Source organism: Homo sapiens, chromosome 1 (assembly GCF_000001405.40).
Source record: "Homo sapiens chromosome 1, GRCh38.p14 Primary Assembly".
Classification (NCBI taxonomy): domain Eukaryota; kingdom Metazoa; phylum Chordata; class Mammalia; order Primates; family Hominidae; genus Homo; species Homo sapiens.
This window is the reverse complement of record NC_000001.11, coordinates 19575455-19855861: the sequence shown is the minus strand read 5'-3', so window position 1 is coordinate 19855861 and position 280407 is coordinate 19575455. Positions and strand designations below refer to the sequence as shown.

General features: G+C 47.8%; 6 protein-coding genes, 2 long non-coding RNA genes and 1 pseudogene across 37 annotated transcripts, besides 25 other annotated features; 3 read left to right on the top strand and 6 right to left on the bottom strand.

Moving 5' to 3' along the window:
* Nucleotides 1-36359: 36359 nt before the first annotated feature.
* Nucleotides 36360-41453, bottom strand: RNF186-AS1 (RNF186 antisense RNA 1). The gene is made up of 2 exons (NR_186008.1): nucleotides 41309-41453; nucleotides 36360-36619 (listed from the first exon to the last, which is right to left on the bottom strand). It is a non-coding gene; the product is annotated as an RNF186 antisense RNA 1 (long non-coding RNA).
* Nucleotides 38587-39118: an enhancer, noted in NCBI's record as "OCT4-NANOG-H3K27ac-H3K4me1 hESC enhancer chr1:20143237-20143768 (GRCh37/hg19 assembly coordinates)". NCBI's record gives its function as "activates a minimal SCP1, AML or CMV promoter by ChIP-STARR-seq in primed H9 embryonic stem cells {active_cell/tissue: H9 hESC(primed)}" and the evidence as "EXISTENCE:reporter gene assay evidence [ECO:0000049][PMID:30033119]".
* On the top strand, nucleotides 40579-41833 carry RNF186 (ring finger protein 186). Its single transcript, NM_019062.2, has one exon. It carries the CDS (start codon nucleotides 40761-40763, stop codon nucleotides 41442-41444), a length of 684 nt encoding a protein of 227 aa, NP_061935.1. The 5' UTR covers nucleotides 40579-40760; the 3' UTR covers nucleotides 41445-41833.
* Nucleotides 55278-55778: an enhancer, noted in NCBI's record as "H3K27ac hESC enhancer chr1:20126577-20127077 (GRCh37/hg19 assembly coordinates)". NCBI's record gives its function as "activates a minimal SCP1, AML or CMV promoter by ChIP-STARR-seq in primed H9 embryonic stem cells {active_cell/tissue: H9 hESC(primed)}" and the evidence as "EXISTENCE:reporter gene assay evidence [ECO:0000049][PMID:30033119]".
* Nucleotides 55278-56201: a biological region, named in NCBI's record as "H3K27ac hESC enhancer GRCh37_chr1:20126577-20127077".
* Nucleotides 55702-56201: a silencer, noted in NCBI's record as "silent region_361". NCBI's record gives its function as "represses an Ori minimal core promoter by ATAC-STARR-seq in GM12878 lymphoblastoid cells {active_cell/tissue: GM12878}" and the evidence as "EXISTENCE:reporter gene assay evidence [ECO:0000049][PMID:35858748]".
* TMCO4 (transmembrane and coiled-coil domains 4) lies at nucleotides 55946-173622 on the top strand. Of its 17 annotated transcripts, none has more exons than XM_011541179.3 (19): nucleotides 55946-56007; nucleotides 56513-56688; nucleotides 57647-57725; nucleotides 62214-62430; nucleotides 68745-68836; nucleotides 70383-70456; nucleotides 75096-75282; nucleotides 84380-84554; nucleotides 85293-85320; nucleotides 100096-100228; nucleotides 108602-108699; nucleotides 109263-109406; nucleotides 110211-110330; nucleotides 114921-115085; nucleotides 115902-116038; nucleotides 118406-118490; nucleotides 154977-155094; nucleotides 161311-161428; nucleotides 172418-173622. In XM_011541179.3, exons 4-19 carry the CDS (start codon nucleotides 62305-62307, stop codon nucleotides 172820-172822), a joined length of 2205 nt encoding a protein of 734 aa, XP_011539481.1. In that variant the 5' UTR covers nucleotides 55946-56007; nucleotides 56513-56688; nucleotides 57647-57725; nucleotides 62214-62304; the 3' UTR covers nucleotides 172823-173622. The 17 variants fall into 17 exon arrangements, with proteins under 17 accessions (XP_011539481.1, XP_011539482.1, XP_011539483.1 ...); XM_011541180.3 differs by having other exon boundaries at nucleotides 55946-56378; XM_011541181.2 differs by lacking the exon at nucleotides 56513-56688.
* Nucleotides 62127-62206: an enhancer, noted in NCBI's record as "active region_307". NCBI's record gives its function as "activates an Ori minimal core promoter by ATAC-STARR-seq in GM12878 lymphoblastoid cells {active_cell/tissue: GM12878}" and the evidence as "EXISTENCE:reporter gene assay evidence [ECO:0000049][PMID:35858748]".
* Nucleotides 62267-62426: an enhancer, noted in NCBI's record as "active region_306". NCBI's record gives its function as "activates an Ori minimal core promoter by ATAC-STARR-seq in GM12878 lymphoblastoid cells {active_cell/tissue: GM12878}" and the evidence as "EXISTENCE:reporter gene assay evidence [ECO:0000049][PMID:35858748]".
* Nucleotides 75241-75742: an enhancer, noted in NCBI's record as "H3K4me1 hESC enhancer chr1:20106613-20107114 (GRCh37/hg19 assembly coordinates)". NCBI's record gives its function as "activates a minimal SCP1, AML or CMV promoter by ChIP-STARR-seq in naive H9 embryonic stem cells {active_cell/tissue: H9 hESC(naive)}" and the evidence as "EXISTENCE:reporter gene assay evidence [ECO:0000049][PMID:30033119]".
* Nucleotides 89663-90862: an enhancer, noted in NCBI's record as "MED14-independent group 3 enhancer chr1:20091493-20092692 (GRCh37/hg19 assembly coordinates)". NCBI's record gives its function as "activates an origin of replication core promoter dependent on BRD2, BRD4, P300/CBP and CDK7 cofactors, and independent of MED14, by STARR-seq in HCT116 cells {active_cell/tissue: HCT116}" and the evidence as "EXISTENCE:reporter gene assay evidence [ECO:0000049][PMID:35650434]".
* Nucleotides 104698-105897: an enhancer, noted in NCBI's record as "BRD4-independent group 4 enhancer chr1:20076458-20077657 (GRCh37/hg19 assembly coordinates)". NCBI's record gives its function as "activates an origin of replication core promoter dependent on BRD2, P300/CBP, MED14 and CDK7 cofactors, and independent of BRD4, by STARR-seq in HCT116 cells {active_cell/tissue: HCT116}" and the evidence as "EXISTENCE:reporter gene assay evidence [ECO:0000049][PMID:35650434]".
* Nucleotides 114445-114944: an enhancer, noted in NCBI's record as "H3K4me1 hESC enhancer chr1:20067411-20067910 (GRCh37/hg19 assembly coordinates)". NCBI's record gives its function as "activates a minimal SCP1, AML or CMV promoter by ChIP-STARR-seq in naive H9 embryonic stem cells {active_cell/tissue: H9 hESC(naive)}" and the evidence as "EXISTENCE:reporter gene assay evidence [ECO:0000049][PMID:30033119]".
* Nucleotides 114945-115446: an enhancer, noted in NCBI's record as "H3K4me1 hESC enhancer chr1:20066909-20067410 (GRCh37/hg19 assembly coordinates)". NCBI's record gives its function as "activates a minimal SCP1, AML or CMV promoter by ChIP-STARR-seq in naive H9 embryonic stem cells {active_cell/tissue: H9 hESC(naive)}" and the evidence as "EXISTENCE:reporter gene assay evidence [ECO:0000049][PMID:30033119]".
* Nucleotides 166300-166814: an enhancer, noted in NCBI's record as "NANOG-H3K27ac-H3K4me1 hESC enhancer chr1:20015541-20016055 (GRCh37/hg19 assembly coordinates)". NCBI's record gives its function as "activates a minimal SCP1, AML or CMV promoter by ChIP-STARR-seq in naive H9 embryonic stem cells {active_cell/tissue: H9 hESC(naive)}" and the evidence as "EXISTENCE:reporter gene assay evidence [ECO:0000049][PMID:30033119]".
* Nucleotides 173623-174895: 1273 nt separating the features above from the next.
* On the bottom strand, nucleotides 174896-190987 carry HTR6 (5-hydroxytryptamine receptor 6). Its single transcript, NM_000871.3, has 3 exons — nucleotides 189395-190987; nucleotides 177137-177295; nucleotides 174896-176943 (listed from the first exon to the last, which is right to left on the bottom strand). The coding sequence occupies exons 1-3, from the start codon at nucleotides 190106-190108 to the stop codon at nucleotides 176494-176496; spliced, it is 1323 nt and encodes a 440-aa protein (NP_000862.1). The 5' UTR covers nucleotides 190109-190987; the 3' UTR covers nucleotides 174896-176493.
* Nucleotides 189222-190192: an enhancer, noted in NCBI's record as "H3K27ac-H3K4me1 hESC enhancer chr1:19992163-19993133 (GRCh37/hg19 assembly coordinates)". NCBI's record gives its function as "activates a minimal SCP1, AML or CMV promoter by ChIP-STARR-seq in naive H9 embryonic stem cells {active_cell/tissue: H9 hESC(naive)}" and the evidence as "EXISTENCE:reporter gene assay evidence [ECO:0000049][PMID:30033119]".
* Nucleotides 190193-191165: an enhancer, noted in NCBI's record as "H3K27ac-H3K4me1 hESC enhancer chr1:19991190-19992162 (GRCh37/hg19 assembly coordinates)". NCBI's record gives its function as "activates a minimal SCP1, AML or CMV promoter by ChIP-STARR-seq in primed H9 embryonic stem cells {active_cell/tissue: H9 hESC(primed)}" and the evidence as "EXISTENCE:reporter gene assay evidence [ECO:0000049][PMID:30033119]".
* Nucleotides 190193-191173: a biological region, named in NCBI's record as "H3K27ac-H3K4me1 hESC enhancer GRCh37_chr1:19991190-19992162".
* Nucleotides 190944-191173: a silencer, noted in NCBI's record as "silent region_360". NCBI's record gives its function as "represses an Ori minimal core promoter by ATAC-STARR-seq in GM12878 lymphoblastoid cells {active_cell/tissue: GM12878}" and the evidence as "EXISTENCE:reporter gene assay evidence [ECO:0000049][PMID:35858748]".
* On the bottom strand, nucleotides 197410-212633 carry NBL1 (NBL1, DAN family BMP antagonist). Of its 8 annotated transcripts, none has more exons than NM_182744.4 (4): nucleotides 212465-212633; nucleotides 200662-200850; nucleotides 200427-200538; nucleotides 197410-198996 (listed from the first exon to the last, which is right to left on the bottom strand). In NM_182744.4, exons 1-4 carry the CDS (start codon nucleotides 212548-212550, stop codon nucleotides 198733-198735), a joined length of 651 nt encoding a protein of 216 aa, NP_877421.2. In that variant the 5' UTR covers nucleotides 212551-212633; the 3' UTR covers nucleotides 197410-198732. The 8 variants fall into 8 exon arrangements, with proteins under 8 accessions (NP_877421.2, NP_001265093.1, NP_001265094.1 ...); NM_001278164.2 differs by having other exon boundaries at nucleotides 212484-212633; NM_001278165.2 differs by lacking the exon at nucleotides 212465-212633 and adding an exon at nucleotides 212237-212453.
* MICOS10-NBL1 (MICOS10-NBL1 readthrough) lies at nucleotides 197410-258883 on the bottom strand. Of its 2 annotated transcripts, NM_001204088.2 has the most exons (5): nucleotides 258753-258883; nucleotides 254891-255075; nucleotides 200662-200850; nucleotides 200427-200538; nucleotides 197410-198996 (listed from the first exon to the last, which is right to left on the bottom strand). In NM_001204088.2, the coding sequence occupies exons 2-5, from the start codon at nucleotides 254911-254913 to the stop codon at nucleotides 198733-198735; spliced, it is 588 nt and encodes a 195-aa protein (NP_001191017.1). In that variant the 5' UTR covers nucleotides 254914-255075; nucleotides 258753-258883; the 3' UTR covers nucleotides 197410-198732. The 2 variants fall into 2 exon arrangements, with proteins under 2 accessions (NP_001191017.1, NP_001191018.1); NM_001204089.2 differs by lacking the exon at nucleotides 254891-255075.
* Nucleotides 201830-201969: a silencer, noted in NCBI's record as "silent region_359". NCBI's record gives its function as "represses an Ori minimal core promoter by ATAC-STARR-seq in GM12878 lymphoblastoid cells {active_cell/tissue: GM12878}" and the evidence as "EXISTENCE:reporter gene assay evidence [ECO:0000049][PMID:35858748]".
* Nucleotides 204820-205437: an enhancer, noted in NCBI's record as "H3K4me1 hESC enhancer chr1:19976919-19977536 (GRCh37/hg19 assembly coordinates)". NCBI's record gives its function as "activates a minimal SCP1, AML or CMV promoter by ChIP-STARR-seq in naive H9 embryonic stem cells {active_cell/tissue: H9 hESC(naive)}" and the evidence as "EXISTENCE:reporter gene assay evidence [ECO:0000049][PMID:30033119]".
* Nucleotides 211466-211805: a silencer, noted in NCBI's record as "silent region_358". NCBI's record gives its function as "represses an Ori minimal core promoter by ATAC-STARR-seq in GM12878 lymphoblastoid cells {active_cell/tissue: GM12878}" and the evidence as "EXISTENCE:reporter gene assay evidence [ECO:0000049][PMID:35858748]".
* Nucleotides 211466-212539: a biological region, named in NCBI's record as "H3K27ac-H3K4me1 hESC enhancer GRCh37_chr1:19969817-19970652".
* Nucleotides 211704-212539: an enhancer, noted in NCBI's record as "H3K27ac-H3K4me1 hESC enhancer chr1:19969817-19970652 (GRCh37/hg19 assembly coordinates)". NCBI's record gives its function as "activates a minimal SCP1, AML or CMV promoter by ChIP-STARR-seq in naive H9 embryonic stem cells {active_cell/tissue: H9 hESC(naive)}" and the evidence as "EXISTENCE:reporter gene assay evidence [ECO:0000049][PMID:30033119]".
* Nucleotides 219919-220126: a silencer, noted in NCBI's record as "fragment chr1:19962230-19962437 (GRCh37/hg19 assembly coordinates)". NCBI's record gives its function as "represses an EF-1alpha promoter that drives an FKBP-Casp9 reporter gene in an ReSE screen in phorbol 12-myristate 13-acetate-treated (for megakaryocytic differentiation) K562 erythroleukemia cells {active_cell/tissue: K562(+PMA)}" and the evidence as "EXISTENCE:reporter gene assay evidence [ECO:0000049][PMID:32094911]".
* MICOS10 (mitochondrial contact site and cristae organizing system subunit 10) lies at nucleotides 226042-258883 on the bottom strand. 5 transcript variants are annotated; one of them, NR_033757.3, is made up of 5 exons: nucleotides 258753-258883; nucleotides 254891-255075; nucleotides 233715-233762; nucleotides 232279-232388; nucleotides 226042-229475 (listed from the first exon to the last, which is right to left on the bottom strand). NR_033757.3 is itself a non-coding variant. In NM_001204083.2 (5 exons), exons 1-4 carry the CDS (start codon nucleotides 258814-258816, stop codon nucleotides 230270-230272), a joined length of 423 nt encoding a protein of 140 aa, NP_001191012.1. In that variant the 5' UTR covers nucleotides 258817-258883; the 3' UTR covers nucleotides 226042-229475; nucleotides 230230-230269. The 5 variants fall into 5 exon arrangements, 3 of the variants coding, with proteins under 3 accessions (NP_001191012.1, NP_001027535.1, NP_001191011.1); NR_033758.3 differs by lacking the exon at nucleotides 254891-255075 and adding an exon at nucleotides 238526-238604; NM_001204083.2 differs by lacking the exon at nucleotides 254891-255075 and adding an exon at nucleotides 230230-230470.
* Nucleotides 226801-227001: a silencer, noted in NCBI's record as "peak101 fragment used in MPRA reporter construct". NCBI's record gives its function as "represses an SCP1 promoter by STARR-seq MPRAs in K562 erythroleukemia cells {active_cell/tissue: K562}" and the evidence as "EXISTENCE:reporter gene assay evidence [ECO:0000049][PMID:32103011]".
* Nucleotides 247218-248055, bottom strand: RPS14P3 (ribosomal protein S14 pseudogene 3; annotated as a pseudogene). Its single transcript, NR_077246.1, has one exon. The product of NR_077246.1 is annotated as a ribosomal protein S14 pseudogene 3 (transcript).
* Nucleotides 258461-258670: a silencer, noted in NCBI's record as "silent region_357". NCBI's record gives its function as "represses an Ori minimal core promoter by ATAC-STARR-seq in GM12878 lymphoblastoid cells {active_cell/tissue: GM12878}" and the evidence as "EXISTENCE:reporter gene assay evidence [ECO:0000049][PMID:35858748]".
* Nucleotides 258791-259090: an enhancer, noted in NCBI's record as "active region_305". NCBI's record gives its function as "activates an Ori minimal core promoter by ATAC-STARR-seq in GM12878 lymphoblastoid cells {active_cell/tissue: GM12878}" and the evidence as "EXISTENCE:reporter gene assay evidence [ECO:0000049][PMID:35858748]".
* Nucleotides 259030-264060, top strand: MICOS10-DT (MICOS10 divergent transcript). The gene is made up of 2 exons (NR_135054.1): nucleotides 259030-259152; nucleotides 263977-264060. It is a non-coding gene; the product is annotated as an MICOS10 divergent transcript (long non-coding RNA).
* Nucleotides 264061-280407: the final 16347 nt, after the last annotated feature.

Genomic DNA, 280407 nt, shown 5'->3' with positions numbered 1-280407 from the left:
AAACTCTAGATATTAATTCCCTATTGGTTTTAGGTTGACAATATCTTCTCTGGTCCATCCATCTGTTAATTTTGCTATGGTATCCTTTGTTTAAAAAACATGTTAATTTTTAGGCTGGGCACGGTGGTTCACACCTGTAATCTCAGCACTTTGGGAGGCCGAGGCAGGCGGATCACAAGTTCAGGAGTTTGAAACTAGCCTGGCCAACATGGCAAAACCCTGCTTCTACTAAAAATACAAAAAAATAGCCAAGCGTGGTGGCAGGCACCTGTAATCACAGCTACTTGGAAGGCTGAGCCAGGATAATTGCTTGAACCCGGGAGGCAGAGGTTGCAGTGAGCTGAGATCATGCCATTGCACTCCAGTCGGGGTGACAGAGTGAGACTCCACCTCAAAAAAAAAAAAAGATTGCTAATGTTTAATGTAGCCTAGTCCATTAATTTTTCCCCTAAAATTTGTGGTTTTGGACTCTTGTTTTTAAAATTCATACTCATGTCAAAATGTCCAAGATATGATTTTATATTTTTCTTCTATTAGTTTTATAGTTTTTATCTTTCTTGGGTAGGTCTTTAAGCTATTTAAGGACTTTTTTTTCATATTGTAGGAATTAGGGTGCCAACTTTTTCTCTTATAGAGTGAGTTGGTTTCCCCAGCACCATCTACTAAATAACCAACCTGTCCTTTCTCTACTCATTTGTGAAGCCACTTCTATCATATGTCAGTCTCTCATAGAAACAAGTCTGCTTCTGAGTTCTGTATTTAATATTTAATGCATTTATTACATTAATATATTAATGTATTATAATATTAATTTAATATTTAATCATCATAGTAACCCTTGTTTTGTAAATACAATTAAATTGCAGAGAATTTGGATAACTTGCCCAAAGTCACCCAAATAGTAAGTGTTAGAGTCATGATTTGAACCCAGGTATGTCTGATGCTGTACCAGTTCAGATTGTACTTGGCTCCACATTACAGAAATCAGACTATAGTGGCTGGAACAAAGGGGCTTATTTTTCTCACATAACAAGAATTCTGGAGATAGGCCATTCAGTACAGGTATGGTGGCCCCATAATGCCACCCACCCGGGATCCATGCGCCTTCTATCTTTCTGATAAACCATATTAACCTGTGGCTTTTGTCCTCATGGTACCAAGATGGCTGCCATCTCCTGGAATCTGTCGTCATTCCAAGAAAGAAGAAAGGGAAAGAGCAAAGGCAAAGGAGAGTTCCAGGGGAGCCTGTCCCTCTTAATCGGGGAAACATTTGTTTTTCTATAAGTTGTAATAGACTTCATTAACATTGAGTGGACCAGAAGTAGGTCATTTGGCCATGTCTCACTGCAAGAGAACCCGGGAAATGGAGGGCTACTTATTATTATTTTAAAGCTGGAAACAGTGCCACCCAAATAAAATTTGTGTTCTGTTAAGAATTAAGCAGTGGGGAATGGGTATTAGGTAAGTGTTAGAGTAGGTTTACTGAAAAGCTAATGAAGCTCAAGCTTCGGGGCATCTTGCTTATCAGACCCCCTTCCAGTGCCTTATATCTAATTGGTTTTTTTGTTCATTTGTTTTGTTTTTGTTTTTGTTTTTGTTTTGAGATGGAGTCTTGCTCTGTCGCCCAGGCTGGAGTGCAGTGGTGCAATCTTGGCTCACTGCAACCTCCGCCTCCCGGGTTCAAGCAATTTGCCTGCTCAGCCTCCCGAGCAGCTGGGATTACAGGTGCACACCACCACACCCAGCTAATTTTTGTATTTTTTTCATAGAGACAGGGTTTTACCATGTTAGCCAGGCTGGTCTTGAACTCCTGACCTTGTGATCCACCCACCTCGGACTCCCAAAGTGCTGGGATTACAGGTGTGAGCCACCGTGCCCAGCCTTATATCTAATTGTATATACTTAGTTGTATATTATTTTTCTCCCCCCACCCACTCAAAAATGCATAAATTTCAGGTTCCACAAAACCTGGATTTTACCCCAGGTGGGCATGTAGCAGTGCCTGCCACACAGGCCGAAGCCCACAGTCTCCATTTTGCTATGGATTTTTCTGGTTGTAGTGGGAAACAAAGTGTATGGTCAGGTTGCCAAGTCAAGTGCACATTTTCAACTCATTCCCTTAAGATCTACGTTTATGTTTTTTTTTTGACCAGGACAAGGGCCTGTCCAGGAGTGTTAGTCTAAGAAAATAATATAATAATAATAATAACTGTCCATTTTTGAGTGCCAACTACATGCCAGACACTGTGCTAGGAGCTTTCCCATATGTTTCAATTAATTTTTATTACAACTCTTTGTGGCTCAGAGTTGTTAAGTAACTTGTCCAAGGTCACAAAGTCTGTAAGTGGCCAAATTAGAATGTTAACCTAATATCAAAAATTTTGCCTGGGCGCAGTGGCTCACACCTGTAATCCCAGCACTTTGGGAGGCTGAAGTGGGAGGATCACTTGAGGCCAGGAGATCGAGACCAGCCTAGGCAACACAGAAAAACCCTGTCTCTACAAAAAAAAAAAAAAAAAAAAAGCTTGTGTAATGGCGCATGCCTGTGGTCCCGGTTACTCAGGAGGCTGAGGAGGGAAGATCACTTGAGCCTGGGAGGCTGAGGCTGCAGTGAGCAGTGATCACACCACTACACTCCAGCCTGGGAAACAAAGTGAGATCCTGTCTCAAACAAAACAAAACAAAACAAAACAAAACAACAAAAAAAAACCTTTTCCATGCTTTTCACTACACCATGGTTAAATTTTTCCTAAGGGCTTTGGACCCATGTAGGACTGTAAGCTTTAGCAAATAAAAATACAGATAAGAAATGAATAGTTTTTTAGTATAAGCATTATTTGTTGCTTATCTGAAATTTAAATTTAACTGGCCACCCTAGATTTCACCTGGCAACCCTTCTTTTACAGACAGTTGCTAATGCCATGAAATGAAGAGTACAGAAACTCTGCGTATATATATTTCTTAAAAGTTAAGCAAGATAGCCAGGCACGGTGGCTCACGCCTATAATCCCAGCACTTTGGGAGGCCAAGGCAGGTGGATCACCTGAGGTCAGGAGTTCGAGTCCAGCCTGGCCAAAATGGCAAAGCCCCGTCTCTACTAAAAATACAAAAATTAGCCAAGTGTGCTGGCGGGCGCCTGTAATCCCAGCTACTCAGGAGGCTGAAGCAGGAAAATCCCTTGAACCTAGGAGGCGGAGGTTGCAGTGAGCTGAGATCGTGCTACTGCACTCCAGCCTGGTGACAAAACAGAACTCTGTCTCAAAAAAAAAAAAAAGAAAGAAAAAAGAAAAAAAGTTAAACAAGATAAAGTTTGTAAAGTTTCTGGATTTCACTGAAGCTTAACCCCTTGGTACTGGGCCTTAAAAAGGAGTTGTAGCTCTAGCTGGGTGACTAGGACAAGCCGTTTTCTCTCCCTGGGCTCAGTTTCCCCTTCTATACAAAGCCCCAGCCATCTCTCAGGATCCTGAAGCTGCATTGTCCTATGGCAGTCTGTCAACTCCGTCATCTCCACTTATGAAGAAAGGGACTTTTCCTGCTGGGGAGGGTGTATCAGCTTAGTTTTCCCTTTGGCTGCTTTCAGAGACCAGGATTACTCTGGTGGTGGTCAGCAACCATGTGGTGAAAAGCTGGAATGTCTTCAGCTGTAATGAAACCACAGATGAGTTTCTGAAAACTTTCTGCTTCCATTTAGCTATGGAAGATGCTCTGCCTAAAAGGGGAAGAGGAGGTTCTATGATCAAATAAGTTTGGGAAACAATATAATACACATTGACCCCACATGCTCCTTGGCAATTCAAATGCATGTGTTTGTGTAAGAAGAAATGTAGTAGCAAATCCTGTTACAGGGTCATTTCCCGGGCTTTTCCCACAGAATCTCTTGTTTGCAAAACATCTCCTGCAATGGTTGTTCCATGGGACTCACTTTAGGAGACTGAGCTGCAAGAACTAGTGTCAGAGGCATGTGAACCAGAGCAACTCCATCTTAAATAGGAGCTGGGTAAAATGAGGCTGAAACCTACTGGGCTGCATTCCCATATGGTCAGGGCATTCTAAGTCACAGAATAAGACAGGAGGTCACCACAAAATATAAGATATAAAGACCTCGCTGATAAAACAGATTACTGTGAAGGAACTGGCCAAAACCCACCAAAACCAAAATGGCGACGAGACTGACCTCTGGTCATCCTCACTGCTACACTCCCACCAGCGCCCTGACAGTTTACAAATGCCATGGCAACGACAGGAAGTTACCCTACATGGTCTAAAAAGGGGAGGCATGCCGGGCGCGGTGGCTCACGCCTGTAATCCCAGCACTTTGGGAGGCCGAGGCTGGTGGATCACGAGATCAGCAGTTCGAGACCAGCCTGACCAACGTGATGAAACCCCGTCTCTACCAAAAATACAAAAAAATTAGCTGGGCCTGGTGGCAGGCACCTGTAATCCCAGCAACTTGGGAGGCTGAGGCAGGAGAATCGCTTGAAACCAGAAGGTGGAGGTTGCAGTGAGCCAAGATTGCGCCACTGCACTCTAGCTGGGCAATAAGAGCAAAACTCCATCTCACAAAAAAAAAAAAAAAAAAAAAAAAAAGGAGATATGAATAATCCACCTCTTGTTTAGCATATTATCAAAAAACAACTGTAAAAATGGTAAACAGTGGCCCTTGGGGCTGCTCTGTCTATGGAGCAGCGATTCTTTTATTCCTTTACTTTCTAAATAAACTTGCTTTCACTTTGCACTGCGAACTCGCCCTGAATTCTTTCTTGCACAAGATCCAAGAACCCTCTCTTGCAGTCTGAATCAGGACCCCTTTCCTGTAACATGTATCTGGCGACCGCAACTATAGTGCAGAAACCCCGACCCAACAGCTACCTTTGGGCAAGTGTTGGGGTCCTGTAACATATATTAAAGAGAGCCCCCAACCCAAAGGAGATAGACTGGAGCACTGGTTGGACAACTATGGGTAAGTAATGGAGCAGCCGGGTAAAAAATGAGATTAGGTTAAAGGCCCAACTTAGGGGAGTTAGAGTCTCTCCTAAGACAGAGTGGGTTAGACGGCCCTCTTAATAAAAGGCAAGAATGTTTTACCAATCTTGGGTTAGGGGCCCAACTTAGGAGGGTTAGAGTCCCTTCTAAAATTTAGGGGGTTAGAGACCCCCCGCTTGGTAAAGTCCCTTTAAGAACAGTTTTGCCACTACAGGGTGTTAACTGTTATCCTCTTCGGAGTCATCTGCCTTGTACTCTTTGCTAATGGCTGTGGGTGACAGGATTAGGCAGGTACAGAATCGTGGGACATGGGAGCTTTTTCCTCCCTAAAAGGGAAAACTTGAAAGTGAATGGGATGGCTGGAAAGATCCCTTTGCTACTGAGAAGCAGCCGCAGCTTCCTGAACTGTGGCTGCAATGGGTGGGTCTTTCTCTGGCCTCCCCGATCATTTCACCTTCCCCACCCTGCCTCAGGCAATGCGTTTCTCCCGCTCCTTTCCTTTTTTTTTTTTTTTTTCTTTCTTTTTTTTATCTTTTCTGTTACTCAGGGTAACCGTCTTGCCCAGAGACCACGTGTTGAAACTCCAAGTGGGAGGTTGGATTAAAGATGATGAGTTCCTTCTGTGGGCAAATTTAAGACTTGCTAGTTTAATATTGGGTGCTAAGCAAAGTGGCTAATGTCTATATTTTGCTCTGGTCAGAAGGAAAAAAAAAATTTTCCTTTATAATGTGCCTTGGCCCCCAGGACGATGGTGCGGCAAGCCGGATCACTGGGGCCTCTCAAAGAAAGGGAACCCAGAACCCTGGAATGCCAGCAAAAGGGTAAGAATTTCTTACCAGTCAAATTTCTGGCTTCTTTCTTTCTGGGCAAATGGTTGAATGAATGGTAAGAAAATAAAATTAAATTAAATTAAAATAAAAAATAAATAAATCAGTGTTTATCTCCTCTGTAAAGTTTTAATTAATGTGAAAAAGAATTCTAAGGCTAGTCTTAAGCTGGTGTATTTTGTGCTATGAATTCGTTTTTCAGTGTCAAGGGGTACTTCAAGATAAAACATGGGCTTAGAACACCTGTAAGCCCACTTTTCAAGACAACCCAGCAAGTTGGTCAGTAACAAACGTGGCTGCAGGTCCCTGAAACAAACAAGAAACTGGATGAAGTCTCCACATTGTTTTATGCCCTTGGGAGCTTGACCTTTTAACCACGTGGCAGTACTTTCTTTTGGTCTCTGCTTCAGGGAACAATAATTCTAGGGTTCATATCATATTTAGCTCTAAAAATCATATTAAATAGTTAAAAGCCTTTGCAAGCTCAAAATTAAGTACTCTAGACCTCTTCTGGGAAATAAGATGGGAACTGTCCCATCTGGTAGCTCAGTTCCCAAGGTTTTGCGCTTTCAGAGTGGCGGTCCAGGTTCAGTTCCCCACCTAGAAAGTAAGTTGTTTCTGGTTTAATATCTGTGTGACCTTGTCTATTCTCTTCTCCATGGACTGTCTTAAATTTTCCTTTCTCTAAGCACCTAGGAGGTTACCTTTGGTAAAGTTCAAAAGCTAAAAATATTGGCTGCTTGGCATGGCTAAAGTCAGATAAGAAGAAATCTAAAAGGATTTATTTTTTAAAGAGCACTATGGTTTAAAGTCGGCTTAATTAAAAGTGAATTAAAAAGCTATAAATATACTTAAAAGCCCTCTGTTTTTCTCTTCTTGGAACTTGTTTTACTGAAAAAAAGTTTTTTCTTCTCAATCAACTAAATCGTTTTTCTCCATTTTTTTTCTTGCCACTTTTCTTTTTTTTTTTTGAGACAGAATTTCACTCTTTTTGCCCAGGCTAGAGTGCAATGGCACGATCTCGGCTCTTCGTGAGCTCTGCCTCCCGGGTTCAAGAGATTCTCCTGCTTCAACCTCCTGAGTAGCTTGGATTACAAGCATGTGCCACCACGCCTGGCTAATTTTGTATTTTTAGTAGAGATGGAGTTTCTCTATGTTGGTCAGGCTGGTCTCGAACTCCCGACCTCAAGTGATCCGCCTGCCTCGGCCTCCCAAAGTGCTGGGATTACAGGCATGAGCCACTGCACACGGCCTTCTTGCCACTCTTAATGCACACATGAAAGGCCTTAAAATAACTTCTGGTAGCTGGGACTCCTTGGGAAACACAGAGGAGGCACCACAGACCCCGTTTTGGAAAAAAAGCCTCTGTTTTCCTCATGAAACCCCAGGAATTAAAAGCAGATAGATCCCTCTCAAAATCAAAGGCTCTGTTACGTTTTGCATTGTGTTATCTGACAGTTTTGAGTTCTGAGGGAATCAAAATTTACTTTGCATTATAAAAGAGCTTTGGTATATAATAACCAGATAGGAAATATACTTTAAGGGATGGTTAATAGTAGTTACGGAGGGAGACTTGACTCTGCACACTTAAATCAGAGAAGCATGCTCTTAGCCACCTGGAAGATAAGGAAACATTCCCAACTCCAATGGGAGATAAAACTCCCACGAGGGATGGGCTGATTACAAAATGGGCTAATTGGCTTTGGGTTACCTTGCAGTGCAATGCAAAGAAGAAGGACTGCACTGTCTTCTCCCACAGTATTTCCCTCCTTCTGGGGATCCAGGATCCAGTGTAAAATGGCATCCTTAATTTTAAGACTCTGTCTTTGCCTTCAGCTGCTTATTTGGCCCTAGAAACCAAGCTTTCCCAGCCTTGTTCTTCCAAGGGCTCCACCCTGAAGCCAGTCATCCAATTAAGAAACTGGCAAATGAAAAATCTTACAAGTGCTGAATCTTCTGTCTGTCTGTGTATTTATATGTGTTGTATGTTTATATATAAAAAGCTCTAATTAATTGGGTTAAAAAAATAAGCACTTAAATCAAATATTTTGTCAAAAATAGAAACTTTAATGCCTTTTTGTTCACATGACTTTAGTAATCTTAAAAATAAAGACAGTTTTAAAAATTACTGGTAAAATAAAATGTCTTTAAAATATAAACATTTAGTCTAAATTAAGGTCAAACATCAGATTTGCTAAATGCTTTAAGGTCAAACTATTTCTTTAACTTTTATTTTATTTTATTTATTTAAGACAGGGTCTCACTCAGTCACCCAGGCTGGAGTGCAGTGGCACTCCAGGTAACGTCAGGAAGTTACCCTATGTAGTCTAAAAAGAGGAGGCATGAATAATCCACCCCTTGTTTAGTATATCATCAAAAAAAACCCATAAAAATGGGCAACCAGCCGCCCTCGGGGCTGCTCTGTCTATGGAGTAGCCATTCTTTTATTCCTTTACTTTATTAATAATCTTGCTTTCGTTTTCCACTGCGGACTCGCCCTGAATTCTTTCTTGCGCAAGATCCAAGAACCCTCTCTTGGGGTCTGGATCCGGACCCCTTTCTGGTAACCCTAGGGCTGCTGTTTTAATAACGTATCTAAGATAACAGTCAAAACTGAGTTCTTACTCCTGGAGTGACTTTAAGTCACGGCAGATAGCAACATGCAACTTGGGATTCAGAGAAATGAAGCATAGCTTTTCTTTTAACATTGACCTTATTTTCTACTTGGAATGAATGGAGAACCTGGAAACTGTGTAAGGCAACCCAGTGGAGTTAGGCACAGAGCAGAGACTTGGACTCAGAGAAGGAAGGTGTGAATCCCTGTACTCCCGCTTCCTAGCTGGGTGATGTTGGGCGCATTCCTTAACCTTCCTGAACCTTAGGTTCCACATCTAAAAACCAGGCACAGTTATACCTCTTACATAAGAGTAATGAGGGACTGTATGAGAATGCCTTGCACATACCTGACACATGGGAGATGCTCATTCTATGTTTTTTAATCTGAACAAGTTGAAACAAAGAAAGGAGTGTCCTCATATTGAGAAGATTATAATTGACCAGGATCATACCCAAGCATGGAGTATTCATGGAGAACAGACACAGGTTTCCCTCGTATGCACAGGGCAAGGCAGATCAAAGGAATGGGAGTTACAGAGTCAAAATTTTGGCAAAGGTTAAGGCCAGAAGTGCTGGTAGCCAACCTTGGGGTTGAATGGGATAACGTGGGGCCCAACCAAGGGCTCCCACGACACAGGAAAGAGGCACGAAAGACCCATTCATGGTTCAGCTTTCTCTCTGAGCTTCAGCAAATCAGACAATATGAACCGTATTCACTGTCAAAGCATGATGTGAGGATAAAATGAGGTTTTATATGTGAAAGGGCTTTATTGGACTCTTGTAAAGTATTAAATGGAATACACCCATACAAATAAAATTTGAAAGTAAAAGTTGCATAAAAAGTATTATGTGGATCAAAGTTGGTGTTTATATAATGGGTGTGTATTGAATTCCTTCACCATCAGGTATAAGAAAATGCTCATTCTCTGTAACAGCTAATGAGCCCCACCTCCCTGGTTGTTGGAAAATCCCAACTCAGTCACATTTTGGGAGGCACTACTTTCTCTAGGGTTGTGCAAAAGTCCTCCGAAGCCTGTGCTGAGACCCTCCCATCAGCAGCCCGCACTGGACCATTGTCCCAGCCTACCTTGAAGGTGGTATTTATGCTGCCTTGGAGCCAAACTGGAGCACAGGAAGTCTTTGCCCAGGCCAGAGATCTCTGTGCCTGGGATCAGAATTCCCTCAGCTCAGCCCACAATCATCCCCATCAGAGGTCCTGCTAGCTCCACTTTTCTCTCTGTTCTACGTTTCCTATTTTCTGGAGAGCTTTCCCAAATTTCTCCTCTCCCCCTTCTCTACTAAGGGATTTTATCAGCTTGTTCCATCTTTTCCAACCCTTGAAGCCCTGCTCCCTCTCATACAATCCCACTCTGGCCACCGAGGGGAACCCAGCTCCTAGGCATGGGTAGGGGAGGGCTCTGATTTGAGGGGTCCTAGAAACTCCTGCTTCTGGCTACCTGCTTAGGATGAAGGAGGGGAGACCGCCATTACGAGAATAAAAATACAATTTAATATCTCAGTAAAATATACAAGTAGTATGCTCATTGTAGAGCATTCAATAAGTAGTAGGTTCTTCACACTCCTTAAACAAAGTATAATTTAAGGTTAGTTTAGATTGAGTTCTACTTGATTTTTTTTTTTTGGAGATGGAGTCTTGCTCTTTCACCCAGGCTGGGGTGCAGTGACGCAATCTCAGCTCACAGCAACCACCTCCTCCTGGGTTCAAGTGATTCTCCTGCCTCAGCCTCTCATGTAGCTGGGACTATGGGCATGTGCTACCACGCCCGGCTGATTTTTGTATTTTTAGTAGAGACAGAGTTTCACCATGTTGGCCAGGCTGGTCTTGGTCTCCTGACCCCAGGCGATTCGCCTGTCTCGGCCTCCCAAACTGCTAGGATTACAGGCATGAGCCACAGCACCCAGCCTATTTTAGTTCTGTGTTCTTACTACAAATAAGAGATCCATTCGTTTTTCAAGCAAATCATGTTTTTTGGCAGAAAGCCGATACTACCAACCATGAGCTCTGACCTAGGTCTCAGCACTCACTGGAGGAAGGTCTCTCCGTTGCCGACTCAGCTGTTTCAGGAAACAAATGTCTTGGAGATGAATGGGTAATGCTGACTTTATAGAGTAAAGACAGTCCCCACAGACGATTAACAAAGAAAGGAAAATATTCCAAGCTCCACCCCTCACTCCCTCACCCTCTCATCCTCTCACCCTTGAATTCTGTATCACATTTGGAAAACATTGTGTCTTTCTTTCCTCCCCTTTCAGTCATGGTTGTTTATTTTAGAGTAGGAGGTCACTGTCGAGGAAAAACTGAACAACTGTGTTTTTTGTTTTGTTTTGTTTTGTTTTGTTTTGTTTTGTTTTGTTTTGTTTTTTTCTGTAACACGGGGCCGAGGCTGGAGCCAAGACTACAGCCTAGGACTTTACTCTGGGATGGAAATAAATCTCCCGAGGCCTCTGTGCAGAAGAGGGTGGTTCGATTGCCAGTGAAATGCCTTTGTGTGTTTTTTATGAAAGAGGGAAGAAAAATCAAGGTCAACAATCTGAGAATAGAAGAAAGGGAGAAGGTGGTGGAGCTCATTCCCAGGGAAAATGCTAATGCTCCAGATCATCAAAGCTGGCCATGAACTTGCCATCAGTGTGGTTCAGAGCAAAACAAAAATGCGTAGAAAAAGGCCTGGAGGAGAACACTGGACTGATAAGGAAGACTGCTCATGTAGAGGGGACTGAGACTGGGCCGTTGGAGAAGTGGGTACATGTGATAAAGGATAAGTTAGGCTTCTCTTCAGTGCATTTATTTTATTTATTTATTTTTTTTTTTTAAGACAGACAGGGTCTCACCATGTTGCCCAGGCTGGTCTCAAACTCTTGAGCTCAAACCTCTCAAAGTGCTGAGATTATAGTCATGAGCCACTGCACCTGGCCTATTGTGTTAAATTTACTTATTTATTTATTGTTGAGACAGAGTCTTGCTCTGTCACCCAGGCTGGAGTGCAGTAATCTCAGCTCACTGCAACCTTCGCCTCCCGGGTTCAAGCAATTCTCTGCCTCAGCCTCCCGAGTAGCTGGGATTACCGGTGCCGGCCACCATGCCTGGCTAATTTTTAGTAGAGACAGGGTTTCATCATCTTGGCCAGGCTGGTCTTGAATTCCTGACCTCATGATCTACCCGCCTCAGCCTCCCAGAGTGCTGGGATTACAGGCGTGAGCCACTGCACCTGGCCTACTGAGTTACATTTTATGATTGAATATATATTCATGCAGTACTTGTGTGATTAAAACTAATGTTTAAAAGTTTATCTTAAAAAAGCAAGTACATGAGGTTTAGAGTCATAAATTCTGGGTATGCGATTTACCTTTTCCACTTGGAGATGGTCAGCCATCATTTATTGAGCAACTATTACATGCCAAGGAATATGCCAGGAAATTTATCCAAGTCTCCATTTACTTGTCTCTACAAGGGGTGTGATAATTTTGACTTCACAGGATTATCAAGAATAGGGCTGGGCGCAGTAGCTCACCCCTGTAATCGCAGCACTTTGGGACTCCGAGGTGGGCGTATCACTTGAGGTCAGGAGTTGGAGACCAGGCTGGCCAACACGGTGAAACCCTGTCTCTACTAAAAATACAAAAAATTAGCCAGGCATGGTGGCACGTGCCTGTAATCCCAGCTACTCAAGAGGCTGAAGCAGAAGAATGGCTTGAACCTGTGAGGCAGAGGTTGGCGTGAGCCAAGGTTGTGCCACTGTGCTCCAGCCTGGGCGATAAAGCAAGACTCCATCTCAAAAAAAAAAAAAGAATATTAACTGAAAGCATAGAGATAGGTTAAAACACAAATGCCTGTTATGCATTTATTGTAAGCCTTGTTCAAAAGAAGGTTTAAAGTGGTACTTATTAACTTCCTTCTATTTTTTTAGTTTAATATATTTTTAACAGAGACAGGGTCTCACTATGTTGCCCAAGCTGGTCTTGATCTCCTGGCCTCAATCAGTCCTCCTGCCTTGGCCTCCCAAAGTGCTAGGATTACAGGCATGAACCACCATGCTTGGCCAAGTTAATAATTTTTTGAAACAATCACAAATTTATTAAAAATCTGGAAAGATGGTACAAAGAACAGTGTGCTGGTGAATGTTTAACAATTGGCTGTCCAGAGGGAAAAAAAGACTGGAGTTGTAACATTTGCCAATTTCCATGGTGTAAATACTCCCACTACAGGCAATTTCATGCTGCCAACATGAGGTTACTGCACGCAGAGTTGGAAAGACGTTGAGCATAACCGACTTCAGTGCACTACTAACACACATAACTTTCTTCCCTGAACCATTTGAGAATAAGTTACCAGCCTGATACATCTCCCAAATACTAGAGTATGTAGTTCCTACAAACACAGATATTCCACAATTCCTTACAACCACAAGGAACCCTGAAAAATCAGGAAATTAACATGAAAAACATCTAATCCAGAGGCCTCATGCAAGTTTCACCAACTGTCCCAACAATGTCCTTGATAGTAAAAAAAAATCCAGTTCAGCATCTCACGTTGTGTTTCGCGGTAAAGTCTCTCTAGACTCCCCTTAAACCTGGAGCAGTTCCTCAGTTTGTCCTTGACTTGCATGGACATGACATTTTTGAAGATGGCATGTCAGTTAATTTATAGAAAGTACCTCAATTTGGGTTTGACCGATGTTTCCTTATGATTTTATTGAGGTTTTGCATCATTGGCAGGAATGCCACAGAAGCAAGGTTGAGTTCTTCTCCTTGCATCCTCTTAGAAGAAGTAATTTTTTTTTTTTTTTGAGGTGGAGTCTAGCTCTGTCGCCCAAGCTGGCGTGCAGTGGTGCGATCTCGGCTCACTGCAACCTCTGCCGCCTGGGTTCAAGCGATTCTCCTGCCTCAGCCTCCCGAGTAGCTGGGATTACAGGTGCCCACCACCACACCCAGCTAATTTTTGTATTTTTAGTAGAGACGGGGTTTCACTGTGTTGGCCAGGGTGGTCTTGATCTGCCTGCCTCGCCCTCCCAAAGTGCTGGGATTACAAGCGTGAGCCACTGTGCCTGGCCTAGGTAGAGTAGTGTTTAGATCCATCCCATTATTTATGATGTTCATTATTATTAAGTTTCTATCTGCCTGACTTTTCCACTATGATGTTATTTTTTTTCTTTTGTAATTAGTAAGTATTGTGCAGAGAAGTACTTTGAAACTGCGTAAATACCCTATTCCTCCTGACATTTAAAAATTTTTTTTTAAGACGGAGCTTCACTCTTGTTGCCCAGAATGGAGTGCAGTGGCACAGTCTTGGCTCACTGCAACCTCTGTCTCCCAGGTTCAAGTGATTCTCCTGCCTCGGCCTCCTGAGTAGCTGGGATTACAGGCATGCACCACCATGCCCGGCTAATTTTGTATTTTAGTAGAGACAGGGTTTCGCCATGTTGGTCAGGCTGGTCTCAAACTCCTGACCTCAGGTGATCCACCGCCTCAGCCTCCCAAAGTGCTGGGATTACAGGCATGAGCCACCACGCCTGGCCCCTCCTGACATTTTCAATGTATTATTTTATTGACTTACATGTGTATAGACTCATGGTTTTCTACTTTATTCCATTAGTTTGAATCCATTATTATCATTACTTATTTTGATACCAAATTGTCTCTGATTTGAACAGTGGGACGGAATTCTTTGAGTACTTCCTTACTTTCTAGCATGTTTCAGATTCATCATGCACTGTCTCCACTCTAGCCTTGGAATCAGTCATTTTTCTGAGTTGTCCTGGTTCCTTGGACTCCTTATTAGAATCCTTGGTAGAGAATGGAATTTATTTATTTATTTATTTATTTATTTGTTTATTGAGACGGAGTCTCACTCTGTCACCTAGGCTCAAATGCAGTGGTGCGATCTCGGCTCACTGCAGCCTCCATCTCCTGGGTTCAAGCGATTCTTCTGGCTCAGCCTTGCAAGTAGCTGGGACCACAGGCGAGCGCCACCATGCCCGGCTAATTTTTTGTATTTGTAGTAGAAATGAGGTTTTGCCATGTTGGCCAGGCTGGTCTCAAACTCCTGGCCTCAAGTGATCCGCCTGCCTTGGCCTGCCAAATTGCTGGGATTATAGGCATGAGCCACCGCGCCCAACCAAGAATGGAACTTAGAAACCAAGTTCTATGCTCATTTCTGATGTCACTGTTCCCAGGCCCCCGTGGACAGTGATAAGGAATGTACACACACATTTGCATGCACACATTTAAATCTATCTTTATTTCCATATGTATCCATCTATGTCTATTGAAAGCCACAAGTTCACGCACAAATCTCCAATTTCAATTCAGAACCAGTTTCTTAGCGATTTCTCCCTTTCCATACTTGTCTCTTCCTTCTCCAGTAGTGAAGAATTAGGCCCATTTTAAAATTAAGACATAATTCACATACCATAAAAGTCGCCTGTTTAAAGTATACCGTATGGTGTTTTTTAGTATATTTGCAAGATTGTACAACCATCATCACTATCTAATTCCAGAATATTTCCATCACCCCAAAAAGAAACCCCAAACCCATTAGCAATAACTCCCCACATCTCTCCAGCCTAATTCGCTAATCCCCCAGGAACCACTGATCTACTTCCTGACTCTATGTATTTGCCTGTTCTGGACACTATAAATGGGATCATATATGTGGGTCTTTTGTGTCTGCCTTCTGCTAGTTAGTATAATGTTTTCAAGGTTTATCCATGTTGTAGCCCGTGTCCATACTTCATTCATTTTATAGCTGAATAATATTCCATTGTATTGATAGATGACATTTTGTTTATCCATTCATCAGTTGATAGACATTTGGGTTGTTCCCACTTTCCAGCTATTATGAATAATGATACTATGAGCATTCATGTATGAGTTTTTATATGAACATGTTTTCAATTCTCTTGAGTATATACCTAGGAATGGAATTGCTGAGTCATATGAGAATTCCATTTTTAGCTTTTTGAGGAGATGACAAAATGTTTTCCAAATCATGTGGCTGAATAATTTTGCTTTCTCACCAATAATGCATGATATGAGGGTTCCAATTTCTCCACATTTCCCCCAACACCTGTTATTGTCTGTCTTTCTGATGATAGTTATTCTGGTGGGTGGGAAATGATATCTCATTGTGGTTTGGGTTTGCATCTTTTCACCTGCTTATTGGTCCTTTACATATCTTCTTGGGAGAAATGTCTGTTCAAATTCTTTGCCCATTTTTAAATTGAGCTATTTGTATTTTACTGTTAAATTGTAAGAGTTTATTATATATTCTGGATACTAGACTCTTTCAGTTATAGAATTTGCAAATATTTTCTTTCATTCTGTGGGTTTTTTTTTTCACTTTTGTGATCGTGCCTTTGGAGCATAAACTTTTTTTTTAATTTATTTATTTTTGAGACAAAGTCTCACTCTGTCATTCAGGTTGGAAGGGAATGGTGTGGTCACGGCTCACTGCAGCCTTTGCCTCCCAGGAGCAAGCTATCCTCCCACCTTAGCCTCGAGTAGCTGGGACCACAGGCACACGCCACCATGCCCGGATAATTTTTTGTGTTTCTTGTGGTAGAGACAGGGTTTCACTATGTTGCCCCAGCTGGTCTCAAACTCCTGAGCTCATGCGATCCATCCACCTTGGCCTCCCAAAGTGCTAGGATTATAGGTGTTAGCCACTGCGCCCAAAAACATTTTTAATCTTGATGAAGTCATTTTTTTTTCAGTTGCTTGTGCTTTGTGTGTGACATCTAAGTAGCCACTGATTATTCCAAGGTCATAAAGATTTGCACCTATGTTTTCTTCTAAGAATGTTACACTTTTAGCTCTTACATTTAGGTCTTTGGTCCATTTTGAGCTAATTTTGTTAAATTATGTCCAACTTCTTTCTTCTAAATGTGGATATCCAGCTATTCCAGCACCATTTGTTGAAAAGACTATTCTTTCCCTCATTGAATTGTGTTAGCATCACTGTTGAAAATCAATTGACAAATGTATGAGTTTATTTCTGGGCTTCCAACTCTATTCAGTTAATCTATACATCTATTCTTATACCAGTGCCTCATGGTCTTGACTACTACAGCTCCTTGTGGTAAGTTTTGAAATTGGGAAGTGTGAGTTCTCCTATTTTATTCTTCTTTTTCGAAATTGTTTTTTCCTATTCTGGATCCCTTGAATTTCCATATAAATTTTAAGATTAACTTGTCAATTTCTGCAAAAATAAAGCCAGTTAGGTTTTCCATAGGAATTGCATTAAATTGGTAGATTAATTTGGGGTGTGTGGATATTTTAACAATATTAAATCTTACAATCCATAAACATAGGATATCTTTCCATTCATTTAGGTTTTCTTTAATTTCCTTCAACAATGTTTTGTAGTTTTTAGAGTATATATTTTGCACTTCTTCTGCTAAATGTATTCATATTTCATTTTTGTGATGCTATTACAAATGGAATTTTTTAAATTTCATTTTGGAGTTGTTAATTTCTAATGTATAAAAATAGAATTGATTTCGTATATTGATCTTGTATCCTCAGTCTTGCTGAACCTATTTATTAGCTATAATAATATATACGTGGGAGTGTCTGGGAATGTATTCCTTAGGATATTTTATATAAAAGATCATGTAATATGCAAATAGAAAGAGTTTTACATCTTCCTTTTCAATCTACATGACTTTCCTTGCCTTTCCTCTCCTTTCCTTTCCTTCCTCTTTCCTCTCTTTCTTCCTTACTTTCTTCCTTTTTTTCTTTTTCCTAACTGCTCTGTCTAGAACTTCCACAATAATGTTAATAGAAATTGCAATAATGTGGCTAGGCACGGTCGCTCACTCCTGTAATCCCAGCACTTTGGGAGGCCGAGGCGGGCAGATCACTTGAGGTCAGGAGTTCGAGACCAGCCTGGCCAACATGGCGAAAACCTGTCTCTACTAAAAATAAAAAAATTAGCCGGGCATGGTGGTGGGTGCCTGTAATCCTAGCTGCTTGGGAGGCTGAGGCTGAGGCAGGAGAATCGCTTGAACCCAGGAGGTTGAGATTGCAATGAGCCAAGGTCGTGCCATTGCACTCCAGCTTGGGTGACAGAGTGGAAAAAAAAAAAAGAAGAAAGAAAAAGAAAGAAAGGAAGAAAAGAAGGAAGGAAGGAAGGAAGGAAGGAAGGAAGGAAAAAGGAGGAAGGAGTGGGCAATAATGAATATGCTTGTCTTGTTCCTCATGTTAGGGAGAACACTTTCAGTCTTTCATTATTATGATCTTAGCTCTGGCTTTTTTTTTTTTTTTTTTTTGGTAGGTGCTCTTTATCAGATTTAGGAAGTTCCTTTCTAGTTCCCTAGTTTCCTGAATGTTTTGTTTGTTTGTGTTTGTTTTTGTTTTGTCGAGGCAGCGTCTCCATATGTTGCCCAAGCTGAACTTGAACCCCTGGACTCAAGCAATCCTCTCATCTCAGCCTCCTGAGTAGTTGGTACTACAAGCACATGCCACTGTGCCCAGCATCTTGAGTGTTTTTTATCTTGAAAGTGTGTTGAATTTTGCTACTTTCTCTGTAGCTATTGAGATGATCATGTAGTTTTTTGTCTTTTTCTATTAAAATAGTGTATCACATTAATTGAATTTTGATATGTTGAACCAACTTTGCATTCCTGGAATACACCCCACCTGATTGTGGTGCATAATCCTTTTTATATATTGCTGGATTTGGTTTGCTGGCTTTTTGTTCAGGAATTTTGCATCTATATTCATCAGGAATATTGGTCTATTTTGTTTCGTTTTTCTTGTGATATCTTGGTCTGGTTTCGGTATTAGGGTAATACTGGCCTCAAAATATGAGTTGGGAACTATTCCCTCCCCTTCTATTTTTTGGAAGAGTTTGTGAAGAATTGTTAATTCTTCTTTAAACATTTGATAGAATTCATCAGTGAAGCCATCTGCTCCTGGATTTTTTTTTATAAGAAATATTTTAAGGTATTAATTCAATCTCCTTACTTGTTATAGATCTATTCAGATTTTTTATTTCTTATTGAGTCAGTTTAGTAATGTGTGTCTTCCTAAGAGATTGTCCGTTTCATTTAGATTATCTAATTTGTTGGTATACAATTGTTCATAATATTCCCTCATATTACTTTTATTTCTGTAAGGTCAGTAGACATGCTCTCTTTTTCATTCATTGTTTTAGTAATTTAGGTCTTCTTTCTTTTTCTCTTGATCAGTCTAGACAAAGGTTTGTCAATTATGTTGATGTTTACAAAGAAGCATCTTTTAATTTCATTAATTTTTCTCTATTATTTTATTGCCTCAATTTTACTTATTTCTACTATAATCTTTATGATTTCCTTCCTTCTGCTTTCTTTGGATTTAGTTTCTCCTCCTCCTTTTCTTTCTTCCTCTTCCTCTTTTGTTTTCTTGAAGGGGAAGTTTAGGTCATTGACCTGAGATTTTTCTTCATGTTTAATGTACACACTTACACCTGTAAATGTCCTTCTAATCAACGGCTTCAGCTGCATACCATTAGTTTTAGTGTGTTGTGATTTTGTTTTCTTTCATCAAGGTATTTCCTAATTTCCTCTGTGATTTCTTTTTTGACTCATTGGCTATTTCAGAATTCATTGCTTAATTACCACATATTTGTGAATGTCCCAAATTTTCTTCTATTATTGATTTTTAATTTTCTTCCATTGTGGTCAGAGAACTTAACTTATTATTTCAAACCTGTTACACTTATTGTGACTTTTTTTTTTTTTTTTGAGACAGAGTCTTGCTCTGTTGCCCAGGCCAGAGTGCAGTGGCGTGATCTTGGCTCATCACAACCTCCGCCTCCTGGATTCAAGCAATTCTCCTGCCTCAGCCTCCCGAGTAGCTGGGACTACAGGTGTGCGTCACCATGTCCGCTAATTTTTGTATTTTTAGTAGAGACAGGGTTTCACTATGTTGGCCAGGCTGGTCTCAAACTCCTGACCTCATGATCCACCCGCCTCAGCCACCCAAAGTACGGGGATTACAGGCATGAGCCACCGTGCCCAGCCTTTTCTTTTCTTTTCTTTTCTTTGTTTTTTGTTTGTTTGTCATTTAGAGACAGGATCTTGCCCTGCCACACAGGCTAGAATACAGTGGCATGATCATAGCTCACTACAGCCTCAAACTCCTGGGCTTAAGCAGTTCCAATCTCCTGAGTGTCTAGGATTACAGGTACACATCACCACACCTGGCTAAAATTTTTTTTTTTTTTTTTGAGATGGAGTCTCGCTCTTGTTGCCCAGGCTGGAATGCAATGGCATGATCTTGGCTCACTACAACCTCCGCCTCCCAGGTTCAAGCAATTCTCCTGCCTCAGCCTCCCAAGTAGCTGGGATTACAGGCACCTGCCACCACGCCTGGCTAATTTTTTATTTTTGGTAGAGATGGGGTTTCGCCATGTTGGCCAGGCTGGTCTGGAACTCCTGACCTCAGGTGATCCACCCGCCTCGGCCTCCCAAAGTGTTGGGATTACAGGCATAAACCACTGCGCCCAGCCTAAATTTATTTTAAAATTTTTGTGTAGATAGGGTCTCGCTATGTTGCCTGGGCTGGTCTCAAATTCCTGGCTTCAAGTGGTCCTCCCACTTTGCCCTCTCAAAGTGGTGACTTGTCTTATGGCCTAATGTGTGGTCTATTCTGGAATGTGTCTTACGTGCCCTTGAGAAGAATTTATATTCTGCAATTGTTGGGTGGAGACTTCTACAGATGTCTGTTTGGTCTAATTTGCTTTGTAGTGTTATTCAAGTCATCTGTTTCCTTGTTGATCCTCTAATTATTCTATCCATTGTTTAAAGTGGGGCTTTGAAGTCTTCAACTATTACTTTTGAATTGTCTATTTCTCCCTTCAATCTGGCAGCTGTTGCTTCACATATTTGGGGTCTCCGTTGTTAAAGCACATATGTTTATAATTGATAGATCTTCTTAATGGATTGACTCTTTTCTCATTATAAAGTGTCCTTTGTCTCTAGTAATGATTGCTGTCTTAAAGTCTATTTGGTTAGATGTTAGTGTAGCCATTCCAACTCTCCTTTAGTTACTATTTCATGGTATATAGTTTTTTCCACCCTTTTACTTTTAACTTGTTTGTGATCTTGAATCTAAATTGTATGTCTTATAGATAGCATATAGTTGAATCATATTTTTATCCAGTCTTTCAATCTCTGCTTTTTAATTGGAGTAATCAATTTAGATTTATTGTAGTTGCCAGTAACATAGGCTTTACATCTGCCATTTTCTATTTGTTTTTTATACATCATGTCTTTTCTGTTCCTCTACTCTACTACTGTCTTCTTTTGTGTTAACCAGATATTTTCTTTTTTTGTTTGATTGTTTGTTTGTTTGTTTTGAGACAGAGTCTCAGTCTGTTGCCCAGGCTGGAGTGCAGCGGCGTGATCTTGGCTCACTGTGACCTCCACCACCCAGGTTCAAGCGATTCTCCTGCCTCAGCCTCCTGAGTAGCTGGGATTGCAGTCACCTGCCACCACACCCAGCTAATTTTTGTATTTTTAGTAGAGACGGGGGTTTCACCATGTTGGGCAAGCTGGTCTCGAACTCCTGACCTCAGGTGATCCACCCGCCTTGGCCTCCCAAAGTGCTGGGATTATAAGCCTGAGCCACCACGCCCAGCGTAAACAGATATTTTCTAGTGTTCTATTTTAATTCCCTTGTCATTTTTGCACTACATTTATTTTTAGTGTTTGATTTATTTATTTTTTAAATTTTTTGAGACGGAATTTTGCTCTTGTTGCCCAGGCTGGAGTGCAATGGCGCGATCTTGGCTCACTGCAACCTCTGCCTTACAGGTTCAAGAGATTCTCCTGCCTCAGCCCCCCGAGTAGCTGGGATTACAGGTGCCCGCCACCATGCCTGGCTAATTTTTTGTATCTTTAGTAGAGATGGGGTTTCACCATGTTGGCCAGGCTGGTCTTGAACTTCTGACCTTGTGATCCGCCCACCTTGGCCTCCCAAAGTGCTGGTATTACAGGGATGAGCCACTGCGCCCAGCCAATTTTTAGTTATTTTCTTAGTGGTTGTCCTGAGGATTACATTTAACATTTCAATTTATCATTATGTAGGTAAGATGAATTCTAACTTAATTTCAATAGTATACAAAAACTTTTCTCCATATAACTCCATTTCATCCCCTCCCCTTTCTGCTGTTATTGCCATATAAATTATATCTGTATTCATTTTATGCCTATCAACACATATTTATAATTATTTTTATGAGGTTGTCTTTTAGCTCAGGAGAAAAAAGGGTTACAAACACAAAATACAATTATATTGTTTTTTATATTTACGTATGTTACTATTTTTACTAGTGCTCTTTATTTCTTCATGTAGATCTAGGTTACTAGACAGTGTCTAGTGTTTAGTGTCTAGTGTACTTTCATTTTAGCTTGAAGGATTCCCTTTAGTATCTTCATAAGGCAAGTCTATAAGTGATGAATTCTCTGAGTTTTTGTTTGTTTATCTGAAAGTGCCTTAATTTCTTTTTTCTTTCTTTCTTTTTTTGAGACAGAGTTTTGCTCTTGTTGCCCAGACTGGAGTGCAATGGCTTAATCTAGGCTCACCGCAACCTCAACCTTCCAGGTTCAAGCAGTTCTCCTGCCTCAGCCTCTTGAGTAGCTGGGATTACAGGCATGAACTACCACTCCCGGCTAATTTTGTATTTTTAGTAGAGACGGGGTTTCTCCATGTGGGTCAGGCTGGTCTCAAACTCCCAACCTCATGTGATCCGCCCGCCTTGGCCTCCCAAAGTGCTGAGATTATAGGCATGAGCCACCACACCTGACCGTTTTTTCTTTCTCTTTTTTTTTTTTTTTTTTGAGACTGAGTCTCGCTGTGTCGCCCAGGCTGGAGTGCACCAGTGTGATCTTGGCTCATTGCAACCTCTGCCTCCTGGGTTCAAGTGATTCTCCTGCCTCAGCCTCCTGAGTAGTTGAGACTATAGGCACCTGCCACCACAGCCAGCTAATTTTAGTATTTTAGTAGAGACGGGGTTTCACCATGTTGGCCAGGCTGGTCTTGAACTCCTGACCTCAGGTGATACACCCGCCTTGGCCTCCCAAAGTGCTAGGATTACAGGCATGAGCCACCATGCCTGGCTGAGAGTGATTTAATTTCACCTTCAATTTTGAATGATAGTTGTGCTAGATACAGAGTTATTGGTTGACAAGTCTTTTTTCTCCTTGTACTTTAAATGTTCTGTACATTACCTTCAAACCTCCATGATTTTGGATGAGATATCAGCTGTTAAATTTGTTGAAGATCCATTGTATATGATGAGTAGCTTATCTCTTGCTGCTTTCAATATTTTTCTTCTTGTCTTTTAAAAGTTTGATTACGATGTGTGTAGATGTGGAACTCCTTGAGTTTCTCCTTCTTGGAGTTGATTGAACTTCTTAGATATGTAGATTCTAGTTTTTCATCAAATTTGGGAAGTTTTCAGTCATTTTTCTTCAAATATTTTATCTGCTCTTTTTTTCTCCTACTTGGACCCTCGTTATTCATATATTGGTACATGTGATAGTGTCTCATAGCTCTCTGATGCTCTGTTCATTTTTCTTCATTTTTTTCTTTCTGTTCCTCCAAATGGATAATCTCAATTGAACTATCATCAGGGTCACTAATTCTTTCTTCCACCTGCTCAAATCTGCTGTTGAGCATCCCTCATTGATTTTTAACTTCAGTTATTATACTTTTCAACACTGGGATATCTATTTGGTTCCTTCTCTTATTATTTCTATCTTTATATTAATAATCTCTACTTGGTGAGACATTGTTCTCATACTTTCCTTTATTTCTTTTTTTTTGAGACAGAGTCTTGCTGTGTCACCCAGGCTGGAGTGCAGTGGCACGATCTCGGCTCACTGCAAGCTCCACGTCCCGGATTCATGCCATTCTCCTGCCTCAGCCTCCTGAGTAGCTGGGACTACAGGCACCTGCCACCACACCCGGCTAATTTTTTTGTATTTTTTTTGGAGAGATGGAGTTTCACCGTGTTAGCCAGGATGGTCTTGATCTCCTGACCTCATGATCCGCCTGCCTTGGCCTCCCAAAGTGCAGGGATTACAGGCGTGAGCCCCCGCGCCTGGCCCATACTTTCCTTTATTTCTTTAGACTTGTTTTCCTTTAGTTCTTTGAACATATTTTAAATAGTTGATTTAAAATCTTTGTCTATTAAGTTCAGCATCTGGGGTTTTCCTCAGGGAAGAATTCTAGTGATTGCCTTTTTCCTGTGTATGGGCCGTACTGTATTGTCTCTTTGTATGTCTCATAAATTTATGTTTAAAACTGGACATTTTAAGCAATATAATGTGGCAATGCTGGGCATGAGATTTCTCCTCCCTCCTGAGGGTTTGTTGGTGGTGCTGTCTGTTGTTATTGCAGTTGTTGCCTATTTCATGACTTTTCTGAACTAATTCTGTAAAGCCTTATTCTTTGTTGTGTATAGTCACTAAAGCCTTTCCTTGGTAAGCTTAGCGATCTGTCAGTCATTGGACAGAGATTTTCTTAATCACCAAGAACTTATAAGTTCTCCAATCTTTGTCAAGGGGCTCTGTGTGTGTGTGCTGGGGCATTCTTTCAACATTCAGCCAGATAGCTGAAAACTCTGCCTTAGTCTTCACTTCCTACTTGTGCAGATCCTCAAGGCCAAACAGAGTTAAGAGCATAGGGTCTTCCTACGTTTTTCCTGAGTACATGCATAGCCCTTGGCATACTCACAGCTGCGTGCATGCATGTGGTTTTCTAGGTTCTCAGGTATATGTCAGAGTTTTTCATAGCCCCTGTGAATACCTCATTTCCTGTATTTTTTTTTCCTTTCAAGCATTTCAAATAGCCTATTGTTCACACCAACAGTTACCCACTATTTCAGGCAACCACAAAGTTAAATAATTTCTTCTAAATGTTTCTGCCGAACACCTCTGGGAAGAAGGCTTTAAACATTGGGTGAGCTCCAAGTCAAGACAAATAAAGAGAGTGTTGCAAAGAGGGTCTTCCAGTGAACCACCGCACAAATCACATAATGACAATTCTCTGAGAATGGCATTTTGAAGAAGCTCCAACCCCAGCTTCCCCTTCTTGTGGCTGTCTGGCTGCTGGTTTTTACCATCATTGTGGGCTGCTGGTTTTCATGACTACCCCAGCATTAGAGAGAGGGTAATGAAAATAGTGCAAGTTAAAATACCATAGAGCTTGCTTTTATCATTAAGATTCAGCTATTTTTCTTGAATAAACACTCCCCATATTGCTGCAAGCCTTTGGTTAATTTCCAAAGTTCTGAAGAGTTGATTCTGACATATTTTTGCCTATTTTATTCTTGCTTTTATGGAGGAGAGAATTTTCAAACGTCTTTACTTCCATTTTTAAATCGTTGCTGTTTAATATCTGGTGAGTTGAGAATATGTAGGGGGACAAGGGTGGTAGCAGGAGGGCCTATCAGGGGGCTATCACCAATAATCCAGGAGTGAGATGATGGTGGCTTCGACAAGGGTGGTAGCAGTGGCAATGGTGAGAAGTAATTAGATTCAGGATATATACTGAAGATAGAGCCAATTAGATTTCTGACCAATTGGCTATAGAGTGTGAAAGAAAGAGAAGAATCAAAAACAACTCCAAGGTTTTTCACCTGAGCAACTTGAAGAATGGACTTGTCATCAACTGAAAAGGGGAAGGTTGAAATGAATCTAGACACAGACCTTATTATCTATCACAAAAACTGACTCAAAATAGAATAACTATAAAACTCCTAGAAAATAATATAGGAGAAAACCTAAATAACCTTGGGTATGATGATGGCTTTTTAGATAGAACAGAGTCACAATCAGTGAAACAAATAATGATAAGCTGGACATCCTTAAAATTAAAAAAAAAAAAAAAGGCAGGGCGTGGTGGCTCACGCCTGTAATTCCAGCACTTTGGGAGGCTGAGGTGGGTGGATTACCTGAGGTCAGGGGTTCAAGACCAGCCTGGCCAACATGGTGAAACCCCGTCTCTACTAAAAATACAAAAATTAGCCAGGTGTGGTGGCACACACCTGTAATTCCAGCTACTAGGGAGGCTGAGGCAGGAGAATCACTTGAACCGAAGAGGCAGAGGTTGCAGTGAGCCAAGATCGCGCCACTGCACTCCAGCCTGGGCAACAAAGTGAGACTCCATCTCAAAAAACAAAAACAAACAAACAAACAAAAATTTTTTAAAATCTGCTCTATGGAAGACATTGTCAAGAGAATGAGAAGACAAACATGGACTGGGGGAAGAAAAACCAAAGACATAGCTGACAGAGGACTGTTATCCAAAATATATAAAGAATCCTTAAAACTCACCAATAAGAAAACAAACAGCCTGATTTTAAAATGGGCCAAATGGCTGGGTGCAGTGGCTCATGCCTGTAATCCCAGCACTTTGGGAGGCCGAGATGTGTGGATCACTTGAGGTCAGGAGTTCAAGACCAGCCTGGCCAACATGGTGAAACCCTGTCTCTACTAAAAACACAAAAAATTAGCCAGGCATGGTGGCATACACCTGTAATCCCAGTTACTCGGGAGGCTGAGGCAGGAGAGTAGCTTGAACCCAGGGAGGCGGAGGTTGCAGTGAGCCAAGATCGCACCACCACACCCCAGCCTGGGCAACAGAGCAAGACTCCATCTCAAAAATTAAATAAATAAGTAAATAAATAAGGGCCAAAGACTTTAACAGATACCTCACCAAAGAAGATATACAGATGGCAAATAAGCATACAAAAAGATACCCCATACCACATGGCATCAGGGAAACACAAATTAAAACATGCGATATTACTACGCATCTATTAGAATGGCCAAAATCTGAAACACTCACAACACCAAAAGCTGACAAGGATGTGAAGCAACAGGAACTCTCACTCATGGCTGGTAGGAAGGCAAAATGATACAAACACTTTGGAAGATGGTTTGGCAGTTTCTTACAAAACTAAACATACTCTTACTACATGATCCAGAAACCATGTTGCTTAGTATTTATTCAAAGGAGTTGAAAACTTATGTCCACACAAAAACCTGCACACAGATGTTTTTTGCAGCTTTATTCATAATTGCCAAAAGTTGGTAGCAACCAAGATGTCCTTTAGTAGGTGAATGGATAAACAAACTGTGGTACATCCAGACAATGAAATATTATTCAGTGCTAAAAAGGAATGCACTATCAAGCCACGAAAAGACATGGAGAAACCTAAAATGTATATTACCAAGTGAAGGAAGTCAGACTGAAAAGGTTGCAGGGTGTGTGATTCCAACTTTATTACATTTTGGAAAAGGCAAAACTATGATTATGGTAAAAAGATCAGAGGTTGCCAAGGTTGATGGGTGGGGTGGGGAGGGTGGTCAGGAGGCAATGAATCATTAAGCACCAATCATTAAGGAAATGTAAATCAAAACTACAGTGAGATACCACCTCACACCCATTAGGATGGTGGCTATCAAAAAAAAAAAAAAACTGAAAACAGCTTGTTAGTGAGGATATAGACAAATTAGACCTTTGGGAACCGTTGGTAGTAATGTACAATGATACAACTGCTGTGGAAAACAGTATGGAGTTTTCTTTGAAAAAAATTAAGAATAGAATTACTGCTGGGCATGGTGACTCACACCTGTAATCTCAACAACTCGGGAGGCTGAGGAGGGTTGCTTGCTTGAGTCCAGGAGTTTAAGACTGCAGTAAGCTATGATTGTGCAACTGCACTCCAACCTGGGTGACAGAGCAAGACCCTGAATCTAAAAAAAAAAAAAAAAGAAAAAGAAAAAAAAGAAAGAAAGAAAAGAAAAGAAATAGAATTACCATGTGATCTAGCAATCCCATGTCTGGGTATACACTCAAAAGAATTGAAAGCCGGGTCTTGCAGAGATACTTGTACACCCATGTTCATACAGCATTATTAATAATAGCTAAAATGGAGAGGCAACCTAAGTGTCCATCAGATGAATAGAGAAGCAAAATGTGGTATATCCATACAGTGGAATGTTACTCAGCCTCAAAAAGGAAGAAAATTCTGCAATATGCCGCAACATGGATGAAACTTGAGGATATTACGCTAAATGAATAAGCCAGTCACAAAAAGTTAAATACTGTATGGTTCCGTATATATAAGGCACTTAGAATAGTCAAAATCATGGACAGAAAGTAAAGTGGTGGTTCCAGGGGTTAAGAGAGAGGAGAATGGGGAGTTATTGTTTAATGGGTGTAGAGTTTCAGTTTTGCAAGATGAAGAGTATGGAGATGGATGGTGGTGAGGGTTGCACAATATTATGAAAGCATTTAATACCACTGAATTATCCACTTAAAAATGGTTAAAATGGGCTGGGCACAGTGGCTCATGCCTGTAATCCTAGCACTTTGGGAGGCCAAGATGGGCACATCACCTGAGGTCTGGAGTTTGAGACCAACCTGACCAACATGGTGAAACCCCGTCTCTACTAAAAATACAAAATTAGTCGAGTGTGGTGGCGCATGCCTGTAATCCCAGCTACTCGGGAGGCTGAGGCAGGAGAATCGCTTGAACCCAGGAGGCGGAGGTTGCAGGGAGCCAAGATCGTGCCATTGCACTCCATTACACTTCAACAAGAGCGAAACTCCATCTCAAAAAAAAAAAAAAAGGTTAAAATGATAAATTTTCTGTTATATATATTTTATCATAATGAAAAAGGAGAAAAATACTGTAAAGGTAAAAGAATTTTGGCTGGGTGCGGTGGCTCACACCTGTAATCCCAGCACTTTGGAAGGTCGAGGCAGGTGGATCACCTGAGGTCAGGAGTTTGAGACCAGCCTGGCCAACATGGTGAAACCCCATCTCTACTAAAAGTACAAAAATTAGCCAGGCATGGTGGTGCATGCCTGTAATCCCAGCTACTTGGGAGGCTGAGGCAGGAGAATCGCTTGAACCCAGGAGGCAGAGTTTGCAGTAAGCCGAGATCGCACCACTGCACTCTGGCCTGCTCAATGGAGCAAGACTGTGTATAAAAAAAAAGAAGAAGAAGAAGTTTATGGTACATACCAATATATCCACCGTCTAGATTCTACCATCAATATTCTATTATACTTGCTTCATTGCTTATCTAATCATCCTTCTAACCATTCATCAACTCATCTTATTTTTTTATGTAATTCAAAGTAAATTGCAGATACCAATACACTTCTCCTTAAATTCTTTAGTATGTGTGTCAATACCTATTATACAATATTTGTTTATATTTCCTTTCTTTTGAGGCAAAATTTACATACAATGAAATGCACAAATTCTGGGTATACACTCCTCTTCTCTTAAAATTATTAAATCAGGCTTTAATTCCCACCATTCCACCAATGACCTCCATGTTAAATCCAATGGGCAATCTTTAGCCCTTGATTTACTTATGCAATAGAAGCAGCATTTGACCTGGTTGATCACGCCCTCCTTTCTTTCTTTCTTTGACTCCCAGAACACCATCTTTTTCTCTTATCTCATGGGTTACTTCTCAGGGGTTGGGCTTTGAGGAGAGAGCAGAGAGTGTGAAAAAACGAAGTGGAGAAGGGACAGTGAATGGTCTAGGGACATAGTGGGTACTTGCCTAGCAGCATTGAAGGCTCATTGGAAGATCCCAGTTGAAATTTGAAAGTGAGGCCAAGCCTGGCGCAGTGGTTCATGTCTATCATCCTAAAACTTTGGGTGGCAGAGGTGGGAGGTGGAGGCCAGCAGTTCGAGACCAGCCCGAGCAACACAGTGAGACTCTGTCTCTACGAAAAAAATAAAAATAAAAAAAACTGGGCACAGAGGTGTACCTGCAGTCCCAGCTACTCAGGAGACTGAGATGGGAGGATCACTTAAGCCCAGAAAGTGGAGGCTGCAGTGAACTATGTTCCACCACTGCACTCCAGCCTGGACAATAGAACAAGATCTTGTCTCAAAATATATATACCTAATATAATAAAAATAACCGCCTCTCAAAAATAATAAATAAAGTGTGGAGAACTGGTTTGTATCAAAGAGTTGGTGATTGTAATCATTGGGATTATTAAATATTGGAGAAGGCAAGGGATGAGGATATTGAGGGTTGAGGGGCCATGAAACTCTCACAGGAACACTGGGAGTGCCGGTGTCCAAGGATTGTCAGAGTTTGAGGACTAAAGAGAATGGGCTAGAAAGATAGGAAGTGGCAGGTAGAGAGCTGGATGCATGAAGCTGATACTACGACTTATTGGTAAAAACAAAATATGCTCATTGGAGCAAGGGGCTGAGGTTGAGTGGAGGTTGAGATCACTGAGGGAGTGATGGGGAAGAACTGAGGGCCTGGGGTTTGGAGATCACCAACATGTGAAATCATTATGAATTAAGGCTGGAGTCAGGGGAGAAAGCAACGGTGAGCTGGGAGCCCAGACCATGGAAGAATGAGGGAGAATGAGCGAGAAGTCAGCAAAAGACCAGGACAAAGTCCAGGTACAGTGGCTCACACCTGTAATCTCAGCAGTTTGGGAGGGCAAGGCAGATGGATCATTTGCGGTCAGGAGTTCAAGACCAGCCTAGCCAACATGGCGAAACCCTTGTCTGTACTAAAAATACAAAAAAAAAATTGCCAAGCGTGGTGGTGCACACCTGTAATCCCAGCTACTCAGGAGACTGAGGCAGGAGAATCGCTCGAACCTGGAAGGCAAAGGTTGCAGTGAGCCTAGATTGTACCACTGAACTCCAGCCTAGGTGGTGACAGAGTGAGACTTCATCTCAAAAAAAAAAGACAAGGACAAGGAGGAGTGGGGGAATGTGTCATCTGATGACACGAGGGTCAAGCGGAGTGGTTTTAGGATAAGGGGAAAGAGAAGGGTCTATATATGGCAGTAAGGGAGCAAGGAAGGCACCTGCCCCACCTGCAGGCCCAGCAGTGCCAGCGTTGTGAGAGGAAAAGCAGCCTCTGCTGGAGAGGGCAGCAGGCCAGAGTCCCAGGGGGGCTGGGCTTCTGTGAGAGCCACAGAGTGAAAGGAACTCGGAGAAGTCAGCATGTTGGGATTCTTGCTGATAATCGAGGTGAACTCCAGAGGGCAGCATGGAAAGTTGGCAGGGAGGGGTGGGGAAGGGGACTGAATAGAACGTGACAGAGCCTTTTGGAGATTCACAAGCCCAATGTGAGGAATGACCTGGAAGTCTGGGGTCCTGAGGTTATTGTGAACCAGGAGTATTGGGAGTAGCAAGGGTTGGGTGTCTGGGGCTCCCTCTACCCCTGAGGGCACATGATCATGCTCATGGCTTGTGGCTAAAGGAGAAGTGAGCTCAGGGTGCTGTCCTCCATGCAGACCCCCATTGAGAACGTTGCTTCTGGGAGGCACTGTGACACTAAGCATGGTCCCCTCTTCACCCAAGATGACAAGGGTAGAAGACCTAGGGCAGGGAGGTCTCTATCTTCCCTCAAGTTTTCTTCTTGATCCTGAATAATACAGAAACTTTGCATTGACTGAGAAACTCTTATGCTCCAAGCACTATGTTCGGTGCTTTTTCCACACATTATCTCCAAGCCTCATGCAATTCTATAAAGTAGACAATACTATCCCCTTTCTACAGATAAAGAAATCAAGGCAGGAAAGAAAACAACAGAAGAGCCACAGGAAGTCGCTTCTCACCAAGGGGGAGTAAATGACTAACCCATGAAGCACTCAACAAATGGCAGCTCTTGCAAGAGCCACGTGGTCAAAATCCACCCAAAGCTAAACCACCTCTGGACTTCTCAGTCACATGAGCCAAGAAATGCCCTTTATTTGTGGGTTCTGCCAGCTTGAGTGGAATTTTCCAACTCTTATAACCAAAATAAGATTCCTGACACAAACGCTATTTTGATCTCCATTAGGCAGATGAAGAAACAAAATAAGTTGGTTCTTGGAAGACACACAGCTAAGATTTGAAGACAGGTCTGTCCAATATGCTAGTCTATTGAAAAACAGCCTCCCACCCTCCACTCAAAGCCCATGAGCTCAGGACCCTCTCTTATTTTGAGTTGAGTGTCTTCCTCCCAGGAGAACTCTGGGAAGGCCAAGACTGGACATTTTGGGAAATAAAGAGGGGCTAGTTTGGCAACCTTATGTGCTTGGGCTGATTTCACCATGGATAGCAGTTTAATGGATCAAAGACCATGCTTGGGATGATTAATTTTTACATGGTCCAGTAGTCCAGACCCCGGGTCTGTGCTCCCTGGAATGTGACGAGCAGAGGACAGGTGGAGAAGTGTTCTCACAAAGGCACATGCTGTCTCCAAGCTTTCGGTATCCAGGACAGCATGAGTCGAAAGAGGCAAAAGCCCAGGGGTTTAATCTTGAGAAAGCCCGAGGATGCCAGGTTACACACCTACACTCTCCCCCTACCTCTGCCTGCTGTCCTATAGTTGCCAATTCTTTCTCTGAGTTTTTCTTTATTTTTTCTTTTTCTTTTTTTTTTTTTTTGAGACAGAGTGTTGCTCTGTTGCCCAGGCTGGAGTGCAGTGGCACTATCTGGGCTCACTGCAACCTCCGCCTCCTGGGTTCAAGCGATTCTTCTGCCTCAGCCTCTCGAGTAGCTGAAATTACAGGTGTGTGCCACTACACCCAGCTAATTTTTGTATTTTTAGTAGAGACAGGGTTTCGCCATGTTGGCCAGGCTGGTCTCCAACTCCTAACCTCAGGTAATCCACCCGCCTCGGCCTCCCAAAGTGCTGGGATTACAGGCGTGAGCCCCCGCACCCAACCTTCTTTATTTATTTTCTTCTTCTTTTTCTACCTTTCCTCTTTCCACAATTGTTTATAAGAAATATACACAAGTGAGGCCAGGTGTGGTGGCTCACGCCTGTAATCCCAGCACATTAGGAGGCCGAGGCAGGCAGATTACTTGAAGCCAGGAGATTGAGATCAGCCTGGCCAACATGGGGAAATCCCGTCTCTACTAAAATACAAAAATGAGCCAAGTGTGGTGGCGGGCATCTATAATTTCAGCTACTTGGGAGGCTGAGGCGTAACAATCACTTGAACCCAGGAGGTGGAGGTTACGGTGAGCTGAGATCGTGCCACTACACTCCAGCCTGGGTGACAGAGAGAAACTCTGTCTTAAAAAAAATAGAAAGAAATATATTCAAGTGAAATATAAATACAAAAACCAAACATCAGGCACCAGGAGAGGGTAAACTATAAACTAGGATAGAAAATATAGACTAAAAGGATGGAGATGGAATGCAGCATCACATGCAAAAAGTGACATTTCACGGTAGCTATTGTTGAGCTTCCTGGTGGCCAAAGCAAAAATGGAAAACAGTCAATTATGTAGTTCAGAATATCTGAGTAGTGAGAACAGACACAATTTGCAGTCAGAGGAAGCAAAAAGCTTTTTCCAACACTTGGCCCCAAAAGAAAATTTTCACATGCTCTGTTTAGGTGATACTGAATACTGTCATATAGCATCCCAGGCCACATCCTGAAGGCAAATGCAGTAACAGTTTTCTTAACCCTATTTCCTAACGCATCCTTTGAAGGAAGCTAACAGAATAGTCCCAAAATACAACTCAATGAGAGTGATTAGAAAGCCCAGAGTCAAATGCAACTTTCTAATGGCTTAGCTTGATCCCTCAGCATTTCCTAAACTGTGTCTCTCAGAACCCCAGAGTTGTACATAGCATTAAGAAGTGTTTTGTATGAAAAGAGTTCCACAGGCAAATTAAAGTCAGGAGTAAACAAAATCAAGCAGGTGTTTTAACTGCTGGATTTCTAAAAGCTTTTAATGCTCTAATGCCCATTGTGAATCTCCAAGGTCAAGTGAAGGATGCATTATTTCTCAAACTGATTTGTCTGTGGAACTCTCTTCTTCACCCACCCCCAGATTTTTTCAGAAGTACCTTTTAGAAGCTCACAGAAAACTAGAGATGCATGAACCACAGTTTAAGAAGTACTGATCTGGAGGAACAGATGAGCTAAATTCCTCCAGATAAAAATGTCTCTCCGCCAGGTGTTTGATTAGAGTTGATCATCTATGGTTTAAGGCAGTAGTGCCTGACAAAGCCCAGACCTCAGATGTTTTGATTTGTCAGCCAAAGACATATCATGCATCTTATTCATGCATCTACTCCCATGAATAAGTAAGAACAACTCTTCCCAAAACTCTTCTCTTCCAGGATTCCCATTCTTAATCCAAACAGTGGAGGATGAGGGAAAGAGGTTATGGAGGGTAAAGACAAGAACGTCTCACACCAGGTGAGATGATCCATCTCTGCCAAGTGGGAGCCTGCTCTCCCACTGGAGCCTGGGCCAAGTGCAAAGGTGGGATTCCCTTTGCCCACTAGCTTAGCCTTAAGCTTAGATCCAAGTTTGGCACCTGCACTACTGCCAAAAAGGCAGAGATACAAGATGACATACATATCACAGTGTTGAAAGGGCCAGGGGTTAGGGCTGGGTCAGGGTCAGGGTCAGGATCATAGAATTGAGGGAACAGTTAAGAATGGAATTTCAAGACAGGCCAGATGTGTCCCAGGAGATGGTCAGAAACTAAGAGAACAATCAGAAGGAGGTCACAGATAAGGGTGGGAGGGATGAGAAAGTTTAGAGATGGCAGTGGGAAATGGGTCCAGACCCTAGAATTATTCCAAACTCAAAGAACATGTAGTCCTAGAGGTTCGTCGTCTGATTTCTATAACCTCCGGGGTAGGTACACTGTAATAATTCTGAGTTGGACAAAAATTTTTTTTTCTGTTGCTGCTTAGCTAATAATTCCAACCTTCTGGCTTAAACCAGGTTCATAAACAGGTCATCACAGATCCAAGTTTTAAGACCTGAACCACTGTCCAAAAGGCAGAGAAAGAAGATAACATACATAATACAATTTTGAAAAGGCCAAAAATGAAAAGTGCACATCCAAGGATACCCATCACAGGACTGTTGATAACAGTGAAAAATGGAAACAGTCTAAATATTTAACTCATAGGAGTTGATGAATTAAAATATGGTACATTCACATGATGGAATAATATACAACCTTCAGGAATGATTTGAAATGTATTTATTAATATGGAAAGAGATGTACTGATAATCTATTAAGTAAAAATATAAATTACTAAAATGTAAATAGTAGATTCCCATTTTGGTGGGGGCGGGGGTGTACGGGGGAGGTCTGTAGAAGTATACACAGAAAGCAGTCTAGGCCGGGCGTGGTGGCTCACGCCTGTAATCCCAACACTTTGGGAGGCTGAGGCAAGCAGATCACCTGAGGTCAGGAGTTCGAGACCAGCGTGGCCAACATGGTGAAACCCTGTCTCTACTAAAAATACAGAAAATTAGCAGGGCGTTGTGGCGGACACCTGTAACCCCAGCTACTCGGGAGGCTGAGACAGGAGAATCACTTGAACCTGGGAGGTGGAGGTTGCCATGAGCTGAGATCTTGCCATTGCACTCCAGCCTGGGCAACTAGAGTGAAACTTTGTCTAAAAAAAAAAAAAAAACAAGAAAGAAACAAGCAGTCTAAAAGGAAATATTCAGAATTAACTCTCCTTCTCTGTGGGCTGTGAGATTACTGATTACTGATGTCTTTTTCTTTTTGTTCATCAGTAATCCCTTTTTTTTTTTTTTACAATCAACGTGTATTTTTTAACATAATTATTTTTAAACAACAGAAAAAAAAGACAGTTTAGGCTGCGCGCGATGGCTCACGACTGTAATCGCAACACTTTGGGTGGCTGAGGTGGGTGGATCACTTGAGGTCACGAGTTCGAGACCAACCTGGACAACATGGTGAAACACCGTCTCCACTAAAAATACAAAAAAAAATTAGCTGGGCATGGTGGCACATGCCTGTAGTCCCAGGTACTCAAGCGGCTGAGGCAGGAGAATCTCTTGAACCCGTGAGGCGGAGGTTGCAGTGAGCCAAGATTGCACCATTGCACTCCAGCCTGGGCAACAAGAGCAAAACTGCATCTCAAAAAAAAAAAAAAAAAAAGACGGAAGATTTGAGTCCAGGGAGTGAGGTCAGTAGTAGTAATGGCCCCCCTGCCCCATTCACAAGCCTCTGTCATTTCATTGGCTCCTCAGTAAGGAGACAGGGCAGGTGTCCATTTCACAGACGGAGAGAACTGAGGCCTAGAGAGGTTAAGCGACTTGGCCACTGACTGCCTGTCGGTGGTGAGTTCAGAGCTCTAGCCCAGTGAGTGCCCTCCATCTCAAAAAAAAAAAAAAAAAAGACAGTGTAGTTTTCCAACTTCCTGCAGTTTGTGCCCGAGGCATTCACTATCTCTGTTACATTGTCTTTCTCTCTATACAGTCATAATTTTCTCATTATTGTTATTTTGGTTCCAGATCCCTTTCTTCTGTCTCCTTGGCAATCTATCCTCAGACACGCAGATTCTTGGTGAGGGGTGGGGGTGGGGGTGGGGGGCTGAAAATAGGGATGGAGCCTGCCATGCTCTAAGGAGCACAGAGGCGAGAATTCTGGGACAAGAGTGTGAGCTGAGATGGTTTCCATTCAGCCCAAGGCAAGGAGGAGTGGAGAGCAACTCGGCGTTTGGCTGGGACCTGGCTCCCTGTGTTCACTGGAGTGTGGGGTGAGGGTCAGCTGATCAGGACAGAGGCCAAAGATGAGTGGACAGTTTGATCTCAGAACAGTGCTGCCACCTGACTCCTTTCTGACTTGACGGGAGGCCTAAAATTCAGATCAGACATGTTTTTGCAAAGGTACATGGGTGTGTGGTTCCTTGCACATGTGATTTCCAACATGATCTTCCTCAACTGGACTGGCTCCGGCTCCCCAGCCTGCAGCTAGGCTTGAAATTTCACCCCAACATGAGACTGTGTTTCTCACGATGGAGTGCGTATGACCCCAGGGCTGTGAGAAGCCATAAGATGGAAGAAACTGCATTTCAAATGAAAAAAGAAAAAAAAGCTTTACTCAAGATTAATGAGTTCATATTTGTACAGCAATTAAAACAAACAAATATGTTTTATTTGGAGATTTGGAAGGATTCGTGCATGCTTCGGGATTCTAATGTTGCAGTAAGCACAAATAGAACATGGAGAAGAATGTGAAACCTAGATGAATTTAACATTTTAAGTCTCCGGAGACACTTTTGAATTCCCCTGGGGTAGATCTGCTTCAGGCTCCACCTCAGACTCTGCCCATATTCACTCCTCTTCAAGAAGCATTGGCCGAATCAGTCACCAAAGTGTCTTATCTCATGTCCCTGGAAGAGATCAATTTCACCTAGGTCAGTTACAACCCAAAGTACATAAATTACTAAGCCTCCTGTGAGCAGGTTGTAGTCAGGGGTGGAGGGCTTAAATAATCCATAATTTCCTCAAGTGTTAACGTCTCCATTTTGTTTTATTTTATTTTATTTACTTTTTTTTAAATACAGAGTGTCACTCTGTCACCCAGGCTGGAGTGCAGTGGCACGATCTTGGCTCACGCAACTGCGACCTCCCAGGCTCAAGCTATCCTCCTGCCTCGGCCTCCCAAGTAGCTGGGGCTACAGGTATGCACCACCAGGCCCAGCTATTTTTTGTATTTTTAGTAGAGATAGGGTTGCACCTCATTGCCCAGGCCGGTCTCGAACTCCTGAGCTCAAGCGATCCACCCACCTCTGCTTCCCAAAGTGCTGGGATTACAGGCTTGAGTCACTGTGCCCGGCCTCCATTTTATCAAATTTTAAAACTGAACTGCAGTGAAGTTAAAATTCTTGCCCAAGGTCACATAGCTGGTAAAGTGACAGGAGCCAGATTTCCAGCTATAGTCAGTGCTGGTGATAGTTAAGGCAAGGCACTTTTGAGAAACAAAGTTGTTCCTAAGCCAAGATGGTAGGAGGAGGACAACAGGAAGGAATGCTCTGTTAACAGTGGTCATTTCTCAGGGGTTGCAGTAAGATGAACTTTCACATTCTACTTTATTTCTGTAATACTTGGGTTGTTCCAGCCAATATGTTTTCTTAACGGTGGTTGCCCAATGATGTTAAAAGGTTATTTTTTAGGCTCTAACCCCAAATAACTTCCCTTGGTCTGATTTCAACCTCACTCAGCTACCTTCTGACAATTTGATTTCCCATTAAGCTGGCTAGAGAGAGAGGCACTGGCCGGCTGGGTGAAGCGGCTCATGCCTGTAATCCTAGCATTTTGGGAGGCTGAGGCAGGTGAATCACCTGAGGTCAGGAGTTTGAGACCGATCTGGCCAACATAGTGAAAGCCCATCTCCACTAAAAATACAATATTAGCCGGGTGTGGTGGCACACGCCTGTAGTCCCAGCTACTCAGGAGGCTGAGACAAGAGAATCGCTTGAGCCCGGGAGGCAGAGGTCGCACTCCAGCCTGGGCAAGACAGAGCGAGACTCTATCTCAAAAAAAAGTGAGAGGGACACTGGCCAAGCCAACATCACTGTGTGGCCCACCTGATTTTCTATTCTTATTATAAATGAATGTGGCTCAACACATTTTTCTCCTCTCATCCCTAATCCATCCTAGGGTCTCACAAACAGAAAATAACATTATGCAATGCAAGTCCAAGCAGAGAAAACACAGAATCTCTTCTAGCATGGTAACACACAGGCATTCGGTCACTCTTGTCCGTGTACAAAGTCTGGTTGTCTCATCAATGCCTGACCCTTTGTCAGAGAGCAAGTAAAGGCTTCTTTTCTTCATCCATTGCTGTGTTACATAGAGGTCTTTCACTTGCAAGGGACAGAAGTTCAATTTGAACTGACTTAAGAATAAAAATCAGGGTAGATTTTATAGGTTAATATCCTTGAAAAAATCCAATGCTAGGTGTCCTGCTTCAGGTGTTCAAATAACATCATCAGGCCTTTGTCTGATTCTTTTCTCATTTTTCTTTTGTGCTGACCTTACTCTTGAGCAGGTTCTCTGCACACTGTGGTCCTGGCAGCCCCAGGGTTCCATCCTCTAACTTAGAAACCCAGCACAAAGAGAAACTTCTCAAGGGCTCCAACAGAAGTCTCAGAATTGAATCTCATTGGCTTGGCTTCGATTATATGCCTACGCTCAAACCAATGGCTGCAGCTAGCAGAGCAGAGCATGCTAACTGGCCTGTCCTGAATTGTATCAGGGCCCCACTTCCAGAGAGCTGGAGCCAGACATCACCCTCTCCGTGAGCACAGAATGACGGTGGGAAGCAGTGGTTGCCCAAAGTGAAAACAGAGAACTGTTACCCAAAAAAGGGGAAAGAATGCTAGGCATGGGGGAAAAAACATGCCTAGATCCAAGGCCACCTTCAGCTTGATCTGGGGGAAAACGTGATATAGATGTGTATCTATACCTTAGTATCTGAGACAGGTCTCAGTTAATTTAGAAAGTTTATTTTGCCAAGGTTGAGGACACATGTCCGTGACACAGCCTCAGGAGGTCCTGATGACATGTGCCCAAGGTGGACAGAGCACAGCTTGGTTTTATACGTTTTAGAGGGACATGAGACATCAATCAACATATGTAAAATGAACATTGGTTCCATCTGAAAAGGTGGAGCAACTTGAAGCAAAGGCAGGAAGACCTGAAGTGGGGAAGGGGCTTCCAGGTCACAGGTGGATAAGAATGGTTACATTCTTTTGAGTTTCTGATTAGCATCTCCAAAGGAGGCAATCAGATATGCATTTGTCTCAGTGAGCAGAGAGGTGACTTTGAATAGAATGGGAGGCAGGCTGGCCCTAAGCAGTTTCCAGCTTGACTTTCCCTTGTGGCTTAGTGATTTTGGGGCCCCACGATTTATTTTCCTTTCACAGAGGTAACTGATGGTCTAGCTACAGGTTGAGAAGAAATGGGATGGGATGGTGAGAGTATTGGATTTCAGAGATAGAGGGCCCAGGGGGAGTGGGGAGGTGGGAGTTACCGATCCCACAAGGGAGGGAGCCCCTTTGGGGCTGGTGACTCCAGGACACAGAGGGTGGCCTGCAGTGCCAGCTACTGGGGTAAGGGAAAGAGCTGAATCAGAGGCACAGGACTCTGTGTGGCCCTTGGCAGGTGACATGAGCACCAAAGGATCCTTCACACGGGCTTCTGAGTTCAGAGTGGCCTGAATGAAACATTTGTTTGAGGGAGTGCACATGCCACCCCGCCATTTGCCCTTGAGGGCAAAGTAAGGAAATCACGTTTTCCTAACTGCTGTGTTACTAATATCTGCCTGTCTCACATGAGTCCTCTTAGCCTACGCCACCCGGCTGGGGCCAGTTGTGTCCAAATGAACCAATGAAATTGATTCAACCAGACCTTGGACGCTGGTAGATTCCACAAGGTCCTGCTCCATGGAAGGCCCCTTGGCAGGCAGCCAGCAGCCTACCCTGACCACACCCTGCCCTTGTTTCCCAGCCTTCCCTACAAGGCTGTATCAGGGTTCCGGGAAATGGGGGCTGGGGACCCCGGGCACAGGGCTTGGCTTAGAGTAGGCCCAAATAAATGGCAGCTGTTCTTAGTACTACTGGATACGCAGCATGCCTAGCACAAAACAGGACACCTGTGATTAGGCATGTGAAGTGTGCAGCAGGGCACCGATGGGAAGTTCATACACCCGTAACTGTGAATACAACAGCTGTGGCTCTAAGGAAATGAATACAGTAGCAGGTGCCAAACACCTGTGCGCTGTATGTGGTTTTGTTTTTCTGCGTTGGGTTGGGCTTTGTCCTCCTTCCACTCACTTTTCTTACCTCTCCCCTCCTCTTTCCAAGGCCACCTGCCTGTAAATGTGCTCCAAGTGCAAACAAACTTTTTTCCACTCATCCTGACATCCAAAAGTTTGTGTCTGAGAAAGCAGTGTCCACCAATCCACCTATGTCCGACTCATAGGGCTGTCTGTTTATTGTGCAGATTTGTAGATGCCAGTGAGCCAAGATCGGGCCACTGCACTCCAACCTGAGAGAACGAGACTCCGTCTCAAAAAAAAAAAAAAAAGTTAAATAAAAAAAATTAATAAAAGGTTCAGGGACCTGGGAAGTGGGGGTGAGAGAGTTGGATTCTGCTGCCTCCTAAAGCTTGAGCCACAGTTCTGTGGGCACCCACCAGGTACCTGGCCCCAACAGGAAAGTCCTGATTCACTAGACCCTTGCCCACTTTGCCCTCCTATCAGGCAATTCAAAGTCTCCAGACCCGCAAGTTACTGATTAACCCTAGGTTTTGAGAAAATAAATAATAATAACTGAAGGGACGACGTAAGCCAAGAAACAAGCTGGGCAGCTCTGGGAGAGAGGAGTGTCAGACAGCTGTTGTCAACAGGCACCTGGCCAGAGTGAAAAGGAGGGGCAGATTCCATCCAAGTCCCAGCGGCGCCAGCTGACACTCTCTGCCAATGCCCAGGTGCTGAGCGACAGTGTCCCACCGGTCCCTGTGCCCAGAATGGCCTGCACCAAGACCCTGCAACAGTCCCAGCCCATCTCCGCAGGAGCCACCACAACCACCACCGCTGTGGCCCCTGCTGGGGGTCATTCTGGCTCCACAGAATGTGACCTGGAGTGTCTGGTGTGCCGGGAGCCCTACAGCTGTCCCCGGTTGCCCAAGCTGCTGGCCTGCCAGCATGCCTTCTGCGCCATCTGCCTGAAGCTCCTGCTGTGCGTGCAGGACAACACCTGGTCCATCACCTGCCCGCTGTGCCGCAAGGTCACCGCCGTCCCCGGGGGCCTCATCTGCAGCCTGCGCGACCATGAGGCGGTGGTGGGGCAGCTGGCCCAGCCATGCACAGAGGTATCGCTCTGTCCTCAGGGGCTGGTGGATCCTGCTGACTTGGCAGCAGGACACCCCAGCTTGGTGGGAGAGGATGGACAGGATGAAGTAAGTGCAAACCACGTGGCAGCCCGGCGCCTGGCCGCGCACCTACTCCTGCTGGCCTTGCTCATTATCCTCATCGGGCCCTTCATCTACCCGGGTGTCTTACGATGGGTGCTCACCTTCATCATCGCCCTGGCCCTGCTGATGTCCACCCTCTTCTGCTGTCTCCCCAGCACCCGGGGCAGCTGCTGGCCCTCCTCCAGGACTCTCTTCTGCAGAGAGCAGAAACACAGCCACATCTCTTCCATTGCCTGAGTGCCCTCTGATGAGGCTATCCCTGCAGCCCTTTCTGCCCTTGGGCCCCCGGACTTCCACAATGAACAGGGTAAGGGGTTACGGACTAAGACTGGCTCCTTTGGGAAATCACATGCCAGCGGGACTTGCAAGCCACAACCGAGATGGCCAGCCTGGGTCAAGAATTACACGCTTGGATGACAGGCTTGCACTTGCCCTTGGGATAGCATAGCTAAAACTGTTGGTGGCTAGGGGAGCAGACACAAACTACTTGAACATGACAAGATGGGGGAAGCTCCTGTTCCTCTTATTCCAATGTTCTTGGTTTTTCTTTATATAACTTGATGAAAGTATTGCAGTATTGATGCCATTGTAGAATAGAACTGGAATTCCATTCTTTTTGCAATTTATGTAGCTGGTTTTGTTTTCTTGTTTTCCTTTGTTTTTTTGGGTTTGGGGCAGCAGTTGGTTCACATTTCCCTTTGTTACACATTTTCCCTCCTGGGAGCTTGGAGTCCACGGGGAGGTCCCACTGCGCTTCCTCTAACACTGAGCATCTCATGCCCAGCCTAGCCTCGGCAAGTGTCCTGGTTGTTTAGGTCTCCCATGGAGTTGACCCTAGGGTTGGGGAGACAAAATGTGTGTGAAGGGATGGTGTTTCTGAAGCTGCAGGGGGAGTCCCACATTTAGCTGGCAGAGATGGGGAGGGGTGGAGAGGGCAGGGTTTGGGAATTGCTCCCAGTATCCTCACTAGGAGTTCCCCACTCCGTGCCACTAGGCCCTGACTTAGCAGCAAATCTCGGGGTTACAAGGACTGCAGTCCACATACAGTGGGGCCAGCTGCCCATCTATTGCACAGTCCCACACGGTAGAACTAGATCTTTATGGATGTTACCGTCTTTGTTATTGCATCTCAAGTACTAGTTAAGCTTTTGTCATAAAGATAAGAGGCCCCATAAATGCAACGGTCCTCACCAATAACCCCACTTTTCCCACCTCACCCTGTGAGTCGCAAGCTTTTTTCGTGCCTTCTTTCCACCACGTCTGCTTCTTAACACAGGGGAGGCATTGGCTGGGGGAAACGACTTTCCATGGTTGCCAGGGGCAGGCCTCAGCCGGGTGTTTATGTGGGAGTGCAGATGAGCAGAGGATGGGAGGAGACATACTATTTCCTTCCAAAAGCCCCATAAATGGGAAACATTCTTGAAACCTCAGAGGAGTGCTGTTGTCTCAGGGCAAGTCCGACACCCATGCCATTGGCCCTAATGGCGACTGGTGCTGAGACAGTATGAGTGTGTGTGGGCATGCACAGACCCACGGCTTTAAGCCAGACCAAGTGGGCCTGAAGAACACCATGTCTCCCAAGCTGAAGAGGGTCACTGGGCATTTCCTGAGCTGGCCCCGGGCATGTCAGTTTGGGATGGCTGCCAGTGGGATAGGCAAGGAACATTCCCTCCCAACTCACTTCCCTTCTATTCGATCTGTAATATTTCTCAGACCCTTCGCCAAGATCAAAACCTCCCCCCAATGTTTCAGTTGCTAATGACACCATTTCTACCATAATAATGGTGGTTACTTGTTTATCCAGTACTTACTCTGTGCCAAGTACTGCAATAACTGCTTTCCATGCACTAGTTAATCTTCGCAATAACCTTATGAAGTACAGGCCATTACTATCTCTCTCTTGCGGAGGAGGAGATTGAGGATCACAGAGGTGAATTCGCCTGCCTAAGGTTGCACAGTCAATGCCTGAGCTCCCTCGAGATAACCCAGGGCTCCTTCTGCCTCATGATGCTGCTTCCTTTGTGTACAACTCCCAAATAAGTGGGGATCTGGTCACCACTTGAGGGTTTTTGAGAAGTGCATGGAGAGAACAGGAAACTAATTTCAGGAGCCTCCAAATTCCAGCAGTCAGCTGCTCAGAGAGGCCGGAGAATTTTAGAATCTGTCATCCATGCTAAAGAAAAGAAAAGAAAATGATAGGCCAGGCGCAGTCGCTCATGCCTGTAATCCCAACACTTTGGGAGGCTGAGGCGGGCGGATCACTTGAGGTCAGGAGTTCAAGACCAGCCTGGCCAACATGGTGAAACCCCATCTCTACTGAAAATACAAAAAAATTAACCAGGCATGGTGGTGGGCACCTGTAATCCCAGCTACCTAGGAGGCTGAGGCAGGAGAATTACTTGAGCCCAGGAGGTGGAGGTTGCAGTGAGTTGAGATTGTCCCATCGCACTCCAGCCTGGTTGACAAAACAAGACTCCATCTCAAAAAAAAAATTAAAAAATAAAAAGATAAAAAAGAGAATGATAAAAATAGAATGGTTCTCCTGTAGACTTCTACCTCCCAGCTCTAGCCTCCTCTGCAGTGAGTTAGGCCAGCAGGAACATTAGAGTCTCAGGTTTGAGACCTCACCTGCCCCATCGTTGCCCTTAAGCAGGTCTCTTTACTTCCCTGAATCTCACATTGTGAAAATCAGAAAATAGTGAGATTTGTAAGAGTGATTCATAATAGTGAGATTTCCTGTCCTCATTCCTGGCATGTGGTAGGCCCCCAACCAAGCCCTCCGTCCCCCTGGGCAAAGTTGTTCGGACACTGCTATCACCAGCCCTTTAGAAGCTCAGCTGGTCTCAGTCATCCTCTGGCCTTGGCAGCATGGGAACAGAGAGCACCAGAGGCCAGAATCAACCCAGGCCACCCTGGAAGAGAGCAGAGGAAATAGACACAGAGGAGGAAATAGACATCCTGCAAAAGAATGTGATTGGACAAACCAGAGAGCCAGCCCGGGGCTCAAAGCCAAGCTCTGACCTGGTGTGCGACAGAAGGGAGTTACAGAACTTCTCTGAGCCTTAGTTTGGTCACCTGTAAAGTGGCAGGTGGGGGATACACTCTTCCCAGGGCCTCCGTGAGGATTCAGGGTGCTGCTGGATGAGCAGCCACTGTCTAATGGACTGCTTTTGTTGGCCACCATTGGCCTCCTTGGGTAAATGGGTTTCTTGGGGCTTGTTCAGCTTGACAGCCAGCAGGGGGCAGCCAGTCGAGTGTGGAGTGTTGTCCAGGGCAGGCCAGTCTGGCAGTGAAGTCTGAGCCTAGGTCCTAGAGGGAGGTTCTAACGATGAAAAGAAATTATGGGGAGAGGCCAAATTTCATTCCCATCAGGTCCATCTCCCCATGCAGCAGCCTTGGAGGCAGACATACCTGGCTTGAATTCCAGTTCTCCACTTACAAGTCCCTTCGTCTCTCTACGTCTCAGGTTCTTATCCGTGAAACTGAGGTTATGATACATACCTGCTAGGGTTGCTGGGGAATCAGCGAAATAATCCATGGTTGAGCACTAAGGAGATAAAGAAGGGAGGGGAAGACAGGGAGAGACAGAGAGATGGGATTGAGTTCTAGAAATCCCTAGTGGGAATGATGAGAACAGACATTTAATAAACCTGGGCACTAGAATTCACCTTTTCCATGATCAGCCTCAGCACCAGCAGCATCCTCAATAATATGATAATTGTTGACATTATCTAAATGCACCCTGCAAAGTGTATTACATATATTATCACATATGCTATAAAGGAGGTACTATTGTTGTTCTCAAATTATCAGTGAGGACTTCGAGGCACAGAAAGGTGAAGGAACATGCCCAAGATCACACAATGAGACAGTGGTGGGGCCAAGGGTAGACTGTAGGAGTTTAACTCCAGAGTTTGGGCTTTGAGTCACTTTGCTGTACCAGATGGAACATTGCAGCACACCATAAGTGATCAAGTTATGTGGGTCACCTGCCCCTAAGACTGAAGAATTAAGAAGCACTGGCATCCTCTCATTCAGTGACAACTTCCTGATTTAGTGGGTGCCTGGGACAGAGGGTTGTGGGAATCTACCTGTCCCATCTCCCAGAGCCACTTCCTTGCCTCACCTGATTTATTGCTGGGGCCTCCTGTTCATTGTTGGAACCCCTTTTCAAATGACTGGAGGAAGTTTTTCAAGCTTTCTTAAAACAAATAATTCTTTATCTGTGGCAAAGCAGAGCCGTTCTGGGAAGGAAGGACTTTCCTGCAATTTCTCTGGCTGTGGGAAAAGCATCAAGCTCATTAAAAACAGAAGTCAGATCCAAGCTCTTGAATGTGCCTGGAGGTGTTCCCATGAACTTTATATTTTTGTTAGAGTATCTTGAAATCACTTTTTTAAAGTGGGGGAGGGTGTATCTCTGGGAGCACTCCACAGAGTAGAGAACTCTATGGAGAATTCAAAACACCATGGAGGCCAGGCACAGTGGCTCACACCTGTAATCCCAGCACTTTGGGAGGCCGAGGTGGGCGGATCACCTGAGGTCAGGGGTTCAAGACCAGCCTGGCCAACATGGTGAAACCCTGTCTCTACTAAAAATACAAAAATCAGCCAGGCATGGTGGCATGAGCCTGTAATCTGAGCTACTTGGGAGGCTGAGGCAAGAGAATTGCTTGAACCCGGGAGGCGGAGGTTATAGTGAGCCAAGATCGTGCCACTGCACTCCAGCCTGGGCAACGGAGCAAGAGTCAGTCTCAAACAAACAAACAAATGAACAACAACAAAAAAACCCACACCATAGAATCTAGAATCCATCCATTCTTTTATTCAACAAATACTTCTTGAGGTTCTGCTCTGTGCCAGGTCCTGAGCAGGATATTCAATCTTAGTTGATGAGGTAGGGAAATTAATAGATGCTGAGCATTAGATTCTCATAAGGAGTGCACAGTGTAGATCCCTCGCATGCACAGTTCACAGTACGGTTCATGCTCCTATGAGAATCTAATGCAGCCGCTGATCTGACAGGAGGCGGAGCTCAGGTGGTAATGTGAGCAATGGGGAGTGGCTGTAAATACAGATGAAGCTTCACTCGCTTGCCTGCCACTCACCTCCTGCTGTGCAGCCGGGTTCCCAATTATTAACCCCTGATCCAAGTTATTCCAGTCGGATGCTCTTTTCCAGTACTTTGAATCTGGAGCTGGTGATGCAAGGAGAAATGACTATTTGAAAGTGGCTGCAGCAGCTGCTGCAGCAAACCAGATCGTCCCCACATCTGGTGCTTCCCCTCTGGTTGATTCACTGAAGTCTCAGGTTCCTTCTCTACAATTCACTTTTTTTCTTCTGATAGCCTGAATCAGTTTCTGTTGCTTGCAACCAATATCCCTGACTGAATACAGGAGCTGTCCAGGATCCCGGCTGCTGAAAAATCCCACCATAGGCCTCAGCCCCTCCAAAGGCCAGGGGAGAAGCAATGCCACAGGCCAGGTGGTCGGGAGCCTTCCTACCACACGTTCCCACCTAAGAGCCAGTCTGAACTTGCGGGGAGGCTGTCCTGATGTCAGGCCCAAGAGGGTGGTGCCCACGTTAGCTCTGCCTACAAGTGGGGTCAGACAGGAAACATGGAGTGGAGCTCAGGCCACCACTGTTAGAGGAGGCCAGCCTCCACTCCACTGGCCTCATGATCCCCAGAAGAAACAGGCTCTAGTTCTCCAGACGCCCAGCCAGAGCCCTTCACTGGAGTCAGTCTGCAGAAGAAAACAGTCTGCAAAGTCACTGTAGATGCAGCAATTTCAAAGCAACTTCAGCTCAGTGCACACCCATGAACGTGAGGGAAAGGGAAAAGAACAACAATATTAGTGGCCAATGCTCATGAGTGGTTCCCCCCTGCAGGTTCTGTTCTAAAAGCTTCCTGAACTAAACTTAACTCTTGTATTCTTCACAGCAACCCCATGAGGTAAGTGTGATGATTTATTGTGCTGGGCATTTTACATGTTTTCTCATAGAATCAACACAAAACCCCTATTCAGGCAGCAAACTGAGGCGTAGAGAAGGTCAGAGAAGGTCAGCAATGTGCCCGAGGGACAGGGCTGAGATATGAAGTCAGGCAGGCCAGTCCGGCTCTAAAGCCCCCTCTTAGTCCCCGTACCTACCATCACCCTGCCACCCCGCGTCATTCCCGTCCTTCCTCACCTTCCCCTACCCCCATCAGAACAAGCCAAGGAAAGAACAGGGCCCTCAGTCAAGACAGACCTGGGTTCAAAACCAACTTCTAGGGCCAGATGCAGTGGCTCACACCTGTAATCCCAGCACTTTGGGAGGCCAAAGTGGGTGGATCACCTGAGGTCAGGAGTTCAAGACCAGCCCAGCCAACATGGCAAAATCCCCTCTCTACTAAAAATACATACAAAAAAATTTAGCTGGGCATGGTGGCAGGCACCTGTAATCCCAGTTATTTGGGAGGCTGAGGCAGGAGAATAGCTTGAACACAGGAGGCGGAGGTTGCAGTGAGCCAAGATCGTGCCAGTGCATTCCAGGTTGGGCGATAGAGTGAGACTTTGTCTCAAAAAAACAAAAAAACAAAACAAAACCCAACAACTACAATTTATGCTCTGTGTGACCTTGGGTATGGTATGTGCTTTCCCTGAATTGGGAAATGTAGGCTCATCAGGCCTGCCTCATACAGATTTTATGGCAATCTGATTAGATGACGTATACAATACCTGCACTGTTCTCAACGCAGAGTGGGTGCCCTCCTGTCCCATCAGCCTATCAGGTGCCTGGGAAGGTGTACAATTTAAGGGACACTCCTGACCACTCCCACCCCCATCACCATCACACAACCTGGGGAAACAAGATCTACACATATTTACTAAAGTAAAAAAGCTGAATGAAACTTGAATAATAATGGAAGAGAGTATCTCTGGAGGAGAAGGAGGTTCTGATTAGGGAGAGGCTTCTGGGACACTGGTAATGTTGGTAATGTTCTATTTTTTTTCTTTGAGATAGGATATTGCTTTGTCACCCAGGCTGGAGTGCAGTGGTGCGATCGTAGCTCACTGCATCCCTGAAATCCCAGGCTCAAGAGATCTTCCTGCCTTACCCTCCCAAGTAGCTGGGTCTATGGGAATACACCACCACACCCAACTAATTTTTTTGATTTTTTTTTTTTTTAGTAAGGTCTTGCTGTGTTGTCCGGGTTGGTCTTGAGCTCCTGGGCTGAAGGGATCCTCCCGCCTCAGTCTCTCAAAATGCTGGGATTACAGGCATGAGCTACTGCACTGGCCTGTTCTATTTTTTGACTTAGGTGGTAGTTATACAGGTGGGTGTTTACTGTATAATTACTTGTAAACAGTGCTTACATCCTCTGTGTGCTTTTTCTGTACATACATCATAGCTTTTAAAAAGTAACACCGAATATAATAATACTATAGGGTCTAAGAGCTTGGTCTGAGACTCTGGTGTCTGGTTCAATCTTTTTTTTTTTTTTTTTAAGACAGAGTCTCACTCTGTCACCAGGCTGGAGTATAGTGGCATGATCTCAGCTCACTGCAACCTCCACCTCCCAGATTCAAGCAATTCTTCTGCCCCAGCCTCCCGAGTAGCTGGGACTACAGTTGCACGCTACCAATCCCAGCTAATTTTTGTATTTTTAGTAGAGACGGGGTTTCACCATGTTGGCCAGGATGGTCTCGATATCTTGACCTCGTGATCCGCCCACCTTGGCCTCCCAAAGTGCTGAGCCACCGCTCCTGGCCTGGTTCAATCTTATGCTGAGATGCCTGCTCTGTCCACACTTGCTGCGCTGAGGGTTTCAGAGCTTTGTGAATTGCCCTGGAGAGAAAGCCTTCATCTGGCTCTGTTGGTCACTACTTCCTCCAGCATTGCCCTGCAGTAAGTTCATTCTCTACACTGCAACCAGAAAGGGGCCTTCAGAAAAGAACAAATTTCAGCCTTGCTTAAAACTGGTGGTTCCTCCTTGCCTTCAAGGTAAATTACACCCTCCTTAGCAAGGCTTCCAGCACCTGGCTTCTCCTTAATACTGGGCCTGATTTCTCCCTGCTTGCCCCCAGCATTCCTTAATAAAGTCCTGCTGGCCAGACACGATGGCTCACACCTGTAATCCCAACACTTTGGGAGGCTGAGATGGGAACATCACTTGAGTCCAGAAGTTTGAGACCAGACTTGGCAAACCTAGTGAGACTCTGTCTCTACAAAAAAATATAAAAATTAGCTGGTGTGCTGGTGCGCACCTGTAGTCCCAGCTGCTCAGGAGGCTGAGGCAGGAGGATCATTTGAGCCCAGGAGGTAGAGGCTGCAGTGAGCCATGATTGTGCCACTGCACTCCACCCTGGGCAACAGAGGAAGACCCTGTCTCAATAAATAAATAAATAATACTGAATGCGATGTGGTGTCTTAGACTGGATTCTGGAACAGTAAAAGGACATTAATGGAAAACTGATAAATTCCATACTTTAGTTAACAGTAAGTACCAATACCCAATACCAGTTTGTTTGTCTTGACAAATGTACCATATGTTTACGTAAGATGCTAACACTGGGGAAAAACAGGGTGAAAGGTATATGGTTCTTAGATAAGAACTCTGTAGCTCTCTTTGCAGTCAATCTAAAATCCTTCCAAAATAAAAAGTTTACTAAATAAATAAACAACATAATTAAATCCAAACTCAATATTTTAGATAGCTGTGAGGCTGTCTAAAGCTAGGCTTTGAGCTGAGGCCTATTTTCCTTCATTAAAAGGGAATGATTAGCAAATGTTAGAGGAGTTTTAAAGATTCAATAGCATCAAACAATCCCAACAGAACAAGGATTGAAGGGAATTGCTTTCTTACTGTGCGATTCAAGGTGATTTAATGCAGGTTCATGTACCAGCTAGAGGCACCTCATGTACCACCAGTGATATGGGTCTCACACATTAGAAAATATCAGACCAGGGGCAAGTGCAAAGCATTCTTAGATAAGAAGCAGGTAGAAGTCATGACCCAAGCCTCTGTGTAAGAGATATGGCAGGAGACTATGAAATTATTACCTAACACATGAAAACAGTGAGGGGTGGCCGGGTGCGGTGGCTCACACCTGTAATCCCAGCACTTTGGGAGGCCAAGGTGAGCAGATCATTTGAGGTCAGGAGTTCGAGACCAGCCTGGCCAACATGGCAAAAATCCGCCTCTACTAAAAATACAAAAGTGAGCCGAGCGTGGTGGCGTGTGCCTATAATCTCAGCTACTCAGGAGGCTGAGGCAGAAGAATCAGTTGAACCCAGGAGGCAGAGATTGCAGTGAGCCAAGATGGAGCCACTGCACTCCAGCCTGGGTGAAAAACTGAGACTTCGTCTCAAAAAAAGAAAAAAGAAAACAGTGAGGGGAATTATTAACCCAAATGGCTTTGACTCCAAATCCCCAAGACTTAGCTCTGCCGATTCCAGTTGATGGTCCAATTAACATAAAGTTATTCAGTTCTTTGGGTCAAAGATGGCTTGGAAACACAAACAAGAGATTGCTCAGCAATGTCACATCCATGGTAACCACACATCGTCCGAAGTTACCTCCACCCTGGCCTTCCTCTAAGGGAGTGTCCAATCCCTCCCCAGGGGAGCTCAGATTATTTCTGAGTGTTGTAAGGAAATAAGTGACCATAAATAGCCTTCTGGCTCATTCAGTCTCAAGTTCAGCACAACAGCATCACAGGGATCCTCTGTGGGAAAGAATATGGGCTGCCCTCAGTGAAATCATCCCTAGAATTCAGTTCCACTCAACAAACACCCAGGCCGGGCCAGCCCTCACGTCAGTCCTAGGAGGAGAGACATCAACGGGACATAGCAAAGGAGGCTTCTCCCATTGAGGGTCCATTATCCGCAACTCATCTAAATATCTTTAATTTGTATTGATATTTAGGCGTAAATATCAAGGGCAGGATAGCAGAATCAGCCAGACCCGGGTTCAAATCCTGACTCTGCCACCTTGTAGCTCGGTGATCCTGGCCAAGTTATTCCTCTCTGAGCCTCAGTTCCTTCTTCTGAGAAATAGGGCTAATGATCATATATACTGCATAGGGTTGAAGGATAGAAGGTATATATGGAAGGCACATGGAGCCAGCAATAAGGACAGTGCTCCCTAAGCAGTATTCATGGTGATTTCTAGAATTTCCAGGAAAATTAAAAGCCAATAATTTAGTTGTTCCAAACCTGACTGATCATCAGAATCACCAGAGGAGCATGTTAAAAATACAAATTCCTAGGCTCCCACATCCCTGAGAAATTCTGAACGGGGTAGGGCCAAGGGAGGACTCAGTAACCTCTGTTTCCATTATGCGCTCTTGTGCCTAGCCATAGTAGGAGCTCAACAAATACAGACCTCTTTCCGGCCTGGACTATTGCAATAGCTTCCTAATCAGCTTCCTCTGTCCACTCTTGTCTCTCTGCCCTCCACACAGCAGCCAATGGGATCTTTTTAAAAGGTGAGGTCATGTCAATTCACTGCCCCCAACCCTCTACAACTGTCCATCCACACCCCTAACTGAGTAGACAAGGCCCTACATCAGTGGCTCCTGGAACTGCTCACACATTTGAAATACCTGTGAGCCACTAGCAAAGACATGGAATCAACCTAAATGCCCATCAATGACAGATTGGATAAAGAAAATGTGTTACATATATACCATGAAATACTATGCAGTCATAAAAAAGAATGAGATCACTTCTTCTGCAGGAATATGGATGTAGCTGGAGGCTATTATCCTTAGCAAACTAATGCAGGAAAAGAAAACCAAATACCTCGTGTTCTCACTTATAAGTGGGAGCTAAATGATGAGAACTCATGAACGCAGAAAAGGGAACAATAGATGCTGGGACCTATTTGAGGGTGGAGGTTGGGAGGAAGGAGAGGAACAGAAAAAACAACTATTGGGTACTAGGCTTAATACCTGGGTGATGAAATAATCTGTACAACAGACCCCCTGTGACACAAGTTTACCTATATAACAAACCTGCACATGTACCCTAAACCTAAAACCTTTTTTTAAAGTTTTTTAAAAATTAAAAAAAAGTTTTTTTTGAGTCAGAGTCTTGCTTTGTCGCCCAGGCTAGAGTGCAGCAGTACCATCACAGCTCACTGCAACCTCCGCCTCTCAGGTTCAGGAGAGTCTCCTGCCTCAGTCTTCCCAATAGCTGGGGCTACAGGCACCCGCCACCACACCTGGCTATTTTTTTTTTTTTTTTTTTTGTATTTTTGGTAGAGACGGGGTTTTGCCATGTTGGCCAGGCTGTTCTTGAACTCTTGACCTCAGGTGATCCGCCTACCTTAGCCTCCCAAAGTGTTGGGATTACTGGCGTGAGCCACCACTCCTGGGCAGGTTTTTTGTTGTTGTTGTTTTTTGTTTAAAAGAAAAGAAAAGAAAAGAAAAGAAATACCTGTGGGCTTCTGAACAACACCTATGCCTGGCCAGATCCCAGACCAATGGAATCAGAATCTCTGAGAGTGGGGCCCAAATAGGGTTACCAGATAAAATACAGGACACCCAGCTATACTTAAATTTCAGATACACAATAAGTAATTGTTTAATATAAGTATATCCTGTGCAGTATTGGGACATACTCATATTAAACAATTATCCATTGTCTATCTGAAATTGAAATAAAACAGAGTCCTCTATTTTCATTTGCTAAATCTGGCAACCCTAGCCTAAGCATCAGCAAATATATATATATATATATATATATATGTATTTTTTTAAATTTCGAGACAGTTTCCCTCTGTTGCCCAGGCTAAAGTCCAGTGGTGCAAACACGGCTCACTGCAACCTCCGCCCTCCACGAAGCTGGGACTACAGGCTTGCCCTACTATGCCCAGCTAATTTTTGGATTTTTAGTAGAGACGGGGTTTCACCATGTTGCCCAGGCTGGTCTCAAACTCCTGGGCTAAAGTGACTTACCCGTCTTGGCCTCCCAAAGTCCTGGGATTACAGGCGGGAGCCGCTGCACCCAGCCCTCATCAGCATTTCTTAAAAGCTCACAGTGATACGACCCCCACTACCTGTCTGATCTCATCTCATCCAGGACTCTCCCCCAGCACTCTCCACTCTCCTCTCACACCGTTTTCTTATAAGGGCCAACCACACTCCCACCTCAAGACCTTTGCAATTGCTGGGTCTACCTTGGATGCTGTGCCCTGTAACCTGATAGCCTCCTCAAAGATCGCCTGCAGCGGTTCCCTGACTGCTTCATCTTCTATAGCGTGACCTCCCTGCTTTACTTTTTCTGTAAAACAGATTAAAATCAGTTTGTTTGCCAGGTGCGGTGGCCCACGCCTGTGATCCCAGCACTTTGAGAGGTTCAAGAGTTCAAGACCAGCCTGGCCAACATGGTGAAACCCCATCTCTACTAAAAATACAAAAAAATTAGCCAGGCATGGTGGTGCGCACCTGTAGACCCAGCTACTCAGGAGGCTGAGGCGTGAGAATCGCTTGAACCCAGGTGGTGGAGGTTGCAGTGAGCTGAGATTGTGCCATTGCACTCCAGCCTAGGCGACACAGCAAGGCTCCGTCTCAATAAAAAATAAAATATAATAATAAAGTAAAATAAAATCAGTTGGTTTCTTGTCCATCTCCCTCCACCCATCCCCCAAACCAGAATGTAAGCTCCATGATTTTGCTGGAAACACTTTGATTCTCCTGCTATACCCTCAACATCTAGAACCCCACCAGCCACTCCACACATCCTGGTTGAATTAGTCAATGGTTCATTAGAAGGCTTCCCCTTCCACAACTCCCTAAACATTCCTTTGGGGGAGAGTTACTTAGAGGAAACAAAATTCTTCAATGTCCAATACCAAACCTAACAAAATCTCAAAAGCATACACCAAAAGGGGTAAACATATTTTCTCCATCTTTCCCACCCATAGCCTCAATGATGGGATCAGGAACTGTGTGCAGTGGGGGCGACTAGGGTGAGGGTTGGGTGCCGGGCAATGGCTGAACAGGGTCCAATACCCAAAGACAAGTGTGTTCAACACAAGGTCTCTAATCAAATTAGAGACAGGGCAAAGCAGGGGAGTGCAGAGTGGTGCCTGGTCCCACAAAGCTGATCTGCTGGAAGGGGCTGCCAGACATTAAGAGGAGGGCTGGCTGCAGTTCTCAATCTTGACAAAGCTCACATGCTCAGATATAACCCCTTATTCCCCTAAAGCCTGCACACGATTGACCCATTTGACCCTCACAATAACTTCATGGGTGGGTAGAGCTGCCCTTCTTGGTCCTGATTGGCCAGTGGGGAGATGAGCAGATGAAGGAAGGAACATTTCACAGGTGCGTGAGTCCCAGGCTCTGAGCTGGGATGCTGGTCTCTGACCCCCGTCGGTACCTTTTCCTCCCATAACCCTAGATTGTCTTCACTGGGAGTAAGGGCAACAGCTTCTGAGGCCACGATGATTCATGCCCTAGCTCTGGCACTCATTAGCTCTGTGGCTTCTGCATTGTCTGGACCTGAGCCTCGGTTTCCTCTCCTTCAGAGTGGGTGTGATGAAATTTCACAGGGTTGCTAGGGGAAAGAGATCCATTCATTAAGTGCTTCTTTTGAGCACCTGCAAGTGCTAGGCACAGTCCCTGGGGCTGGGCACACAGCGGAGAGCAAGGCAGCCTAAACCCGCCCACCTCCAGGGCTTTTAAAGTCTAGTTGGGGCTGCGCGGTGGCTCACGCCTGTAATCCCAGCACTTTGGGAGGCCGAGGCGGGTGGGTCACCAGAGGTCAGGAGTTCGAGACCAGCCTGGCCAACATAGCAAAACCCCGTCTCTACTAAAAATACAAAAATTAGCCGGGTGTGGTAGCACACGCCTGTAGTACCAGCTACCAGGGAGCCTGAGGCAGGAGAATCGCTTAAATCCGGGAGGCGGAGGTTGCAGTGAGCTGAGATCGGGCCAGTGCACTCCAGCCTGGGTGACAGAGCGAGACTCTTATCTCAAAAAAAAAAAAAAAAAAAAAAAAAGAACTGTACCTGGCGCGTAGTAGGTGCTCGGTAAATTTGTTCAATGACTGAATGTGCTGGGTGCTCAGGGAAGACTCTCAGATCCCATCCCAAGAGACCAGAATGGAAAGCAGGAAATGGATTGGGGGAAAGGGAGGTCTGAAGGCAGAGAGTCCCAGGCACGGGAGCCTCCAGGCAGAGGCCCTGAGACAGGACCAAACTTAGCGTTAGGGAAAATGAAAGTAGAATCAGGAAGAACTTAGATATCTGAACACTTTGCAAACTACAAAGTGCTGCATACACGTGCGGGAAGGCGGTTTCTGCGGCTGGTTCTTTGTTTACATTATACATTTTTGAAGACTTTGTCTTCAAAATGTGGCTTTGGGGCATGCCACTCTCGGGGCCGAGTCCTTCGCGGGCAGTTTCTGCAAAGTCCAACCCTGCAGGGCCCTTCTCCCGCGCCGCGCTGTCTCGCTGCTTCCTGGAGGGTAAATGGACCCACACACAGATGTGGCGCCGCGGGCTTGCCGGTCACCTGCAGAGGCCGGCACCCCTGTCGCGATGGGTGGTGGAGGTGGGGCAGAGGTGGGACGAGCCAGGTCGGGACCCGCAGCTGGCGAGTCAGAGCCTGGAAGGCCCCGCGCCCCCGCGCCGCGCTCCCTAAGTGCTCCGCCCGGCCGGTGGCGACCAGGCGCGCTCGGGGCAGGCGGCGGGACGGGCCGGGACCGGGGCCGGGACGCGGCGGGGAGGGGAGGGGCCGGGCCGGGCCGGGCGGGAGGAGCCGCTCGCCGGTTTTGCCGCCTCCGCCTTTGCCTTCGCAGCCGCCTCCAGGTAAGGGGGCCCCGGAGGAGCCGCCAGGCCACGGTGGCGCGCACCTCGCTGGGCCACTCCCCGCCGGCCCCACGCGGGGCACTCGGAGCCCGGCCCAGCCCCGGGGCCCTTTGCCCTGCGCCCCGCCCTCCACCCCGGGGACACTGGACCCACCAGGAAGCGGCCGCGCGCTCCCTGGCGCTGCCTGCCCTAAGCCCAGGCCGCCTGCTGGTGGTTGGTTTGTTTTCAGAGCCGGAAGTGCTTTTAGAAATCTTGGGGAGGCAGAGGGGGAAACTGAGGCTGGGCGGAGCACTCGGGCGACTCCGGCCTCGGCCTCCGAGTTCTTAGAGGTCACCCAGCCGCTCCCTTGACAAATGAGGACGCTGGTCAAGGTCAGAGAGGAAGGGGGCTTGCCCAAGGTCACAAGAGGTCCCTGTGCTTCCCCTTGCCCCACGTGGCCCCTCCACGCCCCCGTCAGGAAGGCCTCTAGGACTCCCCCGCCTCCTGTCTCCCTGTCCCCCCGCAGACTCTCAAACAGAGAATTCCAGGAGGGCTTGGGGAGCCTCTGGAGAAAAACCAGGCTCCTCATGTTACAAGGAGGCCATGTCTTCTGGTGCCCATGCCTGAAGTTACAGGAGGGAAGAATTACTGCTGCTGACTTTTGAGTGGATTTTACAGCTGGGTAAACTGAGGCTCAGAGAGGTGAGGTAACTTCCCCAAGACCACACAGCTAGGAAGCAAGAGATAAAAACCTGGGCTACCTGCCTGGAGAGCCTGACCCAGTGCTTCGCACAGAGTTGGCCTCCACAATGCCTTTGCCCTGACCAGGCTGCCTGGCCCTTCCCTGGGGTTGCACTGGGAATTAGGAGCAGGGCCAGGCTAGAATCCCAGACTACTACCTAACTCGAAGTAGGAGTCAGCACATGAGCCCCCTTTTTCCTAACTCAGTGTTCATTGCAGAAAATATGACACTCTTTTAAGCTTTGGGAACATCCATTTGTTCATTCACCAAATATTTGTTGAGCACCTACTGTGTGCATTGTTTAGGCAACGAGGATACAGCAGTGAACAAAAAGGAGCGCTGCCCTCAGGAAGTACACTCCAGAGGGTGGAATAAAGCCCTGCCCTTCAGCCTGGGGAGGGAGGGCTGGGCACAGGGGAGACCACTGGCATTTCCCCAACTGTGAAGTACATGAAGACAGCAGAAGAGATCGGTATTAGAGTGGCCTCAAGCCCTCGTGTGCAGCATCAGACAGAGATGGGCTCAGGTGCTAGCTTTGCAGCTTTGTAACTGAGTGGGATCAGGCAAGTTAAATGACCTGTCTCCAAGGTTGTTGTGAAAATTAAAGGAGCTGAAGCCACAAAAGGCCCAGTGCAGTATCTGACACTTTGGGAGACTTTATACTTTTTAGTCCTAAGGCCCAAGGAGGAGTTGGACAGGAGGAGTTCATCGATTAGGTTGTCATAGCTCAGCATGTAGCTCCCACAAAAGCTGGGGTCTGGAGAGTTCCTCATAAGGCTCAAACCATCTCTCTCTACTCTGGTACCACTGGGCTACAAAGGCTGATCAGCCACCAGGGCTGGCTAACGTGGGACCTAAGAAATGTCAGTGGGTGGTTTCTCATTGTGTTCTCTTTTGGCCTGTGTGTTTTGTAAACAGTGTTGTACATTATAAACCGGGGCTGCTGATGAGGAGTGGGGAACTGGCTCTCTGGAACGTGTGACAGCAGGCAGAAGGGGTGAGAGTGAAATCCAATCCACTTTCCATTTAGCCGACCTCCGCTTCAAGCTGCCCTGATATCATGGTACCACCCTCTGCCTAAAACCCCGCTCTGGCTTCCCATTTTCTTCTTTCTCCTTTTCTTTTCTTTTCTTTTCTTTTCTTTTCTTTTCTTTTCTTTTCTTTTCTTTTCTTTTCTCTCTCTTTCTCTCTCTTTCTCTCTCTCTCCCTCCCTCCCTCCCTCTCTCCCTCCCTCTCTCTCTCTCTTTCTTTCTTCTCTCTTTTTTTTTTTTTGACAGAGTCTCACTCTGTCACCCAGGCTGGAGTGCAGTGATGCAATTTCAGCTCACTGCAACCTCCGCCTCCCAGGTTCAAGCGGTTCTCCTGCCTCAGGCTTCCAAGTAGCTGGAACTACAGGCGCCCACCATCATGCCCGGCTGATTTTTGTATTTTAGTAGAGATGGGGTTTCACCATATTGGGCTGGTCTTGAACTCCTGACCTCGTGATCTGCCCGCCTCAGCCTCCCAAAGTACTGGGATTACAGGCGTGAGCCACCGCGCCTGGCCTTGGCTTCCCACTTTCTTAAGGAAAAGAGAAAAAACCTTTTACATGGACCAGAAGGCTATGTACCACTGTCCCCTGGCCTACACCTCCAGCCGCATCTCAGACCACTTATCAACAGCCCTCTGTGCCCAGGCATGCCACCCCTCCCTCCTTGGGACCTTTGCACCTGCTCTTCCAGGCCACTTCTACCCCCTGCCTCCCTTTTCCCAGGTAACATCTTCTCATTCTTCACATTTTAGCCCTAGCCAGACTTGTACTCCAAATGCCCAGGCCACAAGACTTCTACTGGTATGTCAGAGGTTAAGTTCAGGGTGGAATTATACTCTCATTGCTGGGATTAATTCCTGCCTGTACCCTGTACACCACCCTGACTGTAACCCCTGTGACATCCAGGACCAGGGCCAAGTTTGCTTAGTAGGTGCTCAATAATGATGTCCACCTATAGGGAGGCCCTCTTGAGCATATTGGGGACCTCACTTTATATAAAATGATATTGTCCTTCAAAAAAATCTGCTGAAGTCATTTTTCAGTTGTGGGTTGTTTCATTCAGCACACAGGGATTGAACCCCTGCTCTGCCAGGTGCTGTCCTAGGATGTATCAGGGATTGTGACCCAAAAGCCACTGCCTTTCTGAGCTTCCTCTAGTGAGGGAGATAGACCATAAATAAACCTATAATACATTGTCAGGTGGTGGTAAATTTGATAAAGAAAAATCACAGGCCAGGCGTGGTGGCTCACACCTGTAATCCCAGCATTTTGGGAGGCCAAGGAGGGCAGATTACGAGGTCAAGAGATTGAGACCATCCTGGCCAACATGGTGAAACCCTGTCTCTACTAAAAATGCAAAAATTAGCTGGGCATGGTGGCATGCACCTGTAGTCCCAGCTACTCAGGAAGCTGAGGCAGGAGAATCGCTTGAATCCGGGAGGTGGAGGTTGCAGTGAGCCGAGATCGAGCTACTGCACTCCAGCCTGGCAACAGAGCAAGACTCCATCTCAAAAAAATAAAATAAAAAAAATAAAAATCACAAAGGGTTGGGTTAGAGGCGGGAGTGGAGGGGCCAGCTGTCTTACACTGGTATGAATAACGAAAATATTAATTGCGAATCCCTGGTGCCCTGGGCTTCATCCACTCTCACCCTGACCCTCCTGGTCAGGGAGACAGACACATTAGCAACCGGCCATTATGTCCAAGGAGAGGTGGAGGGGCCCAGACGAAGTCTTTGGAGCTTCAGAGTTGGCAGGCCCCACATTCGCTGGACAAATCCAGGGAGGTGCGTGGCAACCCCTGACCCCCCACCTTAGTAAAGTGGAGAAGGACTTGGGGTTTGAGGTCACACAGGCCTGGAAGGAGCATCCTAGGACTTGCCAGCTGTGTGACCTCCGCTTCTGTGAGTCTCAGTTTTCTCATCTGTAAAGTGGGGACAGCGATTGTCTCTTCTTCATAAGGTTGTTGGGAAGCTGAAGTGGGATCATGGAAGTAGGCCCCAGAAAATCTAAGCTGATTTTATTATTTAACTGTGCTTTTGGAAAGGGCACTATTTGGACAGGGGGACCCAGACGGAGAGAACAGCCTGAGCTGAGGCCCGAGGTGGTATCCCAGCGTGGGCTGGAAGCAGGGGAGTGCAGTTTAGCTGAGGATGAGCTGGAAGCAGGGAGTGAAAGAAAACAAAGCAGGAAAGGCAGGTTAGGCCCGTCCACAGGTGCCTGGGGCTCAGAAGTGGGATGTGAGCCTGTGGATAGATGGGAGCTGGTCAGATTCATCCAATTTGCTGGTTTTCAAATTGTGTTGGAAATCTTTGGCCAGGGTGTAAACCACACCAGAGAGGTAGAACAGCATCATTGTGAAGATGGCTGCCCGTGGCCTAAGACCCAGGCACAAGTTGAAATACCACATGACTCGTCCAGTGACCTTGACCTTCAATTCTCAGGGCCTCTCTGTCCCCATCTGTGGAAGGGTGATAATAGCACCCACCTTGTAGGATTATTGAGAGAAAATGAGATGATATGTAGAAAGAGGTGACACGTGGCTAACATTTGCCAAGCATTTACTATTGTGATTTTTAAATGTTTAAATTTTTTTTAAATTTTTAATTTATTTTTTATTTATTTACTTTTTGAGACAGAGTTTTGCTCTTGTCACCCAGGCTGGAGTGCAATGGCGCAATCTCGGCTCACTGCAACCTCCGCCTCCTGGATTCAAGTGATTCTCCTGCCTCAGCCTCCTGAGTAGCTGGGACTACAGGTGCTCGCCACCACGCCCAGCTAATTTTTGTGTATTTTTAGTAGAGACGGGGTTTCACCATGTTGTCCAGGTAGTCTCGAACTCCTGACCTCAGGTGATCCACCCACCTCAGCCTCCCAGAGTGCTGGGATTGCAGGCGTGAGCCACTGTGTCCGGCCCCTATTTTTTTTTTTAAGGTAAAAATGGCGATAAAATACACATACCATGAAATTTACCATCGTAATCATTTTAAGTGTGTAGTTCAGTAATGTCAAGTATATTCACATCGTTGTGCAACAAATCTCTAGAACTTTCCAACTAGCAGATCTGAAACTCCACACCCATTAAACAACCACTTCCCTCCCCTGTTCCTCCTCCCCGCAGCCCCTGGCCACCACCATTCATTCTACTTTCTGTCTCTATGAATTTGACTACTCCTCATACCTTACTTAAGTGGAATTGTACAGCATTTTATCTTTTTGTGACTGGCTTATTTCACAACTTTTCAAGGTTCATTCGTGTTGTAACGTGTCAGAATTTCCTTCCTTTTTCAAGACTGAATAATGTTCCACTGTGTGTATATATCATATTTTGTTGATCTATTCATCTGTAGATGGGCATTTGGGTTGCTTCCAACTCTCGGCTATGGTGAATAATTCTGTAAACATGGGTGTACAAATATGTTTTTGAGACCCAGCTTTCAATTATTTTGCATATATACCCAGAAGTGGCGTTGCTGGAACATGTGCTGTTATAATTTGAAGGTGGGGTATTGAGGGGTCCCCCCTGTGTTTCATCTTGCCCGTCACTCTGGGGCTCTGGGGGGCAGTTTGAAAACCAGTGGGTCAAATGGACTATTACAAACTTTGCCATTTCTGCCACTTCCTTCTCAGGCACATTTGTCGCTGTAATTATTTTTTAATTATCCCAAGTGGAAACCACCACTCAGTCAACAAATGTTGCTGAGTTCCCACTGTGCTTAACTGTGAGCAGAGGGAGATCGAAGATAAGCGATCAATATAAACAAGTAACTGATACAGAATTGGGAGGCTGGTGTTTGTGTGCTGTGGACAAAGTGGAGCAGCTGGGTTAAGGGGCTAGGATGGGCAGTGGGTAGGGTGGCTGCACTGAAGTGTGAGATTTGAGCACAGACAGAAGGAGGTGAGGGAGTTGGCTGTGTCCTTATCTGGGGGATAAGCATTCCCAGCCGTGGGAACGGCCAATGCAAAGTCTGTGTGAGGTGGGAGCATGCCTGGTGGGGTCCAGGAGCTGCAGGGAGGAGGGTGTGGCTAGAGCAGCATGGGAGAGGCGGCAGGGGTGGGGGGCAGAGAGGCAATTCAGGCCAGATTGCAGCGGCCCCATCATCATTGTAAGGACCTTGACTTTGAGAAGGGAGTCTTGGAGGGTTTGGAGCAGAGGAAGGGCATGGCCTGACTCTGAGATGGCACTCTCTGGGTGCTGTGCTTGAACAGCTGGGTTGAGGGCAGAAAAAAAGCAGATATGTGGAGAGGCGTGACCCAGTAAGAGGTGACAGTGGTTAATAGCAGGCAGGAGAAGGAAGAGAGCAGTGGTAAATGTAGGCACACATCACAGGGCCTGGGTATCCACCCCAATGGCACTGTCACCCCACCCTCCTGCCCCTCCTCCAGACTGCTGAAGCGAGGGTGGGAGGGGAGCTTTCCTTCCATGCCAGCATCTCTGTTTTCTTCTCGTCTGCAGTGTGATTATCCAAAACCCTCTGGGTTCTTCTACGTTGGAACTGTTGTCATGGAGACCTCCTGAGATGCCTCACTGACCTCTCGCTTCCAATATGACTTCAGATAGAGATGTAGAATCAATGGGTGTCTCTTCTAAATGGCTGCAGAGGGTGCTGACCTGGGCCTGCCTAGACTCTGCCCTTCTAGGAGCATCTCAAGATTGTCTTATTTTGGGTGTGGTATGTGTGTGTATTGTAACCTTCAACTATGATCTTTGGCATTTCTGGCCTAAGGATGGTGCTATAGCTTTATGTGTTGTGAATGATTTCTTAGCCAAATGCTTTTCTTTCTCCTTGGCCCCAGAATAATTAGTCTTCAGCCTTCCCATGACGCTGTAGCCATCTCCCTATTAATGCTTATTTTATTGCACTGCAGAATCATTTAAAAACTCAACTGCAATCAGAAAAAGGAGAGAGAGAGAAAGCCTGGTGGGGTCCAGGAGCTGCAAGGAGGAGGGTATGGCTGGAGCAGCATGGGAGAGGCGGCACACTAATATAGTCACTTACCTACACTCATATAGTCACATCAAATTTGACACTGAGGCCAGGCGTGGTGGCTCACGTCTGTAATCCTAAAACTTTGGGAGGCTGAGGTGACAGGATCACTTGAGCCAGGTGTTCAAGACCAGCCTGGCCAACGTGGTGAAACCCTGTCTCTACTAAAGATACAAAACTTGGCCAGGCATCATGGTGTGCACCTGTAATCCTAGCTACTTGGGTGGCTGAGACAGGAGAATTGCTTGAACCCAGGAAGTGGAGGTTGCAGTGAGCCCAGATTGCGCCACTGCACTCCAGCTTGGGAAACAGAACAAGACTTTGTCTGAAAAAAAAAAAAAAAAAAAAAAATTGACCTTGACCTTCACTGACTGCTCCAAGGGGGAAAAGAAAGGCCATAGCTGGCTGGCATGTAAAGAAAAAACAAAAGTTCATTCTTGCATGTGATCTTCTAAAGGCCCACATCATGGAATTTTAAGGACAATTTAAAGGATTTTCAAAGATGGTATTGACCATATTTGATTTTCTCCTTGGTGCTAACTTTAGAATTTTTCAACTCTCCAAGAAGAAATCCAATGGTATTGTTTATGGCATCAGTCAACAAATATTCAGAGTGCCTACTGTGGGTACTTGTGGAGCTGAGGTCAGATATTTATGGAATGTCTCTCTGCCCCAACTACTGACAAAAATGACCCAGTCAGCATTTTCTTTGGTGACGGATGATGTGACTGGCTAGACAAAAGTCATAATCATAGCATATCAAAACAAGGTCCCATTCCAGAAGGACCTCTGTCCATCCCAGGTCTGGGCTGTGCAGCCGAGCTGTAGGCATGGGTTTGCCCTGTTATTCTCACTCTATATCTATATTGTTTCCCTGGAGATCGCATCCTCTTCTAGGTTAAGTATGGGTCTTTCTTGGAGTTCCTTGGTGTATTAGTCCATTTTCATGCTGCTGATGAAGACGTACCCGAGACTGGGTAATTTATAAAGAAAAAGATGTTTAATGGACGCATAGTTCCGTGTGATTGGGGAGGCCTCACAATCATGGCGGAAGGTGAAAGGCACGTCTTACATGATGGCAGACGAGAGAAGTGAGAACCGAGCGAAAAGTCATCAGATCTCCTGAGACTTATTCACTCTCACGAGAATAGCACAGGAAAGACTCACCCCCATGATTCAGTTACCTCCCACCAAGTCCCTCCCATGACATGTGGGAATTGTGGGAGCTATAATTCAAGGTGAGATTTGGGTGGGGACACAGCCAAACTATATCATTTGGTGTCTTCACAGTACCCGGGACAAGAACCTCAGGAGGCTACCGGGAGCTGGGAGCTCCTCCTTCCGTCAGTGACTCCTGAGCCCCAGGGCGCTGCTGGACCAGCCCTGTGTGTCTTAGGTGACCCCAGGGCACAGAGGTACTGCTGGTCCTGACAGAAGGGGCTTTTTCTCGTCGCAGGAATCCAGCACTCTCTTGGAATCAGTGTAACTTCTCAGACACACTTGAGATCCAGTTTTATTTTGGACTGGATCCTGATCCCAAATCAGATCAAGGGGTGGAGGCCCCCAAGAACCAGTATACACAGCAGGTGACGCATTCCCACACCACAGCTGCCCCCATGCTTGTGCAGCTGGAAGAGTTTGGGGTCCCAGCCTGTCCAGTTAGACAATCCATAGAGTTGGAACCATGGGCTCCCCCATTCCAGCATCATGGAGAGCTGAGAAGCTGAGAATTGCACTGTCTGTCCCACCAACCCTTGCTATTTTCTTTTCCTTTTTTTTTTTAATTTTAATTTTAATTTTAATTTTAAGTTCTGGGATACATGTACAGGATGTACAGTTTTGTTACATAGGTAAACATGTGCCATGATGGTTTGCTGCACTTAGCAGCCCATCACCTAGGTATTGAGCCAAGCATGCATTAGCTGTTTTTCCTAATGCTCTCTCTCCTCGCATCCCACCCGCTGACAGGCCCCAGTGTGTGTTCTCCTTCCTGTGTCCATGTGTGCTCATTGTTCAGCTCCCACTTATAAGTGAGAACATGTGGTGTTTGGTTTTCTGTTACTGAATTAGTTTGCTGAGGATAATGGCTCCCAGCTCCATCCATATCCCTGCAAAGGATATGATCTCATTCCTTTTTATGGCTGCATAGCATTCCATGGTGTATATGTACCACATTTTCTTTATCCAATCTATCATCAATGGGCATTTGGGCTGATTCCATGTCTTTGCTATTGTGAATAGTGCTGCAGTGAACATACACGTGCAGGTATCTTTGTAATAGAATGATTTACATTCCTTTGGGTATGTACCCAGTAGTGAGATTGCTGGGTCAAATGGTATTTCCGGTTCTAGATCTTTGAGGAATCGCCACACCGTCTTCGACAATGGTTGAACTAATTTACATTCCCACCAACAGTGTAAGAGTGTTCCTATTTCTCTGCAGCCTTGCCAGCTTCTGTTGTTTCCTGACTTTTTAATAATTGCCGTTCTGACTGGCATGAGATGGTATCTCATTGTGGTTTTGATTTGCATGTCTCTAATGATCAGTGATGTTGAGCTTTTTTTTTCATATGTTTCTTGGCAACATGAATATCTTTTGAGAAGTGTCTGTTCATGTACTTTGCCCACTTTTTAATGGGGTTGTTTGTTTTTTTCTTGTAAATTTGCTTAAGTTCCTTGATATTAGACATTTATCAGATGGATAGATTGCAAAAACTTTCTCCCACTCTGTAGGTTGCCTGTTCACTCTGATGATAGTTTCTTTTGCTGTGCAGAAGCTCTTTAGTTTAATCAGATCCCATTTGTCAGTTTTTGCTTTTGTTGCAATTGCTTTTGGTGATTTCGTCATAACATCTGTGCCTGTGCCTATGTGCTGAATGGTATTGCCTAGATGTTCTTCTAGGGTTTTTATAGTTTTAGGTTTTAAGTCTTTAATCCATCTTCAGTTAATTTTTGTATACGGTGTAAAGAAGGGGTCTAGTTTCAATTTTCTGCATACGGCTAGCCAGTTCTCCCAGCATCATTTACTAAATAGGGAATCTCTTTTTTTTTTTTTTTTTCTGAGGCAGAGTCTCACTCTGTTGTCACCCAGGCTGGAGTCCAGTGGCAGGATCTCAACTCACTGCAGCCTCGACCCCCAAGACTCAAGTGATTCTCCCACCTCACCCTCCCGAGTAGCTGGGACTGCAGGTACTCACCATCATGCCTGGCTAATTTTTGTATTTGTTGTAGAGATGGGGTTTTGCCATGTTGCCCAGGCTGGTCTCGAACTCCTGGGCTCAAGAGATCCACCTGCCTCGGCCTCCCAAAGTGCTGGGATTATAGGCATGAGCCACTGCACCCAGCCTCCTTTTCTTACTGACAAGACTTATTGGTCAAATGTATGGGACTTAACTGTGAACTCATCCCCACTGGCTTGGCTGGGCCACATGGGTCCAGGGCTTTCTGAGATAAAACACACTCCCCTTCTAAGGATCAAGAGGCAGAATTAGTTCTAATTAAAAGGGTTTTTTTCTACATTATAAAAGCACCAATAAGCTCATGACCGAAATGCTAAAAATATAGAAAAATAGAAAGAACAGAAACCAATCACCTCTAGTCCCTTAGCCCCACCAACCAAGAGACAATGATCATAAACATTTTGATGTATTTCCTTCTGATCTTTTTGCTCTGTGAAAGATGTTTTGTTATTTATTTATTTATTTATTTGAGGCAGAGTCTCACTGTGTCGCCCAGGCTGGAGTACAGTGCATTCAAGAGCATACTTGGCTCACTGCATTCTCTGCCTCCTGGGCTCTAGCAATTCTCCTGCCTCAGCCTCCTGAATAGCTGGGGTTACAGGCATGCACCAGCACAACCAGCTAATTTTCGTATTTTTAGTAGAGATGGGGTTTCGCCATGTTGGCCAGGCTGGTCTCGAGCTTCTCAACTCAGGTGAACTGCCTGCCTCAGCCTCCCAAAGTGCTGGGATTACAGGCGTGAGCCACTACACCTGGCTGAAACATGGTTGTTGTTTTTTTTAATTTAATTTTTTTTTTTTTGTGAGACAGAGTCTCACTCTGTCGCCCAGGCTGGAGTGCAGTGATGCGATCTCGGCTCACTGCAAGCTCCGCCTCCCGGGTTCACGCCATTCTCCTGCCTCAGCCTCCTGAGTAGCTGGGACTACAGGCGCGTGCCAGCACACCTGGCTAATTTGTTGTATTTTTAGTAGAGACGGGGTTTCACCATGTTAGCCAGGATGGTCTTGATCTCCTGACCTCCTGATCCACCTGCCTCGGCCTCCCAAAATGCTGGAATTACAGGCATGAGCTACCACACCCAGCCGAAACATGTTTTAAAAACATAACTAGAGTCATATTGTATATGCAGTCGAATTCTGTTCTACTACCTCTCTAGAACAAAATTATCCCTGATTTGTAGCATTTGCTAATTTCTGTGATGTAAATATTCCCAACATGCCAATCTCGGGCTGCCAGTGTCACTGGACACAGGGTTGGAAGGAGAAGCACAAAACGGATTGTCACCAGTGCAGCATGTTGTAATTTTAAATTATTTTTTTTCTGATCTCAAAATCGACACTTATTGTTAATAATTCATAAAACACAGATATATAAAAAAATTAAAATCATCCAGAATCCAATCCCGGTCCCTGCCTACCTGGAGTTAGCCACTGCCAGCATCCTGGTGCGTGTCCTAACAGTACCCTCTCTATGGATAGAGACCTACACAAAATAACTTTCTAGAGAGTTCAAAAGCGATACAAATTTGTGGCAGAAAATTTGGGGGAAATACAGAAAAGTCTCTGATATCTGTAAATGGCAATTCAGAGATAATTTTGGAGGCTGTTCTTCCAGTCATTTTTCTCCTCTCCATTGCTTTAACACGATTGGACTCATGGTGTGAATATTCAGTTTTTAGGCACAGTACAGGTACATTCTCATGCTGGGGAGGAACGCAACATCCAGGAGAAGGGTGTTCCCACTGATAACTTAATAAAAACCCCACTGAAGCTTAAAGAGGTAAAAAGTATTGTTTTCACTAGCATTGAAAATGGCACTAAGGGCTGGGTGCAGTGGCTCACGCCTGTAATCCTAGCACTTTGGGAGGCTGAGGCAGGCAGATTGCCTGAGCTCAGGAGTTCCAGACCAGCCTGGGCAACATGGCAAAACCCCGTCTCTACTAAAAATATGAAAAATTAGCCAGGCATGGTGGTGCGTGCCTGTAATCCCAGCTACTCAGGAGGCTGAGGCACAAGAATCACTTGAACTTGGGAGGCGGAGGTTGCAGTGAGCTGAGATTGCACCACTGCACTCCAGCCTGGGCGACAGAGCAAAACTGTCTCAAAAAGAAAGAAAGAAAAGAAAAAGAAAATGGCACTAAGGATGAAGCTCAAATTAGTTGAGGTTTTGGTTTTGAAGTTTTGGTTTGAAGTTGCGGTTTTGGGTCCTGAGACCTCCTTTGGGTAATTCCAGATGCTTGGCCCTTCCTCCATCTCCCTTCCCCATCTGATGCTCCATTGGCATGTGAGAAAGGGAGTGCCTTTAGGGAGAAATATAGGAAAATCTAGCTCTTGCTTAAGCCTGAAAGCTAGTTCATTCCTCGGTTCATGTAACTGACATTTTCTGAGTGCCCACTCTGTGGTTAGGCACCAGGTACAGATGTGGAGGCGACAGGGTGCCCGCTGAGGAACTGGATGCAGTGACCACAGCTCAGGGTACAGAGAGTTGAACAAGGACATTCAATGAGACAATCCATGGAAAGTGGCAGGGCCGTGCCCAGCACATGGTGAGTGCTCAGCAGTGGTAGCTGCCTGCCCTACCACCCTATTGAGAAGAGCACCCCACGTCAAGGAACGTGCAGGGCAAGGGCCCAGGGGAGCGACGGTGCAGTGCCAGGCTCCCCTGAGCTTTAACTGACCAGCCAGCTCCCTCTGCCGTAGCCTCCCCCAGATCTCACACTCCGTGGACCCACAGGCTGGTTTTTCTGGTTTTCTCCCGCAGGGCAATTTGCATATTTCTCCAAAGAACCATCCAGAACCTGAGCAGCCTGTCTTCAGACAGAGAGAGGCCCACGGCTGTTTCTTGAAATCTGGGTAAGTATTGAAGGTTTCTTTTCCTTCAGTAGCCCCTTATTACTATTTAAAATGGTCTTCTTTCTGAGTTCACATTTTCTGTCTCCCTCTCTAGAATATAATCTCCCAATTAAGGGGTCTTTATATGCCTGTCTTAGTCACCACTGTAGTAGGGCTAATACGTGTTTATTAGATTCATTTAACCCGTTAAGAGGTCAATATTCATTTATGTTTTACTTTTGCCTCAAGAAAAGGTTTTTAAAATTCTTTAGAGATGTTCGACTACTTTTTAAAAAAATTTTTATTTTAAAATAATTATAGGCTCACAGGAAGTTGCAAATATAGTACCAAGAGGTTCCATGCACCCTCATTCAGCCTCCCGCATGGCCGTTGCCTTTACAAGGAAGCCTAATTCCTTAGTGAGACGAACTTGGCCCTGCCTGGGGCAGCCCTTGGCAGCTTCTACTCCCACCTCATTTCTTCACGCCCACCCATTGTCCAAGCCCTGGCCGCACCAAACATCTTTTTGGTTCTTCTAAAGTGTTTCTCCTCTACCTCTGGGTCTTGACACATGCTTTTCCCTTTGTCAAAGACGTGCCCACCCCACCCCTGTCTGATTCACTCCTTGTTCAGGTCGCAGCTTTACCATCACCTTCTCCAGGGAGCCAGTGCTGGGTTCAGGGTCCCCATCTTGGGATCCCTCTGACTCTCATGTTTCCCCTGTCATGGTGTTTATCACACGGGTTGTTGTTGTCTGTTTTTTCTGTTTGTTCTGGTTTATTTTTCTTTGAGAGACAGGGTCTTGCTCTGTCACCAGGCTGGAGGGCAATAGTGCGATCACGGCTCGCTGCAGCCTCAAATTCCTCAGACTCCTGGGCTTAAGCGATGCTCCTGCCTCATACTCTTGAGTAGCTGGGACCACAGGTATGCTCCACCATGCCTGGCTAATTTTTAAAATATTATTATTTTTGTAAAGACAGGGTCTCACTTTGTTGCCCAGGCTCCTGCAGTCCTCCTGCCTCAGCCTCCGAAAGCTCTCGGATTACAGGCGTGAGCCACTGTGCCCAGCCACCATTGTCTGTGTATTTGTCTGTCTCTACCACCATACTGTTTCCTCTAAGGAATACCTCTCCACCCAGCCTGTGACTTCTGCAGGCCTCTGCTGGAATGACACCTTTCATCCACATACAGTAGCCAGCCCTGCTTCACCCCATCACTTCATATCCCCTCACCCTGCCTCACTGTTCCTCCCCCTGACCACTTCCTGAAGGAATGCTTAGTTAGCTATGTGTTGAGTGGGCTGCTGAGGGCATGGATTCTGCAACCAGACCTCCTGAGTGTGTGTCTCGGTTCTACTGCTTATTAGCTCTGTGACCTTGACCAACTTAGGTCGCTTTGTCATTATGTATTGGCATATTATTGCCTGTCTCCCACCAGAATGTAAGCCCCTTAAGAGCAGGGAACTTGTCAGTTTCATCCTCTGATCTGCCCTAAGGCCCAGAACAGGGCTTCCCACATCCTAGCCCCTTCTTCATTCATCCAGCAAGTATTTCCTGAATGCCTACAGTGATCCAGGTCCTGTCCAGAAAGCTCGGGGTGTGGCAGTGAAAAAACAACCAGGGAACTGCCTCGTACACACAGGTAAACAAATAAGTAAAACAAAACAAAACAAAAGAAACAAACAAAAAAACATTATTTTAGGTAAGAATGAGTAGTATAAAAATAGAACAGGGTGCTGAGATAGAAGACAAAGATATTAGGTTGGTGCAAAGTAATTGTGGGTCTTGCTATTAAATTGCAAAAACCACAGTTACTTTTGCACCAACCTAATACTGTAGCCTGGGTGGTCAGGGAAGGTCTCTCAGAGGAGGTGACATCTGGGCTGAGGCCAGATGATGTGATGGTCAGGGAAGGGTGGTCCCAGCAGGGAGAATGGCAGGTGCAAGGGCCTGGAGGGAATGAGCAGAAAGACAGCCAGTGTGGCTGTAGCGTAGTGAACAAGACCGGTGTGGGGACATGAGATGGAGTTCAGTGGCAGGCAGCAACCGGATTGCACAGGACATTTAAGCTTGTCCAATCTTCGGCCTGTGGGCCACATATAGCCCAGGACAGCTTTGAATGCGGCCCAACACAAATTCATAGACTTTCTTAAAACATTATGAGGTTGTCTTGCGAAATTTTTTTTTTTTTTTTTTTTTTTTAGTGCATCAGCTATCATTTAATGTTAGTGTATTTCATGTGTGGCCCAAACCAATTCTTCTTCCAGTGTAGCCCAGGGAAGCCAAAAGATTGGACACCCCTCTTAGGCCATCATACCAAGATTGGAATTTATCCTGATGTGATGGGAGGCTTTTGCAGGCTTTTAAGCAACCTAGTGACATGACTGGTCTATGTGACAAAAAGGTCACTGAGGCCACTATGTAGAGAATGCATTGTAGGGCATCAGGAGAAATTGTGTTGAATGAATGAATGAATTTGGTCTGAGTTTAGCTTTATTATTATTATTATTTTGTTAGATGGAGTCTTGCTCTGTTGTCCAGACTGGAGTGCAGTGGCACAATCTCAGCTCACTGCAACCTCTGCCTCCCAGATTCAGGTGATTCTCCTGCCTCAGCCTCCCGAGTAGCTGGGATTACAGGCACACCCAACCATGCACAGTTAATTTTTGTATTTTTAGTAGAGACGGGGTTTCACTATGTTGGCCAGGCTGGTCTCAAACTCTTGACCTCAAGTGATCCACCCGCCTCGGCCTCCCAAAGTGCTGGGATTACAGGCGTGAGCTACCGCGCCCAGCCTGAGCTTAGCCTTTTGTACTCTAGACACATCCTCATACCTCTGTGGTTAGAAGCAGGCCAGCTTACCCTTCCCTGATCAGAAAGCTGTTTATTATTGAGCTAAGAACTGGCGTGGGGCTTCCCAGATACCAGTTCAGTAAAATACTACCTTGGGCTCCTCTGAGTAATAGGTGCGATCAATATAGCCTCCAAGTGGCACGTGGAGTTGATTAAATGTAGTGGAAATTTCTGACCTGCTGACATCAGGCTAGTGCTGCCCTTGGCACTGCCCTTAGTTCATGGTTTATGCTGTTGCCCCTGTTCCCACCACCATGGTCTGAGCTGACCCTCTGAGCCAGGGAAATTTGCTGCAAATCTCAAACGTGGGTTCCTAGAGCAACCATTGAGGCCAGTCTTGCTGGGTGACTTTGGGCGAGGTCTTAACCTCTCTGGGCCTCCGTTTCTCCATCTGAAACAGGGGAAATAAGATCCCTGTGCTGGTGTAGAGGAAAGAGCTCAAGGTTTGGAGTCAAAAGTCTGGTTTGGATCTCATCACTTACTGTGTAAGTTTGGGAAAATTGCTTGGTCTTTCTGAGCCTGTTCCTCGGTTGTAAGAGGGAATCGTAATGGTTCATGTCCTACTTAACTTTACATGGTAGTTATAAGAATTAAGCAGACTGGAAAATGCTTTGTAAACAGTTATGTGCTGTAAAAGTGTTGGTTTGTTGCTTTGAACTACCTCAGGGTTGTTTTGAAAACAAATGAAATATTAGTTGTGGACAGACTTTTAAATAACTCCTCTACAGAAGTAATATTTTGAGAACAAAAATTTTTATTGCTCAGCTAGATGGGAACAAACTTATGAACAAATAACTGTTTGGAGTGTGGTTATTAGACTAGAAGACTCCTGGCCATGTGATGAATATTTAAAACAGAGTTGGTGGCCAACAGTTCTGTCTTTGGGCCCTATATGTCTGCCATTGACTGGCTGTATCAGGGGAGCCCAGTTACTTCTCTGAGCCTGTTTCCTAATTTGCAAACTGAACATTACAGTCCTACTTGCCTCTAGAGTCTGCTGAGACAATGCATGTTAAAATTGCAACCCCAGTGCCCTACACCCAGTAATAACTCAGTAATGTTAGGTCTTGTTATTATTAAACCTTTGCTATGTGCCAGGCACCATGCCAAGCATTTTACTTATTTGTTTGTTGATCATTTTGTGCCTTTATTTTTTAAACAAGCATTTATATAGCATGAACCCTGTGCCAGGCTCTATTCTAGGTGCTTTACGAGTACTAAGCCACATGGGCTGTGTCCTTTACTACTGACACAGCTCTTCTAGGTAGATACTGTATGGTCCCATCTGTAGGTGAAGAAATCTAAGTACAGAGAGGTTGAGTTGCCTAGGGTCCCATATCTAATAAGTGGCGGTGCTTGTTTTCACGCCCAGGTCTGTCTGGTCCTGAGCCTGCATTCATATCCTTGATCCCCTGTAGTAGAGGCTGGCACCCTTCCCTGTACCCTTCCTGGTGGCTCCCAGGGTTCTTTCTGCTTCTTGGATGCCTTCTTGGCGTGTCCCCTCTCTCCTTTTCTCTCCCTCCTCTTCCTACTCTTCTCCTCCCTTTCCCTTTTCCCCCTGGGAAGGAAGGAAAGAATAGAGGGAAGGAAAAGAAGGAGGGAGAACAAAGAGGAGACCTTCCTCCCTTTTTTTCCTTCTTCCTTCCTTCCTTTGAGGTATACCATACACAAAGTGCATAAATATTAACTATACAGTTCAGGGAATTTTTAAATATATTTATACCCATATGATGACCACCCAGGTCAAGATAGAGATCATTTCCTTCACCCAGAAACCTCCTTTGTACCCATTCTGAGCCAATACTCCCTCCCACATGTAACCCCTCATCTGACTTCCATCACCATACATTGGGTTTAGCATTTTTCAGTTTCATATAAAGGGAATCCCATGGTAGGTACTCTCTCGTGAATGGCTTTCTGTGTATCATTTTGTCTGAGATTCATTCATGTTTGCTGTAGTTCATTCCCTTTCCATTGCTGTGTAATGTTTCACAGTATGAATATGACCATTTATCCATTCTACTGTGATAGACGTGTGGGTTGTTGCCAGTTTGGGACTATTGTGAATGAAGTTGCTGTGAGCATTCATGTATGTGTCTTTTCGTGACTTAAGTCCTCATTTCTCAGGAGTGGAATTGCCAGAGCATAGGGAAGACATATGTTTAGCTTTAGTGGATATTGTCAAACCATTTTCCAAATAGTTATACCAATGTACACTCCCACCAGCAGTGTATGAAAGTTCTGTTTGCAGCCAGGCGTGGTGGCTCATGCCTGTAATCCCAGCACTTTGGGAGGCCAAGGCGGGCGGATCACGAGGTCAGGAGATGGAGACCATCCTGGCTAACACAGTGAAACCCCGTCTCTACTAAAAATACAAAAAGTTAGCCAGGTGTGGTAGTGGGCGCCTGTAGTCCCAGCTACGCGGGAGGCTGAGGCAGGAGAATGATGTGAACCCAGGAGGCGGAGCTTGCAGTGAGCCAAGATCGTGCCACTGCACTCCAGCCTGGGCGACAGAGCGAGACTCCATCTCAAAAGAAAAAAAAAAAAAAAAAAGAAAGTTCTGTTTGCTCTTCATCCTCACCAGCACTTGGTATTCTCAGTCTTTTTAGTTTTAGCTATTCTGATAGGTGAGAGTTAGTGTCTCATTGGGATTTTAATTTCCATTTCTCTGATGACTAACGATGTTGAACATCTTTTCATACTTATTGGCTATTGGGTTTTTTTTTTTTTTAAGAGACAGGGTTTCATTCTCTAGCCCACGCTGGAGTGCAATGATCATAGCTCATTGCAGCCTTAAACTCCTAGGCTTAAGCAATCCTCTCACCTTAGCTTCCTAAGTAGCTGGAACTACAGGCGTGTGCCACCATGCCCAGCTAATTATTTTATTTTATTTTTCTGTAGAGATGGAGTCTCACTATGTTGCCCAGGCTGGTCTTGAACTCCTGGGCTCAATCAGTCCTCCTACCTCGGCTTCCAAAAGTGCTGGGATTAGAGGCATGAGCCACCATACCTGGCCTGAGGAATATCTTTTTTTTTTTTTTTTTTTTTTTGAGATGGAGTCTCGCTCTGTCAGCCAGGCTGGAGTGCCGTGGCGCGATCTCGGCTCACTGTGGAATCTCTTTTATGAAGTATCTATTCAAGTCTTTTGCCCATTTTTAAATTTGCTTCGTTTCTTTTTCTTAATGACTTACTGGAGTTAGTTGTTTGGATACTGTGTATAGACCTTTGTGGATAGACATATTGAAGATCCCTCCCTCCATCCTGGTCTGTAGTGTGTGTTCTCACTCTCCTAAAGGTGATGAAAAGAAGTTCTTCATTTTAATGATGCCTACTTTATCAACCTTTTATGGTTTGTAAGTTCTGTGTCATGCTTAAGTAACCTTGGCTTACCTCTGGAAGCATTTCTCACTGGGAATTTTCTCCTGCAGCGCTGGGAATGGCCATGTGGAACAGGCCATGCCAGAGGCTGCCTCAGCAGCCTCTGGTAGCTGAGCCCACTGCAGAGGGGGAGCCACACCTGCCCACGGGCCGGGAGCTGACTGAGGCCAACCGCTTCGCCTATGCTGCCCTCTGTGGCATCTCCCTGTCCCAGTTATTTCCTGAACCCGAACACAGGTGAGTTCTTCTGTCTTGCAGTGGGAAGGTCATGCTTCTTCAGGGGAACAACTACGGACAGCCAAACAGCCTGCCAGGCACGATGAGGCAATGCAGAGAGGGGCAAGTCATTGTCCTTGCCTCTAACGCAGGGGTCTCTAACCTCCAGGCCGTGGACCAGTACTGGTCTGTAGCCTGTTAGGAACCTGGCCGCACAGCAGGAGGTGAGTGGTGGGTGAATGAGAATTACTGCCTGACCTCTGCCTCCTGTTCTAAGCATTTTATGAATACTAAGCCACATGGGCTGTGTCCTTTGCTACTGACACAGCTCTTCCAGGTCCACACTGTATGGTCCCATCTGTAGATGAAGAAATCTAAGTGCAGAGAGGTTGAGTTGTGGCAGCATTAGATTCTCATAGAAGCTCAAACCCTATCGTGAACTGCGCACGCGAGGGATCTAGGTGGCACGCTTCTTATGAGAATCTAACTAACGCCTGATGATCTGAGGTGGAACAGTTTCATCCTGAACCCTACCTGCGCCGGGTCCCTGGAAAAATTGTCTTCCCTGAAACCAGTCCCTGGTGCCAAAAAGGTTGGGGACTGCTGCTCTAAGGAACTCACAATCTGGTGGGGGGATAAGACATCCCCTCATTCAGTTATTCACTCATTTATACCTTCACCGAACATTTTTTGAGCACTTACTGTATTCCAGGTATGATTTGAAGTACATGGAGGGTAAATGTGAATGAGACAGATACCATCCCCCAATCAAGTAGGACACCGTCCAGGAACGGATAAGATATTAATATTTATTCATTCATGAAACATGCATTTGTTGAGCCCCTACTATGTGCTGGGTGTAGCACATGGCCCTGTGGAGGAAACAAAGACGAGCAAGGCCCAGCTCCTGCCCTCAAGGTGCTTACATCTAGGTAGGGGTGCCCAGGTGGCTGATTGTAACAGGGGACAGATACAGATGAGTGAGTGCTGTGATGAGTTTAAACGGGGTCGTGGGAGCAAAAGAATGACATCGTTATATTTCATCTCTATCATTGACAGTACCTCCCATGTGTGTGTTTAAATCACATATTTGGAGTCAGAATAGCAGAACTGTTAAGAGCATGGGCTTTGACCTTAAAAAATTCTAGAGGGGAGAGTATGGAGGCAGGAGGGGGCCAGTTAGGAGGCCAACGGAGTCATCCAGGGGAATGAGGACAATGACCGAGTGGTGGACAGAGGACACAGATGGGACAGACTTTTCTCAGGGAGAATGGAGTTGACTTGGGAAGAGGTTGAGTGTTGCGGGTGAGGCAGAGGCAGGAGCTCACTATGGCTCCAAAGGTTCAGAGGGGGAAGAGAGCGTAGGAGCACTGAGATACCGTTACTAGGACAGGGAGCACAAGACTTGGGCCAGGAGATGGTGAGAAGCTCTTGCATCTGCAGTGTTTTCAAGACACGGCCCCCACATACACTCAGTGGTCCCCCATGAGTAAACTTCCTTCATGCCTTGGGTCTTAGCTGTTTGGGGTTTTTGTTTTTCTGTCTTTGTCTGTCCACTGGACTGAACAGTTGAACATACTCAACTCCTTGGGGGTTACCGCCAGGAAGCCTTCCCTTATCTGTCCTCCAGACCAGGGCATTGTTCCACCTGTATGCCCAGCGACCCATCTCTGCAACCACCACACTGTGCAGGAACTCTCCATACCTGCTACCCCTCCAGTCTGAGCTCGGGAGGGCAGGGGCTACCTTGTTCATCTCAGAGTTCCCAGTGCCTTGCACACAGCTCAGTATAGCAAAGATACCTGGTAAAGGTTCGTGAAAAGAAGAGGTAGGTTAATGCTGGCTTTGTCAACAAGGAGATGGTCCATAGGCTCTGGACTCAGATCTGGGTTCAAATCTTAACTCTGCCACTTTCCAGTCTCATGTGACCTCGAGCAGTTTATTTAACTTCCCTAAGCCTCAGTTTATTTATCTGTAGAATGGGGCTAATGATACCCATGCTGCAGGGTGATTGCAGGAATTAAATGAGATGATGTAGCCGGGTGCAGTGGCTCACGCCTGTAATCCTACCACTTTTGGCAGGTGGATCGCCTGTGCTCAGGAGTTTGAGACCAGCCTGGTCAACATGGTGAAACCCCATCTCTACTAAAAATACAAAAATTAGCCAGGCATGGTGGTGCACACCTGTGGTCCCAGCCACTCAGGAGGCTGAGGCAGGAGAATCGCTTGAACCCGGGAGGCAGAGGTTGCAATGAGCCAAGATCGTGCTACTGCACTCCAGCCTGGGCAACAGAGCAAGACTCTGTCTCAAAAATAAATAAATAAATAAATAAATAAATAAATAAATAAATAAATATAAATAATGAGATGATGTAGACAAAGCACACAGCACAGTGCCTAGCACATAGTAGGCACTCAATAAATGGTAGTGGTTGCTTGCTGAATCTCTGAGTTACTTTCTTTGCCCTAGTTGTTTCTTCATCCAGAAAATGAAGATAATACCACACTTACTCCTACCACTTAGGATATTTTTGTGGTTTTTTGGTTGTTTAATTTTTGTTTTTTAGAGATGGGGTCTCAGTCACCCAGGCTGGAGTACAGTGATACAGACATAGCTCACTGTAACCTCAAACTCCTGGGCCCAAGTGGTCTTCCCCCACCCCAGCCTTCTGAGTAGCTGGGACTACAGATGCATGCCACCATGCCTGGCTAACTTTTTATTCTTCTAGAGACAGAGTCTCACAATGCTGCCTGGGCTGGCCTCAAGCAGTCCTCCCATCTCAGCCTCCCAAGTAGCTGAGATTACAGGTTCAAGCCACTATGCCCAGCAGTCAGGCTACAAGTAATAGAACACAGTACTAAGAGAGATTTAAACAACAGGAGATTTGTTTTTTTCACTTAACAAGAAATCCCAAGGTTCCAGGGTTGATTCAGTGCCTCAAGAGGTTTTTGGCGCTGGGCGCAGTGGCTTACGCTGTAATCCCAACACTTTGGGAGGCCGAGGCATGTAGATCACATGAGGCCAAGAGTTCAAGACCAGCCTGGCCAACATGGCAGAACCCCGAATCTATTAAAAATATAAAAATTAGCCAGACGTGAGTGGTACACACTGACAATCCCAGCTACTAGGTAGGATGAGGCACAAGAATCACTTGAACCTGGGAAGCAGAGGTTGCAGTGAGCTGTGATCGTGCCACTGCACTCCTGCCTGGGTGACAGGGTGAGACTCTGTCTCAAAAAAAAAAAAAAAAAAGGCCTTTGGGTTGGCTTCTGAACAGTTCTGTTGGCCTTCCCCTCCTGATCACAAAATAGCTGCTGCAGCTCCATACATCACACCCTCACAGGACAAGGCCCAAGGCAGGAAGGAAGAGGGCAGAGGGCAGGGATTCTCCCCAAGTCTCCCGTCAGGGAGGACATCTTTCCCAAAATACCCCGAGAAGCCAAGAAGCCTTCCTTTGGTGTCATTGGCTAGATCCTGTCACGTGCCCAACCTGCAGGTACAGGTACAGGGAAGCCTGGGAACAAATAGAGGCTTTTGCTGTTTTCTTTTCTTTTTTTTTTTTTTTTTTTTTTTGAGACAGTGTCTCGTTCTGTGGCCCAGGCTGGAGTGCAGTGGTGTGATCTTGGCTCACTGCAACCTCTGCCTCCTGGATTCAAGCAATTCTCTTGCCTCAGCTTCTTGAATAGCTGGGATTACAGGCGCACGCCACCATGCCTGGCTAATTTTCGTATTTTTAGTACAGACGGGGTTTCACCGTGTTGGCCAGGCTAGTCTTGAACTCCTGACTTCAAGTGATCTGCCCACCTTGGCCTCCAAAGTGCTGGGATTACAGGCGTGAGCCACCGCGGCCGCCTGGCTTTTGCTGTTTTCAACCTCCATCATGGGAGATGAGTTCTGCCAGCCAGGAAGAAGGGGCTGGGGAATTACTGTTTCAGAGAAGCTGTTGGCAACACCATCCAAGAGGGTGATTGTAAGGAGGGTATGTGTTGATGGCCCTTGCAGAACCTGACACCAAACTACTACCAAGCAAATATTGGTTGGTCTTGTTGTTAATAATGAAACTCCTACCTGATAAACCAGTACCTAGCCAAGGAAGAGCTTTGTGTACTTTGTTTCCATGAACAAATGTTTATGAATCTGGACTGTGTGCCAGGCCCATACTAGGCGCTACTTAGGAGGGCACATAAGGCAGCGAGTTACTGTCCTGTGTCTCCCACCCCCACTCCACAATATCCAAGCGTTGTTATAAACACAGGTGGCTGTTGCCTGGCCATAAGCATTTGCCGTGGAGTGTTTCCTTCTCGAATGTTTCCCGTTCAGTATGCCGGTTGTTTCCACATGGTTGCTCTGTTTTCTGATGCACAAAACATGTTTTTTAAAAACCTCAATATTGGCCGAGTGTGGTGGTTCATGCCTGTAATCCCAGCACTCTGGGATGCTGAGGCGGGCAGATCACTTGAGGTTAGGAGTTTGAGACCAGCCTGGCCAACATGGTGAAACCCTGTCTCTACTAAAAATACAAAGATTAGCCGGATGTGGTGGTATATGCCTGTAATCCTAGCTACTTGGGTGGCTGAGGTAGAAGAATCGCTTGAATCCGGGAGGTGGGGGTTGCAGTGAGTCGAGATCATGCCACAGCCTGGGCGACAGAGCGATACTCCATCTCAAAAAATAAAACTAATAAACAAAATAAATAAATACCTCAATATTTTTAAAGCCCAGATATGCTCTTGGTTTTAGTAATCTTTAGAAAACACTGTGTGGCCGTTCTTGATCCCACAGGATATAAAAGCAACCCTCTAAAACATTTATTTCTTTTCCATGCTGTGAACATCACAGATGCTGTTCCCTTTAATTAATTCCATTGATCAAACATGGAGAAATTAATGGGGTACAGCAGGGATGGACAGACGTCTTCTGCCAAGGGCCAGTTATTTTAGGCATGCAGGCCTGGCAGTCTCTGTCACAGTTACTCATACCTTTCCCGTGATAGCACAAAAGCAGCCACAGACAGTAGGTGAAATAATGCATGTGGCTGTGTTTCAATAAAACTTTACTCACAAATAAGGGCTGCAGGCAAGATATGGCTGGTTAGCTGTAGTTTTCTAAGCCCTGGTGAGTGGGAGGAGCTTTGGACTAGGAATCAGGAAGCCTGGATTCCAGGGAAGGCTTTGTCCTGTCCCTGCTGTAAGAACTTTGAGAAGACATTTAACCAGCAGTCCTGGCCAGGCGCGGTGCCTCATGCCTGTAGTCCCAGCACTTTGGGAGGCCGAGGCGGGTGGATCACCTGAGGTCAGGAGTTCAAGACCAGCCTGGCCAACATGGTGAAATCTCATGGCGAAACCTTGTCTCTACTAAAATTACAAAATTAGATGGGTGTGGTGGTGCACATCTGTAATCCCAGCTACTTGGGAGGCTGAGGCAGGAGAATCGCTTGAACCTGGGAGGCAGAGGATGCAGTGAGCCAAGATCGTGCCATTACACTCCAGCCTGGGCAACAAGAGTGAAATTCTGTCTCAAAAACAAACAAACAAACAAACCAAACCCAGCAGGCCAGGTGCGCCCTGTGTAAGATGGGGTAGGATGAAAGGGGATGTTTGATGCCCTTGCTCAGTGAGTGGCCCGTGCATGGTGGGTGCTCAGGGACATAACCACTGGAGTGGGGTAACCTCTGCAGCTGGTATGCATAGCCTCTGGGGTCCCAGAGATGTAGGCGTGAATCTGGAGCTGTCACTTAACCTCTCTGGATCTAGGATTCCTTATCTCTAGAGTAGTGTAAACTAGTACCTCCCTTAACTAGTACCTCCCTTCCTCATGGGGTCATGGTGAGAATTAAGTAACTCAAGGTGTACGAAGCTCTCAGCACAGGGACTGACGGACAGTTGCTCTACAATTGTTATCTGCTGTCATTGTTGCTGTTGATTTTCCTGTATTTCCACCAGACCAACAAACACATTAGTAGCAATTATCAAGGCCCTGCCGATCTAAAATGCTACTTGTTATTTGGTAAATTGCTGTGCTGGCACTTTGCATATATATTTTTTTTAATTCATTTGTCTATGGAAAGAAACACATTACTCTCTAGTGCTTTGTAGGTGCCAGGTATTGTTCTAAGCACATGACAAATACTTACTTAGTTAATCCTTTCAACAACCCTATGAAATACCTTTCATCATCTCCACTGTTTTACAGATAAGGAAACTAAGGCCCAGAGAGGTGAAGTCACTTGTCCAAGATCACACAGCTCATGGTAGAGCTGGGATTTGAACCAGTCTGTGCTCTTTGCCCCTGCACTCTCGTTAAGAGTTGCTTCTCCATATCCAAAACTTTCTTCGTGGACAGCAGGACCAGGCCATGCTGTAGTCCTTGGCCCTGAGCCCTTTCTGTATATAAATTTGCTTCTAAGTAACGTTTGGTTTACTTAGCCATCCCCTCCCCAAATACATACCTCATTACCACCCCAAGGTAATCCCAGTAAATTGCAGTGGGGCAAATTATAATCACTGTGGTAGCAGTAGCTAACATTTATCCAGGGTTCACTGGTGCCAGACAGTGTTACCATGCCATTTAACCTGCCCAACTCACCTGTGAGGCAGGTCCTGTTATTATCCACATGTTATCTCAGAGGGAAATGAAGCTGAGAGGTAAAGTGAGGACACAAAGCCAATTTCCAGGGGAACCAGGACTCCCCCAGGTGGTTGGACTTCAGAGTCCAACTCTTAACCCCATCCTCCACTGCCTCCCTCTGCCACCTTGTAAATCAAAATAACGATACTAGCTAACATCGTTTTTAGTCTCATGTAGTTGAGCCTCTACTACATGCCAGGCTCACTTTCGGCCCTTTATATTTATCATCTCACTTCATCCTCAACCAACCTTATGAAGTTGGTCTCTTGAACCCATTTTGCAGATAAGGACACTGAGGCACAGAGAGGCCATTACACTTTCCCAAGATGCTCTCTGCTAAGATTCCTCTTCAAGAATGAAGGCCTTTCACCCCCAGCTGCTGGCAAGGCTGCCAGCACAGCCCTGAGCTGTCTGTACCTTTTTGGGCCTGCCTCAGCTGAAGGGAGCCACGTTGCCTGAGGTTCTGTCCCCTCCCTGGGGCACCTGCATCCGGTAACTGGCTGATGCACAGCTGTAAAGGCCTGGCCCTCTCACCCCGCTGGAGACAGTTCCGAAGTGTCATCCCATCTTTAGAACTCCCTGCAGGGGCTGCTGAGACCTCCCTTGAGACTGTATCATAGCTCAGCTGCCTCCTCTGCCCAACCCTGCTTCCTCCCTTCCCTCCCCAGGGTGTTGATCCCAAGGGGAGCCCTAATCATCTCATTTCAGGGCAGCTTCCCAGGAACCCGACCGTAACAGTGGTGAGGCCGGGATTTAGTTTACTTTTTTATTTTTATTTATTTTTGAGACAGAGTCTCACTCTGTCACCCAGGCTGGAGTGCAGTGGTGCGATGTCAGTTCACTGCAACCGCCGCCCCTGGGTTCAAGCGACTCTTGTGCCTCAGCCTCCTGAATATATGGGACTACAGGTACATGCCACCACGCCCAGCTAATTTTTGTACTTTTAGTAGAGGCGGGATTTCACCATGTTGGCCAGGCTGGTCTCGAACTCCTGACCTCAGGTGATCCACCCAGCCCCACTTCTCAAAGCGTTGGGATTACAGGCGTGAGCCACTGCGCCCGGCTGAGGCTAGGATTTAAACCCAAGTTCCTCACAACTCCCATCAAGGTCTCGGTCCCACTCTAAGGAATGTGATAGCTGGGTCATGTGGTGCAAGGGCAGGGGGCTCCTGACATTGCCTCTACCACCTGGGAGCTCTGCTTGTTTCTGAGAGGCCTGAGTGCAGCCTCTGCCCTACAGGGCAGAACCCAGTGTTGGAGTCCCAAGGCAATGTGGTTTGAGGCAGGCTGGGACTCTGATTTTGGAGACAGACCTGGCTTCTGGGTGTCAGCCCTTTCCCGGGAGTGGTATAATCGACTTCTAAGTGACTCTCCTGGCCCACCTGCCACCCGGCTCACACCTGCTCCACAGAGGTGGCTGTGTCAGAAGTCTGGTGTGGACTCTGCCATCATCCCCCCAAATGCTCTGGGCTCCCCACCTCTGTGTCTCAGCTCAAAGGCTTCCTTCTCCCCTAGAGCGGCCCCATCCCATCCTCCCCTGGGGACTCCTGTAGGACTGCACTCAGATGCCCACTATGGACAGAGACTGGCGGTGGCAGTGCACGTGGAGGGCACTCTTCCCTTCACTTCTTCCACTTTTGCAGCAGCCAGCGTTTTCCAGAAAGCACGTCCTTGGCAGCATCCAGGAGAGCAGATGGCCTTCTCTGGGAAGCCTTTTCTGGTGGCTGCCGTCACTTCTGCAGGTGGATCCGGGGCTCCCTCTGTGGGCTGCACTGAACTGATCTCCACCTCTGTCCTAGGGTACCACACGGCTCTAGAGTCACTTGGTTACTTGAGCATCCACCCTGCTGTGAGCTTCCTCAGATACCAGGTTTTTCACCTTTATTCGTCGCCCCTGGCACAGCCCAGGCCCAAGGCATGCAACCAGTCACCATCCATTGCTGTCATTGCTGTGGCTTATCAGCCTCTTTGATAAACATTTTGGTGAGAGAAGAAACCAAAATCCACATCACCCAGGCTGGGCACGGTGTCTCACGCTTGTAATCCCAGCACTTTGGGAGGCCGGGGCGGGTGGATCACCTGAGGTCAGGAGTTCAAGACCAGCCTGGCCAACATGGTGAAATCCTGTCTCTACTAAAAATACAAAAAAATAGCCAAGCGTGGTGGCGGGCACCTATAGTCCCAGCTACTCGGGAGGCTGAGGCAGGAGAATCACTTGAACCCGGGAGGCAGAGGTTGGGATGAGCCAAGATTGCACGACTGAACTCCAGCCTGGGCAACAAGAGCGAAACTCCATCTCAAAACAAAAACAAAAAACAAAATTTACATCACCCAAGATGAGGTCTTTGACTGCCTCTGTATTTGAGGGATCACAGTCAGTAAGTCAGGCACGTGCCAGCTGTTCACATCCGTGACCACAACTAATCTACACTGCCCAGTGGAGGCTGAGCTCTGAGGATCCTGGAGAACTAAGCCATGTCTGCCTTTCAGCTCCTTCTGCACAGAGTTCATGGCAGGCCTGGTGCAGTGGCTGGAGTTGTCTGAAGCTGTCTTGCCAACCATGACTGCTTTTGCGAGCGGCCTGGGAGGTGAAGGAGCAGATGTGTTTGTTCAAATTTTACTGAAGGACCCCATCTTGAAGGACGACCCGACGGTGATCACTCAGGTACACCCAACACCTGGTGGTGGCTGCTGGGGACAGTAGAACAAATCATTTTCTTTCAATGTTAGCCTAAAAAATCACTTCTAGTGGGGTGGAGCAGTTGGAAGATAAAATATGTCATCATAATATCATATCATGATCATAGCTGATGTTGAATTATCATTATTGAATATTTACTCTTAATGCTGATTACGTGCTGGTTCCTTTTCAAAAACTAACTCATCTAATTCTTGAAGTGACTTTATGAGGTAAGTGGTAGGGCCATCCCCATTTCATAGTTGAGGAAACTGAGACACAGAGAGGTTAAGTAACTTGCCCAAGGTCACACAGCTGATAAGTGGTGGAGCCAGGATTTGAACCTTGGTAGTCTGACTCCAGAGCCCGCATTCTTCTAAGCTGTGGCACCTCTTTTCAGAAGCAGAAGCTTCACTGTATGCCCTTGAGCATGTCACTCACCAGCTATGCCTGCAGTTAAAGCAGATAGAAGCTTGTGACGCAGACTGTTGGTAGGGAAAGTAAGTGGATTTAAAATAGCCCCTTCCCCTCCTTATCTCACTACCTGAAGTCCTCATGTATTTCTTTCTTCGCTTGCCTGTTTATCATCTGGCTCACGTCTAGAATCTAGGGCAGTGGCTTTTTGTCTGTCTTGTTCTGCCACTTGGTAGGAGTCAATATTTGTCAAATGAGCGCGCTGTATCGTATATCAGCTTTGTCATTGATGCCTGTTGTCTTCTCCCTCAGGACCTTCTGAGCTTCTCACTCAAGGATGGTAAGTTGATTTTCTAAGCTCTGTAAATGGTGGGTACCCATCTGCACCCTTGGCTAGCAAAGCCAGTGAGAGGTGCCACCACCTGGGGCCGGGTCCCCCGTGGTCTTTTGACTTCAGGAAGGAAAGGAACCTGATGTCATTGGTGAGCTGGTGAGCCCTTCATTCATGCCAGGACTGTGTGGTGCTTCTCAGAGTTTATTTCACTTATTCCTCACAATAGGCCTATGGTTTTACCTCCTAAGTAACTCTCGAATCTGGTTCCTTCCCCTCTCCACCCAGGCCCCTGGTCTAAGCCACTGTCGCCCCTCCTGGATAACAGCAGGGCCTTCTCACTGGCCTTCCTGCCACCACTCTGGCCAGCAGTTTTCTCCCCACTCTGCAGCTAGAGTGTTCTTTTCAAAGGCCCACCTGACCACGCCACCTCCCTGCTAACTGCCTCGAAGTGGCTCCCTCTGCACTCAGGAGAAAAAAATCAGCCCCTCTGGTGTGGCTCTCAGGCCCTGGTGGGCTGACCCTTGTCCTGCTCCAGCCTCACCTCTGCTTTCAGTCCCCTTGCCGTGGGGCTTTCAGCCATGCCGGCCTCCGGCAGCTCCCTAAGCACGTGTGCTTTGTGGCTTTGCACGCACCCCAGGGCACGTATGCTTTGCGGCTTGCATCCCCGGCCCCCACACTGGTCCATGGTAAAACTGTCTTCCCCAAAACTGGTCCCTAGTGCCAAAAAGGTTGGAGACCACTGCTGTCTACCATTCCAGGATGCCTGCATTAAGCCACTATGCGGGCTGCCTCCTGAGCTCCTCCCCACCCCCACAGCTCCCGTCCAACTTCTTCCCACCAGCTCCTCTCTGCCAGGGCTTCCCTCTTATTGCATAAGTGGCTTCTTCTGTTCTCTAAACTGGGGAGACGCTTTTATGCAGTGACCTCTGATGTTTATTCTGATGGCAAGCAGGGAGGAAACACAACATAGAAGAAATTGCCAGCATCCTCCAAACCCTGTAATAGGGAAACTTTTGCCTGGCTCCCCACTGGAACCCTCCTAGTGGAAGGAGGAGGAGGAAGAGCAGAATTTCATAGTGGGAAGGAGCCACAGGGGAAGGTCAGCAGGGCAGCAGTGCAGTGGGCGGGCTTTGGGCCAGTTGGAAGCCTGAGGAGGGAGAGTGGGATGGATTTCACCTGGGCAGGTATGCAGATGGCCGGCTTCAGCAAGGAGAGCAGAGAGAGGAGGGGTGAGGGGCTGCCCCCGGTACCATTCTTCATGCTGCAGAACTGCTGCAGACCAGGTACAGAGAGTAGAAGGGAGAGGGCTCAGAAGTGACATCTCAGCCCTCAGATTCTAGTGGTCTGGCGCCAGCTGCAAGGGGACTGGGACTCTGTCTCAGGAATCCTAGCGTTTGTCTCCAGTGACCCTTTCAGGGCAGGTGGTAGTCAGGAACCCTAAAAGAGGAGGGTGCTGAGGCTTGCTGAAGCCCACGCAGCAGGGCGGATGAGCTGCTTTCTCATGCGTGCTTGGCCATGCACGTGTGTTTAGTGCAGTCAGTGCCTGCCGGGGTGGCAGGACATGTAGGTCACCCTACCTTGGGGATTCTTGTTATTAGCATAATAAACTTTCTTTACTGTTTTTTAAAAAAGGCCTCTAAGCCCTTGCTACTCTCAGTGTGGTATGTGGACCCAGCAGCATCGGCACTGCTGGGAGGTTTGTGAGAAATACAGAGTCTCAGCCCCCGCCCAGACCCGCTGATTGGGATCTGCGTGGAATCCAGGCAATTCCTGAGTGCTTTCTACTTAGAGGAGCGCTGCTCTAAGGCTCCAAAGAGTGTGTTTGGGCCTAGTGTATCCAAAGTATTTTAATTCCATATCGTGGAGCTGAAAGGGCTCTCCACGGGTGACCAGGCCAGCCTCTGCTTTGAGGCAGGCGAGGCCTTCGGTAATACTTTATGTAGCAGAGACAGCCAGGCGGCCCCCAAGGGAGTGGCAGGGTTGGCCTGAGAACATTGCTTCGGTCACTGGACTCTGAGTTTGGGGCATTTTCTCTCTGCACCCCCTGGAGCTTACATTTCCAGGGCCAGGCAGTCTCAGGAGTTGTCATATATTTCATTACAGAGTGATTGTGTCACTTTATTTTTTTAACAGAAGTGAGGGAAGAATAATAGTATCTGATCCTCCTGGACTCCCTTGGAGAGAAAGGCTGAGTTGCATGGTGGTCTGAGACTCGGGCTGCTGGAGATCAGGGCAGCAGCTCAGCACATAGAATCTAATATTGGAATCAGTGTAATGGCAAAGCCGCCATGTGCCAAGTCCTAGCTGCGCGGCAGGCATGGCGCTAAGGGCTTGTGCTGGCATTTCATCTCGTCCTCCAGTGAGGTGGTTAAGGCCATTGCCCCCATCTTGCAGACCTGAATCTCACACATCAAGGTCAACTTGGATGATCCTCTTTTTTTTTTTTTTTTTTTTGAGATGAAGTTTCGCTCTTGTCCGCCAGGCTGGAGTACAGGTGGCATGATCTTAGCTCACTGCAACCTCTGCCTCCCGGGTTCAAGTGATTCTCTTGTCTCAGCCTCCTGAGTAGCTGGGATTACAGGCATGTGCCATCACGCCTGGCTAATTTTTGTATTTTTAGTAGAGATGGGGTTTCACCATGTCGGCCAGGCTGGTCTCGAACTCCTGACCACAAGTGATCCACCCACCTCGGCCTCCCAAAGTGTTGAGATTACAGGCATGAGCCACCATGCCCGGCGATCCTCTCATTTTCACAGGTGGAGAGACTGAGGCCCAGAGAGGGGAAGGGGCTTCCTTGCAGACACACAGCAGCAGAGGTAGACTGGGAGTCAGAAGCAGTTCTCCAGCCTCCTGGGTCAGCCCTTCCTTTCTCTCATTGCTTCTTCATCAAGTAGAAAGAGAAGCAGCCTTGGCCCCGGAATCTAACTTTCCCTCTTTCCTCACCCAGAGAGAGTCATATGCATCCCACCACCTCTTTCTGCACCCCACCCCTGCAAACCCCAAACCATCTTGGGCACCTAAGACATCTCCACTGACTCTTCTCTGCTGTTTGTGACCTTGGAGCTGGCTCTGGCAGAATTGAGTGGGTTTAAAACAGCCTGTCTTATGTCATTGCCTGGTGCTTCATGCCCACCCAGGCACGTTCTCATTATAGGCAACATCTAAACCAGCATCGCCCTTAAAATTTCCATTGAGAATGACTACCACTTATTCAGCACTCGTTAAATGCTGGTGACCTTACCTGGCTCTTGTCAATCACTGTTTCATTTCATCCTCACAGCCATCCTTTAAATGTAGGCGTTCCCACTTTACAGATGAACAAACCGAGGCCCATAGAAGTGAAGTAATTGCCTAAGCTAGTAAGTGGCAGAGCTGGACACTCTAAAACAACTGCTGTTAGTCAAAACGTTGGCAGATTTTACCCTCAGGAATTAGGGAATTGAAGCATCCCCATGGGAATATAATAATACCTCATATCTAAATAATACCAGGCTTTGATAATGCCTGGGAGGTGCCTTTGGTTTATCTGATAGCCTCAACAGGTGCCAGCAGGTAAGAGGAACAGCTTCAGTGGCACACTGGGACCCAATGGGAGCAGGTGCCAGGGCCCCAAAGGTCCCCAGAGATCAGAGGTAGGTAGACCCTCAAATCACCTAGACCACCCTCTTATGTAGATGGGGAAACTGAGGCCTAGAGGGGGAAGTGGTTTGCTGACGGTTGTCATGTCCAACCTCTTTATCTGTTCTAACGAATAACCAGGGACCAAGAATGGGGAGTATTTTGGGGATTGATTGTATTACAGTTCAAGCCCCACCTTGGCAAGTTACTGAATGTCTCTGTGCCTTGGTTTCCCCAGGCATCCAAGGGAGTAACAGTAGTCTCTACCTTGTAGGGTGGCGGTGAGGATTACATGAGCGAATCCATGTAGAGTGCCCAGCATGGAGCTGGCAGGCAGGGCACGGGCTGTGAGTGTTGCTGGGGTGATGGTGGCCATGGTGAAATGGGAAAACCCTGGAGTCAGGGAACCTGGATTTTCATCCTGTCTCTTGAGACTCTTGCGTGTGACCTTGATCAAGTCGCTTAACCTCTCTGAACTCCAATTTCAAGTACAAATAAGGGGCAAGAGCCAAATGTTCCATAAAAACACTATTTTTAAAAACTGTCTTGGGTTCTAAGAACATGATCTTGTAAAGCATGTCAAGATCCTTACAAGGATCTTGTAAGGAAAAGGTTGGTGTCGTGGATGGGCCAGTTGTCCAGGTCCTTCCTCGTGAGCTCCATGAGGGCAGTGCCCTTGTTGGGCCTGTTTACCTTTGCATCCCAGCAAGTGCAACACGGATGGACGCATGGTGGGCATTAGTATTTGTTGGATGGAGGGAAAAAAGGAGGGTGCAATAGAAAGATGGGTGGGCGACACTTCTTTGGAGAATGAGCTTAGATGCTGAGCAGCATGATTTGCTGAATGTCTTCTGACGGATGCATGGTGGACACTTGGTACTTGTTGGATGGAGAGAAGGAGGGCGAGAGCAATAGAAGGATGGGTGGGCGACCCTTCTTTGGAGAATGAGCTTAGATGCTGAGCAGCATGATTTGCTGAATGTCTTCCTTCTACAGAGATTGATGGGGGCAGAGGAGGAGGCTATCTGTGCTGCAGGATTTCTCCCTGGGTGTGAGACGGGCTGATTAGTCACGGAGTCAGCCCAGGAAATTAGCATGAAAAGCTGCATTTCTCAGAACTTCCTGGAAGGTTGACCTTTACTGAGAGTTTTGGGATGTTAGTCACCGAACGGTGCCATATTGGCAGCTGGGCGGAATTTTTTGTGCATGCTAATCATTTCCTTCTCCTCATCTAGTAGCAACCCACGAAGCGCTTTGCCCACACAACCGAAAAAATAAGTCTTTTACGTGATGAAAGTTAAACTAAATCTGAGCTGATAACTCTCAACCTCCACACAATTGATGTTTGAGGCTGGATCATTCTGTTGTGGGGGGCTATTCTGTGTGCCATGGGCTGCTTAGCCACATCCCTGGCCTCTACCCACTAGGTGCCAGTAGACATTCCTGAGCTGCGATAACCAGAAATGGCTCCAATGTCCTCTAGGTTGCCAATGTCCTCTAGGTTGCAAAACTGAAAATACGGCCATCTCAGGTGGGGCTGGTTTACTTGCATTTGGTAATCTTCCTAAGTTCTTCTAGTTGCTCTTCTAGGCCGCTTACATAGATTCTGAGTTATTGCAGAGTAGATGATCATCAGATCTGCTGCTGAGACTGGTACTGTTAACCTGCTCTTACAGGGGAGAAAATGAAGGTTCTGCAGGTTAAGTGAGTAGCCCAGGATTACATTTCAAAGTAAGTTTCAAAACTCCATTTAAGGCCAAGTGAATCTCACCGTGAACTCTGTATTGGTCCCTGGGAGACTTAAACTGCGTCATGATTTTTGCCCTCTGATCTCTGAATCCAAAGGGAGGATCACCTCTAGGCCCTGGAACTGCAGGAGGCACACACACTTGAGCCACGGCACTCTCTACCGCAGACGTGGCTCTGCTTTCTGGCCTGGTATTTATTACTGGATTGCAAACCCTGCCTCCCTGATGAATCAGAAAGACTTGAGGTGTTAGTCTTAGGTTGTGGTAAAATGCAAATATTGTCACCTGGCTGCTGGGTTCTCCATCAACATCCTTTTTTTTTTTTTTTTTTTTTTTTTTGAGACAGAGTTTCACTCTTGAGTGCAATGGCGCAATCTTGGCTCACTGCAACCTCCACCTCCCGGGTTCAAGCAATTCTCCTGCCTCAGCCTCCCGACTAGCCGGGATTACAGGCATGTGCCACCACGCCTGGCTAATTTTTGTGTATTTTTAGTAGAGACAGGGTTTCTCCATGTTGGTCAGGCTGGTCTCGAACTCCTGACCTGCCTGCCTCGGCCTCCCAAAGTGCTGGGATTACAGGCGTGAGCCACCACCACGCCCAGCCCAACATCCTTGAGACTCATACAGTTTATAATCCGTATCCAAACAGCCTGGTCCATCTATTCCGCAAATAAGAACTGACACCTGCTGTGTATGCCCGGCCCCGTGTGAGGCACTGAGAGTAACTCTAATAGCACATGCTCGTTGAGTGCCTACTGTATGCCTGGCTCTGAGCTAAGTGCTTTCTTTATAGGAACCAATTCGTTGAAACCCCACAATGACCCTTGGAGGTAGATGCTGTTACTGTTCCCATTTTACAGCAGAGGAAACTGCAGCGCAGAGAATGAAATGCCTGCCCAAGCTGGAAAGTGAGAAGTTAGGATTCCAGACAGGCCCCGGGGCTCCTGAGTCCACCTCTTACCTGCTGTTCCACCTCCCACATGGAGATAAGTGGAGACTTCACCCCTGAAGCTGACTTTAAGAGGGTTGGATGAGGCCTGAATGAAGGGCGGGTGCCCATGCGGCAGGAACCAAAGGAGCTGCTTCTCTTACTGATCCTACATCCAAGAAGGTGGAGATGGGAGGGTCTCAGAAGCAACCCCTCCTCTCTCCCCTCTGCTCCAAGACCACTGGTCTTGAAGTAAGCTTGTCACTGCCTTAATGCCCTTAATCGTCCTAAGCCATGAGGACAAAAGGCAAGAATCATCCCCAAGATGTCCTGAGTTAGACTGCCCTGTGAGGGCTCTGCAGCCAGGCTCAGCCTCTCAAAATCGGGACCCTGGGCACACAACGGGGCTTCAACCCAGTGCTCAGCAATGGACAGGGTGTATGGTACTGGAATACTGTGTAGTTTCTTCTTTATATGGGAAATAATTCATTTAGGGTAAAAATGGGGCTACGTAATAAATATTCTAGAAAAAGTATGTAATTAGAAAAGTTGGTGAATCAAGGGATAGTAGGGTGGTGGGTGAGGTTAGCAGTTATATGAATGTGACCTGTGAGGTGTGTCCTCAGACCCAGGGAGAAGAGAGACAAAGGGCCCCTGCCCTGGCACAGCAGCAGGCAGCCCACAGCCTCACCCTGGCACCCTGGCTCAGAGAGTGGCTTCTTAACAGGTACAGGAAGGAGGAAACATGACAATTTCCCATGAAGTAATATCAGCCACCCTGTATCGGGCACTTACTGTGTCCCAGGTGCCAGCCAAGCTCACCACATCCATCCTCTTATTGTCCCTCAACAAAAGCCAGATCAAAAAGATATTCTTGGCCCGGCGTGGTGGCTCACGCCTGTAACAATCCCAGCACTTGGGAGGCCGAGGCAGGCAGATCACTTGAGGTCAGGAGTTCGAGACCAGCCTGGGCAACATGGTGAAACCCCATCAGTACTAAAAATACAAAAAGTTACCAGGCATGGTGGTGGGTACCTGTGATCCCAGCTACCCGGGAGGCTGAGGAACAAGAATCGCTTGAACCCTGGAGACGGAGATTACAGTGAGCCAAGATCGTGCCACTGCACTCCAGCCTGGGTGACAGAGTGAAACTCCATCTCAAAAAAAAAAAGAAAAAAAGAAAAAGATATTCTTATTCCCCTTTTGCAGATGAAGAAACTGAGGCTCAGAGAGGTTAAGAGACTTACTGAACCCATTCAGCTAGTAGGAACTTAGATCAAGATTTAAACCCAGGTCTGTTTGACAAAGGCTGAAGTTTCTGCCTCTGGGTTCCTTCGCTTTGGTCTGGAGGGCAGCCCCCAAAGGGCGGGGATTGACCATGATCTCTTCCCAAAGGTGTGGGCTCTCCCAGCAGGTACGAGGTCAGCCCCGACCCACCATCCCTACCTCCATGCTCAGAGATGGAGCCATTACTGGGAACAGGCTGTTTCAGTGCCTTACAACAGGAGGCTGTCCTGCCCCCCGCTCCTGATTTGGGGGATTTGGAAATGTGGGGAGAGTCAGGATTGTTATCACAACCTGTGTGGGTGCAACTGGCATTTAGGGCCAAGTTCCCAGGGTGCTGCTATTCTTTGATGCATAAGAGTGTTCGATAATGAAGTACGAAACGCAGCTGCTTCTGTATTGAGAAATGCTGGTGGGCGAAGGAGTCCCATCATGAACACACAGCCTGGCTCTGGACATGCCCCTTGCTCTTGTTGAAGCAGGGGGACCAGTTGGCTCCAGGGGCTCCCACAGTATGTGGTTGTGTGTCTGGGGTGGGCACCAGGGCTAATCCCGCAGTTCTGGGTGTCTGGCACACTTCTGCCCTCTGGTGGCAGAGCCGAGATCCCTCGGTCACCCTCCCCAATCCCCCATCTTTCCAAAGAACTGTTATCCCGTGATACGTAACTTTTAGGTGTGCCTGTGGCCCATGATCTAGGGCTGCCCCTGAGATTGTATGTATACCCCATGTGCATAAAATATAGGATTCACAGCTGGCCAAACGAGATTGTCCTAGGACACCAAACTCACTCAAGAGTAAGGCATTTGCCTTTAAAAGGCACTCATAGTGGAATGAGCAGAAATGTTGGCATCACATAATTTGGATTATAATCCAAGCTCCAGCACTCTCTGACCTGTGTGGCTTTGAGAAAGTTTCTTATCCACTCTGCACCTGTTCTTTCTTCATTTGCAAAATGCGGCATCATAGTGACAACCTCCTAGGACCATTGGGAGGATCAGCAATCACAAATGCAAGCTCCTGCCATGATGCCTGCTGCTTAGGAGCAGGCCAGGGATGCCGGGTTCCCTTCCCTGCAGAGGTGGCAGGAGGAGCATCACGCTCTGCCTCCAGGCATGAGCACATCCAGACTATCTCAGACTGGGAGGAGCTCATTTGCAAGAGGGGAGCCCACTGCTCTGTTTCCTGGGGTAGGAATCATCTGTTTCAGAATCACTGGGAGTGGGGAGTGTTGTTAAAAGTACAGATTCCTAAGCCCTACCCCAGATCTCCTGCATGTGGGACCGAGGAAGCTGTAATTCCACAAGCTCTCTGGGACCTTGATGTTCCCTAAACTCTAAGAACCACTGTCCCGCTGTGACTGTCAAGTCTCCACATGACCCTGTTGCTGTTGGGCTGTTTCAAGTTCATTTGACCTTGGGCTTTAAAGGTCTCTCCTTGTGAGGAGGAACAGGTACCCTGAGGCTGACCCTCAGATCTCTGAGCTGGAAAGGACCTCTGGATACCAGCTCCTTTGGTCCTTCCGGCAGGATCCAAAAGTCTGGGCCTGGGCACTGGACTGGAATCTGCACATCTATCAGGAGCAATGGGGGGATGTTGCAGCACCCATTGATCATGGGCTGATTTAGAAGGAGGCCGTGAGGAAGGGGTGCAGGCTGGAAGCATGGGCGGGCTTCGGGGAGAGGTGTGTGGCTGGAAGACAGTGTTCTGCTAGCTCGTGGCCCTCCTTCCCACTTCATGGTGCGGGGAATGGGTGGCGGTCAGGTGCACAGCATCTGCACCCAGGCTGCCACTTTACTACTCGCTGTCCAGGTGAACCTGGCCACTGGCCTAAGCTCTCTGCACCTCACTTTCCTCTTTGAGAAGATGGAGTTTCTATAGTACCCGCCACTTCAGAGGGTCATAAGGATTCAATAAGCCAATACGTGCAGAGAGTGTAGTGCAGAATCTGATCTAGATGAGTAGGTGATAAATGAAGCTTCCAGATTAATAGGATTATTGGTCATAGGATGTTTCTGCCGAAAGGGGATATACATCTCATCCAGCAGAACTGTCCCCTGCATTTGGATCTCTCCCAACAGAGTTCCAGCCACTCAGTCATTCATTCATTTCTACAAATATTCCATTCCTCTTACGTACAAAGATTATTAAACCTCTGCTTTGTTTTTGGCATGGGCCGAGGTACTAGGGATGCACAGTGGATTTGGAGCTTAAATTTTATATTCTAGAAGAAGAGGAGACAAAATAAACAAGTAGGCAAATAAAATATATATATAGTTGTTTTAAATGGTGATAAGAAGAAATGGCTGGTCACAGTGGCTCATGCCTTTAATCCCACCACGTACTTTGGGAGGCAAAGGTGTGTGGATTGCTGGAGATATATATATATTATCAGAGCATGGAAGCACATGCCTGTAGTCCCAACTGCTCAGGAGGCTGAGGTGAGGGCTCACTTGAGCCCAGGAGGTTGAGGCTGCAGTGAGCCAAGATCATACCACTGCACTCCATCCTGGGTGACAGTGAGACCCTGTCTCAAAAAGAAAAGAAAAGAAAAAGATACGGAGAAATAACTCATGGTAAGAGACTAGGAAGGAGTGGACTGGGTCAGGGAGGGCTTCTCCAAGAAGGTGACATTTGAGGAAGGAACTGAGTGTTCCAGGCATAGTCAAGCCTCTGATATTTGTGGCATGTGCCTGTAGTCCCAGCTACTTGGGAGGCCAAGGTGGGAGGATTGCTTGAGGCTAGGAGTTTGAGACCAGCCTGGGCAACATAGCAAGATCCCCATCTCTTAAAAAAGAAAAAAAAAAGACTATATGACATTTAAGAATAATTCACCACTGTAAGAGAAGACCCCACTGAGAGGAGGAGAGAGGCCTTAACCCATTAATCCACTCTCCCCTAGTCCCCTGGGGGAGCAGGACTTGGAGGGTACTAGAGAGGGAGAGGGAGTCTCAGTGGAGGTGGGAGGCAGAGAAAGGTCTTTTGTGCTGCTTGGGGCAGGTGGCCACAGCACAGAACCCTGGCAGGCAAGAGAGAACTTTGGTCAGCTCATGACTCAACACATCTTAACTATGCACCTACTAACTGCCAGGCATTGTCCCAAGCACTGGGAGAACAGCAAGGAACAAAGTAAATGTCGCTGCCCTTGTGGGACAGACATTCCAATGGGGAAAGCCAGACAATAAACCTATACAGGGAAATGGGGTAATGGAGATGGGGTGACTGGGGGCTGAGCTGTTCTGATTCAGGAGCCGCTGGCTTCTCTAAGGAAGTGATATTTAAGTGGAGACCTGACTGATGGGAAAGGGCAGCTGAGCAGAGATCTGGGGCAGGAACTTCCCAGATATCAAGAACAGCGAGTGCAAAGGCCCCGAGGCAGCCGTGAGCTTGGCTTCTTGAGCTGCTGGTGCCTGAAGCAGGGCCGGGTAGAAGGTGAGGTCGGAGAGGATGGCAGGAAGGGGCTGGATAATGTGCAGTCTTGCAGACCATGGAAAGAAATGTGGACTTTATTCTAAGTGCACTGGGGAGCTGTCAGAGAGCTCTAAGCCAGGGAGAGAACATGACCGGATTGATGATTTTAAAGAAGCTCAGTGGCTGCTGTTTGGCAAATGGAGTGCAGAGGCAAGAGTGAAAGATGAGAGCAGTGAGGCGGCTGGTGGTTGGAGAGCGAGGGCTGTGGCTGTGGCGGTGGCAGTGGAGAAGGAGTGAAGTGGTCAAACCCAGGATATGTTTTGCAGGTGCAGCTGTCAGCATCAGCTGTTGGGTTACATGTCGGGACAGGGAAACAAGAACTAAGAGCAATGCCCAGGCTTGTGGTCTGAGCCCCAGGGTGGATGGAGCACTTTTTTTTTTTTTTTTTTTTTTTTTTTTGAGACCGAGTCTCTCTCTGTTGCCCAGGCTGGAGTGCAGTGGCATGATCTTGGCTCACTACAACCTCTGCCTCCCAGGTTCAAGCAATTCTCCTGCCTTAGCCTCCCGAGTAGCTGGGATTACAAACGTGTGCCACCATACCTGGCTAATTTTTGTATTTTGTAGTAGAGAAGGGGTTTCACCATGTTGGCCATGCTGGTCTTGAACTCCTGACCTCAAGTGATTGGCCCACCTCGGCCTCCCAAAGTGCTGGAATTACAGGCACAGGCATGAGCCACCACGCCTGGCCTGTGGGGCACCTTTCATTGGGACAGGCTCTCAAGGAGCAAGTTGGCCCCTGGCAAGTTGGCAGTAGAGCCTGGGCCAGAGAATGCCAATATCCTGGGTAGCCCAGGACTCTGCCCCTCCCTACTGCCTTCTAGACGAGGAGATTTGCTCCTAGAGCTTCCAGAAGGAACATGCCTTAAACTACGAACCCTGGCTCCAAGACCAGCATCCCTGCCACCAAGTCCTTGAAATGACCTATACACAAGGCTAAGATACAAAAGCCCCGTGCCTGAGATTACCACAGGAATGTTAATCACACATGCACCCAGCAGCCTGCATGCTGGAAGGTGAATCACTGCAGCCTTGACCAGTGGAGTATGTATTAGCAACTAATTATCATTGCCACCAATTAATCATCATGGCCAAAGCTTGATTTCTACAACCCGATTATCACGTGGGCACAGTAGTCTTTGCTCCTATGGGGGAAGGAAGGAGCTCCTTTTTTCCATGGAAGTTTACTGAATCTAATAACCCCAAGCCACAGCATGTGGTGTCTGTCCCCAGCACGTAGACAGCTCCTCATCCTGGGAGACAGCAGGGCAGCCCCAAGAGACCCTGTTTCACTCTGGGGACCCTGGGTCAAGGAAGGAACTGATTTCTTTTGCAGAAGCCGAAACCTCAAACTTCAAGACTTCAGGGACTGTGTCATGGTAAATGGTCCCTCACATGGAAACATGAGGCCAGGGAAAGGAGGGTCCCCTATACCAGAACTCAGGAAACCCTATTTTTGGCAAGCTTCTCAGGTCATGCTAATAGGCAGCTGGACTGGGGAATTAGCGTTTTAGACAACTTGTGTCTTCACAGGGCCAGGGCACACAGGGAAGGTGAGTGCGGAGTAGCTGAATGCCAGGTCCTTGTGATTTTCTCTGTCAAAAACATTCAATTTGGAAGCATGTCATAGTACTTGAGTCACAAAGAATTTGACCTAAAATTCGGAAGAGTTTATTCATTGGTTCATTCACTGCATAAACATTTTTTGAGTTCTTATTGTCACACCCCAGGTAGGTACAGCAGTTGGAAAAACAGATGACTAAGCTTACAGTCTAGTAAGATATGATGAGTACAATCAAATGGGGAAGATACTGAGAGAGAGGTCTGTGTAAGCGATCACAGACCCCCAAAGGAAGGAGTGATGCAGAGAGGGTTCAGAGAGGAGGTGATGGTTGAGCCAGGTCAAGGGTTAAGTGATGGAATAATGGCCCCCAAAGATGTTCACATCCTAATCCCTGGCAACTGTGAATATGTTACCCTACATGGCAAAAGGGACTTTGCAGGTGTGATTACATTAAGAATCTTGGGATGGGGAAGCTATCCTGGGCTTTCCAGATAGGCCTAATGCAATCACAAGGTCTTCATAAAAGGGAGACATGAGGATCTAAGTCAGAGCAGGACATGTGACCATGGGAGCAGAGGCTGGAGTGACTGGAGGGAGGGGCCACAAGCCAAGGAAAGCAGGCTGGGAAAAGCAAGAAAACAGATTCTCTCCTTGCTAACACTGTGATTTTAGAATATCCGGCCTTCAGAACCGTAAGATGCTAAATTTGAATTGTCAGCCAGGTGCAGTGGCTCATGCCTCAGCCTCCCAAGTTGCTGGAAATTACAGGCGCCCCCCCCCGCCACCACGCCTGGCTAATTTTTGTATTTTTAGTAGAGATGGAGTTTCACCATGTTGGCCAGGCTGGTCTCGAACTCCTGGCTTCAAGTGATCTGCCCACCTCAGTGTCCCAAAGTGCTGGGATTACAGGCGCCCGACCTCCTTCACTTTTTTTTCCTGTGTGGTATTTGTTTTTTGTTTTGTTTCTTAGTTGGGACCCCATGACGTATTATCAAGTCACTCTTCTATGCATTAAAAATTTTGTTTCATTATATAAGCATTTATTTTCCCTTTTTTCTTTATTTATAATATGCAAACAGAACTGTGTCTTTTTTATTCCTTTTTTTCAATTACTGAGATGAGATCTTGCTATGTTGCCCAGGCTGATCTCGAGCTCCTGCGCTCAAGTGATCCTCCCCCATCAGCTTCCAAAGTAGCTGGGATTATAGGCACGCACCACCACTTAGCCATAAATTATCTTAGCCATAAATTCTTCTGGGTAAGAACTTATTTTTGAAAGTTATTACATACTTTTCTTAGGAATCACTTTTTATGGCCCCTTGGTTTTCGGCTGGATGGGTGTGGGTTATTCAACTAATTTCCTGATGTTGGAAATCTCCAGGTTGTTTCCAATTTCATATTATAAATACAGCATACTGCCTTTATTTACTAAATATCATCTGCATTTACGGTTGTTTTCTTAAGATTACAATTCCAGAAATGGAATTCCTGGGGCAAAGGGGATTATTTTTTTTTAAGTTGTTGATACTTATTGTCCAGTTGCCCTCCAGAAAGTTTATACCAGTGCATGCTTCCACCAGCAATGTCTTTGGGCATCCATTTTTATCATCTCCTTCACAGCTGTGAAATTTTAAAAACTGATCTTTGCGCATTTGACTGGTGAGAAATACCACCTTCCTTTTTTCTTTTTTGAGACAGGGTCTCACTCTGTCGCCCAGGCTAGAGTGCAGTGACATGATCACGGCTCACTGCAGCCTCAACCTCCTAGGCTCATGATCCTCCTACATCAGCCCCCTGAGTAGCTAGGACCACAGGCATGCACCACAATGCCTGGCTAAGTTTTGTATTTTTTTGTAGAGGTGAGGGGGTCTCACTGTGTTGCCCAGGCTGGTCTTGAACTCCTGGACTCAAGCGATCTGCCTGCCTCAGCCCCCCGAAGTGCTGGGATTACAGGAGTGAGCCACCGTACCCAGCCCCACCTTGCTTTTGCTGAATATTTTAATAGTTGTATAGTATTCTGTCCAGGCAACTGTGTCATTTTTTTCATTGACTGGCTCCCATGGGGTTGTACATTTAGGCTGTTTCTAGTGTGGGTTTTATCAGTTACACTGCTAACATCACTGTTCTTAAAACCTAAACTGATTCTTTTCCGGTGTTGTTTCTGTCTTTCGAGGGCACTATGACGCCCGGGCCAGAGTCCTCGTTTGCCACATGACCTCCCTGCTCCAAGTGCCCTTGGAGGAGCTGGATGTCCTTGAAGAGATGTTCCTGGAGAGCCTGAAGGAAATCAAAGAAGAGGAATCTGAGTAAGAGAGCCCCGCGACCCCCATCAGGATCCAAGGATTTCCACTTCAGTGTACTTTGCAGATAACAGAGTCCCCTTCTCCCTTTAAGAGATGGTGTAGTGAGGTGGAAGGAGCCCTGGACAGAGTCCCAGCTGTAGCCCTGACTCGCTGTGTGGCCTTAGCAAGCTACTTGCCCTCTCTGGGCCTCTGACTTCATTTGCAAGAAGAAAAGATGAAATGTGCCAGGCATGGTGGCTTACGCCTGTAATCCCAGCACCCTGCAGGCGGATCACTTGAGGTCAGGAGTTCGAGACCAGCCTGACCAACATGATAAAACCCCATCTCTACTAAAAATACAAAAATTAGCCGGGCACGCTGGCATGTGCCTGTAATCCCAGCTACTCGGGAGGCTGAGCCAGGAGAATCACTTGAAACAGGGAGGTGGAGGTTGCAGTGAGCCAAGATTGTGCCACTGCACTCCAGTGTGGGTGACAGAGTGAGACTCTTGTCTCAAAAAAGAAAAGAAAAGAAAAGATGGAATGAATGATTGCTAAGGGCCTTGAATCTGTGACTTTAACATCCTGGGGCCCTGACACCCTGTTCCACCTCAGGCTCTTATGACACCTGGTTCACGGGCACAATTGACCTGGATTCAATTCCCGTTTCTGATACCTGTCCACTGCTTGACATTGGGCGGGTGGCCTTGCTTTTTTAAGCTGCAATGTTCTTATCTGTGAAACAGGAATAAGGATAGTGCCCTCCCAGGATCATTAGGAAGAATGAATGTCTGCGCATTATAAAATGCCCGGCCCAGGGCTGGCACACAGCAAGTGCTTGGTAGATGTGAATCCTCCCCTTCCCCGACGTGTCCCGGACCCATCAGTTGTAGAGTTGCTTTGCTGTCTATATATGGTCAAGAATGTGTAGAAGGAAATAATTCTGGTAACCTGGCCGGTGCTCAGCTCTTTGCAGAACGCTTTACACAGGATCTAATCCCAGAGCAATAAATCAATTTCAGTCACAGCCTAATCCCAGGCTCCTGGCACCAGGCACGTCTCCCAGGTCTGGGTTTTTTTTAGCTGCCGTGGTGTTCTTTGACCAGCCAGGTTACCCGAGGTCAGCCCACCTGGGAATTTAATCCTAAAGCCAAATTGAGACCCAGAGCCACCCTCATGCCACGGTTAGTGGAGCAAAGAAAAGGGGTATTTCCTTGAGAAAGGGGGAAACTTGGTTTGTTGAAATAACCTGTAGACATACTAGCTTTGACTCCCAGAGTTGTGTCAGTATAGAAATACCTGGATCCATGCCAATTACCATAATCACGAGGGCATCCTAGGTTCTTTGGATATGTCGGGAATTTATAGGATCTTATATGCCTTGAAATTAAGGAACCTCTCAGTTATTATTTGGAAATCTTATTATCAGAGAGAAACGTATTACCCGGAGCGATTTGTTCTGATAATACCGGTAACCCCAGGTCAGGGAAGATATAAACCAGAAGGTCTAATACAGGCCAGTTCTGCCACTTACCAGCCATGTGAATCTGGGCATTATTTAACTTCTCTGAGCTTCAACTTCCTCACCTGTAAAATGGGGATAATAGTAGCGCCCTCCTCACAGAGTTCCTGTGGGGCCCAGATGAGTTCATATATATGTGAAGTGTTTCAAGTGAGCCTGGGACAGAGTAACTAGTCCATAAATATTATTTGCTGTTGTTAACAATACTGTTCTAATTGTGTTATTATAGACCCTTTTATAAACTATTATAGACCCTATTGTAGTCTATATGTAGACTCTTTCCCCAGGAAAAGGCTTCACACATGTAATTGTTTATGCAGCGTTAGGGACTCTCAGATTCTGTGGTCTCTGGAAGGATCTGAGACCCAGGGAAGCCATAGCAACTGTTCAGCCAGGAGACCTGGCTCTCAGTTTGATTCTGCTACTAACCCTCTGTGTGGCCTTGGGCACGTGTCTTTCCCTCCCTGGACACCAGCACACATTTTCTTTTTTTACCTATACAATTAAGGGATTGAATGATACGTAAATTTCTCTTGACTGTAAGGTTTTGTGTTTCTGGGAGGTGAGTTCATCACTGGGCCGACCAAGGTGACTCTTTGCAGCTGAGGTCTAGAGTGTGACGTACCACCCCTCTGCTCCTGGGTCCCTGTCTGAGCCCTAAGGCCACCCGGCTTCCCTCACTTGTTTAGTGACTTCACCTCTCCTCTCTGTGCCTCATTTCTTCATCTCTCACATGAGGATAATGGTAGTATCGCCATCAGCATTGAGAGGATTAAATTACTTAACACATATCAAAAGCTGGGACCCGTGCTTGGCACATAGTAGAGTCTCAGAAGATGTGAGCTCATGAGCTGCTGGGGTTGATACTGCTCACATAGGCCAGGCGCAGTGGCTCACACCTGTAATCCCAGCACTTTGGGAGGCTGAGGCGGGTGGATCACCAGAGGTCAGGAGTTCGAGACCAGCCTGACCAACATGGTGAAACCCCGTCTCTACTAAAAATACAAAAATTAGCTGGGTGTGATGGCGTATGCCTGTAATCCCAGCTACATGGGAGGCTGAGGCAGGAGAATTGCTTGAACCCAGGAGGCGGAGGTTGCAGTGAGCCGAGATCATGCCATTGCACTCCAGCCTGGGCAACAAGAGTGAAACTCCATCTCAAAAAAAAAAAATTACAATTAAAAATAAAGAAAGAAAGATACCGCTCACATCGTAAGAACGTTGCCAGCATCAGATTTTTCCTGAATGCCTACTAGATGCAGGCACAAGATGCCATCTCACTCGATCCTCATAACAGCCCCCTAAGTGTTTCACAAATAAAGAAATAAAGTCAGAGGGGTGGCATAACTCAGCCAAGGTCGCATGGCTGGCCAGCAGCATCTGATTTGACCACGATGTCCAGTCTGAATGGCTCTCACTGTGTCCTTCAAGGCCTGGCTGGCAGTGGCAGGGTTTCTCCTTAATTCTGAAGAAAACAAGAAAGATAATGATTTTATGGGGTCATCCAGGCCATTACTAGGAAAGTGTCTGTAGACCTCTCAGTGATAAGCTCTCTCTATCTGTCAGCACAAAAAAAAGTGATTTAAAAACAGAAGGTGGTGGTGAGGATAAGGACAGAAAACACCCTCTTATGGGAGATAAGATGACAGAGAGTAAGACCGATTTATGGATCTATGAGATGGGCAATGCGGGCGTCTTGCTCTTCAGGAGGTATCTCTGGCTTCAGCCTGGGATTTGGCCCAAATCTGCATGTGGTTTCAGCCTTTGTCTTTGGGCAGCTCAGGTTCGCTTCTGCCTTTTCAGCATGACCGTGACTACGACGGTGTGGGTTGCTGTCATATCTAATCAGCAGGCAGTCAGTGATGACAACAAGGCTGTCATTCGGATTTAGTGTTGTTCTCTGAGTGTTCACTTCCAAGGAAAGGGAAGGAGGCATTGTAAATGTGACTCAGAGCAAACATCTCCCCTTTGCTTTCAATGTTGAGATTCAATCAGACAACTGAAGTAATTGCAAGAGTATAGTGCTGCAATAATGAACGATGTCTGGGAAAGCTATTTTATGTACAAAAAAAAAATTTTTTTTTTTTTTGAGACAAAGTCTTACTGTGTCACCCAGGCTGGAGTGCAGTGGCGCCATCTCGGCTCACTGCAAGCTCCGCCTCCTGGGTTCACGCCATTCTCCTGCCTCAGCCTCCCAAGTAGCTGGGACTACAGATGCCCGCCACCACGCCCAGCTAATTTTTTGTATTTTTAGTAGAGACTGGGTTTCATCATGTTAGCCAGGATGGTCTCGATCTCCTGACCTCGTGATCCACCCGCCTTGGCCTCCCAAAGTGCTGGGACCACAGGCGCGAGCCACCACGCCCGGCCCCCAAAACAATTATTAAGAACATGCAAATACTTAAACAGGGAAATAGATTGGCCATTCAGCTGAACGTTAGGAGAGAGTGCCTTAGCCAAGTAACTTTAGGAAAAAATATCTTCTTTTCAAATCAACAAATGCTTACAAACTTTTTGTGAGGGAGATGGGGGAGACAGAGTCTTACTCTGTCACCCAGACTGGAGTGCAGTGGCATGATCACTGCAGCAGAGGCTCACTGCAGCCTTGACCTCGCAGGTTCAAGCGATCCTCCCACCTCAACCTTCCAAGTAGCGTGGACCACAGGTGTGCACCACCATGCCCGGCTAATTTTTTTATTTTTCTAGGGACAGCATTTCACCCTGTTGCCCAGGCTGTTCTGGAACTCCTGGGCTGAAGGGATCCTCCCACCACAGCCTCCCGAAGTGCTAGGATTACAGGCATGAGCCACCATGCCCAGCCTATATATTTTTATTTAGCCAACATGTCCATCCTGTACCTCTCTGGTTTTCAGAGATGTGGACAGTGAGTAGGGGAGTATATCACCGCAGCAAGGTGGTCACCTCCAATTCTTGTTGGAATAATTAGGCTCTTTACAAGAAAGATTTCCTGAGTACCCTCCAGTTTCCAAGCCCAGGGCAAGCTGCTGAGGATGGGGAGTTGGAAATGGCTTGGTCCGTGCTGTGAGAGCTTAGCTCAGCAATTTTCAAACTTGAGTTACAGCAGAATCCCTGGAGGAGGAACTTGTTAACGATACAGAATCTTTGTCCTTAGACCCAGAGATTCTGCCCCAGGAAGCTGTGTTTTTAACAAGTACCTCCTGGTGATTCTGGTGCCCACCCTCTGAAAATCACTGGTGTAGAATTCCAGGATAATGTGGCACAGAGGGTTAAGGGGCCCAGAGTCAGGGCATCTCAGCAACCTTGGGGTTTTGGCCAGTCTTCCTGGAGGATATGTCCCATCTCGGCTGACTCCTGAAGGTTGAGTGATGTTGAACTAGTCACAGGAAGGTGGGAAGGTCCTTGATGGCCAGGGGCCAGAAGGTGACTGGAGACAGCTCAGTATTTCCCAAGGGTGATGTGTCAGTGAGGAAGTGATGAGTGTTAGAGGGGGAGAGAGGGATCAGGACACAGAGGGCGTAAGTGTCACATCGGGGAGAGATGACAGTGTCCTGAAGGCAGCCAGGCAGGCAAGGAGGGAAGAGGAGAGAGAGGCAGGTAGTCATGGTTATATTTTTCTATTAATACTTGGCATTGGCTGCTGCGGTGGTGCCGTCTCATCATCTGTCCATGGGTCATTTGATAGTTACATTTCCTAAGCGAGAAAATCAACACTCAGAAAAATTAGATGATCCAGCAAGTTCATGGCAGAGCTGAGCTCAAACACCTCTTCCCCAAATTTCCAGACTATTTCCAGGCCGTGTTTGTTGAATCAAGATGCCGCTGACTCAGCGCCACATCGCTTGTCTAGTTGCACGTTCCCGTCGTATATCGTCAGTGACTTGAATGTTTTCTTCGGCCTTGAACTCTGCCCAAAGTCAGTAATCTTCAGCCTTCCACTTGGAACTGACTTAAGAGTTATCAATTAAGGGTCAAGGCAGTTCAGGGTCAAAGTATATCTCCAGCCTGTGTTGAGGAGGAAATTATTACAATAATAATGAAAAGAGTGATAATAGCAATAAACATATTGAATAATTACAGGATGGTAGTCACTATGTCTCAGTGTCTCTGTCTCATTTAGTCCTCACAATACCCCTGGAAATTCAGTACTGTTTTTATCCCCATTTGTAGGTTGAGGAAACTCAGATGTGACAAATAATTTGTGCATAGTCACAAAGGTATTAAGTGGTTCTGTCCACTGTGGGGATAGGCTAGGTTTTGCTGCCATAACAAGTGACCCCCAAATAAGTCTCAGCAGCTTACAGGATTAAAGGTGTATTTCTTGTTCATACTTTGTGTCCATTGCAGATTGGCTGTAGCTTGAATTCACATTGTACTGGTTCTGGGTCCCAGGCTGACAGAGTGACCCTATCTAGATTATCGCTGGTTTTGGGGCATAGAGAAAGAAGATGAATCACTTTCCTGCACTGGCTTTAAAGATTCTACCAGTTGTCCCGGCACGGTGGCTCACACCTGTAGTCCCAGCACTTTGGGAGGCTGAGGCAGGTGGATCACTTGAGCCCAGGAGTTTGAGACCAGCCTGGGCAACGTGGCAAAACCCCATGTCTACAAAAAGTACAAAAATTACCCAAGCGTGGTGGTGCATATCTATAATCCCAGCTACATGGGAGGCCGAGGTGGGAGGACCACTTGAACCTGAGAGGTGGAGGTTGCAGTGAGCCAAGATCCCACCAGTGCACTCCAGCTTGGGTGACAGAGCCAGGCCTTGTCTCAAAAAAAGAAAGGGAAAAAAAAAAAGATTCTGCCAGAAGTGACACATATCACCTCCACCTACATTTGGCTAAAGCTGGTCCTATGACCACTCAGTTTGACAGGGCAGGGATGCATAATCTTTCTGCAGAGAGGGATAACTGAATATGTGGTGAATCGTGATACAGCTACCACAACAGCAGAGCTAGGATTCATGCCTACATCCACAGAGTTTGAATCCTGACATTAGAACCCTCGATCTTGATGGCCCTCCTGCCTCCCACTGTGCTAGATGCACATGGTTCAGCCTCATCCCACACCACTGATGACATGAATTTCAGTTGTGGAAAACCAGTATCATGATATGCACAGAGATTTTTACTGTTGCTTTCTGCTTCTGTGTAATGAAGTGACTGAGAAACACTGGGCTTTACACCCAGGAGATGCTTAGGAAAAAAACCTGTTGAGGTGAACGGGCAGGGAACCAAAAAGCACAGCAGGTCCCCAGATGCCCAACTGAAATCCCATTTTGTTTACTTATGTATTTTATTTCATTCATTCATTCATTCATTCACTCATTCATTCGAGACAGGGTCTCACTCTGTTCCCAAGCTGGAGTGCAGTGGTGGGATCTCAGCTCTCTGCAACCTCCTCCTCCTGGGTTCAAGTAATTCTCCTGCCTCAGCCTCCTGAGTAGCTGGAATTACAGGCGCCTGCCCCCACGCCTGGCTAATTTTTGTGTTTTTAGTAGAGATGGGGTTTCACCATATTGGCCAGGCTGGTCTCAAACTCCTGACCTCAGGTGATCCACCTGCCTCGGCCTCCCAAAGTGCTGGGTTTACAGGTGTGAGCCACCATACCTGGCCAAATCCCATTTCTTTTAGATGACTGGAGAAGAAGCTATTTCTCAATAAAATGTATGGTTCACAAGGAGGGAGATGGGAAGGAAACAGGTACTGGTTGAGCACATACATTTTTCTGCTCAAGGAGATGGGAAAGCACAGCATGCCATCCATTCTCAATATAACTTTATTGACTGAATGGACGAAGAACGAATGAATTTAATCCTTACAAGCCAACAACTTTATGAGGTAGAAATTAGTGTCCGCCTTTTGACAAAAGAGGAAACTGAGGCTTGGGGAGATGCAGCATCGTGATGACATCAGCCCCAGTTGCGCTGAGCACTTGCAGTGTGCCCGCCGCCATGCTAAATGCTTTACAGATAATCTATTTCTGGATCCTCACAGTTCATGGGGAGGTAGTGACTGTTATCCCTTAATTCATCTATAATATGGGTACAATAACCATACTGCTTCTTAGGATAAGATTAATCCTGTGAAGTGCAAAGCCCAGTGGCTGAGATATAAGAAGCCCTTGGTAAAGATTAACCATTTTTCTTCTTTGATTATCACCATGCTTTGCTATCACTCCACACTGAGTTATTGTTCAGACTCCAACCTCAGTTCAGAGTTCCTACTTAATAACCTCTCCATCCCAGCCGCAGCAAAGGGGCTCAGGGCTGAATGTCCAATAGGAAAATTGGGCTTCCTGACTCTTGAGTGCTCACAACAGCAGTTCTCAGGGCACACCTGACCCCAATTCACTCTAAATGTTTTCCTTTTGCTAGATTTTCTAGCATTTCCATTTCAAGTCTGAACAAGTCTAGCTACTGCTCCAAGGCCAAGGTCTCCCATCTTCAAAATGATCATTTTGGAGGAAATTGGTTTCCAAATATCCCAGAGGGAGGTGGGATCAGATGGCAGGTTGGGGAAGAAGGGAGGGGAGGAGGGAGGTGATGGAGTCTGTGATTATCTATTTTGTGCTTCTTCTGGGTCCATCTGTTTAAAGATCTTTTTTGTGCTTCTCTTGCTATTATTATTTTTTGTCTTTTTATTATTCAAATTGCAACCCTGTTAGGATGGATCCATTGGGTAAGTAGTACATCCCATACACTGAGATTCCCCGGCTGGGTTTTAGAATGTTTTCAGCTTTTTAAACCATCAGTGGGCTCAAGGTGACTTTGGTGCCTTACTCTGAGTGGCAGAGTAGCTACCCAGCATTGGCCCCTGTTTGAGGGTTGGTGTGGTGGGGATGTCTCAAGGGATCCTGGGCACAGCTGGCCCTAAAGACCAGCCTCTTTTCCCTCAGAATGGCCGAGGCATCCCGAAAGAAGAAAGAAAACCGGAGGAAATGGAAGCGTTATCTCCTGATAGGCCTGGCGACTGTCGGAGGCGGAACGGTGATCGGTGAGTCCAGCTAGAGATGGTGGCACACGTCTGGGTTTTGTAGACAGAGAAATGATGCCAGGCTGTGGGTGAGAGTGGAGAGTGCAGGGGCTCAGCTGGGAGGTGGCCCCTGGCATGTGGTAGGTAGTCAGTGAGTAGTCGGTGTGCTCATCAGCACTGTCAGAAACTTCCATGGGAGGCAGTAGGTAGCTGAGGGGTAAAAACTCATCAAGCCACGTTTTTTTTTTTTTTTTTTTTTTGAGACAGTATCTTGCTCTGTCGCCCAGGCTGGAGTGCAGTGGCATGATCTCGGCTCACTGCAAGCTCCGCCTCCGAGGTTCATGCCATTCTTCTGCCTCAGCCTCCCGAGTAGCTGGGATTACAGGCGCCTGCCACCATGCCCGGCTAATTTTTTGTGTTTTTAGTAGAGATGAGGTTTCACCGTGTTAGCCAGGATAGTCTCGATCTCCTGACCTCGTGATCCGCCCACCTCGGCCTCCCAAAGTGCTGGGATTACAGGCGTGAGCCACCGCGTCCAGCCACCACATTTTTACTCCCACCTGAAACTGCTGCTTTTCCCACAGGTGTGACTGGAGGTCTAGCTGCACCCCTTGTTGCCGCTGGAGCAGCGACGATTATTGGCAGCGCCGGGGCAGCGGCTCTGGGCTCAGCAGCCGGCATAGCCATCATGACCTCGCTGTTTGGTGCAGCTGGAGCTGGCCTGACAGGTAAGGTTCAAAAGGAATGATGGGTTCAGAGGAATTTTCAGCCAGGGTGGCCCAGTTCCTAAAAGGACATGCCTGGATCCTCACCAGCAGTGACTCCCTGGGAGACAGAGGAGACGTGGCTTTTCTCACTCTGGGTCCCAGCCTTCCCAGAGCTCGCGTGGGTCAGGGTAAGGGCTGAGTTTGAGAAGCTGGCTTTTTCCCCATGCACCTTGTGTGTAGTTCCTGAGAAAGGCCCCAGTGGAACCTGCTTCCACCATCCAGAAGTTTCCATGCTTGGGCTTCCTCATGTTTGGAGGGAACATGGCTGCCCTTCCCTGAGCAGCATCACCTGGGGGAGTTTTTCCAAATGATATCTGTCAGCAGCAGCCCCCCTCCCACTCCTCCAACCTCGTCATGCACAGACATTCCTGTTCAACTCCCCAAGAGAAGTTTGCTCCCCTGATGAGACTCTTGGTCTGTTTGATTCACTGTTACTAAGTGGAGTGTGTTCTACCCCTGCGGTGTGTGGGCAGGAGAAAAGAAACAGAACCAGGGCAGAGCAATGGGTGAGAGCCTGGGCTCTGAGGTCCAAACCAGCTCTACCGCTCGGGGGCTGGCCAGCCTCAGAAGCAGCTTCTTGCTTTCGTCTGTAATCAGGGACAATAGTGGCACCTACCTTAATGAGTTCAAACACAAAATGTGTTTTTCCAGGGGCAGGGCACACAGATGGTGCTCACTGTGTGCATGTGTGAGAACATACAGCCACCCTGATGTTCCCCGGGGCCCCAGTCACCTCCATTCTCTTTCTCGGATCTGGGTCTTTAGGATACAAGATGAAGAAGCGAGTGGGAGCCATTGAAGAGTTCACGTTTCTGCCTCTGACGGAGGGCAGGCAGCTGCACATCACCATCGCCGTCACGGGGTGGCTCGCTTCTGGCAAATACCGTGAGGACCAGGAGGACCAGAAGTGGAGGGGGGTGGGCAGTGGTGGCCTGGGCCAGACCCTGGGCTAGGTTTTTACCTGCACTAGGGAGCAGGTATAGGGAGCCCCATTTCGCAGAGGAAGAAACTGAGGCTCAGAGAGGTGAGGCAACTTCATCTCACATCTGTCCACCTGCCCATCATCTCGCCATCCATCTATCCACCTACCCACCTGTCCATCCACCCATCCACCTACCCACCCACCCACCCTTTTACCTGTTTACCCATCCATCCACCCACCTGTTCATCCATCTACCCACCCACTTAACCACCCTTCTATCTATCCATCCATCCATCTACTCTTCTACCTGTCTACCTGTCCACCCACTCACCTGTCTACCCACCCATGAACCCATGCATCCATCCACACTTCTACCTATCTATCCATGCACCCACCCATCCATTCATCCATCCACCCTTCTACCTATCCACCCATCCACCCACCCACCTGTCTGTCCATTCACCCACCCATCTGCCCACCCATCTGTTCATCCATCCACCCATCCACCTCTCTGTCCATGTAGCGGTATTTATAAAGTGCTGTACTTACCATGTGTCATATACTGAACCAGGTCTTAGGAATTCAGTGGTGAGCAGCACAGCCATGGCCTCTACTCCCACAGAACATACAGCCCAAGATAGAAGACAGACCGAGTAACTAAATGGGAGCTTTATGGATGGCACAATAGGGGAAGCACAGGGTGTTTCTGGGGAAGGTTCTGAAGGAAGTGACATTAGGCTAAGGGCTAGCTGGGAGTTAGCCCGATAAACCAGGAGCAGAAAGTGTATTCCAAGCAAAGGGACAGCAGGTGCAAAGGCCCAGCGGTTTGAAAGAACCAAAAGAGCACAGGATGGCTGCAGCAGGGAGGCAGAAGGCAGGAATGTGGGTGGAGCCAGACCACACAGGGGCATGTGAGCTGTGGCAAGAAGTTTGAATTTGTCCTCAGAGCAAGTGGAAGAGAGCAAAGGACTTTCAGCATGTGAGTGAGAGATCAGTATGTGTTGGCTACATGACCTCAGCAAGTTACATAACTTCTCTGTATCTCAGCTACTTCATTTGTAAAGTGGAACAAATTACTGCCACCTTTTCAGGATGCTGCAAAGATTAAGTGAGGAACATCACGTGGTTTCTCGTTGGCATGAAGCAAACATTAGTTCCCTTTGCTGTTCTCATTTGAACATGCATATTTTGGGGGATTCTAGCCAGGGTGGCATTGAGGACTCACACCATGGTCCACTTGTTACTTGACCCCTGCAAGTGCCCAGCGAGAGGCTCAACAAACAACAAACAGTGCATCCCTTAGAAAAAGAGCAGGGTGGGTGCGGGAATCCTAAACGTCCCAACCTGACCACTCAGGCACGCCTGCCCAGAGCCTCCTGGGTTCCCAAGTCTCTGACCTAAGGGCAGAAGTCACAGATCTGCCAAACCACACAGAAGAAAGCCAGTGAGAAACATTTAGAGGTGTCACCAGGCGCCAGGGTCTTATTGGTGTGTGACCGCCGGGCACCACCCATGCACAGAGGTCACTAGCGTTCAGTGAGCGCCTCGTTCACACCTACCTTGAGTCTGGCATTTTACCAGCATAGTAGGAACTTGGTATGGTTACCTCCTAGAAACTTCACTTCCACCCTCCAAGGTGGGGCTGTTCTGACCCTGATCTGTTGGAAGAGGAACCCTGGCAGGGGAGTAGCAGATGCACAATTCAAACCCAGGTCTCCTGATCCAATGCCCAGGGTTTTTCATTTGTTTTCATTTTACCGTGCTACAGGAAGGAGCAAGAACAAGAGCCCAGGTAAAGGAATTTGCAAGTCTGGCCGGCATGGAAAGCAAACTCCTTTCTTCATTTTGCCCCCACTTGTTCAGTTTGCCCCTATTTGTTCAGTTTGCCCCGGGTTAAAGGTCAAGTTCATTTGGGGATGAGGAAAGTCTTCACTGATCTCCAGCTGTCTAGTGTGGGACACTCAGGGAAAGGGCTGGGTAAAAGAAATACAACCAAGCTAGAGAAAGTTTCAGAAGGAAAAAATATCACATATTCCTACCTCCTCGAGAGCCAGGAAAAGAAGCCTTATCATCACCTGATTGCTTTTTCCATGTGATAGGAATGACCGGACTTTCTTTGGACCACCCCTTTATTAATCTTGATTATGTACAATAAAGATAAAAACTTTGTAGCCAACCACCAAGCCCTTCCTATGCACTGGCTCATTTAGCTCCTCACTTCAGTCCAGGGAAGTGGCTGTCATTCGCACTCCCCTTTTCCAGATGAGGAAACTGAGGCTTATAAGGGGTGCCCAGGGTCACCCAGCTAGTCAGGGGCAGGGGCAGGATTCACCCCCATTCTATCTGGCTCCAGCCCATATTCTTGGCCATAGGACAGCACAATGCAGTAGAGCACTTTACAGTTTATACAACGCCTTTTTATTTTTTTTATTTTTATTTTCTTTTGGAGACGGAGTCTTGCTGTATCACCAGGCTGGAGTGCAGTGGCGCGATCTTGGCTCACTGCAACCTCCGCCTCCCGGGTTCTAGCGATTCTCCTGCCTCAGCCTCGAGAGTAGCTGGGATTACAGGCATGTGCCACCACGCCCGGCTAGTTTTTGTAATTTTAGTAGAGACGGGGTTTCACCATGTTGGCCAGGATGGTCTTGATCCCTTCACCTCATGATCCACCCGCCTCGGCCTCCCAAAGTATACAACACCTTTTATGCAGCATCTCCTGTGATCCCCACCACACCTGAGTCAGATGTTATTATTCCATCCTTACAAATGTGGAAACCAAGGGTCAGAAGGGCATGGTGCCTTGCTGTGGGTCACACCCGTGGAAGCCATCGAGCTGGGTTTGGAACCCAGGCTGACATCAAGCCTGTGCTTCTCGCTGTCCTGTGCCCATCTCCTCTCTTGGGGCTGACTATCACCTTATCCATAATTAGAGGCAGTTGATCCCCAAGTTGTTGCAGAGCTGAGACAGGGTCCCCCCAGAGGGAGGGGGGCAGCTGTAGTATTGTCCTTGTGCGGACGTGGTACCCTGCAGGTAAGGATGAGCTTTGGAGCAGGCAGGTAGAGGCCTGAGGTTGATGCTCAGAACCTGCAGGCTGCCCCGGGAAGCTGTCTCCACCCCTCCATTCCCACATGGTGTTTAATGAGCACTTACTGTACATCACATCACCAGGCTTTGGGAATACAGTGCTTGGCAAAGCAGACTGTAGGAGAGGCACACGTCAAACAGGATGCATAAATAGCGAATAATTGCAGACTGTGATAAGAACTTATGGGGAAAAGTGGAGGGTGCATTTGTTTTGTCAGAGGAGCCGGGAAGGCTTCCCCGTGGAAGAGGCGATTGGACTGGAATCTCAAGGGCAAGTGGTAGTGATCTAGGGGAACTGATGTACGATCTGGGAGCTCATGAAGGGTTTTAGGCAGGAATGGGAGAAGATTTGTGTTTTGAAAAAGTCACTTTCGCCGGGCGCAGTGGTTCACGCCTATAATTCCAGCACTTGGGAGGCCGAGGCGGGTGGATCACTTGAGGTCAGGAGTTCGAGACCAGCCTGGCCAATATGATGAAACCCCGTCTCTACTGAAAATACACAAAAATTAGCCAGGTTTGGTGGTGGGTGCCTGTAATTCCAGCTACTCAGGAGGCTGAGGCAGGAGAATCACTTGAACCTGGGAGGCGGAGGTTGCAGTGAACCGAGATCGTGCCACTACACTCCAGCCTGGGAAACAAAGCAAAACTCTGTCTCAAAAAAAAAAAAGAAAGAAAGAAAGAAAAGAAAAGCCACTTGGGCCACAAGCAGAAATACGTGGGGGCCAGATTAGGTGCCCCTCTGTGCTCCTATACTGAAGGCAGCCAGGTGGGCAAGGAAGGAGGGGATGAGGGAGGCAGGTGTCATGGTTATACTTTCCGACTTGGCATCGGCCGCTACAGTGGTGCTGTCTCATCCTCCTTCCGTGGGTCATTTGATATATTTCCTCAGTGAGAAAATTGAGGCTCAGAAAAATTGAATGACCCCGCAAGATCATAACAGAGCCGGGCTCAAACATCTCTTCCCCAAATTTCTAGCTATCTCCCAGGCCATGTTTGTTAAATCAAGATGCAGCAGACTCACAGCGCTGTGCTGCTTGTCCCATTGTATGCTCTCGTTGTATGTCATTAGCAGCTTAATGCCAGAATTATTTCAGCATTAGAGAAAATAACCCTTTACATATATCATAGTTCAAACACATTTCATTCTTATACCTACCCTATGAAGGGAGATAAACCATCTCCCCACTTCACATAGAAGCAAAGTGAGGCACAAGGTGGGATAGTGATGTGCCCAGGGTCACCTGGCTTCTAGTGAATGCAGGAGCTGGGATTCCAGCCCAGCCTGCTGACTCACTGGGCTGCACAGAGCTCCGCTAGCTCTGCTGACAGCTGCCACTCATTGGCAGGGGGTGGGCCTCTTGTCTTCCACACAAGGGTGAGTGGTCCTGGTGCTCCTTGTCTGGGGTACTGGGGTGGGGCATCCTCTGCCATAGACAAGAGAGACTTCACCTACCTGTGATCTCCCCAGGCACCTTCAGTGCCCCGTGGGCTGCCCTGGCCCACAGCCGTGAGCAGTACTGCCTGGCCTGGGAAGCCAAGTACCTGATGGAGCTCGGCAATGCCCTGGAGACCATCCTCAGTGGTCTCGCCAACATGGTGGCCCAGGAGGCCCTAAAGTACACAGTGTTGTCTGGTAAGTGCCCCCACCTGCCCCCCAACAACAGCATGCCCACTGCCTTCATCCCAACACAGTGGTACCATAGTTTTGCATGCCCAAAGCCCCCAGGGCAGGCACCGTGCTGGACCCTAGGAACACAGAGAGGTTAAGGCCGCATTCCTGTCTGGGGGAAGTTTATGATCCCTATGGAGAGAAGACAGGTAAACAGCCAATCACATGATCAGTCCGTTAGCTATTGCTGTGGGACAAGCCACCCCAAAACTCCATGGGATGTTTACTGTAATAGCTCAGGAGGCTGGAGTTGGTGGATCTTAGCTAGGCCTGTGGGTCAGCCAACCATCCACCGATCAATGCTAGCCTTGTCTGGGGCAACTCAGCTCTGCTCCATTTGTCTCTCATCCTCCTGGGATGAGCAGGCAAGCCCATGTCAATGATAGAAGCGCAAGAGGCTAGCCCTGGTGCACAAATCCATTTCAAGCCTCACATCTATTAATGTCTTTGGCAAAAGCAAGTCACATGGCTGAGTCTAGAGGGGATGGGCAGGGCAGGGGTCCCCACTGCAGAGTTATGAAGCAAAGTGGGAGGGTACAGGGTGTGGAGACGAATTGGGGCCATCTCACACGTGACAAGGGCTTGAGCAGAAGGGATTGAGTCCATATATCAGAAATTCATGAGTTTCGGATTTCTTTGTTCTTTAGCAGTTTGATTGGCAAACTTGCAGGTCCAAGTTGGAGACTGCATGCATTTATTTGAGCATCTGTTAGCCAGTCACTTCCCTAGTAGGACCCTAGGACAGGGGCCATTCCCTTCATCACTATCTCACCTCCCCAGGCATTGTGGCTGCCCTGACCTGGCCAGCCTCACTCCTCAGTGTCGCCAATGTCATCGACAACCCCTGGGGGGTGTGTCTCCATCGATCAGCAGAGGTTGGCAAGCACCTGGCCCACATCCTGCTCTCCCGGCAGCAGGTACCTGGGAATGGCTGTGTGGGCGTGGCATTGAGCAAGAGGGGAAGTCAGGTGCTGACTTGTTCACAGATATCAGCCTTAGAGGCAAGGCTACTTGGAGATAACTCAATGGTTTTGGGGGTGTGGGCAGTCCTTGCTGCCTCTCCAGTTCAAGTAATGAATGTGTCCTAGGATGAACAGTAAAAATTATAGACTCTGCAGCTCTAGCAGGTATTTAGGTAAGGACTGAATAACAGGGCATCTGCAGGTAGGAACAAGTCTGGGGGACTCTGGCAGAAGCAAAAGTGGCTCCTATGTATCAGCTCTTCATTCAAGTGTTTAGGATAATCACTGGGCTCATTTGGGTGATATTTCAGTGGAAACCTCTGACGCAGTTTGCAGTGAAGCCAGTAAAGTGAATGAGACCAGGTGCTTCAGCTGGCCACCAATGGAATTCCCACATGCTGGTGGCCTGGTGTTCCTTCCCAGAAGTATAAAGCTACTTTGTGAGGTCATCTTTGGTGGTCTAAATACCATGTAAAATGGTTAGGAAGAGACATCATCATAATACTTTTAAAATTTGAATCTAGTAAAGATGTACTTACCAAGAGAATAAAACCATCCCCTTCAGAATAAAACTTGAGTGAATGGAGACAAAAGCTTGAGAAGCAGTACCAGAAATGACTGCATTGTCAGGATTTGTTTTGGCTGGAAGTGGGAGAAAACCCAAAATAACAGTGGCTTAAACAAGGTAGAAATTTATTTTCCTGGAGAAGCCTAGCAAGGTTGTCTAATAGCCTTCCATGGTGCAGAGGCCCAGGTTCCTGCTACCTTGTTGCTCTGGGGTCTTGACCTTGTATCAAAGATGGCATCATCCGAGCTCCAGGGAGCAGGAGAAAGGAAGAACTGAAGAAGAAACAGCAAAGCCTTACAACATTTCAGTTGGTGTCTCACTGGCCAGAGCCTAGTCACATGACCATTCCTAGCTGCCACAGAAGCTGGGAAATATAGTATTTATTCTGAGTGATGATGAACCCAGCTGAAATTCAATTACTATGGAAAAAAGGGAGGATGGATATTGAGGGATGACAACTAGCAGTTTCTGCCATGCAGCTAAACTGCTTGAGCAACTGGCCACCCCCTTCAATCCCTGCGTCTTTGTCAAAAGAAACAGAAAATCCTTCGGCAGGCTTGACTCTAAGGCAAAGGCCAAAGTGGCATTGGCTTAGACAAGATAGAATTTTGTTCTCTCCCAAGTAAGAGTCTGGGTGTCAATATCTGGAGCAAGATGATGTGTTAGTTTCCTGCTGCCACTGTTACAAATTACCACAAATTTACCAGCTGAAAACAAATGTACTATTTTACAGCTCTGGAGGTCAAAAGGCAAAAATGCATGCCTTAGGGAGGATCCCCTTTCCTTGCCCTGTGCTAAGTCTCAGCCCTGTGGCCACCTCAAGCTACGGAGGAGTCAGGGAAACTTCGTCTTTGGCTGGGTGGCCGTGTGCCCAGTCAAACTCAGGAGTAAAGGACAAAGGGGAGAATGATATTGGGCAGTGGCCAGCAGGGTTGGCACAAAGCTCCTGCAGGATTCGAATACTGTTTAACAGAGGATTTTCTACTGTGGTAAGTGGAGTGGTGTGGGGATGTGGAATACGTGTATTGGCACAAAACCAAGGAAAAGGAATAGACTGGTAAAACCAGGCTGGGCCTCCAGAGCTCATCCACTCCCCTCCTCTCCTTCCATGTAAGCTTGTACCCAAACACCCCCAGATAACTTTCATTTTCTTTAGAGTCTTGACATGATCAGTTACCTTTTCTTACAAGTCCTTGAGTCAGAAAATTCCTCTTTCCATCTGACTTACTACCTTATCTTATCACTTAGAGCCAATATTTTGTGCCCCACCTTCCTATCTAGAAACTGAACTGTTGTCCCTCCCTTGTCACTCTTGCCTTTTTACCCCTCACACCTGGGGGTGCCTTCTGTCTAATCTCCCCAGCTCCGGAAGGGGTCCCGCAGCACTGCAGCCATTTGCCGCAAGGCAGATCAGTGCAAGGGAAGTTGCTCTTGTAATTGACTAGCCCTGTCTCCTGGGGAAGATGAGACGGTGGCTGGATAATGATTTGAGATGAAAGGGAATTAACCCAGCCGGGGGCTGCCTGTTGGCCTTGGAGGAAGCCAATTCCAGCAGCAGGTGCACTCCTGCATAAATGAGGGTCCTGACTCTGCTGATTAAGACATCAGCGCTCAGGGACCGGAACAGCACATGCATGATTCATTAGATGAGAATCAGGTGGTAAGGAATGTGCAAAGGCTGCCCTCCTCAGGCCTGATGTTTTGCTAGAACTGGCAGTATTCCTTCCAGACACCTGTGTCCTTTTTCCCTTCAGGGGCGACGACCTGTCACCTTGATTGGCTTCAGCCTGGGAGCCAGAGTCATCTACTTCTGTCTGCAGGAGATGGCTCAAGAGAAAGGTGAGCATGGATTATTGTCACAGACGGAAACCCTTCACAAGCTTGTTCCCAGGGACAGATGTTCTGGGCCAGGGGCCATGAGCCTTGCAAAATGTGTTCCCAGTTCTTAGAAATAATAGTTAAAAGTTAAAAATAGTTTAAAAATCAAGAAAAATCGTCATCAACCTTGGGGAAATGATTTTATATACATACATTAGAGTAGATGCAAGATGGACCATCCTGTAATAATGACACTGGCTTTTGTGTTCTAATGCACTTTCCCAAGTGGGAATGAAGGGGACAAGAAATTCAAAATTAAGGTGTTGGCAGGTGCACTTTCCCTCTGAAGGCTCTAGTGGAGGATTTTTCCTGTCTCTTCCAACTTCTTGTGGCTGCCAGCAGTCCTTAGCATTCCTTGGCTTGTAGACATGTCATTCCAGTCTCTGCCTGTTGTCTTCTCTCATAAGGACAGACAGAGTCATTGGATTTAGGGCCCACTCTCATCCAGGGTGATCCCATGTCAAGATCATTTACTTAATTATATCTGCAACGACCCTTTTACCAGATGAGGTCGCATTCACAGGTTCTGGGTGGACATATCTTCTGGGGGTTCACCATTCAACCACACACAGACACCTTTGGGAGTGTGTCATGCCTCCAGTGTCATCCTTTCTGTGCAAGGCAGTGAAAAGCTTGAGGGCTGCTGCTCCTGGCCTTGGGTAGGTGAGGTCTCCAGGGCAGAATGCTGGTTTTGGACAGATCTGTCAGCAGGGGCTGCCTGTGGAGGGGCTGGTTGGGAGAGTGAGTTGCCGAGCCTGGGGCACTTGGAGTGGTTCACTGCTCCTGGAACATGGGCTCACCTCCTCTCAGTGGAAGGTAGCAGCGGCAGGACTCTGAAGGCAAGAGGAGGAACTCAGAGAGAAATTGTTGAACCTGGGAGTGGAGGGTGGATGGGAGAGAAGGATTGGAGCTTAATATGATTTGGTTGTGTCCTCACCCAAATCTCATCTTGAATTGTGGCTCCCACAATCCACATGGGTCATGGGAGGGACCCGGTGGGAGGTAATTGAATCAGGGGGGTGGGTTTTCCCCATGCTGTTTCCATGATAGTGAATAAGTCTCATGAGAGCTGATGGTTTTATAAAGGGCAGTTCCCCTGCACGCGTTCTCTTGCCTGCCACCATGTACGACGTGCCTTTACTTCTCCTTTGCCCTCCACCATGATTGTTATTTGTTGCTGCAAAACGGCCTCTCCAAACACGGTGGCCAAAAGCAGCAATAACTGATCATTTCTCACGATTCTATGAGTTGGCAAGACCATTTGCCTCTCCTGCCTGGGCTTAGTCATGCAGTTGTAGTCAGAGCTGGAACACCCAGGAGGTCCAAGTTGACCTCATTCGTGTATCTGGCCATCGGTGCTGGTTGTCGGCCAATGCAGACTCCTCCCTGCTCTCCAAATCTACTTTTCCCAGGGAAGCCTTTGAAAAGTTGCCATCCTCTCTGCTGTCATCATTTTGCTTCTTTCCTTGTCATCTTTCCCTCTCTGGCAGCAAACCGTCTATCTGCCAGGCTCGTTACCTAGAGAGATGTAGTCTTATTAATAGAACCAATTCTTCATTCAGAGGGCATGTCTCTGCCTCCAGTTAGCATAAATGCTATGTTAACTTAAGATCGTTAGTACAGGCAAGACTTTAATTCCCCTGCCAAACAAATTGAATTAATTACCATGAACCATTTGGCTGTGGTAACCGGAAGTGAGGTCGACTCTCAGCTGTCCCCAGAATGTGAGGCTGGAAACTGGAAAGAGGGAAGAGGGAGGCAGGTGGCTTCTTGGTGACAGGGCTGGTTTGTGTGACACTGGGAAGTTCCTGCACTACAGCCTTTTGGGGGATGGTTCCCAAAGCAGCTTCCTTCCAGCATCTTTCCTGCTCGCTGCTCCCACCCCTGGATCCTCATGGCCCATAGCTGAGATTTTGGGTTTTGATATTAGGCAGACCTGGATTTGGCTCCTAGCTTTGCCACTGACTGGCTGTCGGACCTTGGGCTAGTCACTTAACCTCTCTGGGCCTCAGCTTCCTCAAAGGATATGAGCTTTGTACACTTATCTCAAAGGATCATGGGGGGATGACATAACGAATGTGAGAATTCCTGGCCCCAGTTTGGGTACACTCAGTAAATGTCCTCTGAATTCCAACCTGAGGACCTACTGTGCACAGGGAACTGTGGTGAGTGTTGTGTAGATGTCAGAACTTGTCATTTTGTGTCCGCTCTCCAGCCTCACATTAGATGTGAAGTCCAGGTAGGCAGGGTCTGCCTTGAGCCCTGCCGCCCCCCTAGTGCCCAGCACAGTGCCCAGTGCACTGTGAGTGGTCAGGAAGATGAAGGAGCTGGACTTTGGGTGAGGGAATCAGGCACATGCTGCTGTGCCCACGAGCTAGTGCAGATCCACCGGGTGCCAGGCTGTGTTCCAAGCACTTGCAAGTGTGATCACATTCCTCCCTCACTGCAGCCACAGGAGGGAGGTTCCACCAGTCTCCCTGCTTCAGATGAGAAAACTGAGGCTGAGAGGTGAAGCCACAAGAATCCTAAGTGCCAGAGCCAGGATTCAGGCCCAGGGAGTCTGGCCCTGGAGCCCTCACTCCTAACCACTATGCTGTATTTGGCAGACGGCAGCTGGACTAGGGCAGGGCATTCCAGAGGGTCGGCCAGCATGGGCAAAGGCGGGGCTCTCAGGGGTGTCTAGAAACGGTGGCATCTGGTGTCTCTGCAGCCCACGTAAGAGGCCCCCCAGGTGGGTTGGTGGGAAATGCTAATAGGTCAGGGTGGGAGCCTGGCACTGTGCCAGGCTAAGGAGTTGGAAACAACTGGTTCAACGCTGGGGAAAGATTGAGGTCTTTAAACTGTGGAGTGAATGAGTAACTGAGTGGATCCTGCCAAGGAGGACCCGGGGGCACTGGTGCTGGGCACCCTACAGTTCACACACATGCGCACATATGCACACTCACACACACACCTGCACACATTCATACACGCATCTGCACACACTCACACGGCAGCAACTCGGCAGACCCCAAGGGCCTCTAATGCCCCTGCTGTTCTCTAGATCAGTGTGGATGTCCCAGCATGACTCACAGGGCCCCACTCATGATCTGCCTTCAGCACCTTCCCCCGCCTCTCTCCACCTCACATGCCGGGCTCCAGCAGACCAAGCTCTATTTCCATTGTTCCCTCTTGGTCCGTCCTCTCTGTCTCCTTTTCTAGATAATTCCTACTCATTTCTCAGGTCTCACTGTGTCTGGAAGCTTTCCCTCCAATAATAATGATGATAATAGTAGTAGTAGTAACCACACAGCACACACTTATGGAATACACTGCGTTTTCATGCACCAGACACAATTCTAAGCTCATCATATGTATTATTTCATGGAGTCCTTCCAACAGCTCTGTGAAGTAGGTACAATTATCACATCCATTTTACAGAGGAGGAAAGAGAAATGCAGAGTGTAGGGATTTGCCTGAATCACACGGCTAGGAGGTGGCAGAGCAGGCAGTCTGGCTGGAGATTGTGCGATCTTCACCCTACGCTAGACTGTCTCTCCAAGCCACACTCCATTCTTCCTTGAACATCTTTCCCAGCGCTGGCCTGTCTCCCTGTTATACCTCCCTGCTTGCTCATCTGTCTTTCCAGTCTACCAGTAATTGTCACCTGGAGGTACACATCAGCAGCACGTGGGCAATTGTTTTCCCAAAATATATATATGAGGCCCCTATATGGAAGGGATCAGGCACCCCTATTTTGGAAATAGCTCCCCTGGGCAATTCTGGTGTGCAGCCCAGCCCACGCACAGGGTGAAGGTGGGCAGGGGCCCTGTTTCTCCTTCTTGTCACTGTATCCCTAGCCTGTCACAGTGCCTGGCACATACTAGGTGCTTGATGGACACATGACCCATGAGCCAAGTAAAGGAATCGATTCTGTGTGTCAGGGGCAGTGCATGCCCTGCTCAGCCGTGTGTGTCCCCAGTGCTTGGCACAGATGTAGACAAACATTTGAGGGTAGAAGGGAGTCCTTTTAACATGGGCACCACAGGTCTTCAATATTTTATTAAGAAAAAAAATTTTTTTTTTTGAGACGGAGTTTCGCTCTGTCACCCAGACTGGAGTGCAGTGGTGCCATCTCAGCTCACTGCAACTTCTGCCTCCCAGGTTCAAGCAATTCTCCTGCCTCAGCCTCCCAAGTAGCTGGGATTACACGTGCCCGCAACATTGCCCAGCAAATTTTTTGTATTTTTAGTAGAGTCGGGGTTTCACCATGTTGGCCAGGCTGGTCCCAAACTCCCGACCTCAAGTGATCCACCCACCTCGGCCTCCCAAAGTGCTGGCATTACAGGCGTGAGCCACCGTGCCCGGCCTAGAAAACTTCTATATTGACAGATGAGTAGGTAGTCAGCAAAAAAGAAAAACGAGAAGAAAGAAAAAAAGAAAACCTCTACATTTTAAAAGAAGAAGAAACTAGGATCCGAAGCCTTCCAAATAACAAGAATCTGATAGGAATCTGACTCCAAGATGAACCCGGTGGACAAAAGTGCAGCTGGCATTTTCCCCCTGTAGTCACCTTCAGAAAAAAGAACTTGGGCCCAGAAAACTCTAAACACATTCTTCATTTTTTTAAAGACAGGGTCTCCCTGTGTTGCCGAGGCTGGTCTCGAACTCCTGGTCTCAAGCAATCCTCCTGCCTCAGCTTCCCACAGCACTGGGGTTACAGGCATGAGCCACCATGCCCAGCCCCCACTGTCTTTGTTATTAATCAGCCTGATAGTTTCCCTCCTTATTTCATAACATCCCATCCCTGCCTCATTGATCATCTAGAGAGGAGGTGAGAAAGGACGCTGGTCATCCTGTGCCTTGACTTTGGTCAAGAACACACTGAGGCCAGGTCCAGTGGCTCATGCCTGTAATCCCAACACTTTGGGAGGCTGAGGTGGGAGGATTGCTTGAGCCCAGGAGTTCAAGACCAGCCTGGGCAACATAATTTGCCTCTACAAAAAATTTTAAAATTAGCCAGGCATGGTGGCACGTGCATGTAGCCCCAGCTACTTGGGAGGCTGAGGCAGGAGGATCACTTGAGCCCAGGAGGTTGAAGATGCAGTGAGCCATGATCGTGCCACTGCACTCCAGCCTGGGTGACAGAGCAAAAGCCACACTGAGAGGGGTCTGTCCCTTAGTTAGCCATAGCTTATTCCAAATGTGAGCAGCAGGTGTGCGCACATTCACAGACATGTAGCCAGCTCTCTCTGTGGGACAGAAGGCAGCTCCTCCCATGCAGCTGGGTGCACAGGCCCCGCTCAGTTTAAAACCCCCGCTGTCCATGCCGGCCTTCACAGCAGCTCCAGCTGGACGGGAGATCTCTCTGATGCAAGATCTCAAAGCCATTTATATCCCCAGTTTTCCTTTTTCTTTCCAGAGTGTAAGGGAATTCCTGATGGTTCATAGAAATGGGGAGTTGGAAACAAAAGATCACCCACTGCAGAGGGGAACAGAAAGGTCCTGATCCCGAGAGCCAAGCACTCGAGTGTGACCTCCCTGCTTTGGGGACCTGAGGCCAAGGAAGCTGGTGGGGACCAGAGCAGAGCCCTTCTCGCCAGACTGCTTTAACTCACCCCAGAAAGCACAAAGCAGAACAAATCAAAACAGGGACATAGGGACATACTTGTGATCACAAAAATACACACACACTCAGGGCCTGGCCCAGCACCAGGCGCTTGCAGGACGCGGCAAGGTACAGGCCTCTGCCATCACAGATGATGGGCCACAGGGCTCTTCTCCGCTGAGAAGCTGCCAGCTTAGTTGCTACAAGTGTGTGAGCTCTGGAGTCAGGGCCTCTGGTTTGAATTCCAAACCCACCACGCACCCAGTCATGTAACCTCTCTGAACTCCACTTATGTGAGACATAGCCAATAATAGTATCTACAACAGGTTTTTAGGAGGATTACGTTATAGGCAATAATGCATATAAATGCTGGCCTGTAATAAGAACCCAGAAGTACTCGCTGAGCATTGATAATTTCCTAGAAACTGTTAATAAATGGGAGTAGGCATGTCATATTATAGCAATCCCTCCCTGATGGATGGCATGGACCCTGGACCTAGTTGAGGAATAATTGGCCTCCCACAGGGTCAGAACCTCCAGTTTCCACTCCTTCCCATGGCCACAGCGCCTCCTACCCTCTTCCTCAACCATTCCCCTCCCAAGTCCTTGCCCTTGTATTACCAATGGGGCATCTTCACACCTCCAGATGGTCGAGATCGTCAATGAATTCTTCACCCTTTGCCCAGGGCTGCTGTTTCACATCTCATTCCTCCCAGCTGCACTGCCTGCTTTCAGGCAGCCCTGCTGTTTAACACCCAATTAATCTGCACACTGAGAAGACCCTCTCCTAATTGCAGGATAGCTGTCATTATCTGAGTTAAGGGATGTAAAAGAGGAATTACCCTAATGCATTTGAATCCACTAATTGTTTTCTGGAGTCCCCTGAGAGCTAGTAACAAAATAGAGCAGTAAATCCTAGAGTCACCCAGAGCACATAATCCTTCCACCAGCCTCCCCTCTCCACTGCCCCTAACAAAACTTGTCATTCCTTCCCCTTCCCCAGGAAAAGCTGCCTGTAGAATTAACTGTCTTCACAGCTTCCACTCCCTTTTGGGGTGATTCTGCAAACACCAGGGGTGGCTCCTCTAGGGATCACCACCCTTCCCAAGGTGCCCCTTACAGCCCAGCCTGCCCTTCCCTCAAGCTCAGTGTGGTCAACTTCCTTTCAAATAAGTGTTGAGACTGCAAGCCCCTTGAGGGCAGGGATTGTGTGTGACTCACCTCTGTGCTTCCTGTACCTGGAATAATGCCAACAGAGAGTACATGCTCTAGAAGTAAATGGAACTTGAAGTTGAATGTTATCAGCATTCACAGTGTATCAGTCAGGACAGCCTAGGTTATGCCGCAGTGACAAACATCCCCAATATTGCAGAGGTGTGATACAACAAAGGTTCATTTCTCACTCATGCTGTCTGGGTACCCAGGGGAACTCTGGTTGTTGTAGATGCCCAGGTCGAGGGAGCTCCATATCAACGTATGTTTCCTCAGTAGGAGACAGAATGTGGTGACTTATGCACTGGCCCTTAAAGCACCTTCACCCATAAGTAACACATGTGACTTTTACAAACATTTCATTGGCCAAAGCAAGGCATGGAGACATTCCTCACATGAAGGAGGGGCCAGTAAATGCCTTCCTACCATGTGGTCAGAGACAGAGAGCTAGAACCATTTGGTAAACAGCTTATTACCTTTTTCTCTCCATGCTAAACATTTTTACTGGCATTATTTTGTTTAATTCTCACAAGAGCCCGTGAAGTAGGCACTATTTTTTGCTTGTGGTTTTTGTGTGTATGTGTATGGGTACATAGTAGGCAAATATATTTATGGGATATGTGGGATATTTTAATACAGGCATGCAATGCATAATAATCACATCACGGAAAATGGGGTATCTATCACCTCAAGCTTTTATCCTTTGTGTTATGAACAATAAAATCATACTCTTATTTTTTATTTATTTATTTGTTTATTTATTTATTTTTTGAGACAGTCTCACCCTGTCACCCTAGCTGGAGTGCAGTGGTGCAATCTCAGCTTACTGCAACCTCCACCTCCCGGTTCAAGCAATTCTCATACCTCAGCCTCCCAAATAGCTGGGATTACAGGTGCACACCACCACACCCAGCTAATTTTTGTATTTTTGGTAGAGACGGGGTTTCACCATGTTGGCCAGGCTGGTCTCAAACTCCTGACCTCAGGTGATCTGCCCACCTTAGCCTCCCAAAGTGCTGGGATTACAGGTGTGAGCCACTGCGCCAGGGCTTTTTTAGTTATTTCTAAATGTACAATTAAATTATTGGCTGGGCACTGTGGCTCACACCTATAATCCCAGCACTTTGGGAGGCCAAGGTGGGCAGATCACTTGAGGCCAGGAGTTTGAGACCAGCCTGGACAACATGGCAAAACCCCATCTCTACTAAAAATACAAAAATTAGCCAGGCGTGGTGGCACGCCTGTATTCCCCGCTACTTGGCAGGCGGAGGCATGAGAATCGCTTGAACCCAGGAGGCAGAGGTTGCAGTGAGCCGAGATTGGGCCACTGTACTCTAGCCTAGGCGACACAGCAAGATTCTGTCTCAAAAAAAAACAAAATTATTATTGACTGTAGTCACCCTGTTGTGCTATCAAATACTAGGTCTTATTCACTCTTTCTGACTACTTGTACCTAGTAACTATCCCCACAGCTTATTCTATATCCACTATGGGGCCTCATGGTTCCCTAAGGATACCACTAAATGGCAGCTTCTACTTCCTGAACACATATTAGAACTTCACGGTCAATTAGCAGCCAGAAGGCCATATTTGGATTCTGGCCTCTGTAATTAATCCTCAGCTAAGATCTCAGCCAAGGCACCATTCTCACTGACCCTGTCTCCTTATCTGCAAAACAGGGACATTCCTCTCTTCCCCTACTTTCCCTCACATTACTGCTTGGAGGCTGGAAGTACATCTTGATGGAAAGGCAGAGTGGGGCAGGCTCTGAGGGTGCTTGGGTGAGAACCCCAGTGTTGGATGGTGCCCGGGAACCCAGGAGCTTCGCCAAGGGGCCTTCATGCAGACGGAGGTAGGAATGGCACCCAGCACGTTTCCCAGCAAATCAACAGAGCCAAGGCCAGTACAGAGCCCTGGATCCAGCCAGGCAGGGAGCAGGGCCCAAGCAGATCTGGGCCAAAGCTCTGGGCTCCTTGACAGCAATTGGCCTCAGACCTTGCCCAGTGCCCAGAGAGTCAGAGGAGATGACCTGGTGAAAATGCCTTGAAAATCAGAGCTGCCTGTAAATGGGAATGACATAATAATCATTGTCACAGCAATAGCAGCATAGCAATAGCCACCATCTATGAAGGCCTAGCTCTCTGCCCAGTTTTTGCACAGTTTTATGTACATTCTCTTCCACCCTCACAACCACCCCATGGGGCCAGTAGTTCTGCCTCCAGTTTCAGATGAGAAGAGTGGATTTAGAGAAAGGTGGAGTAGCTCTCCCTAGAATGAGGATTTTGACATATCTTTTTCCAACTCCAGAGCTCCTACTTAAAACCTTTTATTTTAGGTTCTGGGGTACATGTGCAGGCTTGTTATGTAGGTAAACTCATGTTACTGGAGTTTGTTGTGCAGATTATTTTATCACCCAGCTACTAAGCCTAGTACAATAGTTACTGTTTCTGATCCTTTCCCTCCTCTCATCCTCCACCTTCGAGTAAGCACCAGTGTCTGTTGTTCCCCTCTTTGTGTTTATGCGTTCTCATCATTTAGCTCCCACTTATAAATGAGAACGTATGGTATTTGGTTTTCTGTACCTGCATTAGTTTGCTAAGGATAATGGCTTCCGGTTCCTTCCATGTTTCTGCAGAGGGCATGATCTCATTCATTTTTATGGCTGCATCATATTCCATGGTATATATGTACCACATTTTCTTTATCCAGTCTACCATTGATGGGCATTTAGGTTGACTCCATGTCTTTGCTATTGTGAATAGTGCTGCAGTGAACATACAGATGTATGTATCTTTAACACGATTTATCTTCCTTTGGGTATATACCCTTTAATGGGATTAATGGGTTGAATGGTAGTTCTATTTTTAGCAGAGCTCCTATTTTTATCTTACAATATTTCAGCCCCTCCTGGTTGGATGTTTTCAATCAAAGCAATATACCATATGAGACCTTCTAAAGAGAGAATTATTCAAAATCAAATTCACTCCACTAGCTCGTATTTGTTAAGCACTTACTGTGTGCTAAGCACTAGACTAGGCTTTAGGGAGTTGACAGCTAATAGATATAGCACCAACCTCACAGAGCTTATGTTGAAGAAACTACCCTTCCAAAGACATGAGTTGGGTTTTGCAGAGTGGTGTGGGGATCAGCAGTGGTGTACATCAGTCATCCCACGGAGCACCTGGCACATAGTAGGTGCTTGGTAAAGGAAGTTCTTACTGCTCTTTCATGCCAGGTTCAAGGGCAGCCCCCTGGGTGGCACTGACATCCCTTTGTCTGCACGTCCTGTCCTAACATGGAGACCATCTCTACCACTCCAAACCCGAGAGCACTTGGCTTAGGAAACAGAAGGAGTCGCAGAAGCTGACCCACCAGGACATAGAGGCAGATGCTCAGCAAGCCTCCCAGCCTCCTCTGCTCCTCCCACGCCTCCAGGCAGGCAGTTTGGGTTTGCAGAAACCCATCCGGGGCTGAACCCACCAGCTCTACCATGCGTCATCCTAGAGATCTGTAAGGCGTCTGAGGAGATTTTCCCAACTGTTATTGAGATTCTCAGAGCAGTCCCGCCACATGTTCAGATGCACCCCACAGGAGGGGGAAGGGCTGATCTCCCGTGGGAATCCCTGGCCTTCTGGATGAGTATTTTAAATCCATCATGTAGCCGAGGAATCTTCTCTTCAGACACAAACAGGCCCAAATTCAACTGGCATTTACTGAGATCCCTACTACCTGCTTGTAAGATCAACTGATTCCTTATCTTCATCCTCCTCCTCCTCTGGCCAGCTCACAATTATTGGTTTCTGCAAACCCAGACCACCTGCGTGGAGGTGTGGGAGGAGCAGAGGAGGCTGGGAGCCTTGCTGAGCACTTAGTGTGTGCCAGGCACAGTTAAACACTTCACATGCCTTATTTAATCCTTGCAATAATCCTCTGAGGTTTTAATTATCCCCATTTTACAGATGAGGAAACTAAGGCTTACAGAGGTGAAATAACTAGTGCATGGTTACAGGACTAGCATGATGAAGCTGGAATGTGGAGCTGCAATGGCTGACCCGTGTTTTTTTTTTTTTAAGACAGAGTCTCGCTCTGTCCCCTAAGCTGGAGTGCGGTGGCACGACCTCGGCTCACTGCAACCTCCACCTCCCAGGTTTAAGCTCAGAGAGCCGAAGGGATTTGCCCAGAGTCAGAGCTGGAAGGTGGCCGAGCCAGGCATCACACCCAGGGCCATCACCCACACCTGGGTCATGGCACTGTGTTCAGCTGCCTCCCTGCTCCCTCTCAGTGCTTTGCCCATCTTTGTTTCCAAGCTCACCACGTTGGGTTACAATGCATCTGCCCACAGGTCTCTCTCCCCTGCTAGAATGTGGCTGATGCTTAAAGGGAAAACACACACTCACGATCACCAGGCACTGTCTGTTTTGTCCCCTCTGTGTCACCAGCCCCTGGCTCAGGCCTTGGCATGTAGAGGTGCCCAGTACATGTTAGGAGCTGATTCACTCGTGAGGGACACAAAGGCAGCCATGAAGTTTGCTGTGAGGGCTTCTTGCAGGGGACCATGCTCGAGGCCTTTGGGTGCGGCAAGGCTCGAACTGCCTTGGCAAAGTGGACTCCTCAGCCCCCAAGGCCTGGGCCAGCTGGTTGATCTATTGCCCAGACTTCCCAGTGACCACGCTGTGCTCGGCCCGCTCCATTCCAGACTGTCCATCGGGCTTGATCGGCTGGCACACACACACAGCCTGGGTAACGACTCTGCCCACTCAAAACCAAGACAAAACATGCACCTGCCAAATGATTGTGCCTTTGGTCAGGAAACCAGCATAGTCAGAATTCCTAGCAATGAACAATCCCCCTCTAGCAACAGTCCAAGTCCCAGCATAGGGCATGAATTTGCTTTGGGAGTGACTGACCCTGTCCCCAAGGGTATTTCTGACCCCAGTGCGTGCCAAGGGCAGGGAGGTGGTGCCTGCTGCCAGGAACAGCCAGCATCTGAGCACTCACTATGGGACCCTGGGCCCTGATCACAAGGGGGCATTCATCTTTTCTATATTTTTGCTTTTAAAAGTCTTTGAAAAATTAAGTAGTTGGAAAGCAAACTCAATTCCAACTGACTTGTAGTAGCTGGCTGAGCTGAGAAATGGCCATAGGAAATCAATTGCTGCTTCAGGTTATTTATGCATTTATTCTCCTCTGCATCCAAAAGGCTTTGAAGGGAATTAATTCAACATATTGCATATTGCCTGTGACCTGTGGGCCTGTCCATGCAGTTGACAAGACACGCTGAGCTGAGCCAGCCTGCCTGCAGGTGTCTTCATTCAGCACCATAGAGGCTGCAGGACCTGCTTCACTCTGGGCCCTAGGGTCCATTAGTCAATCCTGGCTTCCCCATCTGTTTGCCATCTGTAAGCGGGCTCAATTTGATCACTTTTCCTAGTGTCTTCAAGATGCAAGGATCATTGCAACCAGCTGAGAATGACATGAAAGAAGGAGCACTCACACCTGTAATCCCAGCACTTTGGGAGGCCGAGGCGGGTGCATCACGAGGTCAGGAGATTGAGACCATCCTGGCCAACATGGTGAAACCCCGTCTCTACTTAAAATACAAAAATTAGCTGGGTATTGTGGTGTGCGCCTGTAGTCCCAGCTACTCAGGAGGCTGAGGCAGGAGAATTGCTTGAACCTGGGAGGCGGAGGTTGCAGTGAGCAGAGATTGTGCCACTGCACTCCAGCCTGGGTGACAGAGCAAGACTCCATCTCAAAAAAGAAAAAAGAAAAACAAAAGAAGGAGCACTGAACTTAGAGTCTAGAAACATCAGTTCAAACCCAGACTCCACTAGTTACTGTCTGGGTACCCTTGGGCAAGTCACTTCACCTGTCTGGGCTTCAGACTAATTAGTAAAATTGGGATATTGATCCCTCTGGGGGTTATTCTAGGATTTAATAACTACCATTTATTGAACACCTACTATATGCCAAGTGATATGCTAAGGGCTTTGCCTGTTTTCCCTCATCTAATATACAAACAACTCTAAGATATAGTTATTGATTTTCCCATTTTGCCTATAAGGAGATTGATGGCAGGGACTGTGTCCATTTCATTCTGCCCTCTGTCATCGGCACCTAGCATGGGACTTGGCACAGCAAAGAGCTGCAGCAATTTACAAATAGTGAACCTGGGTTCAACTCCAGCCTGTCCAACCACAAAGCTGGCCTTTTTATATGGTGGATGTAACAGCACAATGCTTGGCACATAGTAGACTCCCAACAAGTAAGTGTTCCTTTCTTATTCTCCATTAGTTTATCCAAATGGATTTTTCCAAGGCTATGGTACTCACTGTCTCTGAGCTCACTAATGTAGCAGTAATGTCTTTAGCCCAACTGGCAGCTCTCAGGGGAGTGAGTTACAGAAGTGGGATTCATTTAATCTGTGCTTTAATCTAAACTAAAGGCCGACCAGCCCCCAGGCTCTTTCCAAGACTCTTAGCCTGCCGACTGCCTTTCAAAGACATTTGCTTCCCTCTGGGAATGCAGGCACCCTTGACCTTAGCAGTTGCCACCGGCTAAAATGCATTTGATCTCACCTTGAATGTGGGTTGTCTCTGTTATTTAAAGAAGGCAGGAATTTGGGGGCTTGCTCCAGCCTCGCCTCTGGGGTCAGACCTCTCTGCTTCACTGTTAACCCACAGGGCATTGTCACCAGGTGACCCGCTTCACCCTCCTCTCACAGATTGGCCACCAGCCCCCATTGTCTACTAGATAAATCCACTTAGCTTCCAGGGCCCCAGCTCAGAGCTGGAAGAGCCTCCAGAAATCACATTGTCCAAACCTTCAATTTACAGGTGAGGAAAGGAGACCAAGAGGGTCTGCACCCTGAAACGCAGTGATGATTGGTGTTGGTGTTGGAAGTTGGTTGCTGTGACTGGAGGAATCCAGAAATGCCCAAATACTAGCCTTGGAAATTACTTCCTTCTTCCCACAGGGTCCCTGAGAGAGCTGAGCATGCAGACTTTAGCTACATGATGACTGGGGCACCCATCACTTCAACGCCACCTAAGCTAGGACCCAGTAACCCCCAGGGAAGAAGCTGTGCTGGTCACACAGCAGGCTCAGCCACCCAAAAGCTCCAGCCCTGGATCTGGGGGCCTATGGGGTCCTGGCCAGTGGCATCGAAGGAGAAAGGAGGCAGGAAGACAAAGAAGAGACTATCCCCCATATGAGATGAATACAAGTTGGGCATCCCAAATCCAAAAATTCAAAATCCAAAATGCTCCAGATTCCAAAACTTTTTGAGCAGCAACATGATACTCCGAGGAAATGCTCAATGCAGCATTTCAGATTTTCGGATTTGGGATGCTCAACCAATAAGAATAATGCAAATATTCCAAAATCTGAAATCCAAAATACTTCTGGTCCCACGCATTTCAGATAAGGGCCAGAGAGAGAGAAGGTGGCCCTAACCTCCTCCAGCGACTTGCCTTGCTCAGAGGAGGGAGGAGAGCCTGCAGTCCGGCTTCCTGATGTACAGCAACCTGCCCACTAGTACATGTGTCCCATCAGTGTCCTCACGCTTGACTAATGAGGCCAGCACCCCCTCTTCCCATAGGAGCAATAGGAGGAGGCCTGGGAAGAAGGTGGGCAGAGAGAAACACAGGCACGGAAGGAGGAGAGGCTGAGGATCACAGTGTTCCTGCCGCTGACACTGGATGCACCCCCCAGCCCCCTTGCCCCAGGGTCAGAGCTTGTGCCAGACATCCCACCACCTCCAGACCAGCAGCGCTCCCTTGGAACCAGGGAAACCCTTGTACAAAAGTGCCCCAGGGGTTCTTTCTTCCAGGACTGTGTCTCCCTAGCCTGTCTTTCCTACCACCTGCTGTAGCCATTTGCAGACACACTTTCTACTCCTAAACTATAAAGTATATGCAGAGTAAAGAGTTGGGTGCTCATAATTACCCAGAAGGCCACAATTCTCCATGCCATGAGGTTAAGATCATGGGAACGGTATGACCCTGTGCAAGTCCCCTACATTCTTCAAGTTTTCCTTATTATTAATGTAGATCAAACGATACCCACCTCTTAAGGAAAATAAAATAGCGCATCTAAGCTCTTAGCACAGAGCCTGGCACATAGTACATACTGAGTGATTGGCTAAGACTGTTGTACAGTAGGTGGCTTGCAGCCTTGAGAGCATTGACTCCTGTAAAGGGCACTTAACACTCAGTTGAAGGATAATGATCCAGAAGGCACTGCTAGAACATCTTATCGAGGCTGATATGCTGGGCCTCATTTCATTCTTTCGTCCCATGAGCATGTGATTGTGGACTCCTAGACTCAGGGTTCCAAAAGACGTTTGAAATCGTCTGGTTCAAACAAACCTCCACACTGTACAGGATCCCCTTGACATCATCCATCTGTCTACTAGCCTCTGCTTAGTTGCTTCTAGTGATAGGAAACGGACTACTCTGCGAAGGGTAGTAAGTCAGGAATTTAGAGGACTGATCAATTTAATCATGGAGTCAGTTGCTTGTAAATTGTGAAACATCAAGCCCTGCCCAGAGAATCTGTTAAGGCTATTGGTGTTTGAATGTGCAATGAGATGAGCCATGTCCAGGGAGGCCGCTGGCCCCTCAGATAGAGTCCCAAGGTTAGTAGTACCTGGAAGGTCAGTATATTTCCAGGTTTGGCCCTGGACTTTTCCAAAACGTGTGTGTGTGTGTGTTGTGTTTTGTTTTGTTTTGTTTTGTTTTGTTTGAGACAGGGTCTCCCTCTGTCACCCAGGCTGGAGTGCGGTGGCACAATTTCAACTCACTGCAGCCTCTTTCCCCTGGGCCCAAGCCATCCTCCCACCTCAGCCTCCCAAGTAGCTGGGACTACAGGCATGTGCCACCATGCCTGACTCATTTTTGCATTTTTTGAAGAGACAGGGTTTCGCCATGTTGCCTAGACTGGTCTCGAACTCCTGAGCTTGAGCGATCCACTCACCTCGGCCTCCCAAAGTGCTAGGATTACAGGCATGAGCCCCCGCGCCTGGCCACTAAATATAATTTTTATCTATTTTGCACCCAGAGCTGAGCAGTCCCACTAGGAAAACTCACAGGAGACAGTGTTGCAAACTGAATCCTGCTTTCTCGAGGTCCAGCACTAACTGCCACTCTCAAGCAATGGAGCACGTGCCCACACTGTCTGCCTAAGCTCCAGGGAAACAAATTCTCTGCTGAAGTTTCTGTGGTGAGCACAGGTGTATATGGAGAGAATAGTCTGCAGGAGCGTATCTTTTCCTGGCCCTCACAGTGAGCCCTGATGGCTGTCTGAGTCTCAGAAGGAGATCCCCTCTCTGGGGACCATTCTCAGTTTCCTTCCCTCCCAGGCCTCCCCCTCACTCAGAATTTTGCATAACCAGGTCCCATGCGTGAGTCTCAGTCCATAACAACAACAGAAGAATCCAGACCCTCTGCAGCAAAGGAGCATTCCTCTGAGGTTGGAGAGAATTCCAACCGGAGAAGAAAACACCCCAAAGTCTCATTAACTTACATGTTAATTAATCATCTCAGTTCCCAGCACTCTGTAATGGAAACTGTTTTTTTTTTCTTTCCTCGTATCTAAGATTCCCTGATCATCAAGCCTGCATTGTCAGTGTTGTCAAAACTTGTCTTTTAGAAAATTGCCAGGCCTGTTTTGCAGAGCAGAAGATAAAAATGTTTCTGCCTGTGGGTCAGTGCATACCCAGTACCTGTGATTTAATGACAGACCCTGAGTTTTGGGGACCCTGTCTTTGCCACCCCAGCACAGGGTGTTCATGTGTGAACTCTGACCTTTCGGGTCTCTACTAGGCCTTCATTGTTCTTTATTTTTTCGATCTTTTGTTAACTCGTTTTCTTAGACACGTATTTATTTATTTATTTATGCAAAGCCCCATCATTCTTCCCCCAAAAGATTTGCAGGCATTTCAGGAAATACAGCCACTAAAGCAACAACTTATGGGCAAATATAAAACATTAGGACCCAGAGAAAAACAAATAGGAACAGGAGCTCTAAGTCCATTGGGAAGATCCAATGCAAGGGAGGCAGGCCTGGAGCAGAAGGCACCTGCAGCCAGGCCTGGATCTGAATTCCAGCTCTGCCACTTACCAGCTGAGCAAACAGACCCCATGTACTTAGTCTCTACACCTCAGTCCTCTCGCCTGAGAAATGGGTCTAGTAATACTTTCTTCATAGGACAATTGAAAGAATTAAGTGGAGCCAGGTGTGGTGGCTCACACATGTAATCCCGGCACTTTGGAAGGCCGAGGCGGGAGGACTCCTTGAGGTCAGAAGTTTGAGACCACCATGGCCAGCATAGCAAGATCCCTATCTCTATTAAATAAATAAATAAAATGTAAAAATTTAATCAGGGCCAGACCTGGTAGTTCATACCTGTAATCCCAGTGCCTTGGGAGGCCAAGGCAGGAGGATTGATCGCTTGAGCCTAGGAGTTTAAGACCAGCCTGGACAACAAAACAAGACGCCATCTCTACAAAAAAAAAAAAAAAAAAAATTATTTTCCTTTTTGAGAAGGAATCTCTCTCTGTCGTCCAGGCTGGAGTGCAGTGGTGTGATCTTGGCTCACTGCATCTCCACCTCCTGGGTTCAAACGATTCTACTGCCTCAGCCTCCCAAGTAGCTGGGACTACAGGTGCCTGCCACCAAACCTGGCTAATTTTTGTAGTTTTAGTAGGGACGGGGTTTTGCCATGTTAGCCAGGCTGGTCTTGAACTCCTGACTTAAGTGATCCATCTGCCTCGGCCTCCCAAAATGCTGGGATTACAGGTGTGAGCCACTGCACCCAGCCAAAATTTTTTTTTTAATTAGCCAGACATGGTGGTATACATCTGTAGCCCCAGCTGCTTGGGAGACTGAGTCCAGAGGATCATTTGAGCCCAGGAGCTCAAGGTTGCAGCAGGCTATGATCGCACCACTGTACTCTAGCCTGGGTGACAGAGGGAGACCCTGTCTCTAAATCAATCAATCAATAAATAAAGCACTTAGCAGAATGGCTCACAAGTAATAGGCATTCAGTAGCCACTGTTTTGTTACTGTTATGGTTATTATGTTTATCTGTTATTACCCAGTGCTGTAACTGAACTATTAGCTTCCCAGCAATCAAAGCAAAAACAGAAAAAGTTGACTGCATATTTCTCCTGTCTGTGAGGGTATATAGTGATGCCAGCTGCACCTGTAGTGAGACCTTCCATCTCAACCTGACTTCTTCTGTCTGAGAGTTGCACCCTCTCATTTTGAGAAGTGAACTCAGGTTCAAACATAATTAGCCAACAGAGCCTCGGATGTCTCTGCCTTGGGCTAGCTGGAAGGGTCAGGGCTAGAGCTTACAAACCCGGACCATGAGGAGAATGCCATGGCTGGGAATAATCTTTATAAGGTGCCTGCCTGATTGAACAGAGATGTGTCAGGAAGGCTGCAGCAGCGACTTCTTCAGAACCCAGATTGGAGCTAATGATCTCTTCAGCTTTGATGAGTACCGGGGTACTTGGAAGTTACAACTAGGTGGCGAGTCTCAAGTTGGATTTTCGTTTGAGTGGTTTTACGTTGTGTGTAGTTAGCAGTTGCTTCATGGGATTGTTGTTGTACCTGGATCTCAGGCTCAGGGAGCAATGGGAAGCATGATTTTTAGTTGGTGCCGCCGCATTCCTCGGCAGAAATTTGGTGGAGAATACCTGCTCCTCTCCAAACTAAGAAATACACCAGGGAGCTGGTGTGTATTGAGCACCTACTGTGTGCCAGACTGGAACAGAGTCCGTCTCGTTCTTCTTCCCAGTCACCTTGGAAGGTGTGGGCATTATGACACTGGCAACCAGGTGTTGCATTTTCTCTCTCTCTTTTTTTTTTTTTTTTGAGAGACGGTCTCATTCTGTTACCCAGGCTGGAGTGCAGTGGCACCATCATAGCTCACTGCAGTCTCAGACTCCTGGGCTCAAATGCCTCCCACTGCAGCCTCCCAAATAGCTGGGAATACAGGCGCATGCCACCACACCTGGCTAATTTTTTAATTTTTTGTAGAAACAGGGCCTTGCTATGTTGTGCAGGCTAGTCTCAAACTCCTGGCCTCAAGCGATCCTCCCACCTCGACCTCCCAAAGTGCTGGGATAAGACACTGCACATGGCTTCATTTTCCATTTTTATTTTTATTATTTATTTATTTATTTATTTTGAGATGGAGTCTCACTCTGTTGCCCAGGCTGGAGTGCAGTGGTGTGATCTTGGCTCACTGCAACCTCCGCCTCCTGAGTTCAAGCGATTCTCCTGCCTCAGCCTCTCAAGTAGCTGGGATTACAGGTGCCCACCACCATGCCCAGTTAATTTTTTTGTATTTTTAGTAGAGACGGGGTTTCACCATGTTGGCCAGGCTGGTCTTGAACTCCTGACCTCAGGTGATCCACCTGCCTTAGCATCCCTAAGTGCTACAATTATAGGCATGAGTCACTGCGCCTGGCCCATTTTCCACTTTTGAAAATGGGAAACCTGAAGCCCAGGGAGGTTAGGTGACTTCTCCAAGGGCACCCAGCCAGTAATTAGCAAGCCTGGGATTCTAATTCATGTATGTCTAAACCATTTCCTGTTAACCCTTCTTTTATGCTGCCTTTTCCGACAAGCTTGCTGCCCTCAAAGAGCCTACAACCTAGTTAAGAAAATAAGATGCCAGGCTTAAAGCAGGTGAATAACAGAACCAAATGCTGCATCTCAAGGGCCTAGACTTTAAGGGCTGCAGCAGTTCAAAGGAGGAGCCTTTCCTTCCAGAAGGCAGGGAGGGCGCCAGGGAGGAGAGGGCAGGCTTTGAAGGACAGGTAAGCCTCGAGAGGCTTCGAGGCAGGCAGAAGGCCGGAGGGCGCAGGACTGGCAATACCCAAAGTCCAGAGGCAGGAAGGTGCATGTGCTGGGAAGGGCCAGTGACTGCAGCCAAGGTTTCTGCCAGGAAGTTGTGAGAAACAAGGCTGGAGAGATGAACAGGGTCCAAAATGCAGGGCTTGGCCCGTCCAGCAGAAAGCAGAGACCTGGACTCAGGCCCTGACTTGAACCTTCAGTAGTAGCATTTTCACTTGATGTAGTTAATTGATCTATCAGCCAGCAAATGTCTCCTGTGACCTACGCCATGACATCCCAGGACCTGTGCAGGGCGCAGAGGGAACAGCAATCAGGCAGACCCCATTTCCACCAGGTGTGATCTCAGAGGGGAAGGGACCTCCTCCTGAACACCCCATCCTTCAGCCAGTCCTCCCTGCAGCTGGGGAAGCCACACACCCTCTAGTCCTGGATTCCTCTTTTTAAAAATTTAATTTCATTAATTAATTTTATTTATTTGAGATGGAGTTTCGCTCATGTTGCCCAGGCTGGAGTGCAATGGCACAATCTCGGGTCACTGCAACCTCTGCCTCCCAAGTTCAAGCCATTCTCCTGCCTCAGCTTCCCAAGTAGTTGGGATTACAGGCGCCTACTACCATCCCAGCTGATTTTTGTATTTTTAGTAGAGATGGGGTTTCACCATGTTGGCCAGGCTGGTCTCGAACTCCTGGCCTCAGGTGATCCACCCACCTCGGCCTCCAGTGTGCTGGGATTATAGGCTTGAGCCACCGCGCCCGGCCCTGGATTCCTCTTTTCTCACCCGCTCAGCTTCCTTGAGGCTGGCGGCTCCAGCATGGATGCCCAGGGACAGGGCCTCCATGGATACCTGTTGAACTGCACCAAGAGAAGGATGAAGTACCATTTTCAGGTCGGGCCCTTTGCAAGTGGTGTCTCCTCCATCTGCACGGCCAGCCTGGAGGGAGGACACCAGAACAGTCCCTGTTTTTCGAGAGAGCAGGTGCAGGGAGCCCAGGAGATTTATTCATGGTCACACAGCTTGTAAGTGATGGAGCCAAGGGAGGGCCGCTTACCTGTCTGACACCCACACCAGGGTTCTTTCTACTGACCCTTTATCTGTCCCTTTAATTAAAAAAAACAAAACAAAACAAAAAAATTGGCCAAGAGTGGTGGCTCACGCCTGTAATCCCAGCACTTTGGGAGGCCGAGGAAGGCAAATCACGAGGTCGGGAGTTCAAGGCCAGCCTGGCTGACATAGTGAAACCCCATCTCTACTAAAAATGCAAAAACAAAAAAAAAAAAAAAAGAAAGAAAAAAGAAAAAAAAAATAGCCGGGCGTAGTGGCAGGCACCTGTAATCCCTGTAATCCCAGCTACTGAGGAGGCTGAGGCAGGAGAATCGCTTGAACCCAGGAGGCAGAGGTTGCAGTGAGCAGAGATTGTGCCACTGCGCTCCAGCCTGGACAACAGTGTGAGACTCCATCTCAAAAAAATAAATAAATTAATAATAATAATAATAATAAAATAAAAATAAAATAGAGAAGAGGTCTCACTATTTTGCCCAGGCTGGTCTCAAACTCCTGGGCTCAAACAATCCTCCCGCCTCGGCCTCCCATAATGCTGTGATTCCAGGTATGATCCAGTGCACCCGGCCTGTCCCTTTAATTCTATAGTTGAGGGTTTACCCAAATGGCCTTGCCCTCCAGGCAGGGCTAAGCCCAGAGTCCCATACTCATGGCTCCATCTCAGGGACTCCAGGGAGGGGCAGGCTTTCTAGGATGTGATCAGACCCCACTCCCAGGGCGCTCCCTCCGTCTCTAATGGGAATGGCATTGTAGGAAGCTCTTGGGGTAGGGTTCTGCCAGGGAGATGCCCGGGGCTTACATGGTCACCACAGCACCACCTGGTGGCAGCTCTCTGGTGTGCACACTTTCATAGAGGAAAAGGCCACTTCACAGCCATTTCTGCAGCCATCCCTCCTCCAATCCCAGCCCAGGGGGCGTGTCCAGAGGGTGCTTGCTGGGGAGAGTTACCGACTGCCTTTCCTTGAGGGCTCGTGCAGAACTTGGCAGCTGCTCCTATATCCTGAGAAATTTTCATGTCGTCAGTTATATCCGTCTTGTTTTCATTTGACTTGATAAGCATTTATTAGGCACCAAATATACAAAGAGTGGAAGGAACTAATATTTATCAGATACTCGCTGTGACAGGTGATTCTAGACATCATCTCACAGAACCTTCCCAATGAAAACCAGTCTCTAAAAACAATTGTTTTTAATTAGCCATGACTGGTAACCTGTGCCTGTAATCCCAGCAACTTGGGAGGCTGAGGTGGAAGGATCACTTGAGCCCAGGAGTTCAAGGCTGCAGTGAGCTATGATTGTGCCACTGTACTACAGCCTGGGTTATATACAGTGAGACCCTGTCTCTAACATGAATAAATAAATAATTTGTTTTGAGACAGTCTCATTCTGTCACCCAGGATGGAGTACAGTGACACGAACACCACCCTCCGCAGCCTCGACCCCCTCCGGGCTGAAGTGATCCCACCTCAGCACCCCCAAGTAGCTGGAACTGTAGGTGTGCCTGGCTAATTTTCAAATTCTTTTTGTAGAGGTGGGGACTTCCTACATTGCCCAGGCTGGTCTCATGCTCCTGGCTCAAGTGATCCTGCCACCTCGGCCTCCAAAAGTGCTGGGGTTACATGCATGAGCCACTGCACCTGGCCATACTTTTTATTTTTTATTTATTTATTTATTTATTTTGAGATGAAGTTTCACTCTTGTCACCCAGGCTGGAGTGCAGTGGCGCGATCTGGGCTTACTGCAACCTCCACCTCCTGGGTTCAAGCGATTCTCCTCCCTCAGCTTCCTGAGTAACTGGAATTACAGGTGCCCACCACCACGCCCAGCTAATTTTTGTATTTTTAATAGAGACGGGGTTTCACCATGTTGGTCAGGCTGGTCCCGAACTCCTGGCCTCAGGTGACCCGCTCGCCTCAGCCACCCAAAGTGGTGGGATTACAGGCGTGAGCCACTGCACCCAGCCTAAATGATTTTTTAAAAGAGAAAACTGCTCTGGAGAAAATAGGTTCTCAATCTAGGCTACACAGATTCCCATGTATGAGTAGCTGTAAAGATGAGTTTTCAATCCAGTCTTATAAAACCACCATGAAGAAAGGTTGCAGAAACAACACAATCAGAATTAGACCGTTAGTGCCCAGCAGAATGGTCTGAAGAAGCCCTCCCCACCCGCTAAGTATGTTACAGTTTTTAAAGACATAAATTTAAACTTTGAAAATAAGTGGAAGGAACAAGACATTGAAAAAAAGAATACGGAGATCTGAAAATAAATCAAATGTAACTTGTAGAAATAAAAAAATAGAGTCATTACAATGAATACTGGATAAATTAAAGTGGTTTAGACAAAACTAAAGAGAAAAATAATGAACTGGCTGGGTGTGGTGGCTCACACCTGTAATCCCAGCACTTTGGGAGGCCAAGGTGGGTGGATCAGTTGAGGCCAGGAGTTTGAGACCACGCTGGCCAACATGGTGAAAACCCGTTTCTACTAAAAATATAAAAATTAGTTAGATGTGGTGGTGTATGCCTGTAATCCCAACTACTTGGGAGGCTGAGGCACAAGAGTCACTTGAACCTGGGAGGTAGAAGTTGCAGTGAGCTGAGATCACACCACTGCACTCCAGTCTGGGTGACAGAGAGAGACTCTGTCTCAAAAATAATAATAATAATAATGAACTGGAAGATTGATTTGAAGAAATTAACCACAATGCATCATGGAGAGATAAAGAGATGGAAAATAGGAATTAAATTAAAGTTTGACATTTGCTTATAGAAATCCCCAAGAAAAAGAGAATAGGGGAGAGAGATAATTTATTGGCTGAGAATTTTCCAGAATGAATCTCTGCGCTTCAAGGAGCATGTTTTTTTTGTTTTTGTTGTTGTTGTTGTTGTTGTTGATATATTTTTAGAGACAGGGTCTTACTCTGTCATCCAGGCTGGAGTGCAGTGGTACAACCATAGCTCACTACAGCCTTGAACTCCTGGGCTCAAGCCATCCTCCTGCCTCAACCTCCTGAGTAGCTGGGACCACAGGTGCACACCACCATGCCCACCTGGATCTTGCCTAAAGGATTCTACCTGGGCTCACTCCTCCAGTTCTTTATGTGGATCCTGCCTTAGCCCAGGACTCCCAAAACCACATCCCCAAAAGCCAGCCACTTGCCAACAGCCTGCCATCATTCCCAGTGTTTCCCCCACCCCTTCCCCTTCTTCCTGGGTGAGAATTTGGAGAAAGATTCATCCTGAACTAGTGTCTTAATGGATTTAACCTGTTGCCCACTACACATGAGCCATCAGTATGTTGCAGTGTTTCAGACATATTGTGTACATCTGTGGTAGACTGATGGCAAAAAACGGCCATAATTCCCACCCCTGCCTGTATCCACATACTTTACAATGTGACCTTGAAACCCCTCCCATCAAGAAGTGTAGTCTGTTTCCCCACCCCTTGAATCTGGGCTGGCCTTGTGACTTGCATTGGCCCATAGAAGGCACAGGAAATCGCATCATGCCATTTTCAAACCTAGGCCTCAGGAGGCCTTGCACGTGAATTCCACTCTCTCCTAGAACCTCACCATAAGAATGGGTCCAAGTTAGTTCCTGGGGGGATGAGAGACCCCACCGAGCAAAGCTGGCTCATCCCACCCAGCCTCAGCCTAGCTGCCAGCTGGCTGCAGACACATGAGTGCACCCAGTGGGATCAGCCATGCCTGGATGATTTTAGCAGAATTGCCCGGCCAATTTGTAGGCTCATGGGAAATAATCACTGATTATTTTAAGCCACTGAGTTCTGGGATGGTTTGTCACACGCCAATAGCTAACTGATAGAAGACATATGGCCTTCTATGTCCCTGTGTCACATTTTGATAATTCTTGCAATATTTCAAACCTTTTCACTAGTACATGTGCTCACCTTAAGCCTCTGTGACACATTTGGTAATTCTCACAATATTTCAAGCCTTTTCTTTTTTCTTTTTTTTTTTTTTTGAGACGGAGTCTCGCTCTGTTGCCCAGGCTGGAGTGCAGTGGCATGGTCTCAGCTCACTGCAACCTCTGCATCTCAGGTTCAAGCGATTCTCCTGCCTCAGCCTCCCGAGTAGCTGGGATTACAGGCACCTGCCACCACGCCTGGCTAATTTTTTGTATTTTTAGTAGAGACAGGGTTTCACCATGTTGGCCAGGCTGGTCTCGAACTCCTGACCTCATGATCCACCTGCCTCAGCCTCCCAAAGTGCTGGGATTACAGGTGAGAGCCACTGCACCCAGCCAAGCCTTTTCATTATTATTGTATCTGTTATGGTGATCAGTGATGTTTGATGTTACTATTGTAATTGTTTTGGGGCACCACAAACATTGTCCATATAAGACGGTGAACTTAGTAAATGTTGTGTGTGTTCCGATGCTCCACCAGCTGGCTGTTCCCCACCTCTCTCCCTCTCCTCCAGCCTTCCTATTCCCTGAGACACAACAGTATTGAAATTAGGCCAATTAATAGCCCTACATGATGGATAGCTGGGCCCAGTGGCTCATGCCTGTAATCCCAGCGCTTTGGGATGCAGAGGTGGGAGGATTGCTTGAGCCAAGGAGTGTGAGACCAGCCTGGGCCACATGGCGAAACCCTGTCTCTACCAAAAAAACTAGCAAAAACTTTACCGGGCACCATGGCTCATGCCTGTAATCCCAGGACTTTTGGAGGCCAAGGTGGGTGGATCACCTGAGGTCGGAAGTTCGAGACCAGCCTGACCAACATGGAGAAACCCCATCTCTACTAAAAATACAAAATTAGCCAGGCATGGTGGCGCATGCCTGTAATCCCAGCTACTCAGGAGGCTGAGGCAGGAGAATCACTTGAAACCAGGAGGTGAAGGTTGCAGTGAGCTGAGATCACGCCATTGCAATCCAGCCTGGGCAACAAGAGCAAAACTCTGTCTCAAAAAAAAAAAGCAAAAAATTAGCCCAGCATGGTGGTGTGTGTCTGTAATCCCAGCTTCTCAGGAGGCTGAGGTGGGAGAATCACTTGAGCCTGGGAAGTCGAGGCTGCAGTGAGCCGTGATTGCGCCATTGCACTCCAGCCTGGGTGACAGAGCGAGACCCTGTCTGAAAAACAAGCAAATAAATCTCCCTACAATGACCTCTAAGTGTTCAAGTGAAAGGAAACATCACACATTTCTCACTTTAAATCAAAAGCTAGAAATGATTAAGCTGAGTAAGAAAGGCATGTTGAAAGTGAGACAAACCAAAAGCCAGGCGTCTTGCATCAAACAGCCAAATTGTGAATGCAAAGGAAAGCTTCTTGTAGGAAATTAAAAGTGCTGCTCCAGTGATCTCAGAGTGTGGGAAAATAGCACCAACAGACTTAGTTGAAGCAGGGCTGCCACAAACCTTCAATTTGTAAGACACGTAATATCTGTGAAGTGCAGTAAAGCAAAATGCAATAAAATGAGGCATGTGTGGTACACGTAGAATGAAACTTCTTGTTCTCTACTGGCTCACCGCCTGCAGCTTACCAGCAGCTATATTTCTCAAAGTTCTATTGTTAACTCAAACTCATCTTTCTGATGGGAAAATTGAGTTCCCGTAGCAGGATGTGGGCCAATTGCCTAACTCTCCATCAAAGACTAGAAAGTGTGTCGTGTTTCACATGGCCCCTGTTCTTTTTCATAGCAGTATCTGTTCACCCACCTCCACTTTGGCACATGTGCTAGAGATTACCAAAGCAAAAGGCCACATGCTCTTGGCCGGGTCTATACATCGGGATATTAATCTTTTAGGAAATTCTAGCCTGCTAGTTGTCCCTTGAATCAACAAAATCTGAAATGTTCACCTTCACAGGTGTGTGTGTTCTGGCTTTCATACACAATTTTGAAAGATGTCAGGTGTCAGAAGACATGTATTTTGGTTCAAGGTTTTATTTGATTGCAAAGGGAAGTGGGACAGGAGAGTAGGAGGGAAAATATAAGAATAACCAAATTCCACCATGCCACTTACTTACTGTGTGATCTTGGACAAATTACTTGGCGTGTCGGAGGCTAGGCTTCCCATCGTTAAATGGAAGTGGTCATGCTTACCTCCTAGGATTGTTGTGAAGAGTAAAGGAAATTAATTGATGTATGAAGCACTTAGTCCTGAGCCTACCCTGAAATAAACTGAGATGATGATGATAAAGAAGAGGAAGAGGAGGACGAGGATTAAGAAATGGAATTCCAGCCAGGTGCGATGGAATCCCAGCACTTTGGGAGGCTGAGGCAGGAAGATTGCTTGAGCTCAGGAGTTCGATACCCACCTGGGCAACATAGTGAGATCCCATCTCTACTAAAAATCCAAAAAAAAAAAAAATGGGGGCATGGTAACACACACCTGTAGTCCCAGTTACTTGGGACGCTGAGGCAGGAGGGTGGCTTGAGCCTGGGAGGTTGAGGCTGCAGTGAGCTATGATCACACCACTTGCACTCCATCCTGGGCAACAGAGCAAGACCTGGTCTCAAAATATAAAAAATAAAATAAATTTTTAAAAAATAGAATTCCAGGCTGGGCACGGTGGCTCACACCTGTAATCCTAGCACTTTGGGAGGCTGAAGCGGGCAGAACACCTGAGGTCGAGAATTCAAGACCAGCCTGACCAACATGGAGAAACCCCATCTGTACTAAAAATACAAAATTAACTGGGCATGGTGGCTGTAATCCCAGCTACTCGGGAGGCTGAGGCAGGAGAATCACGTGAACCCAGGAGGTGGAGGTTGCAGTGTACTGAGACCACGCCATTGCACTCCAGCCTGGGCAACAAGAGCGAGATTCTGTCTAAAAAAAAAAAAGAAAGAAAAGAAAAAAAAATAGAATTCCAGAGCTTTTTTTGTTTGTTTGTTTTTATACAAAAAAAAAACAAACAGAAACAAAAAAGCCTTGCAGCACAATCTCCGGTTTCATTCCCTGCCCCTGTGAAGTTAGGCCAACATTATTGCCCATGATGTTTGCAAGATAAAACCAAAGCCAAAGAGTTTGTCAATGTGCTCACAAAGATACATTTAAACATCCTGACCCTTGAGTCCCCAAATTCTTACTTGGCTGAAAATTATGTCTGGGCTGTCACTAGATATCAGCTGAAATGCAGAAGAGACTGTCACTCGGTCAGCTGGCTCTTTCATCTCCATGATAGCAGACAGCAGACATTACATTTGATGTGATTTATTTCCCTTCCATGGATTGTATCCACCAGTTGCTTTATTCTCAGACAAACCCAGCTTTAGTCCCCCTGGGGTGGGGGGAGGGGAGAAGGAGGGGAGGTCAGGCAGTGCAGATTAATTTTTAGGGTCCCCCCCCCCCGCCGGGATGTTAGTAATAGCCTTATCACTTTGCATGACCAAATAAAAGAGATGGGAATCAAAGAGGAGAGATGAAGGTTTAGTCATTCCCTTAAAGAATTCATCCCAAATCCTGGTATATGTCCAAACAGGCTCCTTTAAGCGATTCTTTCCAGTGTGAACCTCATTCCACTGCGGGGCTTGGGGGTACAGTCAAAGCCGCCCTTTCTCCTTTCTTGGTCCCCCCTCCCTTCTGTGGCCTCTCTCTACGTGTCTATCATGTGCACGTGTGTATCTTTGGAATGGATTTCATTTGTGTTAGTGCAGTTCATAGTGTTTCCTTCAAGGTCTTTTTACTGGACCCGCAGTCAGGAAATAAATTCCTCCTTGGTTTCTACCTTATCACTCGCTGCACACATGAACCCCCACCAGGAGGGAGAAAATCCTTCTTTTTTGCTTCTTGAACTTGTGATTCTTTGGTCTTTGCAGCCCAGCAGAATCTCTTTACTGACAGCGTGACAGGCATGTGGGAGTGAGAGGTGCTGCCTTCCCAGCTGTTTGATGAGATTTCTGAGTGGCAGCTAAAGGAGCAGGCCCTGGGATAACAGAAAGCTCTGTGAGGGTTTGCCTCACTTTAAGGAAGCTCACTGTGTGGAAAGGGGGAAATGACAAAGGTGAAGCTGGGACCTTCACCTGATTCCCGCTGGCAAAGGCCCCACACTGTCCGAAAGTGTTCTCTGTGGGGCCCTTTGGAAGGGCTGGCCCCGCTTTGTGCATTTTAAGAATGTTTAGTTTCACAAAAAACTTAATTTAAACACAGTTTTTGAGATCAAGGCTCTAGTGTGAGCTGAAGTTTGCTGCTGTGATGACGCTGTCCATTCTCAGCTCTTGGGTTTTTTTTTTTTTATTTATGTATTTTTTTTTTAAAAAGCTAAGATAATTTCCAGACTTTTAGGGGTACCAAGTGGTAAAGCACCGTCTCAGGAGTCCAGTGTGAGCTGCTGAAAACATGACAAGAGCAATTCACAAGATAGAAACAGAAATTATCTAAATTCTGGGGGTCTTTGACCTTTGAACTTTCTGTTTCCTCTTCTGAGGATGCTGTCTGGAAGCATTCAGAATGGTTCAGCATGTGACAGTACCATCGTAGGCTTCCCTACAATAGCCTCTAACAAAACTAGGCTGTCCCAAACCCCCAGAGTAGAATTGTTTACCCTTATACAAGTGATATGGTTTGGCTCTGTGTCCCCACCCAAATCTCATGTGGCGTTGTAATCCCGCTGTGTTGAAGGAGAGGCCTGGTGGGAGGCGATTGGTGATTGGATTATAGTGACAGATTTCCCCATGCTGTTCTCATGATAGTGAGTTCTCACGAGATCTGGTTGCTTAAAGGTGTGTCACACTTCCCCTTCACTCTCTCTCCTGCTCCACCATGGGAAGACAAGCTTGCTTCCCCTTCACCTTCCGCCATGATTGTAAGTTTCCTGAGGCCTCCCAGTCATGCTTCCTGTTAAGCCTGTGGATCTGTGAGTCAATTAAACCTCTCTTCTTCATAAATTACCCAGTCTCAGGTAGGTCTTTCTAGCAGTGTGAAAATGGACTAATACAACCGAGAAGGCTAGGCGTGCACCTAAACCTGCATGTGGCATGTGCCCAGGCAGACTTCAAGGGGTTATATATTTTTTGAGATAGAGTTTCACTCTTGTTGCCCAGGCTGGAGTACAGTGGTGCGATCTCTGCTCACTGCAATCTCCTCCTCCCAGGTTCAAGTGATTCTCCTGCCTCAGCCTCCCAAGAAGTTGGGATTACAGGCATGTGCCACCACCCCGGGATAATTTTTGTGTTTTTAGTAGAGACTGGGTTTTGCCATGTTGGCCAGACTGGTCTCAAACTGCTGGCCTCAAGCAATCCACCGACCTTGGCCTCCCAAAGCACTGGGAATACAGGTGTGAGCCACCGTGCCCAGCTGCCAGTCTCTAAGTAATCAGATCTTTCATGAACTAATAAACTGAGATCTCACCCATCACCAAGAGAAGGGCACCAAGCCATTTATGAAGGATCCACCCCCATGACCCAAACAGCTCCCACCAGGCCCCACATCACATTTCAGCATGAAATCTGGAGGGGACAAACGTCCAAACCATTTCAAAGAGGGAACAGCAAGGCCAGTGTGGCTGGAGCACAGAGAATGAAGGGAAGGTCAGGCAGGGCTTCGAGGCCATTGCAATGACTTTAACTTTGACTCCATGAGAGATGGGTCCCCTGGGAGGTTTTTAAGCACAAAGGTGACATGATCTGACTTCACTGCAGTATAATTTATGTACCACAAGACCCACCCATTTTAAATGCACAATTTAATGATTTTTAGGACATATATAGAGCTGTGCAATCATCACCAAATCCAATTTTAGAACATTTCCATCAATCTAAAAAGACATCTCATGCCTATGACTGAGAATGTAAAGTGATCAGCTGGGCTCCTGTGTTTAAAATAGCAATAAGAGGTAGAGGCAAAGAAAGTGTTGGAAAGAAACATTTTTTTTCACGGCACATGTGAATGACAATAAGTTCTAAGAGCTGAGGGGTAAAGACATGACTGATGAAGCTTTTCCAACTACTGCAGGTTTGGAACTGCCTTAATGCCAAAGTTATAATAGGATGAAAGGCCTTCAGCTCTCACAGTAAAAATAGGATATTAATAACTTAGCGAGAACTGTTTAAAAATGAGAAATGCAAGCATAAACGCTCTACATGTCTATGACTCGACTCCTGAACTTGAAGTTAATCCCTGCCCTCTTTTACATAAAAAGTCTGAATATTTCTAAAGCTATATAGGGCTCTCCTAATGTCTTGAAAATTTACAAGAAGAAAAGCTGATGGTAGCGGTAGGAATAAATCCCAAACATGTTTCAGCAAACACTCATTGTCCATGCAGTGAAAGGGCAGTGAGGTCTTCTCATATCCATTATTATTGAAATGTTTAAATCTCAGTTTCTTTTGTCGGTCTTGAAAACCGGGGGCATTCTACACTGAATCCACATGATGATCTGAAGGATTTTCTGTCCCTGTGGAAGGGACTTGCTTGACACTGCAAGTGGTACCTGGGCCAGATGCGGTGGCTCACTCTTATAAATCCCAGCACTTTAGGAGGCTAAGGTGGGAGGATTACCTGAGTCCAGGAGTTTGAGACCAGCCTGGGCAACATAGCAAGACCTCATCTCTACTAAAATTTAACAAATCAGCCAGGTGTGATGATGACAGACACCTGTAGTCCCAGCTACTTGGGAGGCAGAGGTAGGAGAATCACTTGAGCCTGTGAGGTCGAGGCTGCAGTGAGCCACAATTGCGCCACAGCACTCCAGCCTGGGCAACAGAGGGAGACCCTGTCTCAAAATTTAAATTAAATTAAAAAGTGGTACCCGAGTGAGGATTTTCCGTAGTTTACCTGGAAGGCTGAATTATTCTAGTATTATAAGGTTTTGAACCAAACAGTGGATTTTGACTGTTTTTTTTTTTCCTTTCCAGCAGCTATGACAGCAGCCAGTATCGTCTTTTTCCTAACCTAAATAGGTTTCCCCTCCTACACCATCCCGTTCTAGGAACAGTCAGGTGGTAATGGGCTCTGACTGCCTATCCATATCTACCTTGGGTGGGTCTAAGGCAAGCTTGTCCAACCAGTGGCCTGCTGGCCACATGCCACCCAGGATGGCTTTGAATGCAGCTCAACACAAATTAGTAACGTTCCTAAAACATGAGTTGTTTTTTTTTTTGCAATTCTTTTTTTTATTTTTTTATCTCATCGACTATTGTGTTAATTTATTTTTATTTATTTGTTTATTTATTTATTTATTTATTTTTGAGATGGAGTCTGTCTCTGTCGCCCAGGCTGGAGTGCAGTGGTACCATCTTAGCTCACTGCAATCTCCGCCTCCTGGGTTCAAGCGATTCCCCTACCTCAGCCTTCCGAGTAGCTGGGACTACAGGCACCCACCACCACGCCTGGCTAATTTTTGTATTTTTAGTAGAGACAGGTTTTTGCCATGTTGGCCAGGCTGGTCTCAAACTCCTGACCTCAGGTGATCCATCCGCCTCAGCCTCCCAAAGTGCTGGGATTACAGGTGTGAGCCACGGTGCCCGCCTAGTGTTAGTGTATTTTATGTGTGGCTCAAGTCAGTTCTTCCAATGTGGCCCACGGAAGCCAAAAGATTGGACACCCCTGGTCTAAGGTGGTTCTTGCCAACCGCCCTTAGCTAACACCATGCATTGCTGAGAGCCTGCCACGTAGCTTATCTCCAGGTCAGCAGCGACAAAGAGAGCAAATCTTTAAAATCTAAGGGTACATCTGGGCATGGCAGTGGTCTAAGGAGGAAAGGGGGAGGGTCCCAGCTAGGCAGCTGCCAGCCCAGCTTCAGAGATGGGTAAATGTGTTGCCAGCTTGGTTTGGCTGTGCTCAGGACTATTTTATGGGGTTCAACTACGAGTCTCAGTTCAAGGTCACAGGCGGCTCCCTTTTTAGGTTTTCCTGAAGCTCAGCTGTCCGTGGATCCTGACTGTGGCTCAGGAATGCTGCTATTACCACCGCTGGCCACAAGGGGTCCCAGCCCTGCAGGCAGCCGCACCAAGGCTCGAAAAGCAGTCCCAGCTCTTAGCAGGGCAGACTCTGCCAGGCAGAGAAGGCGCCCTGAATGGCCGGCCCCCAGAGAAAGCTGCTGAGCTCATGGTTATCCCTGGGTCCACAACCATTTGGCACTGTAGGAGCAACGATAACCCGCATATGATCACTGTGCACGTTGTTATTGCAGACAGCAGAGAGAAAGGCCCCAGGGACCAGCAGCTCTGCGTGCAGTCTGCGTTCTGCTCCCAGGCTTATTCTCATTGGCTGTGTGACCTTGGGCAAGCCCCATCCCCTCTCTGACCCTGTTTCCTCGTCTTCCAAGGGAAATCGCGTTGATCTCTAAGGGCCTTCTCAGCAACAGCCTTGCCAACAACAAAAGCACCTGAAGTAGCCTTTATGTTGGAGGGATATCTGAGCCATCCTTGCTATTCACCACAAACTGTCAGCTTACTGAAGTTTTAAATTCTTCTGCCAGATTGTCATTGTCCTGGAAACAAAAGGAGCAAAATCAGAGTTCTGTGCTATGGAGTCTTTTAACCTCAGAGCCAGAGGGGAACTCAGAGAGCTTGGTACTACAAGGGTTTTCAAACTGTTATCAGCCTGGAACCCTGTATTCAGACAAACTCTGACATGGAAGCCCAAAAGGAAAACCACTGAAAGCACTCTGGTTAGAAACTGGAGCCCAGAGAGAGGAAGCTGTCTCTGTCTGTGTCTGTCTGTCCTGTGTCGCTCAGCAAAAGAGTAGCAGAACTGGTTGAAGCTGTCCCAGCCGGGAACATTTCCCAGCAAGGAACTGAGTGTGCGGCTTCCTGGTGTGTGAGGGAACTCAGACCATAAGAAAGAGCTGGACGGGCGTGGTGGTTCATGCCTGTAATCCCAGCACTTTGGGAGGCCGAGGCAGATGGATCACCTGAGGTCGGGAGTTTGAGACCAGCCTGGCCAACGTGGTGAAACCCCATCTCTACTAAAAATACAAAAATTAGCCAGGCATGGTGGTGCATGCCTGTAGTCCCAGCTACTTGGGAGGCTGAGGCAGGAGGATCGCTTGAACCTGGGGGGTGGAATTTGCAGTGAGCCAAGATTGCACCACTGCACTCTAGCCTGGGTGAGAGTGAGACTCTGTCAAAAAAAAAAAAAGAGGAAGAAAAGAAAAAGAAAGAAAAGAAAAGAAGGAGGGAGGGAGAAAGGAAAGAAAGGAGAGAAGGAGGGAAGGAAGGAAGGAGGGAAGGAAGGAAGGCAGGGAAGGGAAGGGAAGGGAAAGAAAAAGGGAAGGGAAAGGAAGAGAGTGCCACAAGGGGGAGGCAGGGGGCTAGACAGGCCAGTGGGGCGCACGAACTCCCACTGTGCATTCACTATGCTGGGGTTTTTCCCATGTGACTTAATCCTCATAAAGACCCTATAAGGCCAGCATCATCATCCTCTTTTAGGCTTGGAGAAGTTACATGATTTGGTTCAAGTCACATAGCTCGGAAGTGGCTAAGCTGGGATTTGAACCTGATGTCAAAGCCTGTAAACTGGTTTTCCTGATAGAGACAGACATTTATTTACTGATTCATTCATTCATTCAAATCTTTATTGAGCACCAAATCTGTAACCGGTGCTGTTCTGGGCCCTGCCACACTGCTGTGAATAAGGCACTGGAGTGCCTGCCCTCATTGAACCTCCATGTTAGAGGAGGAGACAGATGATAGACAATAATCTGTGACAAGGAGAAAAATAAAGCAGAGGATTGGATAGAGGCTGAGGGAGGGGTGCATTTGCACCTCTTGTTTGTCCAGAGCAGTGTTTCTCCAAGCCTGGTCCACATGCCCATCTGGGAACTACTGGTTTCCAATCTGCAGCAAGATTTTAAAAGACATGTTGGCTTCTCTATTTCTGTACTTACAGAACAATTGGATTGCACTTTGGTGTTTGTTTGCTTGTTTGTTTTGAGACAAGGTCTGCCTCTGTCACCCAGGCTGGTGTGCAGTGGTGTGATCATAGCTCACTGTGGCCTCAAACTCCTGGGCTCAAGCAATCTCCCTGCCTCAGCCTCCCAAGTAGCTGTAGCTGGGACTATAGGTGTGCACCACCACACCCAGCTAAATTTTCTTTCTTTTTGAGACAGAATCTCAATCTGTGGCCCAGGCTGGAGTGCAGTGGCCCATTCTCAGCTCACTGCAACCTCTGCCTCCGGGCTCAAGCAATTTTCGCGCCTCAGCCTCCCAAATAGCTGGGATTACAGGCTTTTGCCACCACCACACCCAGCTAATTTTTGTATTTTTAGTAGAGACAGGATTTTGCCATGCTGGCAAGGCTAGTCTCTAAATCCTGGCCTTCAGTGATCCACCCACCTTGGCTTCCCAAAATGCTGGGATTACAGGCATAAGCGACTGTGCCGGGCCCTGACTTTTTTTTTTTTTTTTTTTGTAAAGACAAGAGTCTCGGCCAGGCACGGTGGCTCACGCCTGTAATCCCAGCACTTTGGGAGGCTGAGGCAGGCGGATCACGAGGTCAGGAGATCAGGACCATCCTGGCTAACACAGTGAAACCCTGTCTCTACTAAAAATACTAAAGATTAGCCGGGTGTGGTGGCGGGCACCTATAGTCCCAGCTACTTGGGAGACTGAGGCAGGAGAATGGTGTGAACCCAGGAGGCGGAGCTTGCAGTGAGCCGAGATTGCGCCACTGCACTCCAGCCTGGGCTACAGAGCGAGACTCTGTCTCAAAGAAATAAATAAATAAAAGACAAGGGTCTCACTATGTTGCCCAAGCTGGTCTTGAACTCCTGGGCTGAAGCGATCCTTATGCCTCGGCTTCCCAAAATGCTGAGATTACCAACACTAGGTGAACCACCGCCCCCAGCCCAGACTGCACTTTGAATAGCCCTGACCTGAAATATTTCCTAAATCATTAGATCGATGCAGCGGACGAGTGCACTCCCTGACCCCAGGACCTACTCGCCCCCTCTCCTCTTCACCCCCCACTTCCCACCAGTCTGCACAGGTCCCAGGGAACCTTTTGCAGAGGAAGATATTGGTGTCTCCCACCTGGCATGCAAGATGATGCGGGGCCCGTTAGTCTCTTCTAAAGGAAGACATCCATCCATAGTCCACGGCTGGTGTGAGCTTTGTGGGTGGTGGAGAGAGACCTGGGTTCCAACCCAGGCTGTGTTGGAACTTATTAGCCATGTGATCTTGCAGATATCTTTGGTTTTCCTTAACTCTAAAATGGGGAAAATGAGACTGGCTGCGGTGGCTCACGCTTGTAATCCCAGTACTTTGGGAGGCCAAGGCGGGTGGATCACCTGAGGTCAGGAGTTGGAGACCAGACTGGCCAACATGGTAAAACCCCATCTCTACTAAAAATACAAAAAATTAGCCGGGCATGGTGGCACGTGTCTGTAATCCCAGCTACTTGGGAGACTGAGACAGGAGAATCGCTTGAACCCAGGAGGCGGAGGTTGCAGTGAGCTGAGATCATGCCACTGCACTCCAGCCGGGGCAACAGAGTGAGACTCCACCTCAAAAAATAAATAATTAATAAAATAAAATAGATAAAATGGTGTAATGATCCTTTGAAGGAATAGATTAGACATATAAGAGGCTTGATTCAGGTTCTGGAACTCAGTAGGTAGAAGCCTCCATGCCTATCCATGCATGTTTGCGTGTTTGCATGTGTGTACATGCACATTTGCACATGATTGTCCACGTTCACGTGTGTGCATGTGTATGTGTGTGACATTCATCTCCTCCACTGCTGTTGGAGTCCCTCCCAGCACCCAATGTGGCCAGGGACACTGACGGCCTTTTCTGGGGTCTTTTGCCAGATTGCCAAGGAATCATCGAGGACGTCATCCTGCTGGGTGCGCCTGTGGAGGGAGAAGCCAAGCATTGGGAGCCTTTCCGGAAGGTGGTGTCCGGGAGGATCATCAACGGCTACTGCAGGTCTGTCCAAACCTCGTGCCAGCGGGGAAGTGACAATGCTTACGGAGCACTTAGTATGCCCAGGCTCTGTGTTGGGGACACATATTTGAGACCTAATCCCTGTCCTGGAAGATCCCAGGAACCGGCCGGGCACCGGCCCTGTTAGGAGCAGGCCCAGGCCTGGTGATCTGATCTGGGAAGCGGCCCTCCAGTAGCATGATGGACAGAAGGGTGGATTCTGAGAAGATGTTTCTGTGTCAGGCCTGAGAGCAGCAGGATGACAGGAGAGGCTGGGGCGGCTTGGCCTGGTTGGAGCTGGGGGAAGGGACATGGGCGAGTGGAACACAGACTGAAAAACAAAGATTGGGCCACAGGGAGGTGTTTGAACAAGGTCTGAGAGGCTTCTGTGTTAGTCTTTGGTGGTGGAGGGAGGGGCTGGAGGGGCCTAGGCTGAGCTTTCTGAGTGCTGCCTTGGAGACAGGGCAGGGTGCTAGAACAGGAGGCCGCCAGCGTGCAGGAGCCTATACCCAAACAGGGTGACAGACCCTCCAGCCAGAGGAGGGGGCCCGTGAAGGCTGGCGGCTGCAGGGCTAGAAAGGAAGCAACCCTTTGGGGTTTGAGAAGGAGGACCTGCGGGGTTTCAGCCAAAGCTGTGACTCAGACTTTGGGGCAGGAGGGAAGATTAAACCCAAAACTGAGCCCTCTAAGATTGGCCTGAGTAGAAGCCCCATCCATCCAGCCTCTGGATGAAGCAAACGTGTTTTCAGAGCAACAGTGTTTAAGGCTCTTGATTTGGAAGCACACAGGCCTGGGTTCTGAGGCCCACCTTCGTTTCTCCATCAGTAAAAGAGGGATACTGGTAGCAACTGCCCTCAGAGTTGTGATGATGCTTGAAGGATTTACAGAGCTGAACGTGTGTGTGTTTGCATGTATGTACATGCTCGTGCACATGATTGTCCATGTGTACATGTGTGTATGTGTGTGCATGGTACATACATGCTTTGTGAATGACAGGTGATGTCACCATTTTTTTCATTCATCATTGTCAATCACTTGGGATATTCATTCAGCAAATTCAGTGAGCACCAAACGTAGGCCAGGCAGCATGGTGGGAGGCTGAGGCAGGACAATCACTTGAACCTGGGAGGCGGAGGTTGCAGTGAGCTAAGATCGCACCACTGTACTCCAGGTGGCAGTTGTTCAGCCTGGGGCTTGCACATCAGCATTGGCTGGAGGGCCTGGGAGAGAGTGGCAGCGAGCAAGACTCCATCTCAATATATATATATATATATATATATATATGTATATGAAAAAGATAAGGAATGGACAAAGACTTTGATGCAAGACAGTCCTAGGTTAAAATCTTGCCTCTGCCATTTACCTTTTGAATGGGTTTAGACAAACAACTTCCCTGAATTCAGTGTCCCCACCTATAAAATAGGAATAATAGTCCCTCCTGTACAGAGGTTCTGGGAAGATTAAATGACATTATGAAGCAGAAGAACTGGCACTTAGTAGGTGCCCAATAAATGATAACAGTTATAATGTTTATTACTTGGCATACTCACATAGCACATGCCTTTTTTTTTTTTTGAAACGGAGTCTCACATTGTCACCCAGGCTGGAGTGCAGTGTTGCAATCTCAGCTCACTGCAAGCTCCACCCCCCAGGTTCATGCCATTCTCCTGCCTCAGCCTCCCGAGTAGCTGGGACTACAGGCACACGCCACCACGCCCGGCTAATTTATTGTATTTTTAGTAGAGATGGGGTTTCACCGTGTTAGCCAGGATGGTCTCAATCTCCTGACCTCGTGATCCACCCGTCTCAGCCTCCCAAAGTGCTGGGATTACAGGCGTGAGCCACTGCACCCCGCCGCACATGATTTTTTGGTACTTTTTGTAAACAGCAAAGGGAAAGAATTAAAATTGCATGTGTGCAGTGGGAACACAGCAAAATCTTATTAAACCCATCTGTTCTGTTGAGAACCTGAGGTACATAACTTGGTTTTCAATTATTTTGTGAGACCCTGGGCCATCTCTTTATGGAGAGAAAGGAGAAAGAGAAGGAAGAAGAAAGGGAAGGAGGGAAGGGGAGAGAGAGTGTAGATCAAAACAACTGTAGTTCTTTGGTTAAATTAAGCATCAGCCAGGAGTTCAGATTCTTGGCCTCCAAAGGCCTTTTAGCTGCTGAGAACATAAACATGGAGGGTAAGAGGGATGGGGATTCAGGCCAACCCTACCCAACTACACAAGTTTACTCATGTGTAATTTACATGAATAAAGCTCTTTGTAAATCCACTCCCTTACCTGGGCTATTCACGAACCTTCTGGAAGCTAGCTGAGGTGATAGCACTGCTGCCTGTCACATCCCTGAGGAAGTGAAACTCAAAAAGGGGCAAGTGACTTGCCCAGGGACCCACAGGCAGACCCAGGATATGAGCTCAGGCCTGTCTCACCCCACCGTGAGAGGGCCACATTCTGAGTCCTCAGGCGGGCTCCTTGTAACCCAGGACAAGAGGCCACCCTGTGGGCTCTGCCCCAGGTGCCATGTGAGGAAGGGATGACAGAAGAAGGAGCAGGGAGGACCCCTGCCCACAGGTGGCTCGAGGCCTTGTGAGTGAGCCATGTCTGCCTTCAGCAGGTGGCAGTTGTTCAGCCTGGGGCTTGCACATCAGCATTGGCTGGAGGGCCTGGGAGAGAGTGGCAGCGAGTTCCCGGTTCAGCTCAGGATACAGGGATGACTAAGGCACAGACCTGCCCTCAGGGAGCTCTCTGCTTTTCTAGAAAAGGGGAAACACAGGAGATGTGTGGCAAACATCATAAAAGGAAGAAGTACCAGGCACACAAGGGGTGAATGATTAATCATTTCGGATGGAGGACAGGCGCAGTGGCTCACACCTGTAATCCCAGCACTTTGGGAGGCCAAGGCAGGAGGATCGCTTGAGCCCAGGAAGGAGTTCAAGACCAGCCTGAACAACATGGCAAAACCTGTGTCCACAAAAAAAAAAAAAAAAAATACAAAAATTAGCCAGGCATGGTGGCGCACACCTGTAGTCCCAGCTACTTGGGAAGCTGAGGTGGGAGGATGGCTTGAGCCCAGGAGGCAGAGGGTACAATGAGCCAAGATCATGCAACTGCACTCCAGCCTGAGCAACAGAGCGAGACTATGTCTCAAAAAAAATACAAAAGTTAACCAGGCATGGTGGCTCATGCCTGTAGTCCCAGCTACTTGGGAGGCTGAGATGGGAGGATGGCTTGACCCTAGGAGGCAGAGGCTGCAGTGAGCCAAGATCGTGCCACTGCATTCCAGCCTGGGCAACAGAGCGAGACTATGTCTCAAAAACAAAAGCAAAAAAATACAAAAATTAGCCAGGCATGGTGATGCACACCTGTAGTCCCAGCTACTTGGGAGGCTGAGGTGGGAGAATGGCTTGAGCCCAGGAGGCAGAGGCTGCAATGAGCCAAGATCGTGCCACTGCACTCCAGCCTGAGCAACAGAGCAAGACCCTGTCTCAAAACGTATATATATAGTACTGGGTGGAGAGGCCCAGGGCACTCCCTGGAGGAGGGGATGTCCAAGGTGAATTTTGAAAGGATGGCTATAGGAACCCATCAGAGACCGGAAGCACAGACTGAACCAGAGAGAGGCGGCACAGCACACACACGTCCAGCACAGGCGCTAATAGTCATGCCCGCGGCTCCCTGAACACCTGTGTATACATGTCCCCCCTCAGTTAATGCTCCCGCCAATGCTGAAAGCTAAGATAACCTGAGGAGACTGAGGCTCAGAAAGGTCAAGCAACCTGTCCAAGGTCACACAGCTCATAATTGACAAGGCAGGAAATGAACCTGGCTCTGTATGGTCCAGAGCCGGGTGGAGAAGGTCTTGAATGCCAGTGAAGGCCCATGGTTTGCTCAGCACAGTGAGAGGGTACAGAACCTTCTAATCTGTGTTCCTGCTCTGCCCCTACATGTGTATAAATACATGTAATTCACATTTTAACTAAAATGTTGTCATAATTACAACAGAAATAATTTTGGAGGAATGATGCTGTCTTTGCTCATTTATACCCAGCTGTATTGGAAACATTTCCTGACCATCCTCATATCCAGTATTTGATGCACTGGATTCTTATAAATAGTTCAATAAAATAACTTGAATTGATCTCCCTTTTCTCCCTCTAGCCATCCTTTTTTTTTTTAATTTTTTTTATTTTAGTTTTTTGTTTTTTGTTTTTTGAGACAAGGTCTCACTCTGTTGCCCAGGCTGAAGTGCAGTGGTACAACCATGGCTCACTGCAGCCTCAACTGCCTTGGGCTTAGATGATCCTCCTGCCTCAGCCTCCCAAGTAGCTGGGACCACAGGCACACACCACCATGCCCAGCTAATTTTTGTGTGTTTTGTAGAGATGGGGTCTCCCTGTGTTGCCTAGGCTGGTCTCAAATGCCTGGGCCCGAGCAATCCTCCCACCTCAGCCTCCCAAAATGCTGGGATTACAGGCGTGAGCCACCGCGCCCTGCAACCGTCCATTCTTAGACAGTGCTTCTTGGACCCTCAATATTAGGATAATCATCGGTACCTGAAAGCATTGCTCTCTGGAGAGACTGAAGGAATTGTCTAGATGAGAAAGCCCATAGGTAATGGAGAGCTATGGTCTGCTTATAAGGGAGCACAGTGGTCAGATGGGTGTTCTAGGAAGACTCCAGTGGCTCAAGGTAGGTGAGGCCAGGAGCAGGGAGTGCGGTGCAGAGGCCGTCGCATTCATCCATGGGGCGGGGAGGGAGGATTGCCTGCTCTCAGGGCTTGACCACAAGGGGCAGGTATTGGAGGGGAGAGGGGAGGAAGAACTGGGAGGACTCTGATACGTTGGCCATAGGGAGGAGGCACCCAAGACATTGGTTTCTACTTGAAGGACTGGGCAGATTACAGTGGGGAAGGAGTTAGGGACGGATGATCTCACTTCGGGACACAGCAGGAGAGTCTGTAGAGGACCCCTTAGCTCAGGGACCCAGTCCTCCTGGGGGTTTTCAGAGTGGTACCCACTCACAAACCCAGGTGCTCAGAGACCACAGAGGGTCAGAGCTTGGAGGAGCCTAGAGAGCACCACCATGCCCTGTGTCCCAGACAGGTGGGGGACTTGCCTGTGGTCACACAGCAGGGCACATAGACAGGGCCACCAGGATTCCAACCCCAGCCTCCTATCTCTCAGCCATTCTTATCCCTCTACAGTGAGGGAGGACCCTTCTTTCAGATCAACCAGTGTGCAAAAATAACACCATGTATTTAGTCCACATAAAAGACAGCAGAATGGGCTGAGTTGGATCTGAGCCTGGGGTGCAGAGGGGAGAACAGAAGCTTGCCTGTGCGCAGACTTGCTGGGCGGCAAGGCCCGAGGGCATGGCTCTGGGATGGCCCAGCTGCATCCCAAGACAGTTCAAGGGTTTGCGAGGGAAGGCTGCTTCAAGGGGCCCCTCAGACCATGTCCTCTGTAGACAGTGCTCATTGCACCTGAAGCAATGGGCAGCAGAGGGTCCGAGGTCATTTCTTCTGGATAGTGTAGGGGCAGTGTTTGGCTGGGGCCAGGTTCACGGAGTGGGGTCACAGCACCCCTGAAAGTAGAGGAATGTTCCCAGCGCTGTGACTGCCTGGACAACCACCCTCGCCTCCTCTGCTGCCTGAGGGCAGGGAGACCTGCAGCCTGGGCTGAGCCTGTCCTGGGAAGGCCAAGCTGGTCCCTTCAGCTCACAGATAGGTCGCCTAGACCCCAGAGTTCCTCCCCTCCTCACAGGTGGACCTTCTCTGCTTTTCTTTTTCCAGGGAGCCCTGGACAAGCCACCTTTCCCGAGCTGGGAGTAGCTCTCCTGAGCCACATGGTGACTTTTTGAGAACTTTATCCAGATTCCTCATTCATTCATTCATTCAGCAGATATTCCTCTATTGCATGCCAGACACTGTTCTTAGCTCTGGAGACCCAGCTGGGAACAAAGCAGGCCGCCTTCATGGAGCTACCTGGTGCTTGTGCATAGCCCTGCACACCATGCCTGGCACCCAGGCCAGGCTCCAAAAGCATCAGCTGTGGCTGCTTCATCTTCCATCCCCACCGTGCAATCAGGGGCCCTGTTTTCCCCCAGAAGCTCCATTCCCACCTGGCTTCCCCAGGAGGCAGCCTGGCCCGTCCTGTCCTTGGGCTGTCCGAGGCTGGTGCTAATGTTCACATGCTTCTCTACCCTCCCACAGGGGAGACTGGCTGCTGAGTTTCGTGTACCGCACATCCTCGGTGCAGCTCCGTGTCGCCGGCCTACAGCCCGTGCTGCTGCAGGACAGGAGGGTGGAGAACGTGGACCTGACCTCTGTGGTGAGTGTCGGCCTGTTCCTCCTGGGGCTTTGCGTTTGCTTAGTTGCTCCAGCCCAGCCACCCCTGTCCCCTGGAGACAGTGGCCCCAGCCTGGTCCACGCCACAGGAGAAAGATCATAAGAATTTATTTGGAGCCAGGTGCAGTGGCTCATGCCTGTAATCCCGGCACTTCGGGAGGCCCAGGAGGGCAGATCCCTTGAGCCCAGGAATTTGAGACCAGCCTGGGCGACATGGCAAAACCCTATCTCTATAAAAAATTTTTAAATTATCTGGGCATGGTTGTGCGTGCCTGTAGTCCCAGCTTCTTGGGAGGCTGAGGTGGGAGGATCACTTGAGCCCAGGAGATGGAGGCTGCAGTGAGCTGTGATCGTGCCATTGCATTGCAGCCTAGGCATCAGAGCACAACCCTGTCTCTAAAAAGCAAAAACACACATAGATATACAACTAGCAATTAACAGGAACAGGATTGGATTTGAACCTCCAGAGCCCTCACTCTTGCTCCTGTATTACTGCCGTTCCCCACTCCCGAGTCCCCCCCACCCAGGGCTCCCCAACAGCCCCATCTCAGCTCACTAGTCAGGACTGTATGTTTCTGCGAGAAGCAGCTGGAGCAAGCAGGGGACACAGGTGGAGGGCTTTAGGCTAGACCAAAAGCAGAAGCACCTGCCTGCTAGGCTGTGGAAAGATGGGATGCAGAGCGGGACATCTGGGGAATCTTTAAAATGCAGAGCCCAGGGCCCCACTGCCCAAAACTTCTACATCAGTCTCTAGGGGCAGAGCCATGAGTCCACATTTTAAACATACTCCTAAGGGTTCCCATGCAGCTAAAACTAGGCTGGGGTGCAGGGGCAGATGGTCAGAAAGAATTCTTGCAGTGAATGGAGTGGGAGGGCACCTGCTGGGCAGCCACACAAACCCAACTTGAATTTCTTTTCTTTTTCTTTTTGTTTTTGTTTGAGATGGGGTCTCACTCTGTTGCCCAGTCTGGAGTGCAATGGTGTGAGCTCACTGCAACCTCCACCTCCCCAGTTCAAGCCATTCTCCTGCCTCAGTGTCCCGAGTAGCGGGGATTACAGGAGCCTGCCACTATGCCCGGCTAATTTTTGTATTTTTAGTAGAGATGGGGTTTCACCATATTACTCAGGCTGGTCTTGAACTCCTGACCTCAGGTGATCTGCCTGCCTCAGCCTCCCAAAGTGCTGGGATTATAGGCATGAGCCACCGTGCCTGGCCTTTTTTTTTTTTTTTTTTTTTTTTTTTTTTTTTTTTGAGATGGGGTCTCGCTCAGGCTGGAGTGCAGTGGCACAGTCTCGGCTCACTGCAACCTCTGCCTCCCAGGCTCTAGTGATCTTCCTGCCCCAGCCTCCTGAGTAGCTGGGACCACAGGTGTGCACCACCACATCTAGCTAATTTTTTGTAGTTTTGGTAGAAACAAGATTTCACCATGTTGCCCAGGCTGGTTTTGAACCCCTGAGCTCAAGCAATCCACCCACCTTGGCCTCCCAGAGTGCTGGGATTACAGGCGTGAGCCACCGTGCCTGACCAACTTCAGTTTTTTTAGACTTGAAAGAACCTCGTTCACCTGCCACATGCTATCCTAGGGAATTAATAGCTTCCCATGTGGACACTCACTCTATGTCCCGCTCTGCCCTAAGCCTATTTATTTATTTGTTTATTTATATTTTTGAGGTGGAGTTTCACTCCTGTTGCCCAGTCTGGAGTGCAATGGCGCGATCTCGGCTCACTGCAACCTCCGCCTCCCAGGTTCAAGCGATTCTCCTGCCTCAGCCTCCCAAATAGCTGGGATTATAGGCGCCTGCCACCACGCCCATCTAATTCTTTTTTTTTTTTTTTTTTTGTATTTTTAATAGAGATATGGTTTCGCCATATTGGTCAGGCTGTTCTCAAACTCCTGACCTCAGGTGATCCACCTGCCTTGGCCTCCCAAAGTGCTGGGATTATAGGCATGAGCCACCACACCCGGCCTGCCCTAAGCCTTTTACAGACATTACTGTCCCCATTGTACAGACAAGGTCACTGAGGCTTAGAGACATTCCAGGGTCACACCGCTGAAACATGGCAAAGCAGGACTCAAACCCAGGTCTGAAGCCAATAGATGTAGCCCCAGCCCAGGTAGATATGAGAACCAGTGGGAGAGGTGCTCCATAGGGGGAGGCGGGGAGGGGAGGAATAAGGAATAAGCTGTAACTACAAGCACAAGCCGACTTCAGCAATCAGGGGACCCTGAGAACAAAATCTTTGGTTTCTAGTTATTATGTTGCTGGCTGCCATTTATCAAGTGCCAAGTGCTTCCCACATGTAACCCAGTGTATTAGTCCATTTTCACGCTGCTGATAAAGACATACCAAGACTGGGTAATTTATAAAGAAAAAGAGGTTTAATGGACTCAATTTCACGTGGCTGGGGAGGCCTCACAATCATGGCGGAAGGTGAAAGGCACGTCTTACATGGCAGCAGGCAAGACAGAGAAGAGAACCAAGTGAAAGGGGTTTCTCCTTATAAAACCATTGGATCTCAGGAGACGTATTCACTACCATGAGAACAGGTTGGGGGAAACCACCCCTATGATTCAATTATCTCCCACTGGGTCCCTCCCACAACACATAGGATTTATGAGAGTACAATTCAAGATGAGATTTGGGTGGGGACACAGTTAAACCATATCACCCAGTTTCCACTCATGGTTGTTTGAGCAGCTGCTTCCTGCAGACAGACTAGACTCCTTTCTGGGCATCTAAAAATCCCCTGGTTTGAGGGGCATTCTGGCTTCCCCATTCAGGATCAGCAGCTGCCTGTTCTGATCACTCCACCACTGCATCTCAATGGCCAATGAAGCTAGGCCTCAGACCCACCCGTGCCACCACAGTGTGGCTCACACTGGGCTGCATGTGTTTTGAGACTTGACTGAGCATTTGATAACATGGGGGAATTATTGCACAAAAAAACAAAATCAAAACTTCACCAGGTGCTGCTGTCCATAAAGTCTGTCAGCCATGTCCCTGCCCAGAGGTCACCTGGGCCTCTCACCTGGCCTGACACCAGGTCGCTGGGGCCAGTTCACTTGTATCTTCACCCCTAAACTTCCAGGGCCTTAAGACAAAATTCCTAACCCACCAGAGGATCACAAATGAAGCCACCCTGTGCCTTCCTAACTGGGAGCTTTGGGGACTGGGGTAGAATAAGAGTCATTTCTAGGCTCATCCATTTATGAAACTGGTTGCTCCTGGTTAAAGAGTCTTCACAGGGGCCGGGTGCAGTGACTCACGCCTGTAATCCCAGCACTTTGGGAGGCCAAGGCGGGCAGATCACGAGGTCAGGAGATCGAGACCATCCTGGCTAACACAGTGAAACTCCGTCTCTACTAAAAATACAAAAAATTAGCCAGGTGTGGCGGTGGGCACCTGTAGTCCCAGCTACTCGGGAGGCTGAGGCAGGAGAATGGCATGACCCCAGGAGGTGGAGCTTGCAGTGAGCCGAGAGGGTACCACTGCACTCCAGCCTAGGTGACAGAGCAAGACTCTGTTTCAAAAAAAAAAAAAAAAAAAAGAGTCTTCACAGATAGACTTGGCTCACATGCTGTAAACCTCGCAACTCCCTAGAGGAGGTATTAAGCATCCCCAGATCATAGATTGGGAAACTGAGACTTGGGAGCATGGAGTCATAGCCAGAGTTGTAGGTCTGGACTCTGAGCCCAGCTTGGAAGCTGTGCTGCCCACTTCTCTGTGGGAATGAGGTAAGCTGAGTCACAAGACCAGCAAACCACAGTGACAGGAATTTTCTCTCAGCCCCTTGGCCACACTTGCAGCAGGGGCACCCCATCTACTCGGTCCACCACACTCAGCCCCTTGCAGGAGGAAGCACATGAATGAGCAAGTGTGGGCTCTGGCTGACCACTCCAAACACCGACACAAGAGCAAGCTCCATGCTGGGCCTGTGGCCAGACCAGGCGTGTTGCCTCGAGGGGAAAGTGGCAGCACCTGGGCAGGGGTACCCACAACCCTGAAGCCCCAGAGGGGGCGTTAGTGTGCTAATTAGCTGTTTTAGTTCCACCATTGACGGCCCAATAGACGGTGGTGTATTAACAGCTCAGTCGGCCCCTGACCCCATCACGTGGGGCAGCTGCCCTCCACTGATGAGGGCAAAAGGCCAGTATGACAGCCTTTCTGGGTACCCACACTCAGTGGGTCCCAAGCTCTTGTCCAGCATCCAAGAAGAATGAGGACACGCTGATAATTGAAGAGTGAGCAAGGCGAGGAGTTTTATTGAGTGATGAAACAGCTTTTTGCAGAGAGGGGATGAGTGGATGGTTCCCCTACCCAAAGGCAGGAAAGTCCCCACAATGTGGCTGAGTCTGGGGCTTTTATGGGCTCAGAATAGGGGAAGTGTGGGCAAACAGGAACAGAAGTTCTCACTCTGGGTCACAGGTTTCATGTGGGACCAGCAGTCCAGTCTTTCAGCCTTCAGGCTGTTTTTTTGGCTTGAAGGTGGGGTTTCACCAGGGACCCACCCCGTCTGCCTAGGCATTTGGCTGCCTCCTGTCACCATCAACAGGGCTCAGAGCTGATGCCTCCTGACCCATGTCCAGGGCTCTCTGTCCTATTCAAGGTGCCTGCACCCTGAATGGGGTGAAAGGGAGCAGGGACTTTGTGCCTCAGCACCCCAGGAGTCTCCCTTTGCCAGAAGAATCAGAGATAAAAAGCATCTGCTGAAGAAAGTAGCTTTTAATGCTGCAAAGCCCTCACAAGATCTGATTTCTACTGGGAATGGGATATGGTAGGAAGAGCACAGCCTTTGGCACCAGAGAGGCATGGCTTAGAATCCTGGCTCTGCCACTGGTTTACTGGCTGTGTGACCTTGGGCCAGTTACTTAACCTCTCTGTGTCTCAGTGTCCTCATCTAGGAAATGGTGGAAACGCCTAACTTCCAGGGCAGCGCATGTAAGATGCTTGGTGCATAGTAGGCCCTCCTTTAATCCTAGTCCCTCCCGGCCTGCCCCTGCCACCACCCCCAGTTTGTTTGCCTCTGGGACCAGCAGTTTTGGAGACTCCGCTCCCTCCTCAGGCTGTCTTCGTGGCAGCTTCCCAGCTCCTGCCTAATAATAGCTCTTTATCACATTAGGAGTACATCACAAAAAACAGTGCTTTCCTCTTCTGGGTAATTAGAGGTAATTAGCACTGCCTTTGTGCTGGCCTCCTGTTTTCCTTGAAAATGCTTTGCTGGAGAAGTTGCTGGCAAGGGAGGTTTCATTACTGCTGTTGGGGAAATGCTGGCCACCCTCTGCTCCCAACAGAGACCCACAGGACCTGTCTTCTCCCTGCTGGGCCAACCACGCAGCAGGGCCCTTTGTGATCATCCCACTGGGCTGGCCCTGTTGCAGGCAGGGCGCATCTCTGGGGTGAATGAAGCTGCCCTCCTGCCCCTCAGTCTCTCCTCACAGGGACAAGGTTACAGTGGGTGGGGGATTTGCCACCCCAGGGACCAACTCATGAGGCTTCTGGGGCACAGAGATCCAACCCACGGCAAGATTCTCCATGTCCCAGCAGAAATGCCAGGTGGCCTAGAACTTAGCAAAAGGCTTGGCACAAAGTAGATACTTGATAATAACCGCAGTAGCCAACAACTCACATGTTTTACGGGGTAAGTCATTTGATCCTCATAGAGGTCCTGCATAGTGGTAGTAACCCGTTGTACAGGTGTGAAAACTGAGGCTGCAGGCGGTGCCACGGCATGTGAGTGGTAGAGCCGGATGAACCTGGGCTGTTAACCACTGCTTCAGTACTGCCTGCATTCACACATCTCTGTAGCTTCTGGTAGTGGCCTCTAACCCTGTGCCAATAAGCCTGTTACATGTATTATCAAAGCCACACAGCCAGCCCACGTGGTATAGGTCTCTTTATTAGCCTCATTTTATACATGAGGAAATTGAGGTCCAAGAAGTGAAAGAACCCAAAGGGGCCTGATGGGCTTGGAAGGAGTCACTGGGGCAGATGGAGGTGGGTGATGGCAGCCTCTGTTTGGGTAAGTTGGGGTGTCTTTTGAGGCAGGAAACAGGAAGGGCTGGGCCCCATTTGTACCTGCAGGGATCTGGTTCCCACGGAAACCCCACGATGTGCGGGGCTGGCTGTGGGGCACAGAGGTGAGTGAGAAGTGGTCTCTGCTCCCCTGCGCTCAGTTTATCAGGGAACGCAACCTCATGAGCATGTGACGATGACAGGTTATGAGTGCCATCACAGGGTGTCCACAGAGGCCCCTGCCAACACGGGAAGCCACGGAAGGCTTCTGCACGCCAGTCACATCCGGCGTGTATCCAGGCAGCTGGCAGATTCAATCAAGACAGCCTGGGAGATGGTCAGGGGCTGAATCTTCACGCAGTATCGGCTACACCAGAACTTTCTGGTGCTGAGAAGAGGCTCTTTCCCGACCTGCCTCACCCCTCTTCTCTCATCTCTCCAGCTAACTGTAAAACCAGAGCTCTGCCCAGCAACTGCTCCCCTGGGTCTTTGCAGAGGGGTGGCTCAGGGACTAGGGTTGCCTGAGACCCAGACCAACTTGTAGTCGAGGAGGGCCAGAGCTGTGTGTTCTAGGACAGCTCTCAGTGGAATTTCCATCTGGTATCAGCTGCAGCCAGTGGGTACCAACACCTCCCTTCCTTCCTGGCCTGTTTCTACCCAGCACTGGCACCAGCCATCTACAACATTAAAAAGGTATAGGGAGGCAGTTCTTGTTTGTCCTTAGAGAGGCAGTTATCACTTGTCCCTGTGGGTCTGAAGTTTCTGCTGGCTGGAATTCAGATGTGATGGCTGGAGCTTGAGCAGCCATCTTGGGCTCCCAAATGGATCAGCCCAGCTAACTCCCTACTCTCCATCCCCCACTCGTAGGAAACTAAGGTAAGGGAACTCATATTTACAGAGTACCTCCTGGGGTGCCAGGCACTGTGCTTCATGGTTTGTATTATTTCTTCCCAGCAACTCCTTTAGGTAGGTATCACTAACTCAAATTGCATGATGTCTCTTTAAAAGTGTTTGGGGCAGGGCATCGTGGCTCATGCCTATAGTCTCAGCAATTTAGGACGCTGAAGCAGGAGGATCTCTTGAGCCCAGGAGTTTGAGACCAGCCTGGAGAACATAAGAAGTCCCCATCTCTACATTTAAAATTTAAAAGGCCAGGTGCAGTGGCTCACGCCTGTAATCCCAAGCACTTTGGGAGGCCAAGGAAGGCGGATCACCTGAGGTTGGGAGTCCGAGACCAGCCCGGCCAACATGGTGAAATACTGTCTCTACTAAAAATACAAAAATTAGCCAGGTGTGGTGGTGCACATCTGTAATCCCAGCTACTTGGGAGGCTGAGGCACGAAAATAGCTTGCACCTGGAAGGCAGAGGTTGCAGTAATCCAAGATCATGCCATTGCACTCCAGCCTGGGCAACAGAGCAAGACTCCGTCTCAAAAAAAAAAAAAATTAAGAAAAACAAAAAGTGTTTTGGATCATATAGGAACATAATATCAAAAGCTAGCATTCTCTGAGTTCCTATGAAGTGCCAGGCCCTTGAACTCCTTATAGCAATCATTCAAGGTCATGACTCTCATTTTACAGATGGGGAAGCTGTGGTTCAGGAAATTGTGAGGACTGGCCCAGTTACTGGTAAGAGACAGAGCCAAGGCTGGTACCCCAGCTTTTCAGAGAGTCCAAACTTAGGTTCCTTCTCAGGCCCTGCAGCCACTAAATATGTGTCCTGCTGCAGAGGGGCACTGGCTGTGCCTTGACAACCACCCTGAGCCCAGGGCCCTGAAAACCACTTAGATGTGTGAATACACGTGTGTGTATTTTCCCTGGAATCTGTTTAAAAGCATTCGTGAGGAAAGGAACGAGAGGTGGGCAGATTCTAGTGGTGAGAAAATAACAAAACTGTACAGGGAATTGTCTTTTCGTGTTTTTGAAAAATCATTTGATTAATACAGTGTGATTTGCAATTCAAATGGAAATGCAGATGTTACCAGCAGTGTCTTTGTGCTGTTTTCTGAGATTCCCAACAACAGCCTCCCTGGTGTTTTTCCTGTCCTTTTTTTAAAAAGAAAGCCTTCCCCTTCAGCCTTAAAGGAAAGTCCGGTCTCATGCGCATCTTTGGCACTAAAGCAGGCCCCCTCGACTGGCTGGGTATAACGTGAGACTCCATCTCAGGGGCAGATCCAGGCTGAGCAGCTTCTGCAGGCAGCATCTCAGGCTCAGCACCAGACTGTGCTGTTCATGCGCTGTGTGTCATTAAGCAAACCGCCACCCCTCTCTGGGCTTTGCTGCCCTTCTCTGTAAAGTGAGGATGATTTTTAACCTTCCTTCCTTCCCCAGCTGATTTTCTCTGAAGAGAACAGGCTTTAGAAACAGGCCTGGATGGCCGGGCGCAGTGGCTCACGCCTGTAATCCCAGCACTTTGGGAGGCCGAGGTGGGTGGATCATGAGGTCAGGAGATCAAGACCATCCTGGCTAACACAGTGAAACCCTGTCTCTACTAAAAATACAAAAAAAATTAGCCGGGCATGGTAGCGGGCACCGTGGCAGATGCCTGTAGTCCCTGCTACTCGGGAGGCTGAGACAGGAGAATGGCATGAACCTAGGAGGCAGAGCTTAAAGTGAGCCAAGACTGCACCATTGCACTCCAGCCTGGGCAACAGAGCGAGACTCTGTCTCAAAAAAAAAAAAAAAAAAAAAGAAACAGGCCTGGATTCAAATCCCAGCCCTGCCAAGTTCTAGCTGTGTGACCTTGGGTAAGTCACTTTACCTCCGTGTGGCTCAATTTCATCTACAGTGAGCAGCCGACACCTAGCAAAGGAGTATATCCAAGAAGCTTATTTGCTGCAATGTATTAAGGACCTACTACGTGTCAGGCATTGTCCATTATTACATCTAGGCATCAGGCATTTCAATCACACCCCTACTTGTTGCTCACCAACATATCCCAACACAAAAATGGGATGAACGTATGACTCTGACGAAGGGGGTGGCCACTTCTGAGTTCTTGGCCTTTGTCTTAGTTAAGATGCAGACCCATATAACAGAGGCCCTGCTAATGTTTTTTGTCTGTTTGTTTTTTCTGGAGACAGGGTCTTGCTCTGTCGCCCAAACTGGAGTGCAGCGGCACAATCAGGGCTCACTGCAGCCTCAGCCTCCCAGGCTCAAGCCATCCTCCTACCCCAGCCTACATAGTCACTGGAATTACAGGCACACGCCACCATGCCCAGCTAATTTTTGTATTTTTTTGTAGAGACAGGGTTTCCCCATGTTGCCCAGGCTGGTCTCAAACTCCTGGGCTCAAGTGATTTTCCCACCTTGGCCTCCCAAAGTGCTGGGATTATAGAGGTGAGACACTGTGCCTGGCCTAATTGTCTTAAATACACTAGGGTTGATTCTGTCACATAAAAGAAATCAGAATAGGCCATTTAGGGCTGATGTGCCACTCCACAGTCTTCAAGGACCAAATTTCCCTCTTGCTGCTTGTTCTGCCTTCCTTAGTGGGCTGACTCATGGCCCAAGATGGCTGCTCAAGCTCTGGCCATCTCGTCTGAATTCCAGCCAGCAGGAAAGAGGACATGAGGGAAGAAGAGCACTCCTCCTCTTAAAGAGAATTCCAAGGAACACCACATCACACTACCGCTTCAACTCATGGGCCAAAACTAGTCACAGTGCTATTCCTAGCTGCAAGGAAGCCTGGGGAGTGTGCCCAGCTATAAATGTGAGTCCTTGTGACTAAAGAATAAACGGCAGAGTGAGTTGTAGCCAGCACCTTGCAGTCTATGCTGTAGCTTTCTTTCCAATTTGAGGACTTTTCCAGGGAAAATCCTCACAGCCAACCTCTGGTGAAACTACCCTTGTGTTCCCCTTTTTACAGCGGAGGAAGTTGAGAGCCAGAGGGGTAGAGGGGTAGAGGGGCTTGACCAAGGTGTCACAACTAGTGAACAGCAGAGCCCTTCTGGAGTAGCCTAGAGCTGCAGGCATCAGCTGGGCACAGTGCCTCAGGCCTGTAATCCCAGCACTTTGGGAGGCTGAGACAGCAGGATTTCTTGAGGCCAAGAGTTCAAGACCTGGGCAACATAGGAGACCCCATCTCTACAACATTTAAAAATTAGCCAGTCATGGTAGCATGCACGTGTAATCCCAGCTACTCAGGAGGCTGAGGTGGGAGAATCACTAGAGCCCAAGAGGTCAAGGCTGCAGTGAGCTATGGTTGTACCACTGCACTCCAGCCTGGACGAGAGAGAGAGAACCCATCTCTCTCTCTCTCTGTTTTCATTTTTCTTTTTTCTCATGCTATTTTAACAAAAAGCCCATCCCTTAAAAAAAAAAAAAAAAAAAAAAAAAGCTGCCGGGCACAGTGGCTCACGCCTGTAATCCCAACACTTTGGGAGGCTAAGGCCAGTGGATCACTTGAGGCCAGGAGTTCGAGACCAGCCTGGCCAATATGGTGAAACCCCTTCTCTACTAAAGATACAAAAAATTACTGGCATGGTGGCACACGCCTGTAATCCCAGCTACTCAGGAGGCTGAGGCAAGAAGATCACTTGAACCTGGGAGGTGGAGGTTGCAGTGAGCCAAGATTGCGCCACGGCACTCCAGCCTGGGCAAGAGCCTGTCTCAAAAAAAAAAAAAAAAAAAAAAAAAAAAAAGCTTCAGACAAAGAACGAGAGCTTCTACTCCACCTTTCTGTTTATCAGGAGATTCCTTCCTGCCCCAAAAGGATCCAGATTTTTTAGAGAAACATCCTTCATCTTTATTTAATAAATTCTAGAACAGCTTTGAACATAGAGCCTTCCCACCCACTCTGGATTTGAGAGCCACTGAGGGATGGAGTCATGGGTTTGGTGATTCGTTGGCTGTGGATGCTCAGGGCAAGGCTGAGGCCCAGAAGTTTGGCCGGAGGTCCCTGGGGAGGGCTGGGCTCTGCACACCCACGGTGGTGCTCACTCACTGTCTCCTGCAGGTCAGCGGCCACCTGGACTATGCCAAGCAGATGGATGCCATCCTGAAGGCCGTGGGCATCCGCACCAAGCCAGGCTGGGACGAGAAGGGGCTCTTGCTGGCCCCAGGCTGCCTGCCCTCCGAGGAGCCTCGCCAGGCAGCAGCTGCCGCCTCATCAGGCGAGACCCCCCACCAGGTTGGGCAAACCCAGGGTCCCATATCCGGAGACACCTCCAAATTGGCCATGTCCACAGACCCCAGCCAAGCCCAGGTGCCAGTAGGGCTGGACCAGTCTGAAGGGGCCTCCCTTCCTGCTGCTGCCAGCCCTGAAAGGCCCCCCATCTGCAGCCATGGCATGGACCCCAACCCACTGGGCTGCCCCGATTGTGCCTGCAAGACCCAGGGCCCCAGCACGGGGCTGGACTGACCACAGCAGGGGACCTGAGCCGTCTTCCCCAGTCTCCATATGCAGCTCTCTCTTATACCCTCGGGTTCCTCCCAGGAGCTCTGGAGGTACAGGATTTCCACAGGCCTCTTTCCTAAATGGAAGGAATTGGAACTGAAAGGGAAAGGAAATGGAAGGAAGGGGAATTTGGAGGAGAGAACACGCCCACCCTTGGGAAGCTGCCTGTCCCCAGAGGAGCCCCACCAGGGAGCAGCTGCCCCCTCATCAGAGACCTGCAGAGTCAACCAAGCACAGGTTAGAGTCCCAGGACCGGAAACCAACTGTGGGCTTTCTGTACTTCTCATAGCTTTGGAGTCTGGCTGTCCATCAGGAGGTCCCGAGGGCTCTCTGGGGCCTGAGGCTCCCACACCAGCTCTCCCCTGGCCTCAATAAAACCAGGTGCATGCCTGTTCTTCCATCCACACTCCAGGGCTGCCCACCAGCTGACAGGCACCATCAACTGGCAGCAACAGAGCAGGCGCAGGTACAAAGAAGGCAGCTCACTCCTGCTCTTAGGAGATCCAATCAGATCTGCCCTGTACAGCCATGTAGGCTGTGCGCTGCATAACTCCAGGGACATGAGTCACACAGACACAATGTGAGTGTGCTCCCCCGTCATGCAACATCTGGACACCACTAACAGAGCATGGTGAATACATGCTGAATTGCATTCAGTATGGCTGTGAACTAGGCCTGGGGACAAGAATGAATTTTACATGGAAAGAATTTCCTGTAGCAGGAACAGAGGGGATAACAACAGCAATAAATAATAATAAGAAGAAGCTACCACTTCTTGAGCATGTACCACATACCAAGTGGTTGCCTGGGTTGTGTCAGTTGGAATTCACAGCAATCCTATGAGGTAGGGACTATTATTATCTTCATTTTATATTTGGGGAAACTGAGGCTCAGAGGGATCAGGTAACCTGCTGAAGGCCAAACAGCTGGTTAACGATGGAGCCAAGTTCCAGGCCCCTGTATGTCAGACTCTAATGCCCAAGTCCCAAGCCACTGGGTCTGCATCCGTGAGAGCTTTCCTCTTTGTTCCTCCCACAGTCCCTGAATGGCAGGGCCAGAGATAATGCACCCTTGTTGTGCAGATGGAGAAATCAAGGCCCAGGCAGAGGAAGGATTGACAAGCTCTGGGGGAGGTGGGAGGAGGGCAGCAAAAATTAGAGTCGTAGAACATAGGAGCCAGATCCCTGCTCAGGTGCGTGTGTATTCATTTGTTCATTCGACACACATTTATGGCTCACGCCTGTAATCTCAGCACTTTGGGAGGCCAAAGTGGGAGGATTGCTTGAGGCCAGGAGTTGGAGATCAGCCTGGGCAACATAGCGAGACCCAGTCTTGACAAAAAATTAAAATAAAAAAATTAGCCACTGCCAACTACTCAGGAGACTGAGGCAGGAGGATTACCTGAGCCCAGGAGCTCGAGGCTGCAGTGAGCTATGATTGTGCTGCAGCACTCCAGCCTGGGTGACAGAGTGAGACTCTGACTCTTTTTTTTTTTTTTTTTTGAGACGGAGTCTTGTCTTGTCACCAGGCTAGAGTGCAATGGCATGATCTCAGCTCACTGCAACCTCCACCTGCCAGGTTCAAGGGATTCTCCTGCCTCAGCCTCCTGAGTAGCTGGGATTAAGGCACTTGCCACCACGCCTAGCTAATTTTTTGTATTTTTAGTAGAGATGGGGTTTCACCATATTGGCCATACTGGTCTCCAACTCCTGACCTCAGATGATCCACCCACCTCAGCCTTCCAAAGTGCTGGGATTACAGGCATGAGCCACCATGCCCAGCCAACTCCAACTCTTAAAACACAAAATTTAAAAACAAGTATTTATGCAACTCTTGTTGCTTTTAAACTAAGCTGCTCATGTCATACATGGGAAATGGAGGCTCTGAAAGGGGAAAGGATTTTTCTGGGGTCCCAGATTGAAGGGGCAGAATCTGGACCAGAACCCAGGACACCTACACCCAGGCCTCCCCACGACACCAGCTGCTTCTCAAGCCCCGAGTGGCCCCTCAGTTGAATCCAGTCCACACCACAGCCACTGCCTTCAGCTAGAGTTTATTGAGAGTCCCCTTGGGCAGACCTGGGGGATAGGGGAAGCCCCGCAAGCACCATGGCCCCTCAGAGGCCAGCCGCCGGGGCCAGAGTTGTGTCTCATCAGCACCAAGGAGAGGGCCAGGCCAGGCATGGAGGACCCCCTGGGAGTTTGTGTTGATGGAACTTGGGGGAGGCAGGGCTGAAAAGGGACCTATGGCAGGTAAACTGGCGACCAAGAGTTCCCCAACCCCCTGCCCCCAGAAACCAAGGCCCCTGTGCCAGAGTCCACCTGCCTGCCTCGTGGGCCCCACCTCACACCAGGAACAGCTCTTTGACTCTACTCTGCTGACCCAAGTAGCTACCATTCCCATTTCTCTCACTGACCCCAGGGAAGGCCAGAGGCAGGTGGGCAAGGGGCTGGGTTTATCCCCATCAGTTGTTCCCTTCTAGGTCCAAGGACCCCCCAGGATTGAGGAAAACCAGTTCTGAGGCTGAAAAAGAAACTGCCACCTGCCCCTTTTGCCCCCAGGAAAGGCAGGGCAGCAGCTTGGGAGCTGGGAGGGTCCCTGAGAGATGGGGTCCCCACCCAGGAGCCAGAACAGGGAGTTGGGGAACCAGAGTCAGGCTTTGGGAGGCTAGGCCAGGGCTGAAGAGGGGGAGGCAAATGGAAAGAGAACAACGGGAGCAAAGAGCCCTTCCTGACACACAGCCGGAGAGGCCAGGGGGCTGGATAGCCGGGGGTCGTAACAACAGAACGTACCAATTAACTGACCGTGTACTGGGTGCTGGGCACACATTGTCTTAATTCTCAAGACAACCTGCAAGATAGGCATCATTTCTCTACCTTACACATGGGATAACCGAGGCTCGGAGAGGTTAAATAACTCGTGTCAGGCCCCAGAGCTCATAGGTGGTAGAGCAGAGGCCCACATGCATGCCTGCCTGCCTCCCAGGTGCAGCTGCTGCCACATATATACCAGGGAGGGGAGACTGACAGGTCCAAAAACCATCCAGCAAATCATTCTGAGGGTTAAAGATGATCTAAGGCAGCACATCTCAAACTGTAATGGGCACATGATTCACCTGGGATCTTGGTAACATGCAGTTCTGACTCAGCAGGTCTGGGCAGGGGCAGAGATGTGCATTTTTCACAAACTCCCAAAGGTGACGGCAATGCCGATTGTCCATGGACTACACTGTGAGTAGCAAGGGGTTCAGCCCAGCATTAATCCATGCCTGCAGGTGGGGGCATTCCCTCCCGTCCAGCCTGACAGAATGGGCAAAGGTCATGATTGTTTTCATCCTAACCTGAACCAAGAGGTCCTTCTCCCCAACATCCAGAGTCCTCCAGCCCATCCTCTGCACACACAAGTTACACTCAACAGTGGAGCATCCTTCAGAACACGATATCTGAGTCAGCTATGATCCCTGCAGGTAAGGGGCCTGGAGATGGCAGCAGGGGGTCAGCTCTGCGCACCCCTCTGGAGCTCAGAGGGCTTCTAGGAGACTTGCAGCCTCCTGGTCTTAGCCAAGAGCTGGCCCAAGGACTCAGGGTCTGGGTTCTGCTCAATCCAGCTCCCCATTGGCCAGCCCCAAGCCCGGGTCAGTTCGTGGGGATGCCAAGTGGATGCGGCCGCAGCTCGGGCTCCGCGGGGTCGATGTTGAAGAAATTGACGGCGGCAGCGGCCCTGGTGGGCAGCGGGGGGTCCTGGGTGGCCTCGCCAGGAAGCAGCAGCTGGGCCGTGAGCCGCAGGCCCGAGGAGCCGCCTGAGCCTGCGTCTGAGTCCGAATCTGAGTCCGGCGGCAGGGGCAGCGGCAGCACCTGCTGTAGGCTAAGGCCGGGCCGGGGGCCGCTGTGAGAGGTGCGCAGTGATGGCGAGGCCAGGCTGGCCTGGCGCTCCCGGGGACAGCGTGGACATGGCAGGAACCTGCCCAGCGCCCGCTTGAAGTCCCGCATGAAGAGTGGGTAGATGATGGGGTTCATGGTGCTGTTACAGTAACCCAGCCATGTGAGGACATCGAAGAGGCCTGGGGAGATGCAGTCGCACACGGCCTGGGGGGAGGGGATGCATCATGCCTGGTCCCAGGGCAGGGACCCAGGCCACCCTTCCCAGCATGTATGGAGCAGACACACACACACACGCACCACGAGAGGCAGCCTACCCTCCCCTGTCCCCATGCCTGGGCTGGGATCCAGGGCCTCTCCTGCAAGGGCCGGACTCACCTGCCCCCTGCCGTGGCATTACCTGGACTATGTTGGCCACAAAGAAGGGCAACCAGGTCACAAAGAACATGCCCAGCAGGATGCCCAGCGTCAGGCTGGCCTTCAGGGCCTTCCTGCTGTGCTTCGTGGCTAGACGCCTGCTGTCAGCAGACTCCACCCCTGGGCGTGGGGTCCTGGGCACCTGCGGAAAGGAAGGCCACATGAGTCCGTTGAGAAAGGGCCCCCGTCTGACCCTGATCCTAGCCACAGACTGAGCTTCAATCCTAATTCTAGACTGAGCCCTAGTGCCAGGATTAAACTGGGCCCTGTTCCTTGACTGAGTCCCAACTAGAGTCCTAGACTGAGCCCTGACCCTGACTCCAGGCCAAGCCCTGACATCAGCAATAAACCAAGCCCTGACCTTGGCCCCCCACTGAACCCTGACACCTACCATAAAGCCCTACATAACCAAGTTCTCAAACCAAGCCTCAACTGTGGACCTAGACTGAGCTCTGATCCTGGTCCCACACTGAGCCCTGACCCTGACCCAGAATTTCATAAGGAGCTCTAGGAAGTGCAGTGAGACAGAGCAATACCTGAAACACAAATCAGATGGTTCAGAAGAACAACCATCCCTGCAAAGACAATACGTGACACAGGCCAACACACACATTACAATGAGCCCAGCACCTTCCAAAGCCTTTAGCGCTACAGAAATCAATTGCAATTGACTGGGCACAGTGGCTCACGCCTGTAATCCCAGCACTTTGGGAGGCCGAGGCAGGCAGATCACTTGAGGTCAGGAGTTTGAGACCAGCCTGGCCAACAGGGTGAAACCTTGCCTCTACTAAAAATACAAAAATTAGCCAGGCGTGGTGGCAGGCACCTGTAATCCCAGCTACTCAGGAGACTGAGGCAGGAGAATTGCTTGAACCCAGGAGGTGGAGGTTGCAGTGTGCCAAGCTCACATCACTGCACTCCAAGCCTGGGTGACAGAGCGAGACTCTGTCACACACACAGACACACACAAAATCAATTGCAATTGAACAGTACTTGAAAAAGAGGACCTGTTACTGTCCAGAGCTTGGCAATTGCTTTGTATGTGGATTGTCTTCACATTTGGGAGCAATAGTCTTGCCTGGGCAATTACTCTTGAGCCCCACAAAATAGAAAGGCTTTTTTGAGAATGTGTGCACAGAGCCAATGTTTGCAGCTAAATCTCTTAATAGGCTCCTAAGGATGCTGGTTACCTTGGCATTTTATAGCTCAATTATACTGCGAACTGGCAGGCATCTCCATTCTCAAAAGTGGACAGGAAGAGGAGGAAGGGGTAGGAGGGAGGAAGAGAAAGAAGCTACTTCCCAGCAGCCACTGAAAGGAAGGCATGGGCCCGGGGAGGTTAGAATTTGACTTTGCAAACTGGCCCCCACAGTCCCAAAGGGCTCTCTGAGCTGGATCATTCTTTAGCTCAGCAGTGCTCTTCACTTGTTAAACTTCATGAGCCTTTTGAAAATCTAATGAAATCTCACACACACACACACACACACACAAACCTCTCCCCAGAAAATAAAAGGCTTGTAAATTTTTACACACACACACACAGACAAGAAAACAACGTTTCACACTTCCAGAAGGTTCAGAGATGACCTTGAAGTCTCTAGGTTTCCACCAGAAACCCCTAGGAGTCCGTGAAAGCTGGGATGTGAAGCCCTCCTCTAAACCATGTGTTTCTGTAATCAACGTGGATTTTCATATATTAGATTTACACAAAATTAGGCCCACCTCTATTTACTATTTAATGCCCGTGGGCAGTGGTGTGCACAATTCATCATGAGCTACGCAAAGGGTGTGTTTGCGGTCTGTGAATACATCTGGGCTTTGACAGCCAGGGATTTTCCCGGCACTGGGATTTGTCCAGTTCCTAAATTGCGTGAGAGCCCTGCTTAGTTCTCGAGGCCAGAGGTGGGTTGGATATGGGGAGATGAGGTCAGAAGGAGGCAGGAGCAGAGCCAGATTCCCAGGCAACCTTCCGCAGATGGAAAGGCGGAGGAGGCAAAGCCAAGATGTGTCAACTCCAGGGAGCACCAAAGCCAACACCCCACCCCACTCTGCTGCGCATGCCCTCTCCTCCAGCCCCGGCTCTTTCTAGGCCTCCAGAGTTGGTGTCTTGTCCATGGTGCTGAAACCCCAACTACACGCGGTCTTTTCATAGAAGCTGGAATTCTAATTCTGAAATGGCAAGGAGGTTGCTGGGGCAGGGAGACGAAGCACATCGTAATCCCCACCCCTCAACGTGTTTCTTCACATGAAATCTGGTTGTACAAATATCAAGGTTATACAAATTCACAACAGAGGCCTTGGTTTCTCCCTTCTGTCTTGGTGAGACAGCATTGTACAGAGGCAAAACCTGGGCTTTTAAGACAGGTGATCTGGCTTCAAATCAAAGTGGCCTCTACCACTTACTCGCTCTGTGATCTTGAGAGAGCCTCTGTTTCCACATCTGCAAAATGGGAGAAATGATACTCAGCTTACGGCGTCGCTGTGAAGCTATGGATAATAAATGCATGCACAGAGTCTGACGTTGAGTAGGTGCTAAATACCTGGTAGCCATGTTGCTGTTTCAGTGATATGTGTTGTGAGGTTGGGGTGATTTTGAGCACTGTTGGGGAGCCTGTCCTTCTGCCAGCAGCTCTGGCCTCCCCAAAGCAGCACAGACACCAAGACAAATGCTCTGAGTCACCACGCTGCGGCTCAGATGCTATGACTAGAGGATGCTCTCCTCCGACTCCACCCCATCATACACGAGTCTGCTCCAAAGTCATTCCAAGTTAGCAAGGGAGTAAAAGAGGGTTTTACTCTCCTCTCTCCTCTTCTAGTTTTCTCTCCTCCAGAGTGGACTCTATATGGCTTTTGTGACCACACCATGGTCAGCCTGGAGGAAGAGGCTCCTGCTTCCCCAAAAGAATCTCCTAAGACCTGCCACACCTTCAAATTGCTGCCATCAATGGGAATAGACGGCATGGAGAGGGATGAGACACTGTCTCATCCAGGCATCGCTCTGACCCTTAGTGACCTGAGGAGGGCAGGGGAGAGGAGGTAGCCCTGATCTTATCACAGCTCTAGGGCATGGGGGAAACTGAGGCACTAGGGGGAATATCTCAGGTCAATCATTGGGGGAAGGAGCTCCAGAGAATGGGGTGAAGATGAACTGAGATTCCCTTTCTAGTCTCCCTGGGAACAACTCCAGGTTTTTCTTTCTCCTCTGCTTTCCAGAGAGTTGACTCAAGAACACAGGGAAGAGGAAAGAGAGAAGGAAACTGAGGCTCAGAAAGGGTAGAGGACACTCTACCCTTCCCAAGGTCACACTGTTCCAGTACAAGGCCTCCAACCAAAACCTGAGTGGCCCTGAACAAATCAGCATTATCATCCCCATTTCTCGAGCACTTACTACACATCAGCATTTGATAGTCATTAGGTCATTCAGTCTTTATGAGAGGTAGGCATTGTCATCCCCATTTTGCAGATGAGACAACTGAGGCTCGGAGAGGCAAAATGACTTGCCAGAAGTCACACAGCAGTTAAGAGTTGAGTTAGGGATTCCATCATTTCTGGCCTCAGGAACACCACTCTGCCCACTTCACCAAGCTGCTTCCACCTTTGGAGACGGCATCCATGGGCCCAGTCAGGTGGGGTTACAGAAACCCCACCACTGTCAGCAAGAGGCCCTCATGGAGCAGAAGCCAATGGCTGTCACTAGTCCACACCCCGGCATCTGGCTGATGCTGGCATCACCCTTCTGGATTCTCTCTCCCCCATAAGCACCTCGCAGCCCCTTGGGGCCATGTCCTGTCGTTTGCATCTCCCTTCTGTATCAGTGTCAGAGGGCAGCTTCCTGAAGGACAATCCAGGGCCCTTCCAGCCAACAATCACACATACAGCTTCCAGCCAACACCTACATTCATGTCTGCACGCTTCACATATCCAAGAATGTGTCCCACAGCACTACTTGTGATAGGAAAAAATTGGAAACAGCCTTAATGTCCATCAAAAGAAGAGTGGTTTAGGCTGGGCACAGTGGCTCACGCCTATAATCTCAGCCCTTTGGGAGGCCAAGGTGGGCAGATCACTTGAGGTCAGTAGTTCGAGACCAGCCTGGCCAACATGGCAAAACCCTGTCTCTGCTAAAAATAAAAAAATTAGCCAGGTGTGGTGGTGCATGCCTGTAGTCCCACTACTCAGGAGGCTGAGGCAGGAGAATCACTTGAACCCAGGAGGTGGAGGCTGCAGTGAGCCGAGATCACACCACCACACTCCAGCCTGGGTGACAGAGTGAGAGTTTGTCTCAAAAAAAAAAAAAAAAAAGAGAAGAGTGGCTTAAATAAACCACGGTGAATTCCCACTACAGAATACTACACAGATGTTTTAAAAGAATGAATCAATCAAATGAAAAGATCTCCATGATTATTAAATTATAATAGCAGGTTGCAAAGTAATAGATACAGCATGATCCTATTTGTTTAAAAAACAATATCCAACACAAAGCACCAAGTTTCTTTAAGTACCTGTATAAATACATAAGCACATAGAAAATGACCCGGAAGGGCTAGGTGCAGTGGCTCACACCTGTAATCCCAGCACTTTGGGAGGCCGAGGCAGGTGGATTGCTTGAGTCCAGGAGTTCAAGACCAGCCTGGGCAGCATGGTGAAACCCCATCTCTACAAAAAATACAAAAATTAGCCAGGCATGGTGATGTGCGTCTGTAGCCCCAGCTACTCCGGAGGTTGACGTGGGAGGATCACCTGAGTCAGAAGAGGTCAAGGCTGCAGTGAGCCGTGGTTGTACCACTGCACTCCAGCCTGGGTGACAGAGTGACACTCTGTCCTAACAGAAAAAAAAAAAAAAAAAAAGACCTAGAAGGACATATCCTAAATTGATGCATGTCCCTGGGAGTGAAAGGTGATTAGCTGGAATTTGGAGGTCTTTTCCTTCATCCCTATTGTTGAATTTTTAAAGTGTATTTATGTATTCCTTTGTGCAATTAATTTTATTTATTTATTTATTTATTTTTTGAGACGAAGTCTCGCTCTTGTTGCCCAGGCTGGAGTGCAATGGCGCGATCTCGGCTCACCACAACCTCTGCCTCCCGGGTTCAAGCGATTCTCCTGCCTCAGCCTCCCAAGTAGCTGGGACTACAGGTGTGCACCACCATGCCCATCTAATTTTGTACCTTAGTAGAGATGGGGTTTCTCCATGTTAGTCTCAAACTCCCGATCTCAGGTGATCCACCCACCTCGGCCTCCCAAAGTGCTGGGATTACAGGCGTGAGCCACCACGCCCAGCCCACAATTAAATTTTGTTACCATCATCTGATCATAGTGTGAGAGTTACAAGACAGACTCTGGAGCCAGACTGCCTGGTTTCAAATCCTGGCTCTGTTACAAACTAGTGGAGTGACCTTAAGCAAGTTACTTCATCTATGCTTCCACTTTCTGTTCTGTAAAATGGCACTAAAATAGCATCTACCTCATAGGATTATAATAAGGATAAAATAAAATAATACACTGAAAGTTAGAACAGTGCCAGCACATAGGAAGTCCCATAGAAGTGTTAGCTATTGTTGTCATTATTATTAGTCTCTGGCTCAGCTGTTTGATAATGATGGTGATGGTGCTGGTGACAGCAGTGATGTTTTTCCCTAGAAAGGGTCAAGGTGGTGAGCTCCCCAGAAACATATTTTACCAACAACAGGAAAAGAGAGGCACGAACAACTATTGTTGTTGTTTTAAAGATGGGGTCTTGCTCTGTTGCCTGGGCTCAAGCAATCCTCTCACCTCAGCCTCTTCGAATAGCTGTAACTAAAGGTATGTGCCACCAGGCCTGGCTAATTTTTTATATATATTTTTAGAGACAGGAGCTCGCTATGTTGCCCAGGCTGGTCTCGAACTCCTAGCTTCAAAGAATCCTCCTGCCTTGGCCTCCCAAAGTGTTGGGATTACAGTTGTGAGTCACTGCCTAGCTGAAATTTGTTGAGCACTTACTATGTGCCTGGTATTTTATGTATATTATCTAATTGACTCTTCAAACAGACTTGTGTGATAGATGTCATGACCCCTGGAGCATAAGGAGGTAAAATGCCTTGCCCAAGATCGTCCAGCTATGAGGCAAAAGAGGCAGGGCTTGAACCCTAACCAGCCAGACCCCCAAGCTCCTGCTCCAGCCCTGGCTGCACCAGGCTGCCTGGCTCTGAGCAGCAGCCAAGCCTGCCATGCTCGGCAGTGTCACTCTGCCAGCCTCTCCCTGGCTCGGCCCCCTCCTCCCCCTCACAGATATTTCTGTGATCACAGCCTCCTCCTCTGAGGAGGAGGAAAGACAGAGATGGAAGGGAAGATGGATCACTAAGACAGAATGACGCTTAGTTGGGTGAGAGAGGGTGAAAAAAGGAGGGGGAGGAGGAAAAGCGGGAGAAATTGATGGGACAGGAGAAGGGGGAGGGGAAGACGGGGCACACAGAAGGAAGACATGGGAACTGAAGGAGAGAAGGATGGATGGGAGTGGGGAGGAAGGTGAGGTGTAGAGATGGGATGAGGTTATGGACCACAGAGACCCAGAAATCCTGCCAGGAAGAGGAGGAGGCTGGGCCTCTCCTGCTGGGCTCTCCCTCAAGCCAGTGGCCCATGCTGCATCTCTGAAACTGCCCCTAACACCCTGGACCCTCCACAATCTCCCAAGGATGGCTCAGTGCCACCCACATCCAGGCCCCCACCTTCCACCCTGCTCCCAACACACACACTCCCCTGCCCTGGTAGCTCCTCACTCTGCCCCACGGCTCTTCCTCCATCCCCAGCCCACACTCCCAGCCACAGTGCTAAGCAGGACCCCTTCCTCCCAGCCCTGAGGTGGTGGGAAGACCTAGTGGAAATCACTAAGCCAACCAGTGGCCTTTTAAAAGCCCATTTCCATAAATAGACATATGGAGAGGGGATGAAATGCTCAAGGCTGACCAGCTCCCATGTTCTGACCCCAGAGGAACTGGGGCCTCGAGACCTATGCCCAGCTCCTTTCCCTCTGCAGGGAAGCTAGAGAGTGGAATGGGGCAGGAAGCCAAGGCTAAGTGGGGCTGGGCACAGGAAAAGGGAAGGGGTCCAAGACACCCACATCTGATTCATTCTCATCACTTCCTTTAGGTCCAAACATTGAGGGGGCCTCCACCTCCAGGCCAGCTCTGGTGGGAAGAAAGAGGCGGTGACCCAGGAGGGCCAATGCAATTTCTCAGATGCATTTTCCCAAAGTGCAGGCCGTTCACCAGGCAATCAGGAAAACGGCCTGCAGGAGGCTTACTTAAGGAGCCGAGTGGATTTGAAAGCAGGAACAGAGGCAGAATTTGCACACGTCACGTTCAAACCAAGAGAATGGGCTTTCCAGAAAGCGGGGGGATTAGAACAGACACATTTCTGGCTTGAGAGGCCCCTGAGTCACTCTGCCTTAGAAGTAAGGCGCTGGCCTAACCAACCCATGAAGACCCCTCCAGCCTTTCACTTTAGGGCTTGGTGTGAGTGCTTTGCTTTCATCTTCAAACATACACAGTGAATAATAGATTTTGAATGTTTGCTGGGTGAAGCATCCCTCCTATAAGCTCCATAATCCTCATCGTGGTACAGTTTGATGATTAATGTCTGTACTCCTAACTAGAACAGATTTCAAGAGGGCAGGCACTGTTGGTCTCGTTCACCACTACATACACAGCCTAGAACAGCTGCTGTGCAAAGCAGGTGTCAATACATGTCACCAAGCAAATGAATTCACACGATAAAAAGTTCAGGATCATGACACTCAAGAAGTGACTCTGAAAGGCATGAGAAAACAGGCAACCGCACAAACAGGGCTGGAATACCAGGCTCCCTGAAGCACTGTGTACACTGCATTCCTTCCATCAATACATACTGAGCACCCATGATGTGCCAGGTGCCCCTAATTCCTGGGACCATGGGGGAAAACAGAAAGACAGGCCAGGCATGGTAGCTCACGCCTGTAATCCTAGCACTTTGGAAAGCCAAGGCGGGTGGATTGCCTGAGCTCAGGGTTTCAAGACCAGCCTGGGCAACACAGTGAAACCCCATCTCTACTAAAATACAAAAAATTAGCCCGGTGTGGCGATGTGCACCTATAGCCCAGCTACTCCGGAGGCTGAGGCAGGAGAATTGCTTGAACCTGGGAAGCGGAGGTTGCAGTGGGCCAAGATCACGCCACTGCACTCCAGCCTGGGCGAGAAAGTGAGACTCTGTCTCAAAAAAAAAAAAAAAGGCAGAAAAACAAGTTCCCCACCCTCATAGGCCTAAATTCTAGAAGAAGGAAATAAACAGTAAATAAATAAAAATGGGTAGGTATAGAACACGTCAGGGGGTAGGAGGTGCTGCTGAGAGAAATAACTTAGGAAATGAGGACTGGAGAGGACCTGGGGAGGGTGAGAGGTGCTACTCTTGAGAGAGGGATTAGGGGAGGCAATTCAACAGAGGCTGGAAGGAAATGATGGAAATTAGTGGGAGAACAGGGTGGAGACCTGAAGAAAGGGCACTCCAAGCAGAAGGAACCGCAAGTGAGGCAGAATGGGCTTGGTGTGTTCAAGGAACAGCAAGGAGGCCAGTATGGCTGAAAGAGAAGAAACAAGCAGGATTATAGAAGGAGAGGAGGCCAGATAGGGTCAGAGGGCCAGGTGATGTGAGACACAAGGCTGCCAGAGCAGAGGAATGATGCAGCAGGAACTGCATTGTAAAGGGGATCATTGGGGCCACTGCGGAAGGTTGAAAGGGAGGAAGAGCGGAATCAGGAAGTCAGGGCCAGGCGCAGTGGCTCACGCCTGTAATCCCAGCACTTTGGGAGGCCGAGGCTAGCAGATCACGTAAGGTCAGGAGTTCGAGACCAGCCTGGCCAACATGGTGAAACCCTGTCTCTACTAAAAATACAAAAATTAGCTGGGCGTGGCAGCACGTGCCTGTAAGCAGCCCAGGTAGGAAGTCATCAGCGTGTGGGTGGTATTTTCAGTTACGAGACAAGATGAGGTCACTAACGGGGCAAATGTGGAAAAAGGACGAGATGCTCCGAGGACTGAGGACTAGGGATGCCATGGCTCAGGCGGATCAGGAGGACCCAACAGAGAAGACCAGAAGGCACAGAGAAGAAAAGGGGCAAGGTGTGGGGTCCCCGAGCAAAGCATTTCAAGAGCATCACTGCCCACAGGCAGCACACCAGCACAGGGCGATGGCACCAGCCAGATCCGAGCTTAAACCTCACTTACCAACTGTGCAATCTTGGGCAAGTCACCTCTCGCTCTGAGCCTCAGTTTCCCCACCTGTCTAACAGGGGTGCTGGTAGTACTTGACTCATTGGGTGTTTGGGGAATTAATAAGTTTAGCTCAGTGCCTGGTACAGAGTGAGTGCTCACAGATTGTGGGGCTGCAGCTGTTAGCACCTGGGAGACTCCTGCCCAGGTTCCAAGACCACAGACTCAGGTTCAATCCTAGTACCAGCCAGCGAGATTCATGGAAAGAAAATCTGTGTGGTACTGGCACCGCTGCAACTAGGAATCCTGATCTCTCCCGCCCCAACCTCACCCAGACCAGCCAACTTCTCACATCCTTAGTCACGAGAGCAGAGCTTCCTGAACTGTGGGAATGGAGATGATTTTAGATGGTAAAGGGACACCCCATAAAATGAGTGAATCACAGAGTGAGCACGTCAGCCCATTACAGCTGTCTTCCAGCTCTTCTAGGTGCGTCAAGAGAAAGTCCCACGTTGATGCTACCATGTTTGTAATACCTTCTAGCACGCTACAAAGAGAAAGCAGGCCCTAGGCTCATCACCTCAACCACACCAAGCTGCATTTCAGTGATAGGGCTGGAGCTTCTTCAGTTTCACTGAAGTGGTGTTTGTGATCACCTTCTATTTATGGCAAAGGATACAGATTTTCCATTTCTAGAGGAGATACGAAGTTTTCTTTCTACACAAATTTGTGGAAGTAAAAATATAAAAGAGATGATTTAAAGAAAATGTCAAGAATGCCAGGCACGGGGGCATGCACCTGCAATTCCAGCTACTCGGGAGGCTGAAGTGGGAGCTCGAGGCCAGCCTGGGCAATATAGTGAGACCCTGTGTCTAATAAATAAATAAATAAAATGCCAAGTGCATGTGAATTAAGTGGCTTAAGGTGTGGAGGTGGTGGTGGAAGAGGCATTAAGGAAGATATCCGCAGGCAGTTCTTGAATGCCTGAAGCTTGTGAAACACTCCTTTTCAAGAACCCAGGGAAGCCTGTAACCCTAGCACTTTGGGAGGCCAAGACAGGAGGATCGCTTGAGCCCAAGAGTTCAGTGAGTTATGATCGGGCCAGTGCATACCAGCTCTTCAGGCTGGAATGAGCTATGATCAATTCTAAGCTGCAGTGAGCTATAATCACGCCACTACATTCCAGCCCTCCAGCCTGGGTGACAGAGCAAGACCCTGTCTCTTAAAAAACAACAATAACAACAACAAAAAGCAAGAACCCAGGGTATATGGCCTAAGGCAGCCATCCCACCCCTGAAGAAGCAAGTCAGAGTCCCAGCCACCTGCCAAGACTCAAGAATGTTCTACAGGGAGCAGGGATAGGGAGAAGGAGCTGGGCGGCAGCCAGGACTCCCAGTCCATGTGGGGCCCTGCCCCCACCCCAGGTGATAGGCAGGGGCAACTTTGGGCCTCACCCACCTGGGTGGGACAGGCAAGCTTGTCTGGGGGACTGCCAAGGAGGGTGTTAGCCTTTCACCCCTCTGCCAAGTCCCCATGTGCCCAGTGACCTCCAATGCAACCCCCACCCTCCTAGAGCTTTCACCACTCAGGGCTACACCAAAAGAGCCCAGCTGGGACTTTCCTCAAGACCTGCGACCTAAGTCACTGGGTCTCAGGCCTGGTCGGTCTACACACCCACCCCTCCAGGGGGTCAATAGGAGTCAGGTGCACTGTGGCCTGGATGGCAAGAGCAGGCACTCACTTATAGACAATGCAAGGCCTTGAGCTAAGAGCACCTACCCCATTCCCAGGCACTGAAACAAGATGGGACCTACTATGCACAGTGGGGATCAAAACTGACCTCGATCAGGAGTTCAAGACCAACCTGGCCAATATGGTGAAACCCCATCTCTACCAAAAATACAAAAGTTAGCCTGGTATAGTGGTGGGTGCCTGTAATCCCAGCTACTCAGGAGGCTGAGGCAGAAGAATCGCTTAAACCCATGAGGCAGAGGTTGCAGTGAGCCAAGATCGCACCACTGCCCTCCAGCCTGGGCAACAGAGCGAGACTCCGTCTCAAAAAAAACAAAAACAAAAACAAAAAAAAAAGCAAAAAAACTGATCTCAATATGTGTGACCCTCCTGGAGCTTATATTCAAGTCAGGGAGGCAAAATGAACAAGTCATTTTTATGACTTGTTCTTATGGAGAATAACAGGGATGGAGAGTGCAGATGGGCCTGCAGATAGGGTGGTCAAAGATGGCCCCTGGGAAGAAGGCAGCCGGGGGAAGAACATTCCAGGCACAGGGAACAGCAAGTGCAAAGACCTGGGCACAGAAGTAAGCCCAGTGCCTTCTAGAACCGTGAGAAAGGCCACAAGGCTGTTGCAGAGTAAGAGAGAGGGAGAGGGGAGGTGACACTGGAGAGGATGGCAGTGTGGGATCCTGAGGCCAGATCCTGAGACAGGTTTTCTTTATCTGGAGCACGGTGGGAAGCCTGAAGAGTCTGAAGCAGGGGAGTGACATGATCACTTCTTTTTTAAGTGCTCCAGCTTCTATGCAGAAGATGGAGAGTACTGGGTCTGCGGCAGAAGCAGGGGAGCCAGGAGAAGTCTACACAGCCTCCCCGGTAGGAAGTGGCAGGGGAGATGGCACCTGTTTAGAGCAGCGCCAACAGGTCTCGCTAATGAATGGCATGAGGGTGAGGGAGAAAAGTATTCCTAAGTTCCTGGCATGTGATGCCGCAATGGTGCCATTTGCCATGATGGGGAAGACCAGGGAGGCAAAGATGGGGAGAGTTGGGCCACCATAAATTCCCTGTTGTACATGGTACCTGGGAGAAGCCTGCCCCCAAATCCTGACGGAGCTATCCTGTGGTGGGTGGGTCAGGCATTGGCTCTGGAGTTCAGAAGAAAGGTGGGCGCTCACAACAGCCACGCAGGGCCATGAGCAAATGTGTGCTAAGTGGGGATGCCCAGGGGGTCCCCAGGGGCTGCTCATTCCTCTCTATCCCACAGCCCGGGTCTCCCTGCGCACCCCAGGTACCTGCAGCGTCTCCGAGGCCTGACTGGCCATGCCGGTGGTGAGGGAGGCCACCTGCACGGCCTGCTTGCGGGCAGCTAGCAGGATCCTGCAGTAGGTGAAGCATATGGCACCCGAGGGCAGGAAGAAGGTGAGGCCCGACGCCACAAGGACAAAAGGCAGGCTGGCCAGCAGGCGGCACTGGCCAGGGACGGGTGGCCGTGCGTGGCCCAGCTCGTGCCAGCCCAGCAGCAGGGGCAGGAAGGAGGCGAGAGCGGCGAGGCTCCAGGCGCCCAGGACTAGGGCCAGGGCACGCAGGGGCGTCATGCGCAGCTTGTAGCGCAGCGGCGAGAGGATGAGCAGGTAGCGGTCCAGGCTGATGAGGCAGAGGTTGAGGATGGAGGCGCTGCAGCACATCACGTCGAAGGCGGTCCAGAGCAGGCAGAGGCCGCGCGCCAGCACCCAGCGCCCGTACAGCGCGTTCAGCATGGCCGGCGGCATCACCACCAGCCCCACCATCAGGTCAGACGTGAAGAGCGACACCAGGAAGAAGTTGGACGTGTTGCGCAGCGCGGGCTGAGTGCAGATGAGCGCGATCAGCAGCGAGTTGGCCGCCGCCGTCAGCGCGATGACCACGCACAGCGCGGCCGCCACCCAGCCGCTGCCCCCCGGGGCCGACGGCGGCCCTGCCCCCCAGGCCGGGGTGCTATTGGCGGTTGGGCCCGGCTCTGGGACCATGAGGACCGAGGGTGGACGGCAAGGGAGTGATAGGGTGGCGGGAAAGCAGATGAGGGCCCCGGCGAAGCGCAGGCTGGACGGGGACCGTCCGTGAGAACAGACCGCGACTCACCACGCCCCCCGGGGGAGGTGAGTGGGGGGACATGGGCGGGGGCGCTGGGTCGCGCTAGGTCAGGGGGCAGCGACTACAGGAGGACACAGTGTGGCTATTTGGGCGCCCTCGGGGATGGGGCAGGAACTCCTGGAGCAAACGGGTTGGAAGTTTGGGGAGGGGCACCCGATGAGCCGAGGCCCCTGAAGGAAGCGGCGGGAAGTCAAGCAGAGGTCGGATGGGCTCCCTGGGGTGGGAGCAGAGCCCCCTGGAGGGGGCGGGCGGCAAGATAGGGGAGGGGCGTCCGGCCGGGTCAGAGTGCGGGGAAGTGGGAACGCGGGGAGGTGGGTGAGGGGGGTGAATGGGCGCTCTCGGGCCGGAGCAGGCTCCCCGCGGCCGGTGGGCGTGTGGGGTACCAGGGCGGGGGCCTAGGGGCCGGAGCAAAGCCGCCCCTGGGAAAGGCAGGTCTCAGCTGGCGCGGAGGCACCGGGATCCGGCGCACACGGCCTGTGCGGCGCGGGGGTTCGCCGGGGCCGCCAGGCCCCGCGGGAAGAGGAGGGCAGCGGCCGCGCGGCGCCCCCTCCCCACCCGGCAGCAGGGTCGCCTCCGTCTCCCGCCCGCACTGGTACCTGGGGCGCTCTGGCTGCTCCGCCGCCTGCGACTGCGGCAAGCGCCGCGGGGCTGCGAGAGGAAGAGGCGGCCGCGGGCCGGGCGGGCGGCGGGACCGGGTCTCCCGAGCCCGGGAGGCGCCGCGAGGGGCCCGCACGCGCGGAGGAGAGGCCGGGTGCAGCCTGGAGCGCGCGGTCCCCGCGCCGCGGAGCGTGCGCCCCGCCTCGCGGTGGGCGGGGAGAGCCGAGCCCTGGCCCTGCAGGAGGGCGGGGTCCCGGCACCCCGGGCCTGTGGGCCGAAGATCAGAGCGCCCCAGCTGCGAGGGGTCACCTCCCGGGCTGTGGCAGCCCCCACACCCTCAGATGCCCCTCCCAACCCACACGTGGCGGCGGCGCAGGCGGAACTGGGAGCAGGGGGCTGTGACCTGCCCTTATCCAGGGGCTGCTCTCTAATGGGTGCCTGCCCACTCACAACGGGGTCACCGGGCTTTCAGGGGAGCCAGGAGTTGGGAAATATTGGACAAATCGCCTGACACCCCTCTGGGCCTCAGTTGCCATATCTGTAAAATGGGTTAGTAATTCTGGGCATTCTTCACCGTTAGTTTGAGCAAGAAGCTAACCTTCCCCAGGGCCTTTCCCGCAGAAACCATCCCGATCCCCAAAGGGGCCAGGTACTAAGGATGAAGTCCCTGAGCTGTTGGCGCTCCTAGTCTAACAGAGCGTGAACAGATTTGAGAATCCCCAGGCCAGGTGTGTTAAGAGTCGCTGCAGGCAGAGGCGTGGGGTGTGGTTTCCCCTGGGTGTGACCTCCCTCTGTACGTCTCCCCTCTGGCTGAGAAGAGTCTCTGCCTAACACTGCTGTGCAGGTTAATACTGTTATTCATTCATTCATTGAACAGATACTTCAATGCATCTTTTAAGGCGCATCCACTAGATGTCAGGCACTGTTCTGACCCATCAGGACACTACAGTGGCCAAAACAAAGATCCGCACCTCCATGGAGCTTACATTCTAGTGGAAGAAACAGACAATAAACAATAAGCATAATCAACAGAGAAAGTGGGCCCAGCGAGGTGGCTCACGCCTGTAATCCCAGCACTTTGGGAGGCGGAGGTGGGCAGATCACCTGAGGTCAGGAGTTCGAGACCAGCCTGACCAACATGGTAAAACCCCGTCTCTATCAAAAATACAAAAATTAGCTGGGCGTGGTGGCGGGAGCCTGTAATCCCAGCTATTCGGGAGGCTGAGGCAGGAGAATTGCTTGAACCTGGGAGGCAGAGGTTCCAGTGAGCCAAGATTGTGCCACTGCACACTCCAGCCTGGGTGACAGAGCAAGACTCTGTCAAAAAAAAAAAAAAAAAAAAAAAAAAAAAGGAAAGAAAGAAAGAGAGAAAGGAAAGAAAGAGAAAGAAAGAAGAGAAAGAGAAAAAGAAAATGTAGTATAAAGAGAACGGGGTGGGATCATTTTTTCTCCACAGAAACAGAAAAATAATACTTTCCAAATCGAAGGCTCCTGCGCTGTCCCCAGGGGCTTTGTTGTACGGTTCCTACTCCTCCAGTTATTTATTCCGACCCCTACAATAATGCTGAGAGGTAGACGTTAAACTGGGGTTCAGAGAGGCCAAGGGCCTTGCCCCAGATCACCAGCAGCAAGTGGTGAAGTGGACCTGAAACCCAGATCTGCTCGATGCCCATGGCAAAGAGAGCCCATTACAGATGGTCAAAAACCTCCCCTCAGGCACCTCAGAGCCTGCAGCACCCACCCGCCAACTCTAAGCTGCTATTTGGTGCTCAGAGCCCCAGCCTTGCCCACAGAAGCATCTTTTAAGCAGATAGAGGAGGCCTGTCCTTCCTCCTTGCCACCACACTGCACCACTGTGACGATTTCTGCCATGCCCCCAAGGAACAGAACGTAGTACAGCAAGCCTGGGCAGAGAGTCAGAAACACATGGCTTGGGATCCCCGCTCCATCCCAGCTCTGGGATTACAGGGCCAGTGGCTCCATCTCCTTGGGTCACAGCTTTCTCTTCTGTAATAGTTAGCAGAACAATATGGCACCCACCTCACAGAGTAGCTGAGGGGATTAAATGACACTGATGTAATCTGTGTCTTTGATACTATGTTAACACTAGCTGGCCGGGCACAGTGGCTCACGCCTGTAATCCCAACACTTTGGGAGGCCAAGGCGGGCAGATCACCTGAGGTCAGGAGTTCGAGACCAGCCTGGTCAATATGATGAAACCCCGTCTCTACTAAAAATACAAAATTAGCCAGGTGTAGTGATGCACGCCCATAATCCCAGCTACTCAGGAGGCTGAGGCAGGAGAATCACTTGAACCCACAAGGCAGAGGTTGCAGTGAGCTGAGATCACACCACTGCACTCTAGCCTGGGCAAAAACAGCGAAACTCCATCTAAAAAAAAAAAAAACAAAAAAACAAAAAAACAAAAAAAAAACCTAGCTCTTGGCTTTAGTGTTCCCATCAGCACAATCGTAATGCATTCAGCTCTGTGCTAACTCCTTGAGCCCAGGGATTTCTGACGTGAACAGCTGCAACCCTGAGAGGTGCTGTGTGGAAGGATTTTGGAGCCCAGCATCCTGGGTTCATCATCCAGAGTCTGCCACTTGCTCTGTGAAGTTGTGCAAAGCCTCTTAAATTCTCTGCTGCTATGAAACCAAGGCAGTGGAGCTGTGAATGAGATGAGTAAAAAATTTTGCCTGATAAATGTTGCTTTGTAAAAATCTGTAGGTAGTGCATAGAATATTAGTCTTTCTGCTTTCACTTTTCCCACAATACTTGATATCTTTTATTTTAAAAAAAAGACCTAAAGATTAGCTGAGCGTGGTGGTGCACGACTCTAGTTTCAGCTACTTGTGAGACTGAGGTGAGAGGATTGCTTGAGGCCAAGTGTTCAAGGCTGCAGTGAGCTATGATCACACGTGTGAATAGCCACTGAACTTCAGCCTCGGTGACAGTGTCTCAAACAAACAAACTAACTAAAGAAAACCTGGCAATAACTTTAACATTTGTTCATTCTGGGTGATGGATCCGCTGATGTTTGTTATAATGCGCTCTGTGCTAAAATTTAAAATTTTATTTTAAGATTGGGCCAGGGTTATGGTGCCACCTTGTGGCCATACTGTTATTATCTTGAACTTGAGACTTTTTTTTTCTTTTTTAGAGACAAGAGTCTCGTTCTGTGGCCCAGGCTGGAGGCAGTGATGCTATCATAGCTCAGTGTAACCTCGCACTCCTGTGTTCAAGCTACCTTCCCACCTCAGCCTCCCAAGTAGGTAGGACTAGAGGTGTGCGCTACCACACCCAGCTAAATTTTTTAAGTTTTTTGTAGAGACAAGGTCTTGCTGTATTGCCCAGGCTGGTCTCAAACTCCTGGCCTCAAGTGATCCTCCTGCCTCAGCCTCTCAAAGCACTAGAGTTACAGGCATGAGGCCCGCACCTGGCTGGGACCTTTATAGACGCTTCATGTGTGCTCTCCTATAACTGTCATTTGGGTCATGAAATAACGAAGTCCTAGACCTCTTAACATTTCAGGGTTGGCCAGGCGCGGTGGCTCACGCCTGTAATCCCAGGACTTTGGGAGGCTGAGGTGGGCGGATCATGAGGTCAGGAGATCAAGACCATCCTGGCTAACACAGTGAAACCCCATCTCTACTAAAAATGCAAAAAAATTAGCCGGGTATGGTGGCGGGCGCCTGTAGTCCCAGCTACTCAGGAGGCTGAGGCAGGAGAATGGCGTGAACCCGGGAGGCGGAGCTTGCAGTGAGCCGAGATTGCACCACTGCACTCCAGCCTGGCCGACAGCGCAAGACTCCGTCTCAAAAACAAAACAAAACAAAAAACAAACAAAAAAAAATTTCAGGGTAAAGAGGGACTTTCAAGAATACTCGGCTTTTGCTTGTTTACTTCTAGCTATGAGAGCTTCCTCCCCAGAGGAGATAGCAGGTGCCACTATGGAACAGCTGAGTTTTAGGGAGTCATCTGCCCCAGACCTCCATGCCCGTCAGTTCACAGGGGACCGGGGCAAGCTCCTCATGACAGAGGTGGAGAAATCAAGGCCCCAGGGAGGTTGCCAGCCTGCCCAAAGCTGCTCTGTGCCAGAAGGCAACTGAACAACTGGGCAAACTCCCTGAAGGCAGGCAGGGATTTGTCTGTCTGGTTCACGCTGGATCTCTGGCACATATTAGGCTCTCAATAAATATCTGTTCAGTGAATGAATAAATGAACAAAACTATCAGTGCAACACCCTGCAGCGTGGGCCAATCATTCATTCTCAATCATAATAACAGCTGACATCCACTGAGGTCTTACTAAAGCCAGGCATGTCCCGAGCTCTACACACGCGCTGACTCACATAACGCTCACTGCCACTCTAGGAGTGAGGTAGGTGTGACCATTATTCCCCATTTTGCACATAGGAAAAGTGAGTCTTGGAGATCTTATGTGACTTGCTCAAGACTATAGTTAGGCAGTGGTCCAGCTAAGATTTGAACCCAAGCAGACTCAATCTCCTCAGAGGCTTGGAGCAGAGGAAGAAAACCAGTTGAGAGCTGGCTCCATACAGGCAAACAAAGTGGAAAGAGAGGGACCTGTGTTGCTATCTGCGCTGCTATCAGTGTTAATCCCTTGTAAAGACTTTAAGTCCCAGGCCAGGCGCGGTGGCTCACTCCTGTAACCCCAGCATTTTGGGAGGCCGAGGCAGGCAGATCACGAGGTCAAGAAATGGAGACCATCCTGGCCAACATGGTGAAACCCCGTCTTTACTAAAAATACAAAAATTAGCTGGGCGTGGTGGCGTACGCCTGTAGTCCCAGCTACTCAGGAGGCTGAGGCAGGAGAATCACTTGAACCCGCAAGGCGGAGGTTGCAGTGATCCGAGATCGCGCCACTGCACTCCAGCCTGGCGACATAGCCAGACTCCGTCTCAAAACAAAAACAAAAACAAAAACAAAAACAAAAACAAAAACTTTTAAGTCCCTCCTCACTGCGGGGAGGATGCAGGATGCAACTCCCTCCATCCCCGGAAGGTGGCACACCAAGGGATGCTTCTCAATTGACGTCTCTCAAGCCAGGCTACTCCCTCTCTGGGATCCCACATCCAATCAGCAGCGCTTCTCACGGCCCTGCCTCTCCAACCCCACGGCCTGACACAACTGGCCCCATCCTCTCCCGCCTGCAGCCTTGCAGTCCCCGCTGATAGCCCCAGCATCTCCCTCCTCCAACCTAGCTTAGTCTCCTGAAACTCAGCTTTGCAGACGCCTCTAGGGCGCCTCAGCGCAATGAGAATGAAGTCTGAACTCTGGCTAGCATTCCAGGCTGCGCCAGCCAGGCCAACTCACCTTCTTGCTTTATTGCTTTATTTCCAGCAGACCCTTACAAGCTTCTTTTTTCTTCCTTCCTTTCTCTTCTTCCCCTTCCCCTTCCTTTCCTCCCCCCTTTTCTTTCTTTTTTTTTTTTTTTTTTTTTTTTTTTTTGAGACAGGTTCTCACTCTATCGCCCAGGCTGGAGTGTAGTGACACGAACATGACTCACTGCAGCCTCGACCTCCAGAGATCAAGCAGTCCTCCCACCTCAACCTCCCATGTAGCTGGGAATACAGACGCGTACCACCACACCTGGCTAATTTTTTGATTTTTTATAGAGACAGGGTCTCACTTTTTGTTGCTCAGGCAATCCTCCTGCCTCGGCCTCCCAAAGTGCTAGGATAACAGGCGTGAGCCACTGTGCCCAGCCCTTATTTATCTATGAATGTACACCCAGCTTCGTTCCAGACACAGGATGAAGGCAGGTCCTGCCCAAGACTGTGCCGCCATTAAGTGTCCAGGTGTGAGGTCAGGAGTCAAGGGAACTGCGAGTTTATACGAGTCACCTGTGCTTCCAGACCCCCAGTTTCCCACTCGGTAGAACAAAGGTGAAATGTCCTACTATGGACTTGTTCAATGATCAAATGAGTGCTGGCATGCCCAAACTTGGTGTGGGCCCTGAGCCGATGCCTGGGTTCCAGTCCTGCTGACATTTCTTCACTGCATAACCCTGGGAAACTTACTAGCACCTGCTCTTCAGATGCCTCATCTACAAATTGAGGACAATATCCGCATCACTGGGAGGTGGTGCGGACTGGGCGAGGACCCTGCACAGGGCCCAGCCTTATATATTAATCTGTAACCAATACTTTTGTCTGTTTCCCCTTCTCCCAGGGGGCCAGGCAGGCCAGGCCCAGGCAAGGGCTGATCCTGGGCCATTGTGTGGGTGAAGAGATGGCATGAGGCAAGCCCACAAGACCAGGGGCCAAAATCCATGAAGCCCAGTTCTGGAGGCCCACCCAAGGTGTATGCGAGGCCAGAAACTGGCACCCAAGGAAAGACATGAAAGCTGGGGAGACAGAGGATCAGGAGCCAGGGGTGCACAGGGCAAGACAGGGAGAGGGCCACAAGGATGCAGAGACAGTGGTGCCGCGTGGGGGCCAGGCAGGCCTGCTCAGCACCCCACTGCCCGAGCCCAGGCCCTGCTGCCTCTGGGCCTCGCTGCCGGCACTTCTGGAGAACCTGGGTCGGCAGAGCCAGTCAGTGAGGAGGAGAACACAGGCGTTGAAGGAATTTATTCATGAGAAGACTGAGGGTCCATCAGGGAGACTGTCCAATGGTGACAAGCTCCAGAAGCCCGCGTCGCAACAGCCAGGAGGGCCAGGCCACCCCAGGCAGGAGGCAGTGGGCTGGCAGCCACCCTGGGCACAGAAGAGCAGACGCAGACAGTGCTGGGCAACGAGGGGCTTTCTTCATGGGCCCGCCTGCCCTGTCCCTCCCCCCAGGTCCCCACCTTCTAGGGTTAAAGTGCAGCTGGGAGGGAGGAGGCAGGCAGAATTGGGGAGCTAGAGAGAGCCCAAGTGAACCCTGACTGTCCACGCAAGTCCCATGTCCTCCTCGTCCTGGAGTTCCTCGAGGTTCAGCGAGCCCATCCCGCCTAGGGCCTCTGGAACCTTGGGGCGAGGGAGGTAACCCCTCACTCCCACACCCATCCGATATTTACAAAGAGCATCCCTGGGAGAGGGGAGAAGGCGGCCGGCTCTGGCAGCTTTCTGGGGGGCCTAGAACTTGGGGCACAGTGCGGGGCACTAACATTTCTAACAGGGAGAGGAGGGGGATGCTCGTCTTCAGGGATGGTCTTGGGGGGTTGTCCCCCTCCTTCTGGCCTTGGAAGACTCTTCCCTTTCCTTCTTCCCCTCCTCCCCTTCCCCCACCAGGCAAGCCAAGGAAGCCAGAGAAAGGCCCGGAGAGCCTGGCTCCCAGCTCCCGCGCCACGAGTCAGCAGGGTCCTGCCCAGGCCTGACTCCCAAACCCCTCCGCTGAGGGAGGGCCACTTCAGTGCCACTGGGGCGACGCTTCCCTGGAGATGGGAAGTGGGGTGAGAGGCCTTGGGGAAACCTGTGGGCCGGAGCCTCCTGTTTCTGCCAGTGGTCTTTCTAGCCCAGCCCTCCCTCAAGCCTGAGGCTGGCAAGATGCTCACACTAAGCCCGGGACCTCAGCAGTACCATCTGCACCCCCAGGGACCTTAGCCCGATTCATGCCATCTTGGATGGCCTCCCCCAGCACTCAATGGCTCAGCCAACTTCCTCCCCCTCCCACAGGCACATCTCTAGAAGCCAGACAGGAAGAGACCACCCCCCCCAAAAAAAGAGCCCTGAAGACCTCTGCTTCCTCCCCCCACTCTTGAATATATTAAATTGTGCAGCTTGGCTCTAACCCCGCCCCTTCAGATCTCCATGGCAACCGGGCAGCATTCAAGTCCGAGTCTGAAGCCAAGTCCATCCAGTGCCAAAGGGGGGCTTCAGCTTCTCCCCTGACTTCCCCAGAGAGTGAGACCCAACATTCCACAGGGGGATGAGAGGGGAGGAAGAGTTGGGGGGGCCTCAGTCCTCAGCCCCCTCTTCCTCTGTGTGGGGGGCCCCAGGGGGGTCCTCGGGCTCAGGGGTCTGCCCGCCAGGATGGGGGTGGGGATGGGGGTGAGGGTGGGTGCCGGGCTGGGATCCCGGCCCGTCCTCGCCCTGCACATAGACGCTCAGCCCCTCGTGACTAGGCTCCTTGCCGCAGGCCTGGCAGCTACAGTGCAGGATCTTCTCCACCAGCTTGTCCACCCTGGGCACCTCCTCGTGGCCCGGGCACTCCAGCGTCACCTGCAGAGGGCAAGAGAGAAGCAGAGGCATGTTCCCAAAGGTCTGGGGCAGGCAAGGCAGCCCCTAGGGTAATACTTCCTCATGGGATCAAGAATCCCAGAGCCCACCTGTGATGCCCAGTTAGCTCTGGGGTCCCATGGGGAGGGGGAAATTGAACCCCTGCACAAGCCACCAGAGCTGTCTCCTCACATCCAGTCCTGCCACCTTCCCACCCATTCCCCACCAGCAGCCACCAGTGTGGCCTGCCCCTGCTAAAATCGCCCCCACCGCCGCGATCCCCCTGCACTTGGAGACAAACCCTGACCCCTCACTAAGGCCACCCAGGACCTTCAGGTGCCACCAGCTGGCTGGCCCCCCTACCCCTGACCCTGCACCACTCTTACCAATCCTGTGCTTGGGCTCTGCCTCAGGGACTCCGCACATGCTGTTCCCTTTGCCTGGAAGGTTCCCCCCACCCACCCCCCTATCCCCGCCGACTACCACATGCCCTAAACTGCGCCTTTGGGTCTGAGCTCAGACTTCACTTCCTCAAAAGAGCCCCACCCCAAAGCCCAGCCCAGCTGAGGCTCACCCTGCAGGAACCCCATCTACCTCCTACTCTGCCCCTATCATCACCCATCTAAGTACCTTTTTTCCTTCTCCCTCCCTTCCTCTCTTCCTTCCTCCCTTCCACAGAGCGCCTACCCTGTGCCAGCTCTGGGGACACAAAGACACATTTCCTTCAAGGAAATCAGAGTCTAGTGGGGGAAACAGATCTGTCAAAATCACCCGGATGCAGGTGGAAGACTGCAGGTGTGAAAGGTGCTTGAAGCGGAGGCATACTGTGCTCTGAGAGCCAACGGTACCAGGGTGTGCCCCAGTCAGGGGGCCTGGAAAGGGGCCCTGAGGAAACGCTGCTTGGGCCAAGGGCAGAAGAATGAATAGAAGTGAACTAGAGAAAGGGGACAGAGGTGGTGTTCCAAGCAGGGAAAAGAACAGGTGCAAGGGCCCTGGGGTAGAAGCGAACGGAGCAGGTGCGAGGCACTGAAAGAAGGTGGCTGTGTTAAGCGTCAAGCTACTAAGGAAGGCAGGAAGCAGGAGGAGGCTGGAAAGGCCACTGAGCCAGGCCATGCCAGGTTCTCGGGACAGGGCAAAGATTTTGGTCTCATCCTATAACAACAGGAAGCCCCTGAAAGGACTTCAGCCCATGAGAGACATCAGAATGGAACTTCGGGAACATCCCTGTCCTGTACAAGTTGGTGTCAGACTTCTGAGCCATCCTGTGGGGAGGCCCACATTTGTATCCCCAGCACAAGCCCTTCACCCTGCACACAGTGGGGCCTTTCTAAGGCCCTGTGGCCATCTGCTGGAATACAGGAGCCTGGGGAGAAAGGCCAAGGCTGGGGCAGGCTCCGGGCCGAGACTGGGTGGGGCAGGCAGGCAGTACTCACAATCTCCCACATGGACTGGGCTGGCATGCAGGAGTCACAGTGAACCAGGGACTCTGTGGACTGTGGGAAGGTGTTGGGGACGCTGTAGCTGAAGCACTGTCCTAGGCACGCCCTGTGGGAGGAGAGGTCACCATGCCTGTGTCACTGTTGGGGAGGCAGGGATGGGCAGCCCTGGTCCTCTTCCTCCCTCCTTGGACCCCTGTCCGCATCCCCCCACCCACCCCTTGGGTCCCACCTGTTCTGGATGGACTTGGCCTCACAGCCGCTGTGGCCCACGATCTGGGTGATGTTCTTGGCTTCGCACCAGGCACTCTTATCTGGGAACAGTGCCAGCTTGTTGATGGGTGGTGGGGCAGCCAGTAGCATGGCAGGGAGGACAGCCCCCACCAGGACCCGAAGCATCATGCCCGTGGCCTCCAGAGCCCTAGAACGGAGCACAGGTGCCAGGTGAGGCACAGCAAGGTGCAGGGGGCCGGGTAGTGGTGTTACAGCATGGACTCTGGCATCCGACTCCTTGGCGCAACCCCAGCTCTCCCACTTACTAACCAAGTGCAACTTTGGACAAGTTATTTCTCCCCTCTGAATCTCACAATTGGAGCTGGGAGTGGTACCTACATCAGATGGGTATCTGGAAGGTCAGATGAGATATTAAATGAGCCTAGCAGATAATACACATTCCATATGTGTTGGTTGGTTTTACAACTTCCTAAATTGCCTTGAGCAAGTTACTTTTTATCTCGGTGCCTCGGTTTCTTCATCTAAAAAGGGGAGATGGTGCCACTGCCTGGCACAGGATTGCGATTACGAAGTGTTCAAGCACATGTCAAGTGCTGAACAATTACTACCTCCTTTCTCCCTTTGATGCTGTGAGTCACCCAGGAAAATACACAAAAAGCTGTCCACACAGCCCTGGAGGGGCTGGCCACACACCATGTCTCCTTGAAAGCTACTGCAACCATTGTCAGGATTCTGATGTTTGAAAAGTTAGCCTTAACCTTCACGTTGCTGTGATTTCTTTTTGGTTTTGTTTTTTGAGAAAAGATCTCACTCGGTCACCCACGCTGGAGTGCAGTGGCATGATCACGGCTCACTGAAGCCTCGACTTCCCTGGGCTCAGGTGATCCTCCCACCTCAGCCTCCCGAGTTGCTGGGACTACAGGCGTCCGCCACCACACCTGGCTAATTTCTGTAAAGACCAGGTTTCGCCGTGTTGCCCAGGCTGGTCTCAAACTCCTGGGGCTCAAGCGATCTTCCTGCTTCAGCATTCCAAAGTGCTGGGATTACAGGCGTGAGCCACCGCACCTGGCCTGCAGTGAATTCCTGGGCCACCTTGGCTGGCCAGACCTCAGGCAAAAAAACTGACCCTGAACCAGACAGTATTGTTCTCTAAGATGCCTCACCAGAAACTCGAATCCACAAGGGCTCTACACAGATCACTGTCCCCAGCCCCATTCTAACACGTGAGTCAAGCGGGAGCCAATCAAAGCTAAGCACTTGGCCATTTGCAAATTCCCCTGCTATAGGATGGAGTGAGATACTAAAACAATACCAGGATCTGCCAAAAGGTGGCGCTGCAGGGCAGTCTGTGTCAAAGGATTCCGCTTTCAGGAGACTCGCCCCAGGTAAGTTTCACCCATGCCCCCCAGTGCAAAAAGCACGGGAGAGGGAGGCTTCAGAGATGAGGGCAGTGCCTTCTTCAAGGAGGCCCCCAAACCCTCGGAGGACGGCACAGCCGAGAAAGGGCATGGGTCCACGTGTGCTGGGTGACCGGGACACTCAGACCTGTTTCCCCACCACCTGTAAAATGAGTGCAGTGAGCCAGGCCAGTGGTTCCCAAACCTGAAATTTGATCAGAATTCCCTAGGAACTTGTGGAGTAAAAGTTCTAGGGTGGGTAGGAGTCTGCGTTTTGATCAGGCTTCCTAGGCAGCTATGCGCTCAGTCAGGGATTCTTTACCTTGGGACAGTCCCTAGAGGGGCCTGGATGAGGCTAAATCAGGAGGAAGAGGGGACAAGTCCTGGTCCCAGTGGCCCCACAGAAGCCCAGCACCAGGAGTCAGGTGGCTTGGGACTGGGCATCCCATTTAGGACAATCCTACCATGGGCCATGGAGATGGCAAAGCCAGGTACTTTTTTTTTTTTTTTTTTTTTGAGACGGAGTCTCGCTCTGTTGCCCAGGCTGGAGTGCAGTGGCACGATCTCTGCTCACTGCAAGCTCCGCCTCCTGGGTTCACGCCTTCTCCTGCCTCAGCCTCCCGTGTAGCTGGGACTGCAGGCGCCCACCACCATGCCCCACTAATTTTTTGTATTTTCAGTAGAGACGGGGTTTCACCGTGTTAGCCAGGATGGTCTCGATCTCCTGACCTCGTGATCCGCCCGCCTCAGCCTCCCAAAGTGCTGGGATTACAGGTGTGAGCCACTGCGCCCGGCCTTACTTATCTATTTTTTTGAGACAGAGTCTCACTCTGTCGCCCAGGCTGGAGTGTCATGGCATGATCTTGGCTCACTGCAACCTCCGCCTCCCGGGTTCAAGTGATTCTCCTGCCTCAGCCTCCAGAATAGCTGGAATTACAGGCATTCGCCACCACACCTGGCTGATTTTTGTATTTTTAGTAGAGATGGGGTTTCACCAGGTTGGCCAGGCTGGTCTCAAACTCCTGACCTCAAGTGATCTGCCCACCTCGGCCTCCCAAGGTGCTGGGATTACAGGTGTGAGCCACTGCACCCAGCCCAGAGCCAAGTACTTTATAAAGTGTCTGGGGAGCACGGGTCTAGAGGTGGGCTGGCTGAGTGGGGCTCCTGCAGGGCTGTGAACCCCTCCAAGCACTCCGCTCCCCATCCAGCAAGTTCCCCCAGCTCCTGCCCCTCTCCTGCAGGTCTCCATCTCAGGGGACCCCAATGCCGGGATAAGCCCCACTCCCAGCCCACTGGGGAGGAAGGGCAGCTGGAAGTGAGGTCGGACAGGCTGCCCCCCCGCCGCCTCCCAAATGAGTTCCTGTCACGATCCAGGCCCTCACCCACGCATTTCCGGTCTTGCTGACAAAGCCCATGTTTCCAGTACAACCACATCCTAACAAAATAGAATGGATTCCTCCCTAACTGGCAACCCAGTGAATTTTTCAACAAGCCTGGCATGCAGGCGGCTTCCTCACTCCTGAGTCAGGTCTGCCCACAGCACACCTGAAGGGTCCTGGAGGTCCATTTAAGGCCAGGGCTCCCTGGGCTGGACTGGCCCCCTAGACCCTTAGGAGAGGTCCAGGGACTCTTGTCCTCCTATATCTGACCCCATCTTGCTTCCTCAGGAACAACAGGTCACAGGGGGCCAGGGAGGTGACTGGGGCAGAAAGTGATGTGGATTTGGAATTGAGACTGGGGTTGTAATGCAAGTAGCCTGGGCCAGGCATGGTGGCTCACACCTGTAATTCTAGCACTTTGGGAGGCCAAAGCGGGAGGACCACTTGAACTCAGGAGTCCAAGACTAGCCTGGGAAGCAAAGTGAGACTTGGTCTCAAAATAAAATAAAATAAAATAAAATATTTTTTTATTATCACACTGTGATAACACATTTTTTATTATCACATTATGCATTGTGATGTGCACCTGTAGTCCAGCTATGTGGGAAGCTGAGGCGGGAGGATGGCTTGAGACCAGGCTTGGGGCTGCAGTGAGCCATGATTGCGTCCCTGCACTCCAGACTGGGTGACAGAGCAAGAACCTGTCAAAAAGGAAAGGGAAAAAAAGGACAGGAAAGAAAAGAGGGAGGGAGGCAGGGAGGGAGGGACAGAGGGAGGGAGGGAGGCTGGGGTGAGCACTTGGAGTTGGAATTAGGAGAGGTCACAACCGAGGCTGTGGGTCACAACTAGGCTGAAGCCGAGTGTTGAGACTGGGGTTGAGGCTAATGGAGGCTTACTGGGAAATGGGGTAATGGTGACTTTTTGGAAGAGGTTGCAGGCCCAGAGATCAGGAACTGGTTATCAGCGTCAGGCTGGGACAGAGGTTAGGAGAAATGAGACGAACTGAGGCAGAAGGCCCCCTCCTTACCTTCCACCCTTTCCAGTGCACAGCTGAGGTTATCACAGGGCCAGCTGTGTCCACAGAGGGGTGCTATAACCCAACCCACCAGGCCCTAGCAGGCTCTCCGCAGGGCGCTGGGGCCTCGGCCTCCCCGGGCCAGCAGCGTGGAGCTCCAGCATTTTCCCCGGGCTCCCCCTGGAAGCGTGGACCCTGGAGTCCCCAGTGTTTGAACTGCAGCCCCTCCCCTTAGGAGCTGTGTGACTCCAGAAATAAGTTCACTCCTCAGAAACTGCCTTTCTCAACCCTAACATGGGAAGCATTGCACCTTCCCTGGAGAAGAATTGGGAGGAGTAAATGAAGGTACTCAGCACCTAGGAGGCACCCACTAAGGTCAGCTCTCTTCCCCCCAGGGGATCATGGGAAAGGCTGGGCCAGCATCAGAGCCAAGGCTGGGCTGGAACAGGAGGCAGCGAGGATGCCAGATGAAGTCTCTCCCACACACGGCTGTCATCCAGACACACCTGCCTCCGCCCACCCTCCTGCCCAGCCCCGAAGAGCCCAGGCTGCCCCCACCGGTGGGGTGGGCTCTTGGCTAGCAGGTTTTCTTTTTTTGTTGGTTTATGCTTTTTTGTTGGTTTACGCTTTTTTGTTTTTTCAAGCAGCAACTAATCTATTTTTTTTTTTTAAGCAGCGATCGTACTTTCCTTCCTGAGCCTTGAGAGCCTCACCCAGATTCTCAACCCTTCCTCCCGCCCTGAAGGTCACACAGCAAGTCATGGGACTCCCCAAAAGCGAGGGCGGGAAGGAAAGTTGGAGATCTCCCAGCCAAGTCTCCCTGCTCTGCAAGGGGCTGTCCCAAGGCCCCCAGCAAGTCAGGCAAAGCAATGCCCTGCCCTGGGCCGTTCAGGGCCCTGCAGTTCCACACTCACTCACTTCTAGGAGGGTGGGGAGAAAGGCAAGGGTGAGGGCAGGGAGCTGGGGGCACAGACCCTATGCCCACTCAGACACTCCCCTGAGGGGAGGTCCAGGGATGTGGGTAAATAGGGGGCAGTTGTTTTGAGTTGGCACAGTCAGAGATGGCTCTCAGGAGGGAAGCAGAGGTTCTGAATTCTGAACTAAATATAAGAGCGCAACTATAGTCATGCGTCAGTTAGCCATGGGGATGCACTCTGAGAAATGTGCCATTAGGTGATAGAGTGAACTCAAACCTGAATAGTCTAGGCTATTACAAACCTAGGCTATATGGCATAGCCCATTGCTCCTAGGCTACAAATCTGGACCACATGTGACTGTACTAAATACTGTAGGTCACTGTAACACACACGGAGGCTGAGGCAGGAGAATGGCGTGAACCCGGGAGGCGGAGCTTGCAGTGAGCCGAGATCACGCCACTGCACTCCAGCCTGGGCGACAAAGCGAGACTCTGTCTCAAAGAAAAGAAAAGAAAAGAAAACGTAAAGTAGGCTAAGCATGGTGGCTCACACCTGTAATCCCAGCACTTTGGGAGGCCAAGGTGAGAGAATTGCTTGAGCTCAGGAATTCAAGACCAGCCTGGGCAACATAAGACGATCCCATCTCTACAAAAATTTAAAAACTAGCCAGGTGTGGTGGTGCATGCCTGTGGTCCCAGCTACTTGGGAGGCTGAGGTGAGAGGATCACTCGGTCCTGGGAGGTTGAGGCTGCAGTGAGCCAGGATCATGCCACTACACAATCATGAAAGAAAGAAAAGGTGTAGTAAAAATACAGTATTATAATTCTATGGGAGGCCAGGCGCAGTGGCTCACGCCTGTAATCCCAGCATTTTGGGAGATCGAGGTGGCAGATCACTTGAGGTCAGGAGTTCGAGACCAGCCTGGCCAACATGGCGAAACCCCGTCTCTACTAAAAATACAAAAACTAGCCGGGTGTGGTGGCACATGCCTGTAGTCCCAGCTACTCAGGAGGCTGAGGCAGGAGAATCACTTGAACCCGGGAGGCAGAGGTTGCAGTGAGCCAAGATTGCACCACTGCACTCCAGCCTGGGGGACAGAGCGAGACTTCATCTCAAAATAATAATAATAATAATAATAATAATTTTATGGCAGCACCATTGTGTACGTGGTTCATCATTGTGTGGTGTGTGACTGGATATTAATTTATTCTGTCCTATGATAACTGCCTGATCCTATTCTTTCCCCCATTTTTAGATGAAGAAACTGAGGCACAGAGAGGCCAAGAAATCTGCTTGGGCTTACACTGTTAGTAAACAGGAGAACCGGGATTTGAACCTGGAGGGTAGCAGGTTAACCCCCAGCTACCCTTGCAGGTCAAAAGGTTCACCGAAGAGAAAGAAGCAAGAAACGATGGAATCTGGAGTCAGGATGAGGCCTGGAGCTCCCACCACTGCCCCAGCCGACTGCGCCTCTCATTCCTGTTAACACCCTAGCGTTCAGCCACTGCCTGGACTGGAAGCTTGGGGGCTCCACAGACCAGAGTTCAAATCCCATTCCTGACTCCCTAGCCAACCGTCTTGTGGCCATGGCTGACCCTGGCTCTTGGAGCCCTGGTAAAGGTATGTGTGACACGATCCTCCCTCATGGGGGCGCCGTGAGGCTTTAAAGGAGGTGTCCTTGGCACAGGTGAGTGTCTTCCCAACCCCACCCACCCGCCACTCCCAAATCCAAGCCCTCCACTTCCTCAGCGGCCCTCTGCCAATGCCTGGTACATTCTGAGCTGCCGCCCACACAGAAAGGAAATTCCCCAGGAGGTGACAACAGCAGACCCATTTTGGCACCGTGGAAACTGAGGCACAGGTCAAGGAAGTGACCCACCCGTAGCTCCCACTCCGGGGAAGAGGGCAGGGAACAAACACAGCAGCCCTGCCCTGGTTGCTTTCCTGAAAGTCTTGGTCCAGAGGGTCCCCCAGGAAGGCCAGCTCCGGGGTCAGGCCTGTGACACCTCTTTCCTGAGATGCCTGCCAAAACTGAGACGCCGGGGCCCGGCCCTCCTCGTGTGACCCCGCCAGGTATGAGGCACGGCCTGGGCACCTGAATGTGCTCCCCACGGGACTCTGAGGCCCAGCCAGGCCAGGAGCAACGGCCTCCCAGCCCCCAGGAAAGGGGCTTCGATTAACAACGCTGCCACTGAGGCCCCCCAGCCCACTGCCTGGATTCCGGTACCTGGAAAGGCATCCTAAATGCACCCTAAATACACAGGAGTGGCCTAGATTTCAAGGAACACTTACTTCTTCCTGACTCCCGCCCACCGTGAAACCCTTTGTAGAGTGGATTAGCTTTGGTATAACAAGTGAACCATCCTCCCCAATTCCTCTTCTGGGTTAAGTCTGAATATTCAAGGTCACTCAAGGCCAGATATACCAGGATTTTCAAGGTAGAGTGTATCCACTCACCCCAGACCCACACACACACAAAAGCAGGCATACCCCAAACCACCTGTGCCCCCTATGAACGCAGAACACACAGACGCATATATAAGCATGCCTATATATGCACAAGAAAATGTACATCCGCACAAGCACGCACACACACGCGCGCACACGCACACACACACACACACGCACACACACACACACCAGGCCTTTCCTGTTACCGGTTCCAGCAACCACTCGGTGCAGAGCCGTGGAGGGCAGGGCTGACAAATCCTCGGTGGAAAGGGCAGGGCTCTCCCTCCCCATCTTCACCTCCTGCTTCCAGAACCTCCTCGGGGAACCTCCCCACACTTGGCCCCAGCTGATGGAGACGGACGATTCTACCTGTGGGCTCAGCATTCAGGTGACACCACAGTCCGCATGCACAACGAGCACGCAGCGTTTGTGGCTGGTGGCTTTCAAACCAGATGCTCCCCCTCCCCTGCCTCTCCCACCTTTCCTCTCCCCCCACACTCACTAAGGGCAGGGTCTGGCTCTCCTCCTCCATTCTCCACAATTATGACAGACTGGGGTTCAAATCTTAGCTCAGCCATTCTAATCTTTCTCTTTTTATCTTTATGTTTTTATTTGTAACAGGATCTCACTCTGTTACCCAGGCTGGAGCGCGGTGGCACAATCATAGCTCACATCAGCCTCAAACTCTGGGGCTCAAGTGATCCTCCCACCTCAGCCTCCAGAATAGCTGGTGGTACAGGCATACACCACCATGCCCAGCTAATTTTTTTGTATTTTTTGAAGAGACAAGGTCTCCCTTTGTTGACCAGGCTGGTCTTGAACTCCCACTTCAGCCTCCCAAAGCACTAGGATCACTTGGCCCCATTCTAACCTTTCTGTACCTCAGTTTCCTCATCTGCAAAGTGGGGACAGTGCTAATATCCAGCTCACAGGACAGCTGTGACAATTAAACTGAAGAATACATGGAAATCTCTGGAGAGATCGCCCATCATAGTTAATTCCTCAGTCCATGTCACTTTAAGTGCTAGCTTGGGCCTCTTATCCTCCCTGGCCTCTGCCTGCTCCCTTCTGCCCCTCGCTCCCACAGGATCCTCGGCAGGTCCTGAGGCTATTTCAGTCTGAGCTGCATCTGCCCCAGTGAAACTGGATTTAGGGAAAACCTTGAGGTGAAACTCCAGCAAGTGGGATGACAGCTGGGAATGGATTTTAGAAATTGTCAAGGGCCACCCAACATGATTCCCTATCTAAGGTGGGAACTGAGAGGAAGATCCCACTCAGACTCTAAGACAGGGTCGTGGAGACACCAGCCTCCTCCAGAATCCAACTTCAAGAAAACAGGCTGTGCCCCACTGCCAGGCTGAGCATGCTGCTGGGTGCAGAGGGTGTGGAGGGTGGCTGGGCTGCAGCCCTAGGCTTGGGGCTTGGCAAGGGCGGGGCGATCGCTCCAGGTCTTGAAATGAGCACAGGGACTTCCTTGAATGGTGCAACTGAAATTGTTGCTCTGTGAAGGGGCAAGGCAGTGTCAGGCTTGGGGCTCCCTGCTCACCCAGGTCAGGCCCCGGCTCTGGTCAGCCCAACCGGGTTTCCTGGGCTCACTCTGGGGTTTGAGGATGAGTTCTGGCCAAAGCTCATACATTGGCTTTCTGTGTGCCTGGAGTCAGGAGAGTCTAATGGTTATAGCTCGAGCCACTGACCATTTGCTTCCCCCCTCAGCTTCACGTTTGCATCTGTAAAATGGGCAGCCTGGCCTGGGAACGTCCATTTCAGCAGATCCCCCAGGGAGGAGCCTGGCTCCAGCATACTGCTTAAGGCCGCTGTGATTCCACGACCCCAGTCTCACGGCAGGGTGGCTTTTCCTTCCTTCCTTCAGCACTGGGGAGAGCATGAGTCAACTGTCCAGAGGGCGGACACACAGGGCCGACCCCGTGCCACCCAGGCCTGCCTGCATCTTCCAGCCCTGACCACCTCTGTGCCAGCCCCCAAACCCAGGCCACGGCCCTCCTTACCGCAGACCCTCCTGCCCGCAAACGAAAAACAGTCTCCAAAACAAATCCATGCTAATGAGCTGCTGCAGGGCCAGGCTGCACATCTGCTCAGCAGAAGTTCCACTGCAGACCTCACCAACAACCCTGCCCGCTCCGGCAGCCTCCGACCCTTGAGGTTGTGGGTGGGGGGAAGCAGCTAAACTCAGCCTGAAATTTCACTTTAAAATAATGAGGCGATATCCCTGGCCGATGCAGAACACCTACTCCCCTGTCCACCCCTCCAAAACACAGGCCCGGGAGAGAGGTCCAGCTTGCAGGGGTGGGTGGAGAGGGGTAGGGGTCACCGAGGAAACGCTGCAGCCTCGCCTTTTCTTTGGCCCCAACTCAAGGCAAACCACGCCCAAGCAGCCCCAGCATCTGGGGGAGTCTAGGGAGGCCCCATTCCGCAGTAACAAAGGGTGAGGGGCTCCTTGTTGACAAATTGCTTCCCCGCCAGCGCCCGGTCTTTGGCCTCCAGCCCTGACCTCTGTTTTCCTGGGGTGCCCCTAGTTACAGGCTGGTGGCGTCCAGCTTGGGGAGCGAGGGCCTCCGAAAGCCTGGAAGTGTGGCTTTCTCCCTTGATGCCCGCCAACCTCCGGCCACGCCAAGGCAGGCGGCTGCCCCCTTTGCCGCCGCTTGTAAACGATCAGAATCGCCCCGCCCTGGGAGCGGGCCGGGCAGGTGGCCCGCAGCAGGGCCTGTCGTCCAGCCGGCCTCGCGGGGGTGGAATTCTTAAGAAAACTGAGCCCCCGGAAAGGCTGGCTCTCCCTGCCCCAGACTCAATTCCAGGGAGATGACCCGGGCCAGGCCTCGGGGCCGGCGGGAGGCAGGGGGAGGGTTTGCCGCACCCGGTCTAGGAAACTATTCGTGAACCCCGCTGGGGGAAGGCGAGCCTCCGACACTGGGGGATTGTCTGGATCGGAGGGCGGGGGATCAGGGAGAGGCGCAGACACAGGGCGAGACCCCCACAGAGGGCAGCGCAGAGACAGAGAGAGGGAGAGAAAAGCCAGAGGCAGAGACACAAACGCGGGCAGCCGAACACGGAGGCAGGCGGGGAACGGAAAGAGACGGGCAGACCAGGGGAAAGTGAGCGGCGGAAACGGAGCGACGGAGAGACAGACACACGGACGTGGGGACCGAAGCAGAGGGGGCCGCGGGAGGCGGAAACGTCCAGAGCCGAGAGGCGCGGCGCGGCGAGGCCCGGGCACGGCCGGGGGACATGCGAGCCCGGCCCGCCCGGCCACGCATCTCCCTCCCTCGCTCCCTCTCTCCCCCGGCCGCGGAAACTCCGATCCAGAAACGGAACCCTGGGGCGAGTCTGGGGACGGGCTCCGGACGCGGCGGTGCCCCCCGGCCACCCCGTGCCGCGCCCACGTCCCCAGCGCCGGCGTCCGGAGGCGCCCGCCAGGTCCCCCAGGGCTCCTGAGCTCGGCGGCGGCGCCTCCACCCGGTGCCCGCGGCCGCCGGACGCGCCGGGGGACGCAGCTCCGGGCTGGGGGCGCGGCACTGCCCCCGCGGCCGAAGCCTCTGGAAGCCGGGCGCCCGCGTGCCGACCCGGGCGGGACTTACCGCGCGCGCCCGCCGGTCCTGCGGAGCTGGGTGCGGGGGTCGCGGGCCCGGGCGCCCCAGGAGGCTCGGCGAGGCGGCCGGCAGGGCGGGGGGCGGCCCCGCGACGCTCGGCTGGGCTGCGCTGCGCGCTGTCTGCGGCCCCGGGCGGGCGCGCGGCGCGGGGGAGCGGCTCCGACGTCAGGGTGGCTCCCTCCAAACAGGGCGCGAGGGCGGGGGCAGCGGGGAGGGCCGCGCGCAGAAAGAGCGGGCGGGCGCGCGCGGCCTCTCCCTCCGGGTGCGCAGGAGGGGGCGCCGCGGCGGCAGGGGCCCCGGGCCCTCTCCTGGCCCGCCCGCCCCGGGCTGAGCTTCGGCGCGCTCCGACGGCGTGGTGGGGCGGCCGGGACGCCTGGCCGGCGCCCGAGAGGCAGGGCAGCCCAGCCGGGCGCCCTGGCCCGTTCTTAAGCGCCCTCCCCGGGTTTCTCTGCGCTTCCACTCTCTCCGCCCGACTTTTACCGAGCCTGGGCCGTCAGGCCGTGCCAGGCCTCGGGGTGACAAAGATGGATGTGTCCTTTTTGTGGGCACCGGGCATTGCAGACTTGCCCCGAGAGTGGGGCGCCCCAGCCCGCCGCGTCCCGGCACCAGGAGTCCCCAGTTCTGCGGTGCACCTCATCCCGTCCGCTCCGGCATGCGACCCGGTTCAAGTCCGTGCTGTTGGTAGCCTGGGTTGCTCAGCCTTGCCTAGTGTTATCCTAGTGTCGCTCTCGGCCCCACGCCCTTGGCTTAAGCATCCCGAAAAGCCCCAGGGACTTATTAGGAACTAAAAAGCCAGCAAATGAACTCACTTCTCTGACTCCTGGGAAGAGTGGAGCTCCTGGCCCCAGCTTCCAGCCTCACCTCGGGGGTTCCTATCTAATCAGTGGGCACTTGGGTGGATTGCGGCCGTACCTTCTCTATTCTGTGTGCTTAACAACGGGGTGAGAAAATAACTTTGCTTCTGGAAAGTGGTGGCCCAGGGACACCACTGGGACACGATTGTAGGACTTGGGGATTTTGCTTTACAGCATAGTTACCTGTGTCCATGTGTTTTACCTAGCTTGGCTGGAAACTTCCAGATAGACACAGCCCTGCTTGTCTGACTCATGAGGTTGCCGGGCATCCTGGGTGGCTCCTAGTGGCCTGCTGGGAACTCCCTGGTGTACTCCAGCCTACTCGCACCCTCCACACCCAGCCTGCATCTGCGCCTCCTAGCTGTTGCCTGCGCCCTTCCCTCTGCCCGGAATTCCCTTCCCCTCCTTTCATCTCTGGCAAACATTCTTCCAGCTCCAGATTGGAAAGCCTTCCCAAGACCCTTTGGGAGCATCTCCCTCCTCCAGTGTGATCCTGGAGCACAGGATGAGAACTTCTGTTCATGTCAATTTCCCTCTAGAATAACTGTGTACATCTCTTGGGCAAACATTCTTCCAGCTCCAGATTGGAAAGCCTTCCCAAGACCCTCTGGGAGCATCTCCCTCCTCCAGTGTGATCCTGGAGCACAGGATGAGAACTTCTGTTCATGTCAATTTCCCTCTAGAATAGCTGTGTACATCTCTTTCCTCCATTAGACCTTGAGGGCAGGAATCGTGTTTATTTCAGTGTCTCCATTGCTTATGGGCAGGCCAGGTGAGATGTACAATGTATTTGGTTGAATGAAGTTGTTGTTGTTGTTGTTGTTGTTGTTATTATTATTATTATTAGAGACAGAATTTTGCTCTTGTTGCCCTGGCTGAAATGCAATGGCGTGATCTCGGCTCACTGCAACCTCTGCCTCCCAGGTTCCAGCAATTCTCAGCCTCCCGAGTAGCTGGGATTACAGACGCCCACCACCACGCCCAGCTAGTTTTTGTATTTTTAGTAGAGATGGGGTTTTGCCATGTTGCCCAGGCTGGTCTCCAACTCCTGGCCTCAAGTGATCCTCCCGCCTCAGCCTCCCAAAGTGTTGGGATTATAGGCATGAACCACCACGCCCAGCGAATAAAGTAATTATTATCCCCCATTAATGTAGCACAGATAGGTCTTCCCTTAATGGTAACTATGACCGTTATAATAGTTCACACATATTGAGCACCTTACCATGTGCCTCATCCCATTGCAAGCTGTTGCCACTCTCACAATAAACCTATGAGGTAAGTATTGTCTCTGTTTTAAAAGTGCCAGGCGCAGTGGCTCATGCTTGTAATCCCAGCACTTTGGGAGGCCAAGGCAGGAGGATCACTTGAGGTCAGGAGTTCGAGACCAGCCTGGCCAATATGGCGAAACCCTCTCTCTACTAAAAATACAAAAATCAGCCAGGTGTGGTGGCGTGTGCCTGTAGTCCCAGCTACTCGGGAGGCTGAGGCAGGAGAATCACTTGAACCTGAGAGGCGGAGGTTGCAGTGAGCCGAGATCGCACCACTGCACTCCAGCCTGGGAGGCAGAGTGAGACTCCATCTCAAATAAATAAATAAATAAACAAACAAACAAATAAAATAATAAAAGTGAAAAAAATCCCGAGGCTGGAGGATCACTTGATCCCAGGAGTTTGAGGCTGCAGTGAGCTATGATTGTGCCACTGTACTCCAGCCTGGACAACATTGCAGAAGGCTAATTGTGGAACCTAATGAGCTTGTCACTCCAGCAAGGCCTTGTCTCAAAAAAAAAAAAAAAAAGTGAAAAAAGGAACGTCAAGAGAAAGGTTAAGTAACTCGCCTAAAGTCACACAGTAAGAGCCCATGCCAGCTAGTGTCTGTTGGATAACTATATACCATGTACGGCAGAAACCAGCCTCACTGCACTGTACACAGTAGACACTCAGGAAATATTTACCATTTTGCAGCCAAAGCTTACCCCCGCCATCTTTCATGCAGACCCCGAGCAGGGTAGAAAGTAGAGTTCTACATTTTGTAAGAATCCACTCCCACATTGCAGAAAGCTAATTGTGGAGCCTGATGAGCTGGTCAGATCACACATAGAGCCAGGAGTAGAAGCCACAACTTCCAGCCAGTGCCCTTGACAGGGCAGCCCACCATCTCTCAAACACCGGGAGGTTCAAGAACAACACCAACCCCCTAATCAGGGACAAAGGGTTTGGAGTTGAGTCACCATCTGTCTGGTGACGGGAAAGCTACAGTGTGGGCAGGGGGCCTGGGAAGTAACTTGGTAGTAATATCTACCCATTTTGTGCCAGGCATTATGCTGGTCACTCTGTCTGCTTCATCTCCTCTAATCCTTACCACAGTCCCATCATTGTTCCCATTTTACAGGTAAGAAAAATCGAGGCACCAAAATGTGTCATTACCTGCTCAAGACCACATTGCTAGTGATTAACAAAGCCTGGACTTGAGCCCAGACCTGTCAACACCAAAGTCCATGCTTCCTTGCCCACCACACCCTCTCCACCCTCTCGGCTGCCTCAGTGCTCCTCCCCATCAGGCTGCAGCAGGGATGCTGCACTGAAGATGGACCCCAGGGGCCCCAGCGGGAAAGGCAGAACCTGTCACGTCAGAGTGTCCCAGCTCGAGCAGATGCACCTGGTTGGCAGTGGTGTTCCAGCTGCCCCTACAGGCCTGGCTGGCACAGGGCATGGGCCTGAGGCCAGAGCCTCCTGGCCCTGGGCCAGCCTCTTGGGGCCGAGGTAATGTGGGGCCCAGAGCTGGGGCTCAGGGCTAAAAGCCCCTCTCCCCAGCTCATTAGCAAACATCTGGGCTCAGGAAAATGACCGACCTGGAATGTGACTGAGCTGTGGGGAGCTGCTCTCTCCCAGAGTCCGGGAATGTGAGCTCCCTCCTGCAGGGCACGGACTCAGCCCAGCTGTTTCCTCTAATCCTGTCAGTCTGGCCTCAACGGGGGTCCAAACCTCTGCACTCTCGCTGGAGAAATAGAATGAAAACAAGCAAAAGGCCTGTCTTCCCAGTCCAGCCCACTGAACAGAGGGTTGGTACACAGTCCCTCTCTTTTTATGATAAAGATGAGAGCGTTCACACCTCCAGGTATGGAGCTGGGAGGAGCCATTCGGACTCATCAGGGGAGGCTCAGGGTTTACATTGTTCCTGCATCGCCCTCTGACTCTGTGCTAGTTGTTTCACACCTGGGCCTTGGTTTCCTTATCTGTAAAATGCAGTTAGTAGTGCTATGTACTCCATAGATTTGTTGTCTGGAGTCATTCATTTATCCAACAAATACTTATTGTGCCTGTTATGTGCCAGACATGCACAGAGGTGTTGAGGACACAACAACAGACTAGACCAATAAGGTCCCAGCCTCCAAGGAGCTTATGTTCTGCCACACCCAGGCAGATTGTGCAACAGATAAACAGATGAGTGGATCTCACATAACCAATGTGTTCTGAAGGTTCCAGGTTCAGTTGTTTAATATTTATTTAAAAGAGCCAGGCGTGATGGCTCACGCCTGCAATCCCAGCACTTTAGGAGGCCGAGTTGGGTGGATCATTTGAGGTCAGGAGTTCAAGACCAGCCTGGCCAACATGGTGAAACCCCGTCTCTAATAAAAAGACAAAAATTAGCCCGGTGTGGTGGTACGTGCCTGTAATCCCAGCTATTTGGGAGGCTAAGGCAGGATAATTGCTTGAACCTGGGAGGCGGAGGTTGCAGTGAACCGAGATCATGCCAGAGCACTCCAGCCTGGGTGATGGAGTGAGATTCTGTCTCGAAAAATAATCATCATAATAATATTTATTTAAAAGAAAAAAAGGAGAGGCCAGGCGTGGTGGCTCATGCCTGTAATCTCAGCACTTTGGGAGGCTGAGGCAGGTGGATCACCTGAGGTCAGGAGTTCAAGACCAGCCTGGCCAACACGGTGAAACCCCATCTCTACCAAAAATACAAAATTAGCTGGGTGTGGTGGTGCGTGCCTGTAATCCCAGCTACCTGGGAGGCAGAGGTTGCAGCGAGCTGAGATCGCACCATTGCACTCCAGCCTGGGTGACAGAGCGAGACTCTGTCTCCAGAAAAAAAAAAAGAAAAAAAGGAGAAAAAGTATTATGAACGAACTAAGCCAGAGGGGGCGATGTGATGGGGGAGGTATGAACTCACTGAGAAGCCTCAGAAAACGTCGCAAAGAGGTGACACTTAAGGTGAGATTATAATGAGATGGAGCAAGGATTCAAGGAGATAAATGGATGCAAAGCTCTCGGCACAGTTCCTGGAAAATAGCACGTGCTCCATAAAATGAAAGCTATTTCAGGGAGGTTTCATATATATAGCTCAGGAAAGGTGCTGGAGTCAGATGCCCTGGATCAAATCCAGGATTCAGCACAAAGCTTTCTCACCTTACTCCAGTAATGCATCTCTTGAGCCTCAGTTTCCTCATCTGGAAAACAGGAATTGTAATAGGACCCATCCCCAGGATCACCCAGAATTCACTGAGAGACGTGAATGTGAGGCACAGAGCCGGCACACGCTTGGCTCTCAGGAAGTGGTAGTTACTATGGTGGGTTGTTTGTTTGTCTGAGGTGGACTCTCGCTCTGTCACCCAGGTTGGAGTGCAGTGGCGCGATCTCCGCCCACTGCAACCTCCACCTCCCAGGCTCATGAGATCCTCCCACCTCAGCCTCCTGAATAGCTGGGACTACAGGCATGTGCCACTACGCTCGGCTAATTTTTGTATTTTTAGTAGAGATGGGGTTTTACCATGTTGGCCAGGCTGGTCTCAAACTCCTGACCTCAGGCAATCTGCCCACCTCGGCCACCCAAAGTGCTGGGATTATAGTCATGAGCCACTGAGCTCAGCTATATTATCCTTTTTCATAGAGGAAAAAAGGATTTGCCCAGATCCACTCAGCAAGTCAGCAGAACATCCAGGACCAGAAACAGGTGTTCTGACTTTGAGCCCATCCACCTGGGCTGTGTCCTCTAGCCTCTTCCTCCCTGCTGGTGGGCTCAGGAAACCTTGGGCCCCATTTTGGACTCAGAAGACTCAGAAGGAGAAGGTGGCCATGCACTGTGAGTTCCACAGTACGGAGCCTGTGCTGTCAAGGATTGCAGAGGGTCTTGGCCTGGACGGGAGAGCAGGAATGAGGCCCCAAGGACTCCATGGGTCCTTGGCCCCATGGAAAAATGTCAAATGTTCTTTGTAGGGTCAGATACAGTGGCTCATGCCTATAATCCCAGCACTTTGGGAGGTCGAGGCAGGAGGATCACTTGAATCCAAGAGTTCGAGACCAGCCTGGACAACATAGCAAGACCCTGTCTCTAAGAAAAAAAAGAAAAAAACTAAAAATTAGCCAGGTGTGGCGGCATGTGCCTGTAGTCCCAGCTACGTGGGAGGCTGAGGTTGGAGGATCTCTTGAGCCCAGGAGTTAGAGGCTGCAGTGAGCTATGATTTTACCACTGCACTCCAGCCTGGGTGACAGAGAAAGAACCTATCTCAATAAATAAATAAATAAACAAACAAAATAAAATAAAATAATAAAATACTATTTGTAGGTAGGGTGAGACACCAAGAATCAAGAAGGGAAATCAAGGCACTTCACTCCTCACTTGTTTTCTTCTTTCCTGTGACGCCCCACATGCTGCCGAGCTGAATTCACTGTTTCCTTCAGCTGTGGTTGTCTGACCCCACGGTAACAGACACAGCCTCCGTGTGACAGCACCGGGACGGGGCTCTCAGGAAAGGGCCTGGCGCCTGCAGGTCCTCCACAAAGCTGTTGCCAGCACCCTGGCCCCCATGGTAAATATGGTGAACAAGGCTGCCATGGTGATGGGCAGCCCTGGGTTCTCTTCTTAATTGATACATAGGGCTAGAGGTTAGGCAAATCAATTCTTTTTCTTTTTCTTTTTTTTCTTGAGACGGAGTCTCGCTCTGTTGCCCAGGGTGGAGTGCAGTGGCGCGATCTCGGCTCACTGCAAGCTCTACCTCCCGGGTTCACACCATTCTCCTGCCTCAGCCTCCCGAGTAGCTGGGACTACAGGCGCCCGCCACCGCGCCCGGCTAATTTTTTGTATTTTTAGTAGAGACAGGGTTTCACCTTGTTAGCCAGGATGGTCTCGATCTCCTGACCTCATGATCCACCCGCCTCGGCCTCCCGAAGTGCTGGGATTACAGGCATAAACCACCACGCCCGGCCTTTTTTTTTTTTTTTTTTTTTTTTTTTTAAGATGGAGTTTTGCTCTTGTTGCCCAGGCTGGAGAGCAATGATGTGATCTCAGCTTGCTGCAACCTCCGCCTTCCAGGTTCAAGCGATTCTCCTGCCTCAGCCTCCTGAGTAGCTGGAATTACAGGTGCGCGCCACCACACCCGGCTAATTTTTGTATTTTTAGTAGAGACAGGGTTTCACCATGTTGGCCAGGCTGGTCTCGAACTCCTGACCTCATGATCCACCCACCTCGGCCTCCCAAAGTGCTGGGATCACAGGCGTGAGCCACCGTGCCCGGCCTTGGCAAATCAATTATATTACAATGTCATGGTTCCAGGTTTTTTTTTCCCCTATATTGTTCCTTCCATTTCTCAGCTCCCCGTGGCCCACACATATCCACAGTGAGTGGGAGAAGAATTTTTCTCCCTCTTCAAGAGCAGCCCTCCCCAGCTTTTTGTTTTTGACAGAGTTGCACTCTTTCACCTAGGCTGGAATGCAGTGGTGCGATCTCAGCTCACTGCAACCTCCGCCTCCCGGGTTCAAGCCATTCTCATGCCTCAGCCTCCTGAGTAACTGAGATTACAGGCACTCGCCACCATGCCTGGCTAATTTTTGTATTTTTAGTAGAGACGGGGTTTCACCATGTTGGCCAGGCTGGTCTGGAACTCCTGACCTTAGGTGATCCTCCCGCCTAGGCCTCCCAAAGTGCTGGAATTACAGGCATGAGCCACTGCGCCTGGCCAAGAGTGGGCCCTTCTGTGAATATTTAATATGGCACAGATATGAAAATTGTAATAGGTTTTTCTATTCAGTAGCAGAATTGATAGGTTTATCCTCTTCTATAGCAATATTTTTCTTGAGATTTTTGTGCTCCAGATACATTCGTTGAAAAAAATCACGTTTTTAGGAACATGGGAGTTGGAGAAAAAGAAGGCACAAAAGAATCTCTGTATCTGCCCAGCCGTTCTACTAGAGAGCCAGTCTCCAACCACATGCACAGATACACACAGATACACACAGGGCATCCAGCAGCCATGCTTGTTCTCCAAGAACCTGCCCTCCTGGACAAAGGGGATTGGAACAGAGAGGACGCCTGACCCAGGCTGAGCCTATCAAACTGTCTTTCTGAACTAAGGGGCATAGCGCCCATGTGGGAGGACTGCAACCCATAAAGGCAGAATTTTCGAGAACTCTGGCTGCTGAAGGAGCTGACAAGGGCTTGGTTCTTGCCAGTGTATCCTCAATGTTCTGCTTTACCTTGGATTCTATGAGCTTCTCCAGGATCTCACCATCTCAAGCTGACTTGAAGGAGTGTGTTACTTGCCTCCTAAAACATTTTGACTAAAGCAACAGTGATTTTTAGACTACTTGCTAAGTGTCCAGCACAGTGCAAGCTATTACAGATAGGATAAGGCATATGAGCTGCCCTTTAAGGGAAAAGGACCAGCATATGACTCAGCAAAGGGAAGGCTTATTGCCAAGGAGGGTGCCCAGGCATGAGGGCCATGCGGGCTCAGAGAAGGAAGAACTCCCAGGGGGCTGGCATGGCTAGAGAAGGCTTGCTGGGCCGGGCACGGTGGCTCACATCTGTAATCCCAGCACTTTGGGAGTCCAAGGCGGGCAGATCACTTGAAGTCAGGAGTTCAAGACCAGCCTGGCCAATTCTACTAAAAATACAAAAATACAAATAATAATAATAATAATAATAATAATAAATAAATAAATAAAAATTAACCGGGCGTGGTGGTGCATGCCTGTAGTCTCAGCTACTTGAGAGGCTGAGGCAGGAGAATCACTTGAACCAGGGACAGGGAGGTTGCAGTGAGCCAAAATTGTACCACTGCACTCCAGCCTGGGTGACAGAGCAAGACTCTGTCTCAAAAAAAGAAAAGAAAAGAAAAGAAAAAGCTTGCTGGAGGAGGTGTTATGTGAGCAGGGGCTTGAGATATGAGCAAGACTTGGCACGTCAAGAAAGCAGCCCACGCTAAGAAATGGAACTTCCACAGGTATGGTGGCTCATGCCTGTAATCCCAGCACTCTGGGAGGCCGAAGCGGGCAGATCACCTGAGGTCAGGAGTTTGAGACCAGCCTGGCCAATATGGTGAAACCCTGTCTCTACTAAAAATACGAAAATTAGCCGGGCGTGGTGGCACATGCCTATAATACCAGCTACTTGGGAGGCTGAGGCAGGAGAATTGCTTGAGCCCGGGAGATGGAAGTTGCAGTGGGCCGAGATGGTACCACTGCACTCTAGCCTGGCCAACAGAGTGAGACTCTGTCTCAAAAGCAAAAAAAAAAAAAAAAAGGAACTTCCTTGTTTGAATGCATTTGTCACCCCTAGGAAAGGGATGTTTCATAAATCAATAAGTAGTTTGATTGAAATAGAGTTGGCCGGGCACAGTGGCTCACGCCTGTAATCCTAGCACTTTGGGAGGCCAAGGCAGGCAGATCACGAAGTCAGGAGATAGAGACCATCCTGGCTAACACAGTGAAACCCCATCTCTACTAAAAATACAAAAAATTAGCCAGGCATGGTGGCAGGCGCCTGTAGTCCCAGCTACTCAGGAGGCTGAGGCAAGAGAATTGTTTGAACCAGGGAGTTGGAGGTTACAGTGAGTCGAGATTTAACCACTGCACTCCAGCCTGGTGACAGAGTGAGACTCTGTCTCAAAATAAAAAGAAAAGAAAAGAAAAGAAAGAAATAAAGAAAGAAAAGCAAGTACAAAGGAGGCCCGGGGGTGGGAATGGGCCCGTGTGTGCAGGAACAGCAATGACAGGAGGACGGGAGCGGAGGAGCAAGGGAGGGGTGGGTGGGAGACGAGGTCAGAGACGTACCAAGAAGGCCAGGTCTTGTAGAGTCCTACAGTCCACTGTATCGACTTTGACTTTTTCTCCAAATGGGATGAGAAGCCATTGGGGAATTCTGAGCAGAGAAATTATATAATCCAATTTATGTTTAACACTGGCTGCCGTGTGGAGACTAGATTAAAAAGGGAGTATCGGGGAGCAATGGTCTAACATTACTATATGTCAAGTACTGATGAAGGGGCCTTTTTATATATTAATTAATTATCATGTAGGTAATAACCTTTTGAGGTAGGTATTATTAACATTGTTCCCATTTGTGGATGAGGAAACTGAGGCATGGACAGAGTAAACAACTTCCAAGGCCCCACAGATAATAAGTGGAAGAATTGGAATTCAAACCCTGCAGATCTATTCCAGAGCCCCCTGCTCTTAGCCCCTATCCTGCTCCACATGGGATGGGTGGAGATAGGAGTTAAGCGGCTTTGAAGGCTAGGCTAAGAAATTGGGACCTATATTATGTGCTTATTGGGGAGCTACTGAAGATTTCTGAGCAGAAAACAACATGCATAAAATATTGTTAAGACTGGTTGGAGAGGGAGAGATGGAAAGCCGGGAGTCCATTTGGAAGACTTGCAGAGATTCTGGCAAGGTCAAAGAAATTCCCCAAGGTTCCCCATCCTCAATCAAACTGAGGCTTTACAGATAACAGGTCCAGACCAGAAAGAAGTTTTATGGTTGGTTTTGGGGACCCAGGGAGAGGATTCAGGAAACCCTAATAGATGTGGCTCCTGACTGACAAATTCTAGTGTTATCTTCTGTGACTTTATCTCCTAATCTTCAAGAGAGGTATCCAAATTGATGAAGAGAAGATCTATAATCATCTTTCTATTCCTTGACAGGAAGACTTCTCCTATAAACCGAGTAGGATTTGGGTTTTATCCATGAAGTCTGCTTCCATGGGGAGAAGAGGAAGTCATGTCTGGAACAGTGGCGAGTCTTTAATTTCTGTGGTATGAAGAGTCTATCATGTGGTATTATAATGGATATACTCCCATGTAGACGGGAGATGATTCTTTCCATCATAATTTATTATATAATTGATTATGTTAAAAAATGAACTCTTTAGCTGGTTTTCCTTCTCTCCTCAATAACAGTGTGCCTGACCTCACATCTGGACCATGTGGCAGGAAGGGAAAAGGATCATTAAAACCATCTTACAATGAGGCCCAGAGAGATCAAGTGACTTTCTCATGATTACACAGTGACCCAGGGATGCTCCGATGAGAACAGTGGATGCTCTATAGTAAGAATTTGGGGAAGCCTTTCTTCTGATTGAAAGTCACTGACCCATGGAAGGATCAGTCAGTCAGAGGCACCCACTTAAAAAGCAAGTTAATTTAAGGGCTTTAAAAATATAGCAAACATTACTTATAATAACTAATAAAAAATAAAAATATAGAAAACATTAAACTCAACTACCTAACTGAAAAATAGTAAGAATAAAACTATTCCATAACTATTATAATAAAAATGTACTCTAGGCTGGGTGAGGTGGCTCATGCCTGTAATCCCAGCACTTCAGGAGGCCGAGGCGGGTGGATTACCTGAGGCTGGGAGTTCAAGATCAGCCTGGCCAACATGGCAAAACCCCGTTTCTACTAAAAATACAAAAATTAGCCAGGTGTGGTGGCAGGCGCCTGTAATTCCAGCTACTTGGGAGGCTGAGGCAGGGGAATCGCTTGAACCCGAGAGGCGGAGTTTGCAGTGAGCTGGGATCACGCCACTGCCCTCCAGCCTAAGTGACGTGGCGAGACTCTGTCTCAAAAAAAAAAAAAAAAAAAGTTAGTGGGTGCAGCGCACCAGCATGGCACATGTATACATATGTAACTAACCTGCACATTGTGCACATGTACCCTAAAACTTAAAGTATAATAATAATAAAAAATAATAAAAAACACCAGGCAAACAAACAAACAAAAAAAAGTACTCTAGGTCTTGATCACAATCAGAGATACAGACAGCAGAAAAACTAGAGGGCAAAGAGTGATGGAATCTGGAAGACATATACATGTGCAGATAGACAAAGACGGAGAGACTGGAGAGGGAATCACAGCACATTTATACTCATATACACACACACAGAAGCCAAGTAGACCTAATTTATAGATACTGCTCCTTCAAAATCAAATCCCTAGAGCCACATTTCTCACTATTAGATAAGGGAGTTACAAATATGGATGGAAGGAAGGCATGAACTCAAGGTCACATACACACACACACACACACACACACACACACACGTATTTTCTAGTATGTTGGCTAAGAGGTGGACAAAGCTTTTGGTGTGTCTAAGCAATGGCACACCAACAGCAGCAAGCACACCTAGAGAGCTTGGTTTCTAACTACCACTCCCCACTCAATGGAACCAGGGCTCCTTGGAGAAATTGCTGATTCCAGGGCTGGGTGGGGCAAATACAAGAAGAGTCTGCAATAGCTCGTGTTCAAAGAATGGAATGGATATGTCAAAGGGATACAGATACCATTTGAAAGAGACCCTACTGGACAAATCTAGACAATTTGAGTTAAATATTAATAATAATGGATTGTAATCAGTTGAATAAAATGAGAATCCATGAGTCCATACTGATATAGATAAATGACTAAATAAATGAGGGAGAAGGGAAAGTTCCACGTAATAAGAAATTATTATGCCACATAATAAGAAATAATAAATTTAGGACCAGATGCAGTTGTTCATGCCTGTAATCCCAGCACTTTGGGAGGCTGAGGCAGGTGGATTGCTTGAGCCCAGGAGTTCAAGACCAGCCTGGGCAACATAGTGAAACCCCATCTCTACAAAAAATACAAAAATTAGCCAGGCATGGTGGCATGCAGCTGTAGTCCCAGCTACTCAGGAGGCTGAGGTGGGAGAAACACCTGAGTCCTGGATATCAAGGCTGCAGTGAGCCAAAATTGTACACCACTGCACTCTAACATGGGCAACAGAGTAAGACCCTGTCTCAAAAAAAAAAAAAAAAGACAAAAAGAAAAAGAAATCTAATTATCTAATTGAAAAGTGTATAGATTTTAAGATGCCTACTGCAATAAAATGTCATGATGCTTTATTACATTTGCAAGGACTTAGCCAAACTTATCAGCAACGCTGACCCAAAGCTCTGATTGATAATTATGTTTCTGATTAATAGAAAATAGACATAGGAATTACTTTTTTAAACAAATACAGCTGACTTCAAATTGGATCAACTTATTCTTACTAATTTAAACTCAGTGAAACTGGCTCTGATCCATTTCAACTAGTTTAAGTATCTCAAATCAGGTTTAAACTGGATCAAACTGCTTTCCTTTGAAATGACCCTCCCCACTTTAAACAGCTTTCGACCAGCATAGAAAGTAGGTAAGAGTCTGGCCTCCGGAATCAGGTTCAGATTCCACCTGCATTGTTTTCACCTACTTGTCCTTGGGCAAGTTAATTTGCCCTTCCAAAAACTGTTTCTTCATCCATAAAATGAGGATAATAGTACTTTTATCATAAGCTTGTAAAAAGTAAGCCTCGTGATATATGTTCTGCCTAGCTCAAACTGGATGGACCGGGAATAAAGATGACTTGATTGACAGTTGATAATGAGCTCTTTTTTTCTAGCCCCAGTTTCTTCCCCGTAAAGATTCATCACCTGCCCACTCCTCCTTCAAGAATTCTTGACATCTTCCTCCACCTCCACTTTCTGGCTCTGAACTCCTTAAGTGAGGGTCAAACAATTGAAGCCAATTATCCTGAATGCAAATGCCCAGTAATAGTTCTATGTTCCTACCTGGGCGGAAGCTCCTAGAGTTCTCTTTCTTCAGTGTCTTTTCCCCTTCTCCCCTCCTAGCCTAGCTCAAAGACCATGTGCTCCGTAAATAAGTGTGTGTGTGTGTGTGTGTGTGTGTGTGTGTGTGGTTTTTAATTTTTTTTAAGACAGGGTCTCACTCTGTCACCCAGGCTGAAGTGTAGTGTCATGATCATGGCTCACTGCAGCCTCAACCTCCTGAGCTCAAGTGATCTTCCCTCCTCAGCCTCCCAAGTAGCTGGGACAACAGGTGCATGCCACCATCCCTGGCTAATTTTTGTGTTTTTTGTAGAGATGGGGTCCTGCTATGTTGCCCAGGCTGGTCTGGAACTCCTGGGCTCAAGCAATCCACCTGCCTCAGCCTCCCAAAGTGCTGGGGTTACAGGTGTGATCCACTGTGCCCAGCCTGCAACAACCCCTTAGGTTAAGGCAACTCCCCGTGGTCACCTGGCAAATAAGTGGTAGAGTGGGAACTTAGATCCAGTCCCCTGACTCCAAATCATTTACAGCCCTGCCTCTCCCTTGGTTCTTCTTTGTCAGGGCACTTGACAGCAGAACAGTTGTCACTCTTGATCCACACAGAGGCCGCTCATTAGACATGGGGCTTCTCCCCTGCTCCTGCCCAAGTCTGTCTTTACCCCAATACCATGATTTGGTGTCCAAGGGGAAGCGATGCTTGCAGCGCACTTTAAGAAAAAAGTGGTGATAGCTTCCAGATGAGCTTATTATTCTAAATTTAACATTCCTTTTGGTACTTAGAATTTCCACTTTCTCCCTTCCACCCCGTTTGCATTTAGGTAATTAGAAAGCACGCAACAGGAAAACATTTGTGTCTCAGTACCATTCAGGATAAAGGCTGTCCAAGCGCCATGGAGTCACATCCTTGTGGAAATACTTTGCAGAGTTTATTTGGACAGGTTCAAAAATAGTCCTTCGACAATACAATCAGATCGAACCACGACAAGTAAAATGCAATTATGGGTTGGTTACATTTTTAAAAAATGTAAACAGGTTTGGGAAAACTAAAAGCAAAACTACATCGTCATCTCCTCCATTCCCAACCCCTGCATTTCTTACAAGCAGGACTTCAAGACGGCATCTGCAATCTTTTGAAATGGATGAGAGGATGACACTCACTAAAGGAGACAGCTCAACAGTGTGTTCTGAGGCCATTTCTCAGAACAAAGGCATACTTCTGCATAAGGCAAATGCAGCCTGATAAAGCTTCCCCTAGTGGGTACATGGAATGCCAAAGTCATTCACCTAAATGAGCTCAAAATACATATTGTTCTGGGCCAAATTATACAGTGTCAAGCTCAGACTGTATGTATTTATGTATGTTGGCAGAGCAGGCCACTTTTGGGGCGCCACAGCTTTATCCTAGCATCCTGTGCCCTGCTGGGTTCCCATCGCTGTCTCCCCAAACCCATGAATTTCCTTGGATTTGGTTCCAGAAAGGCAGACAAGAAACAAAGTCAGTTGCACAAGCCCACAAGGGAACAGGGCCCCAGAGGACTTGAATTTCTAATGAAACTTAAGAGTAACACAGAATGTGTGCCTTTGCCAACAAGCCGGGACTTTCTGAAGGTTGATCTGAGATGGGGGCAGGGAGTGGGGACAAGATCAAGTGTGCTTTGGGCCAGCCTCCGCTAAGGGCAACAAGGCGGGAATACAAAGCTATCTAGAACTAAAGCAACTGGCCAGTGCTTCCTGTGGCCTCTATCCAGAACTATTCCCTCAGACAGCTGACCCCTTTCTCAGAGCACTTCAGTGGTGCTTCCAAGGTGCCAAAGGGATCCATCCAAATAAATGCCTAAAGCCTAACAGCTAATGAGATAGAGAACTTTCATTCCAATGCCCCTCTCCACTCCCTATTTTTCTAATGTGTCTAGGGAATTTGTGGCTACCTTGTGTTTTGTCTTTTTTGGAAGGGGGCATGTTATTCTTCTCTCTGCCTGAATGAGGATGGGAAAATGACAGAAAAATTGGGGAAGGAAAATGCTTTTTTTTTTTTTTTTTTTTTGAGACAGATTCTCGCTCTGTCGCCGGGCTGGAGTGCAGTGGCGCGATCTCAGCTCACCGCAACCTCTGCCTCCCGGGTTCAAATGATTCTCCTGCCTCAACCTCCTGAGTAGCTGGGACTACAGGTGTGCGCCACCATGCCCAGCTGATTTTTATATTTTTAGTAGAGACAGGGTTTTACAATGTTGGCCAGGATGGTCTTGATCTCTTGACCTCATGATCCACCTGCCTTGGCCTCCCAAAGTGCTGGGATTACAGGTGTGAGCCACCGCATCCGGCCAGGAAATTACTTTTAAAGCAAATAGGAGGCTGGGTGCGGTGGCTCACGCCTGTAATCCCAGCACTTTGGGAGGCCGAGGCGGGAGGATCACCTGAGGTCGGGAGTTGGAGACCAGCATGACCAAGGAGAAACACCGTCTCTACTAAAAATACAAAATTAGCCAGGTGTGATGGCGCATGCCTGTAATCCCAGCTACTCGGGAGGCTGAGGCAGGAGAAGCGCTTGAACCCAGGAAGCGGAGGTTGCAGCAGGCCGAGATCGCCACCATTGCACTCCAGCCTGGGCAACAAGAGCAAAATTCCATCTCAGAAATAAATAAATAAATAGTAAGAAAACAAGTGGAAGGGATGAAACAGGCTGCACATTATTTTTCTTTCAATTATATGGGTTGCCTTAATCATAGAATGAAGAGGACCAAGTGAAAAACAGCCAAGTAGCAATAAAGAGGAAAACAAGCCCAGAGGGCAGAGGAGCCTGGACAGTTTGCAGGGCAGAGCCTAGCAGACCTTTCTGGAAAAGGGAGTGGGGAGGCTGAGGGAGGGTATTTGCTACCCTGAATGTACTCACTATAGCACTTGCAAGAACTAAGGTCTAATCAATGTTCCAGAACTGGAGTCAGACATGAGTTGTACCCTATTGCCCAGCCTCCCCCTCCATGCCTTTCCCCTGCCCCTACACACCCTGGCTATGCTGAACTACTTGCGATTTCCCAGCTATAATATGCATTACATGATCCTGAGCAAACACAGAGGCTACCCTCCTTCTGTCTGGGATTCCCAGTCAACTTCGGGTCCCAGCGCAGGCATTCCGTCGCCTGTGGGGCCATCCTAGGGAGACATAGTTGCTCCTTCTCCTTTGTTCTCAGTGTACTTTGCCTACACCTCTCTTCTCCATTAAAACACTTCTTTCAGAGTTGTGTTTGCACGTCTGTCTTTCCATCAGACTCTAAGCTCCTTGAAGGCAGAAGCCTGTGTCTATTTATCCATTTATCTCTGCTGCTTACAACAGTGCCTCGCTTACAGTAGATGATAAATCAACATTTACAGGATACAGGGGCAAGTGGGATCGGGCTCTCCCTATCTTAATTCTACGATAAGGAAAAAGAAATAAGAACGGCTGAGCGCTGGGGTTCTGTATATCGTCTGAAGAAATTGCTAAAATATGACTTTTGCATCTAGCATCCCTGGTTCAAGTGAAACCACAGGAACAAACTCAGAGGGGCATCAGAAGTGGCCCTTTTGTCCTCAAACTTCAGCTGCTACGTGAAGATAAAATTAACCCCAATCGGGCTCCTCCGGCCAGGTGGGTATGCCATGAGCTTTCCTCCGCCCTCCAGAGCTGAAGCTTGGACTGTCTCAAGCTCTATGAAGCTGCAGGACTTGACTTCAATGGAGTGGGCCATCCACACAGCCAGGATTCTTCCCCTGCTAATACAGCAGCAGTGGGACCGCCTTGCAGTAGGCACAGCGGAGATGTGCCCTGCCAGGTCCCCAGGTGAGAACACACGAAGAGGTGCCACAGAAGGAAAGGCGCCTTAAGACATCAGTCATCTCCATCAGGCCACGCAGCAGCAATCTTCAACTTCTGATTACGAGGTGGAAGCAGTTCTGAAAACTACGCCTGAGGGGGCAAATGGGAAGGATACCCAACAACTGGTTTCAGGGGGTTCTCAGAGAGGCTGTGAGCAGGTGGCTACAGCTGCTGGCAGTTCACACACAGTCCTCCTCATGCTCAGAGACCAAAGGTGAAGAAACAAAGGCCATGCAATGGACTTCCTCTTTTTGTTTAATTTATTTAAGACCACCTCCTTACAACTTCCAGAGAGAAAATACAAAACAAGAAACAGACTTGGTTTCAAATGCATAACCAGGTGCTGGAGTTTAAAGCATTACTGATAACATTGTTACAGAAGAATGGCAGCTTACTCCAGGGCACTTCAGTATTCCTGAGGAATAAACATGATTTCTCTTGTCCTCCCGCTGGGATGTTCTCAGGTGAAGTCACTGCTCCTGCTCCTGTAAAGCAAGGACATTCAGCTTAAAACTGTGCAGACGGCATTCTGACAACCCTCTCTAATTGCTGTATCAGGTCAGACCCAAAGGGCCAGAAGCCAAAACCTTATCACACTGTTTACGTTAAAACTGTCTCACAACAGGACTATGTACACCCTACCTAGGTTCCTAAGAGTGCCATCCAGCCCCAATCTTCCAGGGAGAAGAGTGGGAAACGAGTGGAACAGGGCCAAACCATCATGACCTGGATAACAATTCCTAAAACCTGTCGAAGGCGTCCCAGGGGAGTGGGGAGAGCATGGTTCTCATCAGCCTACGAACTACATGGCCTTGCCAAGTTTCTCAACCCCGGTAAGAGTCTGCTTTCTCATCAGCTGAATGAGGATAGTAACATCTCTCACAAATCAACTGGCAGGTCTAGAGGGAAAGATTATTAAAGATAAAGCACCCAGGATGGTCCTGGGGGCAGATTGGGCACTCAGGAGGCAGTTATTACAATAGGACTACACTGAATAAGCCCAGGTTGGGATTTTGCTCCATTTTTCAGGGAATGGAGGATGACAACATCGAGGCACAGACTCAAGTCCAGATAAAGTTACAAGGCCATTTTGGAGCAGGACACACAAATGTAAAAAATGGAACAATATTTTCCACAGGAACTCCCAGCCATTAAATACATAATATGCATATAATCACCCCTGAGCCATTATCCCTGACAACTCAGTTTGGAACAATGGAAATGTTTTAAGCAAAAGACCTGAAGCTTCTCTGTCTGCTCCTTTCGGTTCTCCCCACAATCAGCTCTGATGCCAGGAAAGCGAGGAGCCAGGGAGTGGTGGAAAAGGCCGGCTGCCGGCTTCAGTGCCACACAGCTGCGCCTCTTCTTGCATGGTCCCTGTGATGACCTCACTCTTGCTTTGGTGCAGAGATGGCTCCCCTACTCCCATCTCTCCAGCAGACATGGGCTGGCTGCAGGCAGCTGACGGTTTCAGCAGGTTCTAAAATGGCAGGTGCAGGGCCGTGGCAGGATACTGCTACTTTGGATTTGGTGGCCCTTGTGGCCACAGCTCCTGACTAGAATTAGGACATGCATTTGTACCACATTTTCCACTCTACTTGTTGTTACAGTGGAACAATGGACAAGTCAATCACCCTTTTTGGGCTGGCCTCATCTATAATAACCAATGTTTTTATATATTTCGTACTTCACAGCTTAAAAACATTTTGTGTCTAAATCTCACAACAACACTATAGGTAGAAATTATTACCCTCATTTTATGGAGGAAAATGGAAGCTCAGAAGTGAAACAACTTAAGATCACACAGGAAGCAAGTGACAGGCTTGCACCTAGGTCTCCTGGCTTCTGTGCCCTTTCCACTAGCCCCACTGCAGCCCCGTTCACAGTGATTCTAGCCCAAGAGTAACCTGGAAAGCTGAGGCTTCTGTGCATGCAGGGAATGTGAAGTTGTTCACTGAAAATTGTGCTGCTACAAAGGTTATGCCTTAGTAAGCCTGAGGCCATCGGCACTTACCTCTAATAGAATAATTTACCTCATTCATTCATTTTACATTTATTTGAGTGCTATTTTGTTTCAGGCCCTGGGAATACAAAATAAGTGCCACCTCTGTCCTTGGGCACCCAGCCTCCAATGTTCCTGTCACTTAAACCCCACAGTAACTAATCATCAAGTAAGGAAAATACTGCTACACACGAAGCCCTGAGGAAGCCTGCTGCCCTCTTCCCTTTGGAGGTGTGGGTAAGAAGTTTCCAGCTTGTGTGCAGCATTAAAAATCCACCTGAAGGCCAGGCACAGTGGCTCACACCTATAATCCCAGCACTTTGGGAGGCCGAGACGGGTGGATCACCTGAGGTCAGGAGTTCAAGACCAGCCTGGCCAACATGGTGAAACCCCACCTCTACTAAAAATACGAAAATTAGCCGGGCGTGAGTGGCTCGTGCCTGTAATCCCAGCTACTCGGGAGGCTGAGGCAGAAGAATCGCTTGAACCCGGGAGGCAGAGGTCGCAGTGAGCCAAGATTGTGCCACTGCACTCCCACCTTGGTGGCAGAGTGATACTCCATCCCCACAAAATAAATAAAATAAAATAAAAATAAAAATCCACCTGAAGACAGGACTTCAGTAGAATGTGAGACTTACAGTCCAGACTGCCTTCTTCAATTAAAAAGCAGAACCACGGCCTGGCCAACATGGTGAAGCTCCGTCTCTACTAAAATACAAAAATCAGCCAGGCGTGGTGGCAGGTGCCTGTAATCCCAGCTACTCAGGAAGCTGAGGCAGGAGAATCACTTGAACCCGGTTGCAGTGAGCCAAGATGGCACCACTGCACTCCTGCCTGGGCGACAAAGCAAGACTCCGTCTCAAAAAAATGAAACAAATTAATAAAAAGCAGAATCATGGCTGAGTCCCGGAAGTCTTTGGGTTTAGCTTAAGTATATGTGAGATGTTTACAGGGCACTCTGAGCTCTTAAATGAAAAGTGCTACTTACAGATAGTTAACACAATCTACCTTACCATTGATGATAAACATTCAAGCAGGCTCCTTAATTCCAATCGGCTAGCACATGAGTATATATCTGAACGTACATACGCATCTGAAGGCACAGGGGAGACTTTAGCACCAAAGCAGTGATGACATCACTGAAGGCCAAAGAGCAATTAGTATCTGAGAGTGGTGCCACAATGACACACATGGTTTACTCATTACAAACAGTCTAAAGAATTCTTCAGGGCTCAGGAGAAATCTTTTTCTTCTGAAGGAAAGAGAAATATATATTCTGTACATACTTTGACATATTTTCCATGTAGAAGATATGGAGCCTGGAAATCATGCTGACAGTTGGAATAAGCCATTCCTAATCCCATGCCAGAACCGAAGGCTAATGGCCACATTCTTCCTAGTGAGCAAAAAAGGGAAAATCCCAATAGGGAATTATTAAGAGAAGATAAAGCTCCCCATCCTCTTAAATACATTTACTTAGGGTTCAATAAATATTCAACGTGCATCATACTAATGACTATAATAACCATACATTTTTATCAATGTTTCACAATGGCCCCAAAAAAGAGGTGTAAATTAGTGAAGTTATTAATTTAGCAAATACTTGTTAAGTGCCTATGCTGATAAGTTTGAGGAAAATAAGTAGTAAAGGCCAGGCGCGGTGGCTCACAACTGTAATCCCCGCACTCTGGGAGGCGTAGGCGGGCGGATCACGAGGTCAGGAGATCGAGACCATCTTAGCCAACATGGTGAAACCCTGTCTCTACTAAAATACAAAAAAATTAGCCAGGCATGGTGGCGTGTGCCTGTAATCCCAGCTACTTGGGAGGCTGAGGCAGGGGAATCGCTTGAACCAGGGAGGCGGAGGTTGCAGTGAGCTGAGATCGCACCACTGCACTCCAGCCTGGCGACAGAGCAAGACTCCGTTTCAAAAAAAAAAAAAAAAAAAAGTAGTAAAATATGAAAACACTAGATAAACCTTTTAACTTCTCTATATCAGTTCTAATCATCTGCTCAGTTTAACTAATATCTTAGCCAGTAAGATGCATGAATTCTAAAAAGATGTAAGCATTTTACCGATATTTACATGCTTTGATTGTAGTAGTAAGTCATGGGGTTTATTTAAGCCACTCTGTAAGTGATTCTTTCATATCAGCACTATGTGTTAATTATGATTCTCTAGTCAAGTATTTCCCACTGGTTCTTCACGGAAAGAGGTCAAAAGGATCCCTCTGGCATCTATTCGGTATCCAAACTTCAGAAGTTCTTCCACAGAATGAAAAGAATATTGCCTGCCCTTTGCTTAGGATAATTTTTGACCAAGAAGTATGTGTATTTCTGGTCTACTTGTTTCTATTACCAGCAGGATTCTCATTTTCAATTCCTCTAGAAAAAATCACAATTAATTAGAAATATCTGAGCGTGTAGACTTGGCCAAATGACTCACTGGCATCAAGTACAGGCTTTTGCAATGATATCATATTTAGGATAACAGGCACCCTGCCTCAGTGCCCAGGGGAATGCTGGAGATGCCCAACCCATTTTGACCTCTTTCAAGTCCACATTCTTTATCTAATTCATTTTATAATGGGCTACCTAACCCCATAAATGGATGGGTTGGCAACCCACAAATTGATGGGTTCCAATGTGTCCTCTGGAAGTGTCCCTGCTACGTATATGTATACACTATGACATTATGTTGAAAAGACAGAGTGACACTTACTTTTAAAGAAGGTAAGTGAGAAAACAATTCCTAATCCAAAACCAGTACCTACAAAGAGGGAGAAAAAACATGCTAAATCTCATAGCAGTAACTTCACAAAGATAACATTAACATTTCTTAAATGTGAACATCATTAAACAGATTTTTTTTCATAATTTGGTAGAGAATTAATTTTCTAATTTCTAACCGTCTTTATTTGTCAGAGGTTTTACAGATGCCTTTGGTTCTCCTGCCCAACATGAAATAAAAACTTGACTCCCTGTTCTCTCTAGACAAGTTGCGGGGTGTGGGGCAGGGGAACAAGCCAGGAGACTGTTCTAGAGTGGACCCTCTCTACACTGCTGGCAAGGAGCCTCCAGCATCCTGGGCTCTCCTACCCACCTCAAAGAGGGATACCACAGCCAAAACATGAGATAGTGCCAACAGGACGCTCCCCTTGTCACCTCAGCACTTGGAGTGATGGCTACTTTTTGAGGAAGATAAAAAGCAGTAATCCAGAACAATTCCTAAAGGCTGAGCTATCACACAAGCCAGAATATCTAGGCAGAGGAAAAAGACGGCCCTCCAGAGCCCCAGATGAAGAAAATGACTTGCCCAAGGATATTGTTTAGTTAGTTGCGGAACAGTCATCTGGGCTCAAGTCTGCCAGACTCCAATGCTACTGTACCTGCCATGTCCAGATGTTGGATTCCTCTCCAGTTTCAACCCCTAAACAATTACTACCCCTCAAGGGAAATTGGAATGTCAAGATTTCTACTGCCAGTGAAATACAGCCAAAATATGACTGTGCTCCCCATACAGCTCAGAATGCTAGACAACCTGGGTAGTAACAAGTCTTCACAAAGCCAAAAGGGCCTGTTAGATTCATTCCCAGACCAATCCTACCGCACAAGTCACAGACACAAGAAGTTGACCTGGTAGGTGTGATTCAAGAACCTCAGGGACATGGAAGCCATTGATACTGATATTCCTTGGCAAGACTCTGCTGTTGCTTGGTTTATAAAATGGTACAGGGTTCAATTTTAAGGCGACTTGCCTCACTCCTTGCAGCTGGAAGATGAGTAAGACAGTAAATTGGTACTAGAAAATGAGGTAAAGGATTTGGACTAGCTTACAGATTCCAAACCAGGCAACGGAATGGGGAGATAAGCCAGTAAAAACATAATGGCTTACAATCAGAGCTTTTGCTCTTCTCCATCTGGAGGCAATTTTTTGGCAAAGAAATCAAAAGCCCCAAAGGAAAATATTTCAGCATTTTTCTTGTCCCTCTGACTCCATGCCTGTCTCTTCTATTTTCCCCCAAGGAGAAAAAGCTCTCTGATGCTCAACTTTTCCTAGCAGTAGACCAAGAATGATGCCGACTCCATTGCTAACCGTACCACTCAATCAAAAAGATGAGCAATGCTTCCACATCCATCAATATCAAGTAGAAAATCTTAATCTCTAGAATTCAGATATATGCCCAACCACCCAGTTTTGCTCCTATTATAGGCATTTATCTGCAAGTATAAATATGAAGTAAGAATCAACAGTTCAGACCAGCAAAAAGGAGTTATCAAAGAATGTGCTCTATGGTCTTAGTTCAACTGGGCTGCTGTATCTTCAATTCTTAAAGGTGATTTTTCCCTCATTTCTGTATTTTTAAGACAAAAAGTAATAAGGCTATTCTCTTTGGAAAAAAAATAATTCAGAAAACGATTTTTAATTGCAATGTTTTACTTAAAGTTAGCTATCTCAGTTACTTAAAAGATAAACAATGGTGGAACTGCTGATGAGTTTTACAGATTCAAGTTCTCACATGCACAATTCTCTTTTAAAAGGCAACATGTTGCTTCAAAGAAGTCCCACCTGATCGGGGGACACCAACTCTGCAGCTGTTTCCACTAAAGATTGGCACCTCTAGGCCAGGTTTAAACTTCATAACAATAAAACATGAAAGGTTTGTCTTACAATAAAAACAAACCAACATGGAAAAGAGAAGAGTTTTCTCTGCCTTTGGCCACTTTTTGTTGCTGTTGCATGACAAGCTCTTTTGAGGGAAAAAAGCCAAAGGAAAAAGTACAAAGCATTTTTCACCTTCCCTGGAAGCAAATATTTAACAATGAATACAGTTTATATAACTTTGCCTTCCCTAGCTTAAGCCTGTTCTCAAAAGTCCATGCTGTCTGACATGACAAATAACCCTAAAGTAAAGAAATGCCTGATTATAGGTACACATCTTCCTCATGGCAAAGGCCAGTTGCGGGTGTGTGGTAGGGGGTGGGGAGCATAACAAAGGAGCCTTATGGAATTAACATTAGGCACAGGGCCATGCTCTGAAACCATGCCTTTTGGAGAGGAAAAAGAATTGGCACATACTCCTCTAAAATGAAATTACTCTGAATCAATCTAACCATGCAATTTAATGCATGCCTAGTGCCCAACAGAACATCATAAAACCGGCTAGTAGATAAACACACATTTCTAAGAAGGAGCAATTCCTTAACATTTCATCGGATGATATTTTAACAGTAAAAAGAACAGAAAACTCTGCGCCCATGAACTATAAATACAATACTGATCAGATACATAAAATAATAGGCCTTATCTTATGCCTAAGAGGATTTTACAACAAATTTAAAAGGAGAACAACCAATGGAGGTGCAGCAATGTACACCTTAAGCCACCTTTTGGTAATAAAAGGGGGAAAATGTATGTTGTTGTCCATTACAGTTATGGACAATTTCTAGTTGCTCAATGCAACTGTATTTTACTTTTAAAAAAATCTTTGTTCTCACCATGCCACAGATCATAAAGCTTTACCTCACTGCAAATAATTAGAAGCAAACATAATCAGCAGGAATTAACAAGTAGGCTATATAATCTGATTGCAGTCTTTGGGCAGCAATGTATTTTGGATGTTAGCCCCTAACAGAATGAGCTGTAGTCATATATGCTCCTGTACGACCAACTTCACAAAAGTTCCAATTGCCTATGGACTTTCAATGAAGGAAGAACAACTCACTGAAGAGGAACAGAAACAGAAATTCACTTTGAAATATTTCTATAATAGATCATAGGGGAAAAAAGACTATAGACCCATTTCATCTATCAATAACTTATGGCAATTATTAAGACCTCACTCCAGCTTACATGTAACATTTTCAACAAGGCTCCTATATTCATAAGCCTAAGGTATAGTTGTCAGTGCTACATTTTATCTACATCTAAAAGATTAGTTAAAATAGCAAAGTAACTCCATTTTATTTTGTATAACTTACATCAAGATGCATGAGCAAAAACTTAAGTACCATATTCAACTGGCAGTTCACAAATATGAGAAGCTACAGGAATTACCAGTCTTTAAGATCCTAGAAGCCTTGTGCCAGACAACTTCTTCATTCTTACATGTCTGAAAGAAAGGATCCAATTTCTAAATAAATGCTGGATGTACTCTCCTGCTGAGTGAGTGGTTAGAGCACTGATGCTGCAGCAAGACAGGCCGGGCCCAAACCGCTGCTCCAGTCCCTACAAGTCAGCTCTCTGACCCCAGGCCAATTAGTCAACCCTACCCAGCCTCAACCTGCTCATCTGTAGAGTGAAAACAACCTTACAGGGTTGCTACATTAGAAAAATGGAAAGTCTCTAATAGTGTCTGACATGGAATACACTAAGTGGTAGTAAGTTCTGCCACCTCCCTGATAAAAGATTTCAGAGGTGTAATACAGGCTGCGTGCAGCAGCTCATGCCTGTAATCCCAGCACGTTAGGAGGCCAAGATGGGAGGATCGCTTGAGCCTAGGAGTTTGAAACCAGCCTGGGCAACACAGTCAGACTGCATCTCTACAAAAACAAAAACAAAACAAAATAATAATAATAATAATAAATAAATAAAAATCAGCCAGGCATGATGGTGCATGCCTGTGCTCCCAGCTACTCAGGAGGCTTGGGTGGGAGGATCACTTTAGCCTGGGAGTTGAGGCTGCAGTGAGCCATGATCATACCACTGTATTGCAGCCTGGACAACAGAGTGAGACCTTGCCAAAAAAAAAAAAAAGTGTAGTATAATAGCTAATCCTTTATTAAAATACAACTCACTGGCTACGTAGGATCACACTGTGGATAAGCCACAGCTGAAAATCAGAACCAGTTTTTTCCTACCCTTTGCACAGTTGACTGTATTTCATTGACATCAGTAATTGTTTATATGACACATCGGGCTTTGCTGTGTGTGTATGTGTATATATATACATATATATATATTTTTTAATAGAGGATCCTTTCAGACTTGCTGCTTAACTAGACCATTTTGCTTTAAAATGTAATCAATATTTTCCTAGAGTTGTCTTGTGTCTAATAAAGCTGTATTTGTGCTTTGAACATGAATTTATATCAAACTGACCTATTTATAATGGCCGTGCTTCCTGTTCAATCGTGTTTCTGTCAATGCTATTACAATCATCAAATGCATGTGTTATGACAGAACAAACAAGAATGTGCTTTTATAGAAAATACCCTTGGAACTGAGTTTAGTGAGAATTACATTTCCAAGACACATTCCTGATTTATGAAAGATGCTCAGGGCCCCATTAATGACGGAAAAAATAGTTTAAAGTCAGCTTCAAACTGTGTTACTTAATCCTTTGAGGACAAGACAGATTGTCCCAGGTGTCCACATGTAAATGCCATTCATGTGAATTAACCAGGAAAGTGCCAGACCAAGGACCCAGAGATGGTGAATTTAGTCTGTATTAATCAGCTTCTCAAAAGTCAACACTGACAAAGAGCATTTAGGAAACATACTAAGAAGGTGGCTATTTTACAAGACCTTACCCTTCCTGTGGCTATCTGGACTAGACAGAGGCTGGAACATCTGCAGGGATTTCTCGGGTGGACATCAATTACCAGGATTCTGATTAGAACAAGCAAACAAACCAGGCAATGGAAAGAAACAAAGGTATGAAAGGTAAATGTGGAGTCATTACTGGTGTGCTCTGCTTCAAGAAAAGCCAAACTCAAAAAGGGGTCCTTTTAAATGAGTGTGTACAGCACTTAGTTCAACTTCCAGAATGCTGACAGCCATACAGCTCCCAAGAATGCATAAAACAAGAAACATAGCTGGAGACATTTTACCAAAATATAATTAGTTAATGCACATGTGGATACAGTATGTAGGAAAATGAGAAGCAGCTCTGAAGATTAATTATTAAAGGGAAGCTGAGAAAAAAAGATACAAAATTGCCAAGTTTATATAAACACATTAAAGACAGATCACATTTATGGGGGGTGTGCTTTGGAGGTACTAACATCTACAAAGCGTTAGGCAGTGTACCACATTATAAAGTTTATTATGAAAACCTCATATTATGATGAAACCTTATGAAAACCTATAAAAAGTAGAATTCAAACCCAGGCTGTCTGACTCTGAGTCATGGCTCTTTCCTACACAAAGGGATAGACCTCATGGAGAGGTCAGCAGAGCAGCAAGGTGACTGTCTCTTGTTACATACAACAACGTGTTTTTCTGGATTTTAACACTATCCATGGTTAATTTATGACTATGTTACTCTGCAGCCCCTCAAGGAAACAGAAACCATAGATGTTTGACTTACAGGAGTGGTAACAAAAACCTGAATTACTTAGAATCAATGAGAAATTGTCAACAAATCAAGCCAGAAAATACTTTCCTTCCCTCTGTGCACTGGCTGGAGATACAATGAATCCAAATGCGCTGAGGCCTATAAACTGCTGAAAAGGGTATTTCTATGGACTCCTTTTCCCTAACATCTCCAATATCTCCAGCTCTTCCTCATCTGTACCAACAGTAACTGGATTCTCATCCTTGTGAAATTAAATATAAGAATCGGGGATTCATTATATCCTATTTATACATCATTATAGCTATTGTGTTGCTGCCTATTCCTATGATTCAAATAAAAAATTCAATGGAAAGTGGCCGGGTGCAGCAGCTCACACCTATAATCCCAGCACTTTGGGAGGCCGAGGCAGGCGGATCACCTGAGGTCAGGAGTTCGAGACCAGCCTGGCCAACGTGGTGAACCCCATCTCCACTAAAAATACAAAAATTAGCTGGGCGGTGGCACGCGCCTGTAGTCCCAGCTACTCGGGAGGCTGAGGCAGGAGAATCACTTGAACCTGGGAGGCGAAGATTGCAGTAAACGAAGATCACGCCAACTGCACTCCAGCCTGGGCGACAGAGCAAGACTCCGTCTAAAAAATAAAAATTAAAAAAAAAAATTCAATGGAGAAACAGTATCATTAATGTATTTCCCTTACACACACTGACTTGATCAACATTTATTAACATTTATTAAGTAAAAGGCACCGGGGAAGATTTCCTTTATCCTTGGAGAATCTCAGTCCAGTATAGAGTGTTTATTCTTTGAAAAATGGAAAGTTCAGCAGGGTGTGGTGGCATATGCCTGTAGTCCCAGCTCTACTCGGGGGCGGTGGGGGGCTGAGGTGGGAGGATCGCTTGAGCCTGGGAGGTCAAGGCTGCAGTGACCCCTGATTGTGCCACTGCACTCCAGCCTGGGCAACAAAGCGAGACTCTGTCTTGGGGGGAAAAAAAGGAAAGTGTTGTACAATGATTATTCTTCAGTTTTGAGGTTATGTGGATTTGGGGTAAGACAGGTTAAAACGATTGTGAATACTATTAGATTATTTACTAGCTGTGTGTCTCAGTCCTTGGGCAAACTATATAACTTCTCTATGTTTCAGTTTCTGCATATGGCAAAGAAGAATACTAACAGTGCCTTTCTGCAACTGGGGAATAGTGAGGATGAAACCCATGAGATGTGTAAAACACTTGGAAGACTAGTACAGTGCACATAGTAACTGTGGTTCACCTTCTTCCTCCACAAAAAAACATTTCAAGAACAAATCGAAAGTCCAAATATTTACTGAGCACTAAAGGGCAAGAGTACTGGCTTCAGCAAGGGTCAGAGAGAAATAAGACAGTCTCTTCCCTGGGGAGCTTGTGATCAAGAAGGGTAAGAAGTCAGAAAGAAGTCCATTTTACCCAGAAAACTGTCCAAAAGCAGAACCTCAGTGCCATGAAAGGACAGTGTTCTGTGGGTCCAGAGAAGGAGGATGGGAATACATTTGGCTAGGAAGATTTTTTTTAAGTTTTCAAGAAGGTGGCACCTGAGTTGTCTCAGAAAGGCAGACATTTAACAGCCAGAGTTTGTGGAGACGGGAACGCACTCCACTCAGTGGCAGAAAAGCAGGGCTGTGCAGGGAACTGAGGAGTGGCCCAATCCAGCTGAAGCATAAGGCACATCCAGGAGGACAGCAGGAGAGGAGGCTACAAAGGAATCTTGGGCCATTCTGCAGAAGGCACCAGAAGCTGGGTCTGCAGCACTTCACTCAGTCAGCAGTTGGCTTCCCTGAAGAATGTTTTAGAAGGAATAACATGACTGAAGCTCTGCTCTAGGAAGACTCTTCTAAGGTGTGTAGGATTGCTTGGAAAGGAAGAGCATTTTGCTGGCAGAATTCACAGGACTTAACAATTGATTAAGAGAGTGAGTGGTGGCTGGGCGCGGTAGCTCACACCTGTAATCCCAGCACTTTGGGAGGCCGAGGCGGGCGGATCACGAGGTCAGGAGATCGAGACCATCCTGGCTAACACGGTGAAACCCCGTCTCTACTAAAAATAAAAAAAATAAAAAAAAATTAAAGTGAGTGAGTGGTGTGTGTGTCTAAGAGAGAGAGGAGAGTGAATGTGTGTGTGTGAAAGTGTGTGTGTGAGAGTGTGTGTGTGTGAAAGAGAGAGTGGGTGTGTATGTGTGCAGGTGTGTGTGTATCTGGGCTTTTTTTTTTTTATAAGGGAGGTGAATGGGGGAAGGCTGCCAAAGAAAAAGCTGAGAACTTCTACCTGGATAATTATAAAACAATGATGCTACTTATAACAGGCATCAGATAATCTTTTAACACTAAATTCCCTTAATCAATCTAAAATATAACTTGATTCTTGAACCCGGGAGGCGGAGGTTGCAGTGAGCTGACATCACGCCACCACACTCCAGCCTGAGTGACAGAGCAGGACTCTGTCTCAAAAATAAATAAATAAATAAAATATAATTTAACTTGATTTATAAAAACATCTACATTGTTTTCTGGAATAGTAAATAAAGGGAATAGCATTCACTAAGCACTTATGCTCAAGGATTAAATTTTCTCATCTAATCTTCACAATAAACTTATTTTATGAGCTCCATTTTATAGAGATACTGAGGCACAGAAAGGTGAAGTCACTTGCCTCAGGTCAGACATGTGAGATGTGAGCCATGGAGCCTGACTCCAGAGGCGTGGTGCTTCATCCCCACACTATACTGCTCCCAGTGCAGCCTCCTCACAGACGTAGGAAGCTATTATAATACATTTTAAACCCACCACAGGAAAACTAAACATCTTCCAAACTTCTTTCTGGCCAACATTATGTGTGGGCATTTCCTTAGTTATACAAACCGTGTACCCACTGTGTGCCAGGTACTATGCCACGCCCTGGGGAATGATAAGTTCCCGCACTATGTTCACTGTTCCAGTGTTGGAGCCAACTGATAATCAGACCCACAAAGTACAGGGTACAATGACAGAAACAGGATGTACTAGGAGCACTGAGGATACCCAAACTGTCCAGGAGGGTTAGAGAAGGAAGTGGGAGGTAAGGTGGCAAGAGATAGGAGCTACAGCAAGCTCCTTGCTGCCAAATTATCAAGTGTAAGGTAGGAGATAAAGAACGACAACCTTTTATGCCATCCATGCTAAGGATCGTGGCCTCTACCCTGTAAGCAATAAGGAAGCAACAGACGGAATTAAGTAGAGAAGCTATATATCAGATGTGTACTTTATGTAGTTCACTCTGGCAGCAATGAGGACAGATCTGAAGAAGCCGCCATCAGAGGTGAAAATACCAGTTGGCTTCTGCAGCCCCAAAGCAACTGCAAGTGGGAGCTAAGGTCCAGACTTCAGACCCTTCTCGGCTCAACTGACTGGTAATGTTACCACCTTGCATCCTGTGATCTCTCAACAGCCCTCCCTCCACCTTTCCTGTATTCCATGATAGGCAGAAATGAAAGAGATGGTATGGAAGACAACCAGTACAGGCAAAGGCAAGGGTTTGACCAGGACTAGGAACTTCTGAGAAGGGGGAAGTGACCACACTTAACGACAATTCATAGGTCAGGGATCCGTAGGAAAGAGTATATTAAAAAGCCTCACGGACAAAGATAAACAGAAAAGGCAGTCAAATATTTTTAAGTACACCCATGTTTCTGCATTTAGGATGTGTTGATACAAATGATGATATCCGAAGTCAGCATCTGAAAAGGTGTTGAAAGAATGTGCCTGAGTTTCAGGCCTTCTGAGAGCCTGCTAAAATCTGGCAAGGACAGTAAGGCCAGGAAGCACCACCCAGCTGACATGATAGTACAGCGGCACTGTGTGGCCCAGGCTGGAGTGCAGTGGAGCTACCTTGGCTCACTGCAACATCTGTTTCCTGGGTTCAAGTCATTCTCGTGCCTCAGCCTCCCAAGTAGCTGGGATTACAGGCACATACCCCCACACCCAGTTAATTTTTGTATTTTTAATGGAGGTGGGGTTCCACCACGTTGGCCAGGCTGGTCTCGAATTCCTGACCTCAGGTGATCCACCTGCCTCAGCCTCCCAAAGTGCTGGGATTACAGACATGATCCACCACGCCTGGCTAGAGTCTTTCTTAAAGGCTGCACTACTCTACCAAGCCCCATAAAAAACCTCTCCAAATCCCTGGACTTGCATACATTATAAAACTAAGAATTGGCTTGGCACGTGGCTCACACCTACAGCACTTTGGGAGGCTGAGGCAGGCGGATCACGAGGTCAGGAGATGGAGACCATCCTGGCTAACATGGTGAAACCCCGTCTCTACTAAAAATTAAAAAAAAATTAAAAAAAAAATTAGCCAGGCATGGTGGTGGGCGCCTGTAGTCCCAATTACTTGGGAGGCTGAGGCAGGAGAATGGCGTGAACCCAGAAGGCAGAGCTTGCAGTGAGTGGAGATCGCGCCACTGCACTCCATCCTGGGTGACAGAGTGAGACTCCGTCTCAAATAAATAAATGAATAATAAAATTAAAAAACCTAAGAATTTAGCTTTCATAAAATGAGTGAAGAAAAAAAAATCTTTTTTTTTTTTTTTGAGATGGAGCCTCACTCTGTCACCAGACTACAATACACTGGCGCGATCTTGGCTCACTGCAACCTCTACCTTCCAGGTTCAAGCGATTCTCCTGCCTCAGCCTCCCAAATAGCTGGGACTACAGGCGCATGCCACCACGCCCAGCTAATTTTTGTATTTTTAGTAGAGACAGGGTTTCACCATGTTGGCCAGGCTGGTCTTGAACTCCTGACCTCAAGTGATCCGCCTGCCTCAGCCTCCCAAAGTGCTGGGATTATAGGTGTGAGCCATCGCGCCTGGCCTTAAAACATCTTCTAAAGTAGAAGTTATGAGCTAAAATAAATTTCAAGTTGAGACCAGGTATGGTGGCTCACACCTGTAATTCCAGCACTTTGAGAGGCCCAGGCAGGACGTCACTGGAGTCCAGGAGGTCAAGGCTGCAGTGAGATGTGATTGTGCCACGGTACCCCAGCCTGGGTGACAAAGGAAGACCCTGTCTCAAAAAAAAAAAAAAAAAAAAAATCAAGTTGCAACTGGAATAAAGAGAAAGATAAGTTCTTCATAATCTTTTCTGGGAATACATAGAATTAGTAGCATTTATTTTAGTGTCAAGACAAAATATGTGATTGAAACAGTAATATGTTTTTGCATCTAATCAGAATAGGATATTTATAAGCTAACAAGCTCATGGTTTCTCACATACAGGACTATGCTGAAATGGTAAAGAAATTAAAAATTTTGACCAGGCGCAGTGGCTTGCACCTGTAATCCCAGCGCTTTGGGAAGCTGAAGTTGGGGGATCACTTGAGGTCAGGAGTTTGAGACCAGCCTGGCCAATATGGTGAAACCCTGTCTCTACTAAAAATACAAAAAGTGGCCAGGTGTGGTGGTGGGCGCCTGTAATCCCAGCTACTTGGGAGGCTGAGGAAGGAGAATTGCTTGAACCCGGGAGGTGGAGGTGGCAGTGAGCCAAGATCGTGCCACTGCACTCCAGCCTTCCAGCCTGGGCGACAGTGAGACCCTGTCTCAAAAAAAAAAAGAGAAATAAATAAAAAATTCCTACAGCAAATGAATTTCAATTTAGTCATCTGAAATGATGCCAAGAAACTAGCAGCTTTCTTAAGACTACCTTCCTAGTAAAAAGTGAATTATGTTGCTTAAATCAGTTGCTTTAGTTAATCATTTAAAATCTATCAAACAGGAATTCTGAGTGGTTTATATGTGCAGGTTCTGACAATCAGAAACGTTTGTTCTAACTTGTAAACATTTATCAAAGTAAGGTAAGTCTACAAATCTGTCGACAATTATGTCAGAGTGTTACAATAACTATAAATTATCCTAAGCATCCTAATGGCTTAGATTGGATAAAGAAAATTGAAGTAAATGCACTAGATTTCGACTCCTCCCAAATATACCTTGTCTCTCAGTATCCGTTAAGATCAATCTGTTAGTGGGCATGGTGGTACGAGCCTGTAATCCCAGCTGCTCAGGAGGCTGAGGCAGCAAGATCGCTTGAGCCCAGGAGGCAGAAGATGCAGTGAGCCACGATTGTGTCACTGTACTCCAGCCTGGGCAAGAGTAAGGCCTTGTCTCCAAAAAAAAAAAAAAAAAAAAAAAAAAAAAAGCCGGGGGGTGGGGGGTGGGGTGACTTTGATTTGCTGTCTTCTTAGACCACCTCCTCATTTATCTAGAGCCTCCAACATTTTTTCTGATTTGTACTCATTTATCCTTTCTTTCCCTTTCATACTGTCTATCTAAAGAGCATTTTAAAACAATCTCTGCCTTCTATTTTTAAAAATGACAAGTTTACAAGACCTAAGAATTATGGGCTATGCTTTTTTTCTTCTTTTTGAAATGGAGTCTCACTCTGTCCCCAGGCTGGAGTGCAGTGGAGCGATCTCAGCTAACTGCAACCTCTGCCTCCCGAGTTCAAGAGATTCTCCTGCCTCACCCTCCCGAGTAGCTGGGATTACAGGTGAGCACCACCACACCCAGCTAATATTTTTATTTTTAGTAGAGACGGGGTTTCCCCATGTTGGCCAGGATGGTCTCATCTCTTGACCTCGTGATCTGCCCACCTCGGCTACCCAAAGTGCTGGGATTACAGGCATGAGCCACCGTGCCCAGCCAGGCTATGCTTTCTTTAGTCATTTTAATTATTCTGTTTTTCCCCCCTTTCCTTCAACTTCATTAGATTGGTTTGTATTTCCTAGAAATTCGTATGTAAATATGTAAATAGGATCATAAAGTATGTATTCTTTTGTGTACAGCTTCTATCACTCAACAAAATGATTCTGAAATGTATTCATGTTGTTTTATATAACAATAGTTGGTTTCCTTTTATTACAGATACTCCACTTTAAGGACAGTCCACATTTTGTTTTTCCATTAACCAACTGATGGATATCTCAGTTGTTTCCAGTTTTTTAACTCTTACAAATAAAGCTGCTATGAACACGCATGTGTAAGTCTTTGTGTGGACACGTTTTCATTTCTCTTTGGTAAATATCTAGGAGTAGAATGGCTATATCATATGTTTAACTTTATAATAAATGGCCAAACAGTGTTCCAAAGTGGTTCTACCATTTCCCATTCCAATGAACGGTGTATAAGAGTCCCAGTTGTTCCACAGCTTAATTAACACTTAGTATTGGCAGTTTTTAAAAATTTTAGCTATTTTAATGGGTGTGTAGGTATATCTCATGATTTTAATTCGCTTTTCCCTAACAGCCACTGATGTTAAGTATCTTTTCATGTGCCTATCTGCCACTGGTATAATTTTACCCATGTGTTGTCTTCCTATGATTAAAAAAAAAATTTTTTTTTAATTAGCCTGATGCGGTAGCACGCACCTGTAGTCCTAGCTACTTAGGAGGCTGATGTGGGAGGATCATGAGTCCAGGAGGCTGAGGCTCCCGTGACTGTGCCACTGCACTCCAGCCAGAGCGACAGAGTGAGATCCCATCTCAAAAAAAAAAAAAAAAAAAAAAAAAAAAAGCTGGGAAAAGTGGCTCACATCTTAAATTGCAGAATTTTCGGACACTGGGGCAGGAGGATTGCTTGAGGCCAGAAGTAGTAGCCTGAGCAACATGTGAGACCCTGAGTCTATGGGTGGGGGGGAACCTTAAAATTAAGAGATCTTTATGTATTCTAAGCCCTTTATCAGATATGTGTATTACAAATATTTCCTCCCATTCTGCGGCTTGCCTTTTTGTTTTCTTAATGGTGCCATTCAAAGAGCAAAAGTTTTTAATTTTTATCAAATCCAGTATATCAGTTTTCTTTGAAACTTGCTTTTTGTATTCCCCAAAATCTTTTCTGACTCCAAGGTCACAAAGGATTTTCTCTTACAGGTTTCACTTTTTTTATTTATTTTTTACATGAAGGCAATTTATTAACAGAAAATATTTTGAGGAATCTTGTTCACAGACGGCGACCACGGTGACCCCCTTCCTGAGAGTGCTGTCAGAGGGGATGGGGGTGACGTCCTCAATCCTCCCGATCTTCATACCCGAGCAGGCAAGGGCTCTGAGGGCCGACTGGGCCCCAGGTCCAAGGGTCTTGGTCCTATTTCCTCCTGTGGCCCGGAGTTGGATGTGTAGGGCAATGATACCCAGCTCCTTGCACCTCTGGGCCACATCCTGGGTGGTCAACATAGCAGCATATGGCGAGGATTCATCTCGGTCTGCCTTCACCTTCATCCCACCAGTCACACGGCAGATGGTTTGTTTGCCAGAAAGATCCGTGACATGGACAAAAGTGTCATTGAAGGATGCAAAGATATGGCAGACACCAAATACATTCTCCCCTTCAGCCACCTGAGGTCCGAGGTTGATGACCTGTTCTTCCTTCTTTTCCTTCCCCTTTCCAGGTGCCATTTCTGCACGTCGTCTCCAGACTCCACACGGGAAAGCTCTTATAGGTTTTATAGTTTTAGCTTTTATATTTAGGTCTACGACCCTTTTAAGCGAGGCTCATTTTTTTCTCTATATGGAAACCTAGTCGTTTTAGCATGGTTTGTTGAAAAGATTTTCCTTTCTCCATTAAATTGCCTTGTCAAAAACGAATTGACCATGTATGTATGGGTCTATTTCTGGACTTTATCCTACTCTACTGATTTATATGTCCAGCTCTTCTCCAACACCACACTGTCTTGTAGCTTTACTGCAAGCCTTAAAATCAGCTAATACAAGAATCTCAACTTTGTTCTTTTTAAAAATTGGTTTGACTATTTTGGATTGTTTACATTTTCAGAGTTTAAAAATCAACTTCTCAATTTCTATAAATTTCTTTGAGAGCTACTTTTCTTGCTGGAAAAACAGAGATAATATAAACTTCCCGAGTTGCTGGGAAAGCAAAAAAGAGATAATAGTGTACCAAATATGATGGCACATTAATAGGCATTCAATTAATGTTAGCTTTCTCTTTCTCTCGGCCCTTAAATAAACAGGATCCAATCTAGCAATGCCCTAACATTTCACTAGTGGGTCAGTGGCCATAGTAAAAATATTACTACACCAAATGACTTTTATAAGTAAATATTTGTGTTTTTACTTGGATTCAATACTGAAATGCACTTGCCAAAGAAAGCAATTCAGCATATTTACTAATAAACTGTTACAGGCCACATTTTAGGAAAGCATAAAACCACAGCCAGAACAAAAATTTAAGTATGTTTTCAAGTTCCACATAGCGCCTAATTACATTATTCTGTAATACTAACAGAATCTAGAAGGTCACAATGTTCCATTATTCACATTGCTGCCGCAAATGGAAAAAGTATTTTTGGTCACATTGTTTAAATATACATAAAACAAACAAAATGTGGCTACCCAATTCAACAATTAACGTGTACTAATTTAAAACCCAAACCAATAGACAACCAAAAGCATTTGAAGTATTTAAGTATAACCTAATTGATATCACTCCATGAAATAGAGAGGTATCAGTTTGCAAACACAGGCTACCAACAGGCAATTTTTGGTGAGCCACCAATGCTTTGTGGTAACCCACATCTATCAGATGAACTGATACTTAAAGAAAAACAATAATTTGCTTTCTTTTTCCATGACTATTCAATGGCCTCTTTTAGTATTTTTTTAAACATTAAAATGGCTTCAAACAATTTAACTAGACTTGATTATTGAATGAATACACAAAATCTGCTGGTTAACTTTAATTCTAAGGCAAGTCAGCTTCTAAGTCTTTTACTGTCCTACTTTTTTTCTTTCTTTTTTTTTTTGGAGACAGAGCCTTCTTGTTCTGTCGCCCAGGTTGGAGTGCAATGGCCTGATCTTGGCTCACTGCAACCTCACCTTCCCAGGTTCAAGTGATTCTCCTGCCTCAGCCTCCTGAGTAGCTGGGATTACAGGCATGCGCCACCACACTCAGCCAATTTTTATATTTTTAGTAGAGATGGGGTTTCACCATATTGGCCAGGCTGGTCTCAAACTCCTGACCTCAGGTGACCCACCCTCCTCAGCCTCCCAAAGCGCTGGGATTACAGGTGTGAGCCACCGTGCCCAGCCCTGGCCATACTTTCGTAACAAGGAAGAAGCAAGGCCGAATCCTTTCTTTTCATAAAGATGAATGCATGATAAACCAATAACTTTCATCTGTTAACTGAGCTGCATATAATTAGAGACCTATCTCAAGACATACTAGAAATTAAGAAACTACAAAATGTTATTCCCCTCTCTGCCTCTCCTATTTGTCAAAAGCAACACCATGCTCATTTATGTAGGCTTGGCACCACCTGACTCCTCCCACTCCTGAGCCTGCATTTCAAGTTCTGTAAATATAAACTCTGTACTAGCATCATTATATCTCTCTTTTCCACTCCTGCTGCTCCCCTCTTAGTTCATGCTTCCTCTCATTTGATCAGCTCATCTTTGGCAAGATTTTGCAATAATATACTAAGCTAGCTCCCTGCCCCCACATCCTAGCACTCCAGAGAGTTATTCATTCTCATCACATCAGTGATCTTTCTGAAATCAGAAATTCAACCACGTCACTTTTCAGCTTACCATTCAATGAATTTCTTCGAATGCTAAACATAGAATTGCCACACAACCAAGCAATTCCACTCCTAGGTATATATCCAAGAGAGATGAAAACATGTCCACATAAAAACTGGGGGGCTGAGCACCATGGCATGCACCTGTAATCCAAGCTACTCAGGAGGCTGAGGCAGGAGGATCACTTGAGCCCAGGAATTTGAGACCAGCCTGGGCAAAACAGACCCCATCTCAAAACAAAACAAAAATGTGTACACTTGATCACAGCAGCATTATTCATAAAATTTAAAAGCGTAAACAAACTAAATGTCCACCAACTGACAAATGGATAAACAAGATGTAGTACAAATACACCACACAACATTATTTGGTAACAAAAAAGAATGATGAACAGATAAATGCAACAGCATGGATGAATACTGAAAACACTACCTAAGTCAAAGAAGCCGATACAAAAGACTACATATTATATAACTCTTTATGTAAAATGTCCAGCATAGGAGACTCCACAGAGACAAAAAGTAAATTGGTGGTTGCCTGGGGCTAAGGTTGGGGTGAGAGTTTGGGAATAGGAGCAGCTGCATCCAGTGTTTCTTTTGGGGGAAGCTAAAAATATTCTAAAATTAGATTGTGATAATTGCACAATTTGGTGAAAAAACTAAAATTGTACACTTTAAATAGGAAAATGTATGCCATGAAATATATCTCAACAAAGTAGTTTAAAAAATCTCCACAACTTCCTACACCCTTCCACCTTTCCTGCCTCATCTTTTGTCCCTCCCCACATAAATCCTTTAACCCCAAAGGATAAAATCTCCTGCATTAACATGTGATAGCTACAAGAATGGGGTTCACCTTCCTACCCTTGCAGCTGTAGCCTGTGATCCTAAAGGAGGGATTCTGCCACCATGAGCTTCCATTGTAAAAATGGAGAAATATCTTACAAGGATATGAGATAATGATGTAAAATATAACATGCTCAGCACCGTGCCTGGCATGCGGTTAAGTGCTCAATAAGTGATGGTCATTCTCATCATTCCCAGAAGGAACCAAAGTATCCCTCTCCTTTGGGACACCTTCAAGGAGTGAAACACACTCCCCCACCTGGTCCACCTATTAAATATCTGCATATTTTCCAAAATGGGGGTCAAATGTCCCTCATCCTTTTCACATTCCTCAAGGCAGTAAGCCCCTCGAGGGTAGGGCCAGTGCCTATTCACCTGTGTGCCACCCCCTGCCAAGGCTTACCACAATACCTGGTACTAAATTGTTTCAAGAAGTACACATTAATGATTACTATTACATATATAAACATGAATATTGATTATCAGACCTACAATAGCCACGACCCACAATAAGACCCACCTACGACCCACAATAGCCAAGATCAGGGTAAATGTGTTAATCATTTTAACTCTTTTACCTCTACTCTTCAGCGACAGCCTCCAGTTTTTATTTATTTATTTGAGACCAAGTCTCACTCTGTTGCCCAGGCTGGAGTGCAGTGGCTGCATCTTAGCTCACTGCAACTTGCTACTCCCGGGTTCCAGCGATTCTCATGCCTCAGCTTCTCGAGTAGCTGGGACTACAGGTGCGTACCACCACACCTGGCTAATTTTTTGTATGTCTAGTAGAGACTGGGTTTCACCATTGTTGGCCAGGCTGGTCTCAAACTCCTGGCCTCAAGCGATCCACCCACCTCAGCCTCCCAAAGTGTTGGGACTATAGGCATGAGCCACCACACTCAGCCTCCAGTTAATAATATTTAGTAAGTACAGGCAACGTCCTAACTGCTCTAGAGATTATCTCATTTTATCCTCACTTGCAACTACCCTCTGGGGCAAGTACTATCATTTTATAGATAAGAAAACTGAGGCTGGGAGGTATTTACTGGTACATTTATTTTGAATGAAAAAAATGAGGAAAAGAAAAACAAAATGACTGTGTATGCCACTACAGTTCACTGAATTGAATACATTCTAGGGGCTCCTTGTAAATGTCCATGGCTTGCCTTTTTTCTTGCTACTAACGGAAATCACTGTTGTGCTTGACACACCTGGCTTGCCAGGACAGTCTTTTCCAGGAAACTCTCCAGCTTTGGGACCTCTCCCTCCACCATGACATCTCCTCCCTGCCTTCATCCCAGCCAGCCCTCTGATTCATTCTCATCAATGATTTTTCTGAAATCAAAAATTCAACCATGTCACTCTTCAGCTAACCATTCAATGAATTTCTTCAAATGCTAAAATACAGAGTTGCCATACAACCTGACTTCTATTAGAATAAACTAGAATTCTAAACCAATACATGGATTAGTAAGACTAGATATTCCTTACTCTGGTCTCACATTGGAGCAAAACAAAGAGAAAAGGGACACAGCCAATTTTAAAGCTATCCAAGTCACACTAGGGATTCCCAGGACCTCCGTATGAATCCAGGAAGTGCCAGAATCAGATTTTCCTCAAAGCGTCCTCTGGCAAATCCATAGTCTGAGGACAGGCCACTGTCACACAAGCAACATCAACTTGGTCAAAAGGTCCACAGCCTGCTGGTGCAAGCCTTCGGCATTCAAGAAGAGTAAGTTGTAACAGAATTCTGAGGCAATGACAGTGTTTCTGCTTCTGTTTGTTTGTTTGTTTGTTTTGAGATGGAGTTTCAATCTTGTTGCCCAAGCTGGGGTGCAATGGCAGGATATTGGCTCACTGCAACCTCTACCTCCCGGGTTCAAGCTATTCTCCTGCCTCAGCCTCCCAGTAGCTGAGATTACAGGCATGCACCACCATGCCCGGCTAATTTTTTGTATTTTTAGTAGAGATGGGGTTTCGCCATGTTGTCCAGGCTGGTCTCGAACTCCTGACCTCAGGGGATCTGCCTAACTCGGCCTCCCAAAGTGCTGGGATTACAGGTGTGAGCCAGCGAGCCCGGCCTAGTGCTTCTGTGACCCACACCTGTAGGGCTCATAAATTCTCAAACCACAGGGAAGCAGCCCCTGGAAGTCTATGACTTTTCTCATCTCCTAAAATCTTATTTTCCTTGGGAAATTGAAAACAGACATAACCTCTCATCCAGTCCAGGGTGACAAGCCCAAGCTGAGGACATCGGCTCTGTGGAGACCAGAACGATTTAAAGTCTCCTAGGTTGATAAGACACTATGCCTTCTAGCCTCACTAATAAGAAATGTGTGACTTATTCATGCTCATGGGTACTAAGACAGATTACCCATACATACAAGGAAAATAAACACCACAGCCCTTGAACTGAGTGGATAAAGAAAGCCAGAGCATTTAATAAATCTGATAAAACTTAAAAATAAATCCATAAAATAAGCAAAACCCATTAATGACGCATTCACATAAAACTAACGGAACATGCCATTCATAAAATGTAATATTCTTCACTCCTTTTTAATTTCCTGCAATAAGGCTTTGGCACTACCACTTAAACCAACATCATCCCTCTACTTGTTTAAATACAAAAGTGCTCTCTGGTTTATGTTTCTCAGTTGACTATTCCCAAACATTTTTAATACTACTTTATTATTAAGATCTACTGACAGTTAATTTACATTCCCAGATGAAATTAAAAGTTGGTATAAGTCCCAAGAACACAAGGATACATGATCAAACATGTGAACGGGCAGAAATCTACTTTACTTGGAGTTTTTCAGTTAAATACTAATTCATTCAGTTAATAAACACACTCTGAGAAGCAAATATGGGCAGAGAACGGTCTACAAAATTCTCAGCAATACATGTCATTCATTTAACAATAATTATTGTACGCCTCCTCTAAACCAGGCGTTAGGGGATCAACAGTGAACACAACAGCCTCTGGTTCTTATGAAGTTTACATTCCAGGGAGAAGAAACAATCAAGTAAAGAAACCAATTACAAATTTCAAATGGTGAAACATGCTATTAAGAAAAATGATGTGATAAAGAATAAATAGAATACCTAGGAACTTCTTAAATGCTAACAGGGTTACTAAGGAAAAAAGACCTATCAATGTCAAACTTTATAGATGAACTAGGCAATGTATGTAGTGGCAGTGGCAGGAATAAGAATAGAGGTCAAAAAGAAGTGTAAAAATGTGACAGGAATAAAGAAAAAGAAAGCAACAAGGGCTAAAAAAGTGGAAAAAAGAGAAGTGGATGTGTAACAAGTAAGGGCCCACTGTGCCCATCACTCAGAGCTCCCTTCCAAGAGAAAGATGGGTTTTAATTTTTGCTATTGTTTTTAGATCCATGGGCTTAATTTATCAGTTCAAACCATACTAGAAATCACCTATTCTTCCACACTATTTGATACAAAATAAATAGAGGTTTTAAAACCCGAATAAGCAGGTAAAATATAACTGCTTTTCTTTTTTTTCCTTTTTCTTTTCTTTTTTTTTTTTTTTGAGAAAGGGTCTTGCTCTGTCGTCTGGGCTGGAGTGCAGTGGTGCGATCACAGCACACTGCAGCCTCAACCTCTAGGCTCAAGAGATCCTCCCACCTCAGCCTCCCAAGTAGCTGGTACCATAGGCGTATGCCACCACACCCAGCTAATATATATATTTTTTGCTGCAATGGGTCTAACTATGTTGCCCAGGCTGGTCTCGACCTCTTGGGCTCAAGTGATCCTCCCACCTTAGACTCCCAAAGTGCTGGGATTATAGGCATGAGCCACTGTGCCTGGCCTAGAACTGCTTTTCTTAAGATAGTAATGGGGGCAAGGGTATTTATAAATAAATGCCTCTTCCTACAGGACAAAATCATATGATAATTTTCTATTAAGATATTATTCAAGCCTCAGGGTGAAAAGATCCTTGAAGATTACTTTTTTAAAGGACCACTGCCTAAAGTACAGGCTTAAGAAAGCTATTTAACTCAGCTATACAACACCTATGCTAAACACGAGTGATTATAATAGTCATCGTACAGCAAACAGGTGGGAAAATAACCCTGGTGAACCCTGGAAGCAAAACACTTTAGGTATAAGACAACCAAACAGAGAAGGACTCACAGAAGTTGCTGTGCATTCACCATGGCTTCCCTTCAGTCTTTGCCAAGCCAGAGTATGAAATTATCAAGATGGACCAGGTGTGGTGGCTCATGCCTGTAATCCTGGCACGTTGGGAGGCCAAGGTAGGTGGATCGTTTGGACCCTGAGTTCAAGACCAGCCTGGGCAACATGGTGAAACCCCATCTCTACAAAAAATACAAAAGTTAGATGGGTATGGTGGTGCGTACCCACAGTCCCAGCTACTCAGGAGGCTGAGGTGGGAGGATCACCTGAGCTCTGGAGGTCAAGGCTGTGGTGAGCTGTGATTGCACCACTGCACTCCAGACTGGGTGACAGAGTGAGACCTTGTCTTAAAAACAACAAAAACCCACAGTGAAATTATCAAGATGGAGCTGAAAGCCTGCATTGGCCTTTTCTTCCTGTCTATGTCTTCCACCAAACCTCTTACCTATCTTATGACAGGCTGCCATTCCCTGAGTCTCCATCTCCATTTTGAAATACCAGAAAAGCAAGCAGCCAATGAGGTTTAAAGAGTTCCAGAACCTCACTACCCAGAGAAAACAGGAAGCAACACGCTCACTATAGAAGAGCGTACACCTTCATGGTTTCAAAGACGACTCAGACTAAAGCCTCCCTTACTTCTTCTCTCTTCCGCCCTCTCTCTCAGCCCATCACCAACAGGACAACTCCCTTATTTCACAGATGGGAAAAAGTTTGAAATTTCTCAAATATGCCCATTTATTCCAGTCTAACAGGTCAGACTTTTATCACCTCACAATCACAGTACTGCTAGTTTCCTCTGCTCCAAATTCATTCTGCCAGAACAATCATACTAAAATTTCATTTACTAGGTTGGTGCAAAAGTAACTGTGGTCTTTGCCAATTTTTTTTTTAATGGCAACCTAATATATTACGTCAATTCCCTGTTGAGGGCAGTGAAATGTCTTATGCTTCTCTATTTGCCCGCTGACTGACCCACAGCTCAATAAATATTTGTTGCTTGAAACCATCCCATGATTACCCACCAGCCTATGCCTAGTGAGCCCTGGAAGCAATAGATTTTTAAGGCAGAGGTGCTGAATACGCAGAAAGCATGTGAAAAAGTCAACAGGCAACTCAAACACCTCCAAGATAAAATGGAATCTCTCTAAGACATTTCACAGTTCTGACTCCACCTAAACCAGCCTCTCTGCACTGAAATTAGGATGCCTGGGTTCTAATCCCAGCTCCTCCACTTCTGGATATTTAACCTCTCTGCGCTTCGATTTACTCCTCATAAAAATCCAACTTGACCTTTGCTTAAGTTCTTCTTCCATCCTACCTGACTATTCAATCCCAAGCCATTCTACAAAGGTCAGTTGAAGGCCCTTCCACACTCTTATTGAATGACCTCAGCCCATCCCTTCAGTCACTTAATATACAACCCTACAGCAAAAGAGTCTGAATCACTCATTTTAACTTATACCTGAGATCGTACATCACCTTGCCTCATTTAATTACTCCACATGTATATGCTGCACCCCTATCAACGTTCTACGCATGAGAGACAGAGTGACACTATTCACTGCCTCACGTGGTCTTCAGTAGCACAATAATATTAATATCAACAACTATTGGCTGGGTGCAGTGGCTCAAGCTTGTAATGCCAGCACTTTGGGAGGCTGAGGATGATGGATCACTTAAGCCCAGAAGTTTGAGACCGGCCTGAGGAATATGGCAAAACACCGTCTCTACCAAAAAATACAAAAATAGTTGAGCATGGTGGCACACACCTATAGTCCCAGCTACTCAGGAGGCTGAGGTGGGAGGATCACTTGAGCCCAAGGAGACAGAAGTTGCAGTGAGCCGAGATCCCACCACTACACTCCAGCCTGGGTGACAGAGCGAGACCCTATTTCAAAAAATAAAAAACAACTACTATGAGTGTGGCGCATTGGCTCATGCCTGTAATCCTGGCATTTTGGGAGGCTGAGGCAGGAGGATCGCTTGAGCCCAGGAGTTAAAAGACCAACCTGGGCAACATAGGGAGACCCTGCCTGTATAAAAAAAATAAGTTAATTAAAAATAAATATAAATAAAATACATTAAAAAATTTTAAAAGCCAGTTATTATGACTACCATTACTGTATACATAAAGCACCAGGCACTGTGCTAAGTAGCTTATGTATTTTTCTGTCCTTTACTTTTTTTAATACTTTCAGGTAAATCTCTTTTGATCACCATTTCGTAGTTGAGAAAGAGACTTTACCCAAAGCTACAAAATTAGTAAGGATGGGCGAGAAGAGTGAGAGTGGATGATTCGAACTCAGCTCTGTCTACCTCCAAAGCCCCTTCTTCTTCTTCTCCTTTTTTTTTTTTTTAAGGGAAGGGTCTCACTTTGTTTCCCAGGCTGGTCTCCAACTCCTGATCTCAGGCGATCCTCCCGCCTCGGCCTCCCAAAGTGCTGGGATTACAGGCCTGAGCCACTTCGCCCAGCTCAAAGCCCTTTCTTAACTATATGACATTGCCTAGTAACTACTTTGGTCATTTCATAGCTAGGTGTTAAGTCTTCTCTCTGAACTGCAAGCTGTTAACAGTAACAAAACAAAAGTGACTGTTTAGTCGCTTCCAAAATAACCCATTCCTAAGTGATCCATATTCAAGCCTTTAAACAAACTAACTCATTTAATCCTCCCAACGACTCCATGAGATAGTAATAATTATTACTGCCGATTTCCAAATAGGAATCAGGCACAGAAAAGTTAAATAACTTGCCCCAAATCACTTGACTGTAAGTGCTGAATTCAGAGGTGAAATGGTAACTTATAAACTGTTTCATTTATTGACTCACTCTCAACAATTTTTATTAAGCACTCTTTTAGGGGCTGGGGATGGGGCAGTGACTAAACCAGAAAACATCCCTGCTCTCATGGAGCTTACAATCTTATTCCTCAATGTTTTCATTCAAAGACACAATCCTAAATCCTCTTAAATACCCTAAGATTACCACACAAAAATATCACATTTGGGTAACAAAAATTAGCATCGAAGAAGGAACATGGGACTTGACCCCAGAAAAGCTGGGTAAAATCCCTAATTTTGCCATTTGTTAGCTGTGACCGTGGGCAAATTCCTTCACCTGACTCTCCATTTCACGGCCTGTAAAAAGATTATTTCGCACAATGAAGACAATATACGCTCAATAAACGAGTTTCCTTTCTCCTCCCCACCATACAGTGACTTCATAATTTGTGCCGTCACTGAGCACGTGTTAAAGGACTACGCAGAAAAACTTAACGTGAACAACTTCTTACTTTCCAGCGCAATTCTCATTCCAGATCATCACCCCTCTAAGTTCAGGCCCCAGACTACTCTGATTCAAATAAATCAGGTGGCAAGTCGGGAATGACAGCAACTCGCATCAGGGCCTGGCGGTGTCTATGAAATGCTCCAGGTGACCTTCTCCAGAAGGCACTTTGGTTTCCGCCGGGGAGCAGCGTGGCCTCCTGAGCCGGTTCCCCGCCGCGTGCCGGGGAATGCACCACCCGGGAGGAGAACCCCGCGGCTCCGGCACGAGGGTGTGCCCCGACACTGTCTTCCACTCAAGAGCTCTGCGACTCTCCTGCCACCTGCCAACCCCGACCACCTCCTCCGGGCTGCAACTCCACCCCGCACCCGGGCTGCTGCTCCGGCTCCTCGGGTCTGTGCCCGCCGCCCGAGTGACCTCCCGCCGGGGCCCGGGCGGCTCGCCCTGGCCGGAGGGGCCGGAAAAGGCCGAGAGGCCTGACCTCCCGTGGGGCTTCCCTTCCTTCCTCCTGGGCAGCGCAGCCTGGAGCCAGCAGCTCTGCACCGGCCGGGCCTGCTGGGGCGAAAAGCCCCTTACCTATCTTCACGACCGCATCCGCCAGACACCGGTCCCACTTCCTGCCGAGCTCCGACTCAGACATGTTCCCCACCCGCGCCTCCAGCTTTCCTCTCGGCCGGCCCCCGCGCTCCGACCCCTGAAAGTCTCGCGAGAGCTGGAAACAAGTCCCAGGTCAGGAAGGCAGGCGCAGACGCTCCAGATATCGCGAGATGATCCGCTGCTTCCATCCCTTCCGGTTTTTTCAGTTGGTCGTCAAGGTGACGAGTTGTCTGGAGGCTCGAGGTGACCCTGACCTTGGGGCTGCGCCTATGGGTTTGCGAGGCTGACAGTTTCCTAGGCGTCACCCCAAGCCGTGACCAGGCCTTTCCTCCTCACCAAAGTGCGACATTGGCCCTGGAAATCCCCCGGGCAAGAGAGGGTACAGACTTGATTTATTCATTCATTAACGTACTCACCTTCACTTTCCCTACTCACTCTCTCATTCGTTCACTGGTTTCTTGCATTGGAATTCCCGCCTGAACCACTAACACCGAAACTGCTCTGGGAAAGATTACCTACCGCCAAATCAAATGGACTCTTTTCTGACCTCTGTACCGCATTCCACACAATTTTCCCTCCCTCTGATCCTCCCTGGCTCCTCTATTCGTTTCACTCCCGGTAACGCCACTCTTTCCTCTTCTCCCCATCTGCTGTTGTCTGTTGGTTTCCTCCAGGGCTGCCTTTTCTCTGCCAGCTGTTTAAGGACTGTTGGTTCGCAAGCTTCCATCAATTCTCTTTTCACTGTACAGACTCTCCCTGAGTAATTGCAAACACTGCCAAATTATATCTCCAGGTAAAACGTCTACCTCAGGCCTCCTATCCATGTATATATTTACACACCCACCCACACACACACACACATACACATACATACACAGGGTGCCCTCTGTATCTGTGGGTTTTGCATCCATGGATTTAACCAACCATGGACCAGAAACATTTTTGAATCAAATAAAAAATAATGCAAAATTTAAAATACAGTACAACTATTTACCTAGGATTTACATTGTATTAGGTATTATAAGTAACCTAGAGATGATTTAAAGTATATGGGAGCCAGCGCAGTGGCATGCGACCGTAGTCCCAGCTACTTGGGAGGCTGAGATGGGAGGATTGCTTGAGACTAGGAGTTCGACTTCATCTCTTTAAAAAAAAATAAGTAATTTTAAAAAAGGATATGTAAGCATGTGTGTAGGTTGTATGCAAATACCACGCCATTTTATATATGGGACTTGAGCATCCTGCATTTTGGTAACTGCGAGATCCTGAAACCAAATGCCCACAGCTATCAAGAGAGATTGTATATCCAGCCTACTGGCTAGTGTCATTGATTTTAGTCTTCCATCCTACCAACAAATAGAAATCTGACCACGTTATGCCTCTGATTAGAAGCTGTCAATGAAGGCCGAGAGCAGTGGCTCACACCTGTAATCCCAACACTCTGGGAGGCTGAGGCGGGAGGATTGTTTGAGGCCAGTAGTTCAAGACCAGCCTAGGCAGCATAGTGAGACTCCTGTCTCTACAAAAAATTTAAAAAATTAGCCAGGCTAATGTGATGTGTGCCTTTAGTCCCAGCTACTTAGGAGGCTGAGGTAGGAGGATCACTTGAGCCTGGGAAGTGGAGGCTACACTGAGCCATGTTCATGCCACTGCACTCCAGCCTGGGCATCAGAGTGATACCCTATCACAAAAGAAAAAAAAAAAAAGCTGTCAATGACTCCCATTCATACACTGGATCTATCCAAGCTTCAACACTGCACTGATTCTAGGAAGCCTAGTCAGATAGAGCTTAGAGCTGCCTTCCCCTTCTCATTGTCCCACTACCCTGCCTACCCGCATTGATTTCTCTATCTAGTACTGAAACATCTGGTTGTAGATATTATCTGCTAGTAGAACTAGAAGTTGCCCCTTCGTCTTCATACTTCCAGTCAGAGCACAATGCCTTGGATAGTAGGGTCTTCTATGAAATATTTGTTGAACTGAATTGAATTTATTCACCTATTTATTTGTTTATTTATTTATTGAGAGAGAGTCGCGCTCTGTTGCCCAGGCTGGAGTGCAGTGGCACGATCTCGGCTCACTGCAACCTCTGCCTACTGGGTTTGAGCAATTCTTCTGCCTCAGCCTCCAAAATAGCTGGGATTACAGGCGCCCACCACCACGCCTGGCTAACTTTTTGTATTTTTTTAGTAGAGATGGGGTTTCGCCATATTGGCCAGGCTGGTCTTGACTCCTGGCCTCAAGTGATCCACCCACCTTGGCCTCCCAAAGTGCTGGGATTACAGGCATCGTTCAACTATTTATTTGCAACTATGACAGCAAAACTCTGTTGTATCAGATCTTGCTACGACAGCCTCTTCCTTCAAGATAACTTCTATGACCACCCTTCCCTTCTCCTAGTTCTCTATTTTTTTAAATTATTCTTTCTTTTTTTTTTTTTTTTTGAGACAGAGTCTTGCTCTGTCACCCAGGCTGGAGTGCAGTGGCATGATCTTGGCTCACTGCAACCTCTGCCTCCCAGGTTCAAGAGATTCTCCTGTCTCAGCCACCTGAGTAGTTGGGATTACAAGCACGTGCCACCACCCCCAGCTAATTTTTGTATTTTTAGTAGAGATGGGGTTTCACCATGTTGGCCAAGCTGGTCTTGAACTCCTGACCTCAGGTGAACCACCCACCTCAGCCTCCCAAAGTGCTGGGATTACAGGCTTGAGCCATCATGCCCAGCCCTATTTTTCCTATTCTTTAAATTTTTCTTTGCTTTTCCTTTTTTATAGAGGTGAGGTTTTGCTATGCTGCCCAGGCTGGTCTCGAACTCCTGGGCTCAAGCCATCCTCCCACTTTGTCCTCCCAAAGTACTAGGATTATAGGCCTGAACCACCATGCCCAGCCCCTTCTAATTCTCATCACAGCTACTTATCAGATGATTTGTGTTTTTAATAATTGTTTGTAATTTTAACAATTATTTGTGTGTCTTTTGGATTTTGACTGTGAGCAAATTGAGAATGGAGGCCGTGCCATTTCTGTATCCCTAATGCTTAGCAGAGAGCTTGGTATATATCGGATTCTCAATAAATGCTTGTCGAATGGACATAAAAATTAATAAATAAGGCCGGGCACGGTGGCTCACGCCTGTAACCCAGCACTTTGGGAGGCCGAGGCGGGTGGCTCACAAGGTCAGGAGATCGAGACCATCCTGGCTAACACGGTGAAATCTTGTCTCTACTAAAAATACAAAAAATTAGCTGGGCATGGTGGCGGGCGCCTGTAGTCCCAGCTACTCGGGAGGCTGAGGAAGGAGAATGGCGTGAACCAGGGAGGCAGAGCTGGCAGTGAGCCAAGATGGCGCCACTGCACTCTGGCCTGGGCGACAGGGCAAGGATCTGTCTCAAAAAAAAAAAAAAAAAAGAATAAATATATGAACAAATGATTTAATTAATCAGAAAGAGAAAAAGTCCCTGTTCTGGGGAAACTGTGTAGTGTAACATTTCTGTTGAAAAAGAAAGAAAATAAACTTCACTAAAATACCTATCACATGGCTGGGTGCAGTGGCTCATTCCTGTAATCCACTTTGGGAGGCCGAGGCAAGAGGATCACTTGAGCCCAGGAGGTCAAGGCTGTAGTGACCGTGATGGTGCCACTGCACTCCAGCCTGGGTGACAGAGCGAGACCCTGTCTCTAAATAAATAATACCTATGGTGTGTCATAAATAGCTGCAGGCACTTCGCATAATTTCATTTATTCTCACAGCAGGTCAAGATTAGCATCTTCGTTTTCAGATTTGGAAACTGAGTCTCCGAGAAGTTAAGCAACACAGAAGATGCACAAAGCTCCACGTTGTGTAGATTTAAAATTGACAAAGGCATTTTTATTGGATTCAAGAGAGTTGTAAACTCTTGCAAAAGGTAGAGAGCAAATTACAAAAGCAATCAGAGGCAGATGTGATAGCATGAATCTGGAGCCAGGCTCTCTGGGTGCAGATCCCAGCTTTCCCATTTCCTAGCCTTCTTTCTATTGTTCTGTTTTCCCACCATTCCTTCCCCAATACAATGTTTTGTTCACTGCTATATCCCTAGCCCTATAAGATTATCTCACACATAGTGTCTGCTTGATAAATATTTGTTGGTTGAATGAATAAGATGAATGAAAACTCTGGAGTTTTTGTACTTCTTGAAGAACAAAGATTAATACAAGTGGGGAAAAATATTTTTTTAAAAACTCAGCAATACACTCATTATAAACTTAGTTACATTCAAAATGATTAAAAATAGGTTTCTCATTGCTGGGGTTACAAACATGGAAAGGAGGAAAGCTGCAAAGAACTCTATGCTGTTGGATTGGAATTGAAGGTGTCAGTATGACCTCATAGTGTTTAATATAATAAAGATAAGAAAGTACTCAGAGGATGATAGTGACATGTCGAAGTATTTTATTTACTTATGTTATTTAGAGACAAAATATCATTCTGTTGCTCAGACTGGAGTGCAGTGACACTATCATAGATCACTGCAGCCTCGAACTCCTGGGCTCAAGCAATCCTCCCACCTCAGCCTCCCAAGTAGTTAGGACAACAAGCACATACCACCTGGCCTGCTATTTTATTTTATCATTATCATTATTATTATTATTATTTGAGACAGAGTCTGTCTCTGTCACCCAGGCTGGAATGCAGTGACGTAATCTCGCTCACTGCAAGTTCTACCTCCCAGGCTCAAGTGATCCTCCTAGCTCAGCCTCCCAAGTAGCTGGGACTACAGGTGCACACCATCACATCTGGCTGATTTTTGTATGTTTTGTAGAGATGGGGTTTCACCATATTGCCCAGGCTGGTCTCGAACTCCTGAGCTCAAGCAGTCTTCTCACCTTGGCCTTCCAAACTGCTGAGGTTATAGGTGTGAGCCACTGCGCCCAGCCCAAACTGATTTAGTAACTACAAACTGCCTAAAATAGTGCTTGGCTCCTAATTGGAATTCTGTAATTCATTATTATTATAGCACTGCTCTTAATTGTCTGGAACAGGTTTCACAAAGATAGAAGTTTACATTTCAAATGAATAAAGACAGACTCCTGTAAGAGGAAGAGAGCCAACATCTTTTTACACTGTATTGAAGAAAAATAAAAAACCAAAGTCTGTCACTTGAATAGGCTAGACTTTAGCCTCAACTGGTTAATCAACTAAACATAAACTCTTTGTTTGGTTTACTAGGTTGTAAATTCAGCTTCCTTAACGTCGCAGATTAGAATGTTCTACACCACAGCACCTGCATAAATAAAGGTCTTTTAGATGCCAGTGATTTTCTTCATGGTTTCTCTTCAATTAAAAACTAATGTCTTAGGCTGGGTGCAGTGGCTCACACCTGTAATCTGAGCGCTTTGGGAGGCCAAGGTGGGAGGATCGGTTGAGCCCAGGAGTTCAACACCGACCTGGGCAACATAGGGAGACTCTGTCTCTACAAATAATAAAAACATATAGCTGAGTGTGGTAGTGCACACCTAGAGTCCCAGCTAGTTGGGAGGCTGAGGCAGGAGGATCACTTGAGCCCAGGAGGTCTGGGTTGTAGTGAGCTGTGATCATGCCACAGCATTCCAGCCTGGGTGACAGAGCAAGACCCTGTCAAAAAAAAAAAAAAAAAAAGAGAAAAGAAAAGGAAAAAAAAACCTCTAATTCCTTTCTTAAAGAAGAGTCACATTTTTTTGTTGTATTTCATATCTTCTTTTTCCAAGAGGGGTCCTATATCATTTTGTCCCTTCAGGAATGTGTTCAGAGTCAAAATCTACTACATAGCTGCTTTGTTTGGTTCCAAAGCCCAGGGACCCCCTCCCCTTTTTAATGTATGTGTATGTATGAAATATTCCAAGCATTCGGAAAAGTGCTAAGAACATGGCCAGGTGCGGTGGCTCACGCCTGTAATCCCAACACTTTGGGAGGCCAAAGTTGGAAGATCTCTTGAGTCCAGGAGTTTGAGACCAGCCTGAGCAACATAGTGAGACCTTGTCTCTACAAAAAAATCAAAAAAAGAGGCGGGAGGATAGCTTGGAGAAGGGAGGATAGCTTGAACCGGAGGTTGAGGCTGCAATAAGCCGTGATCACATCACATCACAGCACTCCTGCCTGGGTGACAGAATGAGACCCTGCCTCAAAAAATAATAATAATAAATACATTAATTAATTAAAAATTAGTCAGGTGTGGTGACGAGTTGCTGTAGTCTCAGCTACTTGGGAGGCTGAGTCCAGAGGATTGCTTGAGTAAAAGAGTTCAAGGTTGCAATGAGTTATGATCACGCCACTGCACTTCAGCCTGAGCAACAGAGCTTGACCCCATCTCAAAAGAAAACATAAATACAGCTTAACAAATTGTTGTAAAATGAACATGACTAGCACCCCAGAAGACCCTTCTCTGCATTTCCTTCAGCAGATCCAAACTGCTCCCTCCTTGCCAAGGCAGGATAGCATAACCACTATCTCGACTTTTTTTTTTTCCCCAGACAGAGTATCACTCTGTTGCCCAGGTTGGAATGCAGTGGTGCAATCAAGGCTCACTGCAGCCTCGAAGCCTCCTGCCTCCAACTCCCAAGTAGCTGGGGCTACAGGCACGTGCCAGCATGCCTGGCTAATTTTTTGCTTTTTACTTTTTGTAGAGACAGGGACTTGCTGTATTGCCCAGGCTGGTCATGAATTCCCGGGCTCAAGTGATCCTCCCATTTCAACCTCCCAAAGTGCTGGGATTATAGAAGTAATCCACAGCACCTGGTATATCTTGACTTCTATGTTATTCATTTCCTTGTTTTTCTTTAAGTGTTGCTACCTGGTTATATATCCTTAAACAATATAGTTTAATTTTGCCTAATTTTGAACTTTGCTTAACTGGAATCATACAGTCTGTATGTTATGGTATTCAGCTTCTTTTCCTCATTAGTATCCATGCTTCTGTATGTAACTATAGTTCGTTCTTTTTCGTTGCTATATCATATTCCATTATATGCTGTCCACAATGTATTTAGTCTATTGTCCATGGATATTTGGGTTGTTTCCAGCTTGAGGCTTCTTTTTTTTTTTTTTTTTTTTGAGACTGAGTCTCCTTCTGTTGCCCAGGCTGGAGTGCAGTGGCGTGACCTCGGCTCACTACAACCTCCGCCTCCCAGGTTCAAGTGATTCTCCTGCCTCAGCCTCCTGAATAGCTGGGACTACAGGTGCCCACCACCACACCCAGCTAATTTTTGTATTTTTAGTAGAGACACCGTTCAGCTATGTTGGCCAGGCTGGTCTCAAACTCCTGACCTCAAGTGATCTGCCCGCCTCGGCCTCCCAAAGTGCTGGAATTACAGACATGAGCCACTGTGCCTGGTCTCAGCTTGAGACTGTTGCCAACAAGTCTTCTCATTCTTCTATGAATATCCTGATATACACTGGCATTTATATACATATAGGCAGGATCTCATTCTGTTACCCATGCTGCAGTGCAGTGGCATAGTAGGCTTACTGCAGCTTCAACCCCTCAGGCTCAGGCAATCCTCCTGCCTCAGCCTCCCAAGTAGCTGGAACCACAGGTGGTGCATGCCACCATCCCTGGCTAATTTTTATATTTTTTTTGTGTGGAGACATGGTTTTGCTATGTTGCCCAGGCTGGTCTCGAATTCCTGGGCTCAAGGGATCCACCATTCTCAGCCTCCCAAAATGCTGGGATTACAGGTGTGAGCCACCACGCCCGGCTCAATGGGCATATATTTTTATAGAATATGTAAGTCAGGAGGGCGATAGGGTATGTATACCTTCAGCTTCACTTGATACTGCCAAACTTTATCCCAAAGTGATTGTACCAATTTACATTGTCCCCAGCAGCATATGACCATTCCTGTTACTCCATGTCCTCACCAACAGTTAGGCTGTAATGATACTTTAGTATTGTTGCCAGTCTGGTAGGTGTCTGCTAGTATCTCATTGGGGTAGTGCTTGCTCTTTCCTGTGAGTGAGCTACTAGTCATGTACTCTGAATATATAATGTAGCAGGACTGGGGGATTCCAATCAAATCAAAGAGGCCCTGAAAGAGAAGGGAAATTGACAGAGACATTTTGCTAAAGTGATGCCTTGCCAACTTGAAGAAGGTGTGCTGGGTTCAATAGTGTCCCCCCAAATTGATGTCCTTCCTAGAACCTCACAGTGTGGCCTCATTTGGAAATAGGGTTGTTGAAAATGTAATTAGTTGGCTGGGTGCGATGGCTCATGCCTGTAATCCCAGCACTTTGAGAGGCCGAGGCGGGCAGATCACCTGAGGTCAGGAGTTCGAGACCAGCCTGGCCAACATGATGAAACTCCTCTCTACTAAAAATAGAAAAATTAGCTTGGCATGGTGGCTTAGCTTGGCATGGTGGCAGGCGCCTGTAATCCCAGCTACTAGGGAGGCTGAGACAGAAGAATCACATGAACCCAGGAGGCAGAGGTTGTAGTGAGCCGAAATTGCACCACTGCACTCCATCCTGGATGACAAAAGCAAAACTCTGTGTCAAAAAAAAAAAAGTAATTAGTTAAAATTAGGCCAGGTGCTGTGGCTCACACCTATAATCCCAGCACTTTGGAAGGCCGAAGTGGGAGGATCACTTGAGTCCAGGAGTTTGAGACCAGCCTGGGCAATATAGTGAGACCTTGTTTGTACAAAAAATGTTAAAAATTAGCCAGGCGTGGTGGTGCATGCCTATAGTCCCAGCTTCTTGGGAAGCTGAGGTGGGAGGATCACTGGAGCCCAGGAGGCAAGGGCTGCAGTGAGCTAAGATCACACCACTACTACTGCACTCCAGCCTGGCGATAGTGAGACCCTGTCTCAAAAAAAAAAAAAAAAAAAAAAAGATTAGCTCATACTGGAGTGAGATGCACACTAAACCAAAAAGACTGGTGTCCCCATAAGAAAAGAAGAAGAAACACAAAAACAGAGAAGATGACCCTGTGACAACACAGGCAGATAATTTGGCTTATGTGGATATAAGCCAAGGAAGACCACGGATCGCCAGCAAGCACCAGGCGCCAGAAGAAAGGCATGGAACGGATGCTCTCTCTGAGTCCCCTGAAAGGAATCAGTCCTGCTGACGCCTTGACTTTGGCCTTCCAGTCTTTGGAACTGAGAAACACTATAATTCTGTTGTTTCAAAGCCACCAGTTTGTGGTCCTTTGTTATGACATCGTGAGAGAACTAACACAGCAGGGAGCACACTGGATTGAAGATCATGAGAGCTGCACCCCAGTCTCCACTCTGCCGTTAACTGCTGGTTCTGCACATGTAGTCATGCCTGTCTTACCAGGTGGGCCTTTCTGTGGACTCACCTCTTTAGATTCGTTCTTTCTTTTTTTTTTTTTAAGTCAGAGTCTCACTCTGTTGCTCAGGCTGGAGTGCAGTGGCATGATCTTGGCTCTCTGCAACCTCCGCTTTCCAAGCTCAAGCAATTCTCCCACCTCAGCCTCCTGAGTAGCTGGGATTACAGGCATAAGCCACCATCACACCTGATTTTTTTGTGTGTGTGTGGAGACCGTATTTTGTCATGTTGCCCAGGCTGGGCTCAAGTGATCCCCTGCCTCAGCCTTCCAAAGTGCTGGGATTATAGGCATGAGCCACCAAGCCCAGCCTCTTCAGATTCCTGTATAGTAAGTCATGTACCGCATAATGCCGTTTCTGTCATCTGCAATCTAATGGTGGTCCCATAAGATTATAATACTGTATTTGTACTGTACTTTTTCTGTGTTTATATATGTTTATGGCCAAGCGTGGTGGCTCACGCCTGTAATCCCAGCACTTTGGGAGGCCATGGCGGGTGGATCACCTGAGGTCAGGAATTCAAGACCAGCCTGGTCAACATGGTGAAAACCCGTCTTTACTAAAAATACAAAAATTAGCCAGTCGTGGTGGTGCATGCCTATAATCCCAGCTACTCGGGAGGCTGAGGCAGGAGAATCACTTGAACCCAGGAGGTGGAGGTTGCAGTGAGTAGAGATGGTGCCACTGTACTCCAGCCTGGGCGACAGAGTGAGACTCTGTCTCAAAACAAACAAAAAAACAAACAAAACTGTATTTTTACTGTACTTTTTCTATGTTTAGATATGTTTAGGTACACACTTTCTATTGTGCTACTATTGCCTGCAGTATTCAGTACAGTAACACGTTGTACCGGTTTGCAGCCTAGGAGCAATAGGCTCTGCCATAGTCTGGGTGTGTAGTAGGCTGGAGCATGAAGTACACTCCATGATGTTTGCATGACGACAAGGTCGCCTAACAGCGTGTTTCTCAGCATATATCCCTGTGTTTAAGTGACTCATGAATGTGCTTGCTGCCTCCCCTTGGACCTTCGGGCCTAAGGCTGGGAAGGGCTCCCACTGTTACTAACTCTAGGGTACTGCACCATTCCTCGCTGCTTGTAAATAGCCCTTTTATTAAACTCTCATCCATTTTTCACCTTTATTTATCTTTTTTTTTTTTTTTGAGATGGAGTCTTACTTCATCACCCAGGCTGAAGTGCAGTGGCACCAGTGGCACCATCTTGGCCACTGCAACCTCCACCTCCCAAGTTCAAACGATTCTCCTGCCTCAGCCTCCCGAGTAGCTGGGACTGCAGGTGCACGCCACCATGCCTGGCTAATTTTTTTTGAATTTTTAGTAAAGACAGGGTTTCACCATGTTGGCCAGGCTTGTCTTAAACTCCTGACCTCAGTTGATCTGCCCGCCTTGGCCTCCCAAAGTGCTGGAATTACAGGTGTGAGCCACCGTACCCGGCCTATCTATCTATCTATCTATCTATCTATCTATCTATATCTATATCTATTGAGACAGGGTCTCACTCTATCTACCCAGATTGGAGTGCAGTGGTGCAATCTTGGCTCACTGCAGCCTCAACCTCCCTGGCTCAATGATCCTCCCACTTCAGCCTTCTGAGTAGCTGGGACCACAGGTGCAAGCCACCACCCCAGGCTAATTTTTTTATTTTTATTTTTTTGTAGAGGCTGGGTCTCCCTATGTTGCCCAGACTGGTCTCGAATTCCTGGACTCAAGTGATCCTCCTGCCTTGGCCTCCCAAAGTGCCAGGATTACAAGTGTGAGCCACTGTGCCCTGCCTCTCCTCCATTTCCTTTGTGTTTTTAAATATTTATTAATGTATGTATTTATGTTTCTTCTCCCATGCCCTTCAGGGATGAATACTTCCCAGTTTGAATGTGCCACCTGTTTCCTGCCAGGACCCTGACTGCTACATCTATGAGAGGTCCTTGCCCTGCCCCATTCCCTCCCTAGCCCCACTCCCCTCTGTTTCCTTCATGTTACATACCACAATTTCCAATTATCTCCTCTATTTGTTATTCCTCCCACACCCGCTGTTTCTCCCACTAGACTGTAAGCTCCATGAAGGCAGGGACTTCATCAGTTCTGTTATCATTATATTCCTAGTTCCTTGCAGTGTCTGGTACATTGTAGGCATTTAATCAATATTTCTTGAATGAATGAATTGGGAGCAGGAATTCTATATTTTTTACATCTTTAGTATTAGCCATGGCAAGTATTCAGTGGTGCATAACTGATGTGGTTTTTTGGTTTGTTTGTTTGTTTGTTTAGACAGTCTTGCTTTGTCACCCAGGCTGGAGTGTAGTGGTGTGATCTCAGCTCACTGCAACCTCCGCTTCCTGGGTTCAAGCAGTTCTCCTGCCTCAGCCTCCCAAGTCGCTGGGATTACAGGTGCACACCACCACAGCCGGCTAATTTTTGTATTTTTAGTAGAGATGGGGTTTCTCCATGTTGGTCAGGCTGGTCTTAAACTCCTGACCTCAAGAGATCCACCCATCTCGGCCTCCCAAAGTGCTGGGATTACAGGCATGAGCCATTGTGCCCAGCTTCAACTGATGTTCTATGTTCTCACATGGCCCTACCCTTGAGGCCAGAAGGTCTCAGTGTAGGACACAAGCTTGAGTTAGAACCAAAGTGGGTTTAAATGTGGCCTCATGTACAGTATGTGTTTAAATTAACCTTAGAGAGAGTTTGAGCTGAGGAAATGCTTGGAAAGGTGTGTTTGAAGGTGGAATTTCTCATTTCCCACATTTAAAGGTGCACATAAATAGATTTGTGAGACAGCATGAGTTTGACGCAAATAGCATCACTGAATTAGTTTAGATTTAAGTATGTGAGCTTTAGAGTGAGTCAGTGAAAGTTTAAACATTATACCTTGAGGCCAGGTGCAGTGGCTCACGCCTGTAATCCCAGCACTTTGGGAGGCCGAGGCAGGAGGATTGCTTGAGTTCACGAGTTCCAGATCAGCCTGAGCAAGATGACAAAACCCCATCTCTACAAAAAAGCACAAAAATTAGCCAGGCATGGTGGTGTGCACCTGTACTCTCAACTACTTGGGAGGCTGTGGGAGGATCGCTTCAGCCCAGGAGGCAGAGGTTGAAGTGAGCTGAAATGGTGCCACTGCACAAACAAACAAACAAACAACATTAAAGCTTGAGTATGAATACTTCAAAGTCCAGCCCAAACCCTGTATATGTGTCTACAACAGAGCAATCCTAGGCTTTTTTTTTTTTTTAAAGATGGTCTCACTGTGTTGCCCAGGCTGGAGTGCAGTGGCACAATCACAGCTCACCGCAGCCCTGACCTCCCAGGCTCAGATGATCCTCCTGCCTCAACCCCTCAAGTAGCTGGAACTACAGGTACGTGCCATCATACCTGGCTAATTTTTGTATTTTTTGTAGAGACAGGGTTTCTCCATGTTGCCCAGGCTGGTGTCAAACTCCTGGGCTCAAGGGATCCTCCCACCTCAGCCTCCCAAAGTGCTGAGATTACAGGCATGAGCCACTGCAGTCAAGTTAGCTTTGATTTTTACCTGGATTATATGAACTCAGCCTTGATGGAGTAACTGGCTATTGCTTGCCTGGTTCTGTTTGGTTAATTAAAAATTAGAGGCTCTGCTTGGTGACTCACGCTTGTATCCCAGCACTTTGGGAAGCCAAGGTGGGTGGATCACTTGAGGTCGGGAGTTCCAGACCAGCCTGGCCAACATGGTGAAACCTCATCTCTACTAAAAATAAAAATATTAGCCGGGCATGGTCGTGCATGCCTGTAATACCAGCTACTTGGGAGGCTGAGGCAGGAGAACTGCTTGAACTTGGGAGGCGGAGGTTGCAGTGAGCTGAGATCGTGCCACTGCACTCCAGCCTGGCTAAAAGTACAAGACTCGCATTAAAAAAAAAAAAAAAAATTAGAGGTTGGGCTCGGTGGCTCATGCCTGTAATCCCAGCACTTTGACAGGCTAAGGTGGGCAGATTGCTTGAGCCCAGGAATCCAAGACCAGCCTGGGCAACATGAGAAACCCTGTCCCTACAAAAAATAAAAAGTATTAGCTGGGAGTGGTGGCACGTGCCTGTGGTCCCAGTTATGCAGGAGGCTGAGGTGGGAGGATTGCTTGAGCCTAGGAGGTGGAAGCTGCAGTGAGCTATGATGGCACCACTGCACTTCAGCCTGGGTGATAGACCAAGACACTGTCTCAACAACAACAACAACAAATTAGAAAGCCAGCACAGTGGCATGTGTCTGTAGTCCTAGCTACTCAGGAAACTGAGAGACAGGAGGATTGCTTGAGCCCAGGAGTTTTAGGCTGTAGGGAACTTCGATCCCATCTGTGAATAACTACTGCGCTCCAGCCTCAGCAACACAGCAAGATTCCGTCTCTAAAAATAAATAAATACATACATAAATACATAAAATAAATAAACAAAAATTAGAGCGGCCAGGCACAGTGGCTCACACCTGTAATCCCAGCACTTTGGGAGGCCAAGGCAGGCGGGTCACTTGAGGTCAGGAGTTTGAGACCAGCCTGGCCAAGGTGGTGAAACCCCATCTCTATTAAAAATACAAAAATTAGCCAGGTGTGGTGGCACGTGCCTGCAATCCCAGCTAACTTGGGTGGCTGAGGCCGGAGAATCACTTGAATCTAGGAGGCAGAGGTTGCAGTGAGCCAAGATTGCACCACTGCACTCCATAAAATATATATATGTATATTTGGGACAGAGTCTCACTCTGTCTCCCAGGCTGGAGTGCAGTAGCACATTCTCAGCTCACTGTAGCCTCAACTTCCTGGGCTTAAGGGATCCTCCCACCTCAGGCTCCTGAGTAGCGGGGACTACAGGTGCACACCCCATATGTGGCTAATTTTTGTATTTTTTTTTATAGGGACAGGGTTTCGCTTTGTTGCCCAGGCTGGTCTCGAATTCCTAAGCCCTAGTGATCATCCCACCTCAGCCTCCCAAACTGCTGAGGCTACAGGTATAGAAAATATTTCTAAACATGGGGTTCAAGTAGGAGGAAGGGCATTCTTGGCAAGAAATAGGTTGGGTAGCCTCTTCTTGATTTTTTTCTGTCTTACAGAGGAAGGGTAGGTATCTCAGTTCTGAAGTGGCACTTAGGTCTATCTGCTTCTAAAGCCACACCTTTACCTGGGAGGTGGATGGATGGGTTTCAGAGGGTCTGTCTGTGAATCCCTGAAACTCCACACAAATCTTATACATGAGCGCATATTGTTTTTGCTTTGACTCCATAGCTTTCTTCAGCTTCTCAAAGGGACGCAGGTACAAAGGTAAAGACACATTGACCAGGAGCCAAATACAGGTCTTGGGAGGATGCCAGTCCCTCCAGCAGAGGGCAGTGGCGCCCACATTCACCGACCTCCTTGACCTTGTAATACTGGTTATCAAGAGCTTGGAGAGGTTGAGCCAGGTAGACCTGACCCAAGGGCACCAAAAGACAACTCAGACCTTCCCCTGCCCTTCCTGTTGGGTTGGTTTTGAGATCCCATTTTCAACCCCAGTTACCACACCATGGGATGCATAAGCGCTCAAGCAGTGGCTCTGAGAAAGACCACCTTCTCCCTTCAACTTCCTGAAAGGGCCTGGAAGATTCTTCCCAGAGACAAATATCTTTCCAAGCTTTGTTGCTCCTTCGTCAATCTTGATTTCTCTTGCTTCTTTCAAGAACATGTTTAGACCACCAGGACTACCATTGATCCAGAGGTCCTGGTTGGAAGACATTTTTTCAGTGGAAATTTGAGTGAACTAACTTTGATTCTCAGTTGGATAACCCATACCCATAGAATAAACACCCTAGCTCTTCAACATTTTTTTTCTTTTGAGGTGGAGTTTTGCTCTTGTTGCCCAGGCTGGAGTGCAGTGGCACGATCTCGGCTCACCGCAACCTCTGCCTCCCTGGTTCAAGCAATTCTCTTGCCTCAGCCTCCCGAGTAGCTGGGATTACAGACATGTGCCACTGTGCCCAACTAATTTTGTATTTTTAGTAGAGACGGAGTTTCTCCATGTTGGTCAGGCTGATCTCGAACTCCTGACCCCAGGTGATCCACCTGCCTCAGCCTCCCAAAGCACTGGGATTACAGGCATGAGCCACCGCGCCCGGCACTTTTAAGAATGGTTTCACTTTCTTCTTATCTCTTTTGTTACTCTCCCACTCATAAAGTCTCCATCTTGGCGAAACTGTTTCTGGAAAGCTTTGGGCTTTCCAAAAAGCTCTTGAAGAGGTTACTCCTTCCTTCCTGTTTTCATTCTCTTTCCCATCCTTCAGTTTCTTCTTCCGCCATTGAGCCTTTTCTGACTGAAAAGAAGCAGTGGAGGGCTGGTTATGATGGCTCATGCCTGTAATCCCAGCACTTTGGGAGATGAAGGTGGGCAGATCACTTGAGGTCAGGAGATTGAGACCAGCCTGGCTAACATGATGAAGCCCCGTCTCTACTAAAAATACAAAAAAGCAGCCAGGCATGATGGCGTGCACCTGTAGCCCCAGCTACTCTGGAGACTAAGGCAGGAGAATCGCTTGAGCCCGGGAGGCAGAGGTTGCATTGAGCCGAGATTGCACCATTGCATTCCAGCCTGGGCAACAGAGCAAGACTCTGTCTCAAAAAAAAAAAAAAAAGCATTGAAGCATAGAGGTTAAGCGCTCAGAAGGATTAAGGAAGCAAGCCTTGTAGCTAACTGGAGAGACAGTCTTGCAGGCACAGAGAGGAACAAGTGCAATGGCCCTTGGGTGGGAGGCTGTTTGGCCCTTTAGAGGCACAGTGGATGGACAGAGTGCGCCAGCAGGAGATAAAGTTAGAGGTGTGATGGACTCAGATAGTGTAGGGCCTTGTAGGCCATGCCAAAGACTTTGGTTTAACTCTGAGTGAGAGGGGAAGGCCCTAGAGTGTTTCAGGAGGGGGAGTAACACCATCTCTCTTATTTTTTTTTTTTACAAGAACCGCTCTGACCATGGCATTGAGAATAGAATGTTGGGGGCAAAGGCAAGAGAGCCAAATAGAAGACCCTTATAATGATCCAAGAATGATGGGAAAGGAGATGGTGAGGAGAGGCTGGCTTCTGGATATACTTTGAAGGTAGAGCTGATGGGATTTGCTGATACATTGGATGTGAGGTTTAAGAATAAAGAAAGAGGAGTTAAGGATGATTTTAAGGTTTTTGGTGTGAGACAATGGAAAGATGGAGTTGACACTGAGATGGGAAAAACTAGGAGAAAAAAGTTTGGATGGGAGGGGTTGGAATCAGTTCAATTTTAGGTAGGTTAAGTTTGGAGATGCCTGTTAGACCCAGTTTATATGCTACCCCATCTTCCCTCAATCCTCTCTGCTGCCCCAAGCCTGGACTCTCCCTTGACTGTTTACTCAAAGAAGAGCCCTGAGGCCGGGCATGGTGGCTCACGCCTGTAATTCCAGCACATTGGGAAGCTGAGGCAAATGGATCACCTGAGGTCAGGAGTTCAAGACCAGCCTGGCCAATATGGTGAAACCCCATCTCTACTAAAAATACAAAAATTAGACAGGTGTGGTGGCACATCCCTGTAATTCCAGCTACTCGGGAGGCTGAGACAGGAGAATCGCTGGAACCCAGGAGGCAGAGATTGCGGTGAGACAAGATTGCGCCATTGCACTCCAGCCTGAGAAACAAGAGCAAAACTCTGTCTCAAAAAAAAAAAAAAAAACGGAAGAAGAAGAAGAAGAAGAGCTGTGGCCACCACAGTCAAGTGCCTCCTCTGCTGAGATGGAAGGCTGCCTCAGTCTTTCCCAGGGTGGGCGCCAGACCCAGCTTGACCCCATCATAAGCTGCAACAGGAAGTGCATAACGCTCCGGGGATTAGATTGCAAAGGCTACAGGTCTTCCCACTGTTTCTGAGCCCAGATTAAATTCTCAGCCAGGGCTGAGGGAGCTGTTATCCCCAGTGCAGCCCAAAGAGGCCAGAGAACACAACTTAGAAGTGCAGAGATAAACTTCTAACATTGAAAGACAGGAGAGGAGGAGTCAACAGATGAATTCCATTTTCTTCTGCAGGCCAGAAACCAACTTTCTCCTTCCCAAGATGCAGCAGCATGGAGGTGTTATGGTTCCACTCGCCTCTCTAGAGATGTTCCTGTGTGACGAAGTGACTAGCTGTGTTTTCTTGTGAATGTTTGGCTCGCTCAACAATGCACCTTACTTTCCCTCACTCCCTGCCTTCTTTCCTTTTCTCTCCTTCTTCTCCAATAGAGCAAGAGTGTGTAAGCTTTGCCTCAGGCTCTGATGTCTAAGGAACCCAGGCTAAGCCAACATTCAGGTGGAAATGCAGAGTAAATAGGGAGGTCAAATGGAAGTTAAAAGCATTGCTAAAACCACCTAACATTTAGAGGCTAGGGAGATCAGGGTAAATCAGCAAAGAAAAATGAGAAGGAAGGAACATGGACGGGAGGAAAACCAAGAAAAAATGGTCTCCTGGAAGCCAAATGAAGTGTTTCAAGAAAGACAACATGATTAACTGGGCCAAATGAAAGAGGGTGGAGAAGTGGCCATTGGTCTTAACATCAGAAAGGTAATTTTAGAGACATTGACAAGGACGGTCTCCATGGAGTAGTTGGAGCCAAAGTCCAAATGCAGTGTGTTTGAGAGAGACTAGGAGGAGAGGGGCTGGAGGCAGCAAGTGCACACAATCTTTTCTAGAAGTTTATTTCCAAAGAGGGACGAAAAAGGGCAATAGTTTGAGAAGGGGTGGGTTTGACAGTGGGTTTTTTTAGAATGGGAGAACTTGCTCATGTTTGTATGTGGATGGGAATGATTCAGTAAAGAGGGTAAAACTGATGATGCAAGAAGAGAGAGGAGGGCCAGGCACTGTGGCTCATGCCTGTAATCCCAGCACCTTGGGAGGCCGAGGTGGGTGGATCACTTGAGGTCAGGAGTTCGAGACCAGCCTGGCCAACATGGTGACACCCCGTCTCTACTAATAATACAAAAATGAGCTGAGCGTGGTGGCAAGTGCCTGTAATCCCAGCTACTTGGGAGGCTGAGGCAGGAGAATCACTTGAACCCAGAAGGCAGAGGCTGCAGTGAGCTGAGATCGCACCACTGCACTCCAGCCTGGGCGATAGAGGAAGACTCTGTCTCAAAAAAACAAACAAACAAACAAAAAAAGGATAAAAGAGGCCGGGCCTGGTGGCTCACGCCTGTAATCCCAGCACTTTGGGAGGCCAAGGTGGGTGGATCATGAGGTCAAGAGTTTGAGACCAGCCTGGCCAACATGGTGAAACCCCATCTCTACTAAAAATACAAAAATTAGCCGGGCATGGTGGTGCATGCTTGTAGTCCCAGCTACTTGGGAGGCTGAGGAAGGAGAATGGCTTGAACCTGGGAGGTGGAGGTTGCAGTGAGCCGAGATCGTGCCACTGCACTCCAGCCTGGGCGACAGAGTGAGACTCCATCTCAAAAAATAAATAAATAAAATAAAAGAGAAAAGAAATGCCGAGACTTTCTATTCCAGAGGGCTAGAAGTAGAAGGTTTATTTCTAAGAAAAGGGAGAATGCTAGACATCTGGAATTTCCTCTCCATGGATGCCTGGGTCTCTGGGGCCCAACTTTTAAAGTTGAACACTTATTTTTTGATGTGGTTAGAATCCCTGAGCCCAAAATATGTTCCCAAGAGTATTTAATTAAATGGGAATCTGGTGTGCATCTGTGACTAATTAATGCTGATCAAAAACAATTAAATATTAAATGTCAGTGGTTTCTTACCTGGTTTCTTACCAATAATTGCAAAGGGCTGAATGCAATTATCAAGTCCTGACCTCCATAAGAGCCAAGTTCACATTAAAATAATGAACGACTGAAACAGAGCCAATGAAAGAGCAGATTTTGTGAATGTTTTAAAAATTGAAGCAATGAAATGCTAATCATCAGGGCAAAGGTATTAGTCAGAGTTCTCTTCCTCAGCCTATGGATGTAGAAGGGTCCTCTCTCCAAGAGAAAGAACGGAAGCCCCGCTTAGCAATGTAGCAAACATTTCTAACAGTTCTCCTTATAGTAAAATGTTTTCATGTGCTGATAACTGTTATAGGATATAAATATATATAATGATGTAATTCACTCAACAAGTATTTGATGAGGACTTGATTTGGCCAGGTTCTATGCTAAGCTCTGGGAATAAAGAAACACTGAAGAACTCTCTATCTTCAAGGTCTAGTCTAAATACCCTAACACCCACCATTATCAGAACCACCTGGTGTGTGTTGCCCTTTCCCTCTCTGGTTCAATTAGTATGATTAGGGGCTGCTGTTGTCTCCTGGTTTCCTAAATAATATACATATTTTTAAATTTATTGTACTGCTTATTTTGGAGTGATTTTAAAAGATGGTAGCAGAAATGCCTTTATTGTGCCATCTTGAAGCTGGCAGGCCCCCACGCCCCTCGTGGTCCTGGTGAAAGGTGAGACACATCAAGTGGATCCCACAGATGAACTGCTTCTTCCCTTTGGGAGCAATGTGGGGGATTGAAGAACAAAGACCAAAGGCAGTGGCGTGGATCCATATGGTTGTTGAGAGCCAGAAGAATGAGTCAAGCCCAGCAGATCATCCAGCAAAGACATGGGTGGAGGATAGAAACCGTAATGTAAAGCCAAAACAAAGTCAGCTGAGAACCAAGAAATTTATGAACAAGGAGTAGCAGAGTGGAAAAACGAGGTAGTCTGGGAGGATTCCAGAGACAAACTGGGGATGTTGTGGCAACTTTATTTTTTTATTTTTTTGAAATGAAATCTCACTCTGTCACCCAGACTGGAGTGCAGTGGTGCAATCTCGGCTCACTGCAATCTCTGCCTCCCGGGTTCAAGCAATTCTCCTGCCTCAGTTTCCCGAGTAGCTGGGGCTACATGCGCGCGCTACCACGCCCGACTATTTTTTTTTATTTTTTGTATTTTTAGTAGAGATGGGGTTTTGCCATGTTGACCAGGCTGGTCTTGAACTCCTGGCCTCAGGTGATCCTCCTGACTCGGCCTCCCAAAGTGCTGGGATTACAGGCATGAGCCACAGTTCTGGGTCTCTTGTGGCAACTTTAAATCTCACCCCTGCGCTGACTTGAATATGCTGCTCAGGTCATTTCAGGGGATTGTGGTGGTCGAACGGCCTGATGCTATATCCTCCACTGGCCATTTCTAAAGTGAGGAGTAAGCCCCCTTCAGGAAAGCCTGAGTTCAGAGCCTTTGTAAACTGTAAAGCTATAGGAAGTACTCATTTGATGTTCTTGCGATGGTGCTTGGTACTTCAAATTCTTTATCTGTAAAGAGAAGACAACTTCAATTCTCTCCACCTATTTTACAGCTGCATAGGGATGCTGTGTGGATTAATGAGACCTTCAGCCTGACTTTCCCCCTTGGCTGTGCAGGATGCTCCTAAAAGGGACTGTTTATCCTGAGGTTCAGACACATCTGTCTTTAGCTTAAAGCTGAATGCAAGAAGCTTAAATGCTTATTACTAAATGAAAGAAGCCAATCTGCAAAAGTTGCATAGTATATGATTTCAACTATATGATATCCTGGAAAAGGCAAAAAAACTACAGAGGCAGGCTGGGCACAGTGGCTCATGCCTATAATTCCAGCACTTTGGGAGGCTGAAGTGGGTGGATCACCTGAGATCAGGAGTCCAAGACCAGCCTGGCCAACATGGCGAAATCCCATCTCTACTAAAAAATACAACATTTAGCCAGGCATGGTGGCAGGCGCCTGTAATCCCAGTGACTCAGGAGACTGAGGCAGGAAGAATTGCTTGAACACTGGAGGTGGAGATTGCAGTGAGCCGAGATCGTGCCACTGTACTCCAGCCTGGGCAACAGAGTGAGACTCTGTCTCAAAAACAAAACAAAAACAAAAACAAAAAAACGACAGAGGCAGTAAAAATATCAGTGGTGTCCAGATGTTGCGGGGAGGGAGGGAAGAATCGGCAGAGCACAGAGGATTTTAGGACAGTGAAAATGGTCTGTATGATACTTTTATGGTGGATACATTTCATTATACTTTTTTTTTTTTTTTTAGACAGAGTCTCACTCTGTTGCCGAGGCTGGAGTGCAGTGGTGCCATCTCGGCTCACTGCAACCTCTGTCTCCTGGGTTTGAGTGATTCTCCTGCCTTAGCCTCCCAAGCAGCTGGGATTACAGGCACGCACCACCACACCCGGCTAATTTTTGTAGTTTTTAGTAGAGATGGATTTTGCCATGTTGCCCAGGCTGGTCTCGAACTCCTGGGCTCAAGTGATCCACCGACCTTGGCCTCCCAAACTGCTGGGATTACAGGTGTGAGCCACTGCATCTGGCCGTCATTATACAGTTGT

What these genes read in the sequence shown, in the direction of transcription:
- HTR6 (NM_000871.3), bottom strand. Translation starts at nt 190,108, where the DNA reads ATGGTCCCAGAGCCGGGCCCAACCGCCAATAGCACCCCGGCCTGGGGG. An exon ending in AGGCCTCGGAGACGCTGCAG is followed by an intron (nt 177,296 to 189,394) that starts GTACCTGGGGTG and finishes TCCTTTCCGCAG; the next exon opens with GTGCCCAGGACCCCACGCCC. An exon ending in TTGTGGCCAACATAGTCCAG is followed by an intron (nt 176,944 to 177,136) that starts GTAATGCCACGG and finishes CCCTCCCCCCAG; the next exon opens with GCCGTGTGCGACTGCATCTC.
- NBL1 (NM_182744.4), bottom strand. Translation starts at nt 212,550, where the DNA reads ATGCCCGGCAACCTCATGAGTCAGACAAGCAGGGCTGTGTCTATCTGG. An exon ending in GGTAAAACACATGGACACAG is followed by an intron (nt 200,851 to 212,464) that starts GTAACTATGCTG and finishes GCTCCGTTCTAG; the next exon opens with GGCTCTGGAGGCCACGGGCA. An exon ending in GCCAAGTCCATCCAGAACAG is followed by an intron (nt 200,539 to 200,661) that starts GTGGGACCCAAG and finishes CTCCTCCCACAG; the next exon opens with GGCGTGCCTAGGACAGTGCT.
- MICOS10-NBL1 (NM_001204088.2), bottom strand. Translation starts at nt 254,913, where the DNA reads ATGGTGAATGCACAGCAACTTCT. An exon ending in GCCAAGTCCATCCAGAACAG is followed by an intron (nt 200,539 to 200,661) that starts GTGGGACCCAAG and finishes CTCCTCCCACAG; the next exon opens with GGCGTGCCTAGGACAGTGCT. An exon ending in CCCAGTCCATGTGGGAGATT is followed by an intron (nt 198,997 to 200,426) that starts GTGAGTACTGCC and finishes TGCCCTCTGCAG; the next exon opens with GTGACGCTGGAGTGCCCGGG.
- TMCO4 (XM_047416926.1), top strand. Translation starts at nt 62,305, where the DNA reads ATGACTTCAGATAGAGATGTAGAATCAATGGGTGTCTCTTCTAAATGG. An exon ending in AAAGTACACAGTGTTGTCTG is followed by an intron (nt 115,086 to 115,901) that starts GTAAGTGCCCCC and finishes TCACCTCCCCAG; the next exon opens with GCATTGTGGCTGCCCTGACC. An exon ending in ATCATCAACGGCTACTGCAG is followed by an intron (nt 155,095 to 161,310) that starts GTCTGTCCAAAC and finishes ACCCTCCCACAG; the next exon opens with GGGAGACTGGCTGCTGAGTT.
- RNF186 (NM_019062.2), top strand. Translation starts at nt 40,761, where the DNA reads ATGGCCTGCACCAAGACCCTGCAACAGTCCCAGCCCATCTCCGCAGGA.
- MICOS10 (NM_001204083.2), bottom strand. Translation starts at nt 258,816, where the DNA reads ATGTCTGAGTCGGAGCTCGGCAGGAAGTGGGACCGGTGTCTGGCGGAT. An exon ending in GGATGCGGTCGTGAAGATAG is followed by an intron (nt 233,763 to 258,752) that starts GTAAGGGGCTTT and finishes CCCTCTTTGTAG; the next exon opens with GTACTGGTTTTGGATTAGGA. An exon ending in TACATGGAAAATATGTCAAA is followed by an intron (nt 230,471 to 232,278) that starts GTATGTACAGAA and finishes CTGCCATTTTAG; the next exon opens with AACCTGCTGAAACCGTCAGC.